Below are 288,358 nucleotides of genomic sequence, written 5' to 3'. Positions count from 1 at the left end.
TCATTATTGTCAAACTCGTACGGGTCTAGGGCATAAGTGCTATAAGAAATTTGTATGGCAATGCCCTCCTCTATCTCTGGTAAAATTGCCTACGTGGAGAATCTTTTAGTTTGGCCAGCCGGCAATTATTAAAGTGTATTTCGACTTCGTTGCAAACAGAGGTACCACCTTACCCTTTTAATTCATTGTTGTCAAACTCGTACGGGTCTTGGGCCTAAGTGATCTGTGCCTTTTTTAAGGCAATGCCTACTTCTACCTCTGGCATCATACCCCACGTGGAGAATCTCTTGGCCAGCCGGCAATTGTTTATTTCGTTTTTTTATATACCAAGGTACTTCCCTAACCCTTTGCTGACTTACTCGCTGGCTTATCCCTTATTGTAAGTAAGTAAGTTCAATAAATATAAGACTATATGCCAGGTCTTTCTGACAACCAATTACAAACAAATTGGGGTTTATCTAATGAGGCTTTTCCCAGGATGCAATTGCTCGTAGACTGTATACAGTTGACCAAATAATCCACAAATTCCGCAAAAGGATCTTTTAATTATAGGCCATGTCCATTTAGACATTAAGCAACAAAAGCCCAGCATGACCGATGCATTTGTCTTTAACATCTCCGATATTGATTCCGCGTGGCCTTCCAATTGACATGAGTGTCCATTGGTGTTCATTGTTAAACCTTTGGAGCTATATCAGTTTGTGTGGAAATTAAGAGCACTATGACCTTCCCTTGGTGATAACAACATGACCAACAACCATATCGTGTGTTACCAAAAGCCGTCAGCGATAGTCACACCGACAATTTGCTACCTTCGTGGACAAAAGCCTGGCTTTTCGCTGGATCCTAATTAACATCTAGTGTTGTCACTACCATTTGCTGTAGAGATTTAGTTGCACAACATAACAGAAACATTCTTTGTAAATCCTCTATGTTGATATTTTGACATTTGGATGGTTCATATACCAATTGTAGCCGAAAAATGATAATGAAACATTTCTGTTTAATATCGATCTATTGTTGGAATTGTAAATTTTCATATTCAATTTTTGTTTGTTTAAAGATGACCATTTTAAATAAAGATTTTAATTTTTTAAAAAGCAAGTGTTAGACTTGTGCTTTTATTGCCACTCAGTTCATATAACCTGTCATTTTAGTCGAGCCTGTAACTTTTGTTGCAGAAAGCTCGACATATGAATAGTGATCCGGCGGCGGCGGCGGCGGCGGCGTAAGTTAACTTCTGAAAAGCTTAATATTTTAGAAGGTGGAAGAATTGGATGCTTCATACTGTGTATATAGATGCCTCATGTTACGAAGTTTCTGTCAGTCACATGTCCAATGTCCTTGACCTCATTTTCATGGTTCAGTGATCACTTGAAAAAAAAGTTCAGAATTTTTGTAATGTTGAATTCTCTCTTATTATAAGTAATAGGATAACTATATTTGGTATGTGCGTACCTTGCAAGGTACTCATGCCCGTCAGACAGTTTTCACTTGACCTCGACTTCATTTCGTGGATCAGTGAACAAAGGTTAGAATAAGTTTTGGTGGTCAAGTCCACATCTCAGATACTATAAGCAACAGGGCTAGTATATTCGGTGTATGGAAGGACTGTAAGGTGTACATGTCCAACTGGCAGGTGTCATCTGACCTTGACCTCATTTTCACGGTTCAGTGGTTATAGTTAAATTTTTCTGTCTTGGTCTGTTTTTCTCATACTTTATGCAATGAGTCTACAATATTTGTTGTATGGAATGATTGTAAGGTGTACATGTCTAGCGGGAAGATATCATCTGACCTTGACCTCATTTTCATGGTTCAGTGGTCAAAGTTCAGTTTTTGAGTTTTGGTCTTTTTATCTAATATTATATGCCAAAGGTCACTATATTTGGTGCATGAAAATATCTTATGATCTATATATAAGTCTCCCAGGTTTTATTTGACCATGACCTCAATTTCACGGTTCATTGCACAGTGTTAAGTTTTTGTGTTTTGGTCTGTTTTTCTTAAACTATAAGTAATAGGTCAAGTATATTTGTTGTATCGAAGAATTGTTAGCTGTTCATGTCTGCCTGGTATGGTTCGTCTGACCTTTACCTCATTTTCATAATTCATTTGGTCTTTGTTTAGCTATCTTGGTTAATGTTAAGTTTATGTGGCAGTTGTAATAAATCTTTATACTTAGGGCTATCAACATAATATTAATGATGAGTAAAGTAGGCGAGACATTTCAGTGTGTGCACTCTTGTTTAAATGTGCTTATTTATCCGAGTCCTGGACTGCATTCCAGTGGCTTTTATTCGTTTACTTTTGTGTAAATTTTATACAGATCAGTATTTTTTCAAATGTTTTACCAATATTTTAGCTGCATGTAACATCTTGAACACTCAGAACAGCAAAACAAAATTTAGATTTCAGAAATAAATAGCCTTTAGTCATCGACGAATAGCCGATGATTTCAAGAGTTGTTTCCGTTAAAGGATGATTCCTTTTTTTGTGCAATACTTGCTCTTTCGGAGGCTCGAGGGTAATTTCAGCAAAAATTTTATCATTTTTGTTTTCATTTCAAATTTTATTTATTACACTATTAGTTATAACTTTATGAATTGGCTCAAAAATCAACCCAAAAAATCGAATGATTTTGGCCTCAGATTTATTTTTCAAATGTTTATATCACTGTAAAAGCTCCAAATTGTCTCCCTTTAGTGCAATAATGACATTTTGTTTTGGCATTAGAATTAAAATGTCTTTTTCAACTCATCGGTGACCTATAGATATTTTTCAAATATGCTTTACGTAAACTAAACAGTTGTAAAATTAAATCGATTTTTGTAATTTAGTTCTTTTTTTATTTCGATATATATATCTCTCTATTTCTCCTATTAGTTCAACTTAAAAAAAAGTACCTTAACAAAAATGGTTGCTTCTTTCGAGGGCAAATTGTGAGCTTAAGTGAACGATAACCCCATGTTTTTATTTGATTTTCTATTTAGTATATGATAAAAGTTCATCTATAGAAAAACAAGCAAAATCCTATATTTAAAAAATAATGGATTAATACCCTCCAGTCCCCTTAACGACAAAAAAAATAAATAGAACATTACGTTTAAGTATCACCTACAGTATTTTACCAACTCCATTGGTGATACATTATATGTATTTCTGCTGTTGTTTTATATAAGTTATTGTCCTGAATAAACATCTTTATGCGTTTTTGCGTTTTTGCGTTTCAGTTTTTATTGTGAAATTTCTTCAATCAGCCAAGACAAACTTTAAATTTCGCCTTAACGATGTTTTCGCGAGAAATCCATGTATTATTATCGAATTACTACATTTAATCATTGTCTATAGTGCCCTAAAATGAGATTTTCCGAGACGCTGGGTTTGAAATGGGATACCCTATTTAATTTAAACAATATTTCAATCTTTTCAAAAAGATGCAGATGGGAATTTTCGTTCCTTATGAAAGTGCTCGCAAGGAGTTAAATTATAAACTCCTTATAAGATTATCAAAAAGCAACTATTAAGGACCCCCTTGGAATAAAGATCTTCCAAGACAACGTGTTCGAGAGTTTGAGTTTAATACATGACTTTTTAAAACTTAATGGACGGAGCAGGATTATCTTACTCTTCCAGTTAACCATACATCATCACAGTTGCATTTGTTCTTGTTGCTCAGATTTTAAATTTCAATGATTTCGTCCGAGACCACAATTGTCGTCCCTTGATTTTCGTTATTAGTCCCTAATGATAACAGTGGGTTACTTGCCAATAATTTTTATACCCCTTCCAAAGTTATTTCTCCTTGTTTAATGCCTCACATTGTAAGTAGGGGGAGGGGGGGGGTGAAATTACACTGTAAAAAAAATTTGGTCCAGAATTTTACAGGAAAGTAGTGATTTGGTCCAGCTGAAAAAGGTTAAAAATTAGCACTTCGGAAGCTGTCAAAAGATTTCAAGACACCCTAAACACAAAATTGTCCATATTTTGAGTTAGACGCGATGAACTTTTCTATAATTTTGATATAATTTGTCCCAAAATTAGTACAACACACTGTAAAAGTTTCATTGAGAAAGCGCAGGTGGGATTTTTTAAATTTTCATTTATGTTCTAAAAGAAATGCACTACGAATTAATTGTGTTCTCGGACCATTTGTTTTGTGGACTGTTGTGTATCTTGTTGTTTTTCATTCAGCTGCGGCTTTGTTGGTTTGTTTCAACCCTTTTTAGTGTGATTATCCTTTGGTACACTTTGCCTCTCTCTTATATATCTTTTACACTAGAAATATTTTAGATCTTGTTATATAGACTAATTCTTATTCATTCTGGTCGTAAGTTAGTCTGTCATCCTCAAACGTGTGAGCAATGGTGTACGTACACCAATTTGTAGAATACATGGGATATTCAAAGACTTAAACGAACGTTAAGTCTCAGAGGCATGACTTTTTATTAGTTGTTAGTGGCTTTGAAATAGCTGTCAGATAACTGCGAGTACTCTCAGATCTGTTCATTGTGACTTTTTGTGTCGGGATGTATAAGTACCCGGCCACGTCCACTTGTATTTGTGTCTATCTGATGAGTTAAGCCTTTTTCAACTGATTTTTATAGTTCGTTCTTATGTTGTACTGTTATACCACTGTCCCAGGTTAGGGGGAGGGTTGGGATCCCGCTAATATGTTTAACTCCGGCACATTATTTAAATCTGTGCCTGTCCCAAGTCTGGAGCCTGTAATTCAGTGGTTGTCGTTTGTTTATGTGTTACATATTTGTTTTTCGTTCATTTTTTTACTTAAATAAGGCCGTTAGTTTTCTCGTTTGAATTGTTTTACATTGTCTTATCGGGGCCTTTATAGCTGACTATGCGGTATGGGCTTTGCTCATTGTTGAAGGTCGTACGGTAACCTATAGTTGTTAATGTTTGTGTCATTTTGGTCTTTTGTGGATAGTTGTCTCATTGGCAATCATACCACATCTTCTTTTTTATATGCTCGAAATTTTAGAATAGTTTAGAAATTTATCAAATCAAATAATCCTTGAGTGATGGTTTCGTTATTGAAATTCTAAATTGATGTTTAACCGCGCTAAATATATATATGATAATCATACGAATAAGTCAGGAACGGAGTTTCAATCTGTAATTCAATAGTTGTTGTTTGTTTCTGTATTTGTTTGTCGTATAGTGTTTTGTAAATCAATGGTTTTCTCTTTTGAATAGTTTTATCATTATGTTAAATGGTGTCGGCGTTTGCTACATGTGGAAGTGCACACATTTACGACATGTTATTGCTTAAACGCACAGTTTCTTCTTTCCGCTAATAATATATAGTCACCATTTGCACTTATATGCGAATGGCCGATTGACAGTCGCTCCAAAATATTTTGCAACATTTCAGTTAAAAAAAAACTTTTTTAAGTCTGGTAATATTTTCGTCATATTTCCAACAACTTTATTTTTCTTAAACATTACAAATATTACAAATATAACAAACAAACAAATAAAATTGAGAAAGGAAATGGTGAATATGTCAAAGCGACAACCACCCGACCATAGAGCAAACAACAGCCGAAGGCAACCAATGGGTCTTCAATGTAGCGAGAATTCCCGCACCCGTAGGTGTCCTTCAGCTGGCCCCTAAAATATGCATAATAGTACAGTGATAATGGACGTCATACTAAACTCCGAATTATACACAAGAAACTAAAATTTAAAATCATACAAGACTAACAAAGGCCAGAGGCTCCTGACTTGGGACAGGCGCAAAATTGCGGCGGGGTTAAACATGTTTATGAGATCTCAACCCTCCCCCTATACCTCCAGCCAATGCAGAAAAGTAAAACAATAACAATACGCACATTAAAATTCAGTTCAAGAGAAGTCCGAGTCATTTTTGGAACACTATCACAAAGTTTACGTAATACATGTGTAGCTATTTATTTAGATAAACTGTATTAATCCATATATTTCGGAATTATTTAGCAACTATATCCAAATGACGAGGAAGTTCGAGGTTATTCAAGTAATAAGATTAAGGAAACTTTGGTTAACACAACAGCATTTTCAACAAAGTAGTTTATTTTTGTTTGACAAACTCGAAAAGAGGGGGAAAAGTAATAAAATGGTTACTTAAGCATTTACTTAATTTCTATCACGAAATAAATGCGTTTAATATTTTAGATACAGATACAATATAGTGCATTCGTAATTGTAAAACACTTTTTAATAGAAAATTTAAAAGAGATACATCAACAGTGTTTATTTTAGAATTGCTCAAGTCTGTAGGGCTTATTCCCGATTGTCCCACTTTTTTTTAAATTAAGAGCTCATATTGTCCCACATGAAAAGTTATGACTGGTCCACATTATTTTATGAGGCGAAATGTTCTTATCCCTTGTTAGATTGTCTCTATGGTTTTGTTTCAGATATATAAGCCAAAATCTACATTTTATGCGATGCTCTTCTTTTAGACATTGCGGCCATCTTAATTATTGGGCGGGGTCATCGGATACTTTTTTGAAACTAAATACCCTAAGGATGATTTTGGCCATGTTTGCTTTAATTTTGCCAGTAGTTTCAGAAGAGAAGATTTTTGTAAAAATTAATGACGACGACGAATAATGAGAAAATGAGAAAAGCTCACTTAGTCCTATGGTCCAGGTGAGCTAAAAAGCAAAACGGACAAAAAGCAACGGACAAAAAGCAAAAGTGTCGGACAAAAAGCAAAATTATCGGACAAAAAGCAAAACGGACAAAAAGCAACGGACAAAAAGCAAAAGTATCGGACAAAAAGCAAAATTATCGGACAAAAAGCAAAACGGACAAAAAGCAACGGACAAAAAGCAAAGTATCGGACAAAAAGCAAAATAATCGGACAAAAAGCAAAAGCGGACAAAAAGCAAATCGCGGACAAAAAGCACCGTATCACGCGTCTGCCGTATTAAATTATAAGCCTGGTTCCTTTGATAACTATAAGCATGTCTAAATGTACAATTATGTTGTTCATTTGTGTATTTCTTTGTCTTGAATGTTCTTGTATTTGATTGTACTGTAGTCCTGTCATGTAAAATTGTTTTAGTTCTATATTGAACACTGCTTTAAAAGCGCGAGGTTTCATTAACCACAAAAGCACGTTAAGCCCACGATTTTTGTTCTTAAAATGTCTTGTACAAGTGAGGAAAATTGCAGTTGTTATCTTATAGTTCGTTTCTATGTGTGTTGTATTGTCTTTTGTTTTGTTTTTTTTTGTTCCACTTCATTGTTTCTGTTGTTTCGTTGTTTTCCTCTAATAGATGATGTGTTCCTTTCGGTTTTAGTTTGTAACCCGGATTTGTTTTGTCTAAATCGAGTGATGACTTTTGAACAGTGTCCAAAACAAGAAATTTATATCTAAGATTCCCATTTAAATTGAAAAAGGACTGTTTGGGGAGATGGTCAAGTCGATCTTTCAATTGAGCATGGGGAATAGAATTTTAAAGCGTAGAAGAATCAAAGGTCTGTAAGTTGCTGCCAAACTGATGAGATTATTAACTTAGAACTAGCAGTAGATCTTTAGTTTTTTTGTTGTTGTTGTTTTTTTAAGAATCCACATCTGATTGAGACAACAGATTGAATATATCTCATCACAATATGTTTGAAGGTCATTTTGTACTGTAGAAAGAATAGTAGTCAAAATTTTAGAAAGATCTGTATCGTGCAGCCATGTATCGTTCTTTAAATGAAAGTATTGTACTAAAGGGTCGACTGTTACCTTTATCTTTTGCATCATTGTGGTTTGACTTATGTTTAAACATTTTCCAGTTCCATTCTATTGAACATATTCCTCTTTTAATATTATTTATATCCTTACATCTGACTTGTATTTGTATGTATGCTATGCAAACTTACAAATCGTAAACCATTAATGTTTTATGGTTAACACATTTTAGTTTAAAGCACCTCAATTGGTAAATAAAACATATAGGTGAGTCTTTGAATAAGTAGTTGTTTAAACACTTATTGCTTAGTATCTAATTATTTCATTTCATTACTGATGCAAAAGGAATCAGACACATACTTACATTATCTGCTTTTTCAAAGATAACAATATTATGTTGAGCAAATAATTAACCTTCACAGATAAGAACTCAATAAATAATTGTGGAGTAAAAATAATGAAGAGACAGCTAACGTGATTGAATGCAGTGAATTACTTGACAAAGATTATCACAGAGATAAAACAAAAATATACGTTTATGTATCTTAAAAGTATCTACTTACCCTTCCAGAGCACCTGAGATCAACCCCTAGTTTTTGTTGGGTTTCTTGTTGTTTAGTGTTTAGTTTTCTATGTTGTGTCATGTGTACTATTGTTTGTCTGTTAGTCTTTTTTCATTTTTTGCCATGGCGTTGTCAGTTTATTTTCGATCTATGAGTTTGACTGTCCCTCTGGTATCTTTCGCCTCTCTTTTAAAGCAGTATGTATATTACTCGTGTGATCAAAACAAAATATAGTACCATTAAAGCTTGTTAAAAAATTGGTAGATCTAATTTCCAATTTAATAATTTGACTAATAGAATCATAACATGAAGTTCTAAACTTCTTCACAGAAGAACTAATGATCAGTATGCTGAAGTTTTTCATTGACAACATATTAGTTGAATTTTGAGAGTTTTTCCAGCAGACATTTGAAACAAGTGTGGGTTTCTCCTTTTTGACTTTCTCATTTTTAGCCAGGCGTTGTCAGTTTATTTTCGATTTATGAGTTTGACTGTCCCTTTGTTATCTTTCGTCCCTCTTTTACAGCCTTTTCTTGTTGTCCTATGAATCGGATTTGCTTCATACACTTGGGAAAAAACAAAACCAAGAAAATCAAAGAAACTAGTTCATTATATTTCTCAAACAGGTGTGTAAATGAAAAGTAAAATAACAAAATTACCGAACTCCGAGGAAAATTTAAAACGGATAGTCACTAATCAAATGGCAAAATCTGAAACTCAAACTCATCAAACGGATGAATAACAACTGCCATATAACTGATTTGGTACAATTTCTGCTGATCATTGAAGTGAAAAGAAATAGAATGTTGTAAGTCAAAAGAGCCTAATAAATGAGTTTTGGTACACATTTTCTTGTAACCTTGTATTTTTTCATATGCATTTTGTAAATAAGGATCCTGTTGATTGGTTTACTCCCAGTTGAAGCCCATATAGATTGGTTCATCAATATTTATTGTTTTATAAACAGCTGAAACTTTTCGATATCGAGTCTTTCCTTAAATCCCGTACTGTCTTAGTTTTTAAATAATCTTACAGTTATGGGTTGCTTCTACATATACTTTCTTTTAAATTTCTTTGCGTCCTTGTATTTTAGAAAACACACAGTCTGTCGTTTTATTTTATTATCATCTTGTAGTGAAATTGTGACGGAAAACAATTTATGCGCAATTAGGAAATCATAAATGATGCATGTCACATTTCACCTAAGGTATATTATTTTTTATTCAAACTTGAGGCATAATTATGTGTCATTTTGGTCTCTAGAGGAGAGTTGTCTCATTGGCAATCATACCAGATCTTCTTTATATATATCATTCTACTCATGTTACATATGTCGACATGATCAAATAGATAGAAATGATTGAAAAACAATTAAACTCGATACACGCATCTGAAACACCGTTATCACTGAAATGTCCTGCTGATCCTTATTACATTATAAAGAATTCTTTTAATGTTACCGAGATTTATCAAAACAATGTTCAAACATACAAATTTACTTATTTTGAAACAAAGTGGACAATGAACGAAAGAGGATTTTGTTACATATGAATTACTTTAAATGTGCATGTCAGTTTGAAATTTTTAATATCCGGCCACCTTTGCATAATAAAACTGTATTCTAGATTGAAATAACAAATAGTCGTCTTATAAGAACAAGAAAAATAGAAAACAAATTAATCGGTTTGCAGAAACAATCGATACCTTGTTGCTACAACAAATCAATTGAAATAGTTGCAATATTTAAAGAAATATATTACATACTATTTGGTTTAGCTAAATAAGAGTTTTTACTGTTGACTTGTAACAATAGCTTAGATCTGTTAATTTGCAAGTATTTGAAGCTTCTTTTACGGATAGATATATATATAAAAAATCTGCCCGTTATAACAGCAACAAATGCTATCCTACATATTGAAGTATTTTATACCATCTTCCTTCATGAAGATTGATATGTCATGGCTTTTAAATGTAGCTACCAAACAAGTATTATTTAATTTATATACCATTCAGACATCGTCCCCTCTTGATAACTTCATTCAAGTTATCAATATGTATGATTGCCTTTGTTGCTTTTACCACGAGATAATGTATTATATTTCTATTCATAAAACGGTCGCCACTTAAAGGTAACGAGTTTAGGTATAGTCATCAGTGATACCGAGATTGAAATTAAGTATTTGCGTCAGACGTGTGTTTCGTTTATAAACGACTCATCGGTGACGCTCGAATCTACAAAAGTTAAAAAGGCCAAATAAAATGAGAAGTTAAAGAGCATTAAGGACCGAAAATTACTATAAGTTTTAGTAAATACAGCTAAGCTAGTAACCTATTCCTGAGGTATAAAAACCCTAAGAATTTCAAATAAAGGCAACAGTAATATACCGCTGTTCAAAACTCCATGGACAAAAAACAAAATCGGGGTAACAAACTAAAACTGAGGGAAACGCATTAAATATAAGAGGAGAACAACGACACAACATTAAAATGTAACACACACAGAAACGGACTAAGCATTAGACAAAATCCTGTGAGAATAACAAATATAACATCAAAACCAAATACATGAAAAAAAATCACATTTATAATTATGACCATATCAATGATAATTCATGTGACTGTCAAACACAGAAGTGCTGACTACTAGGCTGGTGATTGCATCGGGAAATTAAAACTTAACCAGCAGTGGCATCGACTTATGATTGTAGATAAACTCATCATAGATACCAGGGCTTCCAACTTTTTCCCCGAAAACAAATACAGATAATAAATAAAAGTTCTGCAAATCTTTCTTTATAAAGATTCAAATTTCATGTCTTTTAAATTCAACAAATGAGAGCCCGTTTGTTTTGGATACCTACTACAAACATGTACTGATGTGAAGGGGTACATAGAAACATTGTATATCCGATACGTAATCTTGTGATAAAAGAATAAATTAATCAATACAGTCACCAAGTAAATAAATACCCTTGATTGATTCGGTTGAAAAGAACTTTTCAATCATCAACATTCGTCTATTTCGTGACGTCTATTGTAATAATATGTTAATAAAAGAATATTATCAAAATAATGTATATTATATAATATGTAAACACTTAAGAATTGTAAAGAAAAAACCCCATCAAGACATAAATATTCAAGTTGTTAAAAAATATTGAGAAGCGATAATATATTTTTCTATTAAGCATTCAACAATTCCCATCATGTACTTAAAATGTACGTCACTTTTCATCGTGGTGATGAAGTAAATTCTTATTTTATAATATCGCTCGCCGTTTGTCCCAGCGCAACGACCAAAAATTATATCGCATAGCAAGATATAAAGGGTCCCCGACATAACAATGGCATTATTTATGTTCAAAACAACATATGAAAAACAAACATGATATGCAGTAATAAATAAAGGCACCAGTAGAATACCGATGTTAATTAGTCATAAATCGATTGAGCGAAAACAATTCCGGGGAAAAAACCAAAACACAGCATTGAATGAGGTAAACAACGGAACAATAGAAACACTGAAATGCAACGAAAACAAACATGCCCCAACATATAAAAACTATTTGATAGCAACTGCCATACTCCTTACTTGGTATAGAACATTTAAAGAAAAATGGAGGGTTGGACCTGGTTTTATGGCTAGTAAAACCTCCCGCTTATATTGCAATGTTGAAAATACCGTTGAAATGACAACATTGCATGACAGGAAAAATAAACGCAGGAATACGCAGGCAGATAAATACATGTTCATAAATTAATTATATAACAGTACATTACAACATGTAATAAAATTCACATTTAATTTGAAATTAAATATTAATTTAAGAAATATATCTATCAGCAAATTTCTATAACATTTTATTTCAATATACTTTAAAACGCCGGCTCTGGGATTTGAATTACTATTTACAATCGAGTGACATTTTTATTGTTTTATTTTTCAGTCGCACATTGAAATTTTTCATTAAATCTAGGTAAAAATTCTAAAATAAAAGATACTAAATTTTTCAAATATCAAACAAAAATATCCCTTGTAATACAAAAAAATATGTTATCTCATGAAAACCTACAATAATGTTTATATACGTATTACTATTTACATATAACTCTGAACTATCAATGGTTACTAGAACACACCCGCGAAATCGCGGGCATCCAAAGCGTAGTTTAAAGTATGTAAAGTGTTGTTGGAAGAATTTTGTAAAATATTTAATGACTGGAGAATTTCAGCAAAAGTATCATAAGTCATTATAGGTTATTGGGGACAGGAAAATGCTTTTTTTTTTTATCCCTCCTCCTTTATTTCCAATATCCCCATTTTTTGGTTTTCTATCAATTTCAATATGAACATACATTTAGTATGTTTTGAACATTCAAGTAAGAAGCCTGTAATTCAGTGGTTGTTGTTTGTTTATGTGTTACATATTTGTTTTTCGTTCATTTTTTTGTACATAAATAAGGCCGCTAGTTTTCTGGTTTGAATTGTTTTACATTGTCAGTTCGGGGCCTTTTAAAGCTGAGTATGCGGTATGGGCTTTGCTCGTTGTTGAAGGTCGTACGGTAACCTGTAATTGTTAATATCTGTGTCATATTGGTCTCTTGTGGAGAGTTATCTCAACATGGCAATCATACCACATCTTCTTTTTTCGTAATCAATGATTTTTTGTAAAAGATTTAATGACTGGAGAATTTCAGAAAAGGTATCAAAAGTTCACATGAATATTTTTAGCGCTTATCTGTATATTATGAACATTCATTACTATATAAATATAGTGTATTTACTTTCAATTCTAAGTTTACTAATCGATCCATAGTGGTCATTGGTATAGTATACAGACTCTCTCTATATAATAAACTCTGTGACTGCCGTGGATAGTAAACTTGAAAATGATAGCAGACATAATTCTGAAAATACACTTTATTCTTTGTATATGTACGTTCAAAGTATACAGAAAAACGCAAACCGGAAGTCTAATCTTACTTAAAATTTCGTCCAATGACGGGACAATATCCGGATGCCTTTTTTCTCGTTTTTCTCCAAAAATAACTCAATCTGAATAATCATATGAATGGATGACAAATGGTACTATGCACTGTACCTATAGGACACAGAGGCGTGTTGATCAATTAATTGTGGAAAGAAGAGAAGCGACACCCAAAATGAGGTCTTCTCGTTTAATAGTATAGATACCATTGAAATTGTTGACGCTTTATAAGGTTATAAAATACCGTCAGCAAATACTAACAAAGTAATGTGAACTGGTTGTCGGAAAGCAATCCCTTAAAAACGATCTGCTTGTCTGCAATCACTTTGAATTGTTCACAAAAGACAGTTCAGGTATTCTAGCTAGCTGTGTTACATGAGATTAGATCGCTGAAATGACAAATTGATGGTAAAGGGTTTCTCGTTGAATGTGATGACCATTTTCAACTCAACCACTCATTACTCCATGACGCTCGTGTTCGGTTTACCAATGGTAACGTCACGCGATGTTGTTTTTTTTTTTTTTTGTTTTTTTTTGCCGTTTATGACTCGTTTATGTTGCTCAACTTTTGTAGAAATGTCAGAATTTAGCACTAGTTACACAGGTATTTGCATTCGGATTTTTTACTACTCATTTCAAAGAATGAACAATTTCAAGATGACTGCGCGATAACCTGTTTTTGAAGCTTGTATCATTTTTTCACCGTAAAACTAACTTATTCAAAGTATATGTTGTGTACAAGATGTAAGTTTGTACAAATTATAATTTGTATGTAGTGTTTTTGTACAAGTTATAAGTTTTATGACACATACCATCTTGCAACTGGTGATAGAAGTTTATTTTCTAAAATCAATGAAAATGTATCAGTTTAATGTCTTAAATTCAAATTTATATACTTCAACCTAACATTTAGTACTATTTTCTTTGTCCTCAAACTGGAAATGAGGATACTTGAAATGGTTTAAATTCTAATTTTATTTTTCACCTTATACCAAAATCACATCGATTAAAAAGTCTTTTTGTGTTTTATAATGTTTTGTACCAATGCTCAGTATTAGACTGTATCATGAAGTTGGGGAAATATCGGCACAGAAATATGTGATACAAAAGACTGTGTTTGCATCCTCCGTTTGTGCTAAGCAGCTAATAAAACACTGATAATTTGTACAAAAGTTCTGTACAAATGATAATTTGTACAACATTACAATTTGTACACAACATATATAACAAGTAATTGTCAATGCACAAGATTGTTAACTATGACAATTGGCGTATCCTCTGGCATAGACAAGATTCCGTCATTACAAATATATATGTATAAGTCTTGTCTTATATATCGTGTGGAAATAACATTTCCTAAAGCCTTTTTGCGCTTCAATACTTTAAATGTTATCAATCTGACTTCGGAGATGAAAATTTACAAAGTCAAAGTAAATCCCCTATAAAAAAAAACTGTTAATAGTTTGAGGCGGCTGTTCTACATTTTTATTGAAAACAATTTCGAACTGCTTGCTGTTATTTATTTGACTTTGAATTTTCAAATCTTCAGTAAAGAATTACAGAACCATTGCTAAAATTGAAATAAACATTTTATAATGTAATCGCACTATCTAGGGCAGAAATAGATAGTTAAACACGTAGCATAGAGTTCTCTATAAACCAATTAATTTTTATTTGAATTGAATTCAAGTGACGAATCAAGACAGTTTACTGTTTCATAATTTGTTTTAATCTTGGAGCCTGCAAAATAGCCACTAGTCTGCCAATTACTGATAAAAAAACCCGCTTTCTTTTTCAAAGATATAAAATTCAATAAAAAAAAATCTACCTTATACCGTTTTAGGCTCAGACGAGATAAGTTGAAGATACCGTAAAGCGTTGTTTTGGGGTATTTTCTTTTATATGTGACCTTTTATCATTAAAGTAACACGAGAGACGAGTTTTACAGAAATGGGTACGACTTGATTGGTTCCGAGACGGAAAAGGTACGAAGTTTACATCGATTCATCAATCATCTACGTCGGCAATATTGCAATGTTGGATTTTGCTATTTTTGCCGTGACATTTGTTGGAGGACTTATAGCAGTTGTAATTTATCTCTATCCAGTAAGTTTTAAATATATTTGATAGCTTAAGCGTTAAAATTAGGGTCAAGTTAGATCTCCAGATGCGCACACTGAAATGACTACAGATCCTACTTTCAATTTGACAGGATGGGACCATTTCATATCTCAGACTCAGTGTATTTTTTGTGCAGTAATGTCCCAAAAGATTGTGCAATTTTCAGTGCAAAAAAATATTGAGAAAAGGTAAAAGTGGCAATATATATTATAGCACAAAAGTGCTGATAAAGCACTTTGCAAAGGCCTTGATGACTGCATACTGTAGAGAAATTATTTTGTCAGAGGTCTAAAAAGGCTATTTTATTTATTTTTTCTGTGACAGCTTGCTACAACATCTAAAATCATTAAGAAAAAATTAACCTTTCCGTTGTGAAAAATGAAAGAATCAACCTTGCCACCCCAAAAAAAAATTGCAAATTTTATATCCCCCCCTTCTTTCCCTATTCCTTCATTTCCTTATTTCCTTCTATCACAGGAAAATTCTGCAAGTGAAATTTGTTTTTTACATTAATATTTAACATGCAAATTTAGTCAATTTGGAAAATTTTATGACCTAATTAACTTATTTATATAATCAGTCCTCATCACTCTTGACTATTATACCAGTCTCACCTTGACAGCTTTCACTCTCACTTTATGACCACTCTTGCTCCGTGGTCAAAACCTTGTAAATCACCATAAATATTTGTTTATTAGCAATTTGCAAATGATCATATGTATTATCCTAGAAGCATGCTGACATAATATTTTCCAGCTTGTAACATATTTTTAATATAATATTTTCAATGTACTCTAATACAATATGTAGAATTAAATTTTCTAATGGTCTGAAGGTCTTAGCCCATCATTTGAATTCATCTGTGGTGTTAAACAAGGAGATGTATTGAGTCCTCTTCTCTTTAATTTTTTTATAAACGACGTCATACTTAAAGACTTAGAAAATTTCAATGCAGATCCAGTTGTAGTTGGTGATGTTTCATTAAATGCACTTTTGTATGCTGATGATATTGTATTATATCTGATAGCAAAGAGGATTTGCAAATTTGTCTCAATAAATTAAGTAATTATTGTTCTTCTTGGAAATTGCAAGTCAATACAGAGAAATCAAAAGTAATGGTTTTTAATTCAAACGGAAGGCCTTTTCTGAACGAATTTTATTATAATGGCAAATCCTTAGAGACAGTTAATACTTATTGTTACTTGGGTATTAATATCTGATATAATGGCAATTTTAATGTCGCTATCACTATACGCTTATGGAAAAAGCTAGGAAAGCATATTTTAAAATAAAGAAAACAATAGGATTAGATAACCCTTGTAAACTTCTGGAAAACTTTTTGATTCCTTAGTAGCCCCTATTCTCCTTTATTGTAGCGAAATCTGGGGGATTATTTCGACATTTAAAGACGGTGATGCCTATGAAAAGTTGCATATAAAATTTATCTTTGGAGTACACTGTAAGGCCTTGAATGATGCATGTTGTTCCGAATTTGCAAGACTGCCATTGAAAAATAGGATAATGTTATCTAGCATTAAATTCTGGGACCATTTAATCACTTCATAAGGAAGTTTAGTTCACCAAAATATATAATGCTACAAAAAAAAGCAACCCATGGGTTAAAAACACGGACTGTAAAAGGTTAAATATTATCATGATTATTTTTCAAAACTTAGGTTTATCTTATTTGTCAAATGATAACCTTACTATTAAACCCCTGTTTGGTTTTATAAAACAAAGACTAATTGACCAGGGTTTTCAGGAACAACATGCAAATATTTCAGCATCTCAAAAATTAACATTTTTCCAGAGTGTTTACAAAATGAGTGAACAGGCAGGTTATGTTGATTTTTTAAAAAATAGATCAGATCGATCATCATTATGTAAATTAAGAGTTAGTGCTCATAACCTTGCCATTGAAAGAGGAAGATATTTAAAAAAAGTGCTCCGAGATCAAAGAATTTGTGAAATATGTAAAAGTGTGGAAATTGAAAATCAACAGCACATGCTGCTACACTGCAGAGGTTGCTCCAGTATTAGAGAGACTTTTGTATTAAAAATGTTCAAAATTGCAGGAAAAAGTATAACCACATTGCGCGATAAAATTAAAATAAAATCTTATACTTAATAATACATCTTATACGGCACTAAAATAAAAATGTGGTGCACACTGAATAACGCGCGTAGCGGGTTATTTAACAGTGTGCACCACATTTTTTATGTTATTTCGAATAGACAGAAAAAAATATTACAGTCATTTCTTATAATTTAATTCTAGATTCCATTTTAAACCGTAGAAAACCATGAAAAAACGTTGATGACGTCACGGTCACATGACTAATTTTATAGCTATAAATACGTTACCATCATAAATTCTGAGTGTAACCCCAATTGCGTCATAGGTCAGATGGAAAATCCCTACTAAAAATAAACTTACTCTCACTGGTCCGGACATATACCCCTGTTTGCCCATATTCTTCCATTCAATTTCCATCTGCGACATCGGTCACACGTGCACATCAAGTTTTACAGATTCAACAGAGAAGTGTTTAGTTTTTTTTGAATAGCTTAATTGCTTTTCATATATATTGTATATTTTATTGGAAATATATTCCCTTGTTTTGTTTAAATTTCTAAACAAATTATTTGTGTTTTTTTTACTAAAGTAAAATTTATTATGGACTTTAATTTGAATAGTCCGTATGTAAGTATTCCTGGTTCGGACTATCTCTTAGATGGGTCACTACCTTTAAGTCCCCCCCAAATTACCAGTACATTGACCGGAGTTTCGACAACGGTGTCTGGTAATGCTACCTATCCGACCCTTTCACAAGGTTCGGCCATGCATTTTGGGGGGGTACCTACGTCAACTTCGGTGACTCATACTTTATCTAGGCCTGTTAATTCAGCGGGTACTATTAGTTCTGTCCCAGGTACAGCTATGGGCTTGAACTTGCCAGGTTCTAGACCCCCATTATCCTATTGTGGGTATATGCTTCCCAACACGGGCACACAATCTTTACCCTCATGGTCTCAGCCACCTTGGCCACAGTCTTACCCTTATGGTGGGTTTATGCCAAACCAACCTGGTTTTTGGCCTTATAGGGACAATTTCTATGGTCCCCCTTCTGGGGTAGCTACTGCACCACCTTTAGCTCCTGCTCTACCCGTAGCAGTATCTTTGACTTCTGCAGTAGCTCCTTCTACCACCGTACCTGACTCTCAAGCTTCTAGTTTTTCTCGTGGTACTCAGGTTTCTGATCATGCATCACCTTTGGATGGTTTACAGAAGTTACTTTTGGACTTTGGTGAGTCTTTCAAGGCTGAATTTAGTACTCTATCCAGTCGTATGACTCTACTGGAGAATAGAGTTTCTTCTCATCAACCTTCTCCAGCTAAGTCTGTAGAATGTGATGAGAGGGAGGATGACGAGCTTTCTGTTTCCCCTGGGAGTCATAAAAGGGCTTTCCTCACTGATGAGGATGTTGAAAGTTCTTCTTCTCCCAAGGTATCGAAGACGGCCCCTGAGTCTTCTTCTAAGTCAGCTCAACAACCTCCCACCAAGGAGACTGAGGATCCTCCTTCCTTGAAGGATCTTAGGGATAAGGTGTATACCTTGATGAGGGATGAAGCACATATCCCTTTTGCCTCTCCTTCCAAGCCGAAGAAACCTTCTTCAACTTTTGAAGCTTCCTGTGGTATTTCTCAGGATACTGTGACTTCTCACAATTCTTTTCCTGAATCTGGCCATATGGCTTTTGCTTTACAATTTATGAATGAAGGTATCGCTAATTCTGCTAGTGAAAAGGTTGCTAATAACAATATCTCAGGATTTGGAATGTCATCCTTTTCTGATCAGGTTAAGTACAAGGATTTTGATATCTTTGATTCTTCACTGGGTAGACTTGTTCCCAATTGTGACAAATCTATGTCATCTTTATTGGGAAAAAAGCCAGTAGATGGTCTTCGTCTCACTCAACCTGTTTGGTCAAAGACTGAGAATCTCTTTCGTAGTGCTTCTCAAGTTCTTGGCACAGCCGAACATTTTCTAGCTGCAACCGGACATTTGCTTAACAGCGAAGATTCGGTTGTTCCAGCAGAAGTACGATCCTTCTTACTTCAACTGGATAAAGCTTTAGATTCATCTCAGTTGCTTTTAATGGGTTCTATTGCTAATTGCACCCTATCTAAAAGAGCAGAGTTTCTTGAAAACATTTCTATCGCTGAGCCTTTGAAAGATTCTTTACTGAAATCTCCACTCTCTGACAAGATGTTTGGTTTACCCTTACAGCGGGTTCAAGAGGAACTCAGCAAAAACCCTCCTCCAGTCAAAGTTAGTGTACAAGTTACTAATGGCAAGAGGTCGGTTAATGCTACATCTAGTTCTACTAGTACTTCTGCTTCAGGTGGTCCTCCTTCTTCTGCTAAGAAAAGGAAGAATAACTACGGCAAACCGCAGAACAAACCCAATAACTCAGGAAAAAGCTCAGGTAAGCCTTCTGGTGGTTTTAAGGGTTCCAAGAAACCTGGGTCTAGTACCTAGGTTCTTGCCCCCTCGTACGTTATTGACAGCTTCCCCAGGGGAAAATTTACAACAAGTTCCTCAAAAATCAATACCAGTAGGGGGGAGGTTAAGTTTTTTCCTAAATCAGTGGAAGAAAATTACCTCAGACTGTTATGTGCTGTCAATAATTCGAGGGGGATTAACACTTCAGTTCAAGAATCCACCTCCTCTGTCTGCAGTTCCAATAAGTTTGTCTCATACTCAAGACCCTGTAAAGTGTCAACTTCTATCAGTAGAAGTGGACACAATGTTACAAAAAGCTGCAATAGAGGAGGTGTTGATCTTAACTCTGTCTCCGGGATTTTATTCCCGTCTTTTTCTGGTTCCAAAGAAGACTGGAGGAATGAGGCCGGTCATAGACCTATCTATTCTGAACAAATTTCTTATTGTTCCCCACTTCAAAATGGAAACAAACAGATCCATCAGGGCTTCAATCCTTCCAGGAATGTGGACTACTTCTCTGGATCTTTCAGACGCGTATTTCCACATTCCCATTTCCCAAACTTACAGGAAATACCTTCGCTTCGTTTGGAACAACAAAGTTTTCCAGTTCAAGGCTCTCCCTTTTGGCCTGTCTACAGCCCCTTTGGCTTTTACCAAAATCATGCAGGCAGCTATAGCTCACCTACATTCCCTGTCTATTCAGATTCATTCCTACCTGGACGATTCCCTTCTCAAGGAATTTTGCTCAATCAAATTGAGGGTTCAGACAGATTTGGTCATCAATTGTTTTCTGTCCCTAGGTTTCCTTATCTCTTGGAAAAAGTCAGAGATAATTCGGTCTCAAGACTTTGTTTTCCTGGGAGAACATTTCCTAACCAGTGTAGGCCTAGTCCTTCCACCAGAGGAGAAATTTACAAAACTATGTCAGAAAATACATTTATTCCTGACGGTTCAATCAGTCACAGCACGTCAATTCTTGCAACTTCTGGGTCTATTGAACTCTCTGGCAGATGTAATTCCATTGGGACGACTTCACATTCGTCCTCTTCAGTTTTATCTGCACAAGTTATGGATTGCAGCTTCACAAGAATGGGAAGCATTGATTCCAATCACTCAGCCTTTATTTCCACACCTTCAATGGTGGTTAGTACGGGAAAATGTAATGAGGGGCCTATGTCTGTTCCCTCAAGTTCCCAGTCTAACATTATTCACAGATGCCTCCACCCTCGGTTGGGGAGCATATCTGGAGGGGCTTACAATCTCGGGAGTCTGGAGTCCAGATCTTTTGGAAGAGCATATCAATGTATTGGAAATGAAAGCAGTTCTGTTTGCACTGAATCATTTCCAAATGTCTCTAAAGAATCAGTCTGTCATTCTGGCCATGGACAACACAACAGTTGTAGCTTATCTCAAGAATCAGGGAGGAACTCATTCACCTTCTCTTTATCAGATAGCCAGAGACATTCTCCTTCTGTGTTTTCAACTCCAGGTTCATCTAGTGGTGAGACATATTGCGGGGCACCTCAATATTCTAGCCGACACTCTATCCAGATCCCTTGCTCCAGTAAACACGGAGTGGGAACTACTTCAAGTAGTTTTCAAAGCTGTGACTCTTCATTGGGGGTCACCTCAGATAGATCTGTTTGCGACCAGTCTCAATCACAAACTTCTAACATTTGTGTCTCCGGTTCCGGATCCAAAATCTTTTGCGGTAGACGCAATGAGCCTATCTTGGAAAGGAATGTTCGGGTACGCCTTCCCTCCTTTCAGGTTTCTCTCCCCAGTACTTCAGAAAATAGCAGGGGAAAATTGCAAGATCATAGTTATTGCTCCAGCATGGCCAAAACAGTCTTGGTTTCCAGACCTTCTGCGCCTTTCATGTGCTTGTCCTCTAGTTCTACCTCTGAGACCAGACCTTCTGTCTCAAATCAAGGGCAAGGTTCTTTATCAAAATCCAGAAAAACTTCATCTACACGCCTGGCTTCTCTCAGGGTTAGCCTCAGACAGAAAGAGAGGTTTTTCTGAAGGAGCAACCAAGCATCTCACAAAGTCTGTCAGAGACTCCACTAGCATTGTCTATGATGCAAAATGGTCAATCTTCTCAGATTGGTGTAGTGAGCGGGAAATTGATCCTTTCCAAGTCACTGTACAACAATTAGCAGACTTTCTAGTTTTTCTTTTTGAATCCAAAGGATTATGTCCCTCTACTATTAAGGGATATAGATCAGCTATCTCAAGAACTATTCATATTTCTGGTGGCCCAGATTTTGGAATCAATGAGCATATTTCTCTTTTGGTTCGTAGTTTTAGTCTTGAAAGACCAAGACAAAAAACTTTAGTTCCTAAGTGGGATCTTGGACTAGTTTTATCCTTTTTAAAACTTCCTCCTTTTGAACCAGCAGAAACAATAGATTTAAGGTTTCTTTCCTATAAATGCTGTTTTCTTTTAGCTTTGGCTTCTGGACGGAGAAGGAGTGAAATCCATGCCTTCTCTATTTCTGATGCTTGCCTTCGATTTAACAGGGATAAATCTTCTGTTACTCTTTTAACGGATCCTGCTTTTTTGGCAAAGAATCAGATTCCAGATAAGGGTGCAGAACCAGTTGTGATTCCTGCACTCCCTAGCGATTCTATTTCTGTACTTTTATGTCTAGTAAGAATCCTTTCTATTTATCTGGAAAGAACGTATAGTTTACGTTCTGTTTCTAACTCAAGACTCTTTATTCCTATTAAAAAAGGAATCTCAGATCTTTCTGTTAAAACTATTTCTACTTGGATATGTAAATGCATATCTTTAGCTTATGGTTCTTCTAAGGCAGAACTTTTAAATAGTTTTAATGTTAAAGCCCATGATGTTAGGGGTATCTCTACATCCTGGGCTCTGTTTAACAGTGCATCTTTAGAAGAGGTACTGTCTGCAGGTTTCTGGAGAAATGAGAACTCTTTTATATCTCACTACCTCCAATCTATGGCTATTTTTGCCAAGAGTTTATACTCTCTTGGACCTATAGTTTCAGCACAAAGATTGAACTTTCCTCCTGTTTCTTCTGTTACAGGGGATTCAGCTTTACATTAGATTCTGTTACTCAGAATTTATGATGGTAACGTATTTATAGCTATAAAATATTCAAATTTTAAAGTAAATTTGGATTTTATTAGATAAATACTTACCATCATAAATTATAGGTCCCACCCACCTCCCCTTCATCCCCTTTCCTTATGTTTCTGTCTTGAGGAAATTGAATGGAAGAATATGGGCAAACAGGGGTATATGTCCGGACCAGTGAGAGTACGTTTATTTTTAGTAGGGATTTTCCATCTGACCTATGACGCAATTGGGGTTACACTCAGAATTTATGATGGTAAGTATTTATCTAATAAAATCCAAATTTACTTTAAAATTTGAATATTTATGTCTATGGGCTCATAACGAAATAACGTCAGCCAATCAGAAGACGTGTTACATCCAAAATTAAATTATTCACATATATATATATTACCAACCCAATAAGTCTTAGAACATTTTTGTAGAAACACATATTTAATTTTATTGAAAATTTTAGATATTGTTCAATAAATAAAATAATTTATCCAGAATGTATATTAATTTAAAAGTATTAGGGTGGAATCAGAAAAAATGAAGATTTTAACATATTGGGGCATATTGTTTCCCCCATTATATTTAGGAAAGTAAATTAAATGTCAAACCAACAAGTTCAATACCAGCTAACTTGCAGCCAAATTTCATTTAGATATCTTGTACCAGCCAAAAGTTTTATTAAAAATACATGTCAAATTTGTCAGGAGTGTGACGCTTTTTGTGTGACAGGATTTTTTTTTAATAATTTACATGTTGAGTAAAAATTATTATGATGAATGCATGTATATGAAGATGGTTTATAATCATTCTTCAATACTAGGTTTTGTAGATTATAGATTGGTGTTATCATTGCACAAATATTATGTAAATAAATATACATTGTGAAAAGGTATGTACCAAAAATTAATATTGGCAAAATTTGATAATTTCTAAATTAAAGTGTTATGGTTGTATTTTAAAGGAGTATTTGTGTGTAAAACTGGTAAGTATTTATTGTATACATGTATAAGCTATCCATAAAAGGCTATACAGACATCCTGAGGTGCATAATTCACATATTGGATTAACTTCTATACAAGCACCCAAAAATGTCAGGAGTGTGACAACTGTCTTTAAACATGTACCAAAGAATACATAGGACTTAAATATGTCCTTCTTTTTTATTTTTCAGTAGTGGCTATTCCAAAGAGAAGAAAAATTTTTATTACAACTGTGATACGTTTATATCATAGATGTGGGAGTGCATTATATATGTCAGGAGTGTGATGCTTTTTTTAAGGCATTTTCTGTCAATTCATAATTTCACAAGGACAAGTTCAACAGGTTTCTTTGTGTTAGAAATGTTAAAACAAAGTTATATTCCTATCATTTACCTCTTAAATGTGTTATTTATCATGATTGTTTTGACACAATAAGTTTTAATTAGTCATTTTTCTATTTTTTGTGCACAGTAATGCAAATTTATCAAAGGAAATAAGTGTGTACAACTATAAAATCATATAGGAAAGTGAGGAAATGAATTTTGTACAAAATAGAACAATCATTTTGAATTTAAATGGTATATTTAAAGATGTTTCAAGGATTAACCATTCAGATGTAATTCGTCACACTCCTGACATGAATTTAACAATTTAAGAAAAATATGAAAATTAGCTTTATTTTTAGGACAGATAGTTGAAAGACAGCTAGTAATTTAGAAACTTTTGGTAAATCTTCCATTCCTTAAAACATCCACTAGACTTGCTGACATAAGCCAGGCAAAATTATCTGGAAGAAATGATTCAAAGAAAGAGACTTGGAAAGAGAAAACCCGCAAATATTGGCTGAATATAAAATTAAAAAATTATCAGAGGAAGTTGGACAATCTTAAACAAAATAAAAAACTACAAAACCATGCTAACAAAAAAAGGCTTAAAGAAAGAAGAACTTTGATTTCCAAATTTGATAAACAATATAAAGAAAAACAAAGGCAGTAGCAAACCAGGTGCTCCGCAGGGCGCAGCTTTATACGACCGCAGAGGTCGAACCCTGAACAGTTGGGGCAAGTATGGACAAAACATTCAAGCATGATACAGCTCTGAATTTGGATTGTGATCAAATTTTTGACATTACATGGTTTTTTTTTACACAAAACAAATGCCAAGATTTTACAAATCAATTAAAGATTTCTTCTTCAAACTTTTTAAATCTAAAATTAAATAGTTGACACAGCATAGGTTTCTGACACAGAATGAATGTGGTCTAATGAACTTAAAAGGTTTTTTTTGCCTTTGAGCAAATCACTATGCTGTTGAATATTAATCCTCTCAAAAAAATGTTTGAAGAAATTTTCTTTTTATTTATGAAATCTGAAATGAGAAAAATTTAACCCCCCCCCTTTTTTTTCACATCCCCGTTTCCCTTTTTCAAAACTGATATCAATTCAAATTTCTAATGGAGTTTGCAACAATAACTTCTCATTTAAATACATCATAAAATATTAAGATGTAAAAAAACTGCTTGTTATCACTGAATGGTAAAGATTATTTAAATTTATCAGTTGGTAGTAAAAAGTGTATATACATTGTATATTGTATATAACAAAGATTTAAGTCGATTCTGGACAAAGAAAGATAACTCCAATTAAAAAAAATTCTTGCTATTGCACAAATAGGATATTTCTTGCTTACTATTCTGGACAAAGAAAGATAACTCTAATTAAAAAAAAATTTGCTATTTCACAATATTGTGCAATTAGATATTTCTTGCCATTGCACAATACTGTGCAATTGAAAAGACTTGCTATTGCACAATACTTAATATAATAATTTTAGATCCTGATTTGGACCAACTTGAAAACTGGGCCCATAATCAAAAATCTAAGTACATGTTTAGATTCAGCATATCAAAGAGGCCCAAGAATTCAATTTTTGTTAAAATCAAACTTAGTTTAATTTTGGACCCTTTGGACTTTAATGTAGAATTTGAAATTTGAAAACAGGACCAAAAATGAAGAATCTACATACACAGTTAGATTTGGCATATCAAAGAACCCCAAGGATTCAATTTTTGATGAAATCAAACAAAGTTTAATTTTGGACCCTTTGGACCTTAATGTAGACCAATTTGAAAACTGGACCAAAAAAACTTCAATAATCAAGAATCTAAGTACATTTTTAGATTCAACATATCAAAGAACCCAACCGATTCATTTTTTGTCAAAATCAAACTAAGTTTAATTTTGGACCCTTTGGACCTTAATGTAGACCAATTTGAAAACGGGACCAAAAGTTGAGAATCTACATATACAGTTAGATTCGGCATATCAAAGAACCCCAATTATTCAATTTTGATGAAATCAAACAAAGTTTAATTTTGGACTTTTGGGCCCCTTTTTCCTAAACTGTTGGGACCAAAACTCCCAAAATCAATACCAACCTTCCTTTTATGGTCATAAGCCTTGTGTTTAAATTTCATAGATTTGTATTTACTTATACTAACATTATAGTGCGAAAACCAAGAAAAATGCTTATTTGGGTCCTAAACTCCCAAAATCAATACCAACCTTCCTTTTGTGGTCATAAACATTGTGTTTAAATTTCATAGATTTCCATTTACTTAACCTAAGGTTATTGTGCAAAAACCAAGAAAAATGCTTATTTGGGCCCTTTATTGGCCCCTTATTCCTAAACTATTGAAACCAAAACTCCCAAAATCAATCCCAATCTTTCTTTTGTGGTCATAAACGTTGTGTCAAAATTTCATAGATTTCTATTAACTTAAACTAAAGTTATGGTGCGAAAACCAAGAAAATGCTTATTTGGGCCCTTTTTGGCCCCTTATTCCTAAAATGTTGGGACCAAAACTCCCAAAATCAATACCAACCTTCCTTTTATGGTCATAAACCTTGTGTTAAAATTTCATAGATTTCTATTCACTTTTACTAAAGTTAGAGTGCGAAAACTAAAAGTATTCAGACGCCGGACGACGACGACGACGACGACGCCGACGCCAACGTGATAGCAATATACGACGAAAATTTTTTCAAAATTTGCGGTCGTATAAAAAACAGTAGAAAAAAAGGAAGAAAGATAAAAAAGAAGTTGGGTTGAATAAGGACTTAGAATCGAACAAAAACAGCTCAAAAATTCAAAGAACAGATCTGTAACTGTGTCAGATTCCAGATCTATAGTGAGAAAACCTGCACAACACACAAGAAAACAACTGCCACAAAACCCAAATGCTTGGACGAGTTCTTTGAAACACATCATAAAAAATGCTACACCCAGAAGGGCCTTCTAGAAGGGATCATTTATAAGCATTTTTGTTTTGTGGCAATTGTTTTCTTGTTTGTTGTGCAGGTTTTCTCACTGTAGATCTGGAATCTGACACAGTCACAGATCTGTTCTCATTTTAATTTTTGAGCTGTTTTTGTTCGATTCTAAGTCCTTATTCAACCCAACTTCTTTTTTATCTTTCTTCCTTTTTTTCTACTGTTTCTCTGCCACTGCCTTTGTTTTTCTTTATATTGTTTATAAAATTTGGAATTTGAAGTTCTTCTTTCTTTAAGCTTTTTTTTGTTAGCTTGGTTTTATAGGTTTTTATTTTAAGATGGTCCAACTTCTGCTGATCAATTTTTAATTTCAGATTCAGCCAGTATTTGCGAGTTCTCTCATTCGAAGTCTCTTTCTTTGAATCATTTCTTCTAGAAAATTTTGCCCTGCTTATTTCAGCAAATCTGGTAGATGTTTTAAGGAATGGAAGGTTTACCAAAAGTTTCTTCATTTTACTAGCTGTCTTTCAATTATCTGTCCTAAAAATAAAGCTAATTTTCATATTTTTCTTAAATTGTTAAATTCATGTCAGGAGTGTGACGAATTACATCTGAATGGTTAATCCTTGAAACATCTTTAAATATACCATTTTAAATCAAAATAATTGTTCTATTTTGTACAAAATTCATTTCCTCACTTTCCTATATGATATTATAGTTGTACACACTTATTTCCTTTGATAAATTTGCATTACTCAGTGCACAAAAAATAGAAAAATGACTAATTAAAACTGATTGTGCCAAAACAATCATGATAAATAACACATTTAAGAGGTAAATGATATGAATATTACTTGGTTTTAACATTTCTTACACAAAGAAACTTGTGGAACTAATATAATACTATGTTCTTGTGAAATTATGAATTGACAGAAAATGCCTTAAAAAAGCGTCACACTCCTGACATATATAATGCACTCCCACATCTATGATATAAACATATCACAGTGGTAATGATTTTTTTTCTTCTCTTTGGAATAGCCACTTCTGAAAAATAAAAAAAATAAAACATTTAAGTCCTTTGTATTCTTTGGTAGATGTTTAAAGACAGTTGTCACACTCCTGACATTTTGGGGTGCCTCTCTTTGTGTTTTTTTTAAATGGTCCTAAAAAGAAAGTCCTGTTCTATGGGTAAAGATATCAGAAATTGAAATCAATGATATAGCAATGTGTTTAGTGATTTTTTGTGAAAGTTTAAAGCATTTTTCAATCTTTATAAAATATGTCAGGAGTGTGACAAAATACTGAAAATAGAAGGCTTTTTCTACATACAATTACATTAAAACGGTACAATGAAATGACATTTTGATTTTTGCAAATGATCACAAAATCTCACGGCTTTCAAAGTTTACTATTGTAACTGAAATATATTAAGATTCTTTTTATTGGCAAAAACTTCAATCACTAGTTACTATTATTTTTTTCAAATTAAGCTATTCAATTTGATTGTTATTATATGATTTAGCAGAAAAGATGGAAATTTTGGTTTTAAAATTTTCCTTTTTATATTGACTTTCATTTGGAAAAGGTCTGAGCAATGTTTTCTTGACTGTTTTATTACCAAACTTGTTTTTAAGTAGTATGGTTTCTGTTAAATATTTTTGAGATGTATGCTATTAAAATTTAAGATTATTCAATGTGTCTGTTTCGTATGGCCTGAAACTTTGGAATTATAAAATTTAAAGTATTGGTAATAGGGCAAGACAAAAAGAAATACAAAATATTAAGTTTGAAATTGGACCCCCCATGTCACACTTTTGCTTCATTTTTTCTGATTCCACCCATTAGATTGTTCTTAGAATTTAAATCAATTTCGACCTCAATAAATACAACAGTTATCACAGTTATTGCATAGATTTTTGTGTTGAATTTTTCCCAATTTTTCCCAAAACACTACAATGCAATTTAGTTTTCACATCATTTTATTAAAAAGAACCTAAAAATTTAAATACTGAAGTGTTTAGCATGAAAATATTAATTTCCTGTATAGTAAACATAAAAAGCAAACACCAATCTTCTGTAAAGCACAGTGGATTTGGAGAAACATTTAGCAGGACGGTTATCCTACAATTTAGAAAGCCACAGATCTGCTATATATTATTTTTTTGGAAAGTTTGCTATAGCTTGCTATAGCTACTTTCCTTAGGCGTCGGCCTTAACTTCCGGTGAGACAGACTATTGCAATGTTCTGCTCCAAGATAATGGAGTACTAGTGTTCGAATTCTGATTCTTGGATATTTTGAGTTGCTACTCTTTTTGAAAAGATTACAGCTTGAATAAAAAAGGAATGAATGTTCACGGACAATTCAGATGAATTTAACTTCATTTTAAAAATTAATATCACAAACACTACTTTGCGGATCGGCCATTGGCTGAAGAGAAAATCAAAAGAAATCTACGCGAGACAGCGTTTCATTCACAAATATTTCATGTATGAACATTTTCCTGCACTATTTTTTTACTATGTACGATATTTACAGCTGTTTATTATTGAATAAGTAAAAGACCGAGTGTACCGAAAGAGTCCGGTATGCGAGTACAAGTTGATATTTGACCAAGTTGTCGGATAATTGACCAGTGATAATGGTTTGATTTATTTTAACGATACACAGGTGATAGAATATAAAATAATCGATAATTATATGGCTTATGTCTCACGCCAAGGACAAGTAAATACCGGCTTTAGTAAAAAAGTGCACTATCATTTTCTATGTTCAGTGGACCGTGAAAATGGAATCCGATACCGATACCAATAGTATATTCACCTGTTACCTATTACCTTATCTGTACGTTTCTCATCTGACAGCTGCACCACCAAACTGTGTATTTCGGATTTTGCTATGTACACGGGTTATAATCACAGGTTTGACACTATTAAATAAATTCAATCATTGTCAAATTGTTCCCTATTGTAGTATTTTAAGCAGTAAGACTTTCTAAGATGACAATACGAATACTAAAAATCTGGACTTAAAATAAGGCGTATAGGTACAGTTTTCAATTTGTTAGCGGGCATGACATAAAACAGTGAATCAAAGAATTCAACTTTATTTATAACTAAATTAATAAATATAGGACAATGCTGTTGATTAAAAAGTACTCCATTCCAAACCTTTTGTTTTCCGAATGATTAATATTACCAATAATTGATAAGTTTCAGGTCGACGGGTTCAAACAGAAAGATTTTGAAAGCAGAGAAAACTGTGCATCTTATAATCGGCATGACTTTATCAGATGACAATCCCAATACTAAAATAAGGCTCACGCATAGTTATATACTTTAATTCAGTCACGGACCCGCAATATGACGGGTGTGTTCTAAGTTTCAAATTGATTGGACTTCAACTTCATAAAAAACTACCTCGCCCAAAAACTTGAACCTGAATGGGACAGACAGACGAACGGACGGATGAACGGACGCACAGACCAGAAAACATAATGCTCATAAATGAGGCATAAAAAGTGATTTTTTGAAATTGCTGGCGAGACAATGGATTAGTTTGAAAAATCAAAACTGTGATTAAATACATATTTTAAACAATACACGTCTATAACCTATTTGAAATAATACACATATATACAGTTGCAAACTTTCCAGAGGTGCTATCCAGCACTTTGATTATTTCAGGTACATGTATTAAAGAACAAAATTATTATAAAAGTTGTAATCATGAATGTTTATTTTATTATAGTATTAATGAATTGGTATTTTTATAATGGCTCTGTTATATGTCCAAGGTCTGTAATAATGGTTGAGGAAGTCTGTAATGGCCAGAGGCAATGCCATTACAGACATCCGAGGTCATTATTACTGACCAAGTACATATAACAGGGCCATTATAGAAACACCCATTTCTTAATACATTTATTAACCAACTGAAAAAAGTGTATGTGTTGCTGCCAACTTGATGTACTCTCTTACTCTTTTAATGACAGTTTAGTTTGAAAATAATTTGTACTTCACCATGATCAAGCTTTAAATATACCAAATATCCAAGATATTAAGTTGAAAGAAGTTATGTGTTCAAAACAGGATGAACAGTGATCCCTTTATATGGTTCTTTAATGTTTGTTGCTGGTTACTAAATTGCATAAAATACAAAAAGTACTCTTTACAGCTTAATTTTATTAACTTTATTAAAAACCCTAACTGGTCTTAATACAGACAAGTTGGGCATTAATACAGGGCCTTTACAGAAAAACAGGGCCATTACAGAAATAACAGGGCCATTACAGAAAAACAAAACCATTACAGAAAAAAACAGGGCCATTACAGAAAAACAGGGCCATTACAGAAAATATGTTTTTTTTAATAACAATTCATTTTTGGCAATAATGTACTTAGTTGGTTAATAAATATATATAATATATATGTTTAAAGGAGCTTCCTAAAACAACTTGGAATATTACATTTTAAAAGAAATTTGTACACATGATACATGTAATAAATAGTATATATGTATGGATATGCTTTCTTTTGAGATCAAGTAAGATTGTCTGCCTTATGATTATAAAATTTGATTTTAACTTAACACTGTTCAATCCAAACTAGTGTAATAGTACGCTATCCTTTTGTGTTTTAATTTAACTATAAATTTTGGAATTTTATTTCAGGGATCATCCAAGCCAAGTTCAATCCCTGGTCCGGATCCCACTACAAAAGAGTAAGTATAAGGCCAAAAAAAATTGAGATTATGTGTTTACTGTACCCAATCCCATACCTATCCTAATTTTTATCCCCTACCCTAAAGTTTTTTAGGCCATTTTTGATAAAGCACTGTTAAAGTCACAATGTTACTCCCTTTTACATGATAGACTCAATGTAAAAAAAAATACCTACCTACCTACCTATCCTTTTTTTCAGCATGTAACATTAAACACACATACTTTTTTTGTTTGGCCTAACTTTCTAGAAACTATCTGCTATCCAACATTGTACATGCAATCCAATTTTCAAAACAGTATAAACAAAAAAAATACTAAATGCTACAACTGTCAACGTACATTTGTTCCACCTAACAGAAGTTCTAATGGAAACTTTGTTATAAACATTGTCATAATATCTATTCCTATTGGAACAAATATTCTATACCATTTATTCTGTTAATGAACATATACTGTAATATATATTCCTGTGGAAATAATATTCCAGAATATACAGTGTATTTTCCTTTTGGAACTTATATTATAAAGGAACTTCTATTCTGTGACACCACAAACATGACAAATAAAAGAAAATACTTAAACTGAGAAATATTGAAATCATGACATTAGACATTGTTAGACATTCTAGATACTTTTAATACCTTTGGACTGATTTTGATATGGACCATAATTTGATATTGGGACCGTTTCCGATAACGATAGAAAAGTGATAAAATATTGTATTTTGGTGAGAGAAGTTGTTGCTCCACCATCAAATGCTATTATTTCTATTAAAATAAAGGTGCTTTAGAGAGAATTTGAAATAAACAAATGTTTCAGTTTATCCGGCCGCTTTTCTGTCGTTTCTTAGGGTTATTTTCGCTTACGAAGTGTGTTACGCTGGTAAATTTAACGATAATCGTTGCCTGCAAAATCGTAACTTTTGCTTTCAAATAATAAAGAACATCGACCAATAAGAATAGTCAGAAGAAAATGCCGAGAACTATAAGTATTTCTGTAGCAGGTGTAAGAACACTAGCGTTACTTTGGTTTCCGATTTCGTAACGCAAATTTTAGATGGTGTTATCTGCTTTGTTGTAAAAGAATTCTTTACAACAATATGCAAATATGAACTCTCGCGAGATGTTCAAACAGGTAAATCAGAGATGATTTACATTCTAGTTTTGTTCTTAGTAATAATTAAGTTAGTAAATGACGTAATCGTTATGCGTTACATTTCACAAGAAACAGAAGTCCAGATATTTCCTTTTTTTATTAAAATTGTTTTTGTCGTTAAGTTCTAATCATTTCCGGTCATACGTGAAACATGTGACTAACATGTGATCATGCGCTTACGGCCGGATATATATGAAATACTAGGTCTAAACATTGGTTTTGTTTCCAACGGGATGTTAGCAAGCATATTCTGTAGACTTGTTTCACATTGTTTAAAAAAGGAAAATACAATTTTCAAAGAGATCGCGCCGGGGGTCTATTATTTTTCCTATGTGCATAATGTTACATACATTATTATTCTTTTATTCACAATATATATGTGGTTTTTAGCTTGATTTTGACCAATGCTTATATTCCAAATATATATGTATATGCCTCTATTATTGTTGTTGTTACCAATTATGTAAATCAATTGTATCTGATTTTATGCCCTTTATGGGCCCTGTAATTTGGGAAATAAAAATATTCTATTCTATTCTATTCTATTCATACGATTTTGAGTGAAAATAAATGCCCAATGACTTGACAAAATCGATTTCAGATTTGATGGACGTTAAAACACACTTTGCATGCTTTGTTTCCGGATAACGATGAAAAAGGGTCCTTGGAAAATTCAATCGACATTACGTTTCTTATCATTGTACCGATGCTCGTTGAATTGATTTTGCTTCAGCAGTAAATATAACTGGATATTTTAGGTGAATAAAGATAATTTAATAAAAAATACATGTTAATATACCGTTACACTTGGATTGTACAAAGTTGGTATCTTTGTCACAATTTATAATTATTTTTTTTTTAATCATGTTCTGCAAACACTTTTCAGAAATGCAATAAACTTGTCAAATTAGAAGTAAACTTTTACCATGCATGACTTGAAAGGAAGTACTTTATTGATTTTAGCCCACTAAAGTAGGTTAAAACGTGGAAACCATGTAGATGGTGTACAGGTCACAAATATCACATGGTGCCTATTTTAAAGATTTTAATTCCAAGTTAAAAGTTTTTTTCTTTACTGGATTTATAGAATTTTACATTGCCAATGATTTGGAATAAATTGTATATAACTGGAATTTCAAAACCAAATATAAATACATTTTTTTGGCTAAAGCATCAAGATACAACGATTATGGTATCCTGTATCAATAAAGAAAATATAGAAATTTCTGAATAATCTGTACTAATTGTTTTCAAAACAAGCACATATTTAGGAGTTTTATAATACCGGTACTGTTACATTTAAGATGGATTTTAAGAGAAAGTATACTGTTCAGATTATTTTAAGCAGATTTTGCAATAAAATAAAACTAAAAAAATGCTTTTGGTTTCTTATGGTTTCCTGTCGCGTTTAAAAAAAACTTTAATTTAACATTGAGAATAGATTTTAAATATTAACATGAAGCAAGTAACACCAGTAATGGTGTTCATTTATGTCTTTTGAAATATATTGTGCAAAATAAAGAAAATAAAGTTTGGTTTCCTGTCACGTAAACGGTGAATCAAAATGTATTAATTTTTTCTCGAAAAACTCAATTGTTCCATTAATACTATTCTAACACCAACACAACCCACAGAATAAAAGTTAAAGTTTTAAAACTTATAAAAAAGGATACAAAAAGAAACCAAAGGCCGAATACCAGATTATGGTCCATATACATGTGCATATACCCGTATATTAATCAAGTATTATTGTTTACATGTTTAGAGATGGTAATTTAGCAGACATTAGCAGGGCTGGGAGTCTCCATGAATACCTATTGGATATTCACAAGCAGTATGGACCTATTGCATCATTTTGGATGGGACAGCAGTTTGTGGCAAGTATTGCCTCAGCTGATCTATTTAAAGAGCACCAGAATGTATTTGACAGACCTCGTAAGTCATTTACTCTCACAGTTTTATGGGTTACTGTATACTATATTAAGATCTTTAAGTTGTTTTTATCAAAGGTAGAAAATAGAAGTTGAACAATGTTGGCCATGTTAGCAGAAGCTAAAATAATTTATAGTCAATTTAGGTTTCACATTTCTCTGTTTAGTTTTTATTCAGGTCTTTACCAAACCATTCCTTTTTGTTCTTTTCTTCTGTGGACTCTCTATCATTTGGTTTTTGGTTTTTTTTTTTTTTTTGGTTGTGAAAGTTTCCAAGATAACCTGAAAACATCTCATTGTGCCAAATAATGTTACAAAATTTACTTGAATTTTCCACCACAATCTGTTAAGGCAATCAGTCATGTGACAAAAGATTAAGGCTAGCGGTAATTTAGGGGACCAATTTAAGATTCCATTTATCATGTTTATCAAATAACATATATCTAAAGAATTTTGATGTACTGGATTAAATGATTTTATTACAACTGTTTGAAGAAAACAGACTGAACAGGAAAAATGAAATGCATTTAGTAAAAGATAGAAATTCTGTCTGGTCTAGCTTTCCTGCAGGAAGGTATAAACAAAACAAAAAATAGGATGTAACAGATCTTGGACCAATTTCAACCCCTGATTAAAAGTATACAGTTTCATCGTAAAAGAGCTTACCTTTATTTAAACAATTAAATTGAATTTCAATGATATTTTATAGCTGAGTTATTCAAGCTGCTTGAAATTATAATTGGACCAAAAAGTATACAGTATGCAAATAAGCAAGATGGCAGGACAAGGAGAAAGAATTATGATGTGGCATTTACTCATGATGCTATCAAAAAGTACTACGAAACGTTTCAAATTGTAAGTAAAGTTCATGTTAAATGGCATGAAAAAGTGACTTATTTTCATTTTTTATCTAAATGCATGTTATATAAATATAGAAATAAAGAGATTTCCATTGAGACCACTATCCACCAAAGCTCAAATGAAGTGGGTATAAACAATTATAGACAATCATATGGCTTTTAACAATGAGAAATACCCATACCAAAAGTTGGCTATAAAAGGCACAGACATGAAAAATATGAAACAATTCAATTGAGCAAACTAAAGGCCTAATTTATAACTAAATTATTTACCAAAATAAATATGACAGACATTCACCAACGACAATCACTGAACTACAGGGTCCTGACATGGGACAGGTATACCAGTATATAAAGCATATTGTGGCAGGGTTAAACATGTTTATGATTGCTCAACCCTTCCCTAATCTGGGACAGTGGTGTAATAGTACAACATAAGAACAAACTATAAATATCAGCTCTATTTTTTGATAGAGGTGCTTATTATTTTGACATTAGGGTGTAATTGCAATAAATGATACAAGCTTCATGGATACCAAGTCCACATTAGTGAAGTCTTCATTTAAGATAGTCCATTTTGACCTTTTTCCTCCTCCAGTCATTGATGTTTCACTGCTAAACTATATAATTTTGTTGTTTGTTAATAGGATTCTTCTTTTTATTAATAGATAGCCAATGACCTATCCAAGAAATTCTCATCGCTTGTGAAGGAAGAACACATAGCGCTCAGTCAGTACATGAGTGCATATGCACTTAAAGTTGTGTTGTTGACTTTAATGGGAGACACCTTCAAGGATGATAAAGAAGTTTTAGAATTCAGAAGATTGTATGATATTGTAAGTATAGAAATAGAAATTGAATGATATTGCCCTTAACCAATGTAACTTAAAAAAACACCATCTTAAATCTCCAGATAAACACTGTCTCACAATTTGAAAGATAATTAATTCATGCTATACAGATAAAATTGTATCCCTCAATTATTAAGCAAAAACATTGTGAAAAGGTTCATTTTCACATATATATATATATATATATATATATATATATATAAAAAAAAAAAAAATCAACCAATGAATATCTTTTAACAAAGTTTAGCTATGATCAACATAGGCCTGTAAACATAATGAAGGTCCATTCAACTGCTAAATGAATGGGTTTTTTTAAGAATACTAAAAATACAAAAAGATGAATTTCTAATGGTCATATTTTGATGTTGATAGTTTGTGAAATCCCTACTTACTTTATAAGTCAAATTAAGAGTCTCTTTTACATTTTGTGAGTTATGAGGATAAAAAAAATATAATAAAAAAAAGTTGGAACTTTTTCATTATATACCCATAACTGTATCTGAATTTAAACTTTGTTTGGCAGATAAAGTAACTCATCAGTGACATCCTTTTAAATGAAGGTCTTGTTTAATTTCAGGCTTGGGCTGAAACAGAAAAACAATTGACAGATGTGCCAGAACCAGACAGTCAACGCATGAAATCATTTAAGGATGGTAAAAATGTTACTTATGATATTTCCTTATGTTGATAACAAATAGTAATGTTTGTATTACATGTATCATATAATCAATTGATCAAAACAAATGAAAGTAAAATCAAAATCAGTTTGCAGTTTACTAAGTTTAAATATAGTTTATATGACTGAAATTATTGGCAAGTCTCATATACCGGTCATCTAGATTTGTTTATTTTTTTTTGGTTGAGTAAGGGAAACATTGATTTACATTGATATAAGTTTTTATGGTTTTGCTAAGTCTGTATACAAGCCTATAAGAAAATCAATACTTTTCTGAGCATTTTAAATTTGCAGATTCAAACAAAAGTTGGTACAGTGATTTCTTAACATTTTCCAAATATACTTTTTATACGACCGCAAAATTTGAAAAATTTTTCGTCGTATATTGCTATCACGTTGGCGTCGTCGGCGTCGTCGTCGTCCGAATACTTTTAGTTTTCGCACTCTAACTTTAGTAAAAATGAATGGAAATCTATGAAATTTTAACACAAGGTTTATGACCACAAAAGGAAGGTTGGTATTGATTTTGGGAGTTTTGGTCCCAACATTTTAGGAATTAGGGGCCAAAAAGGGCCCAAATAAGCATTTTCTTGGTTTTCGCACTATAACTTTAGTTTAAGTTAATAGAAATCTATGAAATTTTGACACAAGGTTTATGACCACAAAAGAACGGTTGGGATTGATTTTGGGAGTTTTGGTTTCAACAGTTTAGGAATTAGGGGCCAAAAAAGGGCCCAAATAAGCATTATTCTTGGTTTTCGCACAATAACTTTAGTTTAAGTAAATAGAAATCAATGAAATTTAAACACAATGTTAATGACTACAAAAGGAAGGTTGGTATTGATTTTGGGAGTTTAGGTCCCAACAGTTTAGGAATTAGGGGCCAAAAAGGGACCCAAATAAGCATTTTTCTTGGTTTTCGCACCATAACGTTAGTATAAGTAAATAGAAATCTATGAAATTTAAACACAAGGTTTATGACCATAAAAGGAAGGTTGGTATTGATTTTGGGAGTTTTGGTCCCAACAGAATAAGGGGCCCAAAGGGTCCAAAATTAAACTTTGTTTGATTTCATCAAAATTGAATAATTGGGGTTCTTTGATATGCCGAATCTAACTGTCATGACTGTGTATGTAGATTCTTAACTTTTGGTCCCGTTTTCAAATTGGTCTACATTAAGGTCCAAAGGGTCCAAAATTAAACTTAGATTGATTTTGACAAAAAATGAATCAGTTAGGTTCTTTGATATGCTGAATCTAAAAATGTACTTAGATTCTTGATTATTGGCCCAGTTTTCAAGTTGGTCCAAATCGGGGTCCAAAATTAAACTTTGTTTGATTTCATCAAAAATGAATAAATGGGGTTCTTTGATATACCAAATCTAACTGTGTATGTAGATTCTTCATTTTTGGTCCTGTTTTCAAATTGGTCTACACTAAAGTCCAAAGGGTCCAAAATTAAACTTAGTCTGATTTTAACAAAAATTGAAATCTTGGGGTTCTTTGATATGCTGAATCCAAAAATGTACTTAGATTTTTTATTATGGGCCCAGTTTTCAAGTTGGTCCAAATCAGGATCTAAAATTATTATATTAAGTATTGTGCAATAGCAAGTCTTTTCATTTGCACAGTATTGCGCAATGGCAAGAAATATCTAATTGCACAATATTGTGAAATATCAAATTTTTTTTTAATTAGAGTTATCTTTCTTTGTCCAGAATAGTAAGCAAGAAATATCTAATTGCAAAATATTGTGCAATAGCAAGATTTTTTTTTAATTGGAGTTATCTTTCTTTGTCCAGAATCAACTTAAATCTTTGTTATATACAATATACAATGTATATTCACTTTTTACTACCAACTGATAAATTAAAATAATCTTTACCATTCAGTGATAACAAGCAGTTTTTTTACATCTTAATATTTTATGATGTATTTAAATGAGTAGTTATTGTTGCAAACTCCATTAGAAATTTTAATTGAGATTAGTTTTGGAATAAGGGAAAGGGGGATGTGATTAAAAAAATTGGGTTCAATTTTTCTCATTTGAAATTTCATAAATAAAAAAGAAAATTTCTTCAAACATTTTTTTGAGAGGATTAATATTCAACAGCATAGTGAATTGCTCTAAGAGAAAACAAAAATTTTAAGTTCATTAGAGCACATTCATTCTGTGTCAGAAACCTATGCTGTGTCAACTATTTAATCACAATCCAAATTTAGAGCTGAGTCCAGCTTGAATGTTGTGTCCATACTTGCCCAAACCGTTCAGGTTTCAACCTCTGCGGTCGTATAAAGCTACGCCCTGCGGAGCATCTGATTAAAAACTGTTTTATAAATTGATCTTCACTAGTTAAGGGTTACATTCAGTGTATTCCTCTTTGTTCTTGGCAGATTGAGTTAGAATTTGTAATCCACAGGGTAATGATTTCCAGTAGTTTCAGTTCACATTCTCTATTTACTTTTTATAAAAAAAAATATTTGATTTTAAAATGATGTGGAAAATTGTGTCCTTCATATAAAATTCCTTGTTTATTGGTAGCAAAAGACAAGCTGTATAAAATTACAAAAAGAACATTGGATCACAGGAAGAAAAATCCCGCCAAGAAGGGAGAATTACTTATGATTGACATCCTTATAGAAAATTGCCAGGATGAAGATACTTTACTCTCAGAAACTATTTCTTTTATTATTGGTGGATTTCATACTACAGGAAATCGTAAGTCATAATTGTATGTGTAATGTATTACAATGGGTGGGTATATATTGTAATGGATTGAATATCAATACCAATGTCTACAATAAGATAATTTATTTGATATATATCTTTAGATTTAGCAGAGTTGATATTGTCGTTAACCTATGTAAGTTATAATAAGCATGGCTTCTATGGTCACTTAATCAATCATCTGTAAACCTTTCACTTTTCAATCATTTAGGTCATACTCAGGGAATATGCATTTTTAACTTTTACCTTGGGCACCACATGTAAATAATTTAGGTGGGCATTGCTCTCTTGGCAGTTAACTTTCATGAGTGTAAGAAGAACAAAGATTTGTGCACCAACATGTTTTTTCTCTATTCTCATTGACTAGACTGTGTCTTACAAAAGTGATGCCCTTAGTCTTAATTCTTGTGGCACTTTCATCTGTTATTAGTGTCTGAAGATTGCTACATTTGCTGAAAGTAGTAATAGCAATTAAAACACAGTTTTAAATGTTAAATCTTTTAAAGTTATCTGTTTTATAGGTTCATAAGGACTTTTTTCTAACATATCTAGAACTAATTGTAAATACCACATGGGGATTAGCTTGGCAAAAGGAGACCTTGTATTGTACAATCCCCAACCAATCTTGTCTTCTTCTTATTATCGTTTGCCTTTACCCGAGTTTCATAATGGCTATTTATACGTGATATTTGGATGTTGCCAAATTGGAAAACTATCTAGTGAAGGTATTGCTATAGACAACATTGAGGGATATCTTGAAATGATTCTGTATTGTAAATATGATAAGAAATCTGCCTTCTGACTTGAACTGCAAAGGGAATTTATACTACAAAGTCATGACTGCTTTACTTTATTTGAAAAAATTGATATATAATCAATGCATTGATTTATATGCCTTTCTTAGAATTTCTTTTTTATGATTTTGTTTACAGTACTGACCTGGTGTTTTTACTTCCTGGCCACACATCAAGATATTCAAGATAAAGTTTACAAAGAGATTAAGAGTGTCCTCGGAAATGACGATGTTGATCATACAAATATCAATGATTTAGTGTAAGTTCTCGAGTATCATTGCTTTAATTTCTTAGTATAGATATTGTAAAATATCAACAGGACGACACAACACAGATTATGTTTCTTCCCTACACCTATATCATCCTGCTCAGTCGCTCCGTAATTCTCGTATCACGTCTTTAAGACGAGAGCAGGCATTATGAGCGAAAATGTCTGGTGAGAAGTTATCAGTGTTGTCACAATGTATGAGTTAACATTATCAGGCTTGCTTTCGTCAAGTGTAAAACTGTCTTGGAGAAGGTGAGAAGTACAGTAATAGAATGATAAAGGGGTTTTCTTCCTATAGATATTGTAAAATATCAACCACTCAACACATTGTAAAGCTTTTTAGCTTGTTTGCTGCCCTCACTCGCCAAAAGAGTTCACATTATGGCTCTCTGCTGATATTTTACGATATCAATGTGTAGAAAAGTGGATAATCTATACGTATCAGTTCATAAGTTCTCAGCTGGTATTCAATGATTAAATTTATGTTCTCTTGTCACAATAATTTACTGTCAGTTCTCTAGTATTTTAGTGTATTCCTGGCCCAGTGTCAATAAAATATTATAAATTTTAGTATTGGTAATTTTAGGTTTGCAAGGGAACGTTTATCCCATACCACTTTTAATTTAAATTGATGTAATGGTATCTGAAATAGTTCAATGTTATATATGCAAAAGATTTTGTTATTATGAATAGGTATTTACGACAAGTTATAGATGAGACCCTAAGATGTGCAGTCATTGCCCCATGGGCAGCAAGATTCCAGGATTTTGACTCTGAATTAGGAGGACACAAAATACCTAAAAATGTGAGTTGTTGATTTAATACCAATTATAAAAGTATTGGGGCATATAATATTATTATTATTGCATTAACCAGATGTTGAAAGAATTTGCATAAATTGCAACATTATGAATATAAGGAGAAGTGGTGTGATTGCAAAAGAGACAACTATCCACCATAGTTTAAATGAGATGGATTAAATCAATTATAAGCAACCATTAGACATTCAACAATGAGAAAACCCCACAGTGTCAGCTATAAAAGTTGGAACTACTGCCTATTCTGAGCCTTGCTGAATATACATGACTGAAATTTTGAACTAAAATGTGTCTTTGATGCTTGAAATTATGATATTTTCTCTGTTGGATATCAATGATATTTCTTAACTACAATCCTCTTGAATAGTACGCCATTAAAACTGAACCAATCTGAGAATAATGTATATTTGAATGACCTAATAGAATCTTTGGACAAGTTTTACTTTTGATTTTTATGCAGTTAAGCTGCATTATGCGAGCACCCTAGATTTGTGTTCTACCCAATAAATCTTGAAATACTTGCCATTGTTATTATCTAGCTTGCTACTATGTTATATATAACTAATTGAACACTTTTTTAATACTTTTTATTCTGGATTACAAAAAATATGACCAGAAAAACCTTAAATGATCGTCGATTTATCCAAAAGTTTTAAAGTTACACATAGGAAGTAGTGCTTATTAAGAATCCTTGTGTAGTTCATTATGACTTGTACTTTTAGCTAAGATGTCAAAGAACAATTGTATGAAATATTTAATCGCCGAAAATCTCTTAAGACAAGTAGTTTAGATTTCCCAAATGACAAAAGTCGTAGGAATATTGTTTGTCATCAATACGTAGTACAACTACGTCAGTAGTCTATTATATAATAAGTTTAACTGTTCATGCTGTTGGCGGCAATTTCAAATTAGAAAAAGAAATTTTCGTAGCTTTTCAATTTGGAGGCAGGTGTGCAAATTAGCGGTGGTCCGAGGTCCGCGACCTTCCACTTTTGAAAGCGGAATTTCAACTAGGATAGTTGGTTTCTAGCTACGCCCGACGTAGTCACCTTCCACTTGAAAGAATTTAATAAGAAATTACTTTGCAAACCTTTTCACCATGTTCACCAAAGTCTCCAATTAAACGAGTTAAAAACTTATTTTTATCATTATTATCCATGTTGGCGATGTTCATTTTGTTCAACCGCTAGCTTTATACAGAAAATCGCCGACAAATATTGTATAAATTCGAGTAAAATCGTATCTGATTGACAAAAACAACATTGTAAACACATAACAATGGCGGCCGTGAATTCTAAATCGGATCCGATTCCGGAAGCGGATAAGGGTAATTCCGGGTTTGGCGATCATTTACAAAATAAATCCAAGCAGGTGAAAAAATACATCTATGCATGGTAAATGAATATAAACACTAGTATTTTAAACCAAAAGATATATGTAAAAGAAAGAAAAGGCAGAAAAATATTTTATTCAGAAACTCAAAATTACTTTTTGACAAATTTTGATTTAAAAATCCAATACAACGTGACAGCTGGGAACAGTATATCTAACAATATACATGTTCATGGTCACAGTCTAAAGTTTCTTTATAAATGATAAATGATGATAATGCATGTGAGATGCTTTTAAAGTGTAAACATATTACTGCAATTTCGAGGGGTTATTTGTTTTTCTCAATTTTGAAGGGTCAATTAAAGTAGCTGAAAGTTTCTTTCTTTATTTTCACAAATAATGCAACTATATTATATATACCTTAATGTAAGTAAATCATATGATATATAGGTGGCATTCTTTGGGCCACTCTACCCCCTCCTGTTTGATAACTTGGAAACGGTCGAGCTCCCCACCCCTAAACCATATGAGGGGCAGATCCAGGATTTTAGGTTAGGAGGGGCGCAAACTTAAATTTTCGCCGAGCAGAGCGAGGCTAAAAAAAATTGAGGTAAAATTATCGGAATATTCTTTATTAAGCTGAGAACAACCCATGCTTTGTAAATTTAAGGGGGTGCAAGCCCGCAACCCTCCCCCGTCTGAATCCACCCCTGCATATATTCAAGTTTAGGACAATATAATAAATAAAAAATGAAATATAGGGGGAGTCCATGGAGTTACCCCACCCCCTCCTGTTTGAGAACTTGGAAACGGTCGAGATCCACACCCCTTAACCATATATATTCATGTTTGTGACAATATGAAAAATCAAATGAAATATAGGAAGAGTCGCTGGGGGTCACCCCACCCTTCCTGTTTTAGAATTTAAAAATGGTCGAGTTCCCCACCCCTAAACCATATATATTCATGTATGGGACAATATAACAAATCAGATGAAATATAGGGGGAGTCCCTTGGGTCACCCCACCCCCTCCTGTTTGAGAATTTGAAACCCATTGAGATCGCCACCCCTTAACCATATATATTCATGTACGGGACAATATAACAATTCAAATGAAAGATAGGGGGAGTCCCTGAGGTCACTGTTCACCCTCCTGTTTGAGAACTTGGAAATGGTCAAGATCCTTACCCCTAAACCATATATACTCATGTATGGGACAATATAACAAATCAAATGAAATATAGGGGAAGTCCCTGTGGTCATCCCAACCCTCCTGTTTGAGAACTTGGAAACGGTTGAGATCCCCACACCAAAAAACAATATATATTCATGTATGGGTCAATATAACTAATTAAATGAAATATAGGGGGAGTCCCTGGGGTCACTTGACCCCTCCTGTTTGAGAACTTGGAAACCAATGAGATCCCACCCCTAAACCATATATATTCATGTATGGGACAATATAACAAATAAAATGAAATGTAGGGGAAGTCCCTAGGGTCACCCTACCCCCAGTGGCGGATTCAGAAATTTTCATAAGTGGGGCCCACTGACTGACCTAAGAGGGGCCCGCTCCAGTCACGCTTCAGTGATTCCCTATATAAGCAACCAATTTTTTTCCCAAAAGGGGGGGGGCTGGGCCCCCTGCCCCCCTAAATCCTCTGCCTACCCCTACCTGTTTGAGAACTTGAAAACCGTTGAGATCCCCACCCTTAAATTATATATATTCATATGTATGGGACAGTCAGACCTCACCTTTGATCCCTGTTGTAGTGAACATTTGTCTGATTCGTGTCTCATAACTTTTGTACTATAGAACACAAACTCAGTTTTCTTTCCAGGGAAACCAGTCCATTCATACTATTACATGTTCATACTAAGTCAAATTGAACTTCTAGCAGTCAAATAAAACCAAGGTTAACTACCAAGTAGAACAACTGCAATCATTGGGAACTTGTACCACTGCAGACTCACCATATAAAAATATACATTGATATATGCATTGCTTTTGAAACCTTGATGACATATAAATTATTTGCCTTTATAAATAAATCATTAGATAAACATGAATGTACTATATATGAATGTTTAATGTTGAGGCAACATTGCCACAGTTTTCATAATTACGGTTGCCTTGGTTTTTGGTTAACTGCCTTCAGCGCTTACAGCGCTTTGATTTTACTTTTGAATTCATGTCCTTGTAATTTGTGATTTTGAACTGTAATAATCTTAATGTCTGTTGACATTAATACTGTAAATTTGTACATTATACAAATTAAAAGGCCTTTTATTAAAACATTATGATATTGAAGATGTCAATAAAAATCTCTTACTTTTATATAAACAACAAGAGATCTGCTTTTCTCTATGTAGAATTATTTTTCTTATCAAAAGCTCAATTTTCTGTTGATGATTTTCTATTAATTTAATTGTAACCTGGTGTAGGCTAAGAACAGTTCACATTTTTTTTAAGTTGGACAAGAATTGTGTTATTAGTTGACATTTGTATCCTTTTTTATAAAAATTAAACTGGTAAGATTATGTATGAATATCTGTTATCAACCTGTTCATTCGATTTTGTTAAAAATTAAGAAATGGCAGTTTCATATGTATCTTTTATTATGATTACAAGTCTGCAAAAATCTTGTCTCTGTCACTATCAAATTATTTCAGAAAAGAATATTTCCAAGAATAAAAGTGCAGGATGCCAGTGGGGTTCATCAGGTTGGGTAAAAAAAATCAAAGTTCCTTGTTGAATTCACAGAAAGAAGACGAAATGCGCATCTGGCGTATATACTAAATTTAGTCCTGTATCTATGATGAGTTTATTGATCAAATACATTCAATGATACAAGTAGTTGAACTGATTTGAAAATAATCAACTTTATTATTCATTATTATTTAGAAATGATAGTTTGTTTTCAGACTCCTGTAATTCATGCTCTTGGTGTGACACAGCAGGATGAAGCTGTATGGCCAGTACCCAACAGGTAAAGTATAATGAAGACTGTAAAACTGAAAGTAAATGAAAATGTGTTTTTTAATGTTGATTAATGTTGCTGGTTCACAGAAGGCAAACTTCATGTACATATATATTCAATGTTTAAATTAATTCAATACATTTTACAAATAAGATGTCAATACTATATTATTGATGACCCTTCTGAAACCAAATATATGTTTTTCAAACTTCTCCAGCTTGACAATTATATAATTGGGGAATATAGTTGTTAATTTCAGTGGGTACAATTTTTTTGATGAAACTCTTCTTGATATTAAAATAATTCTGACAAGTTTCAAGCTTGTATGTATTTAAGCAAATCTAGACATCCTCTACCATGAAAGAAGAAAATTGTCGATGAATCTCTTCAACTGGTGATTATAAATATCGATTGATGATTAAAATCTTATATCTTTTTGTAGATTTGATCCTGATAGATTTAGTGAAGAGAACAGTAAGAAGAGACCAAGTTTAGCTTTCCAACCTTTTGGATTTGCTGGGAAAAGGATTTGTCCTGGATATAGATTTGCCTATGCTGAAGCTACTGTCTGCTTTGTGTCCTTACTAAGAAAGTTCAAGTTTAATATGGTGGAGGGTCAAGTAATTACTCCTGTGCATGGTCTTGTAACACATCCTAGTGAAGAAGTATGGATAACCATTGACAAAAGATAAAATAAATTCTAGAAAAACTTCCAGCATGTAGTTTAGGATTATTATTCTAAATATTATTGTTCAATCAAGCTTTTGCATAGTTTCCATATTGACTGTGGGAAAATTTGCCACACAAGGCTTTTTGCTGTTAGAATATATTTGGCAAGGGTAGAATAGGAAATAAATTTGCCACAAGTTTTTATACCACCTAATAGTTGAAATATTTGTTGCATGGGCCAAATAGGTTTTTGTTATTTTTTATTTTGAGCACTTTTTACCAACTTATTTATGAAATGAAAAAAAAACAGGAAAAATTTTCAATATCATAATTCCATCTCTCTATACAAAATGTATACATATTTAGTGGTTTGAAAATTTATAAGTTATCAGAAATATTTAATTTAATTATATTTAGTAATTGAATTGTAATACATTTTTCAAGTTGAATTGTTATGTGTGAGATCCTTTGGTAAGGTAGCTATGTTTCAACAGATTTATTTCTGAGCTGGCTGAGAGAAAGATAAAAATGCAGTTCTAACACAAATGAAATTCCATTTCAAGTAGGATTGTTACTGTGACAAAGTTCTTTATTTGTGGTCATTTGTGACAGTTGATCTGATCATGCTCACATCAACAAAACTTGAAAAAAGATGACTTTATATTAAGATTGAAAACCATTTGTTATATCAAAATATAAGATGGTTCATTTAGTTTTTTCATTGGGTTATTTTGGTTATTTTAAGTCGAGTTACACTGTTTTTATTTGCAATATAGTCATGATATGTTTTAAAACAAAAGTTTGAACTGACTGTGAAATAACAGAAGGCATTAGCAATCTTGTTTTTTGTTATGTTTACTCAAAGCTAACAATATTCTCTACTACTGGTTCATTTTGTTATTCTAAACCTAATTTGTCTTTTTAAAGTTTTAAAGATCACGAGCATTTAGCCTTTAGAAAATCTGATATACATTGCACATATTATGTAGACATATGGTTGTGTCAATTGGCAAAATATTCAACTAAAAAGATATAGATATTATATTACTTTAGCAAAACATTATATATACACATATACATTATGGAAATAATTGCTTTTATAAACATTACATGAGATGCTGCATACAAATCTCCACAAATGCATTTTACAAGTCAGAATTGAAGGAAAAAAATATATGTATACAAATGTTAACACAATTAGTGATTGCATTATTGTGCAATAAAATATAAGTAGATCACCTATTTCTTGCATTTCTTTGCCAAACATGTCAAAACAGGAATATAAACATAGAGAATGTTACTTTATATAGATAGTAATAACTATAAAGTGTAGAATTCAGGTTCTTGATATTGAAGACTTGATCATTGTTATAGTCCACCAGACACCAAGTATTGACTCTTATCGTCCTTCCCTACGCCAATATACCCTGCTCTGTCGCTCCGTAATTTTCGTATCAAGACTTCAAAACGAGACCAGGCATTATCAGCGACGTCACAATGTGAAAGGAGAAGTTATCAGCGACGTCACAATGCGAGAGGAGACGTTATCAAGCTTGCTTTTTCGTCAAGCGTAAAACTGTCTTAGGGAGAAAGAAAAGACCAGTAATAGAACGATAAAAAGATAATCGGGTTTTCTTCGTATAGATATCCTTAAATATCAACCGCTAAACACAATATGAAAAAGGTTCACATTGTGGCTCGCGGCTGATATTTTACGATATCAATGTGTAGAAAACCCAATAATCTATACATATTGATCAATATGTCAACAACTGAAAAAATTATAATTATAATTATTCAAGTACTTCTAAATTCCCCACATAAAGATAGTGGGTAAAAAAAAAAAGTATCACAAAAATACAGAGCTTTATGTCAAATTCAAACAAGTGAAACTGCGAGCTACTGCTCACTGATGATACCCCCGCCGCAAGTGGATAATATTAATAGTGTAATAATATGCAAGTGTTCGGTAAACAGGAAGTTGTCGAGTGATGAATCTGAAAACGCATCACACGGTATAGCTGACTTATATAAATCCTGAAACCAAATTTCAGAAATCCTTGTATTGTAGTTCCTGAGAAAAATGTGACGAAGAAAATTTTCAACTTGGCTATCATGTGTAAAATCATACAAGTGTTCGGTAAACAGGAAGTTGTCAAGTGATGAATCTGAAAACGCATCACACGGTATGGCTGACATATATAAAGAAAATTTTCAACTTGGCTATCATGTGTAAAATCATACAAGTGTTCGGTAAACAGGAAGTTGTCAAGTGATGAATCTGAAAACGCATCACACAGTATGGCTGACATATATAAATGTTGATACCAAATTACAGAAAGGGTGGATGTGTAGTACCTGAGAAAAATGTGACGAAAATTTTCAACTTGGCTATCATGTGTAAAATCATACAAGTGTTCGGTAAACAGGAAGTTGTCAAGTGATCAATCTGAAAACGCATCACACGGTATAGCTGACAATAAATGTTAATTCACTTATCTCATCAATGTTTTGATGAGATAAGTGAATTAACTATTAAATTTGCAGACCACACCATAATAGTGCTAGGTGACTTAAATGCCTCATTGATTCGTAAACAGAAAACTACAAGAGACAAAGTGTTTTTAGCATCAATACAGGAAATAAATTTATGTGTACCAACAGAGACATATATGTATTATATGTCTCTGGTACCAAGGAATTATCCTTCTAGTCATACGTTTTTTCACCATAATGACAAAGCTTCGTCACAAATAGACTATATTTTAGCTTTTAATGATAGTAACTTTTTTACTGAGACAGATATATATTGTATGTCGCCGTTAAATTTGTCATCTCATGTGCCAGTGACTGCTAATTTTATATGTAATTTACATGCTACGGAAAAAACTGATGTAGTCAATACTGCTACGATGAATAGAATTAACTGGGAGAAATGTGATACGTTGAAGTACCAAAGGTTACTTGATGAAAAATTTAATTCCTTAAATATTGCATCTGGAACTTTAGATGAACAATTTCAAAATGTGGCTGATATTTTTAAAACAAGTGCAGAGGATGCTTCAGAGGAGGTTAAAAAACGTAGGGTTCGAAAGTTAAAGCCGTGGCCTATGAATTTGAGAAGTCTTTGTCATGACAGTAAACAAGCATATAATATTTTCAAACAAGATGGGGGAAATAAATGTGAAACTAACATTTTATGGGTGAACTGTAAATTGGCTAAAAAGAAACTCCGACAAGCTCAGAGGCAGTTGGATGCCAATAATAGATATAAACTGTATTATGAAATAATGGACTCATATACTTCAAATCAGAAGCTCTTTTACAAACTTATTAATATACAAAGAACTGGGCAAGTTAAGAAACTGACTAAATTAGTTATTGATGGCATAAATCTTGAGTCCTCAGAAGAAATAAGGGATGGCTGGGCATCGTATTTCGAAAAATTAAGTACATTATCTACAAGTTCATCATTTTGTGATCATCAGCATCAAATTGTGAAGCGTAATATACAAAATATTTTGACACTACAAAATTCAGGGAATAAGGGAATGCAATATGCAACTTTAGATGAAGTTACAGCAGCTATAAACAAAATGAAAAATGGAAAGTCACCTGACGAGTTAAATCTAATGAGTGAACATTTGAAATGTGGTGGACAAATTGTACCTATAATATTAAAAGCTCTTTTTGATCGTGTTTTACAAGAAAGAGATGTACCTGAATTTTTTCAGTCTGGAATTATTACTCCAATACACAAGAGTCATGGTAAACCCTTGCAGGATCCAAATTCTTATAGGCGAATTACAGTATGTAGTATAATGGGAAAAGTTTTTGAGACTATACATTTGTCTAAAATTTCACCAGACTTAGATAGACTTCAAAATAAATTGCAACGTGGTTTTACTAAACGGGTATCTCCAACAAATGCAGCTTTACTACTTACTGAGGCGCTAGCTGACGCAAAGGATCGTAAAAAGAAAGTATTTGTAGCCTTTATTGATGCTTCTAAAGCATTTGATGTTGTGTGGCATGATTCTTTAATGTTAAAACTTTTTCAGTCTGGAGTTAAGGATGAGGATTGGTTTGTAGTATATAAATGGTATCAGCAAATGAGATCAAAGGTTAAGTGGGATGGACATTTCTCAAGAGCTTTTGATGAGCAACAGGGAGTTAGACAAGGTGGTATTTTGTCTCCTACTCTGTATAAACTTTATATTAATCCGTTATTAGATTGGTATCAAAACAAACATTTGGGCCTCCGTATTGGAACGATACATATTGCCTCACCAGCATGCGCAGATGATATTGTATTATTAGCGGAAGATGCTATTTCATTACAGACAATGTTAAATTTACAAGAAACTTTTGCAAATAAAGATAGATATTTTATTAGTGAAGCTAAAAGTAAAATTATGACTTTCAATAGTAGAAGAAATGAAAAATGTGTGGATGAATTTTATTTACACGAAAAACCTATAGAACATGTTGTTTCATATACTCATGTCGGAATTAATCGAAATTCAGTTGAAAAATGTTTGGTATCAGAAAGAATTAAATTAGCTAGACGAACCTGCTATTCGCTAATGGGTGCAGGTATGCACGGATATAATGGAGTCAACCCAAATATAGTCATCAAATTATGGAACACATATGTTCGCCCACGATTAATTTTTGGACTAGACTGTGTAACACTTACCAGAAAGGAACTGGATGAATTGAACTTTTTTCACAAATCACAACTTAAAATTCTGCAAAACTTGCCAGAACGAACCGCTGATGCAGCAATATATATTCTGTCTGGCCAGATGCCAATAGAAGCGTTTTTACATAGACAAATTTTAGTAAACTTTGGCAACATTGTGCGAAACAATAATATAGAGAAGGAGATATGTATTAGACAACTTGTAATGAAGGATAACACCTCTCATAGCTGGTTTATTTATGTGAACGATATACTCTCATTGTATGAATTTGAATCTATTTTTGACATCCTAAATTCAATTCCAAATAGAGAAAGTTGGAAAAACTATGTGAAAAAGAGAATAGAAACATTCTGGAGACAGAAGATAACGAATATGGCAGAAGGAAAGTCTACTCTTCGCTTTTTGCATCCCATGTCAATGAATTGTGAAACTGTTCATAACGTTTGGGCCAACACAGGACTTGACTCTATTTCTATTATGAAAGCTAATGTAAAAGCTAGACTACTTACAGGAGTGTATACACTGCAATCAAATCGTAGTAGATTTAATAAGTACGAAGTAAGTGCGATATGTCCGTTGTGTATGAATGAGATCGAAGATACTGAACATTTCTTACTACAATGTGCTAGTACAGATACTGTGAGGAATCAATTTATTCCAAAGCTAAGAACTTTGCTTTATGACTTTAATCATGAAATAGGAAATCTTGTCTTCTCGAACAATTCAATGCTATTGAGGGTGATTTTGGATCTTTCTAGCCCACAAGTTCCAATTTTAATACAGACTTTCTCATTTATGGAGAAAATTGAGGCCATAACAAGAGGAATGGTATATGCTCTACACCATAAAAGATGCTCTATACTGGATCTAGTTGGCAGTTAGGATGGCAAAGTCATTTAAAGTCATTTAAAATCATTAAATAGTTTAAAATAAAATAAATAAATTTATTAAGTTACTATTAATCAAAAGTTTAAGGTTTAATATGACAATTAAATGTTAAGTAAGCCTTGTGTTCTGATATTTTTTATTTTTTTTTTGCAATACTTAAATTTAAGTTTGTAAGGAAACTTAAGGGTTGATACAAATGGCTAAGTTGTTCTATTAAGTTAAGAAATGACTTTTCTATTAAGGTATAAGGAAATTATACTAGGATAATAAAAATTTTGTCCCAAATAGGTGATAAAGTAACTATTATGTAAGCAACTTTAATTGTTGTGTGTTTTTTCTAGTGAAGTAGGAGATATAAGGCTACTGGTGCAGTGTACGGAAACTTGAGTGAAGTACCAACAAAGATGGCATATTGGTTTAATTCAGAATGAACAATAAAAAGCTGAGTTATATGCTGAGTAACAAATTGCCACAGTAACATTGATAATTTGGTGGTACATGAAGTAATTTTAGATTTTAGTATATGCCACAGTGCATGAACTTTTAAAGTAATAGACATTGATTAGTGTATAATTGATATAACGTATGTGATTTATATGGAGTTCAAATGTATATAGTATGGTGATGGAACAGTTTCCTGCACGTTTACAAAAGTGATTTGACATTAAGTTATTTTAAAGTTTTATGTTTGAATTGAGCTCCTAGCTGGGATCGCAGCCTTAGCTCAATTTGGATAAGACCAACTGCCGTTGCGTTGTAAATTGGTGGTGGGTACGCCAGGCTGTGTTGACATCCATTACACCAGTATCTAGAACAATATATTTAGGCGAAATAATACTGGTTTTATATGCACCGATCATATACACTGTATAATATTCCTGCACATGCACACAGTTGCTTACAGTAAATCAGTTGCTAATCCGTGCTACACTACAAAAGTAGTGGTACTCCAGATAGTGGGGGAAAGAATAGAGAAGAAGATACCAAATTACAGAAAGGGTGGATGTGTAGTTCCTGAGAAAAATGTGACGAAAGTTTCATGGGACGGACTGACTGACGGACAGACAGAGGTAAAACAGTATAGCCCCCTTTTTTAAAGCGGGGGTATAAAAAGTGAAGTCCATAAAATAATTAAAAATCAAAACCTATCAATCAACAGAACAAATGCCATATTCCTGACTTGGTACAGATATTTTCCAGAGAAAATAGTGTGACTAAAACTGGTTTTATAGCTAGATTAACCTCAGATTTATATTGAAAGTGTCAAGAGTAAAGTTTTTACACACTGTGCTTTATATACTGGGTCATTGAATCTTATATTTAGCTCAAGTTTCGCTTACTCTAGCTTGATATGTAATTTACTGACCGCATATATATTTTGCATTGAATCACCAGCACACTGTGCAACTTCTATAAATCATAATAAACACTAAACTACACCAACTATATAGTAAAATTAAAGAATTCTGGTAAAAACTTGATATATTACCTAGTATGTATATACTCACAAATTTGGAATTTAAAAATTAAAGGTTTTAGAATTTTTTTTACTCACCAGACAAATACTTTTATGATCCTTTGTTAGGCAAACCTGACCAAAGTCCATGTTTGCCATTGAAACAACTTGATGTGTGTTATCTGTCATTGTCATCCTTCCATAAACAGTTCACAACTTGGTCTTATTTACAACCACTGAACAATATTGATCCAAACTTGGCAGACATATTCTTTATGATCCTGCCCAAGTGTTCTTAGGCTCTGATAATGCTTCATCAACAAACAATATTGCCCTGATCTGTTCTAGTTTCTAATAAGCTGGACTTGGCAAATAATTTGTAGCCATCAGGAATAAGGTTTCTATTTTAAAAAATGCAACCATATGTAAACAGTCTTGAGACGGTGCTTTCTAAGCTGTGTTAATTTTAAACCAGGTTTAAACCACCATTTTCTACATCAAGTATATGCTAAGTCAAGAATATGAGAGAGTTCTATTCTATTCGTTTGATGTTTTTAAGCTTTTGATTTTGTCATCTGATGAGGGACTTTCCATTTTGTCCACGGAGTTCAGTATTTATGTTATTCTACTTTTTTTTAACCCAAGATGTGGTTGAAATGATCCATAAAGGGGTAAAAGTAAGATTGTTTTTATGCCCCACCTACGATAGTAGAGGGGCATTATGTTTTCTGGTCTGTGCGTCCGTCCGTTCGTCTATTCGTTCGTCCGTCTGTCCCACTTCAGGTTAAAGTTTTTGGTCAAGGTAGTTTTTGATGAAGTTGAAGTCCAATCAACTTGAAACTTAGTACACATGTTCCCTATTGTATGACCTTTCTAATTTAAATGCCAAATTAGATTCCCCCCCCCCCCCCCAATTTCACTGTCCATTGAACATGGAAAATGATAGTGCGAGTGGGGCATTCGTGTACCGTGGAATTTCGGTTCTCAATGCTCTTCAATTTCGTTCTTTATTTGTCCTTTTTAATTTTTTTGGATTCGAGCGTCACTGATCACTAATGAGTCTTTTGTAGACGAAACGCGCGTCTGGCGTACATACTAAATTTAGTCCTTGTATCTATGATGAGTTTATTGGACACATTCTTGTTAATTTCTAAAATGTATTCCTCAAGAACAAATGAACATATTGATATTTAACAAAGTCTTTTCAAAATCCCTAATCATTGTAAGTGCAGTTACTGCTGTTGCTGCGTTGGTCTACCTGAAAAGTTCTTTGAGGCTTCGAAAAGGAATCACATTGATATACACTTCAAATATCTTCCTTACAAACGGTGATAATTTTAAAAGCAAAAGTTTTAAACTGTATATGCTTCTTTCACGGTCATTAAATAGTGGTTAAAATTAATCAAATTTGATATTTTGATTCTTTATCTAAAGTTTATCCTCTGTTAAGAAATGAATGTGAGGGTGTCAGATGCTGGAATGCAGAAGCAGACAACTTATTTCGTTTACAGATATTTTTTTTGTCTTTTATTTCTGTCCGGCAAATATCAGCTATCCTTGACTTCTTTTATATAAAATAATGCCTTAGCCTCAATAGTTTTGGTTTTAAAAAAAATTATCAAAACAAGGAATGATTTGTATGTGGAATAATTTTGAACTATGGAAAATTGATTAAAAAATCTTAATTCATATTTCACACTGTTTAAAAAGAAATCAAAACCGTTCCAGACCAAAAATGAAATCACTTACTGAAGCAAAGATATGTAGGTATTATAAATAAAGAGTGTTCGCATGATACAACTCATCATTATACAAGTTCTAGACCAAATATCAAATATTTTATTAAAACAGAAGCTGATGAATGTGTGACAACATATTCCATGCTCAATGGGTATTATACAAAAATTCAAAAAAATTTAAACAATGTGACACATCGGCAAATATGAAAATCGGTTTAGCGGTACAACTCATTATATTAGTATAAGTTTTAAACCATTCCCCAATATAGAAGCTGAGCAACATGTAATCTAAAAGTGGTGACGCTGAAAATTCACACATGTTTTTCAGTGTTTTTCTGAGATACCAAAAAAAGGAAGAAAAGCGTTGGTCAATTAACGACGAAAATGAGGTCATGGTCCGATAAAAGAGGGGCGAAAGATACTCACAGTGAAACTCATAGATTGAAAATAAACTGACACAGCATGGCTAAAAAAATAAAAAGACATACACCGGTTCACAAGACACAACATAGAAAACTGAAGACTAAGCAACACGAACCGCAACAAAAGTTGGGGGTGATCTCAGGTGCTCCGGAAGGGTTATCAGATCATGCGGCACCCGTCGTGTTGCTCATGTTTTTACAAACCCAGTAAATAGTTTAATTCGGTAGGTCACATTCGTGGTTAATATCTTTCCTAGTGAGCAGCAACCCTCTATCAAGAATATCATGATAGGAAATACAAGCCCTGGAAAATCGTATCAATTGTGAGATATATACTCTGTATACAGGCGCTGCTGGAATGTTGCTACATAGAAATGGAAAGTTCACAATTGCAAAGCTGAAATCATCTCTTTTGGCGTTAATTTTTGTTTTCAAGCGATCTTCATTGTGAATTTCAAGATGTAGGTCAAGATGTGATACAGACTTAACTGTATCTGTTGTATCCTTTATATCTAGTTCGATGGGATAGATGTGTTCAACATGTTCAACATAGTCACGTACCAACTTTTGAATTATTTAATGCGAGAACATTATATGCCCGTTTGGCAGGAGACCCCTTAGGCTAATTGTTTCACAATATTCATGATTCAATGAGATTAAAAAGTACACACAAGATGCACAAGATCGTATCTTGGTTATTACTGGGCTATATCATTATATGTATGTCCCAGATTACTATGAGTAATTGGTAAACTGCATGTGTTAGGTAGAATCGTATGTTGTGTGTATATACATATATATATCTATGTGTCTGGATTCTGATAATTTATGTCGGAATTGGTGTTAATTGCCACTATCAGCACTAATGCACTATTTCGTGGCTGTCAGGTTTTATTTGAGAGAACCACCAACCTAGAAAACTGACAATCCTAGTCAATCAAGATTGGAGTCGAGTGCACCTTCCACGTCCAGGGTTCGGACTTGTAACTTCGCTGGTGTTGACACATCAGCTAGTGATATATTAGATCGACTACTTAGACTGTTCGGCCGAATCAGGGCCCTGTTTTCTTTGGACTTCTGTAACTCATTTGCCGCGGCGATTCATGCTACATATGATCAGTAACCAGTACAAACTTCATTTAAGATGTTATAAGTTGAACTGCATTGAAATAATTATGTTGATCGGTCTTGGTTGCCTCTTTACTTTTTATAGCATTTGATCGTCTTTATATAACATTGCAAGTCTGGTTGTGTTCCCCAATTGCAAGCTACGTTCAAATGTTTAATGATGTCACAATTTTTTTCTATGTACCCTTGTAACGTTTGCGCCATATATTGGGTGTTATTCTTGAGGTCTTCTCGGAACCGTGTTTCTGTCAAAGTAACATATTACCGTAATCATCACCAGTATGAGCATTGCGGTTAGTAAATTCGGTGGCGCATTGCATTTGCATCAGATGCTTTTAAATTCTTTATATGATCCAGCTAATGTCTATACTGACACCTGCCATTAACGAGTTCGTCTTCGAATTCGTTTTCTCGCGCTAAAGGGAGGATTGAGCGCTCAGAAATATGTTTAATCCCGCCACTTTATTTATGCGCCTGTAATCAGCTGTTATTCAGTTGTGGTAGTTGGTATCTGTCTGACTTATTTGTTTTCATTTATTATTTTAATACTTGATACCTACACTTAATAAGAATGACATATAATCGGGTCGTCAAAATGTTCGACTAAACATCTTTTTAATGATCAACTATTCTTCTTTCTACAGTATATACATCTACATCTATACTATTGATCTGCAGTAGACATCAATAACGCAGAAATGTAAACGTCAATATGTGTGCTCAGTATTTACAATATTTATTGCAATTGAAGTTGGATAAAAACAGGTGGTTTCTGTTAAGAGTTGGAGTCTCCGAATTTCCTCCTTGAAGCATTCCAGGGATGTAGCTTGGAAAGCTTCAAGATGCAGGATGTTCCAGTCGGTGATGGTGTGTGTTTTACAGCTGTATTTGTAGGCATTTGTGGAGGTACTGATCTGAGTTAATTTTTCTGGATGGTCTTGTTAAGGTAGATGGTTTTGTCATCGTATAATGATATGTTGACTGCCACCTTTTAATCTACTGTATTTCCGTCTAGATTATAGTGTCTGCCATTCTAGGGTTTGCATGATGTGTGTAGCAGCCCCTGGTTCTCGACTGTTTGTTGGTGTCGTAAATCTGACATCAATGTGATGTTTTCTAAATGGATCCCATACTGCAAAGGCATACTCAAGAATTGGGCGCACTAGCTATGTATATGCCTGTGCTTTGATGTCTTGTGGACACTTCGAGATGTTGCTTCTAAGGAATACATAGTACTCGGTGGGATTTTGTGATAACTTTCTTGATCTTCAGATAACTCGAATCCGAGGTATGGCTATTAGTGAGCTGTTGATAGTTGTTGTCCCATCATTTTATACACTTTTATCATTTGTTTTTTCTTTCTTGTTACCCCCAGTATCTAGCTTTTAGCTGGGTGGAATGTGATTTGCCACCTCTCTCCCATTTAGTCAATTCTGTCAGATATAGTTGTTGTTGTTTGCTGTCCTCACTACACTTGATTGATAGTAGCGAGTCGTAGGGTTGATTGTGATGAGATTGTTTCTCCAATATCGTTGATGTATATAAGAAAACAAGGTGGTCCCAATACTGTACTCTGTGGAATTTCTGTTCCCACTAGCTTCTACATCTAGACATAATCTCTATTGTCGCTAATTGAGCCATGCCGAAATTTATTGTAAAGGGTTGTATTTTATCCCATAATGTGGTATTTTCTTTAGAAGTCTTTGGTGGGGAAGTGTATCGAACGCTTTCGAGAAATCAAGGATAAGAATGTCTATTTGTTCTCGATGGTCCAGATCTCTTGCAACTTTTTCTTTAGTGTTAATGAGTTAGCTTTCGCATGATCGGGTACGTCTGAATCCGTGTTGAAAGTCAGATAAGACTTGATGTTTCTCAAGATGTACCATGATGTGTTTATAGAATATATGTTCCATAACTTAAGAACTGCTAATAGATTAGGTGTTTTTCTTAGAAACAGTGCAATTCTAAATTCGAGATTCTAGTTGGTAGTTCATCTAGACCATTTGCCTTTGTTGGGTGCAGGAATGTAAGCTGTTTCTCAAACCCTTCCGTTCTGATATGCAACTGATTTTCAATATTTGGCATATTTGTTGGTATTCTCTGTCGTAAAGACACTATCATAAAGGATGTTCAGTCTGTAGGTTGTTCTTGAGGGTGATATTCCCATTGTATCTTTTTTCTTGATTTTATATATTTCCAGAATTTCTTGCTAAGAATTGGTTTAGTGTTTTTTTTTGTCCTCTTGATTTAGGATTTGTCGAACATAGTTGTCGTGTGTATCGTTCATCATCTTCCTTACAAGGTCTCTCGTCTCTTTGTTCTTGTTCAACTTTTTCTTTGTATTGTGTTTTTAACAGCATTGTATTTTCGCTGGTTTTGTCGTATCAGTCTTTTGATATGTGTAGAGATACATGGCACATGTTGTTTACTACCTATAGTTTTCTGTGAAATTAATTCTTTAGTTGATTGTAGTGTTATCTTTTTTAATATGTCAAGTTTTCTTCTACAGTGTTTCCCTTCATTTGTTCATTCTGTTTCCAAATTTGTCTGGGATGTTTTCTTTCAGTCCATTCATATCGCCCGTTTTGAATAGTTAAGATGGAGAATGGAAATTGGGAATGTGTCTAAGAGAAAACAACCCGACCAAAGAGCAGACAACAGCCGAAGGTGCACCAGTCCGGGTTTCTTTTTTTTTTTTGGGTGTATTTTGGCTTTCAAATCTATATTTGCTATGACTACTTGGTGGTCACTCATACCAGGATGTACTTCGATTTTACTAAAAATGTCCTGGATTTGTTGTCATCAGTAGAACTAGTGTGTTTTGTCCTCTAGTTGCTTCATTTATCATTGGTTCATGTCGTTGTTGTTTCAGATTTCAATTAGCTTTTCATTCAATGCTTTTCCATACTGTGTGTTAGAATTTACAGTGGTTATTTGCCAGTTAATATGTGGCAGATTAAAATCTCCTCCTAGTATGAAATTTTTCAGGTTTTGGCTTGTGTCCATGATGCAATTAATAAGATTTTTCAAGTTTTTCTATGTCACTGCATGTCTACCAATAGTACATACCTGTGTATAGGGGTTGTCGTCCCCGTGTTGATTTTACACCATACAATTTCACAATCACCCTCAGTCAATATTTCTGTTGTGTTATGGTTGTTGTCAACAACTATGAATACTCATCCTGCTCTTAATTGTCTGTCTTTTCTGTATGGATTCTGGAATTGGTATGGAAATGCTATTGTTATGTCCAAGTGAGATTATGTCCCTTGTATGATGTCTGGTTTGTGTGTTTCAATCAGGGTTTGAAGTTCTACCTTTTTCTTGTCGCTAATAAGGCTTCTGTAGTTTACATCCATGATTCTTAGTTGGTTGCGATTATGATCGATCGTATGCTGGTGGTTGGTGTTTTAAGCTGGAATTTCATTCACTTTCTCAGAGTCTGATAGTGAAAATTTGTATGCCTATTTCGGAGGAAGTAACTGATGCTGCTGTTGCTGCAGCCATCCAGAAAATATGTATGCTTCTTTCGGAGAAAGGAACTGCTGCTACAGTTGCTGCTGCTGCGCATGTTTATTTTTAATATGTTTCCGAATATCATGTGACATAGTCCCCATACGCGTTGACATATGTTGCACTGAAATATCTTCACCTTTTCTGCATGTGTATACAATCTCCTCTTATAGGTTTCTTTTTAAAATTCAGCAAGCAGAACAGGTTGTCATTATTATGTCAACATACTTTGAGATTGTCGTCTCACCAGAAAATTTGATTCTGTGCAATTCGTTTCTGGTGACTTTGAGATAAATTGTTTTTCATATACGCTGTTCGTGATATCTTCGTTCAAATCTTCTGCCGATTAATGTATCGGCAGAGACATTTTCAAGGCTTATGTGTCGATCGATGCCACTGCAGCCGGTGGAGTTTTAATTCCCCAAGGGTATCACCAGCCCAGAAGTAGCACTTCTTAATGACATAAATTGTCATTGATATAGTCTTATTTATAAATTAACTGTTTACAAAACTTTTGAACTTTTGAAATACTAAGGCTTTTGTGAATAAACTCATCATAGATTTGGCAAAACTTTTGGGAATTAATTTTGGTCCTCAATGCCCTTCAACTTCGTACTTTGTTTGGCCTTTTTAACTTTTTTAGATTCGAGCGTCACTGATAAGTCTTTTGTAGACGAAACGCGCGTCTGGCGCAAATACACAATATAATCCTGGTATCTATGATAAGTTTATTTACAACCACTGGGTTGATGCCACTGCTGGTGGAGTTTTAATTCCCCGAAGGTATCACCAGCCCAGTAGTCAGCACTTCTGTGCGGAAATGAATTATCATTGATATAGTCTTATTTATAAGTTAACTGTTTACAAAACTTGAATTTTTGAAATACTAAAGCTTTTCTACCTATATTACCTTAGCAGTATTTGGCAAAATTTTTAGGCATTTTGGTTCTCAATGCTCTTCAACCCGATACTTTATTGGGCCTTTTAAACTTTTTTGGATTCGAGCGTCACCGGTGTCATCTGGCATAAATACACAATTTAATCCTGGTATCTATGATGAGTTTATTCACAAAGTCCAAGGAAAAATTAAGAAGACCCGTCTTATATGTAGCTTTCAGAGGCGGATTTAGGGGGGGGGGGGCAGGGGGCCCGCCCCCCCCCTTTTGGGAACAAATTTGGTTGCTTATATAGGGAATCACTGAAGTGTGACTTGAGCGGGGCCCCCTCTTAGGTCAGTCAGTGGGCCCCCACTTATGAAAATTACTGGATCCGCCACTGGCTTTTGTGAAGTTGGATCAATCATAAATGTGACACCGTTATCATTTCAAAAAGCGAGAATCCTCGCTCGACACGTTATGGTAAAATTCATCCATAGTTTAGATATATAAGAGTAATTTCAGGCACCCTTATAGACGATAAAATGGTGACCAGTTTTTAGCATTGATTATTTTTTCGATCTTTATTTCTATGTTGAGAATTTTTTTCTTTATTTACTTTTTTATTCTATCATATTTTTTCAAGTCCTGCATTTTATATATTTGTTTTTTTCGATTTTTAAATATTCGAATTTTTTAATTTTATTTTTTTCTAATTTTGATTTTTTACAAGTTTTTAAATTTTTTGAAATATTGAATTTTTTTACTTTTATTTTTGATTTTATTTAAATTAAAATTTCTAAATAAGGAGACAAACTCTTGTTTAATTAACGTATTTACAATTCCGACACGTCCCGTGTGTGAATAGTATGTATGGCCCGAGTTGTGGGTTTTCTTTTCTTTTCTTGTTTGTTATTTGTTATTATTTTTCATTTAGATTTTTTGATTTATGTTTTAGACATTGCCCTATCTTTTTATTTTTTTTAAATCATTTTTTTTTTATTTGTTTATTGGGTGAAACGTAGACGGCCATAACTACCATATCTGAACGTAGCTCGTCCTGTATGAGTCAATGAACATAAGGGACAGAGTAACGTTGATGTCTTATTATGTGCGAGTCATACTTTAGATTGTAACCATTACTTATGATTGACGTCACTTTAAGAGATCCTCTTCCATCCGGTGTCACTCCTTAGGGGCCTAATGATGATAGATGAAGTCGATGACTCATACGTCACGAGGATGTGGACACCCTACAAGGAGAGATGACTTCAGTGACGTCATGGGGTCCCGTCGTTCTCTGCCTTTGTGCCACGGTTTTTAGAAATGACTTATCTTAGGAAGAAAGATAAGAAGTTAGCAATATCCTTTAACTCTACTTTCCGCTATATAGATGATGTTCTTTCACTAAACAATTCAAAATTTGGTGACTATGTGGAACGCATCTATCCAATCGAACTAGAGATAAAGGATACTACAGATACAGTTAAGTCGGCTTCATATCTTGACTTACATCTAGAAATTGACAATGAGGGTCGGTTGAAAACAAAACTTTACGACAAAAGAGATGATTTCAGCTTTCCAATTGTGAACTTTCCATTTCTAAGTAGCAACATTCCAGCAGCACCTGCATACGGGGTATATATCTCCCAATTGATACGATATTCCCGTGCTTGCATTTCCTATCATGATTTTCTTGATAGAGGTTTGCTGCTCACAAGGAAGCTATTAAACCAAGAGTTCCAAATGGTGAAGTTGAAATCATCCCTTCGTAAATTTTACGGACGCCATCACGAGTTGGTTGACCGTTATGGAATAACCGTTTCACAAATGATATCGGATATGTTCCTTACGTCGTAACTACAATCCCCTTCCCTTTCATGAATATGACCTACCGAATTAGACTATTTACCGGATTTGTAATCACTTAAGCAACACGACGGGTGCCACATGTGGAGCAGGATCTGCTTACCCTTCCGGAGCACCTGAGATCACCCCTAGTTTTTGGTGGGGTTCGTGTTGTTTATTCTTTAGTTTTCTATGTTGTGTCGTGTGTACTATTGTTTTTCTGTTTGTCTTTTTTATTTTTAGCCATGGCGTTGTCAGTTTGTTTTAGATTTATGAGTTTGACTGTCCCTTTGGTATCTTTCGTCCCTCTTTTATCACCTTCTAATACTAATGGGTACTAATTGTGCACCCCTGCAGGACAACCTGTTGTTTTGCAATTATCAAGTGGGCGAAATAAAAGGAAGTCAATAGGTATAATTTGTATTGCCTGATATAAATATTTTTTCAATATATTACAAAATACAATATATCATAAATAATTAAATACACAAATGAAAATACATAAACATAGATATATAACCAAATTTTTTGGCAAACATCCGCCGCTATAAATTTATAAAAGGAAAAAAAATTTAAGAGGGAGGGAGGGTGGGTAATTTCAACGTAATATCAAATTCAAAAATGTAAAGAAAACACTTTGCAATAGTATAAATAAACAATTAACAACAAAGGAAAAGTTTATATCCAATAAAAAGAGCGAAATAATATAGTGAGTAAATTTAATGCAAGAGTTTATACTAACGAAAATCTAATTTGAACCAGTGTGATTACTGAGGTGTAAAATATAAATTTCACTGTTTTGCTAATTAAATAATTTAAATCTTAAATTAAACCTAATATGAAGTAGACTTCGTACATAATCTCATCAATGACCAAAAACAAAAAACATCTAACAAATTCCATTTATTTCACTATTTTATATTGACGATATCCAGTCACTCAAATTTCTGATTTAATATTTTACTAATAATACATAAATTACACTCATTTAAATCCAAAACGAGAGTATAGCGAACATATTGGTTAATATAAACACAGTAAGACGGTGCCAAAGGAACATCACCGTCCAAAACAGGAAAATTAACAATATGGAAAGAAAAATTAGCGCCTTTTTCGTCTATTTTTGTGTAGAGTTTCTTGTGTAAAACTGAAATATCTAAATCTAGGAATACAGTTATTGCAGTGATAATTTGATTTATTTTTAAAAGATAAGTTCCTTTTGGGTAAATTACTGCAGTATATTTTCTTGGGAATTCTTGATTATTTAAAGAACAATAAAAATCAAGATAACGGTGATTGTTATTAAAAATGATCTATTAAAAGGGTTTAGACGGTTCTTTACTGAGTTTGGCCATAAACTGTAATCCATAACAGTTATAGAAACAAGTCTGTTCTCAAAGGGGCAAAATTTGTGCTCGTGGGAATACATACAACCTGTCGATAAACTTTTATATTGCCGACATGTACATAAAATGTTGAAAAGGAGAAAATATATAATCATCTCATCACACATCCAGTAAGAGTATCAAGGCATCTCATCACACATCCAGTAAGTGTATCGAGCGTAGTTATATACATTTCTCCTTTGCGACAAATGCTTAATAAGCGTTGCAGCAAATACATTTGCAATCTACACCTCTGAAACTACTGGGCCAAATACTTGACCACAATCATTATTGGGGTACTTAGTTTTAAATGTCTTCTCAACCAAGATGTCCGACATTGCTAAAATTAGATCATCGGTGGGAAATGCAAGTTGTGCCTATTATTTTGAAACCGTTCTAAATAGAGAAAATCTGATAGGAGCACCAAGGTTCAGAATGGTGATCCCTACCAATTGCCTATATATCCGTTCAGTCCTTTGTTAATTAGAGTTATTGCTCTTTGCATGGTGACGATTTTTACCCATTTTTTTATTTTCTATTTTTTCTCGTTTTTGCATTTATCTCTGATAAATTATAATAGATGAGGGTTTGGATGGGGTTAAATGATTAGACAATAATGCTCTTAAAAATGAAGATTGGAGAATAACGGGCAAAAAAATTGAAGATTAGAGAAAAAAAGGGGTTAATTTTTGGAAGATAAGAGAAAAAAGGGGTGAAAATTAAATGTTTACAGAATAACTTTATTTGGCGTTTTGTCTCGTATGATCCAAACTTAAAAAGATTTATATAAATTTATAATAGACACAAAATAGTAATAACTGAACTTGAAGTAAAATTTTCCCGATAAAACTTCTGGATCTACTCTTAAATTTCTTAGAATATTATACAATAAGGAACAAAAAGGTCATACAGTTATTTATTTTATATATCCCGTTGAGTAAAAGCCAGAATTGGTATCTTCAACGTACTCACAGATACAAATATCTATATTCTAAGTTGTGGCGTTTTCCTTATGAAACTAATCTTTGGTCTTCAGATTGTTTCTCGTATGTCACATGATTAAAAAAAGTAGTCCTCTAATAAATGTCTACTTTATACGTCAAGTAGCCTAAATATCCAAAAATACTTTTGAAAAATATGTGTATAAATGTTTGCAATTATTGATGTCGTATTACCAACATGATCTCTGCAAATTATATTGTCTTTCACAGTCTGGTGAAAGAATACATATACCGGAAGTCAAAACGTTACTTCCTGGATAAACACTGAAATACAGAAATGAATATCTTTTATTTTATTTGTGGTTTCCTATTACTGGCATTAGTTGACTCCGCTACTACTGTTCCAACCACACATGCACACACAGTAGAGGCACCAACAACCCTTCATCCTGTCACAACTTTAACACCAGAACAAGGTAAAACAACGAAAGTCGGTATATAGGAAGAATTATAGTTATCCCGTACCATTGTAAACTCGTACCAACGTCAACTCGTACCACTAAAAAAAAACCTCGTACCAATGCAAACTCGTACCACTGCTAACTCGAACCAACTTATTTAAATGCATTTAAATGGTGTTAAATGATGAATATATACTTTACTTTCACTCAATAACTCTTAAGTCTGTAAAATATATATAATTTGAAAGTACAATGACCAATTTGTAGCTAATGTTCCTTGTCTATTGGTCCTGGATAGAAAATACTTCAGACTGGTTTACTTATATTTGTAATATTTTTAAAGTATTATAATTTCACCCCAAGAAAATATTTATTTTTCATGATTAAATCTCAGCAGTTAACACGGTTAATCCAAATGATTTCCAAAATGAAATTCTTACTGTCTATAAATAACAATGAAATGTAACTGTTTCCTGTTAAGGGGTTTCCCGAATTTTCCAGCCAAAAAGCACATGGCTTTCAACATTTGTAAACATAGCATTCGATTTGTGATCAAGGATTACAGCTTTGATTAATTTAATTTGGATATAAATATTCAACTTAAGGTACAATTAAAGCAATGTTTTTTTTTTACTTTCTTCTGGATTAAAACTAGTTTGAAAGATCAGTTTAAAAAATAAAGCTGAAAAAACATTCGTATTTTTGTCTAAGCTTTCCTTAAAATCCAGTATAAAATTCAAGTAATTCAACTTTATTTTTATTTAGTTTACAAAAAAAAAAACCATAAAACATTCATATTTTTTAATATATTTTTAATAGTACGACTTCCCAGTGGTACGAGTTTCCGTTGGTACGAATTAACTTGCTTCCTATAGGAACAGTACAGTCATCGTCATGCACTTTTTATAGTTCTAGGCTATAAATTTTCATTCATAATCAAATGAAATGAACATGTGGTTAACATATATGCAATAGGACAATAAACCTCTAAAACCAAATCTAGGTATTACATCAATATTTTCAACACCACCAAGTGGCTTTGTCCACATACAATGTAACCAGGTTGGGAACAACCCTTTAAAATCAAAAGAGGGGTAAGTACAAAAGAATGAGGGACAATGTACTGGAAAATAAGTATTTCCTGCTTTTCTGATAACTTGTGTGATAAGCACACAGTATTCAAGAATAAGAGCAAAACCTCAGAATAATGTAACTAAATAAAAATAATGAGATAGTATGACATGTCTTCCTGTAGTTGTTTTCAGATAGGACATAGCAGGAAAAACATGTACAATGTATTGCATATCATATCAGAATTGAACGTTGAATATTCATGTAATATTTGCTGCTGGTTATAACTGTCAATCAATAATGCATTATATTATTAATGAAAATATTGTTAGCTTTGAGATAACCAAAGCCTGGCTATCTAAAAGTTACTTAATGTAAATTAAACACATTATTAAAACTAATTTTTATAGAATTTTATTTGTAAATGAACATTTGTTATATCTTTATAGAATGTGCTGCAAGAAACAGTAGTTGTGAAGCATGCTTGAAGCTTGCCAAGGTAAGCCCCAAACAATAACCTGTGGTACAGTATAAGTTAGAGTTTAATGTTATTTTTGTAAATCCATATTCTTTTTAAATTATGACTTGTAGTGCTACAATACAAAATGTATGTAACAATAATGTTTAGCATGACAAGATTTTTTGATAATATAATGACTATGTAAATTAGAACTTGGCTTCACCATGATAGAGAAAATATGTTTCCGCTTACACAAGTCAAAATATGTTTAATGCAAATGACTTGTAACATGAATATCAGTGAAATCTCATTCATAAGGGGCTTCAATAGCGTCACACCATTAGGTCACAAGGTCAGGTTTAAAAACTGTCTTAGATCTCATGTTCACTTTAAAGTAAACCATATCAGTTCTAATCTGATTTGGTTCTCCATCTGATCATTTTGACACAGTTCCTACATGAGTCATCAGCTGGGTTTCCGCTGGCAGTCGCCATTTTCGCAATTTGCGAAAAAAAATAATAATTGTGGCGATAAAAATCTGTTGCGAAAGAGTTTGGCGAAAGATATAACTGATTTATTTTCCTCCATCTTGTTTATTTACTTTTTTTCGATTTTCTTGGACTTTACCTGATCAGACAATACTCGGAATTCACCTTGACCTTGTTAAGATTTTGACAGAAAATCAATAATCCGCTGATTGCATTTTATAGCTATCGACAACAAAGGACTAATTAATAAAGATTGAATTGTTTGACAAAATGATATGGTTAAATGGCTTCCGCTAAATGTCACATAAAGGATTTATTTACCACTTTGTGACGCACAGGTCTCCTCTCCCTTTAAAGATAATTTAGAAAAGAAAGCTGTTGTTGTGACGAAAAAAATTCAAAAGCAAGAAAAGTCTCCGATTTAAAACTTTTTAAAATTATCCTTTGACTTTTTAATATAGATATTTGATTAGGGAGACTACTTTAAAGTCGTTTGAGTGACACACGTGTTTCAAGCATAGTTTTACGTCTCAACTTTTTCATTTACGATGGTCAAGAAAAGAAAATTGCGTTTTGAAGAAATATATCCAAAAGGTTTTGAACAACCCTTCCAATGAGAGAAACCCTTCAATGTACTGACTACACATGAAACAAGGGATCAATTTCATGTGATTTAAGCTTTTGTTTTGTTTTTAAACCACTTCTTAGTACAAAGGGCTCATCAGTATTTTTCTCTTAAAGGAACTTTCCCAACGAACTAGACTGGTATTAAATGATCAAAATGAATTTTGTTATATTCTAGGAATTATATCTTCTTTATTATTAAAGTATAGTGGCCTCCTCATTTAGAAAAGTTTTTTAAATACAATGATTTTCTTCCCCCTTATAAGTTAAAAAAAAATCTGTTGTTTTACAGTAAAAGTTTAGTGTTCATTCCTCACAATGTAGACTCTAAAATAAGTTTTAGAGAATAATCATAGACATAATGGGACAAAATCATCTTATTTAAGGGAGAGGCGGGTTAGAAAAAAAGGTAAATTTAAAACGAAAAATATATTTATGTTAATTGGCAAAAAAAATAATAAAGTGGCTAAAAATATATTGATTTGGCGAAAGAGGTGGCGAAAAAAATTATTGACCCAGGGGATACTCTGGTCATCAGGTTGTAAATTCAGTGTCCTAGAAACTATGCTATTTTAAAAATGGAAATACAAGAAATGTATAGCCAAAATCAAACACTAGCAAGTTATAAATTTACTTAAAGACAAACTCATTTTCCCTTACAATATTCAGAACAGGAACAGTTTCTTTTTAAAATCTGAGCTGTAACTGATTGTAATATACATTAACTTTTTGTATTTCTGCTTTGTTACATATTTAGTATGATTCTCTCCTGTTTTGTAAGAGTATAAACTTTTTGTCAACAGTCTCAGGGGCGGATCCAGCCATTTTGAAAAGGGGGGTTCCTAACCCAGGACAAAGGGGGGGTTCCAATTACATGTCCCCATTCAAATGCATTGATCGTCCAAAAAAAAGGGGGGGTTCCAACCCCCGGAACCCCCCCTCTGGATCCGCGCCTGCATCTAATTAGTAATTGAATACATTTAACACTTAAAAGTACTTTTTGGGATGAAGTTTCATTTGGTAAGCTCAAATCCAAAAATTTGAAAGCCAAGAATGTTTAAATTTACTAGTTTACTATTGTCAGTCTTTCATATAAATTGTACTGTTATCTAACACATTTGTCTTTCTTTTTTTCAGTGTCTGTACTGTAAATCTAGTAGACAATGTACTCCATACCCTGTTGGAAAGGTGCTGCCACCAAGTAGTGTGTGCCAACTAGATGATGCTAGATGGGGAGTCTGTTGGTGTAGGTTTTATTAGTTTATTTTTGAGGCAATTAGATGATAGTTTGAATAAATTGTACTGGTATTCTTTTTTTTTTGTATTAAGAAAATGTAATTCATCAGCTTATTGACTTTTTTTTCTTTCATGTTTTTCATTTCCTTACTTACTTAGAAGAGCTGATTGTTGTTGTGGAGCCTGCAACTTTTGTTGCAGAAAGCTCGACATAGGGATAGTGATCTGGCGGCGGTGGTGGCATTAACTCACTTCTTAAAAGCTTTGTATTTTAGAAGGTGGAAGACCTGGATGCTTCATACTTTGTATATAGATGCTTCATGTTACGAAGTTTCAGTCAGTCACATGTCCAATGTCCTTGACCTCATTTTCATGGTTCAGTGACCACTTGAAAGAAAAGTTCAAATTTTTTGTAATGTTGAATTCTCTCTTATTATAAGTAATAGGATAACTATATTTGATATGTGCGTACCTTGCAAGGTCCTCATGTCTGTCAGACAGTTTTCACTTAACCTCGACCTCATTTCATGGATCAGTGAACAAAGTTAAGTTTTGGTGGTCAAGTCCATATCTCAGATACTATAAGCAATAGGACTAGTATATTCGGTGTATGGAAGGACTGTAAGGTGTACATGTCCAACTGGCAGGTGTCATCTGACCTTGACCTCATTTTCATGGTTCAGTGGTTATAGTTAAATTTTTGTGTTTTGGTCTGTTTTTCTCATACTATATGCAAAAAGCAATTACAAACGAAAGTGAACCAACGCCTGGTGAGTCTAGTACGGTAGAGTCCATAAAGTGGATACCTCGCCGGGTATGCAGGGTCGTTATGATAAAAAAACATAAAATGTAGAGAGTCTTATAACAACAACACTTTAGGGACTGCTGCAGAAAATTTATTGATCGACATGTTTCGACAAGTAACGTTACTTACCATTGTAACATTGTGACGTTTAAATTTTAACAACCCGATTTTGTACTTCAACATGATTTTATGTATTGTTTTTATCCTGATGACGGTGCCCTAGGCACCGAAACATGTCGATCAATAAATTTTCTGCAGCAGTCCCTAAAGTGTTGTTGTTATAAGACTCTCTACATTTTATGTTTTTTTATCATAACGACCCTGCATACCCGGCGAGGTATCCACTTTATGGACTCTACCGTACTACAGACTCACCAGGCATTGGTTCACTTTCGTTTGTAATTGATTTTATTTTTTATCGTGAACCCCTGCATTCCGTAACATCTGTGGAGAAACAACTTGCATATAGACAACTACATATTGAATTAGACAGCAGTAACAGCTGGTATGTTATTACCAAAAAACTTTTATATAAATATGGATTTAGTGATATTTTTCAATTCTTGGATAATCCACCAAGTAAATATGAATGGAAGAAATTGATACAAAAAAAGACGGATTCATACTGGGTTCAAAGAATAACTCATGATTGTACATTCTATTCCTCACTGATTCATCTTAACTGTGATACTTTTTTACCGAGAAGTTGCCATCCAATCATTGATTTGGAAAATGACAACAATCCATCAAAAGGGGCATTATCAATAGGAATTAAACTTAAAATGGTCACTGGTACATACATGACACAGGCTAAACGTGCAAGTTTTACCAAGCATGAATCGCCGACGTGTAAGCTATGTGATCAAGACAACGAAGATATAGAACATCTGCTACTTAAATGTAAAATTTTGGAAAATATACGTCAGCCGTTCATTAAACAACTAGACGACCTGCTGATAAAGGAAACAACAATATCGTTTCACAACATCAATACAGACTCCAAATTACAATTAATTCTGGACTGCTCGAAAATTAACGAACTTCAAACAGATATAATTTTAAATAAGAAAGTTGAGCAGAACTGTGAACTTATATCTCGAAAACTGTGTTTTGCCCTTCATTCCATTAGAGCCAGAACGATAATTCAACACAAAGAGAAAAAGAAAGTTAAATTAAAATTATAACAGCTGTGATGTAAACCATCCAAAAAGTATGAAGATATTTAGTAAGCGTGGGTTCCACCACACTATACTACTATATCAAACCTGAAAATGAACGAATATTATAATAGCATAGTAAGCGTGGGTCACTCCACACTATACTGTACGATAAGACGATTAAAGCCGCCAGTAAAAACTACGGTGAAAAGGATTTCTTCTCCCACCCATTTAGACTAGAAGATAAACATTGAATCGTGTGTGAATGGAATTTTGTGTACAAAATAAAAGAAAAACTGTATATATTGTGTACATACAACTGTTTATTTCTTGATGGTGGAGGTTGATTATTACTACTACTCCTTTGGAGGTTGTCCTGAAGGACGGAAGAAGATTCAGCGGTAAGGTAAGTAAGGAAACCGCCGTTGCAACCAGCGCTAATCATACTAGCCATTCGCACAGAATAAACAAAGTTATATTTTATTGAGGCACCCACAGGAACCTTCCGAGAATGCTGCCATCAACCACAAGAAAAGAAATAGATAATAACGGACCATCTTAACCCAAAACGAGCCTTAAGGAGGAAAAGAACAGTGATAGGAAATTATTTCTCTCTAACAGAATTCTTTTGAAATTAAATGCACCCGATTTCGTATTCTTCAAATTCAATCTGATGCTCCCGAAAATATGTTAATCAAACATACAACCCTCGAGATACAACCACTTTTACGGATTACTGGCCATTCCCGATAGTTTGATGAACGAACACATAGTTTAAATTCAACATAGACCAGTGATATTTATACTTTGTCCTTTACTCTCGGCGACCGAAACATTTTACAGCATTCCTGACGCGATTGGAAGCAGTACCTCTGGCCAAGGGAAGCCAGTCGAAATGGTACGGAATTGCTGATAAAATGTCGTCTATTTTGGGGAAGAAATTTAACAGAACATTCAGACCACACAACCTATACAGTCTATACACAGCCTGACAACTTATTGTATTATTCTTTCCACGATGCAAGAGGACACACACATGTTGGCAGAATAATTTTAACAAACATTTTCACAACAAAAACATTCTATTTTATTTTTTTTTTATAGTTTATTTACATACTTGCAATGAACTTTCACTTTCACTTTCAGTACGTTGCTATTAATAACGTTACTTACCATTGTAACATTGTGACGTTTAAATTTTAACAACCCGATTTTGTACTTCAACATGATTTTATGTATTGTTTTTATCCTGATGACGGTGCCCTAGGCACCGAAACATGTCGATCAATAAATTTTCTGCAGCAGTCCCTAAAGTGTTGTTGTTATAAGACTCTCTACATTTTATGTTTTTTTATCATAACGACCCTGCATACCCGGCGAGGTATCCACTTTATGGACTCTACCGTACTACAGACTCACCAGGCGTTGGTTCACTTTCGTTTGTAATTGATTTTATTTTTTATCGTGAACCCCTGCATTCCGTAAGGAAACCGCCGTTGCAACCAGCGCTAATCATACTAGCCATTCGCACAGAATAAACAAAGTTATATTTTATTGAGGCACCCACAGGAACCTTCCGAGAATGCTGCCATCAACCACAAGAAAAGAAATAGATAATAACGGACCATCTTAACCCAAAACGAGCCTTAAGGAGGAAAAGAACAGTGATAGGAAATTATTTCTCTCTAACAGAATTCTTTTGAAATTAAATGCACCCGATTTCGTATTCTTCAAATTCAATCTGATGCTCCCGAAAATATGTTAATCAAACATACAACCCTCGAGATACAACCACTTTTACGGATTACTGGCCATTCCCGTTAGTTTGATGAACGAACACATAGTTTAAATTCAACATAGACCAGTGATATTTATACTTTGTCCTTTACTCTCGGCGACCGAAACATTTTACAGCATTCCTGACGCGATTGGAAGCAGTACCTCTGGCCAAGGGAAGCCAGTCGAAATGGTACGGAATTGCTGATAAAATGTCGTCTATTTTGGGGAAGAAATTTAACAGAACATTCAGACCACACAACCTATACAGTCTATACACAGCCTGACAACTTATTGTATTATTCTTTCCACGATACAAGAGGACACACACATGTTGGCAGAATAATTTTAACAAACATTTTCACAACAAAAACATTCTATTTTATTTTTTTTTTATAGTTTATTTACATACTTGCAATGAACTTTCACTTTCACTTTCAGTACGTTGCTATTAATAACGTTACTTACCATTGTAACATTGTGACGTTTAAATTTTAACAACCCGATTTTGTACTTCAACATGATTTTATGTATTGTTTTTATCCTGATGACGGTGCCCTAGGCACCGAAACATGTCGATCAATAAATTTTCTGCAGCAGTCCCTAAAGTGTTGTTGTTATAAGACTCTCTACATTTTATATGCAAAAAGATCTACTATATTTGTTGTATGGAATGATTGTAAGGTGTACATGTCTAGTGGGCAGATGTCATGTGACCTTGACCTCATTTTCATGGTTCAGTGGTCAAAGTTAAGTTTTTGAGTTTTGGTCTTTTTATCTAATACTATATGCCATAGGTCAACTATATTTGGTGTATGGAAATATTTTATGATCTTTATGTCAGTCGCGCAGGTTTTATTTGACCATGACCTCATTTTCATGGTTCATTGTACAGTGTTAAGTTTTTGTGTTTTGGTCTATTTTTCTTAAACTATAAGTAATGAGTCAACTATATATGTTGTTTAGAAGCATTGTTAGCTGTACATGTACATGTCTGCCTGGCATGGTTCATCTGACCTTGACTTCATTTTCAAGGGTCATTGGTCTTTGTTTAGTTATCTTGGTTAATGTTAAGTTTATGTGACAGTTGTAATAAAGCTTAGCTATGGGAGTTTTAGAGTTTATATATTTATATTTCAGTGATCTTTGAGGCCCTGATTATATCTATGGGAGGTATAGAGTTTATAGGTTTATATTTCAGTGAACTTTGAGGCCCTGATCATATCTATGGGAGGTATAGAGTTTATATATTTATATTTCAGTGAACTTTGAGGCCCTGATTATATCTATGGGAGTTTTAGAGTTTATAGGTTTATATTTCAGTGATCTATGAGGCCCTGATTATATCTAAGGGAGTTTTAGAGTTTATAGGTTTATATTTCAGTGAACTTTGAGGCTCTGATCATATCTATGGGTGTAATAGGAGGATTGATTATAGTGGTGGTTACAGTGTGTATCTGTTGCTGTTGTTGTTGTAAAGACAACAAGAAAAAGTAAGTTTGTTTGTACAAAAAAAATCTGATGTTGTACAAAAATCTTTAGTTATTACACAGAAACTTCTTTTTAATGATCACAAATTATTTAAGGTCTATTTCCTTAGAAAAAAAACTTTGACCACATCATTTGATAAAAACAAAATTGTTATAAAAATGTTTGCGTATAAAGGTTGTTTTCACATGCTATCAAAAAATTATGATTGAGAACAAGTTTACAATAGGCAAATGGAAACAACTTCAAAGTGTGTAATACAAGTGTCAAATCAGTAATTTGTTAACTCTTTTGCCATGTGAAACAACAGAAATAATAATTTTCAAAAACAAGTTATTTGATATTTATATATTCATTTTAAATTTTGTAGGATTAGCTAAGACTAAGACTAAATATATTCTTTCATATAATGATACAGATTAAAAGTAACTTTATTTTCAAAATGAGAATATTTTTGAATTTCTTGAACATCTGTTCTGGAGTTTTCTATAGAAAATTACTGATTTATAAATAAGTTGGTTCATAACACTATCAGTTTATTTACTTTTTATTTTTTTTATTCACTTAAATTTATAGGTATGCTAAAGAAGATGAAAAATGGGAGAGAAAGAAGGCTGACAGGAAAGAAAAAGCTAATGAGAAGTAAAGTCCATTATTTACACACAAACAATGCTTTTTTTTGTTTTTTGTCGAGCCTGCAACTTTTGTTGCAGAAAGCTCGACATAGGGATAGTGATCCGGCGGCGGCGGCTACGGCGGCGGCTACGGCGGCGGCGTTAGCTAACTTCTTAAAAGGTTTATATTTTAGAAGGTGAAAGACCTGGATGCTTCATACTTTGTATATAGATGCCTCATGTTACGAAGTTTCCGTCAGTCACATGTCCAATGTCCTTGACCTCATTTTCATGGTTCAGTGACCACTTGAAAAAAAAGTTCAGAATTTTTGTAATGTTGAATTCTGTCTTATTATAAGTAATAGGATAACTATATTTGGTATGTGCGTACCTTGCAAGGTCCTCATGCCCGTCAGACAGTTTTCACTTGACCTCGACCTCATTTCATGGATCAGTGAACAAGGTTAAGTTTTGGTGGTCAAGTCCATATCTCAGATACTATAAGCAATAGGGCTAGTATATTTGGTGTATGGAAGGACTGGAAGGTGTACATGTCCAACTGGCAGGTGTCATCTGACCTTGACCTCATTTTCATGGTTCAGTGGTTATAGTTAAGTTTTTGTGTTTTGGTCTGTTTTTCTCATACTTTATGCAATAGGTCTACTATATTTGTTGTATGGAATGATTGTAAGGTGTGCATGTCTAGTGGGCAGATGTCATGTGACCTTGACCTCATTTTCATGGTTCAGTGGTCAAAGTTAAGTTTTTAAGTTTTGGTCTTTTTATCTAATATTATATGCCAAAGGTCAGCTATATTTGGTGTATGGAAATATATTATGATCTATATGTCAGTCCCGCAGGTTTATTTGACCATGACCTCAATTGCACGGTTCATTGCACAGTGTTAAGTTTTTGTGTTTTGGTCTATTTTTCTTAAACTATAAGTAATAGGTCAACTATATTTGTTGTATGGAAGCTTTGTTAGCTGTACATGTCTGTCTGGCATGGTTCATCTGACCTTGACCTCATTTTCATGGTTCATTGGTCTTTGTTTAGCTATCTTGGTTAATGTTAAGTTTATGTGACAGTTGTAATAAAGCTTTATACTTAGGACTTTCAACATAATATCAATGATTAGTAAAGAAGGCGAGACATTTCAGTGTGTGCACTCTTGTTGTTAAGAAATATTATTATACGCCCGTCAAAATTTTTACAGGACGTATTATGGTATACAAATGTCCGGCTTCCGTCTGTCTGTCCTGGGTAAACATGTCGCACCGTAACTTGAGAACAACTTATCCAAATTTCATGAAACTTAATATAGTTGTTTCTTATGATGGTCAAATGATCTGTATACTTTTTGGTGAAAATAAGATTAAAACTTTTTGAGTAACGGGACTTTGTTACTAAAACAGGGGGGTTCACATGTCGCACAGTATTTCTAAAACGATATATGATTATTGCTAAAAACTTTACACACTTCTTAGTTTTATTAATCTTAAGATCTGTATACTTTTTGGTGATGATTCAAAATTTCGTTTTTGAGTTATTGAGTATTTTGTAAAAAAGGGGGAGGATTTTTTTACATGTCACGCTGTATCTGAAAAACGTTTATGACTATTGCTTAAAACTTTACACACTTCTTTGTTATATTAATCTAAAGATCTGTATACTTTTTGGTTTTGATTCAAAATTTTATTTTAGTGATATTTAGTTTATTGTAAAAAAAAAGGATGGGTTTCACAAGTCCCTCCGTATCTCAAAAACAATATATGATTATTGCTTAAAACTTTTCATTCTTCTTAATTATATTTATCTCAAGATCTGAATACTTTTTTGTGATAATTCAAAATTTTATTTTTGAGTTATTGAGTTTTTTTGTTAAAAAAGGTGGTTTTCACATGTCACTCTGTATTTCAGAAACTATTTATGATGATTGCATAAAACTTCCACACAAGACAAAAGGCGTATCATGCGCTCATGGGGCAGCTGTTTATTATATGAATATGGAACAATTCTGTCAAACTGTTTTCAGTACAAATAGAGATTTTCAACTTGCTTACATCCACTCCATTTGAACACATCTCCTTATTTTTATATTGGTTTAAAGAATTTAACAATTTTATAGATATAGAGTATGATTGAGTTAATTATAATCAACACATAATATTATAATCAACACATAATATTCTATGCAATGAGCATTTTGTTGTTTATCATTTTAGGAAAGCTGAGAGAAGAGCCAAAACAGATGAGATAAGGAGGAAATATGGTATGTCTTTATACTAATTGAAATAAATGTTTGACACTTGTAAGGGTAGTGTATGGTTATCTTACACAAATTACTAAGGTGTTAGCCAGCAATGGGGACATGCGACCTCTGGAAAGCTCTCTCAACTGAGCCAAAGGAGTACTGTACTAGCACATCTAATGGAGGACTGTTATATAACTGTTATGTCAACAGAAGAACCCCTTGACTTCCCCCACCTTATAGTACATAATCCGGCATATCATAATGACAGTATCCAACAACAAACCCTAGCTTAAATCTCTTTTCTCTTATAAACACCGTGGGTTTTTCAATAAGGAAGTGAAACCAAATGTAAAAGGAGAAGCTTGGTTTTCCTTTAAAAAACAACACTGTACTTGTCTTGAATTGAACTGTAGACCACTGGCATAGCTAGCCAACACTTTTCTTTAGCTAAACTAATACTTCATCACTGAAGCTAGTTAAGGGTGGTCTTATATCTTCTTCGTCACACCATTAGAAAATTATTACAACTGTAATATCCTCAAAACACGTTCTTATAATTTGAATGCCAATTATACACATTCCCCATTTCCATTCTCAATTTTAGATATAATTGTACTGGGTATACATTATTTCTTTTCTCTCAATTAAATTATATAATAATAATGTTCTAACATTTTAACACCACAATTTAAGACTGATCATGACTTTCAACACAAATCTGATCCATTTAAAGCAATTGGAGCTGGTGTTATGTAATTTATGTACCTTATAACAAATTGTCATTCTCTTCTTAAAATTGGAGCTAACTAGAAACTTTTTTTTATTATTTTTTTAACCTCATCAGGAATTGAAATCAAAGGTATGGAAAAATGTTGTACTCAGTGTTGTAAACTGTTATTTTTTTATAGATATATATGTTTTTAGTTTTTTACTTAGATAATGCAACTTATATCTATTGATATTTTCAATTTAAAATTTTTGAGTAAGATAGTTTATAGATTACTGCTGCAAAGGGACATTTTTTGTTAAAACAAAAGATAATTTTTTCATTAAAGCATAATTGATCTTCCCCTGTTTAACATATCAAAAAAATTAAACCTTGTGTATTTACTTACTTTTTTTCTGTATTTTAGTTTAGGTTTTATTTTCCATTTTTTGTTTTTTCTTGCTTGTAACAAATGTTACGAATGTGAGCCATATATATTTCTCTTCTCATGTTATCATCAACACATTATTTTTTTAACCGGATTTTTGTGACAAAAATGTCGGTTATTGATTTGGGGATGTACGGCGGGCGGCGAGGCAGTCGGGCGGCTGGACGGTCAGGCGGGCAGCAATCAAATGTTGTCCGTGCATTAACTCATGAACCGTTCAGCCAAAGCTTTTAAAATTTTAATATGTTGTTACTGACGACTAAATGAAGGTCAAGTTCAATAATGGCGATTTTGACTTTTACTGTTCAGGAGTTATGGTTCTTGAAAAATGGAGTTTTCAGTCGTGTCCATGCATTTACGCATGAACTGTTCTACCAAAGCTTCCCAAATTTTAATATATTGTTACTGATGACAAAATGGAGGTCAAGTTCAATAATGACGATTTTGACTTTTACCGTTCAGGAGTTATGGTTCTTGAAAGATTGAAAAATGGAGTTTCCAGTTGTGTCCGTGCATTTACGCATGAACTGTTCTACCAAAGCTTCCCAAATTTTAAGATGTTGTAACTGATGACAAAATAGAGGTCAAGTTAAATAATGACGATTTTGACTTTTACCGTTCAGGAGTTATGGTTCTTGAAAGATTGAAAAATGGTGTTTCCAGTCGTGTCTGTGCATTTTCTCATGAACCATTCAACCAAAGCTTTTGAAATTTTTATATGTTGTTACTGATGACAAAATAGAGGTCAAGTTCAATAATGACGATTTTGACTTTTACCGTTCAGGCGTTATGGTTCTTGAAAGATTGTAAAATGGCGTTTCCATTCACGTTGTTGCATTTACTCATGAACCATTCAATCTAAGCTTTTCAAATTTTAATATGTTGATACTGATGACAAAATGAAGGTCAAATTTGATATTGACGATTTTCACTTTCACCATTCATCAGTAATGGTTCTTGTGATATTGCCAGGACACAAATAAATATTAATAAATCCGGTTTGCTGTCGTTGTGACAGCCTCTTCTTTGATCTATATCAAAATTATCAGTTATCCATGAATGTTTATGTACTTTAGTCATTCTCGATGCTAGGTCCATAAAATATATTGAATTTTTCACAATAATGTATTTATGAAGAAAAATGTTAACCATTGATTGATGGTATTTAAATGTATCATCTTTTTCAATTTTCATTAGTACAATGTATAAATGTAACATTGTCTACTTGATCATGCTTTAGAAACCTTAAATATTTTTGATGGCATAAATTTTTATCTTTCTGATTTGATAAAGATTTATTTATGATATGCCTTTAAAATTGTTCAAGTGTTATTTTTTTTTATTTTTCAAAACACAAAAAGTCATGAATTCAATGTAAAAAAGACATCCCACTTGTTTGTACTCTTTTTTAAAACAAAAATAAATCATGCTTTCAACACTCATCGAAAGGAATAAAATATACAAGGGCAATATCTGACCCTGATTTCAAAAAGTCAAAAATGGAGATTTTTATGAAATCGAATAGTGTTATTTTTGACGTCATCAATGGAAGGCAAGAATGCAAAATTTCAGCAAAAAAACCTATTTCCTATTTCTTCTCACTAAATTAGCTATGATTAATTGAGATATTGTTCAATAGATCTAGTCTATAGTAAATACAATCCACAACAACAACAAAAAGTCTCATATTCTAGTGGCGAGCGCTTAATTGCACTGAGTCCAGAAATTGGTAAATAAATTTCACAGAGTAAATGTATCAAATATTTTGCCATCTTTACAAAATCTTTTTAAAACATTCCAAGATAACTGAAGACAGTGAGTGACAAGGTTCCTAACAAGCACAGGAACATGCAGAATGATGCTCATAATATAGAATCTAAACATAAATAATTTACAAGAAGACTTTATAGCAAAAATTGTATTTTAAATACATTTATGTAAAAAAAAATTTAATACAAAAAACCTATGAAACATTAAAATGTTAAAAGGTCTAGCTAGGGTTGTCTGCAAATTTTGGTAGAAGATTTTTAAGGATAAAAAAATTATGAACTACCAAAAGATCCCCAAACGGCCAAACAAAGCAACTAAAAATGGATTTTAAAGATTAAGTTGCCATGGAAACTTCAATACTATACTGAGCCAAAAAAGTTTAGCAACAAAAACATGAAATTTTATTTTATTACAAAATTGTAACAACATATGATTTTAATAATAAAAAAATAAAATTATGACATGTCAGAAGCAACATGAATGTTTATCACTCACATTCATTAGGATTTTCTTGGTATGGAGCTCGGGAGGGTCAAAATGTGAAAATGAGTATAGTGTTATTCATAATCAATTTCTCGGCCATGCCCTAAGTGCATCAATGAAGGATTGGCAGGCACACCAGCAGCTGCTCGTAATCAATGCACTACTCTTATTGCCGGAAAAAACTTGTCACATGTTGACGTAAAGCGAAAGTAGCTCTCCTCCCTTGACGATAGTTTTTTTTGGTTTACAACATATTGACCTATCCTGTGCCGTTGCAATTTGTCGATATCTGTTTGTTAGTCTCTAAACTGTTAACTTATGCACATTAAATCGATCCACGACATCAGAAACACTCATTCTGGCATCAACCATTCCAAGAAACTTCTGACGGTCGTTTTCGGGGAGGCCTGGTTGACGCCCCATGCAATGTTTTCAAACGTTTATGTGTTTTTCTTACCAATGGTATATTTCTGAACATAAGTGAAAAAAAATTTTGAATTTTGTTTTAAAAATTCAGGTACAGAAGGTAAAACATCAATTACACGTGCAAAGCTGAAATAGCGCGAAATCAATCATCCAGAAAAAAAGTAAGACTGTTTAAAATTACAGGTAAAACTAAGGATTATATCAATGTTTAAAAAAAAAAATTTGAGAAACAACAAAAAAAAAATTGAAAAAAAAGTGTTGCTAAACTTTTTTGGCTCAGTATATATACATGTATACTGATGGTTGATTTTGATTTTTTGCAGGTCTTGTGAAAGATGACAATCCATATGAAAGGTTTGAAAATGCCTAAATAATACCACCAAAGGTCGAGACTGTGTCCTGGAGAGTTCAATTTTGATTATTACCATAAAATGACTGTGATTATTGAAAGATGTTTTGAAAATGAAAAAGAAATTTATGTAGATCACATGTTTTGTTTGAAATGAAAATGAAACAAAGACTGTTAAAAGTAATATCTTGTTTAATGTTAAATTAAGAATGTAAAATGTTTGTATAAATTATGTTGTTTTTTTTTTTCATTTCCAGTGTACCGTAAATATTTTCTTGTGTATATGAAGCTTAAACTTAAACCAAGGCAAGCAGTAATAGTTACGCCTATTAACCACACATATGAAAACAATTTATTACTGATACATTTGCTTAAAGTTGTTACAGTAGTCCTTGTAGCTTTGCTATCTATGTATTTTGTCATTTGATGGATTAAGTAACAAAACACTTGCTTACATTCAAGCTTTAATGACTATTAAGATAGAATATGTTTTAAAAAAATATTGTTAGCTGTTTTTAAACAAAAAAAATGTTCAATGTTCAGACTTTCACATAAATACAAATAACATGAACATTTGAACATTTTAAAACCTTTGAACATTCCTACTAAAATTATGGGTAGTTCACTTAAAACATTAATTTACGAAGGTTGTGAACTGCAAAGTTGATTTGTTTTCCACTGTTACTTTATATGTGTAAATATTTGTGTCTAGGAAAGATAAAACAAATTCCTGGTGGATAGTATAAAAACAAAATTATATAACTAAGCTTTAAACTTTTAAAACAGCAGAACTAAATTGTAGTAAAATATGTGAATGAGCCCACCATCCTCTGACTGTTGCCAATTTAAGAAATTTTTCACATTGTAAATATTTTATATTAGTTTTTTATGCCAGGTTCAAAGGTCTTCCAAAAATCATAAAGTTTATTTTTCTAAACATTTGATATGCATGTATTTTAAAGAAAGTAAAGAAAAGTACAAAAGTTATATTCTTAAAATTTGATTAATAATTTTGGACAAAAACTTGTATTTATTAAGTGTGTTGTAAGCTTGTATAATAGAATTGTAATGTATGATGTAATATTTTTGTTAGTTTTAAAACACCGGTTATATTGTATTGTTTCTGTAATACATACAATGGGCAATGTTATTGTCCACTTTATTGAGATTTTTATAATTATTTATTTGATTTTCTTTGCATTTAACCAGTTTTGACAAGTTTGATAGATTTTTGATAAGTTACAAAGTTATTTAACATGTGATTTTCCATGATTCTTTTGGAATATTGTACTCCAGAGTTTTTCACTAATTGGTTATAGATTCTACTACTTAACCCTATTTGTGATATTAATCCATTCTCAATGGTTTACTATTTTACATGCTTGGTAGGCCACAAAATTCATATCATGAGGTTAACTACCTGTTCTTTCAATGGATGAAAAACATCAGTAGGATATGATGGTACAAATCATCCATATTGTCACAAGTTTTAATTTTATATATTATTCAGTTTTGGTTTATATGGTCTAGAAATGTAATTGTAAGGTAACAAAAAAAGATCCATTTAGACAGTTGTAAACAATTAACAGTTTCAGCTAATGAAACTTGTGTAAAATCACCATCTAAATAGACCTAAACAGATTTACACAAGCTGTCTTTTTTAATGTTATAAGATTATAGGATTTTTTTTTGTTTTGTGATGAAAGTGTTTTTGTGATAATGCTGTGCACTCATTGTAAATAGTGTAATAGTCCAGCTGTCATTGTCTTCATTGGTTTTGTCATTTCAGGATTTTTTTCTTTTTCTTTTACTTTTCCAAAAAAATTATTTCTGCCTGATATTTTTTTGGTACTTTGCTTCAAAATTTGGGAACAGTTTGAAAACCATGTATATATATTTTTTAAAAATTTCTGCATATCAAAAATAGTTTTTTTTTCTTCAAGAGAATGCATATAAAACAAGTATGTATGGTGGACACCTTTTGGATGTAATGAGAATAAGGAACCTTTGATCTATTTAAGCTGAATACCACTTTGTTTAAATGTCTTTCACTTTTGGCAACGTAAACAGATTTTTTTAGTCCATATTTAACATAATTATGCATTGACTTCTACTATAAAAGAATACCCTACCATAGTGAGAAAGTCCATTGTTTTTTTAAGACACTCAAATGTTAGGAAGATACTAGGAACAATGTGAGGAGGTAAAAGTCACTTTAAGAAAGAAAATTCACTGAATGTTTTTATTAACTTAATGGATGGTTAATTTAAGAAAAAAACAAAGTCCTCAATTCTCTGGATTTTTTTTAAATACTCCAAATTATAATAGGCAGACTCATAGGTTTTATTAAAATGGTGACATATTTTAGAATTAAAAATTTCAAATTGCAGTGATAACTCACCACTTTTATCAAAAATTTAACATTAGATTTTGAAGACTTACAATACTTTTGGTAAATTTGCTATTTCATTCTTTATTCTGAAGATTGTACCTCCTGATGTTTTATTTTTGTAAATAAATGATTAGATTGTTAGGAATATTTGTATCATTATATTCCAACTGCAGTAAATGTCACTGAATTTGAGACAAAAGTTATGGCAACAGCAGTGTTATATACTGGTGTTTTTTTTTTAAATATAAGAAGATGTGGTATGATTTCAAATGAGACAACTCTTTATTAGAGACCCATTGATTTAGAAGTAAGCAACCAAAGGTTACTGCCAAGCCTTCAACATGGAGCAAAACCCAAACTGCATATTAAGCTATAAAAAGACATCAAAATGGCTAATGTTAAACAATTTAAAAGAGAAAACTTACAGCCTGATCAATGTACAAAATAATAAAACAAACAAAATTGTATGATACAACAAACAATTACCAATGAATTACAGGCTCCTGACTTGGGAAAGGCATATACTGAATGTGTCCTGGTTAAACTAGTTTGTTGGCACCAAACCCTACCCCATACCTGAAACAGTGGTGTAACTGTACAACATAAGAATAAAGTATATAGAAAAAAAGTTAAAAACTCATCCGATCCATACAAAGCACAAATATTCATCAAAAACAAAAAAGACACAATTACTGATCTGAGAGTACTCAGTTTCTGAAAGCAAGGTCAAGGCAAATTACTAATGAAAAAATCATTTATTTAAGGCTTAAATATCCAACATCCATTGGATTTAGTGTAAAGACATCAATTAAATACATTCAGAGAAAAATATGACCTTGAGCTTTAAATATCAGAAAGTTTTTAATATGGTATATTTTGTTTCCAGATAACTTAAGATATGCTCTGAAACTTTTATTGTGCTTAAGTCTAACTTGACCTCATTTTCATGGTTTAGTTACTGCATGAAAATGAGATTTTAGAATTAAAATTTAGTTTTGTAAATTAAATACTTACATCCACAAATTTATTTATATATTAGTCCCCATGCTTTAATCAGCAAGAAACAAGCCAGATAAAAGACACATACCCCTTTTACAACCTCCGCCTACTGACTCATGCACACCATGTTTCTTCAACATTTGTTCCTTGAATAACATGGTAATAAAGGATATGGAACAGGCTTATGATTTATGGAGGTGGATATCTTAATATATACAAAACTAAATTTCAGTTCTAAATATTGGAGTTGTATTACATTAAATAACTCACCTTTATAAACTTAGATTAACATAAATCAAAGAAACACTTAATCCCCTTAACTAGGAGGAGGGAAAATGTGATTTGCAGCAACTAGGGGTTCTAAAGAATAAAGGTTTTCACAATGATGGGACATGGCACGTAAATAATGCTTTCAGAAGGCATTATCTAACATTCAAAAACCAGTTGACATAATTTCACTCAAAGAAGAGGAATAAAGCATTCCAAAATAGTTCTAACTTCATTGGCTAGTCAAAACTTTAAAAGAATAAAATTGAGAATGGAAATGGGGAATGTGTCAAAGAGACAACAACCCGACCAAATAAAAAACAACAGCAGAGGGTCACCAACAGGTCTTCAATGTAGCGAGAAATTCCCGCACCCGGAGGCGTCCTTCAGCTGGCCCCTAAACAAATATATACTAGTCCAGTGATAATGAACGCCATACTAATTTCCAAATTGTACACAAGAAACTAAAATTATAATAATACAAGACTAACAAAGGCCAGAGGCTCCTGACTTGGGACAGGCGCAAAAATGCGGCGGGGTTAAACATGTTTGTGAGATCTCAACCCTCCCCCTATACCTCTAACCAATGTAGTAAAGTAAACGCATAACAATACGCACATTAAAATTCAGTTCAAGAGAAATCCGATTCTGATGTCAGAAGATGTAACCAAAGAAAATAAACAAAATGACAATAATACATAAATAACAACAGACTACTAGCAGTTAACTGACATGCCAGCTCCAGACTTCAATTAAACTGACTGAAAGATTATGATTTCATCATATGAACATCAGGCACAATCCTTCCCGTTAGGGGTTTAGTATCATACCATCATAACATATATGAGAAGAACATAACCCGTGTCATGCCAACAACTGTTTTTAGAATAAATGTGTTTAGTTCCGATGCAAAGACCTTATCAGTGACTCAATATTAACGCCAAAATATGCAATCTTTAATGACTTGACAACAGTATCGTAATTATATCCCTTCTTAATAAGTCTATTCAAAGGTTTTGTAAGTTTCTGAGGTGAATACTGACACCTTTGTGCTTTATAAAGAATATTACCATAAAAAAATTGGATGTGAAATACCTGAACGTATTAGAAGTCTGCATGTTGAGCTATATTTACGAATGATGTCTTTATACCGATGATAAAATTTAGTAAATGTTTTGACTAGTTTGTGATATCGAAAACCCTGGTGTAATAATTTTTCAGTAATACATAAATTTCTCTCGTTAAAATTTAAATCATTGTTACATACACGAGCGAATCGTACAAGTTGAGATATATAAACACCGTAAGATGGTGACAAGGGAACGTCACCATCTAAAAACGGATAATTAACGATAGGAAATGAAAAATCATCCCTTTTATCATAAATTTTAGTATTCAGCTTTCCATTAGTGATATAGATATCAAGATTAAGAAAAGGGCAGTGGTCATTGTTAGTATTAGCTTTATTTAAAGTAAGTTCAACAGGATAAATTTCATTAATATACATACTGAAGTCGTCATTATTGAGAGCCAAAATATCATCCAAATATCTAAAAGTATTATTAAATTTGTTTATCAGATGTTGTTTCGATGGGTCTTTGCTTATTTTTGTCATAAATTGTAACTCATAACAATACAAAAACAGGTCCGCAATAAGTGGTGCACAGTTAGTCCCCATTTGAATTCCGATAATCTGACGATATACGGAATCCCCAAAGCGAACAAAAATGTTATCTAATAAAAATTCAAGGGCATATATAGTATCAAAGCATGTCCAATTAACATAGTTTTTTTGTTTATTGCTACTAAAAAATGACCTAAAAGAGTTTGAACATATATATTCACATTCTGATTTTTTGAATGGCCATTTAATTAGGTGTGTGAATTTTTTCTTAATGAGAATGTGAGGCAATGTGGTATAAAGAAGCAGACTTTTAGGCCAACATTACATGGTTTCAAATTTAGGTAGAAATGTCAAAATAGTCTTAAACAGGAATAAACCAATCTGTCTTAAACTGGCTTACGAAACTAGGTACAAAAGCAAATTTCTCATGGGACACCAAACCTGATTACCTGCAGGAGGAATGGCAGGAATAGTGATCCAAAACATTTATTTAGGTTCTGATCGAGATAAAAAGGCTTGATAAGTGACACGAGTAGCTGGAAACTTATCGGACGCAATGCGGAGGCAAGACTCAGAAATAGACGAGGCATGATTGTCACTCCTTCAATAACCAGTTGTCAACGCCATCTGAAACATTTATAAGATAAAGTTTATAAGTGGCTGAAGAAACTCCCAAGACTAAAACCAAGTCCCATGAAGGCATCAACCGCCTTTGATAAGCTCTTTCAAGGCAAATGTTAAATCATCAAGGAAAATGTCTTTATCTCTTAAATCTGAATCTACATACAGCTCTGGCTAAGGGGAAACTTTATCCCTTTTTAAAAGACGGGACATAACTTTTATCTTCAAAAGGAAGAAGACAAAATCTACTTACTCTTGCACAGTAAATGAGATATGATCAAATTGTCTGGACAAACACTAACACAAGTTAACCATTGGAGCCATAAACAGATCTGGTAGAGTGTCTAACTGACTGAGATACGCTTGGTTGCTCCTTCAGAACGGCTCTTTTGTGAGGGAATTTTGCCGATAACTAATCGTGCAGATAGAGATTTTAAGACCCGGATGAATCTTTGTTCTTTTGAATTAAGATAGTAGGTTGTTCCTTAGAGGAATATGAAATGGCTTGGCACAACACAGAATAATTAGTTCTGGGAACACGACTGTCTTGGCCATTCCGGAGCACTAAGAATGGACTTAAATCAACCCATCTGAATTTTGTCTTTGGTCATGGAAATACGAAGAAAAGGGGGAAACATGTAACCGGTGATTCCCAAGAATTGTTGTCAAAATGGTGGCAAAAATATCGATAGGAGGATGATCCTATTAAAGTGAGATATCCTTAAATACTGGATCACTCATACAGGATAGGGCATTCACTAGAAGGTTTTGACTGCCTGGAACATGTTGTCTAGAGACTATTTTACAGAAAAATACGGTGGAAAGGAATGAGTTTCTACTTGATTCTGAAGGTAATTCAGCAACTTCTGTTGACTTGGTTGTGGCAACCAGTAGTGACCTACCAACTTATATACTGTGATAACTTCTCTGGAAAAAGACCTTATCAAATATATGTTCGAAAATGTTCTGCGAGCTTCAATGGTGTTGCAGAGGTGGATCATCCTTTCCATCTTGGTTTTTGTTCCTTGCTTTTTCTTCATAAAAGAATGGGGAAAAGTTAACTGTTCTAGACCTTTCTTTTCGGATGCAGTATCTGATGGTACCACACATAAAAAAAAGGAATCAACAGGTACAATCAGGTAGTCTCTTTATTGGGGGATTTTGACATTCCTCGACTTAAAGGATGCATATTTTCACATCCCTATTACTCGCATGTTTTCGTATTTTGATTTTCTTTGGCTGGTCTGGGCAGACAGGGCGTAGAGTTTTCTACTGCTTCATTATTTTTCACAAGTAGTTTTCAAGTTGGTGGTATCTTACCTACATTCCCGGGCGACGCTCATACATTCCTACCAGGACAATTCTCTAATCGAGAATCATTCCCGTTTTCTTCTGGTGTAACACACCGAATTGGCTACGCATTTACTCCATAGAAAAAAAATCAGACCATTCCTAGCCAGGAATCTGGGTGTGAAAATTTGCCCTCGTCGGTCAAGAGATCGAATAAGGGGACTTCTTGCATATACCTGTTTCTTTTTTTTTTGATTTGCGAGACCATCAGATACTGCTATTGAATAGAAAGATCTAGAACAGGTATCCGTTTCCTGTTCTTTTATGAAACAAAACTATAATATTAACTTCGAAGTACAACACATCCTTTGGAGAATCCTTTGATTCCATTTACAGAAAAAATTAAGCTCTAAACCCCACAGTTACTAGTATACCAAAAGAACCGACTTGTTCGATGTTTTCAAATATCATTGAACCAGAAAGTGAGAATCTGCTACCACTAGGTTTGATAATGTTAGCATTATTTTCAACCTAAAAAGAGTTGAAAAAAGAAAAAAGCCAGTTTGAAGGGACCACGACTCGGGGAAATACATCTTATAAGACCTAACCAAGCAAGAACAAGATATGAAATAAATCTGAAGCAGAGATGACATTTGGAGATAAAGAAATTTTCCTTTGAAGAGTATAGGCCATATTCATGAGAGACTCCGTGAGAATGCTTAAAGGAGGCCCAACTTCCTGTGAGAGTGCAGTATCTTCAAAGAAGATGGAATTCCTACGAACACTGTCATCATCTAATATAAAATCCTGATCACCAAAAAACCCCTTATCTTGGCTTCTAGGGTAAAAGACCCGGATGTCTTGTAGTTCTAGAGATCACGGGAAGGAACGTGAAACAGACATCTATAATCCATTTGAGTAAGGCGGTTACCAAATTCTAATAATTTGGCGTTAACTGTGAGCTTGCAATAGAGTTGTTAGAATCTTCATATCGTCTTTAAGAGATGCCAACCATGAGAGGGTTAAAACCCTCGACTAGACCATACAGACTCAGTCGAACATGGATTGTAAAGAGGCAAGTCGGATAAACTCATTTCTGCAAAAAGGGTCTCTCATTATGCCAGAAGAAAGCTAGGGACCCCTTCATACTTGCAGGGCAAGAAATATGATATCTCAGGCGGTCCAGTTACAATAAGTGATAATTTAATTAAGACATAGATAAACTCAAATGACTGGGTACTGTTTAGAAACACCAGGAATAAATTGAAACTAACCCATCTGTATCCTAAATCTCATAAGAGAGTTGATGATATAAATCATGAGGACAAGCCACTTAACAGTGGACACAAGCAATTGCTTCCTATCATCCATAATAATTGATGCATAATAAAGGCAACAGTAGTATATACTGCTGTTCGAAAGTCATAATTCGATTGAGAGAAAACAAACCCGGGTTACAAGCTAAAACCGAGGGAAACACATCAACTATAAGAGGAAACCAACGAAACAACAGAATGTATATCATATCTGTTTTTTTGTTCATTGTTTTGTGCCTTAATCAGGCCGCTAGTTTACTTGTTAAGTTGTTTTACATTTGTCATTTTGTGAACTTTTATAACAGACTTTGTGGTAATGGTTTATCTCATTGTTGAAGACCGTACACATAGTTGTAAACTTATGTGGCATTCAGTCTCTGTTTGTCTCATCAGCAATCATACCATATCATATTTTAATACTTAAGAGTGGACACAAGCCTTTGGTTCCTATCATCCATAATAATTGTAGTAAATATTACCTATGATATATACTATACACATGGAAAAAAGTATTGCAACACCAAATTGAAATTGAAATTAAAAAAACACGCTTTATTTTTTCGTGATATAATTTGGTAAAATAGAACTAGTTAAACATTATTTAAGTATCACCTGAGTTTAATCAATAAATATCGACTCGATAAGTTTTTATCTGCACCTGCAGCTACTGTACCCGTAAACAGCAAAACAGATGTTTTTACCCTCATTGTTTTCAACACTTTAAATAACCAAGTTTTTAAAGTTATGTGATTGACACCTTGTACTGGGTCCTTGACAACTCTTAACTGCAGCAAGATGGCAGATTATCAGCATAAGAGAAGCAGGGATGTCGCTGTAACAACTGCACATATTGTTGGTCATCACCATTCCACTATAAGTCGTTTTGAGAATAAAAATCAGGCAATAAACGCTGTTAAAGACCTTCCGAGATAATTAAGACCCCTATACCATTTGCTAGAGAAAATCAAGCATAATGAAGTTTGGTCAGAAGGAAACCCATTGCATACAAGACAATCCTAAAAAGAGAATGGTGGCCATACAGGAGCCTTTTAACAAGGAATTGTTCGTGATCAACTCATCGCTACTGGTTATCGTTTGATAAGACCATTTCGGAGACCTTTGCTAACGAACAGACACACAGTTTTCCGTATCTAATGTAGTGCAGAGCTCGTCAAAGTTGGAAATTAGCATCGTGGAGGAAGATCCAATGTTCAAATGGAATTTGGTTCATCTTCCTTGGCCCGATCGTAGCCCGACTTTGAACCATATCGAGCATATATGGGACACTATTGGGCGGAAAGTGCGCGAAAAGACACCCCAAAGCAAACACATCATGAAATAAGCAATGCCCTTCATCAGAAATGGTTGCTGCTACCTTAGCAACAAATTAGTCGATTTATGGCAGGAATCAGAAGACGTTAAGATGCGGTTATCCCTTTGAATTGAGGCTGCACACAAAGTACTAATTCTTTGGCATATAACGATCAACCATGATGTGAACAGTCATCTAAAGATTAATTTTGAAATGTCTGACATTGTAAAGTTCGACTACAGTAAAAGTTGTAAAATGCATTTTTTTGTATAAAAAACACTTCATTTTGTTATTAAAATTGTGGTTATATAAATCTTTTTTTTTCAAACATTTTTTGTTCGTTTCAATGCCAATGTTATCATAAACTATGTTTCAATAATATTATAAACATATTTTATGATATTTCATCCAAAAAAAGAGGCTGATTTTTCAAGTTTTAACAAATCAAGGTGTTGCAATACTTTTTTCCATGTGTATATTTAAATTATCATCCCTTGTCACAGACAAAATTGCTTATTAGTATCTGAAAGTATGTCAACTACCTGCCTCTAAAAGTCAAGTACTGTGTTACAACCCTAGATAAAGTCAGTGAAGAAAGGCATTAAATCGACAACCAAAAGCTATTTTTTTATGTAGTCTATGGGATCGTGTGGTCTAGGAAACTGGATACGGTGAAGGGGATGTTGCTTACGGAAATTTGGAGATCTAATATGTTGGGCTTAATTTGAGACGAATTATATATATAGTTTAGAGCCCTGTATAACAACGTGTTATCCAATGGAGAATGTCTGTCATACTGAAGAGACAAGGTCTCACTAGGTCAACGAAAGATGAATTGTTAGTTCAGTCTTGAGTGCTGGCATCTTTGCTAGACAAGGGTTACAATCCAGTTCCATACTCTCCACCTTGACGAATTAAGAGGGAACTTGTGATCCAAGAGGTAATGAATTCCATTGGTCACAGTCGTAACCGTCGGCATCCAATCAAAAAGGCCTATAACGCAATGAAGTGTAAATGTAGATCAACATATGCCACATACTCCTGAAAACATACGGCAAAGCTGAAAAGAACTATTTGTGTTGACAAGTTTTTCACTTGGACCATTGATAGATGACCATGGAATTTATAAGATGTCATCAGTGTGATTGTGTGATACTAGTTACACAGAAATTAACTGTGGTTCCATTCGAGAAAAAACCCCACTATACTCAATTTTATTCCTTTGAAAGAACATTTTAGATGAATCATAAAAAAGAGAGTAAAATGATAGTTAAACTCACTTAAGGTTTATGACCCCTTCTGTAGCCATTAAATTAAGAAATTTTCAATCTGCAATTGTATCAAAACAGCAGAGAGAATGACTAATATAGATAGACCATGATTATTTATTGTTTCATTGCATTTAATAGAAAAAGGGGATTTTGTAGCAAATAAAACCAGATTTTTGTAGAAAATCCAGACTTTAAAACCAAGATTTTTGTTCTAAAATTTCAAATATAGATTACTCACTTATTTTTCTATGTGCTAGTGTTTACAAAGTCTTATTACATCCAAAATACCTCGTTCTGAGTCACTAAAGTCAAGTGCACCCTAGAAGGCGTACTTGAATTGGTCTGTATTTATATTTGTTTTAACCAATATCTAAATATATAAATTTATTTTAAGGAAGTCATTGCTAGCACTGCATGCAATGATCCTCTATTTATCATGCACCGAATCACCAAATATGTGTGTACAAGGGGATAGGCTGTGGATTTTCTACAAAATTTTCATGTTTAGCATTGAACAAGGGTACATAATCCTTAAATTGAAAACAAACTGGTAATGCCATGCAAAAAAAAACCACAGAAAAATGACCAAAAACAAAACAATAGTAATCGCAAGACAACCTAGAAAACTAAAGACTCAGCATTATGAACTCCAACACAAACGAGGAATGATCTTAGGTGCTTCAAAAACAGATATTTTATAATGGTCAACCAACACATGATAGTGAATGGATTTCCATGATGCATGAATAGCTAACCATGATAGAGTTCACTCAAAAAAAACCAACAAGCATGTCATGATTGAAATTATTACTTCGTAAGGAATAGTGATTAGACCGATATATTGTTTATTTTAGAATAACCATTGTCATTTGTAACAACGTCAATGTCAAGCCTGGCTCCTCTTAGTAAATGTTGACCATATTTCAGCTGTCCTGTTACCATGAAAGTCTTTTAATGTTAGAAGGTTTCTATTCAGATTATTTTGTTAATTTTTCTCTGTCAAATTCAAATCAGAAACACAAACTCGAATCTACAATTTGCAGAATCAACAAGTTTTGTACAAGTTTATGTAAAGCATTGAATAGATATTGGTGAAGGGTATAGCTGCATAAATGTAGCTCTAATGGTCCTAATAATAATTGAAGACAATTTGAGGTCATCTGAACTGCATCAATGTTTTCTCCTTTGGGGTGCGATTAACAATTATTAGCCAGTTTTTATTCAAGGCTTTAAAACAGTAATAAGAATGGTTGTGCTATTAAAGCAATTGAGTATATAGCTACTTACAAAAATGACAGCAACCAGAAAAACAATCAAAGTGCTGGATAGCACCTCTGGAAAGTTTGCAACTGTAGCTGTGTATTATTCCAAAAAGGTTATAGACGTGTATTATTTCAAAAATGTATTTCATCACAGCTTGGATGTTTTAAACTAAACCAAAAAAAAAAAAACAAAAACAAAAAAAAAAAGTACCCATGCCATGTCAACATCAAGGGCCTGTGAATTAGTATTTTTCTATTGGTTTAGATCCTTCATATTTGTTTTTAGTAAATTAACACGTAAGTTTTTTTGTTTGAATTGCTTCACATGTTTCCTATCGGGGCCTTTCATAGCTTTCTACATGTATATGGTACAAATATTTCTCATTATAGACAACCATATGGTGGCCTATAGTTATTAATACATTTTCTTCCTTTGAGCTCTTTTGGATAGCATTGGTTCTTTGCAAAAAATACTGCATCCTTTTTTTTTTATAAATAAGACAGTTACAGTAACTTAAATCAATACAACGGTAATGAAAGTGAATTTATATTAAAGGCTTTTATCAAAAGTAGGGAACGTTCCATTGGACACAAAATGATGTCCCCGCTAGCATTCTAATTACACAGTTTTGCGCAATAGATTTGTAAGATCTTGACATTTGTTTTGTGTCAGAAACCTATATATTATGTCAAAAATTTGATCGCAATCCAAATTCAGAGCTATATCAAGCTTGAATGTTGTGTCCATACTTGCCCCAACTGTTCAGGGTTTCGACCTCTGTGGTCGTATAAAGATGTGCCCAGCGGAGCATCTGGTTCCATTTGTAACGAGGCACAATCCTAGAGCAGTAAAAATTACTCCACCAAAATTCAAACTTGATCTTTGTTTTATTGTTAAAAGTATTACAATGTATAAGTTTTATAACATTTGGTTGAGCGAACTAAAGTTAGATAACTGAAACGAAAATATTCAGCAATTTTGTACATATGTAAAGGGGTATAACTCTAAAATGGTATAACTATCGCCACCAAAATTCAAACTTGATCAGTTTGTGGTAATGAGCATGCAGTGTGTATAAGATTCATAGCATTTGGTTAAGACAAACTAAAGTTAGAGTTCAGAAACTAAAATTTCCAGAAACTTTCCTATTTGTAAAGTAGCATAAAACTCTAGAATGGTAAAAGTGACGCAACTAAAATTCAAACTTGACTTGTGAATTGTGGTTATACGCATTGCGTATAAGTTTCATACAATTTGGTTCAGGCAAACTAAAGTAAGAGAACGAATTTTGGGATGTATGGAAGTACATGTACGTACAAGTAAGGGAAGGACGTACATACTTACAGCAGAACAAGGATAAAACTCAATACGGTGGGAGCATAACAAGAGCAGTATGACCACAGGAATAAAAAATTTATATACACTAGATTCATAGAGGTGCTTATAACCTGTAACACATTTTAGTTGCTGTTGTGAAATTAAGCATTGTCTTATGAGTAAATAACATTTGAGAATTTTTGTTTTAAGCCATTCATTTGATATATCACGGTAATCATTGCCTCTGTGTTTGGATGACAAAGCAATTGAAATCTATTTATATAGGGCATGGTATGCCTTAAAACTTTTCCAGATGCACAGGTTTGTCTGTAATCTATCTAAATTTTGTGGTGAAAATGCAGCCATTTTAGCCAAAGGGTACACATCATTAATCATTTTTACAGAACTTGTCTTGATACCCTGAACTATAATATTCGAAGAAGTAGATGCTGACTCGGTTGCTTTTAATACGAATTTACAATAATACACCAGTGGTACGATGTAAATTATTGGAAGAAGACTGAAGAAGAACTGACGTTGGGTCAATGTTTTGTCTGCTGTCAGTTTGATTCACTTGAGCATGCTGAACGAGTAAAGTTCCTTATATCCTTTTGGTGGAGTAATTTTTACTGCTCTAGGATTGTGCCTCGTTACAAATGGAACCAGATGCTCCGCTGGGCACATCTTTATACGACCACAGAGGTCGAAACCCTGAACAGTTGGGGCAAGTATGGACACAACATTCAAGCTTGATATAGCTCTGAATGGTATTTAAAATTTTAATCACATTGGAATGTGAAAATTTTTTTTTATCACATTGGAATGTGAAACAATTAGTATTTAAATAACGGAATTAAGTTTTCAAAATGATTTTTGGCATCAAAATCTTCCGATCGATGTTAAGACAAAAACAATGCATTTTTTATTTTATTTTTTATCCAATCCGGTATTTACCTTTACTCGTCCTTGGCGTGAGACGTTAGACATGTATAATTTAATTTTAATTATCAAGTATTTTATATTCTTCACCTATGTTTTGTTTATATCACTTATCACTTTTCAATTATCCGACGGCTTGGTCAAAATGTCAACTTGTTCTCGCATTTTAATCAGTCATTCCCGATTCTTTCGATGCTCTCGGGATTTTACCACGTTGACGTAAGTACATATAGTAAACAGGTAAAAGTAGAGCGGGAAAATGTTCATTCATGAAATATTCATGAATGAATGAAAACGCAATCTCGCGTAGATTTCTTGTAATTTTCTCTTCAGCGCATGGCAGATCCGCGAAGTAGTGTTTGAGATACTCATTTTTAAAATGAAGTTAAATTAATCTGAATCGTCGGTGAACATTCATTTTTTTTTTTATTCAAGCTGTAATCTTTTCAGTCAAAACAGTCACAGTAGTAACTCAAAATTTTAAAAGAATCTTCCAAGTATCAGAACTCAAACACTAGTACTACACTACCTCGGAGCAGACTATATTGCGATAATCTGTCAACCGGAAGTTTGAGGCCGACGGCTAAGGAAAGTAGCAATAGCAAGCTATAGCAAACTTTCCAAAAATAAATTTTGACAACATTTTCAACCATGGCACATGATTTGCACTTACTTAAGATGGAAGAATTATTTGACGATCACAGAAGGTATATAAACAATGTCAGTGTGCCAATATAAAACAGATCATGGTGATGCCTTATATGGATTTTGTATATATTTCATATAAGGTTTGAATTTCAATACAGCATATTGGATACATACTTATGGCTTGAAAACACAAAAAAGATCAGTTTTGTATACAAAATTTTACTTACACATAAGATATTGAATATTATTCCATTACAAAACTCAAACATCCAGTTCAATCAACAATTAAAATAAATACTAAAATAGGGTATAGAAGAAACAACCATTCTCACAATACAGTCACATCTCATTTAGAATGTTTAATTTTTATATATTGATTGTATTATAAATACTTATTGAATGGGATAAGTGTCATGTTCTCATTTCTTTAATACATTAATAATTCTATCAAAACAATAAGCATTTTGAAATGTTAAAACAAAATAATATTAAAACACTAATCTAAAAAAAACATTATAGAATTGTCTTCATTATATGCAGGGCCTTTTCTTTTGATAACTATGTGAAGTACAGATCTAGTCAAGTATAGATAGAAGGTAAGTAAGGGCAGATAAGTCAAAAAGAAAGGAAAGAGATAAAGATACCTAAAATGTCCTCATCATTATAGAACTAAATAAAAACAACAATCTAACAAGTCATGTAGTTTTGTACCTCGATAATCTACCTAGCTTAGCTTGAAAGTATTAGAATGCTTAATTAAGTTTTGAATAAAACATGTATAGAAATAGCATATTAAATTTTGTATAATACATCAATTAACAAACAAATTTTTGCTCCCATAAATAAATACAAAACATATATTGGGTTAACAAAATGGCAATTTCTAAGAGTATCCTATTGCAATTTAGCAATACTATCAATACATTTTATACTTGAAGCTTAAAAGAGCTCATGCACTAAAAGTTTCAAACTGAATTGGTCTCCAGCTTAAATTTTCTAGTCTATTCTGCTATCAGCAACATGTAACACAGAACATCAGGCTTTCCAGAAACCTTTACCATGGTAGATCTGACATTTCCAGCATGCTTGGTTTACATTCATCTACAACAGAAAGGATTACAATACACAAATGATTCTGTTAATAAGGGTCAATATGTTAAATTTGTAATTTTGTAAAGACTATCCTTTCTTTATGTGGGAATTTTGCTTTCAATGGGAGATCTTTTATCAGTCTCTATAGATTTCTTAACTAGGAATTAAGTGTTAAACATTGTACCCACACCTGCCATGTATATTGTCTTTTTATTGTTGTTTGGTTGCTGTGTCATTAATTTATCCCCCTTATCAAATTTCATTAGTTTTCTGTCTAATGCATCCTCAGCTATTGTGGATAGTAAAATAGGAATGCAAATGCTTTATTTATATTCTTTAGTTGATTGAGTCTCAAAATATATGGTACAAATGCTAGACAAAAGTTCTTCTTTCCATGTGTGAACATAAAACAGCAGCTTTGTGTTTTAAATATTTCATACATTTCACTGCACTGTTTCAAAATCAGTTAACTAACCATATTCTTCCTTAAGAATTTCATAATTGTAATGGTGTATGAATCTATCTGATCCCAAGATACTACAATAGGGACAGTAAACAAAAGATGACAGATCCAATTCAATTGCTCTATACATTTTAAGTTAACATCACAAAATGTAAATGATTTTAACCTCTCAGTGTTCACAAGCAGTGATTGTTTTAACAAAAGCCTTCTATAACATACATTATCATATCTTCGTCTAGTTTTAAAGGTTATACAATGACCTGTGGGAGTATATGTTCATTTTCTCTCCAGTTGGTCTATGTTGGAAATAGAAGTTTCATTAGTGATGAATAACTTATTTTCATAAATACATCAACCTGAAGTTTATATATTGCAAGATTAATCTTTACTTCATTTACAAATAATTTACATACCCAATCAATTTTTTGCCAGCCAAGACATCTTCTCTTCTAAGTTTCCTGCAATTGAACAAACAAAAATATATATGTGTATTTTAATAATATTAATAAAGAAAGTGCACACACTAATATGCCATGCCTGCTTTACTGAAAAAGATTGAATTTAATTGATCAGGTACCTTTACTTAACATTATCAAAACTCATTCAAATTTCTGACATATTTATCTTTATGCAATCATTCAATACTATTCATGATATTGTTTATAGTTGTTTATTGAAACAGATCTACCTAAAAACACTTCAGGCTGACTGACACACCATGAAAATACATTCAAGGTCAGATGAAAATGCCAGACTGATAAATATAAACACACCTAACAATTATTTCATACACCTATTTATTGTTACTTTAATAAATTTTTACATGAATCAAGTTTAGTAGAATTATTTCATGCATACTCAGGACAATAAAATTATTTGATTAATATATAGTTAACAAGTCTCTGTAAAGTTGTATCTGAAAAACAAGTCTAGCCAACAGTTTCGAAATTGACCTTTGAAGCGGTCAAGTTGAAATGAACCCTCCAAGATGTGCATCCAGCTAACAACCATTCCATACACCGCAATATAGCTGATCTATATCTATTGTTTATAGTATCTGACATATGGACTTGTTTATAGTATCTGACATATGGACTTGTTTATAGTATCTGACATATGGACTAAACATAAAAAACTTAAATCTTGATCAATGATCCAGTATTGAAATAAGATTAATGGAAAATTGACAAGGACTTTTAAAATTGACCTCTAAACCTGGTTCAACCAATGGCAAGTCACCATATTTTTTTTTAATAACAACTATTTAGGTTCTCAAAGTCATATTCAAACTAAAACAAAATATTTTTGTGTTCTTGTAATTTGTTAACCCTTTCCTCCATGGATTTTTTTTTTTTACATACTTGATTCGCATAGGATTTTTTTCAATGAAAAATAATCATCAGGTTTAAAGTAATAATGCATTGCAAAAACATATTTTTCATCAATGAAATTCCAGTCAGATGTTCTCATGAATATCCTTTTTATATTAGATACATTTTTTTTAAAAGTCTGATGAAGTTTTTTCCTAGGTAATACGTTTCAATTGAGGAACTACACAGGCGTTGAAAGGCATCATTATGGAGTAAAGGGGGTGGCGTCAAAAGGCGTCATTATGGAGGAAAGGGTTAATTATGATAACTTACGCATGTAAAGGCTTTTCTTTATAGCAAACATTAGCAGCTCTTCTTCTTGACCTTGGTTCTTCCAGTACATTCCTATATCAGACAAAAACATTTCTCAATTATTTGTATATTTATAAGGATAGTGGAAAACTGACAATGAAAAAAATATAATTTTTCATTGAACTTTTAGAGTGTTTTTTTAGCTGTTAATTCATATTACTGATGACGGAAAAAATATCATTACAGAAATATGACTCTTCCACAAAGTCATATAATCTAGAGGTTCTTTATTGCCTGTATCACCTATCTGGATTTTTATCAACATTGTTCATAATCAAGGATCCGGAAGATAAACGTGTAGTATGAGAAATTAAGGACAGCAATTTGAAATCAAATTGAGATTTGAGATGACTAAAATTTTATCCTTGCAATAACTTTCATATTACTGTTTCTTGCAAAAGCCTAACCTAAATCTTAGAAGTATGATGAGTCAGTTGGTTAGATAAAAATGTTAGAACACTGAAATACACATAAGAAATCAAAGAAGAATACATCTAATATCCTAAAGATCAATGAGGTTTTGAGGCTTAGCACCCGTAGATCATGAGGGTTCAGGCAAACAAACTTTAATCTTAGTAACTTACTCTGCATTAGGAGTAGTAACACCATCTTCATCAAATGATCTATTGTTCTTGGATTCCTCATTTAATAATACATTAGGACTTATATTCTCATCTGGTTTCTTCATAACAAGAGCTCGACTAGGAACATTTTTGGGCTCCAGTTTGTCAATATTAGCTCCTTTTATTGGTGACTCCATATTTTCAGGTTTCATTTTAGGACCAAGTGATGCCAGTCTCTTTTTCAATAAACTCAAACTGCTTGATGTACCAGTGCCAGTATTCTGAAATAATAGTTGTCAAATTAAAGCAGTAGAAACATGAGAATATGATATGTAAAAAAAAAGATTGCATTATTATTCCTTGGTTATTAAACATAATGATTCAAACAAGCGTCACAGTGTCTTGATAGCGTGACATGTCATCATGTAGACTGTTACTGTTTTTGTCCTAAATATACAATTAACAAGTTATCTCAAAAGACTAATTTCAGATTTTTTGCCCCATGAATTTGTCTTTGATTTTTCTTGAATTTATTTCACACCAGGGTCATTACAGTTTAATTAGTTATCAAAGGTATCAGGATTATAATTTAGTACGCCAGACGTGCGTTTCGTCTACATAAGACTCGATCATCAGTGACACTCATATCAAAATATTTATAAAACCAAACAAGTACAAAGTAAGTCTTTCAATCTTAACCTGAATTTACAGTATCACAGCTTTATGCATGTACTTTTAGGTTATAACGTTAACAATATAATGGCATATATATTCCTAAAAAATATTGTCAAATTTTAACATTTTCTGATAGTTTATATTTGAAATTTCCTTAGATTTTTGGAAATTTTCAAGTATTTATCCCCTCAAAAAAATAAATGGATACTGAATCTATTTGAAGATCAAATGTTGAAAGTGAATCAATAAAAAATAAATCTATTAAAGTCATATGAAACCTCAAATTAAAAAAAATATGCATATGCTTTTTTTTTAACAAAATGGATAGTTTTCATTAGGCCAAAAAAAATTATATGTGTGTTTACGGTTACCCGACTGACCCTATTTTGAGCACCAACCCTAAGCCATTTTATTTCCGTCCTAAAGTGAAAAATAAAATGAACTCATGTCTAAAGTGAAAATAGTGTTGCCTGATACATCCCATTGTTCATAATCGTGTATATGATAGCTGTTTTCAGGAAATATTGCGACTCGTATGATGTAATAAACGATTTGCCACCATTTTTTTCCAATCCAATCATTAAAATAACAGGTAAACTCGGCCCATGATGCACTTGGACCATGACAAGACGAAACCGCACACTCAAAATTATGTCACAAAAAATAAAATGAAAAAATAAAATAAAATGGAAATACCGACCTACCTGCCCTATTTTTTTTAAAGCATGTTTATACCTTAAACAGACATATATTTTTTTTTTGGCCTTATTAAACTTATGTACATATACTTTTTTCTGAAGAAAATTCTCTAATTTGTCCACAATTAGAAGAAGTTTACTTTTTTTTAATTTCTTGCTTCCAGGAAGCAATTCACCGACATATTTTCCGTATGCAAAGTGACCTTAGCGTGACCCTTCTTGTAAAAATCCGGTGATTGCAATACGCATGATCTGTCACTAAAATAAACTATTATCTGATTGGTCAAGTTATACACGTGCTCAATATCGATGCTTATTTGTTGATTGTTTACTATATTAAGGTGACAATCGGTAAACTACGGCTTCAAAACTCGACAATTAATGAGCGGCCATATTTTCATCTCATAACAGACAAAGAGAAAAAAAAATTGACGATTGAATATTAAACAAAGGAAGGACACAGATGGATTTATGACAAAATTGTGTTTTGGTGATGGATCTTACTTTACTAAACATTCTTGCTGCTTACAATTATCTCTCTCTAAGATGAACTTGGCCCAGTAGTTACAGTGGGAAAAGTTAGTAAAAACTTACAAATTTTTTGAAAATTGTTAAAAATTGACTATAAAGGGCAATAACTCCTTATGGGGTCAATTGATCATTTTGGTCATGTTGACTTATTTTTAGGTCTTACTTTGCTGTACATTATTGCTGTTTACAGTTTATCTCTTTTTATAATAATATTGAAGATAATAACCAAAAAGACAAAATTTCCTTAAAATTACTTTTTTTTAGCAACTTGGCAGCAACCTAATAACGATTGTCGGATTCATTTGAAAATTTCAGGGCAGATAGATCTTGACCTAATAAACAATTTAACCCCATATCAGATTAACTCTAAATGCTTTGTTTTTTTCGATATACAATGTAAGCCAAAAACTGCATTTTTCTCTTATGTTCTTTTTTAGCCATGGCGGCAATCTTGGTTGGTTGGCCGGGTCACCAGACACATGATTGTGGCCAAGTTTGGTTTAGTTTGGCCCAGGAGTTTTAGAGGAGAAGATTTTTGTAAAAGATTACTAAGATTTATGAAAAATGGTTAAATAGTCTATAAAGGACAATAACTCCTTAAGGGGTCAACTGACCATTTTGGTCATGTTGACTTTTTTATAAATCTTATTTTGCTGAACATTATTGCTGTTCACAGTTTTTCTCTATCTATAATAATTTTCAAGATAATAACCAAAACAGAAAAATTTCTTTAAAATTACCAATTCAGGGGCAGCAACCCAACAACTGGTTGTCGGATTCATCTGAAAATTTCAGAGCAGATAGATCTTGACCTGATTAATAATTTAAACCCGTCAGATTTGCTCTCAATGCTTTGGTTTTTGAGATATATGCCAAAAACTGTATTTTACCCCTATGTTCTATTTTTAGCCATGGCGGCCATCTTGGTTGGTTGGCGGGTCACCGGACACATTTTTTTAACAAGATACATCAATGATGATTGTGGCCAAGTTTAGTTTAATTTGACCCAAATGTTTCAGAGGAGAAGTTTTTTGTAAAGTTAACTACGACGGACGATGGACTCAAAGTGATGAAAAAAGATCACTTGGCCCTCCTGGACAGGTGAGCTAAAAATGATCAATTCGTACACAAAAGACTAATTTTATGATATATACATGCATTGGTTCAAGAATTGGATAAACAATATTTTTCACCAGTCACTTATTTCATATGACTTTAACTTAACTTAAATTTTTCTAAAACATCTAATAATTTGCAACTGTTTATCAAATGCCAACGACATCAACATGTGGTGCTGTGTAACATCTTAATTGTATGAATAATGTAAAACTGTTGAAATTTTTATGCATATGTATTCTTTAATAACTAACAATGTTCCATTAGATGTAAGATTTGATTACTTTAATATCTAACAATGTTCCATTAGATGTAAGATTTAATTACTTTAATATCTAACAATGTTCCATTAGATGTAAGATTTGATTACTTTAATATTCTTGTAAACAAACACTAGAAATGACAATACACTTTTATAGAAAAATGAAAATCCCACTTTTTTCCTAAAGTTAATATTAAAGTTACCTCTTTGTCTTCTTTCCTTGCCTTTTTCTTTTTCTCTGATCTTACTTCTGATGAAGAGTCATGGCGCCTTTTCCCCTTTCCTTCCTTTAGGACAATATCTAATGCTTTGTGTTCTTTTTTTAATTCGTTATCAATGTTTAAAGTTTTTGATGATATTTGTGTGCCTGTTACCGGCTCTAAGCACTTATCAGGAACATGCTCCTGTTCTAAGCTCTTATCAGGAACATGCTCTTGTTCCTTTAGGTCAAAGTCTTGATTTCTGTCAAGTTTATGACTTCTAGATCTTGACCTCTTTGTAACACACATTAAATCAATTTTCACAGGGGATTCGTCTATCAAGATTTCTTCTTCATTTCCACTATTGTCTTTGATAATTTCATCTCTAGGTTTCAATGGGGTTTCACAAATTGCATGAACAGTTTCTACAATGTCTTGGTTTTCTACATTCTCACAAGAAAAGCTGTTGTCAGGGAAACTCTTTTTTCTTGTGTTTTTGAATAATTTATCTAAAGGATGATCTTCCCCTTTATTTGATTTAGGTTTTGTCCTGGATTTTTTCTTTAGTATTTTTGAAGTTTGAAAGTCATCCTCATCACTAAGATCAGTTGTGGTTGATATGAATGATTTTGAACATCCTGTTTGATAGTTTGATTCTGCTTTGTCAGTTTCTTGGCTTTTTTTCAGTTCTGATCCAACTGACCTTGATTTCTGAATATTTGACCTTGAATTTTTTAACTTTTCTTCATCATGTTCATTAGAATTAGCTGAAACTTTGTTAGGACCTGGAATATCAGCATTTGACAGTATATCTGGCTCCTGGGATACAGTTTCTTCGCTATCAGATTCCCAATTACCAATAACTTCCGACAAGGCTTCTGACCTTAATCTACCTCTAGATTTACTTCGTGTTATTGTTTTAGAAGGTATGAATTCAGGTTCCCCTAAATCCTGTTCCTTTGACTCATCATTTTTCCGTGTCCTTGATCTTCCTCTAGATCTACTTCTTTTTTTTTCCTTTGTTTGACTTTCTATCACATGATCTATGTTACACGCCTCATTTTCCGTCTTCCTTGCCTTGCTCCTACCACGTGATTTACTCCTTGTTGTGGCCTGTTTTGTATTTTCTTCCATTTCATCTTTCATTTTCTTAGGTCTACCACGGGAACGACTTCTTGATTTAGTTGGCAAATCATCTTCAATACTGTCTTCATCATTTTTCTTTTTGTGAAAACTTCCTACAGGTGACTCCAGATTTACAGAGATTTCAACATCAATATCTTCATTTTCACTTGCCTTTTCTCTAGACTTTCTTTTCTGAGCATCACCATTTGAATCTGACTGTCCTTCATCAACATCCTGATTCACTACTGTGATTCTCTTACCACGAGATCTACTCCTTCCTCTGGACTCACTTCTCTCCCTTTCTTGTGCACTGCCTTTACTTTTAGACCTTGACCTTGAAGTTTTCTTTGGGATGTCTGGAGAACAACCCTTTAAAGGCAGATTATAAATAACTTCACCTTTTCCATTTGACTCTTTGCTAATCATCTTTTTTTCTCCTGCAACTGATTTTTTGTTCTGGTCAGACTTTAATTCCAGATTATCTGTTTGGTCAGATTGTAATTTGACATCATTTGTATGGAAGGACTGTATTTTATGATCATTGATTTGGCTGTCAGTGGTTTGATTGTTTACTTTGTCCCTGAATGTACCATATGATTCCTTCTCTCCATGAACAGACACGTCCATAGACATATCATATACAGAAGATGCATGTTTTAGGACAGTTGGTGTCCTCTCATGGAAATCAAACATGGACTTAACGTTACTATCATCAGTTTCATGTTTAGTAAGCTTGATTTTGGTTTTAGAACGTGATCTTTGTGGTAGCTTGGTTGGTACACGTTCTCTAGTTCCATCGAACATTTTTCTCGACGCTGCAAATACAATTTTTCCTGGTTTTGGAAGTCTGAATTCAACAGCTGATTGATGTCCTTCAGTCTTTTTATCTTCTATTTTACTATTATCTTTCAAGTTGTCATTGACAACCTCCTGATTCTTTCCTTTTTTATTGATATCATTCTTAACCATTTTGTCAACTTGAGCAGTAGATTTGCCTTTTTTATCTGAATTTTTAGAAGATTTGACCATTTTCTGATTATCTGCTTTTGTATCAGATGTTTCGAGAATAATTCCTTTAGAATTATCAATGATTTCAGTAAAATCCATATCACTATTAAAATACTCTGTAACATCTGTATCACCAAGATTATCAGGTGTTGTTTTTTTCATAGCAACTGGTAGTAAAAATGCGTCTTTAGATGATGGAACCAAAAATGTCTTCCTTTTGTCTTCCTTCGAGTTCACGGAAGTATCAGATTTTGAGGATTTTGGGGGCAACGCTTCCTTTTTCATTAAAATATTTTCCTGTGACCTTGAAGTAACAACGTCTTGAGTATTTTCTGACACAACAAAAGTTTCTCTTCTATCCTTTGACTTGGTGGAGTTCTGCAAGGTACCAGAAGGTACTACAAATGTTCCTCTTCTGTTTTTGTCTTGTTTTGTAAGTTTCTTGTCTTCTAATTCTACTTTGTCAGGAAGAATAACAGTTTCTTTTGGACATTTTGTATTTGGATCATCAGTATATTTTGTACTACCATCATGATCTAATTTATCAGTTGTGTTTGTACTACACTCAGGATCTGGCAATACAAATGTTCCTCTTCGTTCTTTTTTACTTGGTTGTTCATTATTCTTGGTTGTGTTTTTTTCTTTCTTTTTTGAAACCTTTTTAGATTGATCATCTTTCACTTTCTCTAATATATGAGTTGACTCAGTTGGATTTCCAGATAGATGTTGCTTTTTCTTTTTCCCTTCATGTTCAGAACTTTTATCCTGTGTTTGCTGATCAGTACTTTCTATGTTTGTTTGTTTATCTGCCAGTTTTATGTTATTTATTTCCTTTTTCTGACCATCTATATTCTCTGACAAATTAACCTCCTCAAATTTATGGCTCTCTTTCTCAGTATTTTTCTGCTTTCTCTTTTTACTTCTTGTTTTAGCATGTATATCCTCATTATCTACCGTTTCAATTGTGTTTTGTTTTTCTTCCTCTAAAACTTCTTCCTCTATACCTGCAATGGCACATTATAGAATTATAGAAATAAATATTAAGAGAACCTTCAGGTAACATTTCATATCAAGCAGTATTAAATAAATGAATAGATAAAGACTTATTATGAAAAATGTTGCCAATAGTACCGGTAAACCTTCTTTCAAATTTGAAGTGAATAAGTTTCAGCTGTAAATCTTATAAATTAGGAATGTCTTATGATAAAAAGTTACTGGTATCTCAAACCTATAACTGAGGTTACGACAGGGTGTGAAGTCACTGGTATGTCAAACCTATTACTGAGGTTACGACAGGGTGTGAAGTCACTGGTATGTCAAACCTATAACTGAGGTTACGACAGGGTGTGAAGTCACTGGTATGTCAAACCTATAACTGAGGTTACGACAGGGTGTGAAGTCACTGGTATGTCAAACCTATTACTGAGGTTACGACAGGGTGTGAAGTCACTGGTATGTCAAACCTATAACTGAGGTTACGACAGGGTGTGAAGTCACTGGTATGTCAAACCTATTACTGGGGTTACGACAGGGTGTGAAGTCACTGGTATGTCAAACCTATTACTGAGGTTACGACAGGGTGTGAAGTCACTGGTATGTCAAACCTATAACTGAGGTTACGACAGGGTGTGAAGTCACTGGTATGTCAAACCTATTACTGGGGTTACGACAGGGTGTGAAGTCACTGGTATGTCAAACCTATTACTGAGGTTATGACAGGGTGTGAAGGATTTGCTTTTATTAAGAAACATCATTTTGACAACTACTTCAGCAGACTTTTTTTTTTAATCTGACAGTACAGATGACAGCTGGAATGACTTAGACCCATTTTAGTCAAAAGTGTAATCATAGGAAAGCTCTTCTTGTGTGTAAGCCCATCACTTTAATGATTTATCTCAAGACCTGAATTTGTAATTCCAATTGAAAGACATTTTTAACTACAACTTAGCGCAAACACGAAATATATTTTAACTATGACTAATCAGTGGTTAAAATTGAATTCTTCAGCGAGGTGTTTGCAAGAAAACAAATTTTATGGAAAAACTAGACAATGCCGTAAAAGGAAAGCAATTCGTCAATTATCATTTTGGTATTTGATACTCTATTTTTCAAAGCAATATTGGAGTTTTCAAGTACCTGTTGAGCTCTCTATTGTACATATGTACTAGCATAAAAAGGTAAAAGTATTCAAAATATTAAACAAAGATATTATTCAGATATATATGACAGACACACCTTCCTCTACAGGTAATTCCATCATTTCATCAGGCTGTAAGACATCATCAATCAACATAGACTGTTCTGTAATGATACTCATGTCTAATCGTGCCACTCTCTGTGGCAGTGATCGTGTAGGTGAGTCAGTCATTAATACCTTAGTTTGATGTAATGGGGCCCTGAAAAACATATAATATGTTTAATCACTTTATTCATATTACATTTTAATATGACTGTTTAAGGAAAACCAGAATTAGTTACATTGATATAAAGATTCATTTAACATCATTCTGATAAAAGGATTTCTGTTATCAAAAATATTTATATATTGATACTTTTTTTAATTTTTGAGTTGAGTTGTACTTTTTAGTAGTAATTATAATTTATTTGTTGTGTTTTTCATAACAATTCAACAGCCAAGAAAGTTGACTAATACCAAGATGTTTTTATGTTTTTTGCATTTATATTATTGGTTTATGATCATTCTACATGTTAAACATAACTTTAAAAGAAAATATATCAAATGATTTTCCAATTTGTAATTGATTTCAACTGAAGATATGTTTATGACAAACAACAATCTTCAACAGATGTCAAATGCTGACAAACATTCACATAAATCATTTTGGCAGATGAGCTATAGTTGACCACCACTTACCTTACAATTTGTTCACGATGAAAGTCTCCATCATCATCAGAGATCAAACACATTGATGAAGATCTACATGACCCTGTTGACCTTCGAGATACATTCATACACAAATCCATAGCTTCTCCAAGACTTGCAGTAGCATCAAACAACTGTTGTCCCATCTTACCAAGATGGTTCTTTAACTCAGATATATATTTCTAAAAGCAAGCAAATAAAATGTTCAAATGCATCATTATAATTTAAAGGGAAGCAATAATCAAAGAGCTGAAAGCTCTGAGGAAAAATGACGCCACTGTCTCTAATATTAGGATACTTTTTATGCAAGTCTTGATTTTCACATACTGCAATTAGTTTAACATTGCAACATGTCTTGTACGCATATAATTGATATTCGTATAAGTGTGTGTGAAGTGAAGATGAAAACTGGCTGGTTTTTTTAATAGTCCAAATAATTATGACGTCTTGGAAGGCTATTTTAAATTTTTGCTTCGACGCCTTCGTCAAAGAAAATAATAATATAGCCTTTCAAGATATCATAATTATTTGGACTAGTTTTTTTTAGTTCAAATGAAAAGGTCAAGAATACCTGAATGATCTACAGTATCTATTGACTACTGTCTGTTATTGTGCAAATAAATATCGTAGAAAGGCTTGTATAGTTCGCACTGGTACATAGTCCGAACCCCCTTCTCCCCACGAAATTTTAGGTAAAAAAACTTTCTGTTACTGTTAGAAAAGGTCTAATGAAACTCTGGTAATTTCAAATCCTGTGCGATCGTTTGCGGTATTTCCTTGGGAAAACCAGTTTCTAGAACGCTTCATGATTGTTAAAATAAGTTTAATTCACTTACAAAACAATTTAGAAACTTGTGTACATTTAAACAGGAAGTTTAAAAAGCACGTGTAAAAGAAGAAATTAACCGTCGAGAGTCGAAATCCGAACTGACATGACAGATATCACTATAATATATACGACTTTGAAAGTAAAACAGTTCCATCCTTTTGTAAAACAGTCTTTAATATACCTATCACATTAATGTTTGAAGGGTCTTTAAAAGCCAATACAACGAACCATATTAGTCAGTATGAAACACCAAAACAGAATAAACAATAACCGATTACGTTTTGTAATTTACAAATTCTAAGCTGGTTTACGGTTGTCTTTTTTACTATGTATCGTTTCAATCAAGCAGATACCAGTTTATTTCAACCAATGCATTGAAAAGAAACGAGAAATTTGTAATGTAAGGTTTAGTTTTTATATTTATCAGTATTAATTTGATATCGAATAGAAATAACTTATTAATATGGATGTTAAAATTATTAGTTTGAAAATTGATGAGAGCGCCCTCTACAATATCAATAACAAGATGGGGGAATGTAAACAAACCACCTCGCTGAAAAATTGAACTTGTTCTCTTCTTTCTTGCTTATTGTATTCTATAGTCTGCACCCCCTCTGAAGGTCCAATTTTGGAGAATAAAACCGCAGACTATACAAGCCTTTCTATGGACAGGTCAAGATTTTTTTTTTTGTAAATAAAATAAAGTATGTAAACTGGTTCCTGTCCGACTACAACACTTTGTTCGAGTGTAGCATAATACAAGCAGATCCCTGTTAGTATGTAAAATAGTAAATATGAAACTGAGTGCGGTAGGCGGAAATATAATCGTCTTCCAGTTCTGGTCAATGGTATTGGAAACATGCCGCTGATAGCGTCATTTTCCAAAAAATAATACTATGTGATTTTAGGGAAGAGGTTTAAAAAAAAAATCACAAATAAAACATAGCTTACATGTACCAGGCTTTTTTTTCCACTAAAGAGAGCATCAGAATTAGAAATGTAGGTAATTAAAGGGGATTTTTTTTTCATAGAAATTAAATTTAAACATGATATAACTTTGAAGCACTGTTAGAATCTTAAAGTAAATATTTTATTATCTTTTTTGTTATCATATATTTGGTTCCTGATCATAGTTTATTATACCTCCATTCTTATCTGAACTTCATTCTCTATTTCATCTGGTTTAAGTCCAGCTAGGTGTTTGTATGTAGTAACTTGTGTCTGTAGACCAATTATCTCCCTTTTTTGGTCCATTATAACATTACTGGCCATTCTGAGATCCTTTCTGGTTTTCTCTAAAGTCATGGCTAACTGTCTATTGTTTGACTGCAGTGTTTGTTTGATAACTCGACTGGTTACTAGAAATATACATGAAAAGTCTCAAGATCTAAATTTTGCTTAAAAATTTAAACACAAATTGAATACATTTCTATATATTTTATATGATGGTCATACAATTGAGAGGTTTAGCCAGCTATATAACCAGGTTTTATCTACCATTTTCTACATAAGAAAATGCCTGTACCAAGTCAGGAATATGACAATTTTGTGTAATTTGATTGAATAAAAATATGAACTGACATATCTTCTGTGGATGTTGGCCAATCATAGCAAATATATGCCGACTCCATTAAAAAGCATTAAGAAAGTCTTTAACAGTTTTACTATCTTTAATTCCTTGTTCATTGACAAATAAAAAGGCAAACTTACAGTTATTAAGCAGTTTGTACAATACTAAAAATACTCTATATTGGGGTGGCATTTTTATTGTAAACACGAAAGGGATTACAAAACAAAAACATGTGCAAAATGGAGATAAAATACAGATTTTACTCAGTATTCTCCCCAGGATTTTATGATAGTGCTGTGGTAAGCGTGTAATTTCGATAATTCTCTTTAAATAAACTTTGTTGCGGCGTGCATTTTTTTTGTAATTGATTTGTTATGTGTTTTTCTTATATTATGATATTGATGTTTTCTCTTGTAATGATGTACTCATCATGCTCATGGAAGTTACTCCTTTGTTTGTTAATGTTATTGTCTGGATATAGAAGAAGAGTATTTTTTTCTCCATTGTAAATTCATATAATCCTCATATTATCTGTGTATAAAACCCAAGGAGAAGTCTTTTTCCTTGATGGGTCTATACCAGACTGCCTATGTGAAGATTTCTAAGCACTAACAGGTGATGTTGCAGAACTTGTAGGACCAACATTAAAGTCATTGCCAGCTTCTGTGTTTGGTTTCGTAACCCAGTGTAGCAGTGTACTGTTAACCTTATGTATTTGACAGGAATTGACATTTTTTAGCATAATGATTTCTCATTTTTCTGACCTTAGCGTTTTATAATATTCCAATGGCTTCATCCAGTGACATTTAAATAAACTTGTCTCTGCTTCATTCAAGCTGGACACCGAGAAATAGAACTTCTCAAGTTGTATCAGCTTGGGGTTTGTTTTTCTAATCATATCCTCCTAATTGTTTTCTAATGGTAAAATTCATAACTGCAGAATTGCTGACTAAACAATTATTAGTTCAAATAGGTGATAATTATTACTTCAAAGACTTGCGCATTTTCGGGGTTCCTTTCGTATGGATAGTGACAAACCCCCGTGTTTGATCGTTTTTAAAATCATCCTTTGTTCAAAGTTCGTTAAACAAATTTGTGAGTGTCGTCGGGAAATGCGGTCAATTAATTTCATCTCATTTCATTCATATATATGCCTTTATATATTCTTTTAATTTGAAAAATAGATGTCAATGTTGAAATCTTTATTTATTTTGATCTTCCAAAGTCGCCATTTTGTAAATTGTATTAGACTGGTCCAGCTTAGTACAAAGAAAATAATTTATTCAGAAATAGTAAACCAGTCGATCATGTGATCTGAAGTGAAAAATAAGTGGGAAATTTGAAAAAAATTACGAAAAAAATATAATGATGTGCTTGCGTTTGGATAGCGCTGCTGTTAGTGCAATAGAACAGCGGTAAATTGTGATAGCGCTGAAAAGCGCAGTGCTTAAACAGCCTGGGGAGAACACTGTTTTCTGAAATGACCAAAGTTATTTCTGTAATAAAAAAATTATATTTTGTTTTGTTTTAAATTCCAATCCGCTGTTTAGGAAATGACTTGCAAATATGAACATTCTGGAACCCTCTGTTCTAGTAATTATTACATTAGCATTCAAATTCTAAAAGGTGTTTATTACAGTAATCAAACATTACATAGCCGGAAGATCCTGAAGGATGTTTAACAGACAGTAGAATGGAGTGATTTGATCTGTATTTGAATCAGATTGAGTTATAACTATCAGTGTAAACACAAACAGTACCACTTCTATTGAAACTTTTGGAGAGTGAAGACAGTGATGTATTCAAGTTTCTTTTCTGTTTGAAAGTCTTAGCTTTATCTTTTTTCATAACTCTCTTTAATGCTCTTCTTTTCTTTGGTGGAACCTCAATCTTCATGGAATCTGACATGCTGATATCTTCAGTATCCTAAAATAAAAATAAAAATCTCTAAATTTCTATGTCAGACATATACAGTACGGGTGGAGACTTATTTTTATGGATGTCTTAATCCGTCTAGATGTCAGACTGGTCGGACAGTTGTCCCAGTGTAATAAACACCTGCTGTGATATTAACCTGTGCAATATCCAAGTGGAAGGTTGTAAATCAATCTGTACCAGCTTGATTAGAATTAAATTTTACCTGTACAGATATATTAGTATATATGGAGGATAGATAAATGTGAAATATTGTTTTGTATTCAAAGAGAAAGAATTAAAATTAAAATTAGATATCATGAAATTGAATATGGGATTTTTTTTTTATAACTTGAAAATGAAATAAAGACGATTTTTAAGTGTTGCCAATTATTGTAATAGATTTGTGCCAATAAACTTTTGTATTTATATTTGTAAACTTGAATATTTCATCTAATTCAAAATTATAACAACCAGGACTGTTTTCAATCGAAGTTTTAAATCAAATAGTTGAGACATCAATCCTGTAAATTATACGAGTTTTCGTTGATGGTTATAGTATTTCCCCCTTTTAACGTCCTGTTCCTTTATATGTTATTATTAGAAACACAATTTTAAGTATAAGGCCAAAATATCGTATTTTATAAATATGTATAGGCATTGTGAATAAACTGTTATTTTCCTTTTGATACAACTTTCCCCGTGGGAGCCTCTACGTCTATTCACACCTGTCAATCAGTTCTTGCAAGTAAAACATTGTGGTCAGACAGATCCTTCCTGCTTTCTATTTTGACATATTTCCCGTTAATCTCTTTGAAACAATTGTTTTTTTTAATACAATATTTATAACACCATGATCATATTTCGATTCCTATTTTTTATTTAAAAAAAACACACTCGTTGTATTATAACAAAGATATTGCCTTTCTATTTTCATGTTTGAAAATTTTTTATGAAAATAGCTGGAGTTTTTATTATAAATATATTTTATTACGATGTAGAACTAATATAATCAATAAAGTGACTGAGAGGTTAAAACTAAAGGTAACCTGATTCTGAAATCAGTGAACCGTAATTCTAGTAGCACGGATTAAGATGAAAGGACAAATATATTACCATTCACACCTGGATCTGTTGATTAATGACCATACTACCTACCATAAAAATGTCGCATTATTCATATCCGACTAGACGGATTAAGACATCCATAAAAATAAGTCTCTACCCGTACTGTATTAGAAGAAATAATATATACATTATGAGCAAAGTTTCAAGTTACTTGAACTTCAACCTCAGCAAAATCTACCTTGACCAAAAACTGTAACCTGAACTTCCCACTATCATTTTGATTTTTCTATGTTCAGTGGGCTGTGAAATTTGGATCAAAACTTTAAATTTGAAAAGATCATATCATTGGGAACCAGTTTTCTAAGTTTCAAGTTGATTGGACTTCAACTTCTTCAAAAACTAAACTTTGACCAAAAACTTTTAACCTGAAGCTGGACAGACGGACGAAGAACAAATTTACCCATAGACCAGAAAACATAATGCCCCTCTACTATCGTAGGTGGAGCATAACAATAAAAATTTAAAATGCATAATTGTATAATGTACTATGTTTAACAAAATAAAAGATATCATTTATGAAGATATTAAAGTGTAACCGGGGAGCACGAATTTCATTACAAAATTGCTTCTCTCCACCGGGACTCGAACCCGGGACCTCTGTGTTACAAGGCAGCACGTATACCGACTGAGCTAAAGAAGTACTTCCTTAGCTCAACTGCTTACGGCTGACTAAGTATCTACCAAATGTTCTAAGGGAAGCAAACCCGTCACAAAAGAAAAGGGGCCCCAATATAGAGCCTTGGGGTACCCCATTGAATGTCAGCCCAGCTACTCAGAACACTGTTTACTTTAATTTGCTGTTTTCTATCAGAAAGATATGATTTTAATAAAGATACTGAATGTGGAGAAACACCATATGCTAGTAATTTATCTAGTAAAATTTCATGAGGTAAGCAGTCAAAAGCTTTTGATAAATCCATAAGAACTGCAGCTATATAAGTTTTTGTCTAAAGCTTTATGCCAGTCTTCCAGTAATCTGAGCAACATAGTCTGACAATCATGTCCTCTACGGAAAGCACATAGATAAGGATTAAAATGGAATCAAAGAAATCTGCAGACTGGAAAAATATGCACATCATAAATGTCATTTACAATCCAGTTAAGTATTCAATTTTCTGAAACATAGACTAGATACAACTTTTACATATCTAGGTCCTGCCATGCCTTAATACTTTTCTAGATTTATTAGTTTGTCTATATTAATTGATCATAGTAGATTTTGATAAAAAAAAAAAAACAAAAAAAAACATTTTTTGTGATGTAAACACGGAAATATTTTCAATTCCTTTGATGAACTCTTGATTAGTGTTTGCTATGCATAAAATGCTGCTTTTTCTATTAACGTTTTTTGCACTGGTACGTCCCCTTCCCTGTATTGAAGTTTGATTATTTATGGGTATAATGTTTTTGTAATGTGTTTATTGACTCACAGGAGACTCCATTTTGTTGAATTTAGCGCTTTTTGTGAAAAAGAATTTGATTGGTTTATTCAAAATTATAAATTTCAAAACAAATTCCGAGAAGGCAGAGAATATATTTCCGGATAATTTCTATCATTTGTAAAAGATACTGTGATGCAGATGATCTGTGATAAAGGTCAGACAGTGTATGTTATATTGTTTCCACTCCATATGGGAACTATAATTCCTATTGTGCCTTTTAAATTTTTTAATGTATGTATGTTCATATATATATATATTATTATATGTCATATATATATATATGTTCCTTCATATACAAAGGAATAAAATAAATCAACTAACTTCAATGTACTATTATGAACCAGACTTTTTAAAACTGAAACATTGTTAAAAACAATATTCTGACACAGAAAAAAAACATGCCCCCCCTTTTTTTGTATTTTTAACTGACTTATTCAAGAACCAATACATACAATTTGTAACACAATACATATAAAAACTAAAGGCTCTCTAGATCCTGTGTCGCTCACCTGAACTTACTGATGCTTTGGAAATCATGTAAAATAAGGTTATACATCCTGATGTATGCATAGTTGTGTCATCAGCATACAAGTCTGTATGGCAGTTTTTGATGTGTAATGGAAGGTCATTTATGAACAAAACAAACAAAATGGGACCAAGTATTGAGCCCTGTGGAACACCAAAATTTATAAACTTTTTATTAGAAAACTGATTATTTATATGGACCTGTGTTCTTTCACTCAAATATGATTTTAAAAAATCAACAGTATCTTCATGGAAGCCATAAATTAGAAGTTTTTTACATAGAATTTCATGATCAACAACATCAAAAGCTTTCTTAAAATCCAAGAGGACTGCCAAATTGATATTTCCATTATTCATTTCGTGTAGCCATTTATCAATAATATTAATTAGGGCAGTTTGACATGAATGGTTGGGTCTAAAACCAGACTGGGGAGGGTGTAAAATATCAAACTTTGTCAAATATTTATACAGATGTTTTGATACATGTCTCTCAATCAATTTTGATAATGTTGGCAAAACAGATATTGGTCTGTAATTGCTAGCTACATTTTTTCCCCCAGATTTGAAAATTGGAGCTACTTTGGCATTTTTTAAAACAAATACCAGCATCAATCATTCGATTAAAAATGTGTTAAGGAAGGTGCTATGAAAGGAGTACTAAGTTTTAAAATCTAAGGACCTATATTTTCAGTACCAGAAGATGTCTTAACATCTAGTTTAGTTATTTCAGCAAATAGTTCTGAAACTTTTACTGGAGGAATGATGAATTTATTATGCCTTTTTTCAAGAATTTCATTTGTACATAGTTTGTCAGAGTATTAAAATTTGAGTTGATTGGTGCCCTACTATGCCTTAATTTTTCAACACATGAGGTGAAATAATTATTGAACGTATTAGCAATTTCTTTATGATCGGTTGTTTTATGGTCTCCAGTTGTAATAAGTTCATGTGGTTTTGATGGATTAGATGGATTTAGGCTGTGAATACATTTCCATAGTGTTTTAGAATCGTTTGAGTCTTTTATCATATCATTATAATATTTCTGTTTAGATTTATCAATAATATGTTTTGTTCTGTTTCTCCAGAATCTATATTCAGCCCACATTCCCAGTGAGTGATATTTATCTCTCATTTTTCTTGCATATGAGATTTCTTTATTGTACCATTCAGGCTGTCTGTCTTTTTTTACCCTCTTTTTCACAATAGAGGCATGTTTATTTAAAATGTTATTAAAAATGTTGTACCACATTTCAATACAAACAGATGGGTCATTTTCAAATTCAATATGTTGAAAAGGTGCACTTTTTAAATCTTTTAAATAATTTTGCTCATTAAAAGTCTTAAAATTTCTATAAGTGATTGTTGAATGAGAATGTTTTTTATCATACAATTTCTCTTGTCTTGTCATACATATTGGATAGTGATCACTAATAGAATATTTAGAAACATGAGCCTCTTTAACCATGCTTAAACTAGTGACATATATATGGTCAATCAAAGTTTTTGATTCATTTGTTACTCTAGTTGGTTCCTTTATTACCTGTTGAAAGTTATAAGTTTCTAGAGCAGTGAACCATCTTTGTTGAATTTTATTGGGTCTATGTACTATCTTGGACTATCTTGAATGGCTGGCTGGGTCAACAGACACATTTTTTAAACTACATACCCTAATGATGATTGTGGACAAGTTTGGTTAAATTTGTTTAAGTAGTTTCAGAGGAGAAGATTTTTGTAAAAGATAACAAAAAATTAAGAAAAATTGGTAAAATTGACTATAAAGGGCAATAACTCCTTTTTGGTCATTTGACTTATTTGTAGATCCTACTTTGCATGCTTTGCTGAACATCATTGTTTACTGTTTATCTCTATCTATAATAATATTCAAGATATTAACCAAAAACGGCAAAATTTCCTTAAAATTACCAATTCAGGGGCAGCAACCTAACAACGGATTGTTCGATTCATCTGAAAATTCCAGGCAGATAGATCTTGACCTGATAAACAATTTCACCCGGTCAGATTTGCTCTAAATGCTTTGGTTTCAGAGTTATAAGCCAAAATCTATATTTTACCCATATGTTCTATTTTTAGCCATGGCGGCCATCTTGGTTGGCTGGCTGGGTCAACGGACACATTTTTAAAACTACATACACTAGTGATGATTGTGGACAAGTTTGGTTAAATTTGCCATAGTAGTTTCAGAGTTGAAAATTTTTGTAAAAGATTACAAAAATTTACGAAAAATTGTTAAAAATTAACTATAAAGGGCAATATCTCCTTAAGGGGTCAATTGACTATTTTGATCATGTTGACTTATTTGTAGATCTTACTTTGCTGAACATTATTGCTGTTCACAGTTTACCTCTATCTATAATAATATTCAAGATGATAACCAACCAGATGCTCCACAGGGCGCAGCTTTATACGACTGCAGAGGTCGAACTCTGAACAGTTGGGGCAAGTATGGACACAACATTTAAGCTTGATACAGCTCTAAATTTGGATTGTGATTAAATAGTTGACACAACATAGGTTTCTGACACAGAATGAATGTGGCCTAATTAGAACTTAAACTTAAAAAACTTTAAAATTTTAAATTGGACATTTACCCATTATGGTCCAATATCCAAAATCTAAATACATGGTTAGATTCAGCATATCATAGAACCCCAAGAATTCAATTTTTGATGAAATCAAATAATGTTCAATTTTAGACCCTTTAGACCTCAATGTGGACCAATTTGATATCCCTTTGCCTTACGTTAAACTTCCAAGATCGTGGAAGACTCAATTTCATTGGTCGAAAAAGACACACCTACGAGGTCACTCACATGTGACCTCAAAGCGGGTTTCGTTAGATCTCCCACGCGACATATCAGAAACAGGAGCGATGAGAGATTGGTTTTTAATTAGATTGCACAATACTGTGCAATTGAAGATTTCTTGCTATTGCGCAATACTGTGCAATTGATCATTTCTTGCTATTGCACAATACTTAATATAATAATTTTGGACCCCGATTTGGACCAACTTGAAAACGTGGTCCATAATCAAAAATCTAAGTACATGTTTAGATTCAGCATATCAAAGAACCAAAAGAATTCAATTTTTGTTAAAATCAAGCTAAGTTTAATTTTGGACCCTTTGGACCTTAATGTAGACCAATTTGAAAACAGGACCAAAAATTAAGAATCTGAATACACGGTTAGATTTGGCATATCAAAGAACCCCAATAATTCATTTTTTGATGAAATCAAACAAAGTTTAATTTTGGACCCTTTTGGACCCTAATTCCTAAACTGTTGGGACCAAAACTCCTAAAATCAATCCAAACCTTTCTTTTGTGGGCATAAACCTTGTGTTAAAATTTCATAGATTTCTATTTACTTATACTAAAGTTATTGTGCAAAAACCAAGAAAAATGCTTATTTGGGACCTTTTTTTGCCCCTTAATTCCTAAACTGTTTGGGCCAAAACTCCCAAAATCAATCCCAACCTTCCTTTTGTGGTCATAAACCTTATTTTAAAATTTCATAAATTTCTGTTTACTTATACTAAAGTTATTGTGCGAAAACCAAGAAAAAGCTTATTTGGGCCCTTTTTGGCCCCTAATTCTTAAACTGTTGGGACCAAAACTCCCAAAATCAATCCCAACCTTCCTCTTATTGTCATAAACCTTGTGTTTAAATTTCATAGATTTCTATTTACTTATACTTAAGTTATAGTGCGAAAACCAAATGTCTTCGGACGACGACGACGCCAATGTCATACCAATATATGACCCAAAAAGTTTCAATTTTTGCGGTCGTATCAAAAATTTCCTTAAAAATACCTATTTAGGGGCAGCAACCCACTAACAGGTATTCAGATTCATCTGAAAATTTTCAAGCAGATAGATCTTGACTTGATAAACAATTTTAACCCCACGTCACATTTGCTCTAAATGCTTTGGTTTCAGAGATCTAAGCCAAAATCTACATTTTACCCCTATGTTCCATTTTTAGCCATGGTGGCCATCTTGGTTGGTTGGCTTGGTCACCTGACACATTTTTTAAACTAGATACACCAATGATGATTGTGCCCAAGTTTGGTTTAAGTTGGGCCAGTAGTTTCAGAGGAGAGAAGATTTTTGTAAAAGTTAACAACGACGGAGGCAAAGTGATGAGAAAAGCCAGTTGGACATGTACACCTTACAATCCTTCCATACAGCATAGACCTTTTGCATACAGTATAAGAAAAACAGACCAAAACACAAATAGATGATAACCACTGAACCGTGAAAATGAGGTCAAGGTTAGATTGTTCACTGATCCATGAAATGAGGTCAAGGTCAAGTGACGGGAGTGAGGAACTTTCAAGGTACACACATACTTAATGTAATCTTACTACTCATAATAAGAAAGAAATTAACATTACAAAAAAACTTAACTTTTTATTCAAGTACATGTAGTCACTGAACCATGAAAAGGAGGTCAAGAACCATGGACATGTGACTGATGTAAACTTCTTACATAAGGCATCTATATAAAGTATGAAGCATTCAGGTCTTCTATCTTTAAAATATAAAGTATTTAATAAGTTATTTAACGTTGGGCTGCCAGATCACTATCTCTATGTGGAGCTTTCTTAGACTTTTCTGCGACAAAATTCGCAAGGTCAGATGAAAACTGTCTGAAGGACTTTCAGACTTTGCAAGGTATGTACATTTCAAATACAGTTATCCTTTTATTCATAATAAGAGAGGAATTAACATTACAAAAAAATCTGGACTTTTTTTTAAGTATACCGGTACTTCTTGAACCATGAAAATGAGGTAAAGGACAATGAATCCAAAGTAACCCTCACAGACTTGTTTCCATTTAAATAAACAAATACTCAATCTCTTTCAGAGGAAACACCTTCCTCATATTACATGCTGGTAGTCAGATACACTCTTCAACTTTGTCCTTTATTTGTCACTTTTTTAATCAAGCATCTTTGATGAGTCTTTTGAAGACGAAACGCGTGTCTGGCATACAAAATTTCAATCCTGTTTTTTGGTATCTATGATGAGTTTATTTATATCCACAAAATTGTGGTAAATGGAATACGCTTTCATGATTGTATAGAAAGTTATGAGATATCATATTCATCGATCTTTATGATGCTTTCTTATGCAAAGTCCCTCTTCCAATCGGGGTATATATATTTTTTTACAAATAGCTGACGAAAAGTAAGGTACAATGTGGTATCTCTGATCAAAAATGATAATAAAGTAATACTCCAGCTTAAATTGTTTTTGGTAATAAAATGAGTTTGAAATATTTTGGATGTCAAATTAAGTGTCACTGTTCCATTTCCTAATTACTAGAATAATATAAAGGCCTTGTAATAAAAAAGAACTCATAACAATTTTGGAATGAACTTAATACAATCATAAAATATTACAATATAGCACTTTACAATATAGCTATGTTAACTTTTATTGCACACAAACAAGACATACACAAGTAAGTGGTAGCATATTTTAATATTACACAATGTTTCCTATCAAAGTTTAAGAATTATTAATATTTAAAGTTTAACACAATTTAACAAAGGCAGAAAGAAATAGTTAACAGTGGATATCACATCCCCAATCCATACAAATTTATCAGGAAATAATAAAAATGCATTCTAATTTTACACCAGCACATTGTGTAATTCAGAAAACCATCTTAAATCCTTTTATCTAGAATACAACCATTCCTGGAAAAAGCCCAACTTAAAACATATACCCCACCTTTTTTAAATGGCTGAATACGCCCTTGCATACATAGGATTAAATAATTAGACTGAATGATAAATATTCACATTTTCTTGGTCACATAGCTTGCCCATTAGTAGATAATAGAGAAACAGAATTGATATATTTCAGTTTAAAAATGTAGTAAATTTGTAATTTTAAAAACATCATTCACTAAAAATGACTTAAGGTAGATGGGGTGTCTAAATTATAATTCATAGAATCTTTTAATATTTTGCCAAAATGTAGTTCATATCCTGCTTGTTTAAAAACATTAATAAAAAGAATTGGTCACCGGACTTATTTTCACGCTACAGGTTGTTCAAAATTGTCAAGATTTTGTATAGATTATGCATGGAAAACCCATTTTTCCGCCATAAAACGCAAACCACACCATAGAATTTTGAGATAAAATATGAGAAGATAGCTTCAATATTATGCTTTCAGATAAGAAAAAGAAAAAATGGGGTCACCGGACTCGTTTTCTTGCTACATGTAAAAATGGGTAAATTCCTAACACATTCTATTGTAAAAGTAACACTATCTGGATTATCTGCCCTTGCATTTGAGTTGCCTCCCCTTATTTGACAAAGTTGGAAAAAATTAATCAAACAAAAGAATTCTTATTTTTGTAAAATACAATCATAAATATGATCAAACATGGCATTTTCTATATTATAATGAAAATTCTTACACATGAATTACCTACTACTATAAAAATTTGCACATTTCGTCAAAGATCTAGACCTTGTTTTCTAGTATTTCAAAATCCAAGATGGAGGAAGACACCCTATCTACCTTAAGGGGGCTCTAGGGTATAAATCCATCTTTTTTTAAATATAGGATTTTGCTATTTTTTTCTATAAATGAATTGTATCATATACTTAATAGAAAAATTAAATAAAAAAAATGGGGTCACTTATCATTTAAGATCATAATCTGTGTTTGAAAGAAGCATGCATTCTTGTTAAGGTACTAATTTTCTGTTGAAAGGTAATAACAAAAAAAAATCAACTTAATTACAGAAATTTTACAATTGTTTAGTTTAAGTACAGCTTATTTGAAAAATGTAATAAAAAATATAGGTCACTGATGAGTTTAAAAAGATATTTTAATTTTAATGCAAAAAAATGGCATTTTTGTACCAAAGGGAGATAATTTGGAGCTTTTTCAATAATATAAACATTTTAAAAGTCATCTGGGGCTAAAACAAATCTTTTTTATGGTTGATTTTTGTACCATAGCATAAACTAACAACTATTAGTGTTAATAAAAAAATAATAATTTTGTACCCTCGAGCCTCCTTTAAAAAACAATAAACTGATATCAATTGTGATTCACTAAACAGCAGTAACACTGAAATATTTTGGATAAGTTATGATATATCCACAAAGATAACTAAGGATCTAATCACTGGTCCTAACATCAAATTAAGTAACTATATCATTAATGAATAGTAGACAAATCATATCTACATGTATATAATGTAGTTTTTCTTTATAGGCCTTTATTTTTTTTTATGTCATTTGGTCTCATGTGAATAGTTGTCTCATTGGCAATCATACCACATCTTCTTTTTTATATCTTTACAATACTAGAAGATTATTGATAGTTAAAACTTATTTAACTTTAAAATGAATTAAACTTCACAGTATTTTATACTAAAAAGACCTTTTTCAAACATAGTGAGCAAATAAAATGATTAAATGAATAAATGATTCTGGCTACACACGGTTTGTAGCTTTGTATGATACAGTTTCTATATGTTGTAATACACCGTCTATAAATGGCCTCTCTGCAGGGTTAACTTTCATCTGTAATAATATTGTTTCTTGTAAAGATTTGGAATATCTGCAAAAAAAAATATCACATGAACTAAACTCAAAATTAGGGAGTTTCTTTGAATACATAATATATTTCAAACAAATGTAATATGAAAACATCATTTTGTTTTTTTCGTTTATTTACCTATTAAAAATTCAGTGGGATTAAAAAACTTTTTAATAACTTGAAATTCTCTATTTTTATTTATCTTATAAATCTTTTTACTGTAAAATTCAAATTGCTAGATACAATACTACAGTCTACAAGCCAGTAATGAGTGAAAACACACATTGGTTGTTTGCATTGGCTATCTCAATTTTATACAAACCTGGAAAACCAAATTTCATCTCTCTTTTGTGTTTAATTAGGTCTTTACACTTTTCGTTGAAAGACCTTTTGTTTTTCTTCTGATTATTTTTTTTTCTTCTGATGTCTGAGATGCTTTTTTGTTTTATAACATATCAAATGGATTTTTGGCCAACGATGTTGTACAGTACTGGGGGTTTCAAAACTCACCCTGTGTAACCGAACACTTATTCTTATAGGAGTTATCTCCCCGCGCCCCCTTTTTCTTGTTATCGATATATCTCTAAAACCGTAAGAGATTTTAACAAACTGTTTTTACCAAATTGTTTGTCTACTCTTAAGAATGATTTGGTTATTTTTAACCGAAGTGATCGGAAGACATCTTATGGAAGTTATTCCCTTTGAAAATTTAAGATAGGTGATATGTTGGATAAATTCATACATTATAAGTCATAGAGGCTTAAAGTCTTTTGATATGGAGTCCTTGGTCCATTTGGCGGAAATTGAGGTCAAGGTCAAAGATCAAGATCATGTTCTAAATTTTGAATTTTGTTTGTTATCTTTATTCATAAGAAACCATAACAGTTAATGATATGATGTTTTTTCCAAATAACTGATTACAATAAGGCTTAACTTCAACCCATTTAAGTCGAAGTGTTTTGGTCAACCCTTAAGGCGAAGTGTACGTAATTGCACGCCTCTAGCGGAATACGGGATTAAAAACGTTCGTCGTTAGTTACGCAAGTTATCTCCCTTACTCCAAGAAAGGACACACGAAAGAGAAACTACTTTCTGCGGTCTATAATGAATCCAACAAGCACGCCTGTGCTGTCTTAAACCTCATAGAAATTATCTAAATAACTCCAATTAGAAATCACAGCATTCTGTACGTTGTTCTGTGTGCAGCCTGACTTAAAAACACTGTTTTTTTTTGGTTTTTTTTTTAGATGCGTAGGAGAAGGCATTTCGTGTTTATGATATCAACAGAAAGAAAAAACGACTCACAACAAAATTATAAACAAATAAAAAAATAAACATGTAACAAATTTTCTTCTATTGATATCAAATTAATTAAAATGAAACCTGAATTGACCCAACAATATCGTTTTAAAAAGCCGTAGTCTTGAACGAAAAACACAGTACTCAACGTAAAGTTTTATAATAGGTTACAAATAATTAATGAAAGACGTATGAATTTAATTGTTTAATCAAAAAGACGTTGAAATGTTCGTATTTTGTGCAATTGAAAATTTAAGGACATGACTTATATTCATATAAGAAATCAGACGATACCAAGAGAATAATTATACCCCCGCTTTAAAAAAGGGGGGGTATACTGTTTTACCTCTGTCTGTCCGTCCGTCCGTCAGTCCGTCAGTCAGTCAGTCCGTCCCATGAAACTTTCGTCACATTTTTCTCAGGAACTACACATCCACCCTTTCTGTAATTTGGTATCAACATTTATATATGTCAGCCATACCGTGTGATGCGTTTTCAGATTCATCACTCGACAACTTCCTGTTTACCGAACACTTGTATGATTTTACACATGATAGCCAAGTTGAAAATTTTCGTCACATTTTTCTCAGGAACTACAATACAAGGATTTCTGAAATTTGGTTTCAGGATTTTTATAAGTCAGCTATACCGTGTGATGCGTTTTCAGATTCATCACTCGACAACTTCCTGTTTACCGAACACTTGCATATTTTTACACTATTAATATTATCCACTTGCGGCGGGGGTATCATCTGTGAGCAGTAGCTCGCAGTTTCACTTGTTTGATCACTACTGACACTAGTGCAACACTTACAAGTCGGAAGAACAAAGACGGAAAACAAACAAAAAATAAACAAAATATGCCCCAAAAATTACTCAGTAACTTAAAAATTCTAACATTTATCTTAAAATAAGTAAAAATTATGTCATTCAACTCCCAGTTTTCAACTTTTTCTACATGTGCAGAAAATAAACAGGTGTCTTCTATTCCGTCCGCAATTTATGGGAAAACTAAATCTAAATTTAGAACCATATTGAAATTGAAAGTACACATGTAAGATAAAATATAACATGATGTCATTTCTTCTTTCACAAATTCCAATTTCGAAGAGATATATAGCGAAATCTGTTTTCTTTTATTGTGCCTGTGTGTATCATTCAAAATTAGAGAATGTAATTTTGAAGTATCAAGTCTCAATTCAAGATTAAGAATGAATAGAATATAGAATTACGAGGGGGGGGGGAGGGGGTAGGACCTTTATCGGAACTCCGGGATCCGGGAATTCTATTTCCGAATTTCGGGTAGTCGGGATTTGATTTTTTTTAATTGTAATCTTTTTTAATCTTGTAACTGCAATTTAATATTCAGTGGAATGAGCGGTGAAATGTGTTCAGACTATTACATTTCGATTTTTTTTAAAATTTAACCAAAGTTTACTGCAAGGGGTGTTTAACGACCTCGATGATTATCCATGAGGATCTCGCACTCGGTCAGCTCTAGGTTTTCACCTAGTTCATTATCATACAAGAATTGAGAAGCCAGTGGTTTACTAGTCTTATAATATGAGATTTTTAAGTTCATATAATTTACATTCAACGTTTTTTATTGAATATTTCAAGGCTTTTTGACTATCAATGTTGACCCCCCCCCCCCTTTTTCAATTGATTGGATAAAACGAATGGATTGCCGCCCCTATTTCAAACTGAAGTCCTATAAACTGACTGGTATTCGAATTTGTTAAAAGAAATAATTGGTATCTCTATTGATTCAATACCGTAATGCCGAAAATTTGTTTCCGCGAATTCCGAACAGCTAGAAATTCCCGAGTTTCAATTTGAGTAACTCGAATAATTCAAGCCCTTTCCATGTCCGATTTTCTCCCACACGAGAAATGTAGCATTCGTACATCAGCTGAAAAATACGACTGAATTATTCGGGTTACAATTTGTGTAAATCCCGAATGCACATAAAAGTAAAGGTCCAGCCCGACTTTCGGAAATGGACTGTTGTAGATTTCAGATTGATTTCCAGAAATAAAAATCATACAAAAATGTTTCACGCAAATATTCGTCTTCAGACGTGTAAAGTTATACAACGGTTACTAGCCGGTCTGGATTGTAATAAAAAGAAGCGCATGCGATGCATAAAATATATAATGTCGTGGCTCAGGGATGTGTTGAATTATAGAGATGCTTATGCGGCACAAAGATAAGATTAATTTACCCAAATGTACTAAGAATTGCCACACAACTTAAATTTACTTAAATATTGATTTGTTATCCTGTGCCAGACAGATGGCTGATATTTTGAGAAAAGACCTTGATGAAATGAAGTTTTATGAGAACAAAGATTTTGAAAACACGTCGCAGTGTTTAGAATTTAACAAAAAATAAGGCACCGAGGTCGAAAATAGTTCTAGTTCATAATGAAGAAAATGTCAACCGCTTGGCGATCTCCGCACGCACCCGAATATAATAGACACATACAATACAATAGTACACAAAACGTAACATAAAGAACTTAAGACCGAGCAACACGAACTCCAACAAAACGGTATATATTTCATACAAGTATAGGACTATATGAAGCGTCGTAACTGTTGCGGCGACGTCAATAACGTTGTCGTTGTTTTTTTTTTTTTTTTACACTCAAGATTCAACTTTAACAGGGTATAGCTTGAAAAGTAGCACGGTTGCTAAGGACTTTCTTTGTACCAATCGATTCCTCAGACATTTTAGAATCGTCTCATAAATTTAAAAAAAAATCGATTGTCTAATATAATAGAAAATCTTGGAAATGTAACAATTCCTGCCGAATTTCACGATTTTCCCTATATATCCTTTGTAATTTTGGTGTATGATGCTGTTAACTTCAACAGCTTGTATCTCAAAAACGAAAACGGTTACCCCCTTTTTTTATTTTATTTTCCGATTTATTTTTAGAAGCAGAATCTACATGTAAAATTTTAAAAACATCCATTGTGTAGTTTAATTACGTACACTTCGCCTTAAAGGAGTTTTCTCCTCTTTTGTATTTGAAATCAGTATTTCTCAACAACCATACACGTGATTGACCTGGGATGTATTGATTTGGGATCACTGACCTATGACCTTGAAATTGAGGTCAAGGTCAATGGTCAATTTGACGTTCTAGATTTTGACCTTTGCTAAAAATTCTTTCTTGTTCATTATAAAACAATAAAGTCTTCTGCATATACCTATTAATCTTATTTTTTATATCAATTTGAAGTACCAAATTCATTCAACAAGGAGTGACATTTTCTAACATGGTTTTTTAAATTTCATTCTTATTATCGAGGTGGAAAGACCTTCAATTGTTTTCTGAAGAATTGGTTTTTAATTGTCTGTAATCTTACTTCCTCTCTCTCTATATATATATAAATATAAAAAAAGAAAGATGAAATTTGATTCCAAACAAGTATACAAAAAGTGGTATAAAGTCACAACTTCAGATTTTTCACTTATGAATGAACATAAAACAAAAAAAAATAAAAAAATGTTTATCACAATTTTTTTGGCAAAAAAACCAATATTGATATGGTCGAGCAATAAACTTTTTGGTACAGAGGTGGTGAAAATCCATTAAAAATTGCACTGATATACTGTAAAGTAATTAATCTTAAGTACCTGGTATATGTAAAAATACAAGTAATATTGGTTGTACCATAAGTCAGTTCATTTATTGTCAAGTCAAAGATATGTAGATTTACAGAACATTTAATTACTTAACACATATAAAGTTCTCCATCAGATAACCTTGGGTTTACAAGGCTAACATCATCATTTATATATACTTTGTTGGAAATTTACAAATTGAAAATTTGACTTCTAGATATGATCAAGCATGATTTAGGGTCCGGTAAAACTGTCCAAGTATTCTAGATTTGACATTCCTAATTTTTTTAAAATTGCACTGAACATGAAAAAAAGTTTTTTGGTCAATATGTAAGAGAAGACTTACCCCCTATTGTCCTCTGGAAATTTGACTCGACCACTTTGAGCAGCAAGAGCTATACTTCCACCATGATTATAATCACTCTCAAATGGTGATGTCAAGTAGGCTAATGCATATAACAAACAACCTAAAGACTGAAATCATGTATACAATTACTTCTACTAGACCTTCAAGGATATGTTTTATTGTGTCTTTATATCACTGATCTCAATGACTTTGGAATACTTATTTCCTCCTATACTATTGGTAATCATATCACATTGCCTTATTTACAAAAACTTAACTTGATCAATGAAGCACAAGACGTGTAGGAAAGCTGTCAGTAGGTTTAGTACTATGAGATTTTTATTTTGTAGCTGTTCTTTCATACAATATGGTTAGTCTTGAATTGTTTGTACTAGTATTTTTTAATATATTATGCTATAGAATTGTGTGCTTTTACTCTTCTGTTTTTTATGGTATATTGGTTTATTTATCTTTTTTACTCCACTGATTGAAATTAAAAGGGAAAGGGTTACGATTTAAAAGAACTTCTAAAATTGTGCCACAAGTTGCTGGTCCCATGTAAGAAACCTTGTCAGTGATTGCTTTTTGTTTTATCTTCCTACAATAACATGTTTGTCACTTTGAGAATTGAGTGTTGAATGCAGAACTTTAATAGGCTCTCTTCAACTTATTCCCAACAGCCTTAGACTTTAATAATTGTACTGATACCTGTCTTCTTTGAACGCTATTTGTCTTTTTTTTTTGTCATTGTTACATGTGGTGTGGAACTTATTAAAATGGTATTCTGATTCTGACCTTAGGATGTCTTCATTGATACTGTTGGATTTATCTCTCCTTAACGTATACCCAAAATCTATGATTCATTATTTGAATGAATCACGACGATATGCAATTTTTGTTTTATTCAACTTTATAATACTAGTGAATGTCTGTTATATCAAAAGTTACCCAAATGTCTGTTCTTTCGTCTACACTGGAACCCAGTTCTGGATTAAAAAGTTCTGGTGCCCTGTAGAACATAGAACATCTTTCTGCTGCTTCATCCTACAATATGAGTATAAGATTTACAAATATAGATTAGTATTGTAAGAAAACTTTCAAGACAAGCCATTTAGTTTTACAATTTATACGTTTTAAAAAAAGAACTATTAAATTTGGAGGTGCATTTTTTGTAGATTTGCTCTATATTTCCACTAAAAATACCTAAGTTTATGTGAAGAGTTGCTACATTTTAGGATATTCTTTAAATTCTCTTTTAAGTATTTTTAAAGTGCAAATAAGTAGAATTGACATCTGATACTCCCTTTATGATCATCCTGTGTTTTTTTTCTATATATAAGGTTTTTTTCTGTTTATAAGATGTAATTTTTCAATTAATTATAAAATATTTCTTCTTTGATTTACAGTTACCACCATATGGGAAGGAAAATGAATATGAACAATATATCAACATTTTAATTTTTTTATGTAGAATAGGTAATACACTGTTAACACAGAGATATGTAGTAAATAATGATAGTAAACTGCAAATATTGAAAATAGCAATATATAACCATGTTAACTACACAAACTTTCAAAGTCAATTGACTATGACAGAGAAATAGGCCACAAAAATCTTCATGGAAATGGTTTGATTGATTTATTGATTGGTGTTTAATGCCACTTTTCAACACTATTGTGCTATTTCATGGCAGCCAGGGTGGCTGGAGAGAACAACTAACCTTTGGTAGGAAAACTGATATTCCTAATCAATTACTTGTGGAGTTGGAAGTACCTCCAAGATGCCTGATTGGAAATCACAACCTCAGTGTTGACAAAATTTGGTCCAAATACCAATTACATACTATGGGTTCCCTATATTTTTGTCATAAAATGGCCTACAAACTTTAACATGTGAACTATGGAATAAATCTTATGCTGATCTATTTCAATAAATATGTAACGTGACTATTAGAAAAATAGTAGAAAGGATAAGAAATAACCCAATTGATTCTTGGAACTATACTAAATACCCTAGACTAGCAATAAAGTGGTCTCAAACATTTAAACTAAATAAGCAAAAACAATAATTTGTTTACCAGTTTGTCCACCAAAGAAATGCTGATCCTTAAAGTAAATACAAAATTTACCTGCAAGGTGTGTGCCTGAGATGGAGTTTTGATCTCTACTCTGGCTTTATTTGCAGAACCTAAATCCATTATTATCGCTGTCCCATCATCTGCTAACATTATATTGGCCATCTTGAGATCCCTAGAAAAAGAAAAGAAATATTGGTAGTCTTGAGATCTTCACATAAGGAAAAGAAATAACACTACCAGTTTTATGTCATCCTTATTTTTTTTTAACCTTAATTCATAATTATAGAATAAACATTAGACAATTTGAAAATTCTCCCTAATAAAATCATGATAAAATTTTCTGTAAAAAATACATTTTGTCTATATAAATACAAAAGGTATCAAACCAACCTTCAATTTAATACATTTCATATACAATGATATACCTGGTAAGCATTTGGAAAAGTCTATCACATTTACTTTCTTTACATGAAACTTGAGTAAACACCTTGATAAGCTTGTAATTCATTTCATGATTTTTTTTTAAAGAGGGTTGCTGTTTACAAGGAAGCTATTTAACCAAGAGTTCCAAGTGATGAAATTAAAAAAAAAAAACAGGTCTTCAAAAATTTTAGGAATGCCATTGCTGAGTTCACTGTTATTAAATATCTGTTGCTTAGATGACAGTTGATACATTGCAATTGTAGTAGCCGTAATCCCATCCTTTTTTCCTCCAATGTCGCCTACTGAATTATACTTTTAACCTGTTTTGTGTTTTGTATACTGTTGTTTGTCTTTTGATCATATTTATTATTTTTGCTATGGAGTTTGTTTTCAACAAGATGTTTACTTGGTACTAATGAGAAATAAAAGCAAACACCCCCCCCCCCAAATCAAACACTGAAAAAAAAGACAATAATTGATTGGTTTAATACCTGTGAGCATATGGAGGATTGTGTTTATGGAACACTTGGAGTCCAAGACAGATCCCCTTAAACAATTCCCAAACACTTTCTTCTGGAAATCTCTCCGACTTCTTACTCATCTTTTCTATTACATCTTGTAAGGATCCTCTCTGATAATATAAATATAAGAGTTTAATTTCTTGGACATTTAGATATCTATTTTACTTATATAATTTTCTTATATAAGTAAATCAAAGTGCTTGCAAGCACTGAACTGTAAGATTGCTTCAATTCTAACAGTTGGAAGTAAAATTAATTATAGCATTGAATTTAGTTGATTTAACGGCAGTTCTAGACAATGGAAGATAACTCCAAATGTTTAAAGATGATTTAAACAACGACATCATTCTATTTTTAGAACAGATATTATGATTCCTGCACTTTGCAAAAGTTATGTAATTTTTTTGACAAGTGTAACATCATTTTGTGCCTTGAATATATCTGAGCATAAATTACATTGATAAGCTCTGGAAATGTTCATGGATAAGGTGTATTGAATGTTAAAATCAATGCACTATATTTTGTGTATCCAAAAATGGGTTTTCCCTTTATGCAGATATTTTACCTCTCCCTGTAGCTGTTAGTAAAATATTTAGCATACAGGGCCAAATCGTGGTAAAATCAGTATAAATTCAAGCGCCCATCCCATGAATTATATCTTAATTATTAAACACTTTTTTTTATGAAAATCTAAAAATGAGGAAAAGGATATCAAAGTAAGGAACATTTTATTGCTTTCAGTCAAGACTTTGACAAGATTAGAGACTTCACATTTTTTAATTGGACTTACTGAATAATAAGGCATGACAATGAGGACTTCACTGACAATGTCTAGAGATTTGGAATACTGGTTGACTTTAATGACAGAGGACGCCTCTAATGGAATGATGTTTGGATGCTGGAATGTTCTCATTAATTCTATCTCTTGCAAAGCTATCCTTTCTTCCTCATTAGAATGACATGTTATTCTCTTAAGAGCATAGTCTTTGTGAGTTCTGATTTCCTCTATCAGGTCAACATAGCTAAACCCACTGTAAAAAAAGAAAAAAAGACATCTTGAGATTAAGTTTTTCAGGTTCCGAAAATGCTCTTAAAAGTTTATAAATTTTAAATAACATGCTAAACTTGATAAATATATCTTACCAACTATGTACATGTATACATACACTTACCCTTCTCCTAATCTTGATCGGAGATAAAATCTTCTATCATTGATGCGAAGGGCTTCTTTACCACAAATACAGCCCATTCTAATTAAACCAAACAGGGCGTCCATTTAGCTATCATTTTCTCCTGAAAATGAATTTAAATAATAAGTAGCATTGCAGTTATTAGCAACAACATGAACAATAAGGAGATGTGGTATAGTTACATATGAGAAATCTATCCATTAGAGTTCAAATGAAGTGGATCCAAGTAATTATTAGCAACTATACAGCCTTAAACAATGAGTAAAATGCCATACTGTATAGTGGACTATAAAGGGACCTGACATGAAAAATTCAATTACTTAGTTTTACTGCCTAATATATTACAATACAATTTACAAAAAAATATATGACAGACACGAACTAAGGACCATATCATGCATACCGGTATGTCATTATATGACACAATATCTAATAACAATGTTCTCGATTGTTATACAAAAACATAGTATTGATTCATTAATGCTTGTAGGGTACTTTTTTGCTGGATATCCAAGGTATAAATAAATTTTAACCAATTTAATACTAACGGTTAGTTGAAAATGGCCGTGTGTTGCCTGACAGTAAAGGGCATTACTACCCTCTTGTATTTGAAGTTATAAAAAAAAGGTTCTTTGAAAGTGCCCAGGAAAAACATGAATACGCAGTATGATACATTTTATTGAGTGGGAGGATGTAAAGACAAAATTTGGAAATATATCTAGACTCAAGTAGTACAACAATGTACATGTAGTACTAATCATGCTAATTATCAAAATCATTGTAATAAATTACTTTGCTCTTCATGGAGGGTGGTAAAGGGTTATTTCCTTGCAACGTGTTCAGGCATTTTTATTTCATGTGCAGCCGTGAAAAAGGTTTGATATTCACTGTGTTTCGTGAAATAGGTAAAAAGATCAACATGCAAAATTTTTTTAATTGTTTCGTTTATCGTGAAATGGCAAATTTATTTTGTGTTCTTCCGTGCAGATACCCACCTCCTCTTCATGGGCCCTTAAATTGGAATATAAATATCTTAGTACTATACACCTTATCATAACTTAGGCTTATCTCTTATCCCGGCTGATCCAGCCATTTGAACTATTGACGCATACATGTACATGATACAACAATCACTTTCCATTGTGGCGTCAGATATTTTGTTTTATGACGTCGAAATTTTACGGGAACCTGTGTGATATCCAGTAATGGTGGAAAAATAGCGATAAGGTGTATAGTAATACTATTAGGCAGCAACCATTTGATTTTCTGGGGGGGGCTATGGTTTTTTTTGGAAAAAAAAGTTTGTTTCCAGTTTTTGGAGAAAAAAATAATTTGTTTTTGATTCTGAGAAAAAAAAATTGTTTGTTTCACCCCCAGCTGCCACTATATGTAATGCTAAAATTGAAAGAAAAAAATTGTTTTCGACTTGTCGCGAAAAAAATAGATTGTTTTTCGCCACAGGCGAAAAAAAAAGTTTGTACAGAAAAAAAAACCATAGCCCCCCCCAGAAAATCGAATGGTTGCTGCCTTAGTAGTGAAAGTCGTTTTTATAGAAACAGTACAGCAAGGAAAATAAATGTGGGTATATAGACAAAACAACAAGGCAGTAGATGAATGTATGTGCATATACAACAGATGTTTTTTTGGCTTTACATTTTCAACAATCATCAATCGTTAGAGATATTGGCAGGACTGGTAATGAGTACGTGTAGGAGTCTATTTTCAATTTCTAAAATTTCATTAACGGGAGTCTTTCTCCCGGTACATTGAGTTACGCTTTTGTAAAGCGCTCTTCAGACTTTGATTCACTACCGGAAGTTATTCTGTCAAATTAATCAATTATTCGGAGACGGAGGCAGAAGATGGCAGATCCAAAATATGCTAATCTACCAGGCATTGTAATTAATTTTGATTACATAATGCTTTTTTACTCTTATAATACTACTCAATTTCATTTTAATGGTTACGAAACGAACATACACTGATCCTGTCATGTGTAATCACCAGTTCAACCAGATGACTCATATGATATGATCCAGCTAGCAAAGTAGCATTTTTTCTCTTGAACAGCTGAACTGAGTTTATACACCTTATTGCTATTTATCTACCTTAACTGGACATCACAAAAGTTCCTGTAAAATTTTGACGTCACAATAGAAAATGAATGACGCCACAATGGAAAAGTAATCATTGTATGACATCAAAAGTTCAAGCAAGACATATTTCAATATAGCGATCAGGTGTATTCATAAAATCATAATATAGCGATCAGGTGTATTCATAAAATCATAATATAGCGATCAGGTGTATTCATAAAATCATAATATAGCGATCAGGTGTATTCATAAAATCATAATATAGCGATCAGGTGTATTCATAAAATCGGTATCAGAATCCCTTGTATACATCACTTTAGAGTTGTTTGTAGGTGCCACATACGATAGTGTAGGGGCATTATGTTTCCTGTCTGTTCGTCCATCTGTCCGGCTTCAGGTTAAAGTTTTCAGTCAAGGTAGTTTTTGATAAAGTTAATTTGAAGTCCAAACAACTTGAAACTTAGTACACATGTTCCCTATGATATGATTTTTCTAATTTGAATATCAAATGCAAGTTTTCTCAATTTCACGGTCCACTGAATATATAAAATTATAGTGCGAGTGGGCATCCGTGTACTGTGGACACATTCTTGTTTATGAATGTGTTACAGCAGATGACTCAATTAAGGTCAATCAGACCTGCCAACTATCCTGATTTTTTGCGGTAATCATCCCTATTTTCATGCCTCAACCTGAATCCCTATTTCAGGATAGTTTAAAACAAGTCAAAATCCTGATTTTTACATTATCTAACTGAATAAAAATTTTGGTTATGGTTTTTGATGTGGTTTTTTTTTTTTTATCAATTTCCAACTCAAAAGCACCTCTAGATCTGATAATTGATAAAGCTTGATCTATTTTCTCATTACTGATTGAATAACTGTTCTTCATCATGGCAATTTTTCCTCTATTCTTCAATTATTTTGCCATTGAAAAAGTACACGAATCATGCCAAAAAAAGAAATCAAAGCATTTTAATAAGTTCTTCATCAGTATACCAAAAGAAAAAAAGAAGATATGAGATAATTTTTAACCTTTGACAGGTCTGGTAAATTGGTGTAGATAATATCATCAAACAATGGAATTTATGGTAAAATACACAATTCAAAAATTGTCTATTACAATTTTGGGTATTGAAGTGAAATTGTTTGCTGTGAATGACCCAAAATCAAGATAGATCTGAATAACCTGTTGCGGTTATGCAACTTTCATTTGTTTATTATGATGTCAAATGTTTTAAATTGTTATGCAAAAAGGGAATTTTATGTGATGGCGGACAAGTTTGCGTAAATAGACCTAAAAAAAAACCTAGAAATATTGCAGTAGAATAAATCCTTTCTGAATCCAACGTGTTCTCTGTAACATTATCAAAAGCTTTCACCAAAATGATGTGATTGTCTATTGTCTCAATCAATGGAAATCCAACCAATTTTATGATGCTTTGTTCACTTTAGGGTATAAACAGTATTATTGCCCATTAGATTCTGAATTGTCCATTTTATTATTTTTATATTGGGCATGTCCAGTAAAAATGGTATTCAAGATTTAATTAGCCTTGAACCAATGCCTTAAGCCCTTAACAAGTTAATATATTGTAGTCTGTATAATTATATTCTCCAGAGTTTATGAACTGTTGATATTTTGAACAAGTAGGGAATAATTTCACCAGCTGTTTATGAAATATGACATGTATGAACTGTTGATATTTTGTAGGATATAGGTGCACCAGATGTTTATGAAACAGATGAATTACCTGAAGATGACCAAGCTTTACAGACACCCAGTGAAGTCAAGGTAGGTATTATATAGATATTCACCAAGCTTTACAGACACCCAGTGAAGTCAAGGTAGGTATTATATAGATATTCACCAAGCTTTACAGACACCCAGTGAAGTCAAGGTAGGTATTATATAGATATTCACCAAGCTTTACAGACACCCAGTGAAGTCAAGGTAGGTATTATATAGATATTCACCAAGCTTTACAGACACCCAGTGAAGTCAAGGTAGGTATTATATAGATATTCACCAAGCTTTACAGACACCCAGTGAAGTCAAGGTAGGTATTATATAGATATTCACCAAGCTTTACAGACACCCAGTGAAGTCATGGTAGGTATTATATAAATATTCACCAAGCTTTACAGACACCCAGTGAAGTCAAGGTAGGTATTATATAGATATTCACCAAGCTTTACAGACACCCAGTGAAGTCAAGGTAGGTATTATATAGATATTCACCAAGCTTTACAGACACCCAGTGAAGTCATGGTAGGTATTATATAAATATTCACCAAGCTTTACAGACACCCAGTGAAGTCAAGGTAGGTATTATATAGATATTCACCAAGCTTTACAGACACCCAGTGAAGTCAAGGTAGGTATTATATAGATATTCACCAAGCTTTACAGACACCCAGTGAAGTCATGGTAGGTATTATATAAATATTCACCAAGCTTTACAGACACCCAGTGAAGTCAAGGTAGGTATTACCGTATAAATCGTTAAATAAGCCGCAGGTTTTTTTCTCTGTCTTTGTCCCTGCGTGTTATACTCGGGTGCGTGTTATGTAAGTATTATTTTCTGTTTTCAGGACGACGGTGAAAGAAAAAAATATCTGGATTTGTTTTCTGGAGACAGTCAGATTGTCAAGTGCTTGCAGTGACTTGATAAATTGTTAATGTTGCATATTTTGTTATGAATAAATAAATATATTAACTAAATCGTTTGTTTTTATTTCATTCAATCATTGTTGGTTTACAGGAAGTCGATAACCATGTGTTTAGTGTTCATTTCGTAAACAAAGAAAGATAACTGTGTCCATACAGGATATTAATTGTGTATTTATCATAAATATGTAGTTGTTAGTTGATTTAATGTGTTTTAATATAAAATTTTCTAATGAAATAATAAAGAAAGTGATTGTGTGTCTTGCCAATATTACAAGTTTCTTTAAATGACGATGGTGATGCATGTGCTTAAATCGACACTTTAAAGTGCTTCATAAACAAAGAGAGATAATCGTGTTTGAGAAGAGGTACCAAACAGGATAAAATACTGAAGAGTAACTGTTTGTCGTTTTATTGTGTTTCAAAACGAAATATCTTTACGAAATATTATTGGATGTTTAACTAAAAAAAAAAGAATACTAATTTTTATAATTTAATCTGTTAAAACATTTATTTATTGCTGTCTTCTTTTAATCCCCCTTGTCATTGCTCATAACACTTTCATTTGAAAATAGACAATGACTTGCAAAAAGTAAATTGTTTTGTTTGTTGTATTCATCCAAATTAAAATTGAAAAATGTTTGTTACGTTCAGAACTTCAACTTTTATTTTATAGACAACAATAAAATTCTTAAGATTGATTTAATTAAAAAAAAATCTTGACTTTTGGGTGAACAGTTTTCACACGTGGGTACAGGTAAGTAGGTCATAATCAAGATAAACAATGGCAGTTTTATGGCTTGGGTGACCTTTCATGCATACATTTTTAAGATTAATTTAAATCCTTAATGCCAATTCAAACAATAAACAAGCAATCAATACCATACTAATTTTAATCAAAACAACAAGGTTCAATGGACACCCAAGCTGTCAACACATGGCCATTGTTGACAAAAAACATCAAACGAAACTGGCATAATTAAAACAATGAGAAAAGTATAATTATTTTATTACGATTTTTTATTTTAATATGACACAAATAAATATATTCAAAAATACTCTCAACTTTCTCACCAATCTGAAAATAGAAATGAAACAAATTACGGTGTGAGTTACAAAAGGAGAAAATATTCATGACGCTATCAGGTCAGTAGAATAAATATACGTTTTCTTCAGTCTGCGCTTAATATTCAGGTGCGTTTTATGTAAGGACAAAAACAATCTTCCCCCAAAAAAACGGCCGTGCGGCTTATAAAACGATGCGCTTTAAATTCGAAAATATACGGTATATAGATATTCACCAAGCTTTACAGACACCCAGTGAAGTCAAGGTAGGTATTATATAGATATTCACCAAGCTTTACAGACACCCAGTGAAGTCAAGGTAGCTATATAATATATGTATTATATAAATATTTACCAAGCTTTACATATTCATGAAGTCTGAAAGATAAGGGGATATTCTCATCACTTAGTGTCTATCGTCTTTGTTGTCAGAAAACTGAGAATTAAGAACATCACGATCTCATGTCCTCTGAATTACTTGAACCAGTCAACTCTTTGTTTATCCCCTAATATGATTATTTAAGGTTTTTTTTGTATATTATATGGAAAACTATCATAAATGGATAGAAAGTTTAGATAGCAAAAATGATCAGCAAGTAATCATTTTAATACAAAGAGTCAACTTGGGCGAAATCATTGATCTACAAATGTACTTCCAGGAGTTTTTGACTCTTAAAGAACAATTATTGTCAGTTTTTTGCACTTTAAACCAAAACTAATTGAAATTGATAAAGACAAATTGTAAACAACAAAAATTACCAGCAAGTCAGGATCTGTAATATCATATTGACATATTTGCTTATAGGAGTCAATGCCCATAGATCTAGGTGAGGACATAACCTCTTTAAAGCCTCTATATTATGGAGTTAAGATTGCATTCATGCAATCAACACCCTTATGTAATAGTTGTCAATTTAGTGCATTGAGCAAAAACATAAGTTTTATGTCCATTTATGATAAAAGAGAAAAGATTCTGTGTAATAATCTCTTGATATATATATATATATATATATATACAGGAAGAAGAAAATGAAAGTATAGACAAATCAAACATTGACACATCTTCTGCCCTTGGCAAGTTTAAAGGCAAAGACCTGAAAGCATCAAATATAGGTTAGTAATAGTATACTGTTAGGTATATTTTGATGTTTCATTGATGGTCAACAGAATCAACCATTGTCACTTTTGATAATAATAATACTTATTTTCATATTACTATACTCAAAATTAGAGTAAGTCTTTAAACCATTACATTTTTTGCCTTACTATTCTCTGCTGAGTAAAGTTTATCTGATGAAAACTGAGATGGCTATTTTATGACTGATAAAAAGGGTTGAATAGAGACAACTTTTATATTGAATTAGATAATTGTAGTTATTTTATCATCCATGATATATCGATACTGGTATATATGTGTACAATTTTGTTTTTATACTGCAACTTAAATTAATACACTGATAGCTTTTCAAATTGTAAAACTAATTTCAAACTTATTTTCATCCTTTATGGTACCTCTGGAAAAAGTTCTATATTATGAAATTGACGTTGCACAAAATATAGCTGTGTTACTATATTTAGGAAATAAACACAACTAGTTGCAGTTTAAATATGTGTATATATATGCAAATAGAAAACATTGAATAAATTTCCACATTTTGCTTTTAAATCTCTCTTGTTTTTTTCCCACATATGGTGAAATATTTTACATTGTCATTCATTCATATATATATAGGATATATATTAATAATATATTATTTTATAACAGACTTTTCAGACAGAATTACATCTTCAAGAAGAACAGGTTATGATGCAGATAAAACAGAATATGAAATGGTTTGTGTATAAACTTCTATGAAAAATATTAAAAATTACAAATTTAAAGAAAAGTTACTCAGTTACTGACAAGTCATGGATTATATAAAGGGGAAAAAAAGCAATCACTCAAACTGATATATGTTGAAAGCATAATGTTTGTTCAACAATATTAGCAAATTAAAAGTTATTTCCATATTATAGGTACATAATGTATATTATAAGGTATTTTGGGAAATGAAAGTCAACAGTTTTTGCAAGATCTAATATCTATATTTGAACAAAATATGTTTAAAACATTTCATGGTAGATAAATAAGATAGTAAACAGTAGTTTAGTAACATTCAAAACTTGCAAATCAATTTTGAATATACAAACATACAAAGTGCACCAAATTCTCATAAATCTATTTATAGAACATTTGAAAGACCTTTTAAATTTTGTCTGATACATTTGAATATGGTCTTTAAACTTCTTGCATTTAAAAAAAATACAACAACTTGAACTAATTTCATGATAATTGTTCATGATCATTTTTGTCATACCTTCTTTGTCATCTGGCCTTTGTATCAATGTTCAGGTAACCGTCACTAAATAATCCTAAGATGACAGCATGTTACTTAATGATGTACGTAGAATGAAACCATTTTTATAACTACACTAATCTTTATTACAACAGCTTGAAGAAGGAAAAATAGAGACTCCGCAACAGAAGTACCAAAGGATACAACATGAGATTCGGGAGCTTGCAGAGGAAGCAAATAGAATTAAGGTAAATTACTTGGAACTTTGTTATTGTTTTGTCTGTTAACACAATTATAAAAGCATCAAACTTCAAACATTTTTCACTTATAATCTTCATACAACTTGTCTTTACAAGTTAAGTAAACCTGAATTTTGAACTGGAACTCTCTTTCTTTTTGTATAATTGTATTTAATAGTATGGTGTTTTATGCTAAGATATATTGATATATGTTATAGATGTAATAGAAATGCATTTTAATCTGTGTTTTTACAGTCTCTCATAACTCTTTTTAGAGTAGCTCTTTTATAAATTGTTAATATAATATTGTGTTTTATATCAAATGTTTTAAAGAGGTGAGACTCTAATAAATTATTTTGATATAGGAAGATGTGGTGTGAGTGCCAATGAGACAACTCTCCATCCAAATCACAATTTAAAAAAAGTAAACCATTATAGGTCAATGTACGGCCTTCAACACGGAGCCTTAGCTCACACCGAACAACAAGCTATAAAGGGCCCCAAAATTAATAGTGTAAAACCATTCAAACGGGAAAACCAACGGTCTAATCTATATAAAAAACCGAGAAATGAGAAACATGTATAAATTACATAAACAAACGAATTTTGTTTGTTTGTTTTGTTTGTTTTATGTCAATGAATTATTTCTAAAAGTTTGTATTTGGACTATCTTTCCTTATGCCTATGAATTAAAAACGTTTCCATTTGAACTATTGAAAGTTTTTGATGATGTTTCAAATGATAAACTGAATGTTATTTACAGGAGAATGTAAAAGAGGAAGCTAATACAGAGAAACTGAACCCTGTAGCCTTCAGTAAACAGCTGGAGTATTTACAACATCAACTAAGTGATTTACAACTAGAAAAATTACTGGGACCTGATACAACAGTCAACCTGTCTGATCCACAAGGAGCTTTACAGAAGTCATTATCTCATTATGAATGATATACCAATAAGTTTGATCAAAGTACTCCTGACTGCTACATGTTCTAAATTTCAATTTCTCAAATATCGTTTTCACTGGAAGTTAAATAGTAGATCTCATGTCCTTTGATAATCCTGTGTTTAAAATTAAAATGTATGAAGTTCATGTGAGCTGTAAGTCAGTAAAACAGTTATCCAACGACAACAAAACAAGACTGTGAAAGGGAAAGATACTATATTCAACAATCAACATTGTTCACACGAAATGTCAAGTCTGAAGTAATCATCAGTCTTTAACTGCTGTGAATAAATTTATCAGACTATCAAAGGTCTGCCATCAATATCTTATTCTCTTAATATAAAAAGAACAATACTATTAATCTTGTGATGTCTCTTTCAGGAGACTTATGACACAGTTACAGGCCTACAAACCAGTAGAAAAATCTAAAAAGTCACCAGATGGCAAGGGAGAAGACTGTGTAATGTATGAATTATACCACAGACCTGAACAGGCACAGTTCTCTAGAAATGCTAAGGTAAAGTCGACAAGGACAGTACAAATATCACAAAGACAAGACTCTTTCATTCTTATTACAGTTTTATTTTACAGATACCTACATGTGATAGATTGGGAGAAAAATGTTATATTTATAAAAAAAGAAGATGTGGTATGGTTGCCAAATGAGACAACTCTCCACAAGAGAACAAATGACATAGAAATTAACAACTATAGGTCACTGTACGACCTTCAACAATGAGCAAAGGCACATCTTCAGCTATAAAAGGCCCAAAATGACATATGGGAAACAGTTCAAAAGAGAAAACTAACTGCCTAAATTTATGAACAAAAATTGAAGAAAAAACAAATATGTAATAAATAAACAAACGACAACCACTGAATTACAGGCTCCTGACTTAAAACAGGCACATACATACAGAATGTGGCGGTGTTAAACACGTAAGAGGTATCCCAACCCTCCCCTAACCTGAGACAGTGGTGTAACAATACAACACAAGAACGAACTCTCAAAATCAGTTGAAAAAGGCTTAACTCATCAGATGGATACAAATAGAAATGCATATAATGAAAATACAGAGTTGACTTGGCCAGGTACATCCCAACAACAAAAGACACTAAGTACAGATCTGAGAGTTCTTGCAGTTACTGACAGCTAGATCTTGCATCTAAGACTAAATTTGTTAAAAAAACAGATTGTAAAATTGAGAAAGGAAATGGTGAATATGTCAAAGCGACAACCACCCGACCACAGAGCAAACAACAGCCGAAGGCAACCAATGGGTCTTCAATGTAGCGAGAATTCCCGCACCCGTAGGTGTCCTTCAGCTGGCCCCTAAAATATGCATAATAGTACAGTGATAATGGACATCATACTAAACTCCGAATTATACACAAGAAACTAAAATTTAAAATCATACAAGACTAACAAAGGCCAGAGGCTCCTGACTTGGGACAGGCGCAAAATTGCGGCGGGGTTAAACATGTTTATGAGATCTCAACCCTCCCCCTATACCTCTAGCCAATGTAGAAAAGTAAAAGAATAACAATACGCACATTAAAATTCAGTTCAAGAGAAGTCCGAGTCTGATGTCAAAAGATGTAACAAAAGAAAATAAATAAAATGACAATAATACATAAATAACAACAGACTACTAGCAGTTAACTGACATGCCAGCTCCAGACCTCAATTAAACTGATTGAAAGATTATGTCTTCATCATATGAATATCAGGTACAATCCCTCCCGTTAGGGGTTTAGTATCATACTATCATAAAATATATGAGAAGAACATAACCCGTGTCATGCCAACAACTGTTTTATTTAGAAATAAATGTGTTTAGTTCCGATGCAAAGACCCTATCAGTGAATCAATGTTAAATCCAAAATATGCAATCTTTAATGACCTGACAACAGTATCGTAACTATATCCCCTTTTAATAAGTCTATTCAAAGGTTTTGTTAGTTTCTGAGGAGAATACTGACATTTTTGTGCTTTATAAAGAATATTTCCATAAAATTTTGGATGTGAAATACCTGAACGTATAAGATGTCTGCATGTTGAGTTATATTTACGAATTATTTCCTTATACCGGTGATAAAATTTAGTAAATGTTTTGACCAGTTTGTGATATCGAAAACCCTGGTGTAATAATTTTTCAGTAATACATAAATTTCTCTCGCTAAAATCTAATACATTGTTACATACACGAGCGAATCGTATAAGTTGAGATATATAAACACCATAAGATGGTGACAAGGGAACGTCACCATCTAAAAATGGATAATTAACAATAGGAAATGAAAAATCATCTCTTTTATCATAAATTTTTGTATTAAGCTTCCCGTTTATGATATAGATATCAAGATCGAGGAAAGGGCAGTGGTCATTGTTATCATTAGCTTTATTTAAAGTAAGTTCTACAGGATAAATTTCTTTAGTATACATACTGAAGTCGTCATTATTTAGAGCCAATATATCATCCAAATATCTAAAAGTATTGTTAAATTTTTGTATCAAATGTTGTTTTGATGGGTCTTTGCTAATTTTAGTCATAAATTGTAACTCATAACAATACAAAAACAGGTCCGCAATAAGTGGTGCACAGTTAGTCCCCATTGGAATTCCAATAACTTGACGATATACGGAATCTCCAAAGCGAACAAAAATGTTATCAAGTAAAAATTCAAGTGCATAAATAGTATCAAAGCATGTCCAATTGACATTGTTCTTTTGTTTATTGCTACTAAAAAATGATCTAAAAGAGTTTGAACATATGTACTCGCATTCCGACTTTTTAAATGCCCAGTTAATTAGGGATGTGAATTTTTTCTTAATAAGAATATGAGGCAAAGTGGTATATAGGGTAGAAAAATCAAAACTTTGAACAGATTCAAAATCACCAATATATGCATGCAATTTATCAAGTACTTCCAACGAGTTTTTGACACTCCAAAAGTAATTAATTCCACTATTTTCAAAGGCCTTATTTGAACAATTTATTATCAGGTTTTTTATTGTACCAAGTGTACTAGTAAGTATAACAGACAATTTAGTAGTTGAACAATGGCTGGAAGATGAAATAAATCTATATTTGTAAGGTTTTTTGTGCAGCTTCGGAAGCCAGTACATAGTTGGGACTTTCATTGTGTTTGGTTCTGCTTGTAAAGAAGTAGCTAAAAGTTTATGTTTGTTACAGATGTCGTTTTCTGAAAATGAACTTGTTACAGTTATGCACTTACAATTTCGGAGATTTAGTAGAGTCACAATCAGTCCAGGATTCTCTGTATTCTTACACAAATGCTTTATTTATTTCATCTATATCTCATATAATGTTTTAGATGGCCAGTTTAGAAGAGAGATTAGACAGACTGGAAGCAGTTATAGGACATAATCCTGAAAAACTTGTAAGATCAATATTTGTTAAATGAATCACTTTCTACTTTTCATGCTTTAGATAAGAAACACCTCAATTTACTTAATTGTTAAAACAGTTGTACTCTTCTTGGAGAGACTGGTAGAATATTGAAATTTGTAGACATTTGTAAAAATTAATTTTGTCGACACTTGACTGCGGGTATATCTAATAAAATATAGTTAGTCTAACGTACGCAAATTACTTTACAGTGTAAATATAAGATTTTAGATTTGAAAGAGTCAAAGGGGTTAATTATGTTGGTTTCATTCATTATGTGAATTATTCCATTGTAGAATTGTATTATGTGAATTATTCCATTGTAGAAGTGTATTATGTGAATTATTCCATTGTAGAATTGTATTATGTGAATTATTCCATTGTAGAATTGTATTATGTGAATTATTCCATTGTAGAATTGTATTATGTGAATTATTCCATTGTAGAATTGTATTTATGTGAATTATTCCATTGTAGAATTGTATTATGTATTTTACAGAGTATATTGACTGCAGACACTGACAGTAAATGTTTACTGGTAAGTGCAAAAATTAGTGTGATTTTAAAATAGTATAGGGATAATTGAGAAATATTTGTGGTCAACAATCAGGTTTCATGATGGAAATCTTTTTAAATGATGTCACAATGTAATAAACACGCAAGAAAGCTACATGTAGATGCTTATAAAGTTATAAATCTACTTCCCAGAAATTAGTTTTTTTCCCCTAGATATTATACCAATAGTTGTCCAAATCTTCTGATCTCATAATTGATATCAAAATACTGATTAGACATTATAAAAATAAGCAGATGTGGTATGATTGCCAATGAGACAAATATCCACCAAGATGCATAACAAATGCTAAGATGCAGTAATAAACAAGAATGTGTCCCTAGTACATGGATGCCCCATCCGCACTATCATTTTCCATGTTCAGTGGACCGTGAAAATGGGGTAAAATTTCTAATTTGGCACTCAAATTAGAAGGATCATATCATAGGGAACATGTTGACTAAGTTTCAAGTTTATTGGACTTCGACTTCATCAAAAACTTCCTAAACAAAAAACTTTAATCTGAAGCAGGACAGATGAACGGACGAACAAATGAACGAACAGAAGGACGCACAGACCAGAAAACTTAATGCCCATAAAAATTGGGCATAAAAAAGTTTTAAACAGTAAAAAAACATGTTAATTAGGATCTGTTTGAAGGAATTATATTGTATTGCTGCTTTTGATCTTTGACAAACATGCAGTTTAAATTTTAAGGAGCAGGTCTTGCTAAAACAGAAGATAGGGGGTTATGGTAAATTTACGATCCAGACAATATTATAAGACTTATACATTACTATGATTCTCTTACATAAAAACAAACTTCTTATTTAGGATTTTTTGTGTATTAAATAGAATGCAGAAGATCTTTATAATCTTATGTTCTGACTGAATAATTTTCTTACTGCGGGTGGTACCAAACAAACACCTCGACTAACATTGATTTGGCTCGTTTAATTTTTATAAACTTTTAACAAAATTAACTTTGACCCTTTTACAAAAAATTTGACCACACACTTTTAATATCAAAATATTTCATTGGATATACAGCAGTTTGACAAACACTAATTTTGATCATTGAGAAGCTTTATATTTCATTCACAATAGAAGGTTAAAACTTTCAGCTAAGTTTTACAGAGTGATCTCCCTGCAGTGTTATGTACCACCTTAAGAAGATATATATTTATCTTGTAAGAAACTTTGCATTGTATTTATTGTAGGAAGCTGTATCAGTAGTTAACTCCAAGTTATCTTTACTGGAGCCTACAAGTCTTGAACAAGTTGATGCCAGACTTCATGGTGTAAATCACAAACTGACACAGATTGCTGAGAAGAAAACCGCCCAAGAAAATAATGAAAAACAAACAAAGGTAATTTTAAAAGAGTTAAGTGACAAGGAAGGAATTTAAACTAGTAAGAAACAGAGTGAACAAACATATATGAGGGATATGAAAATAGGTATTAAATTTATACTTCTTAGAAGTATTAATTATTTGAAAAAATGATTGAAATACCCTCTTTCTGTATCACTATTTTTGACAGATTTTGATATAAAGTATAAAAAAAACAATATGAAATAAAATACTATTTACAATATATAAAATTATTACGCCTTTTTTTAAAATCAAATATCAGGTTTTTGCAAAAACAGTACCGAATGAACATTTGTTACGGTAAACCTGTATAGCTTGTTGTCCATTACTTTCACCTTTTGGTTGGTTAATGGAACATTATATCATATTTTAAGCATACTTTACAACTGATTTAAAGTTTACTAACAACTGAAATTAATCCCTGTTTAAATATTTTCAGTTGATGGAGTTGTATGAACTAGTAAAGAAGTGGAATTCCGTGTCTGACACATTACCCCAAGTTGTAGATAGACTTGTTTCCTTAAAGGATTTACATGAACAAGGTTTGTATGAATTCTGTGTCTGACACATTACCCCAGGTTGTAGATAGACTTGTTTCTCTGAAGGATTTACATGAACAAGGTTTGTAGGAATTCTGTGTCTGACACATTACCCCAGGTTGTAGATAGACTTGTTTCCTTAAAGGATTTACATGAACAAGGTTTGTAGGAATTCTGTGTCTGACACATTACCCCAGGTTGTAGATAGACTTGTTTCTCTGAAGGATTTACATGAACAAGGTTTGTAGGAATTCTGTGTCTGACACATTACCCCAGGTTGTAGATAGACTTGTTTCTCTGAAGGATTTACATGAACAAGGTTTGTAGGAATTCTGTGTCTGACACATTACCCCAGGTTGTAGATAGACTTGTTTCTCTGAAGGATTTACATGAACAAGGTTTGTAGGAATTCTGTGTCTGACACATTACCCCAGGTTGTAGATAGACTTGTTTCCTTAAAGGATTTACATGAACAAGGTTTGTATGAATTCTGTGTCTGACACATTACCCCAGGTTGTAGATAGACTTGTTTCTCTGAAGGATTTACATGAACAAGGTTTGTAGGAATTCTGTGTCTGACACATTACCCCAGGTTGTAGATAGACTTGTTTCTCTGAAGGATTTACATGAACAAGGTTTGTAGGAATTCTGTGTCTGACACATTACCCCAGGTTGTAGATAGACTTGTTTCTCTGAAGGATTTACATGAACAAGGTTTGTAGGAATTCTGTGTCTGACACATTACCCCAGGTTGTAGATAGACTTGTTTCCTTAAAGGATTTACATGAACAAGGTTTGTATGAATTCTGTGTCTGACACATTACCCCAGGTTGTAGATAGACTTGTTTCTCTGAAGGATTTACATGAACAAGGTTTGTAGGAATTCTGTGTCTGACACATTACCCCAGGTTGTAGATAGACTTGTTTCTCTGAAGGATTTACATGAACAAGGTTTGTAGGAATTCTGTGTCTGACACATTACCCCAGGTTGTAGATAGACTTTTTTCCTTAAAGGATTTACATGAACAAGGTTGTATGTGTAATGAAAGAAAAACTAAAAAGAAATCTGGTGACATCCTCCCTCACATTAACTGTTATATAGGCAGGGAGATGAGCATTAGTTTTTGGCTGAAGTTGTAAAAACTTGGAAGACCTATTTCTTCCCACAAAGAGTTTATCTGAAAGTACCTGATAATTTGATTTTGTTAGCCAGTTGTTGTCTTTTCATGGCCTTGACTTACTCTAAAAAATAAAATTCAGTAACTTACATAATACATTAAATTTTTGTTAGTTCTGACAAACAGATATGTGATATATAAATGAAATTTTGAAGTCTTATAATTATTTTGCCATTAGGCTTTAAAAAAATTGAGACAAATGCCTAATTTGTTTAATACAATGTTTTTAATAGCTTGGCTTATTCTGCTTATTTTTACAGTCTATATGTTGGAACTCATAATGACTATTGTTTTTCTTTTCTTGACCCAAATATTTTCAGTTAGAATTCTTGGCTCTTTCCAAAAGTATAACAAATAATATACATATGTAGTACTGATTTATAATTTTGATTAATAATTTGCCAGAATTAAAGTTGATTTATTTGAGGTATTTGTCTTTTATAGCTCTACAGATGACACAAACACTGGGATATTTAGATACAGCGCAACAAGAAATCAATTCTAGTCTACATTCACATGGAGATTTATTGAAACAGGTAAATTCAGTTATATTTCTTTTTATGCCCCACCTACGATAGTAGAGGGGCATTATGTTTTCTGGTCTGTGCATCCGTTCGTCTGTCCGTTCGTCCGTCTGTTCGTCCGTTCGTTCGTTCGTCCGTCTGTCCCGCTTCAGGTTAAAGTTTTTGGTCAAGGTAGTTTTTGATGAAGTTGAAGTCCAATCAACTTGAAACTTAGTATACATGTGCTCTATGATATGATCTTTCTAATTTAAATGCTAAATTATAGTTTTGACCCCAATTTTACGGTTCACTGAACATAGAAAATGATAGTGCAAATTTCAGGTTAAAGTTTTTGGTCAAGGTAGTTTTTGATGAAGTTGAAGTCCAATCAACTTGAAACTTAGTATACATGTGCCCTATGATATGATCTTTCTAATTTAAATGCCAAATTATAGTTTTGACCCCAATTTCACGGTTCACTGAACATAGAAAATGATAGTGCAAATTTCAGGTTAAAGTTTTTGGTCAAGGTAGTTTTTGATAAAGTAGAAGTCCAATCAACTTGAAACTTAGTATACATGTTCCCTTTGATAAGATCATTCTAATTTTAATGCCAAAATAGAGAATTTATTCCAATTTCACGGTCCACTAAGCATAGAAAATGATAGTGCGAGTGGGGCATCCGTGTACTGTGGACACATTCTTGTTTTTTCTAAATTCATTTAACTGTTTCTGACTAGTTTGCTGATAAACAACATGTTGTGTTAATTTTTTTTAAATATCCATTCAGAACATATATGTACATTTATATTTTTCAAGTAACAAGCTCATTTCAACAATGGGTATAAAACATGAAATCAGCTTATATGTATAGATCTCAAGAATTCCCTGTAAAAAAAATTAAATTGAAGAACAGTTACTTTAAATTTAGTCTTAAAAAGTTATAACAAAAATATGGGAACCTGTTTTGTTTTAGGAAATTAAAATACTATCTTTAACTTTATGCTAGACTTTTGTAAAAATCACATAATTTAAATTTCCACTGAATTTTCTTGTCAGGATAAATATCTTTATTGTTGTATTAATCAAGATACATTCAGTCATGTTGGAGGAATACTGCAATAAAAGTTTAGCTTGTAAAGATGTTCAATCTTTTATCAAAGAACCACTGTCAGCAGCACCACTGTATGCCTTTATTAGGTTTATTTCTGAAAAATTTAATATCTGAACCAATTGCTATTTGTTTTATCAGACAAAATTTAAACATGGTCAGACATTTTAATCAATTTTCTGTTTAAATTGTAGATTCAAGAAACCTTTAAACAGAATACAGATGCTATTAAGACAAATACAGAGAAGTTAGAACAAAGAATGAAGACAGTACAGAAATAGTGCAATAAAGAAATACTTATACATTGGATAAAACTCATTATTACTTTATTATACATTTTATTTGCTATTAGAAGATAATGTAATTATTTGCCTAACTTATGGTTTATTTCAGTGGTATTTATCTGGTAATAGACATTTATCTCATTTTTATGATGCTATTTATGGTTAAATGGAGCAAATATGAAATAAAGTGACAAATAAAACTGAATTCTTTATCATTGAACTTATTAATCAACATCACTAGGTGCAAAACTGGCATCATTAACCCTTGATAGTAATATTGTAATTTTTCAAAGTATGAACATTCAACTATTTGAGTGTTTGAGTTGATGGATGAATTTGCAGATGAAAAGCATTGATAAGATAAATGTAATAATGCTAATAGGGATGATAGGAAAATGTTAGGACCCTGGCTTGGAATAGAAACATAAACACCAGGACAGCCATATTTTGATACCAAGGCTCCAACTCACTCAAGAATTAGCTGCAGATATTTTTGGCAACCATTTCGTTTAGTCTTTTTTGATCATATAGATCCTTGATTATTTATTTATCCATAGCTTTCAAATTTTTAATTTTAAGTGTCCTGATAAAAGTAAATCAAGTCATGGGTTTTGGCCCTCAAAATTTATGGAATAACATTTTCTTCTATCGGAGGCTCATCTATGGCTACTCAAAAGTAGCACAACAACAATGGAACACAAATTTGAAATCAATTATTTTATCAAATAAGGTCTTTGCATCGGAACTATACACATTTATTCTAAAAACAGTTGTTGGCATGACACGGGTTATGTTCTTCTCATATATGTTATGATGGTATGATACTAAACCCCTAACGGGAAGGATTGTGCCTGATGTTCATATGATGATATCATAATCTTTCAGTCAGTTTAATTGAAGTCTGGAGCTGGCATGTCAGTTAACTGCTAGAAGTCTGTTGTTATTTATGTATTATTGTCATTTTGTTTATTTTCTTTGGTTACATCTTCTGACATCAGACTCGGACTTCTCTTGAACTGAATTTTAATGTGCGTATTGTTATGCGTTTACTTTTCTACATTGGTTAGAGGTATAGGGGGAGGGTTGAGATCTCACAAACATGTTTAACCCCGCCGCATTTTTGCGCCTGTCCCAAGTCAGGAGCCTCTAGCATTTGTTAGTCTTGTATTATTTTTATTTTAGTTTCTTTTGTACAATTTGGATATTAGTATGGCGTTCATTATCACTGGACTAGTATATATTTGTTTAGGGGCCAGCTGAAGGATGCCTCCGGGTGCGGGAATTTCTCGCTACATTGAAGACCTGTTGGTGACTCTCTGCTGTTGTTTTTTATTTGGTCGGGTTGTTGTCTCTTTGACACATTCCCCATTTCCATTCTCAATTTTATGTCTGTGTTCTATGTTAAGTCATAAAAACATACAATCAAGACACATCATATTCAGTTCCCTCAAACTGTTTTAGTGCTATACAGCTTCTATATAATTCTAAGATATGATATAACGAAGTGCTCTTACCAAAAAAAAAGATCATGCCAAGAAGCAACTAAAGTGGTATTGACTTTTAGGGTTTTCAAAAAATAGCAAAACATGGACTACATTTTTCAATAGATGTGGGAAAACTGGTCACACAATTTTAGCTGATCAGAGGAAACAAGAGATTTGACTGTAAGAATGGTTATAAGGTCATTCTGACCTGAGTTACTTTAATCTCTTCAAGAAAGTTCATTAATGATATAATGTCCACTGTTCAGAATCATAATTAAGCCAGTTTCTCAGTTGCAGTACCTATGAAAAAAGGGTCAACTATATTCAGTATATTGAATGGTTGTAAAGTGGTTGATGTTTGTCTGATATCACATGACTTACACTTATTGTCACTGTTGCTATGTAATAGGTGAAATATATTGGTGTATATAATGGATGAATGTCCATTTGATAGGAGTTACTGAACCTCTGTCATGCACATATACTATTATGGGGTTAAGACTTCATGTAATGCAATCAAAACTCTTGTCACATTTATTCCTGGCCTCATATCTACCTCCGAGATCACAACACAGTGGTATGAGATGAACATTTTTTTATATCCTGTCTTGGTCATGCCAAGTAATTTATATAGATAATATATGCATTGTATATTCAAGTAACAAAACGATATTTATAACTATATCCATTCTTGTCAAGAAAAACTATTTTGTTGAAAATTACATATTACAAGTTGTGTATGGTGGGGAATCTTATCTGTTATGAAAAGAATTCAGGTCTTCCTTTGTAAAAGCAGACTATAATTGGTTGTTTAGTGCGTCTGCTTTCAATTTATTGTCTTCTTTAATTTGATAGTTCAATTGATTGATGATACACCACTACTCTTATGTTTTCTTCACTTTACATATTTGTAGAATTGTTTAGTGATTCCTTCATTAGGCGAGTAGATATTGATTTCATATTTTGTGCCGAATAAGTTATATTTTCTTTGGTGTAGAATGTTTTGCATGGTTATTGTTTCGTGGTCACTCATTCCGCTCTGTCACAGTTATGTTCTCTTATTTGATGTTTATTGGTGGTGAAAACTAAGTCAAGTATCTTGTTGGTGTACTATTTCGTTGTTCAACATTACGTTCGTTTGTAATACTAAGAATTGTATCATTTACTTCTAGATTGTTTAATTGAGGCATTCGGATTAAATATGTATCTTTCCACTGATAGCAGGGGTGTTGAAATCTCCTGTTAGTATTGTATTGGATAGGTTTTTATTATGAGTAATCTTTTAAGTGATTAATCCAGATTTTTTAGTGATACAGAAACATACGTTTTATAGGGGTTTACTCCCCTGAACTTGTATTTTGTTATATGATATTACACAATCAGTGTCCGTGCATTAACTTTAAAACGCTCTCGACGAAATATTTTTTTAAAAATTAAGATCGTTCCTGTGACTAAATGAAGGTCAAGTACGATTTTTTACTTTTATCGTTTTTGAGTTATATGCGTAGCGAAAAGTGTCCATGCATTAACTTGAAAAATATTTAATCCTGGTACCTTTGATAACTAATTGACGAAATTCTTTCAAATTTAGATATGATTTAACCAGGGGCCTCGGGGTTTACTGTAGCACTAGCCAGTCAATACTGAGGTTTTGAATTGGAATCCCGCACGGGCAGGTTTTCCTACCAAACGTCGGTTATTCGCTCTGGGCACTCCATCCTCATCTTCTGTCATTAAATAGCACAATCATGATCGTGAAAGTGGCATTAAACACCTATCAACCAAATGAAGGTCAAGTTTGATTTTGAGTTGAAGACCGTTAACTTATTGGCAAATAGTGATAGATTGATTGTTGCCTTTCCATTTCTTAAACAGTTTGCCGTAAATCGAACAGCCTCTTGTAATATAAAGATATAAAATAGGTTGGTCTAGATTATGACCAGATTTAAGAAATCTCTATGTATTTGTTTCGTTGAAAAATTCTATAACACCTGTTAGTAATACCTAGATAAACATTGCTTTGGATAATCCAGATTATCTAGTAAATCTGTAGAAGTTATCCCTAAGTAAGTAAAATATGAAAATTCGTTGCATTTTGGATTAAGATTTTTATGTTTCATTACAACTTTAATATGTCGATATCCCTTGGTCCTCAGCTTTTGCTTTTATTATTTCCCAAGTGAGTGCATTGGCTGAGTCTGTAGCGACATTTTTGGATAGTTGCATGATTTGAATAAAACGGATTATATCTAGCAAAAGTTAGCTCACATCTGAAACATCAAATGACTTGTTACTTATAGTTCTTTCATATAATATTGTTTATAAAGCAGGTAAGTTCAATCAATATAAATTGGTTTATTTGATATTCTTAAATATATATAATAGTTTTACATTGAACATTTAAAATGCCAAATCTTTAAAAACTATCGTCATTAATCAGTTAATCTAACATGTATTATCAATAATTAAACACATGTAATCCAATGTATTACATGGGAACATGTTTTCCTCTTCTCTAACATTGAGAGATCAGTATAATACTTTCAAGTGTGTCAACTTTTAAAAAAGAGGCGAAAAAAACCTTCTAGGGCCATTCAAACTCGTTAAAATATAAACTGTCCACGCCATGGCTAAACAAAAAAGAAAAGATGAACATCAGTACACAAAAACTGGTGGTGGTATCAATTATGCCGGAAGGCTAAATAGATTCTTCTTCAAATGTGACACTAGTCGTGCAGATCATATCAGTACAAATTTTGTGATAAGTGTAATTCGGTAGGTCACATTTCCTGGAAATGGGCACATGATTGTAGTTCCAACGATTGTACAAAGGAACTTCACTACTTATAACTCTAGGTTACATATCTTCTTCTGATTAGCAACCCTCTTTCGAGGAAATCATGATAGGAAATACAAGCCTAGAATATCGTATCATCTGGGAGATATATACTCCGAATAAAAATCAGTATGTCGATGGTTTTCTGCAACTGAAGTAGAAAAATACAGGACCTGCTACTTCGTAGAAATGGAAAGTTCACAATTGGGAACCTAAAATCATATCTTTTGTTGTAAAGTTTTGTATTCAACGAAAGTCAAGATATCAGGCAAACTTTTCTGCATGCATCTGCTGTATCCTTTATCTCAAGTTCAATAGGAAAGACGCGTTCAACATAGTCTTCAGAATTTGAATATTTAGTGATACTAGTAGTAGTGGAAATTAAAGTTAAAGGATACTGTTAACTTCTTCCTTTTTCGTATAAGTCAGTCTCATATGAATAAAGGACCAAGTCGGCATGAAGAGGAGCACAATTGGTTCCCATGGGAATGAAGATTGTTGATAAACACGTCCTCTAAACTTTAAAACATGTATGTTCTTTATCTTTATCTTTTTTGGTCTGAGACATAGTGATTTTTACGAGTTAAGTACGAGTTGTCGCTCTACTTTGTATGTACGGTGGCCACATAAAAAAAGAACGTGACCAACTATTTCAATTTGTCTTTTAGTTTTGAATAGGTAAACTTGTGTGACTTGAAGAAAAGTCAAATGCTTTGATCATACTGTAAGATGGAAAAGTCTTATATTGTATGCACTCTTAGCAATCTGTTTTTCTTTCTTTTCATTATCCACACCAGATTCACGCCACCTCTTGAATAGGTACACGTAGTTTGACAATAACTTTGAAACCCGGCTTTGATTGCTGATGAAATTTATGATAAAAATGTAGAAAGAGGTTGCATGGAGTACTTGTAAGACCAAGCATTATTCCGTTGTTTGTAAGGACAAATTATGTTGTTTGAGTATCCATTATAATGAAGGAAAAAGTAAAATAACAAATTATCGAACTCCAAGGAAAATTATAAACGGAAAGTCCCTAAGCAAATAGCAAAATAAAAAGCTCAAACACATCAAACGAATGGATAGCAACTGTCGTATTCTTGACTTTACAGCTGTTAAGCCTAGGTTAAAATCCCATCGATACACGGAATAGACCTATGATCATCCAGGATTTCATCTAGGTAAGTGTCCTTGGGGTATGTGTTGAATTTCCAAGTGAATTTTCAATACCTAATTCATTTATCAAGTAATTAAGGTGGTATGGGTGTCTTCCTCCATCTTGGATTGTAAAAAAACAGAGAATCAAAGGTCCAGATTTTCCATCAAGTTAGCAAAATTTGATGCAGGAATGCAGATGTTTAATGTACATTTTCATTTAAAAGTACCAATTTATAAGAATATAAATTCTAAATATTGATATTTTTGCAAATGTTAATTATTTTTGGTTGTTTTTATCTTTTTTTAAAAATTGGCATTTTAAGGGGAGGTAACTCTAAAAAAGTGCATTTTCTGAAGGATTCTGTATGGAATTTTCCTCTTTTGTATTTTAGCCGGAAAAAACGTACGGTGACCCTATCTTTTCTTTTGATATTCTCAAAGCAGTGTCTGAAAGCTATCTTTTCCTGAAGTATTTAACAATTCTATCATTTTGTTTAGTTTCTTATCACAAAATAGTGTTTTTTCCTGTATAATCCATACAAAATGTGTCATTTTGTCCCGTCCTGTAGCTTGAGAAAATGCGCGGTGACCTATCATTTTTATTATATTTTTCAACATGTATCAATAGATACAACGTTTTGGCAAAGTTTGAACAAATTCTATCATTTTTATTTTAGACTCCCATACCACCTTAAGGTGATGTAGCTTACAGACATACACGCTGTTGTTTGGAACTTTATCTGCAGGGATATCTGGTGATGCAACATTATTGTCTTTAAAGATTGATGTGGCATGGGTATTCATTGAACCATTTTTGTTTATTCTGATTTGTATCAATAAACTCACAACTTTAATCCATTCGGAAAAAGTATCAACGTCTCGCGTTAAAGCCATTGTCTTGTATAATCCTCGATTGATTCTTTTACTATTGTGAAGTTGTCTCCAGCAAATGGATTTTTGCGCACGATAGATCGGGTCTTTTGGATAACACATTTCGAAGAGAAGTGTTATTGACAATTTTAGGTTACTAATAATAACGTGGCCAGTCGGTTTATATATGACACATGTGTAAATAAAGGCAACAGTAGTAAACTGCTGTTCAATAGTCATAAACCGATTTGACAGAAAATAATCTGGGTCACAAACCAAAACTGAGAGAAACACCTCAATTATAAGACGAAAACAACGGAACAACAGAATCACAGAACTGTTAAAAACACCAACATACGTGGACTGAAACGGAATATTTGATAACAACTGCCATATACGTAGTCAGTAAGATTCGACTTGAAATCGTCAATATTTAGATCCTGTAACACGTGTTGGTAAATGAAAATTTTAGTTGCAATTGATTTGGTACAGATCTAGACGAATCTTTAAAATAAGGTGGGTATTCGATTTAAACGATTTATGATGAAGGATGGGGATTGCATCGAGACCTTTGTTGGTAAAGGAAAGTTTTAGAGAGGTGGTTTGAATGGGGGTTTGTAACAGTGTTTTCCAAACATAATGTGTAGATTTTTTTACTGTTGTATTTATGAGCATATATATGATTTTTTTAATATATGTTAATTCATTTATATGATTTTTTCAATATATATTTTATTTTATGAACATAGACATGATTTTTGGGGTATATTTTATTTTTATGAACACATGTATGAATTTTCTAATGTATATTATGTGGTTTTTTTTTAACACAGATATGTTTTTTGAATATATTGTTTGTATTTTATGAATGTATATGATATTTTGAATATATTACAACGTTTGACACGCCATACCGTCCCAGCTTGTTTCTCAGTTCTCTTTTAACAAATACCTCTATTAACATGATATGTCTGTTCAATATTTAGAGAATGATTTTTTTTTCTCATAAAAGTTTGTAATCTCCGGGGATATCTAAAACACAAAAGAAAAAGTTATTACTTGGTAGCTGAAAGTAGCTCTACACCCATGTTAATTTAGTTTTTGTTGAAAATGTCATACTATTCTATTTCGTGGATTGATGCTTGATAATTGCCAGAATTGATGTGTACAGGTAAATGGACATATTTGTGCAACTTTAATTCAAATCAATACCGTTCCCAAAAAATTAAAATTGGAAATCGGTCTTAATAGTGCATGTTAACAATTGATATGTTTTTTTTTGTTGTTTTTGATCTAAATAACATGTACCTGGCATGAATGATACTTATACCCGGGGGCGTTGTCAAAAGGGTGGGCATGCTTATTAAATGTGGAGGTGTGGACGAAAAATTAAGAGTGGAATTACATGGGGAAAAACCAACTCGGAATTCATGCCACAAATATCTTAAATACAATTACATTATGATATCGTAATCAATTGATGTTCGGGTATGCATATTATAGTTACAGGGATTTTTTTTCGAACAGTAAGTTTTTGGTTGTATAATGATTTATCAAACGTAATGGTTCACAATTTAAACAAAATACAGTGGAAGACAAACGCATGATATTGATAGATGCAAAGCGTCGTTGCAACAAGGTATTTTTACGTGTATTAAAAGAAGCATTTATTATGATCTTCATGGTTTATAGGTTTCATGATAAATCTGGAGATCTAACATTTAGGAAATACAAACAAGATGTACTTTTAGGAAAATTGAACAATAAAACACATTCAGCACATCGTTTTTAATAGAGATTTACACATGATAATTCATGAGAGCTGTATATTTTACCACCTTATCTGTATGAACTTTTTCGAACATTTTCAGGGAACCAAACATGCCATTACTGAACCTATTGTTTCCATGCTACAGTCTGGTGGTTGTTTTCACAGGTATCTCGATATATATTTTTTATATATTTAGTTTTTCAATCTTTTTCACTCTCTCGACAGAAAACAAGTCGCATTCAATATCAATATGTCAAATAATACATAGTACTGATAACCAATTGGTGGCGTTCAATCGGGACGACATCTCTGATCAAGTGTTTTGTCCAAAGTTTGTTTCACCGGTGAAAGTATTACATAATCGTTTGCAGCGCCGGTCCCATGTGCAATGTTTTAACTGACTGAAGGTTATTTTCGTACATAGAAGCAATTTAAGTACTAAGGGTATATTGTTTACTCAAAACTGTTCCATAAACTCTAAGTTAATTAACTTGACCACCTTTTTTTGGGTCTTTAATTCAAATTTTAATTCTAATAAAGCTGTAAAACAGGCGTGTTTTAGAAAAATCACTAACTAAATATGTAATAATGCATTACAAAATCTAATCTAATACGGTATAATAGCCTACTAATATCTCGTATCCCTGTCCTTTAGTAATATTTATTACAAGGGCGATGCAGTAATCAAAACTAACATTCTCATGTTGGGAGACGGATTTATATAAGTTGTTCCAAACTTGTTTCCGAATCCATGAAACATTGTTACCGTATACTTTATTCTTGTAACTTTTCATTAATAAAACTGTCTAATGTATATTGAAAATAGCAAATAGCTGTAATTGTCAAATACTTTCTTACGGTTTTTATTTTTCAACAGAGGGTTGTATGAGAAGTTCTACTGAAAATTCAACTGTCAGCAAAATGAAGTACAATATAAATAACCAAACGATTCCAGAAAACCATAGACTAGGTTGTACATATAACGAAACACAAACTTTGGCCTGTTTAAATGGTGGATCATGCTTTGCTGTAGAAGTAGGAGACAGAATAGTGCAATGTGCGTGAGTATCGTGTACAGAAGTAGGAGACAGAATAGTGCCATGTGCGTGAGTATCGTGTGCAGAAGTACGAGACAGAATAGTGCAATGTGCGTGAGTATCGTGTGCAGAAGTACGAGACAGAATAGTGCAATGTGCGTGAGTATCGTGTACAGAACTAGGAGACAGAATAGTGCAATGTGCGTGAGTATCGTGTGCAGAAGTACGAGACAGAATAGTGCAATGTGCGTGAGTATCGTGTGCAGAAGTACGAGACAGAATAGTGCAATGTGCGTGAGTATCGTATGCAGAAGTAGGAGACAGAATAGTGCAATGTGCGTGAGTATCGTGTGCAGAAGTAGGAGACAGAATAGTGCAATGTGCGTGAGTATCGTGTGCAGAAGTAGGAGACAGAATAGTGCAATGTGCGTGAGTATCGTGTACAGAAGTAGGAGACAGAATAGTGCAATGTGCGTGAGTATCGTGTGCAGAAGTACGAGACAGAATAGTGCAATGTGCGTGAGTATCGTGTACAGAACTAGGAGACAGAATAGTGCAATGTGCGTGAGTATCGTGTGCTTCTTTGTTACATTTTTTTGTATAGTGATTCAGAATATATCACAATTTTGACTGCTGTAACCCTATTATTGACATTTTTACCTATTATGTCTGCAGTGGCGGATCCAGGGGGAGGGTTCCGGGGGTTGGAACCCCCCTTTTTTTGGACGATCAATGTATTTGAATGGGGACATATAGTTGGAACCCCCCCCCCCCCTTTTTTAAATGGCTGGATCCGCCCCTGGTCTGTTTGTTTTATTCACACATCGTTGTCAATACAATAGAATTTATACGACTGTCATATATAGCTAGCTATAAAACCAGGTTTAATCCACATCTACATAAGAAATCAGGAATACGACAGTTATCATCCGTTCGTTTGGTGTGTTTCAGCTTTTGATTTTGCCATTTTATTAAGGACTTTCCGTTATGAATTTTCCTCGAAGTTCAGTATTTTTTTTAGATTTTACCTTTTAATAGAACTTGGATAATAAAAAGCAGAAAACATAACAATACATTATTTAAACAAGAATGCTGAAACCGTCTACAACAAAATAATAAGAATATGCAACGACCACCCACCTGCATTCCATAGATTGGACGGTGGAAGTTTCCAAGATGTTTGCACAAATTATCACTCAACCTTCTTGCGTATACCAATAATTGTTGAATATAGGAACGTAAAACCTCGTATGTCCTGTAATATTGAATTAATAAAGCAGTTTCTGTTGTTTTTTTTTTTAGTGTGGAAGTATTTAAAGTTAATATAAAATATTGTTTACTTGTGTGAAGACTATTTTCTTTATTCCAGATGTTATACTAAATATGTTGGTATACGGTGTGAGATGATAGATCCGGAAATGATATTTGGTCCATCTGAAAGTAAGCCATGTATATTGAACAGTCATTAGATCCTAAAACATTGTTGAAACATTAACAGAACTTGGAGAAAGAAAACTTATGACATGCCAAAATATATTTAGTGGTTATTTTATCACATTGCTATCAGTTCATAATATCAAGGTTCTTGTCTTTCAAAGTCAACCACGAGGTTCTTTAACACATTGTTATTTGACCATGATAAAAAGGTTGACAGTTGTCTGTCAAAGTCAAACACGGGACTAGTCTGGTCCTTACCACATTGCTATCTGCTCATTATATTAACAAGGTTTCTGTCTGTGAAGTCCATCACATGGTTCTTGTATCACATTGCTGTGTGCCCTTGATAACAAGGTTCCTGTATGTCAAATTCAACACCAGGACTAGTCTCAGACTGGTTGTTTTTCACATTGTTATCTGCCCATGATTACAAGGTAAATGTCCACATAACTATTCAAGGTCAGGTTATTATTTTTTTTGTATAATAACTGGTTTAAGTAATTTTCAGTATTGGTTTGTTATGATATCATAGGTGGAATAGATTGTATCAGGCAATGAAAATAATGTTCCAGGTTACACTAGACATGAAAATGAAATCCATGTCAGTTATTCTAGTGTATTATTTTTATTGGTTGGTTTTGTTTTTTTTTTCAGAAGAAAAAGACGTCAGAACTGGACTCATATCAGGTGCTACAGCATACCTCATCTTAATTCTTATTGCTGTGCTGGTAGTTTTATACTGTAAAAAGATTAAAAAGAGGAGGTAATGTTGAGTTTCATAAACACTACACCCATCCGCGTTTTCAACATAATGCACATGTTATGGGTCATTTTCAAAAAATGTGGATATTTCAGTTGTGAAATAACAATACAAAAAAATATTCAATTTTCAACTTTAATAAATGAAATTGAATAGTTTAACAACAATACAACCTGAAATAAAAATATGCAATCTTAAATGCTACTACAAAAATATTTTAAAAAATAACATAGAAACAAGTATGGGACATATGTCAACTACATAACGGATTTAGTTTCGGTCCCTAATTTTTTTTTAATAATATTTACATTTTGCTTGATATATATATATTTCCATAAAAATCATCACACTTTTTTCAAAACAGTTAACATGGTTAAAATAACACTTTTTAGAAACATATTTTAAAGTGAATTTAATTCAGCATTGTCAACTACATAACGCTTTTTGTCAACTACATAACGATTCACTGCGTTATGTAGTTGACCGTTATGTAGTTGACCTATTTGTGGTTTTTGGATGTTTTTCTTGGCCCTAATACTACCAGATAAATGGTTTTTATTGAATTAAAGTCAGTATTATAGACTTTGAATGATTTATGTAAAAAAAAATATTTATGCCAAAATTTATCAATGTTTTTGCCGTTACAAAGTTGACATAGAATAAAATTACGGAGTATTAAATTTGTACTCACCAAAACTAATCTATAATGAAATGAATCAATGATGTCATCCTGTAACTTTAAGCACGTCATCAGAGGATGAAGAGTAAGTAGAGAACACTTCCTTAGTTACAAGGGATATAATCAGTTGTTTATTGGCAACATTATTTCATTTGTGTTATGTAGTTGACATTTTTTTAAGTACGAAATGAAAAGTAAAAAAAAATGCTAACAAAATCTAATAATTCCCTGTATTTGTGTATACATACCTGCAGTGATACCTATATATTTATAATAACAAAAGAAAAATAATAATTTCCGCTGGGTATTAAAACCAGCATTTACAAAAGACTTGTTTTTCAATTTCGTACAAGCAATTTTGGGGTTTTTGGACCCTTTGAAACCCACTGGAAGCAATTTCTGTAGCTAAATTTCATATTGAATTTGCTGGAACTTGTTACACACACCAAAAACTAAATGGTGTATCTAAAAATGGGATAAAAATATTTACACTTTTTTAGAAATATTGATTGTACAAGAAAATCCACATTTTTTGAAAAAGGCCCTTATAATATCTACATTTATAAGCTGTTAGGTATTTACCGTGTACTCTCAATGTTAATACTGTTAGCAGAACTCAAATTTCTTAAACATGTCACAATTCGAGGTTTAGATTTAACCCTTCTTTACAATTCAATTAATGTAAAGTTTACTATTTTCGATAAACTGTGTTTAAAGATTAAAGCCTTTGTATACGGCATTGGTTTCGGTCATTGCATTGGTTATATCAGCTAAAATGCCTTCAACAATGTTTTGTTTTCGCGTTAGAGTTCAGTGTAAAGAGATAGATAAAACTGATACTACAAATTCTAGTAAGTTGCTATCCCAAATCACCTTCTGCAGAAAATACCATTATTGATAAATGCTCCCACGCGACATATCAGAAACAGGAGCGATGAGAGATCGGTTTTTAATTAGATTGGTCTAAACCTACAGATGTTACATACGATGATTTTTTTGCGGAAGTATGATTTAATTTGCTTCATCAACAGATCCCCAAGCGTAAGATGGTGATATCATCTATAATGCAAACAAGTTTATAAGTTATTCCTGATGAAAATAAGGAGATGTGGTATAATTGGCAATAAGACAACTATCCAACAATGCATTTTTCAATTAATAAACTTATAAAAAAACCTGTGTTCAATCTTTTAATTTGGTATTTTGGAGTAATAATCGTTTTTCTATAGTTTGGTACAAACTAAATTGTTGACGACGTATAAAATCTATTCAACCTTGATGTTCATCCGTCAATATTAGAATTAAAGGAAGCATGAGTTCATGTCAGCAAACACTGATACTACTGTAATAGTGTTATAGTAGACTCGGGCAAACTTTCAATTACTGCGTGCTTTCGAATTCCTTTGAATATATCAATTGTTTACTTATACTTATATTTTGTTGCCTATTTTTTCGACATTAAATGACTTTTACAGGAGTTACGTTGCTTAAAGTTATACTGTTAGTATTTATTCATGAACAACAAGTCTATTAACTAATAATTCATTTTTAGGAAGGAGACTTCCACTCTTAATACAGCGAATTTTAAACCAGATGGAGACATAGTCAAAGATTATACTGGAAAAGTTAAATCAGAAGTAACTTTTAACCTGATAGAAAAAATGGATGACAATCAAGAACTTGAGAATGACACTGAAAGAGTAACTGTTTTGAAATAAAATTGATTGTATAGCTGCGTTGTTTGCATAATTTTTAAATCATACTTTTGTTATCCAAATGACAAAAAAATAGTTTAAGTATTTGTACAGATCAAGGAAGTTATATACAAACGGAAACAAATCTTTAAAAGTATGCATTTCAATTGTTATGGCTCAACCACAAAGTGTCGTATATGTACCCTTATCAGCCATTCCATCATTCCGTATGTCCGTCATTCCGCAACGAACAGTAATACGATTTTTTTTTAAACGCCTTCACATATTAAACTGATTTTTTATTTTTACTATGATCAGTTTCAGATCAAAGGTTGCGCTTGCATGGTTTTGTTACGCTAATTTTTGTTGAAATAACGGGTCCATGGACTTTGAAAATTATGTGAAGTTATATTGACTTTCTTTTAAACGCCTTCCCATAGTGAGCCGGTATTGAGTATGCAAGTCTACTATGATGAGTTTCGGATTGAGTTTATACGTTTGGTTTTGTCTCCGCTAATTTTTCGGCTTTGGAATTGAAAATTTTGTGCAAATAACATTTATATGGACTTTCATTCTCAAATTTCCACTCCTAAAAATGGCTTCAAGTTGGGTTTATTTTATTCGTGTCGTTCCGACATTAGATTTTATGTGATTCCAGATTTTCCTACATTCTTATTCTTTATGGGACAGCTGTAGCATGCTTCTGTGTGTTGTGGAATTTTCTCACTGTGCTTGTCGCCTTGACCTGTTTTCTGCACAGCACAGTGAGAACTCCCGCAACACCCAGAAGCATGCTGAATAAAGATTTGTGTCTGTCGGTGTGCTTGGATCATAGATCACGAGATAAACCCTCAAAAAGTCAAATCATAGATCATTAGATGCTTTTTGTGCTTTTTTGTTAAATGTTTGTTTGTTTTTGAGATTGTGACACAATGATGACTGCTGTACTCATTTTGTGACTATTTTACCTATTATGTCTGTTTTGTTCACACATCGTTGTAAATACAACGGAATTTGAAGCGACTGTCATACAAGTGAGAGGTTTAACGCTATAAAACCAGGTTCAATCCATCATTTTCTACATGAGAAAATGCCTGTACCAAGTCAGAAATATGACAGTTGTTAACCATTCGTTTGGTGTGTTTGAGCTTTTGATTTTGTCATTTGATTAGGACCTATATCTAAAAATTGACTATGAGGGTCGGTTGAAAACAACTTTACGACAAAAAAGATTTTACGGACATCATCATGTGAGTTGGTTGACCGTTGTGGAATATCCGTCATACAGATGATATCGGCTAATGTTCCTTTTAAAACTACAATCCCGTTCCCTTTTCACGAATGTGACCTACCGAATTAGACTATTTACCGCATTTGATATATATATTTTATCATATGATTTTGCCATTTGATAAGGGACTTTCCGTTTTGAATTTTCCTCGGAGTTCACCATTTTTGTGATTTACTTTTTTTTAGATGATCATTTATAGCGATGAATGGAAATGGCATAAAATAAATAATAACTATACAATTAACAGTACCAATGACCCATGTAAATGAGGTCAAGGTAATATAAATCATGGAAGACGGACATTGATTGAGTGAAGCCATTCCAATTGATATTTTATAGTGTGTCTTTCTATGTTGTGTGGTTACAAAAATGCAATGTGGACAAGTAAATATTGTAGCCTTAAAAATTATCTTAAAGAAAATTTGTTTATTGAAAAAATGATATTTTATAAAAATAAACATTGCAAAGAGCGTATGCATAAGGGAACCCCTGGCTCCAACTAATAAAATGATTTTATAAGTTAACTTTCATGTAATAAAAATATCTACCCAATCCATGCTACCTCAGATTAAGATTTTCTGTTCTTTTTTTAAAATTATTATTATCTATATTATACGTTTATAGAAGGATTCAAAATATCAACTTTATGTACTTGTCTCGATTTTGCTGGTGTACTATGGACTTACTTACTATAATTATCACATGTGTAGTTTTTTGCCAATAAACACATTACAAAAAAAAAAAGGTCCCTGCATAAACACAACATTAAAACACACAACATGCAGACAAGATATATAACAGCACAGACATATTGAAATACATGCAAAGCCAAACATGAGGCACAACTAAAATTTAAGCACAACTAAAATTAAGCACAAATAAAAATATAGCATACATGCAAACATTTAAGACATACTAGCATGTTAGAGCAACTTCTAAAATATAGAGTTGTCTCATTTGAACTTATACCCCGTCTTCCTATATCTATATAATACATTGAAGTTTGTCAACTTTTAAAAAAGAGGCGAAAGATACCATGCGCGTAGCAACGTTTACGTCAAAACGCCCGGGCGTACACTTGTATTTGATTAAAAAAATCAATCTAAAAATAAAAAGAACTGGTTAAATTCATATCAGCCTTGTACTTATTTCTTCAATGGGGAATTAAAGGGACGAAAATTAATTTTCAACGACATGGTATCATCAGAGACATATAATATTATATGTCTCTGGTATCATATTAACTGTATATTTGTTTTTTTTTTCTCTGTAATAGTCTGAAACTACTGTGAATTCTGCGTAATTTCTTTTTTTTTTCAAAGCAGTTCTTTTTTCGGTGGCAATAATATTAAGGTACAGTATGTGGTTAAAGGTGGGTTTTTTTTAAATATCTATCATAACTTAGTCAAACCTTCTTGAAATGTTATAGAAGTTGGTCAAAAACTGTATATGACTAAAAGAGTTTCCAGTGCATAATAATGATTTCCTATATTTAAGGGATAAAAGGGATATTTGTTTGCAGTTAACAAGAAGTTACAGTTTGGAGTTAAAGTTAATATTGTTCCACATATTAATTTCTTAGCCAAACCTACATCGAATTTTATGAAACTTTGGAAGACTTTTTTTTTTTAGATTAATGTCTAAAGTAAAAAACTTGAAAGTTTATTTTTTTCGTTCGTTTTTTCAGTTCTGTACTGACAGACAGACTAATATAGACGGTCTGATTTTTTTCCATGATAAAACTTATAAACCTCTATAGATTGTCATGAATATTTGGCAAACGTTAGTGTTCCAGATCGAGAAAAAATATCTAAAGAAAAAGTTTGATTTGTTTAAATCCTGTAAAGGACTAATAAATAATAAAGGGATTCACTTTTTGCGGGAAGAAATCAGGTTACCAAAGAACTCTTAACGATTTTTAACATTGCACCTGATCTCTGAGAATTAATTATTTCATGTTCATTAAAGATTTTTTTTTGTCAATTAAATTCTTTACCCGCAGCTCCCTTTACTCATATTTCAAAGTTATTGGTTTGGATGTTTTCTCTTTGACCATTATATTCCTAATTAGCACATGAACGAATTAAACATAAAAAATAAACCACTTATATTATAGAGTATTGTGCTACTGATGAGTTTTATTAATGATGGGAATCGTATCTCATTCTCGATAACTCTATAGCTTTTGAGGGATTCGCCCTCTTAAACACACTAACAGCAGGTGCTTTGACCTGGACCCGGTTGAGATCTTTAGGCTCCTTGCCCAGGTTCGGGAGTACACGTTAAAATGACATAGCTACGCCACTGGATACCAAAGGGACATTCAAATTAATTAAAGTATTTAAAACTATCCACGCTATGGCAGGGACATTCTATACTATAGAGTTGTTTCATTGGCCCTCATACCACATATTCCTATATATATTTAACTAGTTATAAACATGTAAAAATAAGCTCAAAACTTGAATTCAGAAAACTGATAATAAAATTTATTTACTTTTATTGTTTATATGAATGATCTTGTTAACTTGTAACTTAATCTTTATTTTCTTTTGTTATGTTTTATCACATACTATAAAAATGCAGTTTTATGGCAATAAATATTTGATTGAATTGAATTAAAAGAAGAGATGATGCTAATATTATAACGTTCGTGTCTGTTATAAGATAGGTCTCTGGGTCTCTGTAATAAAAATAAAATAAACCTGCATTATACGTTGGTATATTATCGAATTGTTGAAATGTATCTCAACAAGGACGTATGAGGGTTTGGATGGGGTTAAATGATTAAAGAATAATGCCCTTAACTACAATGAAGATTAGATAATAACGGGCAAAAAAATGAAGATCAGAGCAAAAAGGGGTTAACTGTTTGAAGATTAGAGAAAAAAGGGATTATTTTTTTAATGATTAGAGAAAAAGGGGTGAAAAAAATGATTACTGAACAGACCCCCCCCCCCTATCCAGACCCTCACGTATGTTGGTTAAATACGTCCTTGATCCCAAGTATGAGTGCTTCAATATATAACGGAGGAACGTACATTAATACCAGTGGAAAACAGAATATTGTACGTTTCTCTCCACTTACCAAGTAGTGCCCTTTGATTACCACAGCCTTTCGTAACCAAAAGAGATGATGCAAACCAAAGCAATATTCCTAATCTCCCTAATATAATGTGCAATATTCAGTGATAATAAGTATTTAAGATATCAAATTCGGCTTAAGAGGAGGGAGAAGGTAAAACTCTGACGACGATAACATGAGTGGTTTTGACCAGACACTGAAGAGAGCATTTACTCCATTTCAGTCTTTTATTCAGTGTCAGTCAATTCAAAATGAGGAACAAAAAGAAGGTATGATTTTAACTGGTGACATTTCACAAATTGAAATAAATGTCTCTGTGCACAACGTTTATAAACTTGTTAAGTACCGGAAAGTAAACATCAGTACGTTGATGGTTTTCTGTAACAAAAGAAGAAATATATTTTGTTCAATACAAGATGATTCTTTGCATATAAGTTATAATCATTCTTATGCCATTATGGAGAGGAAACAATATCGGTATTATTTACAAGATGTTTCAAAACTACTAAAGTCACAGTACCCAAATTGAACCTATTCAACAAGAATAGCTTCAGAAATCTTACAAGATACAATTATTTTATGCAACATATATCCTCCTGTATTGTATTTTCGACCTATTAAATTTTTTTCCCGAATTACTCTTTTATATGTCTGATCATAGACATGGCTTTTATTTTGAGAGTCACTAGTATACTTGTGCATAAAATAATTGTATCTGAAATATATTTTGATCTTTAATTTTTTGGTGGAAGAAGACATCAATTTTGTCTGGATCTTAAAAAAGATAGGTGAAAAAACTACGAAAATAAGTGCTATTTAGATACCCTCTGACACATCAAACTGTTAAGAAATATTTAGTCTACATGTAATTATGGTGAATAAAATTTAGAAAGTCTTTTTGTTGACCTTAAATAAAATATTATTATTCTTTAAAATTACCTTCAGATGAAGCCACCTACATGACCAACCACTTTTTAGGTTTCCAGGATTCTTTTTTTGTCTGGTCACAAAATCCCTTTTTTAGACCACAAAAAAATGCCTTGGAAAAATGAAATTTGTTTACATCTTTGATTTCCTGTACTTAATTGGTGATCACAATACTGGTAAATTAGTATTAAATTTGTCTATGATACTGGTATAACATTTTGTTCTTGTATAAAATAGAGTAAAACTGGGCAATACGATTTTTAAAGCTGTTTTAAAAAAAAATTAAAATAGTTATCAATAAGTAGTGTAAAGACTTCAGTAATAGTAAGAGAAAAACCTGACCATGTGCAATGCCAAAATACATGTGTAGATAGTACCATTTAAAGTGCATGGGTATGACTATACTATTTAATATGATTTTGATTTACAAGTGCTGAGAACAATATCATTAATCATTGTTAATTATACCAATAAAAAATATTAAGCATATTTTCTTGATTTAAAAGGAATTCTATTGGTGGCCAATTAACCAAAACTGCTCCAGACTCAGAATCTCAAAATAGATTGATAAACTACATCTGTACATGTTGTACTTATTACATTTTGTATTGAAATCATTGCCCTTCAAACTACATATATAATCACAGAATTTTATTTTAATGCCGATTTTTCAGTTAGTAAGGAACAGATTCTCAATCTGCAGATACATTTACCAAAGGACTGGAGCAGTAGTTTCAAAAACTATAGAACATATCTAATCGTTGCTGTTGATACAAGTGGATCTATGGGTGGCAGTCCAATAAAACAGGTATGTTGAGAGTAGGCCTGTGGCCTGTAGTCCAATAGAGCAGGTACATTTGTACATCTATAATATTTGTATTTAGAGAGGATCTGTTGGTCATAGCTATATAAAGCCAGTTTGTTGATAGAGAAGCTAGTTCCATGGAAAAAAGTAGAGCAGGTATATTTGATTTTCTGTTGGTGGTTATTTAACATAATTGGTAAATTTCAGTTCCTTGATATGTTGCCTTAAGCTTTGTAGAAAGGAGTTTTGAATGGTCACAAATTTAAAGAATTTGAATTTCTTTTGCAAATGATATACAGAAGAATTGTAATATATAGACAATGATTATTAGAAGATATTGTATGTATTGATTGATTGTTCATATTCCTGCAAAAGCAGTGTCTTGAGTGAATTAGTTAAAGATGTCTTCTCTGGTGGTTTAAGTTGCCTTGATCAATGACATCTCATTTGTCTAATATTTACAAAGAAAAAATAAACTTTAGTAAAAAATCTTGGTTAAACAGTATGGAGGATAAACATCAACAAAAGATCAAGCTAACTTGCTAAGTAACAAAAGTAGATGCATATTTATAATAGATTACTATTCTATTCTACTGAGTTAAGCGATATAATCTGTTTTTCTAATAACATATAGAAAAATACTGAAGTCAGTGTTCTGAATTGATTTGTTGGGAAAATATGCATTTACATTTAATTTTGTCAACTACATTTTGATTTATTAACAGGTAAAAAGTGCCCTCCATGAGCTCCTGTCTCAGACTATACCCTGCAGTGACATAAAGACAGATGTTATTTCTTACAACAGTCAAGTGTCCTTGTTGGAACTAAATACAGAAAATTATCAGAAGAAAATTGATGAACTCAAGGCATCATCAATGACAAACTTTATCATTGTATTTGACAAGCTAGATATACTACTATCAAAAAATGGTTTGTATTGATTTAAACTTTTTCAGGTGACCCCAACCAAACACAGATATTCTATCCCTTTGCACCAAATATCCAATTTATTAGAGCTACTATTTATGCCCCACCTACGATAATAGAGGGGCATAATGTTTTCTGGTCTATGCGTTCGTTCGTTGGTCCGTCGGTTGTACCGTCCTTCATCGTACCGTTCGTTTGTCTGTCTGTCCGGCTTCAGGTTAAAGTTTTTGGTAGAGGTAGTTTTTGATGAAGTTGAAGTCCAATCAACCTGAAACTTAGTATACATGTTCCTTATGATATGATCTTTTTAATTGCAATGCCAAATTAGAGTTCTGACCCCAATTTCACGGTCCATTGAACATAGAAAATGATAGTGGGAGTGGGGCATCCGTGTATTGAGGACACATTCTTGTTTTGTCCTGCAATTGATTAAAATCAAAACCCTTAACCAAATAGAGCAATAAAAAAGACCAAAACATAATAAGTTTTTGTTATGTCTAAAGTAAAATAAAGTTTTTGTTATAATAATTTTATATACAAGCACTTGCACTGTCATATTCTCTCTGTCACAAATATGTTTAACTTCACTGTACCCAAATTGCTGCTGAAATCTTACAAGTTATATTTGGGACAAAATAATTTGTATGTTTATGATTGGATATTCTTTCCACCTAGGTAAATGGAGCATACTTATGTCACATGGTCTTATTTTGTAGAGCATTCCTATGACAGAGCAGTAGTGGTTTTTATGACTGATGGCCAGGATACAGCTAACAATTTTGAAATGGTCAATAAAAGAACTGTCAGCTGGAAAACAAGAATAGATTCACTAAGCATACCTGTCACTGTTCATTCTGTAGGCTTCTCAAAAGGTTTGTTACATCAATTTATTACAAATTATAGGATTTATAATATAATATCACTGGACAAACCATAAGTTAAAGGACAATTAAAATACAAAAAAGACAAAAAGGGCAAGCAATAATTCATAAAATATTACACATATACCTTGAAATTAAAGACCAGACCTCAGCTGAACTATTGTACTATCAAATGGCCACCAATTCCTGCTCTACTAGTTACATATATCATGTTTCTCATGATAAGTAAAAAGTTCATGTTTGGTGAATATAGATATAAATACTTAAGGCTCTTGATTATCTAATCATGAAATCATAAACTCACAAACATTTTCAAGTTTTCAGTGAGCATATTATACATTTATTTCCCTTGTCTGAGGGAAATATGAACACTTGTTCACCCAAGAAAAGTCATATTTCACGAGGTCATCGCCCGAGGGAAATATGACTTTTCGAGGGTGAACAAATCTTCACATCTCAACACAACATATACAATGATAATCAGTACCGATTTATAGTTAATTATTTATTTATTCTTTTCTATTTGTTTTTAGATTTGAATTTTTTTTTCAAACAACCCTATCAAAATGAAACCCTCGTGAAATGAATATTCTTGGGTGAACAAATCTTCATATCTCCCTCAGGCACGGGGAATGAATGTATATTGTTTGACGTCACGTGTGATAGTTTTAACAATCCAAATGTTGATTTCGCTATTAAAATCAACATGCAGTGGAATAATATAAGTTATTCAGGATCTTTACTGAGGATATGGGTTCATATTCCCTACCACTGTTTTGTATCTCCTAATAAAAATAGGTCACTGACAGAAAATATGAACCCACATCCCCATTGAAACTCAAATAATAATTATATTATTCTGGAGTGCCCTGATTTCAATATTAGATACCTTTCTGATTTTTGTTTTTGTTCACATGGTACTAGCAACCAATCAAATTGCAGTATAATCTCAGATATTTCACTAGAGTATAATATTACTAGTCTTACTTTTATGTGGAAATGAAATGCTATTTTTAGTCAGAGACCCTGTTATATAATTAATTATATTAATTGAGTTCATTCACAGATCACCAGTTTAAGTTTTTGAAAGATTTGACCGATGCTGGTGAAGGAACAGGGATGTTTAGGTACTGTGAGCCGAGTGAGGGTCCAGATTCATTGACAAAGAAATTACAGGAACTCTTTGATTTTATTGTACAAGGGTAAATATCATTTAGGAATTGCATGAAATTTATGATGTTATGATATAGCAGTTGTAAGTTTGCCTTGTTATAAATACTGCCTATATTATAATGTTATGATAACTGTCATTATGAATAAAAGGTGATGTGTCAATCACACAACAATTCGAAGACAAAAATGACCAAAAGACATTAGAGGACAAAATTCAGTCTTCAAAAAGGTTTGTCCATACATACTGTCAAATTTTTAATCATTCTAATCAGTACTTTCAACTCTTAGTTTCCAATGTGATTTAATTGAGAGAAAAAAAAATGTATGCTCAACGTATATTTGGAATGTCTTCAGATAGTAATAATTAGTAAAATGAAAATCATTGGCCAGTTTATGTGTAATTTTCATCTTGGTCTAAGTAAATTGCATGTAAAATGAAATCATGGACACCTAAATTTTATAAAAAATTCTGGAAATGTAAAAAAAATTTAAACAAAAACATTATTATAAAGTTTTCTGTGCATACACATTTAGAGAGAAAAGTATTCTACAGGCACTTGCAAATATAGATTCCTCTTTTCAAGTAAGAGCAACTTAAAGAAGTAAAAATCAATAAAATTGAGAATGGAAATGGGGAATGTGTCAATGAGACCACAACCCGACGAAAGGAGGGGCACTCTTGTCATGCTTCATTGAATCTTTTCATAATCAACCAAACTTGCCCCCTTTTAATTTGTCTCTGACTTTAACTACCGGTATTTGATGTTTTCTATTTACAACAGAGTTATAACAGTTAATTTTTTCCTGATATTGCATTGAACGTGATCTTGATTTTACCTCTTTTAGCCACTCTTACTTGACTGAACATCAGAATGTCATACTTACTTGTCAAAAAAATATAATCCAGACTCTAAAGTAGGTTATATGAAAATTGTCTATTGTTTATTATGATATGAACTCTCAAAGTCCATGACAAGTAAGGGTTTTTATGTAGACTTCATTGGTTCTCAGAACATTTAAATGTGATAGTGCGAGCCAGACATGGTGTAGAGTTGAGGCATTTTCCTGTTTGATAATTCTTTAAAAGGTTTTAGTACCCTAAATGTGTGGATAATTGTACAATTGAGTATTTTTTTAATAATTGTATCTTTCAGGTCTGGTCAGCATGTAGATGTTCATCTTTCAATAAATGAAGATAACAAAATAGAAGATAATGGCAAAAAAGTGCAATCTTGTGTTATCAAGGCACCTGTTACTCAGGATTTACAATCAGGTTGGTAGTCTTTACCATATAAAAAAATTAAACAGTAAAACCTGTATTTATAAGACGTCCGACTACGGGACTATGAAAAAGGGCCGGTTTGGACAGTGAGCCTGTTTATTCAGGTTTCCGTTTTGACCGGAAGTAATTGACTTGTTACGTCCAATATATTGCATGTTAAAGTTCTGTCTGATTGTAAATTATAAACTAATCAATTTAAATACAAAATGCAATAACTTAATAACTTCTTATGATCATTGTTTTGAATCTTCATATTCATTAGCTATAGAAATTTAAGAAACTGGTTGTTCCTCGAATTAAAAAAAATGATATTTTAACCGTGTTTTACATATCCTTGTCTGTCAAATGGACCTTGGAAGCATCAGTTTCCGACTTATCAATTTCACGTTCACTTTGTTTTTCATTGTTTTCATTTGCATCATTATACTCGCATTGTTTGGATTGAGACACGAGAGTTTCGTTTTACTTTCATGATCGTTAATTTCCAACGTTGGTATGGCTGATTAAAAATCCAGAATGTTATCAAATGAAATTTCATCACGATTGAAACATTGTCGTTCAGTGTACAATGCCCAATGATTGTTTTCATCCGGATGTTCTTCCATTATCATGGTCATTGGTTTAGGGGTTCACAACAGGGAACAAAAGATTTTGAAAACATGATGTAAATTTCTTACTCCTCGATTTGAAAAAAAATATATACAAGTTACAACGTAAGTTCGTTCTGAGATATATTCAGCATGTCTTAGTTTAATAAACATGTTTATAGTGTTTGAATAATTAATACAGCTCACTACTGTACCAAATTGTAAGTTCACAGTTGAACACCTGGCAAATTGATATCATGTAAAGTCATATTATATATTAAAAAACAAATTTGTTTTGATTGCATATCCATCATTTGAAATTAATTAGACAAACCGGTTTTGACAGGTAATAATTGATGAGATTAAGAGTATTGGGACTACATCATAAGACCGGAATTCAGAATACACAGGGTCTGGTTTACAAAGGGTATTTTAACAAAGATTTTGAAGGGAAAAAAATGGGACTTTAATTTTTCGGCCAGAATGGACAGGAAACCGATTTATTCAGGGTCCTGTTTACTCGGGTTTGACTGTATGTCCAAATTCTATTGAATAATAAAAGAAAATTATTACTATAACTCTTTGTTTCAAGTACTTATAAAAACAGAATTATTATATATTTTTTTGTTATAAGCAGTCAGTTTGACCCCTATTTGTTAAAATAAGCTTAAAAACATTGCTGATGTATTGTTGACTTGCAAGTAAATAATTTAACCTCATTGAATCCCCATTCATGTGACCTGCAATTTTACTCTTATACCAGAGTTGGGTTACGCATGATCAAGGTGTGTTCAGCTATTTCAAAAGAAAAGAATGTCAACATTGAAATTAATAAAAGGTTGGACTATTTGGTTGACTTATTTGATCCAGAAAATAGGCAAAAACAATGATTAACATATTTTTATGCCCTGCTGCTAGGGTAATGGGACATTACGTGTTAACCTTGACTGTCTATCTGTCTGCCAGTATAGACAATGCTTAAAACCAAAACTAGCTGAAGGAGTCAAATAATAAATTTCAAAAAGAAAAAAAATACACTCATATTTAAAAGTTATTGTATTCAAAATTTAAAAAGATATGTACATTTGTATTTCCCTTTCAGATGAGCCTGCTGTAACTGCAACCACATGGATACTAAATCAGACACCATCCCTTTGTCCAACTGTCAAAGTTCACATCACTCATAAACTGAAAGTGGTAAGCACTAATACATGAAATTCTAATCTTACTTTAAAATCTAAGATAATTGTACATCAGTCTCTCAGAGGTCTATTTTTTTCTTGATTATTATGCCAACACTTAAAAAGCTACCATAAAAATGAACTGTACCGTTCAACCTTGACCAAGTAGTTATCTACACTTGAAGTGTTAAAATGTCTGCACACATTTCCATTCTGGCACATGAATTTATGAAAAAAGATGCCTGTACAATAGTACATCACAGAAAAAGTCCAATTTTAGGTTATCAATATTTTAAAGGTTTGTTCATCTTTTGAAAATGTTGAATATTAGAGATAGTTTCTGGACTTAGTATAGCTGCTCATTTCAATTATTTTTCCTGATATCTTGGATTTTTGTTCATTTAAATATTGATTATCATGTATGAGTTTGGTGAATATATTTGTTTGTACTGTTCTAATGCTATCTATTAGCATGTATGAGTTTGGTAAATGTATTTGTTTGTACTGTTCTAATGCTATCTATTAGCATGTATGAGTTTGGTAAATGTATTTGTTTGTACTGTTCTAATGCTATCTATTAGCATGTATGAGTTTGGTAAATGTATTTGTTTGTACTGTTCTAATGCTATCTATTAGCATGTATGAGTTTGGTAAATGTATTTGTTTGTACTGTTCTAATGCTATCTATTAGCATGTATGAGTTTGGTAAATGTATTTGTTTGTACTGTTCTAATGCTATCTATTAGCATGTATGAGTTTGGTAAATGTATTTGTTTGTACTGTTCTAATGCTATCTATTAGCATGTATGAGTTTGGTAAATGTATTTGTTTTACTGTTCTAATGCTATCTATTAGCATGTATGAGTTTGGTAAATGTATTTGTTTGTACTGTTCTAATGCTATCTATTTGACAGAATTCTACTCTTAAAGAAGTGACATTTCCTTGTGATGTATGTAACAGTTCTATGATGACTCTAACGTCTGTTAAAGATAAATGTCTGTGGAGTATACAGATTTTGTCTAGAAGTACAGATATCGTGGCAACCAAACTATCAGAAATTATAACCGGCGAAGGAGGTAAAGTTTGTCTGTTTACTGAATTCTCATACTTAATACATAAAATACTACCATATTTTGGTGTGTATAACACACACTTTTTCTTTAGATATTTAGTTGGTGCACATTTGAAGACTGAAGGCGTAGTGGAGAAACCAGTATCACACTCAATGCAGTAATATAAAATAATTGATAAAACACAAAATCTTTTTAGAAAAAACAAGTTGAGGTTTAATTGGTAGTTGGGCAAGAGATTGTTTTTGGTGTGAATATTATGCATTGATTTAGTGTTAAGAAGACTGGTCATGTTTTGTATTTTAGATGCTTCTGTGATAGAAAAAAGATTAACAAAGTTACAAGAAAGGTTGTCACGAATACCACTATATGGCAAAGATATCAACAAAAGTCTAAGAGAAGAGATTCATAAAATGATGTCAGATATTCAGGGAAAGGTACATGACATTGTTAAATACAAATATCAATGATTTGGACAATTCTTAAAATGCTAGTCAACCTGTACACATTTATAAAATATTTGACATTTAACAATATTAAATATGCTGTTTTAAGTTTAGCCTCAGTAAGACAATTGTACAAGATTGCATTATGAGAAGATATCCTCCATTACATGTGTAAAATTTAGATCTGAAATTTATTTTTTCACAAATAGAATCACTCGTGAAGTTTTACTGTTTTGGATTCATATCCACACATTATCTCAAACATACATTGACTTTACTCTTATGTAAATAGTTCTTACATATTAAATTGAATCAAAGTTAGAATTGCTATTACTGCAATTCAATAGTTGTTTGTTATACCTTTTATTAACAGAGTTTAATTTACTTTTATTTTTTAGATAAACAAAATGTTTACATTAATAGCAGAATTTGCCAGAAAAGAGACCCCATCAGTTGGGATGTTGGCTAGAGCACATGATATGAGGTACCAGGCTCAAGTATGTAGACCATGTTTTCCTAGATAGTGATTCTAAGATATTGTCTTCATTTTCCTTGTTTTCTATGATTGATCTTTTTGATATTTTGTACAAATTTTATAAAGACAAAGGCCTTTTGATTCATCTCTTTGAGACTAAGGAAATTAAATTTTCTACAAGGTATTTTTACAGATAAACCTTTTCGTAAGAGATATTGAATAAAAAACAGGACCATACTTTTCTTTTATTGTCCCAAAATTAAATCAGACTGTTAATCAGACATGTTACAGCTTGATAACTATATTATTTTGAACAGTTTTCCAAATCTAGAAGACATAGGTTAATGGACCGAAGAGCCACAAAGAATTTGTCATCTGCCAAAACAGCACAGGAAGAGCTAACAGGACTACAGATAGATGTAGAGGATGTAAAGAACATCACCCAGGAAACATGTGACTTTTACTTCTGTGCACTGTCTCAGAATTCAATTAAGGATGTATTGATAGACAGTGACCCAGATGATTTGATAGGCTTTGGTTTGACTGTCAAAAGATCTGAAGTCATCTTAGATGAACCTTCACTAGTGAGTATATACTTACAGTCAAACATGTATTTTAAAGTAGTTACTTATAAGAAGTATTACAAGTGACTGCTTAAGAGACGTGACCTTTTTAAAGAAGTTCTGAAAAATAACTTACATAGCTTACATGTTTAAATACTGCCATTTGTATAAAATATTTCCATTATACTTCAATTGTTCTTCAGACAAACTTCTGCAGAAATGATTTTTAAGAATATTATTTGATATGGGACATTATTTTATCTTCCAATTGCTTTTGTATATTCCTTGAATGACATTCTTTAACTGTTTGTATAGATTTGGATACACAATATCAGTGGTACAGTTGTTAGTAAGACTGCTATGATGGACGCTCTGGAATTTAAGTTAAAAGTAGACGGACAGTTACAAGCACATGGAGGTTTCAACTTTGACCTAGGAGTGACAACAGTTGGACTTGGTAGAGAGCCAATCAATGCTTGGTTACCTTTGTATGTAAATCAGACACATTGGAAGAAAGTTAAGGTATTATGCTTATTATAAATCTGTTATTATATAGATCTGACAGTAGTTTCACATCAACTTTGTTCAAAACCACTGTTGTGCCAAAGCATTTTACCTTAATTTACTTTCGTGATAGAAGTTATTACGTTGTTTAATGCACATAGTTTGTGCAGTTAATTTTTATATTTCATAATTCCCGCAATATTTTGGTAATGATTTTACCGGGAGTTCGTAGCACATTTTAGGTTGTCATTCGCGACTGAGATGTTATGCGGAGTAATTTTCATAGGAACTGCATAACAAATCATTTATATATGTTAAAGTTGTGTGGAATTACCTTTTACACATTCATTTATAACGATAATCTTTCATAATTGTAGTCTTTTGCTACACAGCGTTCATGTTTACATTGTAACCGTTAACCGGAAGTAGGGAATATCTATTTTTGTGTATTCACTTTGTAAACTAGGTCGACTATAGTCAGTTTCAAATTTGGATGCTAACGATCAGCTGCTTTACGAACTTCAGATATAACTTTTCAGATTAGGTATTTTATAGGTAATTACATACGTAGAGAATATTTAAATACTATTTATTGTAAATTGCAATACATTTATTATTTTATTAAACCCCACCCGCACTACCAAAGAGCTGTGGTAACAAGGTCTCAAGAACACCCAGATTGGTTGGCCAAATATTCAGTTAAAGAAATGCAAGCGTTCCAAAAAGAAGATCAAGATCTAAAATACTTACACCAATGGAAAAAAGAAGGAAAAATACCAGAAAGAGAATTGTGTGCCAGTTTAAGTCCAGCCACAAGGAGATATTGGTTAAACTGGGAGAATATTGAATTGATAGATGGTATTGTTTATCAGAAATGGATAAATGCCAAGAGTAAATTAAATCATTTACAGTTGATTGTTCCACAAATATTAAAGAAGGATATATTGGTTTTGAGCCATAACACCCCTTATTCTGGACACATGGGAGTTAAGAAAACCATAGAGAAAATGAAGACAGTTTTTACTTGGTACAAGATGAGTCAGGATATAACAGAACATATACAGAATTGTACCATATGCAACAAAATAAAAGGAACGGGGAAAAAACCAAAAGCACCTTTGATGGACTATAGAGTGGGATACCCATTAGACAGAATTGGCATAGATATCATTGGTCCACTGACATTAACCAAGAAGAAGAATAAATTTATACTGGTTATAGGCGATTATTTTACCAGATGGATGGAAGCCTACCCTATACCACATCAGCATGCTGACCTGGTAGCACAGAAACTAGTGATGGAATTCATTGCTAGGTTTGGCATACCACTAGAATTACATACAGACCAAGGAAAGAACTTTGAAAGTGACCTTTTCAAATCTATTTGTAATCTATTCCAAATTAACAAAACCAGAACAGCTGCTTATCATCCATCATCAAATGGTTTAATAGAAAGGTTTAACAAGACTCTTGGTGGTATGATCAAGACCTTTGTCAACAAGAATATAACAAATTGGGATGAATACATCAATCTCCTGCTAGCTGCTTATAGAAGTACCCCTCATCCGGCTACAGGATTTTCACCAAACTACATGATGCTAGGTAGAGAGGTCAATATTCCTCTGAACCTGATGTTCAGAAGTCATGAAAACAGAACTGAGAACAATGAAGATTACATTTCAACCATAAAATCTCATTTTCAAAACGTCTATGAGATTGCGAGGGAAAATCTAAAGAGCAATGCAGAAAGACAAAAACGTGACCATGACACACGATTGACTGACAACAGATATGAGTTAGGGGCCTTGGTTTATAAATTTGACAAAACCGTAAATAAAAAGTTTCGCTCTCCATGGCTTGGTCCTTTTGTGATAACGAAAATTCTCAGCCCCGTTGTATATGAGATTCGCGGTGAATTCCGCACTGAGGTAGTTCACCATGATCGACTAAAACCCTGTAATGAAAACATGCCAATTTGGGCAAAAGCAAGTTACCAGTAGAATATTTAAAATGTGTAAATTTTAAAACAAATTTTTAAAATGTGTAAATTTTAAAACAAATTTTTAAAATGTAGAATATTTAAAATGTGTAAATTTTAAAACAATTTTTTAGTTTTTTGATATTTTTTTATTTATAGAATGTCAGACGGCATAGGAACCAAAGTATGGCAGTGTAGGCTTTGTGATTTTAAACATTTAAACAAGAAAGGAGCTGTGCAACATTTTATGTTTAGGCATACTCCCAATAACCAAATTCCATATTTATGTAATATCTGCAATTTTAAGGCACTAACTGAGGGAAAATGGAAAAACCATGCTAATGCCATGGCAGGAAAGCCTCTCAGAGAGGATTCTGCTGTACATACTTTTAATAAGTCCACAAACCCATACAATGTAAAGATTGGAAGTGACATTTATATTAAAACAACACCCTTGATGACAGAGAAAGAGGAAGAATTTATTCCAGACTATGATGAGGAAATCACCATCAGTGAGGAAGAAGTTGCCATTATGGAAGTAGAGGTAGATGGACGGGATGAGCAAATTGAGGGACTTAAAAATAAAATAAAAGAAATGGAGAAAAAACACAGGGAAGATAACAGAAGTATGGAAGAAACCCACAAAAAGCAAATAAAAGAATTGGAGGAAAGCCACAAATTCGAATGCCTAAGATTCGGAAATTTTATACAAAGATTGGAAAAGAGAAAAGAAGATCTGAAGAAAGAGCTGAAGTCAGCGGAAAAGAAATTAGAAAATGAAAACATTTGCACAAAGAAAATTAAGAGTGTAGTGACATTTCCAATAAAAAGAAAACTTAACTTCAGATAAACATTTTATTTTCATAAACATTGTTGTTAAATATTGAATATTGTTTTATTGCGCATGTATATATTTGTATATTTGTATGAATAAGAAAAGTTTCTTAAAATTATTAAGGAAGAGGCTAATTCAATTTTTCATTTTAATGATTCCTTTTGGTTAGTTCTTATATTGATTGAATTCATGAATAACTTTTTTCAAAAAGCTTGATAAATGGTAAATTGTTCAGTTTTAATTCTGCGGACAGAATTCTTTATTTGACGGGAGGCAGTGTTGTGCCAAAGCATTTTACCTTAATTTACTTTTGTGATAGAAGTTATTACGTTGTTTAATGCACATAGTTTGTGCAGTTCATTTTTATATTTCATAATTCCCGCAATATTTTGGTAATGATTTTACCGGGAGTTCGTAGCACATTTTAGGTTGTCATTCGCGACTGAGATGTTATGCGGAGTAATTTTCATAGGAACTGCATAACAAATCATTTATATATGTTAAAGTTGTATGGAATTACCTTTTACACATTCATTTATAACGATAATCTTTCATAATTGTAGTCTTTTGATACACATCGTTCATGTTTACATTGTAACCGTTAACCGGAAGTAGGGAATATCTATTTTTGTGTATTCACTTTGTAAACTAGGTCGACTATAGTCAGTTTCAAATTTGGATGCTAACGATCAGCTGCTTTACGAACTTCAGATATAACTTTTCAGATTAGGTATTTTATAGGTAATTACATACGTAGAGAATATTTAAATACTATTTATTGTAAATTGCAATACACCAGTTTTCATTCATTGCTTTGAAATTGGTAAACTTGATAAACGGCCGGCGCTACAACCACTATGAGATCAATGAACTAGTGAAGGGATTTATTTACATTCCCAAAAATCCCCAATTTCAAATAACAGTATAGAACACTACACACCTGTGTTTCCAGTAGTCAGGTATTCCAGCATATTCATTGGCTCATTCAAAAGTTCAGTCTGTAAGATTACAACCATTATAAAGCTTCACTGTTGTAATAGAAATTAGTTCTATTATTATTATTTTAGGACTTAAGTAATGGAAAAATTAAGAAAATCAGTGGAAGTTTCAAACTTCTGAAGAAAATGAATGTATCATGCAGTTATTATTTCTATAACTATACTAAAAGTATTTTGCTCTCTCTTTTGGAATTCCATTACTAAATTGAATCTTATTTCATGTAACTACACCATTGAATTAAAATGAAATTTGATAAGATGGATAAGAATTTTTATAGATTTCTATTAGAAGAAAAAACTGACAGTTAATTAGCAGTAATAAACATGAACCTTGTTATAAGAAATCAATACTACATTGTATTACATTTTAGATACTTCTAAAACCAGTACTTGGTTTTCTATGTACATTGGATCCTTTAGGATATGATTACAAACAGATAGATGTGATGTTCATGACACTTGGTAGCATGGTCAGTCAACTATCAGATGTACAGGAACATCAGCTTAAGATAATCTATGTCTACCAAAGAACCTGTCGAGGTAGGTATAGATAACTAAGAGACCAGTTCTAATGTTTGGTCATTCAACTATCAGATGTACAGGAACATCAGCTTAAGATAATCTTTGTCTACCAAAGAACCTGTTGAGGTAGGTATAGATAACTAAGAGACCAGGTCTAATGCTTGGTCATTCAACGGTCAGATGATCTTTGTCTACCAAAGAACCTGTCAAGGTAGGTATAGATAACTAAGAGACCAGGCCTAATGTTTGGTCATTCAACGGTCAGATGTACAAGAGCATCAGCTTAAGATAATCTTTGTCTACCAAAGAACCTGTCAAGGTAGGTATAGATAACTAAGAGACCAGGTCTAATGCTTGGTCATTCAACGGTCAGATGATCTTTGTCTACCAAAGAACCTGTCAAGGTAGGTATAGATAACTAAGAGACCAGGTCTAATGCTTGGTCATTCAACGGTCAGATGATCTTTGTCTACCAAAGAACCTGTCAAGGTAGGTATAGATAACTAAGAGACCAGGCCTAATGTTTGGTCATTCAACGGTCAGATGTACAAGAGCATCAGCTTAAGATAATCTTTGTCTACCAAAGAACCTGTCAAGGTAGGTATAGATAACTAAGAGACCAGGTCTAATGCTTGGTCATTCAACGGTCAGATGATCTTTGTCTACCAAAGAACCTGTCAAGGTAGGTATAGATAACTAAGAGACCAGGTCTAATGCTTGGTCATTCAACGGTCAGATGATCTTTGTCTACCAAAGAACCTGTCAAGGTAGGTATAGATAACTAAGAGACCAGGCCTAATGTTTGGTCAGTCAGCTATCAGATGTACAGGAACATCAGCTTAAGATAATCTTTGTCTACCAAAGAACCTGTTGAGGTAGGTATAGATAACTATGAGACCAGGTCTAATGTTTGGTCAGTCAGCTATCAGATGTACAGGAACATCAGCTTAAGATGATCTTTGTCTACCAAAGAACCTGTTGAGGTAGGTATAGATAACTAAGGGACCAGGTCTAATGCTTGGTCATTCAACGGTCAGATGATCTTTGTCTACCAAAGAACCTGTCAAGGTAGGTATAGATAACTAAGAGACCAGGCCTAATGTTTGGTCAGTCAGCTATCAGATGTACAGGAACATCAGCTTAAGATAATCTTTGTCTACCAAAGAACCTGTTGAGGTAGGTATAGATAACTATGAGACCAGGTCTAATGTTTGGTCATTCAACCGTCAGATGTACAAAAGCATCAGCTTAAGATAATCTTTGTCTACCAAAGAACCTGTCGAGGTAGGTATAGATAACTAAGAGACCAGGTCTAATGTTTGGTCAGTCAACGGTCAGATGTACAAAAGCATCAGCTTAAGATAATCTTTGTCTACCAAAGAACCTGTCAAGGTAGGTATAGATAACTAAGAGACCAGGTCTAATGCTTGGTCATTCAACGGTCAGATGTACAAAAGCATCAGCTTAAGATAATCTATGTCTACCAAAGAACCTGTCAAGGTAGGTATAGATAACTAAGAGACCAGGTCTAATGCTTGGTCATTCAACGGTCAGATGATCTTTGTCTACCAAAGAACCTGTCAAGGTAGGTATAGATAACTAAGAGACCAGTTCTAATGTTTGGTCAGTCAGCTATCAGATGTACAGGAACATCAGCTTAAGATAATCTTTGTCTACCAAAGAACCTGTCGAGGTAGGTATAGATAACTAAGAGACCAGTTCTAATGTTTGGTCATTCAACGGTCAGATGTACAAAAGCATCAGCTTAAGATAATCTTTGTCTACCAAAGAACCTGCCGAGGTAGGTATATATGACCTTTTTATAGAGTACATATTACAAACAATTCTATTAGATAACACCTTATCACAAGACATGGAATAATTCAGTTAATCTTTGTCTACCAAAGAACCTGTCGAGGTAGGTATAGATAACTAAGAGACCAGTTCTAATGTTTGGTCATTCAACGGTCAGATGTACAAAAGCATCAGCTTAAGATAATCTTTGTCTACCAAAGAACCTGTCAAGGTAGGTATAGATAACTAAGAGACCAGTTCTAATGTTTGGTCATTCAACGGTCAGATGTACAAAAGCATCAGCTTAAGATAATCTTTGTCTACCAAAGAACCTGTCGAGGTAGGTATAGATAACTAAGAGACCAGTTCTAATGTTTGGTCATTCAACGGTCAGATGTACAAGAGCATTAGCTTAAGATAATCTTTGTCTACCAAAGAACCTGCCGAGGTAGGTATATATGACCTTTTTATAGAGTACATATTACAAACAATTCTATTAGATAACACCTTATCACAAGACATGGAATAATTCAGTTAATCTTTGTCTACCAAAGAACCTGTCGAGGTAGGTATAGATAACTAAGAGACCAGTTCTAATGTTTGGTCATTCAACGGTCAGATGTACAAAAGCATCAGCTTAAGATAATCTTTGTCTACCAAAGAACCTGTCAAGGTAGGTATAGATAACTAAGAGACCAGTTCTAATGTTTGGTCATTCAACGGTCAGATGTACAAAAGCATCAGCTTAAGATAATCTTTGTCTACCAAAGAACCTGTCGAGGTAGGTATAGATAACTAAGAGACCAGTTCTAATGTTTGGTCATTCAACGGTCAGATGTACAAGAGCATCAGCTTAAGATAATCTTTGTCTACCAAAGAACCTGCCGAGGTAGGTATATATGACCTTTTTATAGAGTACATATTACAAACAATTCTATTAGATAACACCTTATCACAAGACATGGAATAATTCAGTTAATTTTCATTTAATTGCAAATAAGGATGAATAACCCTTAAAATTTACATCAGTGGTAAATAACCATATTATTCACAGGCGAATAACCTTTTTAGTGTCTAGATTTGCATTCGAGTTATCTCCCATGAAAATGACATCACAGACGTTAATAAACAAAATGGGCCATCAACATTTTACAAAAAGATTCTACCTTTGTTGTACATTGGATAATTCTATAACAGAATTTTCGATTGTCAGCTTGTGTTTGTTATGTAAAGAATATAGTTAGTGTTCTATAGGCCCTTCCACTGTTAGTTTGTTATAATAAAACAATTGTGGCCCCTTATAATCGATGAATATCCAGAATTGTCAACCCTTAAAAGTTATTTCACTGGGGACTGCTCCCTCATTAAAATAACCTTCTCGTGTTAAAAGTTTTGGATATTCACCTTTTCAACGGGCCATAATTGTATATTGTTATATTATGTCTTCAAGTATCAATAGTAACCACAACTTATGATAAAAGTTTGCAATACATACTTTTATTTTGGGAATTGACAAGATAGAAGTGCGATTTGGATAATTTATTTTGCACTGATTTATTTAATTGTTATTGTGACTTTCAGCATGTCTGGTGGACTTTGATTTGGTTGAACAAGTGAGCACTGTGTTGACTAACTTTATAGCATCACCTGCAGGGAGAACTAAAGATGTAATACCAAATCTACTGACATTGATTGGTTATCTATTATCTCTACCAAAAGATAGACTCAAGGTCATACTTCAGATGGATGGTAGGTTATTACACTATTTAGACAGAATTTGTTTTTATCTTGGTAATTTAAATTATGCTCCGCCTGCAATAGGTAGGAAGACATTGTATTCTTCAGTCTCATCTCATCTTATATTAGGTTAAAGGTTTTGGTCAAGGTACGTAGTAAACAATGAAGTTTTCATTTTCATTATGACATACATTTTGAATAAGAAACCAAATTAGATTTTTAACCCTGATAACTGTGGGAAATTAGTTCATTTTTCTGTAAAGTTTTTTTTAAGGTCGTTAACCATGAAGTTGTGGTCAATTTGACACTTAGTTTAAACATATTTATTTATAGTGGATTGGCAAACAAGTTATTGCAACTTATATTAATCCCTTTCCACTTTGTGGGTGCGAGTGCTGCCTTGTAGCGTCACTAGCCTGCTCTTTTTCTAAAAGGGTGTTGTTTACATGCAAGAGATATGGCTCTCTCTTAACACGGGTCAGCTATTTATCATCCCCTTGAGACAGACTGTCATCGTTTCTCAAGAACATACTCGCAAATGGTGTCAAGGGAAAGCCGAAAATTCAGTCCCTGAAATTTTCTTCCCACAGCGGGGATCGAACCAGGAACCTTTGTTTAAGTAGTCCGATGCAATAACCACTACAACACGGTTCTCCGATTTTGAAACTTAGAATACTTGATCACTATGATGTAAACAAGATAAATCATATCCCAAATAATGGTATAATCCTGATTTCACAGTTCACTGAATAATGGGGGTATCAGGGATGTTAACAATTAATTATGGTATTGTATCTACCTTTGTCTGAATGGCCAAACTAGGTGTTGGTTGCTGAAAATATAACCTTTCAAAGGTCTTAGAATTGACCTTGAAAAATAAATGAATTTTCAGTCAGTTAGTCAGTCCAAAGCCTGAAAATATTTTTTTTATTAAAACTGAATGAATGGACCTTTTCCAGGTTTTGGCTAAAGGGCCTTTGTTTTTTTATGGGGAATTTAGGATTTACACTTATTGGGAAAGAATGCAACTTTTTTTGTGGGAATTCAGGATTTACTGTTTATTTTCTCCAGGATTTTAGGATAACACCTCCTTCTACTCCCTTAACAATACTTAAATGATTACTTGTAAAATTGAAGTATGCAAAGAAATATCCTTCAAAATTTTTTTGTTTTTAGGAAAGCCTGTGCAGTATAATATGGACAGATTTTGGCTAGCATTTACAACAGAATTATTAAGAAGAGCTGGAGGCAACTTGTTTAAGGACTCCAAAACTAATGTTGTTTATGGTTATATTGATTCATTGGTTAATGGTAAATAGATAAACCTTAATGAATAGTCCAAAATCATACTGAAAATACCAAAAAAAGTTGATATACATGATTTGCATAGATTTAATAGATCATTACCCTTTTAATAACTTGTAAGCATGAAGAGTATTAAAGATAACCCCTTTGAAGTTATCAGCTAAAACTTACAAACTCATTCACAGATCACTCATCAGTGATAACTAATGACAAAATAGAAGATTTAAATAACTTATATATTCTTGGAGGTTCTGACAAAATAACTAATGAATTTCAAGAAACTTCTGATTAACCTGTGAATAACTAGGATTTTCTGATTAAACAACTTATGTATTTGATATTTCTAGTGTTTTTTCTGATTAAATAATTTCTGTTTTTCTAGTATTTTCTGATTAAATTATTTCTGTTTTTCTAGGATTTTCAGATGACAAAACATGCTGTGATGATCCAGAATCCTCTTTCAAACAAATTTTTAAAAAAGAATTTAATCAGAAGGAAGAAATAGTTCCTGCAGAATTTGACACAAAGAGTGGCCTCCCTTTACAACCACCTGCTCCAAAACATTCAGTGAAATATGACAAGGCAATGGATGTATGGGCCCAGTCCAAATGTGGTTTAATTCGGGTATGATGTATTCCATTATTCTTTTAATATCGTTACTGATCACCATAGGTCAGTGAATCTTGTCCCCTTTGTATGAATAAAAGATCATGTGGTTTCGTTGTCAATGAATCAACTCTCCACTAGAGATAATGTGGTTTCATTGTCAATGAATCAACTCTCCACTAGAGAATGTGTGGTTTCATTGTCAATGAATCAACTCTCCACTAGAGATCATGTGGTTTCATTGTCAATGAATCAACTCTCCACTAGAGATCATGTGGTTTCATTGTCAATGAATCAACTCTCCACTAGAGATCATGTGGTTTCATTGTCAATGAATCAACTTCCACTAGAGATCATGTGGTTTCATTGTCAATGAATCAACTTCCACTAGAGATCAAATGATGTAGAAGTCAGCAACTATAGGTCACCATCAGGCTTTCAGAACAAAATCCACACCCAACTAAAATATCAAAGGCCCCTAATTGACAAATGTTAACCATTCAATATACAAACTAACAAGCTGATCAATATATAAAACAAAAAACAAAAATGTCATACAGGAACATACAACAATTACAGGTTTTTGACTTGGTGGGGTCAAACATTTTGAGGGGGCCCAAACCTCCACTTGCAGAAACCACTGTTTGCTTTTTTGAAAGTCTGCATTCCTAAAGAAAAATATAATTTTGTTTAATGCTATCATGTAAACTTTGGCTTTTAAGCATTTATTATATTTAAAATGATTTAAATTTCAACTCCAAATATGGAAATTTCGTATTTGACAATCTATTTTTTATGCCCCACCTACGATAGTAGAGGGGCATTATGTTTTCTGGTCTGTGCGTCCGTCCGTCTGTTTGTCCGTCCGTCCGTTCGTCCATCTGTCCCGCTCCAGGTTAAAGTTTTTGGTCAAGGTAGTTTTTGATGAAGTTGAAGTCCAATCGACTTCAAACTTAGTACACATGTTCCCTATGATATGATCTTTCTAATTTTAATGCCAAATTAGAGTTTTTATCCCAATTTCACGGTCCACTGAACATGGAAAATGATAGTGCGAGTGGGGCATTCGTGTACTGAGGACACATTCTTGTTTACAGTTAATTTGAATCTTAAGTATTCTTACATTTTTCAAATACAGTTTTTTACTTCACATTATTTTATTTTATTTACTGGCCAAATTTAGTTAAAATAAAAAAGTAAAGTAGAGTAATCTTTATTTAAAGTCGGGTTGCATATATATACATAATAACAAAGAACATGAGCTTTTAACTGACTGATATTAATAAACAAAACATACATGTAATAACATCAGATACACATACAACACAAACATACAGACATCACATATATATATTAATGCAGATAGCACATGCAGAATAAAAGCTAAGCAAGATATATTAAAACAAATGTCTTATATCAGCACATATATAGTAGCACATAGTATTTATATCGGAGTAGCACATGCAAACTTAAACACTATAATCACAAACAAAGACTGCATGCAGCTATAGCAAAGGTAATGCATAAGCAAAAGCAAAAGTTAGTTCTCTTTATTTAGTACAAAAATGCAGTTGATGATTTCTTAGTCTAAAGTTTTACTTAAAATTTTACTTTGAAAAGACAAAATATTTAAGTGAAACTGAAAACTTACTAGACGAGGGTCAAGTTATTGGTTTAACTTTTCATATTTAGAATAAGAACCAGGCAGAAAAAGTGAGCCAGGCAACTAAATTAGTGAATGAATGGATAAAAGAAGGACAAAAACTAACAGCAGAACAAACTGACTCAATTAATTTAGAAGAAGAAAAAGCTGAGTCTGATAATATTACAGTTTCTGTACTGAGACTTCTTGTACAGGTAATGTTACAATATCTTCATTTACTCTTCAATTCATGGATTTTTACTGATTTACGAAGGAAAATGGTTATTGATTTGAGGATGTATAGAGGACGGGCATTCGTGGGGGAGGGCCACTGCCAAACAAGTCCAGGCATTTACTCATGAACCGTTCAACCAAAACTTTTCAAACTTCAATATGTTGTTACAAATGAGAAAATGGAGGTCAAGTTTAATATTATTGCTTTTCACTTTCATTGTTCAGGAGTTATGGTTCTTCAAAGATTGACAAATTGAGTTTCAAGACAGTGCTCTGTAACTCATAAACCTTTCAACCAAAGCTTTTAGAATTTTGATTTGTTGTTTCTGATGACAAAATAGAGGTCAGTTTTGAATTAACAAATTTACTTTCACTGTTTAGGAGTTGTGGTTCTTGAAAGATTGAAAAATGGTGTTTCCAGTCGTGTCTGTGCTTTAACTCGTTAACTGTTGAACTAAATTGATTTTCTTGATGCTTTATTTCTTGTTTAGCCCTTCTTTTTTTTACTTCACACAGATTTATATTTGTGATGTTCTAATTTATTGATGTATTTATATGAGAGAAGATCAAAATTTAACATATTCGTGTCTATTTATATTCATGTAACTATTCTACTTGCGAATTTTGTGAAAATAAATCGCTCTCAAAAGTGTTTAACATGAAAAGGCTTTATTTAACTGCCCAATAAATTATCTATTTTAAATTTTTGTTTTAGGTATATAGAAAGTTAAGTAATGCAGCATACCCCAGATTATATTGTATTCCAGGATGTATGGGCTTTGTAAGTTACTGGCTTGGGGACAGGGACATCACTGAAATGGACCAGAATGGGGGACTACCTCATGTAGCTTGGTTGAAAGGTGCTAAGCAGTCTGTATCAGAAATGTACCAATGTGTTGAAGGTATGCATCTAAAATACACATGTATACATTTAATACACAGGTATTGTTGTCTATCAAGTATAACACGCTAAAACCTAGGTTACAACTTCCATGCAAAAGTTAACAATTATGTGTCCAATTCGACACCACAAGGTAAAAAGATATATACTAAAAGAATCTTATATCAACAATGCTTTTAGAACTTCTGAAGTAATGTAATAACATCAGCATATGGCATTGTCTTCAGGATGAATACAATACAGAAAATCACATTATGGAACAAATAGGAAGTGGAATGGTCATCAAATTACTGCAGCAATTAGTGAAGTGTTGTTGTTTTTCATAATGACCTTTCATACTAAAGGTATCCACTTTTGAAATTCTGTCATATTGATAATTTACAAAAGGTGTTGGTTCACTCCTGTCTACAGGAGGGGAAAGATGTAGATTCATTTTTTCCTGAACTTTTGTTGTATATTTAGATCATAAATTACACTATGTAAGAGTACTGGAAAACAATTTTGTTGTGTAGGTAGATTTGAAATAACACCAAAAATGAGAAAACACATAAATGAAACCCAAGCAGAAACAACTTATGCCTAGAAAGATATATAAGTATCTGTAATGGTAAAAATACAAACTTTATCTCATGCACTCATGCAAGAAAAACTTTTTCATTTTGTTATCTGTGATTTATGTATTTTGAAATTTTGATGTAAACCATCACAAATTTAATAAGTAGAATTTTAGTTGAATATATTGTAGATGTACTTTTTTTTTTTATTTCAGAGGACACCCTTGAAGATGTCTTGGTAGAAGAAAGTTATCATGATACAGTCCCAACAGCAGCTGCTGATACAGACATTGTTGAAAATGTACAAACTAATACTTCAGATAGTGTACAGACAGGAAAAGATAACTCTACTGATAGTGATGCTGATGATGATGAGGATTATTTTGAGTATCGTGATGATGATGATGAGGATGATGATGAGTTAGACTATGTTAGATCATCTGAAATAACCAAAAAGAAAAACAGTAACATAAATATAACATCAGTCCTTAAACTCTTGGATAGGGATGTTGACATTATTGAAATGTCAAGAATCTTAGTCTGTCAGATCCTACAGTATCATAGCAACAGTAAAGCAAGAACAGCCATACAAAATGGGGACTTTATTGATCTGAGTGTCACAGGTATTTACTGATCTTTATTTAGGTACGCAGCCCAAAGTGGAATAACTTTTTAGAGTTGACAATTTTGGATATTCATTATTTCAAAGGTCCCACCATTGATTAGTTATACCATACTAAAAGCATTTTCAACAACTGAAAAGCAATTGTAACAGATTGTCTTAATACTAAAGTTAGAAAACTGTTTTGTGTCTAACAAGTTCTTGTATTGTTTGATCTTGTTACGTTATTACTTGATATTGCCATTTTAGTTCCATTTTTCTGTGATTTAATTTTAAAGGGAGATAACTCAAGTACAAATCAAGATGCTGAAATGATTATTCATCTATGAATAATATAAAAAAGAAGATGTGGTATGATTGCCAATGAGACAACTGTCCACAAGAGACAAAAATAACACATATTTTAATGTTGTTGGAAAGCTTTATCTCATTCACATATGGAAGAATTAAGGCATTACTGGGGTCAAGTCATAAAGTAAAGAAGTGTCATCTATTATTATTACAGTTAAAATTATTTTAAATTAGTTCATGATCGCATATCAACGTTGGGGGTATTATACAACTCGTCTGGAAGAGTTATTGTCCATTATCGAGCCCGAGTTAACTTTCTTCTTTCAAAACCGTAAACAAATGGTGGCCAAAATCTACATGGACAACAGTCTCGATTTACAAGTATTTTGGCCAAGAAAAAGAAAACGGAAACAGTTATTGAAAGGAAATAATTCAGTGGCTCATAGAAATAGCATTTTGAAACACATGTGTGCACAAGAAATGTTGCCTAATGGAAGTGAAAGTGACATACGGGACGCAATGACAAAAAATGTCTTCAGACTCAATTAATCTACGTTTTCGACATGCGTTTTTAAGGTCAACTGTTTTTTACTGTATGAAAAGTTTACGGACGCTCAACCTATGATATTTATCTACATATTATCAAAATTTGACCGCACAATTCGCCACAGTTCCCGAGTTTTCAATGACCAAAACTACCAGGTCGTTTTTGCTGTAGCACATGTCAAATTAATCCGGGTCAGGCAAATGGCTCATGCAAATAAATTTCGGCCAGGGAATCCTGCAAAAAAAAAAAAAAAAAAAAATTCAGTAGTGCAAGTGTTAATTGTTTATTTTTCTACAAAACTCAACAGAAAAAGTTCTGTGCGATAAATTCATTATACGGTTAACTACTGACCCCCTACTGACCATAGAGGGTGAATAAAAGCCATAGGAGATTCAGTCTATAGTTTTATCCCCTATGGATTTTACTAACCCTCTTTTGATCTGTAGGAGGTCAGTAGCGAACCATATAACTTATAGTATTTACTTATACACAAAGCCTTATCACCAAATGCAAATCAAGTTTAATTTTGGATGGTGTCACTTTTGTCGTTCTTTAGATATGTCCTTTGGTAAATCAAAAAATTGCAGACTTTGCTGTGTGTGGCATCTGTGTCCCATGGACACATTTTTCATTTATTTATTATAAATATACATTGTAATCATTATGTTATTACAGATGGTAAAAATTTTAATGAAGAAGTCCTAAAACTGAGAAGTCATCTACAAAATATGAGAATGAATGCCATTAAGGATTTTATGGAAGAGATGATATGGAAGAGAGCAAATCATTGTATGTTGATGACTGATTCAATCTGGGCTTTCCTAGGTAATATACTATACCTTGTATTTAAATCTAGAATACTTAATGCGAGTCCATCCAGTTTTTTGTTTCATTTTCATTATACAAATGTACTGATTTAGAAAAAATAATGTAAGTAAACATAATATATTAGAAAAAGTATCAAATATAACAACGGTTACCATACTTGTTAAAGAGAAGAAAAATAAGGTTCAAAATATATAGTTTTCTTTGAAAATCTCTTATAAACTTTCAAATTAAACTTTCAAATTTCACACAAAACTGACTTTTTTAGAAATAAAAAGTCAAATTAGTTTTAGTGTAGAGCTCTGAAAAAAATCAGTTTAAAAACAAAAAAATCTTGATTATGTCAGTTTCAACAAATTTTAACAACAAAACACACACAAACATCATCCCATAATCATGTGTATATTTCTGCTTCATTTGAAGGTTATTTGATAAACACATATGAAGATAGAAGTGAAGGTGTCAGTTGGTTGTTAGCAGCCATGACAGATGAATCAACTGAAACCATTCCACTTCTGGCTGAAAAAGTCAAAATAATCTTCCTTGGCAAATACCAGGATCATGATGTCCTAGCTAAAGGCAATGTTTATATACCTGAAGGAAAGACTGCAAAGAAATTCTCAAAAGTTCTTGGAGAAGAGGTGAATATTACGTCTCTGCTTTATTTAAATTAAAGAATACCGGGTAAACATGACAAATTGGGGACATATAAACTGTAAACCTTAATTAAAAACTTTAATATTAAACAAACAGCTATCAAATATATCTTGATGTCATGGATCATACCATAGAATAAAATCGCACAATCAGTAGGTAAATGTTAACTGGTTCTCCACACACTGTTCCAGATCGGGTAAATTCTACATGACAATCTGGAACACTTTTACGAGGGGTGTAAAATGGGTGGTATCTGCACGGCAGAATGCAAAATAAAATTGACATTTCACGATTATTGAACAATTGAAAATTTCTTGCATGTTGATCTTTTTAAAAGATGAAATTCACAATTCAAATTCTGAGCTTTTTTAAGCTTGAATGTCGTGTCTATACTTGTTCAGCTGTTCAGAGTTTGACCTCTGCAGGAAAATCTGGTTTGCTGTCTCTCTGACCTCCTCTTGTTAGATTTTAGTCTCTTGGTTATTTTTGTCATAAGGTTGCTTCCTCATGGATGCCTCCTACCTTATATTTTTTATTTAATAAGTATTTAGTCAACCATGAGTTTCTTATCACCTTATAAAATGATGCTTTTAAAATATTTGTTTAGGTATGGACTGATATAGAACTTAGCCTGAGATCCCAGGTGACATTACATGTATACAGAGAATCAGATATACCCAACAGACACGGCCACTGTAACTCTAATCCTTATATACCTAACTCACTCAGGCTCAAACTTGGCATGCCATTAATCAAGATTAAAGATGGTGGAAACAGACCTAAAAGAATCAGAAGTGGAAAAACTTGAACAGAGTTTATTACAAAAACAAATATGGTTTGTTTTAGAAAACTGTAGATTCTAGTCAGATGCTGTTTAAATTAAGAGATTAAAATATTGTTTACATCAGTATGTTACGAATTACCTAACCTAATGGCTCAGTTAGCAAACATGGAAATTTTAATGAAAGTAGGAACTGTGATGTTTTTTTTTAATTATACGGAATGTTACAGAAGTTAATATTTATGAATGTTGTTTATCCTGTTTAATTTTTAGCTCACCTGGCCCAAAGTGCCAAGTGAGCTTTTCTCATCACTTGGCGTCTGTCGTCTGTCGTCCATCGTCGTTGTCGTTAACTATTACAAAAATCATCTACTCTGAAACTACTGGGCCAAACTTAACCAAACTTGGCCACAATCATCATTGGGGTATCTAGTTTTAAAAATGTGTCCGGTGACTCGGCCAACTAACCAAGATGGCCGCCATGGCTAAAAATAGAACATTGGGGTAAAATGTAGATTTTGGCTTATAACTCTGAAACCAAAGCATTTAGAACAAATCTGACAAGGGGTAAAATTTATCTGCTCTGAAATTTTCAGATGAATCGGACAACCGGTTGTTGGGTTGCTGCCCCTGAATTCGTAATTTTAAGAAAATTTTGCCGTTTTAGTATCTTAAATACTAATATAGATAGAGATAATCTGTAAACAGCAATAATGTTTGCAAAGTAAGATCTACAAATAAGTCGACATTGCCAAAATGGTCAATTGACTCCTTAAGGAGTTATTGCCCTTTATAGTCAATTTCTAACAATTTTTCGTAAATTTTTTATAATCTTTTAAAAAAATCTTCTCCTCTGAAACTACTGGACCAAATTTAACCAAACATGGCCACAATCATAATTAGGGTATCTTGTTTAATAAATGTGTGTGATGACCCAGCCAACCAACCAAGATAGCCACCATGGCTAAAAATAGAACATAGGGGTAAAATGTAGATTTTGGCTTATAACTCTGAAACCAAAGCATTTAGAGCAAATCTGACAAGGGGTTCAATTGTTTATCAAGTCAATATCTATCTGCCCTGAAATTTTCAGATGAAATGGACAACCGGTTGTTGGGTTGCTGCCCCCCAATTGGTAATTTAAAATTTTGTTTTGCCATTTTTGGTTATTATCTTGAATACTATTATAGATAGAGATAAATTGTAAACAGCAATAATGTTCAGCAAAGTAAGATCTACAAATAAGTCAACATGACCAAAATGGTCAGTTGACCCTTAAGGAGTTATTGCCCTTCAAAATCAATTTTTATGATAGTCAATTTTTATGAATTTTCATTAATTTGGTAAATTTTTATAAATTTTTACAAAATATTTTCCTCTGTAACTAAAGGGCCAAGTTTATTATAGATAGAGAAAATTGTAAGTAGCAAGAATGTTCAGTAAAGTAAGATCTACAAACACATCACCATCATTAAAACACAATTTTGTCATGAATCCAACTGTGTCCTTTGTTTAATACATGTATGCACATAGACCAAGGTGAGTGACACAGGCTCTTAAGAGCCTCTACTTTATATATTCTGTTGTTGTTATATTATGGATATTTTATAATGGACTTATCTATTTTTTATTTTTATTTTGTTGATGAACATTGAATGATTTATTTTGTAGCCTAGTATTTACAATGTGTAATATTTTTATATATTTTATAGTATGGACATTTTAAAATTGATTTGTTTTTTTTGTTATTATTGGTTTTATTCATGCACATCCAATTATTTATTTTGAATCCTAGTATTTTCAATTTATGATATTTTTATATATTTTATGTTCAAATTAAATCCTATTGCTCTTCAATATTGTGTTGCTAATTTTATGTCCCATTTATGGGCATTATACTTTCTGGTCTGTGCATCCGCTCGTTTGTCCTTCCGTTTGTTAGTCCGTCTGCTTTGGGTTAAAGTTTTTGGTCAAGGTAGTTTTAGATGAAGTTGACGTCCAATCAACCTGAAACTTAGTATACATGTTCCTTATGATATGATCTTTCTAATTTTAATGCCAACTTAGAGTTTTTACTCCATTTTCACGGCCCACTGAACATAGAAAATGATAATGAGGATGGGGCATCTGTGTACTAGGGACCCATTCTTGTTTGTAATTAAATCATTCATGTAATTATATCTAGTTCTTTTAGCTGAAAACAAATGGATGTCTTTGGCTACTATTAAATTTTCAATGTCCTTGAACAAAGTAGTTTAGAAAATTATCTAGAGGTGAATATCAGTCAAAAAAGAAACAATAATTCTTCATAAAATTTCTTTTTGCATAATTATATAACACAACTAAACACATTATAATAAAGTTCTAGACAGAAGCTGAGAAAAATGTGACAAAAACATGAAGCATAATATAATGATATTATGCAGTACTTCACAAATTTAAGAATAACTGGCATCAAGATGTAACAAGCATTCTGTGAGTATTGCATGGCAATACATAGTCCCCTACAAATTAAAAATTCAATGTATTGGAACAAAATTCAAACTTGATCTATAACTTGTCATGGTGTTACCTTTATAACAAATATCAAGTCAATATCAAGATAATTTTCTGAGTTCAAGGACCATAACTGCACAAAATCATCAGACCAGAATAAAATTCAAACTTGATCTGTAACATGTCATGATAAAACTGCAAATTGCATTGATGTATATTCATATGTGATATACAGTCACTGACCATATATTGTCTTATTCATGAAATTGATAATGAGTTTCCATATAGTTTTATTTATGATTTCAATAAAACATACAGGTTTGCAGAATTTTAAGTCTTCTGCTCAAAATTAAGAAATGATGGTTTTTACCCTATATACTTCCTTTAGAACAGTTATAAGAGTTGCAGTATATAAAGTATAACCATACTTTGTCTCGAAATATCAATGTTATTTGTACTTGGCTCGAAACAGGTAGAAATGCTCAACACAGCCTCGCTTTCTACTTGTTTCTAAGCCTTGTACAAATAACATTGATAATTAGAGACATGTATGGTTATTCTATATATATACCAATTTTCAAATCAATTTCATCAAGCATGACAGAGTAAAAGTAGAAAAATGATTATATGAGTAATTTTCAGTCTGAGGACAATAACTGCAAAAAGACAGCAGACTGGAACAAATTTAAAACTTGAACTGTACTTGAACAGTAACTAGTCATGATAGAACTATATACCAATTATCAAATCAATATCTTGAAGAATGACCCAAAAAAGTGTGGAAACTGATTATTTTAGTGAATTAGTGAGTTTTCTAAGTCAGAGGACCATAACTGGTCCGACTACACAGTTATTTTGTAGTGCATTTCTATTAGACACTAAATGGTAATAAAAAAAATCCTGACTGCGCTTTCTCAATAATATTTTTACAGTGTTATGTACTACTTTTGCGACAAATTATATCAAAATTATAGAAAACTTCATCAGCTCTAACTCAAAATATGGACAATTTTATGTTCAGGGGGTCTTGAAATCTTTTGACAGCTTCGGAAATACTTATTTTTAACCTTTTTCAGCTGGACCAAATCACCACTTTATTTTAAAATTCATGAATCAAATTTTTTCACAGTGTAATTTTATCCCCCTACTTGCTATTTGAGGCATAAAACATGAAGAAATAAATTTGGAAGGGGTATAAAAAAAGATTGGCAAGTAACACACTGTCCACACTAGGGACTATATTCGTGGACAACGAAAATCAAGGGACGATAACTATGTACTCGGACCTAATAGGATAGAAAAAACTGACCAATCTTTATAAAACTTGGTATGATCTAAGCTTAATACATTATGAGACTGCTTACAAAGTTTCATGGCAATAGCATATATATTATAGACAGTACAATAAATTCTATATTCAACATTGCGTGTTAAAATTTGACGTTATAATTGAAAAATTTCAACTATCAACATTTTGGTCTTTAAAAATCAAAATATTGCAAAAAAATACTTTTTAAATTCCTTAATATAAAATATATCATGTATTAAAAGCAATAGAATACTCATTTGATCTATCAGACTTAGCATAATTGTTCAAATGTCAAATTTATTTGAGCCTGTGCCTAAAAATGGAGGTTTTCCAATGAAGGGTGGCCTTACATGAAGATGTAATATTTTCCAGCAATTTTAAATTCGTGAAGTTTTTTGGTTATAAATAATCCTTACATATGTATTTAATGTACTTTAAATGGAAAGAAAAATTACAAATGGTATATCATATTAGTTTAAAAGGGTCTTAGGCCAAGTAAGACTGAAAATAATTTAGGGTCAATTTAGGCTGTAGCACATATTTACATTTAAAAATGCATACTGAAGCTATAGGAAATAAAAATTTGTGTCTTTTTCATCATTTCTATACTCAGATTACATGATACAATAGATATGAGCACATAAGGACTCTTGAATTCAACTTTTTTTGCAGACAGTATGGTCAGATGAAAACATTTTTCAATTTTTACTGAAAAACTTGCATGCACTTTGGACCACTAGCTATCCTACAGAAGAAAAGAAAGATATTATGTGAAATGAAACAGATACAAAAGACATTATAAAGTGCTTTTTATACAAATTTAGTGAAATCTTTATTATGGACTTCAACTTTTATGTACCAAGCTCCTCACATTCAACTTGATCCAAACAGGGCGTTAGACGTGGGTCATTTATACAACACATTTTGCACACATTATCTGAGATAATCATCTTTTCTGTAGATTCAGAGTTCACAAATGAGTTATACAACTGGATTAAATTATAGAAACACAAAGATTGACTCATGAAAACCTGTCAGATAGAAAGTCAGATTGCCACATGTGCATCAAAATTGAAAAAGTTTTGAAATGCTCATTTTGACCATGTAATGCTAAAATGGGTCATTTTTGAAGAATTTCTATAAAAAAAAAGTTTAAATCCTTTAGTTTCATGCTATTTGACATATTTACACCATTTAATCATTCAGGGAAGTTGTCAAAGTACAGATTCCATTTTTCATGATTTCACCTCTTAGGTCCGAGTACACAGTTATTTCGTAGTGCATTTCTTTTAGACAATAAATGGAAATAAAAAAAATCCCACCTGCGCTTTCTCAATAATATTTTTACAGTGTTATGTACTACTTTTGGGACAAATTATATCAAAATTATAGAAAACTTCATCGGCTCTAACTCAAAATTTGGACAATTTTATGTTCAGGGGGTCTTGAAATCTTTTGACAGCTTTGGAAATACTTATTTTTAACCTTTTTCAGCTGGACCAAATCACTACTTTACTTTAAAATTAATGAATCAAATTTTTTCACAATGTAATTTTATCCCCCTACTTGCTATTTGAGGCATAAAACATGAAGAAATAAATTTGGAAGGGGTATAAAAAAAGATTGGCAAGTAACACACTGTCCACACTAGGGACTATATTCGTGGACATAGGTTTAGATTATTATTCCTATCTGTGGTTCTCAAGTCCATTTGGGCACCCCATAAGGTACCTCAATTATTGTCTTTGTTGGTGTTATACATCCCTCAGAATGTTGTAGATCATTGTTCCTTTTGGCTGCAGTCCCCAAGTTCATTTGGGCACCCCATAAGGAGCCTAATTATTGTGTTTGTTGGTGTTATACACCCCTCAGAATGTTGTAGATCATTGTTCCTTTTGGCTGCAGTCACCAAGTTTATTTGGGCACCCCATAAGGAGCCTAATTATTGTGTTTGTTGGTGTTATACACCCCTCAGAATGTTGTAGATCATTGTTCCTTTTGGCTGCAGTCACCAAGTTTATTTGGGCACCCCATAAGGAGCCTAATTATTGTGTTTGTTGGTGTTATACATCCCTCAGAATGTTGTAGATCATTGTTCCTTTTGGCTGCAGTCCCCAAGTTCATTTGGGCACCCCATAAGGAACCTAATTATTGTGTTTGTTGGTGTTATACATCCCTCAGAATGTTGTAGATTGTTGTTCCTTTTGGCTGCAGTCACCAAGTTTATTTGGGCACCCCATAAGGAGCCTAATTATTGTGTTTGTTGGTGTTATACATCCCTCAGAATGTTGTAGATCGTTGTTCCTTTTGGCTGCAGTCCCCAAGTTTATTTGGGCAACCCATAAGGAGCCTAATTATTGTGTTTGTTGGTGTTATACATCCCTCAGAATGTTGTAGATCATTGTTCCTTTTGGCTGCAGTCCCCAAGTTCATTTGGGCACCCCATAAGGAGCCTAATTATTGTGTTTGTTGATGTTATACATCCTACTGAATGTTGAAGACCTCAAGTCCTATTGGTTGCAAATCTTGCATGTATTTAGGGCAAAAACAGACCAAAACATTAAAACTTAATGTTGATCGTCACCAATGAACCATAAGCATGAGGTCAAGGTTGAATGATACCTGCCAGACAGACATGTACACCCTACAATAATTTCAAACACCAAATATAGTTGACCTATTGCTAATAGTATTTCAAAAACGCACCACAACACAAGAACTTAACATTGACCAATGAACCATGAAATCTGCTATACTGACATGTACCTATTACAATCATTAAATACACCACATATAGTATTAGAGAAACTGACCTTATCATGTAACTTTAACCTTGATCACTGATCCATGAAATGAGGTTGAGTTCAGGTGAATCTTGTCTGACAGAAAAGTAGACGTTGCAAGAAACCCATATACCAAATTTAGTTAATAACTAAGAGATTCATTCACATGACAAATAAAAAAATATTTTTTTAACAAGCAGTTGCTGAATCATGAAAATGAGGTCAAGGACAATGGACATATGACAGACAGAAACTTTGTATCATAAGGTAAATGCATACAATATATGAAATTCCAGGTCTTCTATTTTCTGAAACATAAAGCTTTATACAAATAGTTTTCATCACAATTGCCACAGGATAGTAATACATAACTCTTGCATACTGAGACTTGTAGCAGGTGAGATAAAAACCAGAGTGAAAAAAATCATTTAGAACTAGTATCTCAATTGTTTGTAAAACAATTGAAAGGTCTTTCCTGTAAAAGTGATGTTTTCGTATTGTACTTTGTACGACCTTTCCTTTGATATACGACAAGCACACCTTCTGAAACTTTTCACTTTTTACACTTAATGACCTCATCCGTCTACATTTTTGAGATCGGAATTATGATATATGGAACAGAGTAGATGAGCTTTCGTTTGATATACGACAACACCATGTTCTTGAAAGTTTGATTTTTGCACTTAATAACCCTATCCAACAAATTTTTGGAGGTCGGGAATTTGATATTTCAAATGTACACATCATGACCTTTCATATGATATACAACAACCCTACCTTAAAAGAACATTTATTTTTTGCACTCAATGACCCCATCCAACCCATTTTTGGGAGACGTCAATTTGAAATTTGAAATGTACGCTTTATGTTCTTTCATTTGATATGCGACAACCTTACCATCTGAGAAATTTGAATGTTTGCACTAAATGACCCCACCCGTCCCCCTGGGATGAAAAGGGGGTTTAAAATTTTCATTTTTAAGTAGACTTTATTAAGACCTTCAATTTGATATATCAGATGACCCCATTTGACAAAGTGCAAATAATGATGCAATATCAATTATATAAATAGAAGTTATGAAACTTACAAAGTCAATGCAAAACTTGAAAATTTCAAATTGATTTTTTGGTGTTTTTTTCCATGGAATGTTTTTGGTATTTGGTCAAACATATAACTATGTCAACCTCTTCAATTTCTAAAACATTTTAAGTGGTAATCTCTTGATGATTCAGAAATACATGCCTCCGCTCGAAAAACTTCAAACTGCATTATCTCTAAAACGACAATAGATATCTCAAATCTGTTAAATGATAAATGATCTACAGTTGAAGGACAACATTATAGAACAAGTGAAACTGCGAGCTACTGCTCACTGATGATACCCCCGCCGCAAGTGGATAATATTAATAGTGTAAAAATATGCAAGTGTTCGGTAAACAGGAAGTTGTCGAGTGATGAATCTGAAAACGCATCACACGGTATTGCTGACTTATAAAAATCCTGAAACCAAATTTCAGAAATCCTTGTATTGTAGTTCCTGAGAAAAATGTGACGAAAATTTTTAACTTGGTTATCATGTGTAAAATCATACAAGTGTTCGGTAAACAGGAAGTAGTCGAGTGATGAATCTGAAAACGCATCACACGGTATAGCTGACTTATATAAATCCTGAAACCAAATTTCAGAAATCCTTGTATTGTAGTTCCTGAGAAAAATGTGACGAAAATTTTCAACTTGGCTATCATGTGTAAAATCATACAAGTGTTCGGTAAACAGGAAGTTGTCGAGTGATGAATCTGAAAACGCATCACACGGTGTAGCTGACTTATATAAATCCTGACACCAAATTTCAGAAATCCTTGTATTGTAGTTCCTGAGAAAAATGTGACGAAAATTTTCAACTTGGCTATCATGTGTAAAATCAGACAAGTGTTCGGTAAACAGGAAGTTGTCAAGTGATGAATCTGAAAACGCATCACACGGTATGGCTGACATATATAAATGTTGATACCAAATTACAGAAAGGGTGGATGTGTAGTTCCTGAGAAAAATGTGACGAAAGTTTCATGGGACGGACTGACTGACTGACGGACGGACTGACAGACAGAGGTAAAACAGTATACCCCCCCTTTTTTAAAGCGGGGGTATAAAAAGAATTGGGACAATTTCAAAGTTCACCAAGGTCACAATTAATCATCAAATATATGATGCAATACAAAACTTGAGAACCGGAAGTCGTAGAGACATGGGACTATCACCATTCAACTCAGGACCACTTGACCTTTCAAATATTACAAGGTCAAGGTCATAGTAAAATGTGAAGGTCAAGGTGAAATTTCATCATGACCTGACATTGACCTCAAATTGAAGGTCTTGAACTACTGATCATCTTTGCAGTTTATAGTAGGTTGATATCTGTTACCTTTAAAAAGATATACACACAATACTATACTTTTAAGAATCATCCCGTCGTAACTTTTGAACAGACAGTCGAACTCTTTTGAGGACAGTGTATGAAATGTAGAGCTCGTCAAGAGGAACATTTTATACACTGTAAGTATGCAGCAAACTCTTATCGTTATCTTAATATGAAAGCTTGAAATTGCAGCGTAATTTTTTTTTGCACTCAGTGACCTTTGACCTTGGGTGCAAATTAAAGGTCACATGAACTTAAGATTATTGGTGTAGGTCCCAAGTCTTTACGACTTCCGGTTCTCGAGATACAATTTTTCAAAAATTGTTTATATTTTTTCAAGGGAAATAACGCCTTATAAGGGTTAACAACAAAATGATTGTATATGTTAATTAACATTGCCATCTGGTCCTGTACATGTTGCCGTTTTCAAATCGATTCTATCTTGAATACTTTTTGAGAAAAATGTAAAAGAAAGAAATTGCTTCAAGGGGACATAACTCTCATAGGGAATGATGAAATCCTTAGCAGCCTCATATGGTAACACATCATGATGAGATCTAACTATTGTCCAAATAAGGTCATGATATCTTCAAAAACAACGAGGGGGGGCCATGTCGAAAAAAAACAATAAAAGGGAGATAACTTCTAAAGGGGATGATGAAATCCTACACAGCCTAACTCCAATAGAAACAAGGGGAGGCCATGTTAAACAAATGCTGGATGAAAAAAAAAAAAAAAAAAAAAAAAAAAAAAAAAAAAACAGGAGAAAAACAATAAGGTCTTTCCTCGCGGAGAGGAAAGACCTTAATAAATGTTTTCAAAGGTCATAGTACTCACATGTGATAATAGACATAATCCATTTGAAATGTATAGGGTGCTTTTAATATCTCTGTCCTTTATATACTAACATACTCATTTTGGGGCCTTTTAAAGCTGACTATGTGATATTGGCTTTGCTCATTGTTGAAGGCGTTACAGTGACCTTTAATTGTGAATTTCTGTGTCATTTGGTCTCTTGGGCAAAGTTGTCTCATTGGCAATCATACCACATCTTCTTTTTAATAATAACCAATGTGTGTGGTGCCATACATTGTTTCAATAAGCTAAATCAATTGAATTGTGTATATTTTTATTTTGAAGGCACAGATCAGTTTTATCGATATACACTTTTATCACATTCAGACATATTCACACTTTTCATCAATCATCAATCATAACAAAAAATTAATCTTACAATTATGAAAAAATATTGTAGCATACTCATATTGTGTCAATAATGTTGATAAAGTATATTTTCAAAAATAAAACATTTATATGTGCTTTATAAACAAGAGAAAAACAGACTTGTCCAGTGACTTCCTAGTTCTTAGGCTATACAAATTAATTTGACATATTTCCACATTGTATGAAGTGTAGTGTTTAATTAATTCACTAATATAAGTAGAATATCAAAAAGAATATTTGATATATTTATTTTGTGTAGGAAATTAGATGACATCTGGATAAAAATTTGAAATTGAATAAAGGTCCTAGAACTAATGCTTGTTTTCTAGAGTATGAATTTCAGCCTGCTGACTCAAATACCGGTACTTAGATAGCAACATTTCATAATTTTGGTTTATTGGTCTCTTTTGTATTAACAAATTTGCAATGGATGTAATACTAGTTAATACAGAAGCTACTGATTGTAGCTCAGTTTGAGAATAAATAGATTCTATAATAAAAAGTCAAAATTCCATTCTGTGAACATTACAGAAAATGGTTTATCAGTAAATCAAAATTCTGTTAAACCATTTCTATTTTTAATCATTTCATCAACGTACAAACAAAACAAATTTTGTCTTTTGTATAACCACTTATATACTAACTAAATATCACAATTGTTTAAATAACGAACATATATAAACAGTTGATTGTGAATATACATTTTACTCCCTCCTTGGCTTAGAAGGCGATTACTTTTTCTACTTCCGGTATGAGTAAAACATACATCCAAAGTCACATATATTTCATTTTTCCTGCAACTTTTGAGAAAGAATTACCAGTTTTTTAAATACCCAAAAAGGAGAAAATAATAAAAAGGCATGTGCTTGTATTTAAGATAAAATAATCCATTGCAAATCTGGCAGGAAATGATTCTCTAGATTTTTCATTCATTTAACATTGGCACCTTTTTTTCATTCATAAGATATGGAAAACAATATTGATTAAAAATGATTGTTATGTTTAAATAAAATTTTGAAAAGAAAAGTAGGCGTTAGCAGGCAAATTTTGTAAATGGCACTTTATCCATAAAACCAGAGGGTTATCTGACAAAAAACCAATAAACTACTTGCTCCAGACAAACAACCCCAGCAGAATTATATCTATAATTTAATCATATACAACTGACAAAAAGTGTTACAATAAATTTAATATTTCAGCATGAATTCTCCAACAAAACACAATAAATTTAATATTTCAGGGTCTAGTATGTCTATACGCTCTAACAAAACACTATACATTCAATATTTCATGGTGAATACTGTTTGCATTGACAATGGACAATAATTTCTCTTTGCATCAAATAAATAATAAAGGATAAATATATATATATATGTGGATTTCATAATGTATACAATACTTGAACAAATGGATAGTCCTTTCCAATCAAGTGTCATTAAAACATATATCCTTCAAGGATGTTTAATACACAGATTTTCTGTCAATTGGAAAGAATAGCTTCTTTCACATGTGGAAGATGATTTTAAATGCTCATTTCTTTAAACAAACAAAAAATTATCATGCATGATTTAATGAAATAGTATTCTACAAACATATGCCCACATAAAATAAAAAAATATATACATTTTTTGACATGGATTTCCTGTGTGGACAATCCATTTTTTCAACTGCAAATAATCAATCTTTTTTCAAGGCAATTTTAAATACTCAATTAATTACTATTTCTAAAACATGATTTCCAATGTTGAAAAAAAAATCATACATTTTTTTATAGATTGTATTTTAAACATTTTCACAAATATAACAATAAAATTAAATGCTCAAAACAATTTCCCTTTAATGTCTGAACACAACTATTTGCTGTAGAATTTGTATACCATGTAAAAATATCCCACAAATAATGACTAGGTAATCTAAGGAAGCGATCTACCATGACCTACAAGATACCACGTAAACAACCCCACTACTGTGGTGTAACATAGGAATATATATCAATACTTTCATATCAAATACTTAGCACACATCTAGCCAAGTCTATACACACATATTAAGACCACAATACACATCAGCGTTTAGATTTTATATATCATATACATATTTAAGTAGACTTAAGACCACACATCACAGTGGCGGATCCAGGGGGGGGTGTTCCGGGTTTGGAACCCCCCTTTTTTTTGGACGATCAATGCATTTGAATGGGAGCATATAGTTGGAACCCCACCTTTACTCTGGGTTGGGAACCCCCCTTTTTAAAATGGCTGGATCCGCCACTGCATCAACTGTATGTAATATATATTTACTTAAAAGGGATAACAAAATACTGTATTGTATTTCTAACAACCTCTTGGGACATTCAAAACTGAAAATTGCTCTTCCATGACCTTAAGACTAAAACTCTTAACATCAAGTCTGGATTGACAATAGTTACACAGAAAAACACATTGTCAAAAGGAATGTTGTAAAAGGTGATATATTTTCAGATATATATATATAATGCCTAATTCCAATAATATATAAACTTATATGGCAAGTGTAAGTTAAATGTGTCCCATTCATAATCTTGTTCACACCATTCAGACTGAGTCAACATTATATATAAATCAGTCAACAAAAATAAAATTTTGGAATGTAATTAAAAACCATCACAGCTTCTTTTATAAACAACAGCCAAACAAATTACACCAATCATGGAATGTCCTAACGCCCAACAAACCAAACAAATAATAGATTGTTAACAAAAAGGTCAGCCCTTAAACAGTCTCTTTAGAAAAGATCAATGTCCACTTTGTGAACAGAAGCCTCACTTTCTTAACAAAAATATGAAGTGACTTGCTAATAGGGATGGCCTTTAGTAGGGTTCAAATTACTAAGATTAGGGCTGCATTGAAAATCAATTCTTGTCCTATAAGAATAGGAATATCTTGAGAGGGGTCTAAAAGAGTAATGATTCAAGAAAAATTAACATTTCTATTTTGACCCTTTCAATTGGAAGGCCTTGATTTAATTTGACTTGTACTTTTAGTAATGCCTGTGTGTACCCATTGTTGGAAAGTCTAAAGACTATCTTAATTGATACTTAGGGACCATGCATTTACAGGACAATAAGAAGCTTGACTACACACTAACATACTAGAGAACATGATACCTTGTATTGATTACAAACAAGTTTAACAAAAAAATATACAAATAACAAATGAGGAACATTATATTATGTAGAAACTAGGGACAAGGTGAAGCAAGAATTAATAATAATAATAAAATATTTGTACTTATCAACTCTATACTTGAATGAATGTCATTCACAATAGTAAACTACCTGTAAGTAGACTAAAAACGTAGTCTGAGGTGTCATATGGTTTTGTAATTTAAAAAGGATTTTGTCTGATAGAATGACCAGTTCAATATTTGATTTGGTCTGATAGAATGACCAGTTCAATATTTGATTTTGTCTGATAGAATGACCAGTTCAATATTTTGTTTGGTCTGATAGAATGACCAGTTCAATATTTGATTTTGTCTGATAGAATGACCAGTTCAATATTTGATTTGGTCTGATAGAATGACCAGTTCAATATTTGATTTTGTCTGATAGAATGACCAGTTCAATATTTGATTTGGTCTGATAGAATGACCAGTTCAATATTTTGTTTGGTCTGATAGAATGACCAGTTCAATATTTGATTTGGTCTGATAGAATGACCAGTTCAATATTTTGTTTGGTCTGATAGAATGACCAGTTCAATATTTGATTTGGTCTGATAGAATGACCAGTTCAATATTTTGTTTGGTCTGATAGAATGACCAGTTCAATATTTGATTTGGTCTGATAGAATGACCAGTTCAATATTTTGTTTGGTCTGATAGAATGACCAGTTCAATATTTTGTTTGGTCTGATAGAATGACCAGTTCAATATTTGATTTGGTCTGATAGAATGACCAGTTCAATATTTTGTTTGGTCTGATAGAATGACCAGTTCAATATTTGATTTGTCTTCAATATGTTTTCTAAAGATCAGTTCAATTAAAAACTTTTAAAGTCTATCTGAGGATTGAACATCCATTTTCACTTGCGATTGAAAAAGAATTATAACTCTTCCTTTTAAAGATGTTCATGAATATTCAGGATGAGTCCTTATCAATTGAAAATTGACAAGTTTTAGGTATAGAAATTTACATTTCTACAAGAATGTGTTTTATTCCTATCAGCCTAATTTTATTGTATAAAAGTGTCACGTTCTGTGTGTAATATGCAAATAATACAACAAATCTAAAATAAAATTCCATATTAATGTACAATAACAATAAAGTATTTAAGTATATGCACCATATATTAAGTAGAAAGAAAAATAGGTCATTCTACTCATAATAGGTCATTCTGCACAGCAGAAAAAGACCAATAACCTTAACACGATCACTTCAGTTGGACTATACTTAAATTCTTTTGTGAATACTTGACACTTGACACACATTCATTCAATTATCAGAAATATCTGAACTTAAAATATCCAAATGCATCAAGAAGTTATCTATTTCACATGAATGGAAGGACTTGTAGACTCTTAAGTGCCTGTATTCTCTAACAAAGACTAGGTCATTTATATTTTCAAATCACATGTTAAAACTATTTATGCAAATGAAGTATTAATTGCTGAACCTACATTCTGAAGTTTTTAGAGCTAATTCAAAAAATTAAAACAAAGGTAGATATTGTAACTATTTTTTTTAAGCTGATTTTTTTATTTTATGTATGATTAGTTAAATATAATAAAATATTCAAATATATATCTAAGCTTCAACCATAGTTAATTGAGATTTCAAACCCATTATGTCTCAACCACTAAAGTAAATGATATCTAACAGATAATTTATATATACAGTGTTCCCCAAAATTAAGTGGCTCAAGGGAGACAATTCCTCTTCTAAAGTCAGTTTCATTGTATTTAGCGGAAGTATCACAGTGATTTTATCAGTCACCATTGTCAACCACACTTTATCAAAAGGCCACCTACTTGGCCTCATGAAAGGGGGGACTAATGTACAACAAAATGATATTTACAAACTCAATGATATAGCCAACCCAAATAAATGAATGAATATAGACTGTTGCACCTTGGAGGTTAATGATCCATGATAATGACTGGTTTACATGGTGATTAATTCATTAAAATTCTAGTCACAGCATATGTTATTGCTTTTTTCTTTTCCATTGCCATAACTGTCTATCTATCCCAGTACAAGATTTCATTAATAACTTCTGTCCATCTAATGAAACCTCCATACATTTCTGTGTATTAGAATGAAAAATAGTATTGTCCTGAAAGAAAAATTAAAAAAGAATTAAATTACATTCCTTACTATAGCATAAGAGGTTGACCTCTCAAATAAAAGAAACACACAAAAATAACTCAAACTGATCCTTGTTGACATCATATTTAACATATAAACTAGTTCTTTTAGTTTGATTAATGTAGTACAAAATAGGGAGTTGTCTCCCATATACCATGTCAACTCAGTTGATACATCAGTCATTTTCTATGGAGTGTTTTGGTAACTTGTCATTTTGTATTTTTTGTTTTCTCATAGATTTTTTTGTCTGATTTCAACTTTTTTTTATCTTCTTTAATTATGTTCTGTTACACAAAGTGACATAAATTTTTCCTCTTCCAGATATGGAATCTAAACTTAAAGATCTGTCATGAAATAGAAGTTCCTTCATAACATAAGTTGCAAATGCAAAAAGTATTCTGGAATATTATTCCCACTGGAATGAGTAGTATAGTAAATGTTCCTAACGGAATGAATGGTATAGAATATTTGTTCTAACAGGAATAGATATAATGACATTGTTTATAACAAAGTTTCTAGTAGAACATCTGTTAGGCGGAACAAATATATGTTGACAAGTGAACTTTGTCATTGGCACTCATACCACATCTTCCTATATCTATTTGTAGCATGAAAAATGGTATCCTATCCAAGGTTTGACCTGACCAGGGATCAAACCAATGCTTTTGAGAACCTACTCATCAAGGTACTTCAAGACAACAGTGGCAGTTTTTAGTATTGGGTTGGTAGCTGTCTCATTGACATTCATACTACATTTGATTATTTTTCAAACAAAATAAAATGAAAAATGTAATAGGATGAGTAGAGATGACATGAGTGACATCAATATAATATTACCTCTCTATACTCCCACTGTTGGTTACCCTTCTGACTATGGCAAGGGTAGATAATTATACTTTCTCCACCGGAGAAGTCAAGACAACCATCATCCCTCCTTATCTCTCCAGTCTTACTTAACATCCAATACTGAAAATAACAAAGTGCATTTTACTGGTAATATCAACAGCCAAAAGAAAACTATAAACATGTATTACTGCAACAGGTATTTTTTTATTATAACCTTTTTTTCTAATGGCATTCAATGAGTAGATTAGAAGGCTAAAAGATCTGATTTTATAGCAAATGTTATGTTTTACAAATGACCTGTCTTTTCTCAAAGATACAATTTCTCTATGAGGATTCATGCATCACTGACTACTTTTTTCTGATTATGTATACACAATATACTAATAGATATCATATTTTTCTCAGGTAAGTAATTACACAAAATACAAAGCATTGTGTCTTTTTCAAACAAATATACCATATGAAAAAATACAGCTCTCCTCCTACATGAAAAACCATCAATTTAGATCACATTTACATCTCTGAAGGAATTTGTGCACATTTTATGTATCCAAATTATATGAAATTTCAAAGACTTTTACTGTTTCTCTTGTTTCTTTGGGTATGCTTGACTTTTCTAGAAAGAGGCCAACACTAGCCAGGAATATGTATCTAAGGTTGTTTCCCCTTGAACAAAATGTATGTACATTTATTCATTTAATAACTTCTAATTGAGAAGATACCTCTTCCTAAAATATACCAACATACATTCAATGTATTATTCCTATCAAGTAACCATGATGATGGCCAGACAACATACAACAGCAAAAAACTTGAACATATTGCACTAGACACTATTGGCCAAGTCAGCTAATTAAGAAACAAGAAAAGCAACAGAAAAATGAGATTTTTTCCCCATCTGAACTAGAATGTAGGTACATTTATTAATTATCCTGGTCATGAAGAAGCTTTATTAGGACCCAATCAGGCAATGACCATTCCGGTTAAGATATAGCCACATATTACGTGCTTATATCAGCATGATCAGAACAAACCTGACTGCCACCCTAGTTATGGCATGTTATTTACAAGGCATATGCTGAAAAAGAACCTGATTGCCACCCTAGTTATGGCATGTTATTTACAAGGCATATGCTGAAAAGGAACCTGACTGCCACCCTAGTTATGGCATGTTATTTACAAGGCATATGCTGAAAAAGAACCTGACTGCCACCCTGGTTATGACATGGCAAAGTTAACTGATGTATAACTACATTCAAGAACTGAAATGGCTGAGGGTTGTAATGGGGGTACCTTCATGATGAATAACGATAAAAATTCTTGCAAAATGACAATAAAAGTAATTTTTGGTGCACGACTATAGAATGCACACGGTCTTTTAGACGATAAAAAATCTACTGATTCAGACGAATCACGTTAATTTCTTCCAGAAATAAAAAGGTAATGATAATTATTTGAGACCTCTGACGAACAACAATAAGGGTATTATGACGAATCATGGTAAATTTTAACCAATTTAACGCAAACGTTAGCCAAAAATGACTGTTTGACTCCTGACTGTAAAGGTCATTCCTACCCTGATGACTGCCAACATGGCCACAAGTCAATTACCACATTTATAAACTTACCTGATTGCCACCTTGGTTATGACAAGGCCACATGTTGACTGGTTTATGCATATTATGTGAATCAACTGAACTATCAACACACATTGGTTTAGCTTTACTTCTAATCTGTAATTATAAAAAATAAATCATGATTAAACATAATCATCCTAAACATATTATTAGTAAAAGTTTTTTTTTTACATTAACTGAAACATCTTCTAAATTTACTAAATAAATTTTCTCAATGAAGTTCGTTCACCAAGTCCTTTTTTACATGCTATTTAGAATTAACTAGGTTATGTTCAGTCCATAGACAGTATATCACACATTACAAATCACATTCCTATACAGCATAAATAACACTCTTACAATGACTTTAATGTACTTCGTACTGGGAAATAAATCTTACCTAGCAGGAAAAAAAAGATTACAAAGTGTTCTCTAACATATCAGAACCTTGTCTGATTATGTTTTTTTCAAAAGATATCACATAAGAAACTTTCTTTGTATTTACTATGTTTTTGTGTTGTTTTTTGTTGTTGATACCCATCATATTCTTTTATTCAAATTGTTTTACTTCTTGTGATATGTCTTTGTATGAAAAATTTACTTGTAGCAAACCAATCTGACTTACCTCCCCTGATGCTATAGAATCCCCATGGTACAAACAAATCTGACTTACCTCCCCTGATGCTATAGAATCCCCTGGTACAAAAAAATCTGACTTACCTCCCCTGATGCTATAGAGTACCCTGGTACAAACCAATCTGACTTACCTCCCCTGATGCTATAGAATCCCCTGGTACAAACAAATCTGGATATATATTCTTGACAAACCAATCAAAACTTTTACAATTTAAACTTTTCCTTAATGCCTTTCTCTCTGTTACATCACCATATTCTCCCTAAAATAAATATATTTTATTGTTATTATTTACCTCTAGATATGCATATATAAAAGAACAATATTTTAATGTCCCTCCTTTGCACATATTTTACATTTCTAAGGGCCATAACTCTTTTTTTTCAAGTTGATCATCAATCACTACAGAATTTGTCCAAGATATTGCTGATATTAACCTATAGTATAAGTTTTATATAAAATCTGGAAAGAATTGTACCTATGAGAGTGCCAACAAGACCAAACAGATGGACAGACCGACAGACACATGGTTTTCAATGTCCCCTAAAATGCGCTACCCATGTCATAAAAATGACATATTGGAATAAACCATAGAACATCATCCCCATTCCTATTTGTATGTAGATCCACATTAACATCCTTATCAGCAGGACTTAACACTATATGAAATTTTAATATGAGTATCCAATAGGTTGCCATATATAATTTGTCTGTGCTACTTTACATCTAAATTGCTTAATTTATCACCCCTTTTGAACACACGTAGAAATCTCTCTATTAATATGAATGGTATACTCACTAAATCATAATTAAATCGTTCATAATAATAATTTTTGTATTCATCCATCCAAACTTCAGCTAATCGTATAGAATTTTTCTTCACAACATTGACTCCTGTCCTCCATTTGTAAGGGGATCTTTTACGGAAAATGTGACCAACATGAGAACATGGAACTATCTCTAATGTACCTCCACACATCCATATCTGTTCAAATATAAATATAGAGATGTATAGATACAATAAATCACCGTCAACTTCAGCATCCCTTCTATAAATATAAATCAAAGCCATAAAAGCACCGAAAAGGTAGTTTCAATCTAAAATTTGAAATCAATGATTTTGTGACTTCCAGTAACAGTCTTTAGTATTTGGGTTATTTAGCTGTTCCTTGTATAAACATTTTGCACTTATTATGTGCAGGCACTACTGCTTTATTTCATTGTGTCTGGTAGCAGCAATAATTCTAAGATTGAATGGAAGTGTCTGGTACTGAATATTTGTTTTGAATTAATCACTATTAAAAGGCTTTAGTTTAAAAGTCAGTCAACAGGAGTGATATGCAAACTTTATACCCAAAGACCCAAAGACAAATCAAATTAATATCTGCAGGTACAAAAAGTGTGGGCATCTGTTTGCTTTCAAAACCATGTGGCAGGGGGCATAAATAAAGCATCTAACTTGAAAAAGATGCTTTAAAATTATCATTAAAGGGTCTATAGGTGTATTTTTTTTTATAAATCAGGTGGATTATGAAATGTGGTATTATTAATGTTAGAAGCCTGTACATCTGTTAGATTACAAAATGACCTGGCAGGGGCAAAAATAAAGAAAAATTCTTTCAAACAATCATGAAAGAGTCTAATATATTGGTAATAAATTTTGAACATTTTTAAAATTGGATGGGTTATAAATTTAGGTATTGTTTCCTTTTGGACAAGGACATGATTATAAAACTGAATGTTACCCTAAAGGACAGCTCTAAGTTTTCTCCTCCCCATATATCCATGCCTGGATCATATGTTCCTAAATGTGTAAAATATTCTCTACTTATAGAAAACAATCCTCCTGCCATAGTGGGGGACCTAAAATAGACACAAAGGGGTTACACAACATTTCATTATGTAATATGTTAATACACAAATAAAATGAAATTATTAAAGTGAAATAAAAGAAATGGTCTTAATTAACTAGTAAATTGAACACATTTTATTTTAGAAAGCTGATAATAACTTTTGAATTTTCATAGAATTGATAAAATATTGCAAGAAATTCTTTGTGGAAATATCAAATCTTTTCATCTTAGTCAATTTAAGATTTTATAAATACATTTATATAAAATATATAAGTTATATGAACTTTAAAAAATTGTAACATATACATTTTCAATAACATTTTTAGTAAAACAAAAAAACATCAACCAATGCAACCACAAAATAGCTAAGAATACAGATGGCAAATAAAAGTTCAAATATTTTAAAGCAAATATTAACAAGACTAAAATGTGATAAACTAAAGCTTAAGATACGTACAATATGTATGTGTAGAAAAGCTGTGTGATAAATAATAATACAAGCAGTACTATAAAATATAAGCATATCATACAGTGCTTTGAGTGAAATAATACTACATCTATAGAGGCGAGAAGTTTCACAGTAAGAAGTAAAGATAGACGGGATACTTATTGACAGTTACATTGTAGTACATTCATACAAGAAATTTTACAATATAAAGAGGTGTAGGCTTGCAGGACTCTTATTGAAACGGTTAGTATAGTATATCTTTACAAGAAATCTTACTGTAAAAAGTAACATACTGAAAAGGACAGTCACAGAAAATGAAACTTCAAAATTAACACAAGAGTACAATCTTTCAGATGTCTTACTTTTACAAATAACTGGGTCAAAAGATGGATCCAGGTTGTTTTACCTGGTACCTTTTGTGGTTTTATAACTTTCCTTGAAATAAACTTTTTCATGACCTCTAGATTGATAGGTTCCAGGAATATTTTAGCAAAAACAGACAGAAGACAAACTATAATGTACCTTTAACTTTCACCAACTCCTAAACATCCACTCTGCTTTCAGATTATTATAATGTACCACAGAAAAATCAAAACAAAAGTTTAAATATTTTCTATAAATCAAAGAAACTAATTAAATAATTTAAATCTTATTGCACCTATTCATGCTGCATAATGGGTAGTTATCCAATTAGGATCCAAGAGTAATTTTCTATTCTACAAATATCAGTCGATTATCAGTCGGTCAAGTTTGGTCAAAGTATGCAGATTGGTTTTAGAGGAGAGAATCATTAACCAAAGGTCAAATGGATGCCATCTATAAACAGTTGTATTCCCTACTAGGTGCCATTCCATTATTTAAACATTTGAAAGAGGGTTGAAAATATAGGGTTAGGAACATCAAGCTGACAAGTGAGATAAAACAATATAAAGAGAAGTCAGCATAACAACCAAAACAAATACAGATTTTCTGGTGTTAGAATACTACATTAGTATGTTAGTTAGTTTACAACATGGCGTGGTGACTAACCGGACAGGATCAGTGGGTGATTTACGTAATTTCTGTATGTATTCTGGAGGGTACATCCATTTGAATATAAGGTTCCAGTCAAATTTCCCTATCTGTATATCTTTAGACTTATGTGCAATAAATTTTAAAGTCTCGTCAGAAATTTGTGGAATCTGAGGGTAAACAACATGGCGCTTGTCTTCAGCTATTCTACTCAACAGCGGTTCTAACCAACCTACATAAAAAATTGTTTTAAAAATTAATCTTGTGATAATTTACATGTTTCAAAACTCCTGAGCATTAAATGAATGGTTCTCTTTAGTTTTAACAACCACCATTTTAACAACAGATGATAAGACTTAGATTTATCAAGAATAGTTCCAGAAATAAGAGGATCGGAAGAGGGAGTACTCTTCACCTAGTTATATGACTGATACCAAACATATTTGAATGTCACATAGTCTACAGACAAAAAGTAGACCTAAAACCATTAAAAGATCAAATCATCTAAATTGATGCTATCTTGGAAACTCAATACATCTGTCTTGACACATTTTCAAATAATGTATCCAAGATTCATGCCCTAAAGCTAATTCTAATTGTCTTTACAGGACAAACAAATTAAGACATGGGTGAACATATTAATAAATCTGTGTGGTCAGGGGAATTAATTTTATAAGAAACACTGATGTTTTATTTAACTGATCAAGTCATTTCTAAAATAGTAGACTATCCAAGATTGTCAGTTGGTTAAAACTTGTTTGCCAAAATAGAATTCAAGTTATGCTTAATGTCCAGTGGCCAATTTTTCATGTATATTCAGATTGAAAAAAAAAAACAAATTTGATAATAAATATTAAATAAAATATGGGAAGTGGGTGCCTATATATGCATGATGGACAGGAAATTTGTATTGCCACTGCCAGTAAATGTATGTTTGGTAAGGTAGATACTTTGTCACCTAAGGACCCCTCAAAAAGTTAGGGCATCAGATTTGACACCCATATTCCACAAGGGATGATTGAAAAGAAACCGATTACTGTAGGACAATGAATTCAAAGTGAGTACAATTACCTGCACTGAGTTTTTTTACTAGATGAGATACGAAGGACATTTTTCAAAATGTAGTTAACCTTTTTCAAAAGTTTAAAAAGTCTTGCTATTGAAACTTCAAAAAACCTAGCCTAAATCAAGACTGTAAACAGTAGCTCTAAAGTCTAAAGTGAAATTTGTCTACAAAGCAAGCCTCACTAACTAAACTGGATCAATTTGTTTAATCCGATTTTTTTGTATAGACTCTGGGGGAACCATCCATTTGAATATAAGGTTCCAGTCAAATTTCCCTATCTGTATATCTTTAGCCTTATGTGCAATAAATTTTAAAGTCTCGTCAGAAATTTGTGGAATCTGAGGGTAAACAACATGGCGCTTGTCTTCAGCTATTCTACTCAACAGCGGTTCTAACCAACCTACATAAAAAATTGTTTTAAAAATTAATCTTGTGATAATTTACATGTTTCAAAACTCCTGAGCATGAAATGCATGGTTCTCTTCAGTTTTAACAACCACCATTTTAACAACAGATGATGAGACTTAGATTTATCAAGAATAGTTCCAGAAATAAGAGGCTCCTAAGAGTACTCGTCACCTAGTTATATGAGTGATACCAAACACATATGAGTGATATCATACACATATGAGTTTCAGTCAAATGTCATGTCGGTCATGACAAATTTAGTCTACTGACAAAAAGTAGACCTAAAACCATTAAAAGATCAAATCATCTATATTGGAAATTTAATACGTCTGTCTAGACATATTTTTAAATAATGTATCCAAGATTCATGCCCTAATACTTATTCCAATTGTCTTTACGGGACCATGATGAACATATTAACAAATGGATGTGGTCAGGAGGTTTAATTTTAAAGGAAGTTAACACAGAAGTTTTATCAGAACTGATCAAGCCATTTCTAAGATAACAGACTTTCCAAGATTGATAATCAGTTGGTTAAAACTTGTGTGCCAAAATAGAATTCAAGCTTTATTTAATGTTCAGTGGCAAATATTTCATGCATATTAAGACTGAAATAAAACAATTTTGATAATAAATAAAGGAGTTATAATATGGGAAGTGGGTACCTATATAATGAAGGACGGGAAATTTTTATTACCACTGACAGTAAATGTATGTTTGGTAAGGTAGATACTTTGTTACCTAAGGACCCCTCAAAAAGTTAGGGCATCAGATTTGACACCCATATTCCACAAGGGATGATTGAAAAGAAACCAATTACTGTAGGACAATGAATTCAAAGTAAAAACAATTACCTACACTGTTTTTTTTTACTAGATGAGATACGAAGGACATTCTTTCAAAAGTTTAAAAAGTCTTGCTATTGAAACTTCAAAAAACCTAGCCTAAATTCAAAAGTGTAAACAGTAGCTCTAAAGTCTAAAGTGAAATTGGACTACAAAGCAAGCATCACTAACCAAACTGGATCAATTTGTTTAATCCGATTTTTTTGTACAGACTCTGGGGGAACCATCCACCTGAATATTAAGTTCCAATCAAATTTTCCAACTTGAATATCTTTAGCAGCAAAGGCTTTAAATGCTAATGTTTCAGCAGATATTTGAGGAATCTGGGGATACACAACGTGATGAAAGTCTTCGGCGATCCTAGATAACAGGGGTTCAAGCCATCCTAGAATCAACCAAAGATAATATTACTGGGACTTTGTTGATGTTTGTTATATATGTGCAAAAACTCCATTAATAGGCAGAAATTTAGAAAAGATATGTCGTGTTACAAAGACTACATAACTAAAGGTTGAGTATGCTACAGCCAAAACAAACCTGATCGGAGTGGCCTTGTTTATTAATTTCTTTTTAACACTTTCTGCAACAGGCATCCAATTAAAAACCATATTCCAATCGAATCGGCCTACTTGTATATCTTTATGCTTGGTAAAGTCAAAACGTAAAGTATCATCAAGTATAGACTCAATGACTGGAGTGACCACGTGCCGTTTGTCTTCGTGGATACGGGAGAGTAAGGGTTCAAGCCAACCTGTCAAAAGTTTAATGTATTTAAACACTATACCTGTTTCCCCCAATTGACCACCCAAGCTTAAGAGTAACTGTGCAAGGAGCTAACCTCTGTTGAAGGCTTAAACCTCTGGTGAAGGTTAACCTGTTTGAGTTTATTATTTATAAACCTGTAAATTGATGCTGGGTAACAGTACTGTAAGATTACATTTATACTTATGACAAACAGATTTTACATATCCTGTCTATGGTAATTGCTCACTTGACATATTTCAAATTCAAATACAAAAAAATTATAATTGCCAAATATTGTTTCTTAAAATAAAATAATTATCTCTGAAAAAATATTCTAAAAAAGTTATCAGCAATTATTTCCTCAAATTAACATGCAGACAAAAAGCAAGCTTATATGCATTCTGGTAATAATTAGTATCCAACAGAAGTACCTTACAGATATCATATATTGGAATATATAAATCTAATACATGTGTACAAGATTTTATTTCAATTTTATTCATTTTTCAAATTATCAAAATTTATTAAAGAGTTTTAGTGTAAGTTAAAACTCTTCCAAGTTCAAGGCATATAAATGTTGAAAATGTGCAGCATAGCCCTATTTTTTTTTACCTTTGAAAAATAGTAGTGCATCTGAACTTTCCATTTTAAGATATATTTTTTTTAGTACCAAACTTCACAGTAAAAGTGGCACAATTTTATCCTTAAAATAGGTTCCTATGGGAAATTGCATGGTCTATATTAACAGAAGTGTTGACAAGAAGGTGCCATCCATTTAATCAAATTATCAATTCATTTAAAACAACTGTTCAATGAATGCATAAAAGACCAACTTCCTTTGTAATCACAAAAAAGTCCAAAAAATCTATAACAAAAAATATGAACATTGTACTTAATCTAGAGGAAGTTTTATTGAATTGAAAATAAGATTGCTATCAATTTTTTTGGGGGTAGCCGACCTTTGCACAAGATATACAAATGCCAGAGGACTATATTGACAACCTGTAAGATAAATTATCAATATCTTAAGAAACCATGGTATGAAATAAGACAATCACAGACCTAGTACATTATCCTGACATAATTAAATGCTGATTTAAGGTATGACATAAGACAATCACAGACCTAGTACATTATCCTGACATAATTTAAGGTATGACATAAGACAATCACAGACCTAGTACATTATCCTGACATAATTTAAGGTATGACATAAGACAATCACAGACCTAGTACATTATCCTGACATAATTTAAGGTATGACATAAGACAATCACAGACCTAGTACATTATCCTGACATAATTTAAGGTATGACATAAGACAATCACAGACCTAGTACATTATCCTGACATAATTTAAGGTATCAAATTAAAACTAAATACCCTTACACCAAAATAGCAGCCAATTTAGTTGCTTTGAAATTAACTTTAAAACCAATAAGCTTTATTATTAATAACTGTATTCCTATAAAAAGTCACATGCTGTATAAAAGAATGCATACATTTCCAAATTTGAACCTCAGCCCACAACAAACCTTATGGGCATTGCTTTTGATGTCAGATTCTTTCTAATATAAGTTGGAACTAACATCCAACTAAACGTCATGTCCCATTTAAAGTGGCCTACTTGAATATCCTTATGTTTAGACATTTGAATCTTGAAATTATCTTCTTGAATATTTTCTATAACAGGAGTTACAACATGATGTTTGTCTTCAGCTATACGTGAAAGCATTGGTTCTAACCATCCTATAAAATTATAAATACTTTGTTTAAACACACAATCCCAAAACAAGAGATTTAATCACTCTTCAAGATAAAAGAAGTTCAATTGAAAAACCCTGAATTGTTATCCCAAATGGAGCAATAGAAATCTTATCATAAGACTTCTACATAAAAAGAAAAACTAAAAACAGCCTTTTCCCAAATTTCTATAAAAAAAAAAAGGAAATGGATAGTAAATCTTCTAAGTTTATTCTGGCATCCTAAATGATTCAGCTGGTATAAACAATTGCAGTGCTGCTGCTAGCTGGGTTTATCTGAACTCTGTGAGCAAGAGAGATAGAGAGAGAAGGGTAGCCTACTAACTAACCATACTGGAGATATTTTAGAATCTCGTTTCTGATTACTATCATCAGGAATTGGCATCCAATCAAAAGTAAGATCCCAAGTAAATCTTCCGACATGCATTTGTTCCGCGTTGAACCAGACATATTGGAGGTTGTCATCCCCAATGTTATCTATGATTGGAGTGACGACATGATGCTTCCCTTCACTGATTCTATCCAGCAATGGTTCCAACCAGCCTATAGACAAACATGCTTTTCTCCATAAACTAATTCTGTCAGTATTGTAGTATAACCATTGTATACCTTTAATCAAACTTACCTTAGCTCAGTAAGACAATTTAATGTTAATATTTATCTAATTAATAAATTATTCCTCTAAAATAAATTCTGACCACTACTACTACATATAATGACTATCATTGGAGCTCCAAACCTGTCTGTGTGCAGTGTATTAGTAATACATAGGTCTTAGATATTACAAGTTAGGTGTTTTAAAGAAGTATTAAACTTATTTTTTCACACATGAAGATTGTATTAATTGTTTAATTCTGTACACACAAATTTTGTCAACTTAAATCAATTCTATACTTACTCGCTGTAAACAGCATGTGTGCATGTTATAAAAGTTTTACCATAGAAAAGGACAGGTATTCAAACGATCTGAAAATCACTTATGTTAACCCTTGTAGTGACCTAACCTGAATATTGTTGATATCTTCCGATAAAGAAATGCAAGATATCTGATTATTAGTGTGCAGAGAAATTACATGCCATCTGTATAATTAACTATTCAAGCAAAATAACTTCAACAGTACATGACCACAAACGGATAATTCAAAAAAATAAAGTAGAAAAATAAAATACATTATGCTGATTTTAACTATAAGCTTAAAATTGCATGCTATTAAATTATGGTATAAAGTAGTTATATAAACTAAAAGTTGGACAAAAATATCATATACTGCATCGGCTATCGACATACAACATGACATGTAACCATGTACCTGACAGGGGCATAATCCTTATAATGACGCCTTTCACGTTCGTGTTCTGGGATGGCGTGCCAGTTGAATTGTAAATTCCAATCAAAGCCTCCAACACTTGTACTTTTAGCACTGCCATATTGAAATTTGAAGGAAGAATCTTCAATAACATCAATAACAGGACAAACTACTATAGATTTATTTTCTGCTATCCTGTCTAATAAAGGTTCAAGCCAGCCTAAAAAGGACCACCATAATAAAGCATAAGGATGTCTAAAATCAAGGTTAATTGTCCACTTATAGTTTTCCAAGGAAAGCACAAAGCAGAAATTTAGATTTTTCAATGAAATCAGAGAGCATGCACACAATTTTTAAAACGTTTCGATAAATTTCATTAGATGAAAATTTATCATCGTTCAACTATTAAACTTTATTTAACACTTAATCAATCTAATAAATCAATGCAGGTCATAATTCTAGAAATAAGTCGTAGAGAATAAGCAACAAAGAATTTTGAGTATGTCCTTGGTAATGAATATAATTATAAATTACATTTTTTAAAGTCTTTTGATTAAATATGGAAGATTTTACAGAATATTCCATTTTTTATTGCATACTTTTATAATAATGTTAATTTGAGAACATGTTAGAGCAGTTGTTTCATGAGAGAAATTATTTAGCACAAATATAACTGAAAAGATATTCTACATTTTCTGTCATTTTTCAGGACTTTACAAAAAAAACAGCAGGTATAAAAGCTTGATTTAAATACTACATGTAAATTCAGATTCTTGGACCAAAGGAGACTGGGAAACATCCTTTACACCAACAATGTAATGTTCACCACCAGGAAAGTCATTTTAAATACCATCCCCAACCAAAAAAAGTTAAAACAAGAATGTGTCCAAAGTACACGGATGCCCCACTCGCACTATTCTTTTCCCTGTTTCATGGACCGTGAAATTGGGAATTAATCTAATTTGGTATTAAAATTAGAAAGATTATACTATAGGGAACATATGTACTAAGTTTCAAGTTGATTGGACTTCAATTTTATCAAAAACTACCTTGACCAAAAACTTTAACCTGAAACTCCCACTTTCATTTTCTATGTTTAGTGGACCGTGAAATTGGGGTCAAAAGTCTAATTTGGCTTCATAATTAAAAAGATTATATCATAAGCAACAAGTTTACTAAGTTTCAAGTTGATTGGACTTCAGCTTCACCAAAAACTACCTTGACCAAAAACTTTAACCTGAAACTCCCACTTTCATTTTATATGTTCAGTGGACCGTGAAATTGGGGTCAAAAGTCTAATTTGGCTTTAAAATTAGAAAGATCATACCATAAGCAACAAGTCTACTAAGTTTCAAGTTGATTGGACTTCAGCTTCATCAAAAACTACCTTGACCAAAAACTTTAACCTGAACGGACACACAGACGGACAGACGGACGGACGGACGAATGGACGCACAGACGGACGAACGGAGCCACAGACCAGAAAACATAATGCCCCTCTACTATCGTAGGTGGGGCATAAAAATCATCTGACTGTAATCACTATCTAACACTAATGTTATATAATTTTGACAAATTTTTATCATAATGTGAAAGAGAGACAATGACTAATAATTTACTACACATATAATTGCCAATCATACCTTCAGCACATTCACAATGGGAGTCTAGATATGTGAGCACAGTTCCTGTAGATGCTGAGTAACCTAATAAACGAGCTCGTATCAATCCTTCACGTTGTTTAGTGCGTACTACCTTCACTTTCTTAAGTTTGGCTGCATAATCTTCTAAAGGCTTCTTTAAATGATCTGTAAGAAAATTTTAATTGGATTCAACATGAACAATGTGATTCATGCTGAAAATATGGCATTGAAAATGATTTACTAGCAATGGCAAACAGGAATGATTTACTAGCAATGGCAAACAGGAATGATTTACTAGCAATGGCAAACAGGAATTAACATTGAAAATGATTTACTAGCAATGGCAAACAGGAATTAAATGAACATTGAAAATGATTTACTAGCAATGGCAAACAGGAATTAAATGTACATTGAAAATGATTTACTAGCAATGGCAAACAGGAATTAAATGTACATTGAAAATGATTTACTAGCAATGGCAAACAGGAATTAAATGTACATTGAAAATGATTTACTAGCAATGGCAAACAGGAATTAAATGAACATTGAAAATGATTTACTAGCAATGGCAAACAGGAATTAAATGTACATTGAAAATGATTTACTAGCAACGGCAAACAGGAAAATGATTTACTAGCAATGGCAAACAGGAATTAAATGATTTACTAGCAATGGCAAACAGGAATTAAATGAACATTGAAAATGATTTACTAGCAATGGCAAACAGGAATTAAATGTACATTGAAAATGATTTACTAGCAATGGCAAACAGGAATTAAATGAACATTGAAAATGATTTACTAGCAATGGCAAACAGGAATTAAATGAACATTGAAAATGATTTACTAGCAATGGCAAACAGGAAGTAAATGAACATTGAAAATGATTTACTAGCAATGGCAAACAGGAATTAAATGAACATTTGATAATATTGAAAGTCTGAACTAGGCAAAATTCTGCCCAAAGTCTCAGTCTGACATATTGTAACTTTCACCTAGCAAACAGGATACAGCATATAAAAAACAATGAAATTCTTAAAGTCATATTCTAAATCAAAGAACAATAAGATTTAACCTGACTGGAGAAACTTAATTAGCTCTGTAAATCTTATTAAAGATAATAATTCTTAAGCATTCTAAAAATATTATATTAAACAAAGAGATAATCTTTTTTCACGTTTTTCTTTTTGGATCTGTATTGTAAAATTCAAAATAACTTAAAAATTGGATTGATCAAAAACAAGGCAAAAAAAAATAAGAATCACTTCACAATGTGAACACATAATTACCCATATCTGAGAAATCATCCACTAAGATGACCTCCTTTAACAAATGTGGCGGTGATCTGTCTATAATACTGTGAACAGTTCTTAAAAGAACACTCCAAGCCTCATTGTGGAAGCATACAACAACACTCGTGTCTGGTAAATTATCTCGGTATTTCTGGGTCTTACATCTGAAATGAAAAACAAAATGTTGCATAAAATCATAATGTAGAACTCAATAATATAATCAAATTAAATCTTTGTTTGTAGTCCTAATGCTAGTTATAATGAAAATTTTAAGAACTATGTCATTGGTCACCAATTCTGGAAAATAAAGGGACTTACCGACTAGTATCAGTTGCTGTGTGTGTATAAATCATTCTAATGCAACATCGTTTGTAACGTTCATTTTGATTGGATAATGTCACTAATTTTCACTGCATTAATTGACATTTGATGCTATGAAAACAATTTGCTCAAGTTAAGACGACATATGACAGATTTTAAATGCATGTTTCAATGTTGTTTTATGTCAGTTTCATTAGAATGGAGATAACAATATTGTATTTTAAGCTCTGATGGCATCAATTGGTGATTTGATGGTCAAAAATACCTGTTTTCTGGCTCCTCTAACTGGTCGCCAGTAAGCTCAATACCATGTCATACCTAGTCCTTAAGAATGTATAGTTTAAGGACCAATTCTTCAGTTCTTTGGACAGAACAGTTAATGAACCATGGTCTAAGTCTTAAGTACAGTTTATGAACCATTCTCGTCCATTCCTAGGTGTTAATAGTTTGAGGACCAGCCTCATCAGTTCTTAGATATAAAAAGTTAAGGGGCCATATTTTCACCCCTTTTTGTATGTGTGTATAGTAAAAGGGCTTTCCTCATCAGTTGTTCAGTCAAAACAGTGTAAGGATTATATATTGAGCCCTTAGGCATGTAAACTTTAAAGACAAGTCTCATCAGTCCTAGGTCTAAAAGTTAAGGGGTCATATCTTGAGTCCTTAGGTCTGCATCAATATTTGCAAATAATAAAAAAAAATTAAAAACATTTCTGAATTTACTGTACTTTGGACTTTTAAACACAAAGACAATGAGTAATCCTTTCACTTATCACAAACATAGGGTAGACTTCAATATATATATACTTTTATATCTGACTATGCGGTATGGGCTTTGCTCATTGTTGAAGGCTGTATAGTGACCTATAGTTGTTAATTTCTGTGTCATTTGGTCTCTTGTGGAGAGTTGTCTCATTGGCAATCATACCACATCTTCTTTTTTATATTCAATAGAAATAGGACCTACTCTTCATCTCTGACATCCGGCAGACTCCTATGTAATGAGATCATATTACTGGCGTATTCATTGAAGGCATTTCTCTGCCATCCGTCGTCATACTTCTTCCTTTCCTCAGGACTTAGTTTATCTTTATCTATATCCACTGCCTTTCCTTGTTCTCCTGATCAATCAAACAAAATTTCAACATTAATTTAACATTTTAAAATTCTGTAAACTAATATTCTTTGAACTATTCTAAATATATGTGAATGCTGTCCATTAACTTTTGGAACCGATGATAATGTGAAACATTTGAGAGCTTGACATTTACAAGTAAAGAAAACCCTGAAATATCTGCTCATGACAAGCAAGAATACGGTAGTACTGAAACTGAACTTCCAACAGCGAGCGATAATTTCTAATCAAACATTATTCTTGATTCTTTAAATCCAATGTAAAACTTATCAATTTAGACTTTTCTCATTTAAAATTAATTCTTTGTTAAAACTATAATTCACTTTTTCATGGTACATTGAATATGGTAATTGTTTCATGATATATTATGGCCATCATTTGTGACTTTCAGTAAGTGGCATTTGCTGTTGGTCGCTTAAAACACTGCACAATAATAAGTTAACATATAAGTTTATATATGAGCTTTAAAACATTGTACTTTATTGATGGAATTGTGGACTACTGATTTAAATAATGCTGATTTTGAGGACAAGGTTACAAAGGTTACGAGATTTGTAACTGTTAAGAAAAACTTTAGTGTACAAGTTATACAGAGTTTGTTTATGTGACACCTCTCGCTAAAAAAATTTTTTAAGACTTATAAAATCTTTGCACATCTAATCATTATATTCATTGTAAGTTTTATAAATGAAAAAATTGTAATAAATATTCCAACAGATAAAGATGTGCAACTTTAACATGTTTAAGTGTCTGAAAGTGGACATTTATGACATTTACTGCATCTATCACACAAGGATTTTTCCTAAACATTCTCAATAAATATTCCTTCCAACAGTTTTTACAATTTACAATTCATGAATGTTTAAATTTTAACATCACTAGATAATGACAATGGTATTGGACAATGCAATATTGCTGAATAAATCCATACTAAATGTATATTTCATGAACAATTAAACAGCTTTAATCAATGTCATGTTTTATGATGCAATATTGAACAGCTATAAACAACATGAGGTATCCTTAATGAGAAAATAACATGGGATAGTAGAAAAACTAAAGATTTAAATATCCAAATAGCTTTGCAATATTCTACCCTTATGTGGCTGAGTAATTCAAGAAGACATGGAATTGTGATTGACAGGTGGGTAAAGAAAATCAATAGAAGAACTTTTAATTAAACCTTAGTTTTGACTAAAATTTCAAATTACTACGGTATAGCGGGTTATTTTCGCTGGTGTAAAATTTCATGAATTTCATAGAATAAGGTAAATGAAATATTTTGGCGGTTATCATATTGGCGATTTCAAAACTTATATCAATACCTTTGCATGTGCACTTTTAAATTGGCGGAATTTATTTTACCAATTTTGTTCTATCCGCGAAAATAAGCGAAATTTTACACTCCACGAAAATAAAAGGTATCTATCTTAATAAAATCCGAACTTTATAAAAATATGACATTTGATCCTAATACAACTACAATTAATTGTATTGATTAGTTTCTTTTGTGAGAATAAAAGAGTATCTTGCATTTACTATCAAATAATTGAATCTGTATAATTACACGATAGTATAAAAGAAATGCACTTTGAAGTGATATTATTGGCAAATCTTGTAGATTGAAACCCTGGATAACTACCCTATTGATGTTACATTTTACACTTTATAGATCAAGACCATTTCTACCTGGCAATACAAATCACCTATTGATTGAGGAAGTAAAAGCTTTTTTCTTTCCTCTGACATTTCTATTTCTTGAACTTTGATATTTCTATTTTGTATCTTCTGTTACATTTTATCATGAAAAAAAATGTAGCATCTGGCATATACTTTGATAAAAACAATAGACCAGTTTCACATAAGATACTTATCAACGCCGATCTCGAAATCTTATGCGCGTTTGAGTTTAAATCTTGCGACAATTAACGATATCATACGTGACAGGGGGCTACTGATATTTAGCAACACAATAATAAATCAACCGATTGTTAAACAACATCTCTGTCTCTCGTGATGTATGCTGGAGATTATTTATTTTGAAGATATTAATAATCGTTTATTTTATATATTTAGAATAAATAGTTTTACCGTCTATACCATGTATACAGAGAATAACATAAATTCAAAATAAAAAGATGTGGTATGATTGCAAACGAGACAACTATCCACCAGAAGCAAATGACAGATGAAAGCAACCATATGTCACCATACAGCCCTCGACAATGAGAAAATCTATACCGAATAGTACTCTCTAAATGGTCTCGACACAAAACAATTCAAACGAGAAAATAAGTCATCTTGTTGCTGTAAAGAGTTCATAACAGTTGTGTTTATGAGTAAAATGGTTTTAACACAGTATAATCTTGTATAATCTTGTAATTGCTTTCTTTTGCTTATAATTACTGCGCTATGTACATTGCTGTATGTGAGTTTGATTTTTCGTGAAAAGAGAAAAATATTTTGATAAAGAGAAAACAGCCTAAACATCAGAAATTCATTTAATTTCAGTTCTGTTCCAGTTTTTCTTAAATTTTTACATTTCTTCACATGCATGTAGAGGACTGTAAAGGGTTACGACCTACATATAGGTTTAGTATCATAGACTCGAACTTTTAATTTTCTTTAAAAAATATACAGGTTACTGTTATGGTGACTTTTGCGTGAAATTTTATGGATACAAGGACAAGATACCGGCACTACTAAATAATCGAAATTTCCAATAATGGTAGTATCGGAGTATGATATATAATGTTTAACGAAAATTGATAGAATTTTTCCTTACATACTCAAGATTGTCAAAGATGTAGTACATAATTATTGTGATGTGCTAACAATATGAAAAACACAATGATAGGTCACCGAGTTTGTTTTCAAGCTATACGCTGTGAAAATATGAAGCATTTTGTATGGATTAAACAGAGGCGATCAGAGGCATTTATTGGCATTCATTGGCAATCATTGGCACTCATACCACATCTGCTTATTTGTATGTACATTTGTTTCAAATATTTCTGTGTCAATGATGTTTTAGACGGCCATGATATAAATGAAGCGAGATATAAGGCAGTTTTAAAATACGTATCAGAAATACAGGTTCATCTTCAATTTTCAAAGATCAGACTATAATACAATGCATTCAATATCATTTTAATTTCTAAGCTATGTTCATGATCGATTTCGTCTTAGCAGAGGTTCAGTGCCAGCGAGGCGAGTAATTTTCTACATATTGTCAACTTTATCATTTTTCGTGACATTAAAAGTAATTGAATATCCTGTATTTACAACGAGTGATATATGCCTTAAATTAAGATCAAATGCTGCATGATCCCCTCCTAAATTATTAAAATATTCCCAGTGGCATTAACCACACTGGCCATGATATCTCAGTGTTAATAAGGTACCAGGGTTAACATTTCAAACATTTGTATTAAGGGATGACCAATTGATTTTCAGGAGGGGGAGGGGGGTGTAGAAAAATAATATTCTTAGACTAATTTCCTAATAAATAATTATGACCTAGGCAGGATGGAAAAGAATGATCTGCAACACAAAATACAGGAAATAATTGTGTACAAAAGTTGAATAAATTATCAAATGGTCGCCCTTTTTCAGTAACTGTATATGCAGAAAAGGGTACGTTTTTATCAGTTTTCACCTGGTGAGATTATACAAGGTGAAACGAGGATTCCACATGGCCAAGGTGTTAATTTATCTTAATTGCCTTCTTAATTTATGACCTACTACTATGTATATGAAGTGAGCCCCGCTTATTTATCTAATTTATTCTTCCCGTTTGGTGAACGATCTCAGCGTGAATTCGTGACATTTAAAGGTACAATTAATATAAAGCCAGGCGGCATTTCAGATCGTATTTTACTGCAATAAACAACACAGCAGTAGTCCGTTTTAAAATCTTTTAATGTGTCAATTGTTAATAATTAAAGTTGTCTGGTCAATATAAATTTTACATTTTGATTCAAATGATGCTCATGTTGTTAGAAATTAATGTAAACGCAAAAACTCAATCAGATGCTTGTTTTTCCAAGTCTTAATGGTCACTGCTTACAACAGTTAGCCCCCAGTTGATAAACTCTCGAGAATTATCGCGTGATTTCATAGTTTTGCTAATTAGATTAGACATGCGCAGTTAAATGTGAAACTGGTGTATTCATCTTGATATCCCAATCAATAACTTGTATCCAACTATGAAAGAAAACCTGTCGGAATAGATAAAATCATTGACTAACCATTTCTTTCTATATAAAAAAGGAACAATAAAACTTCTGTACATGTATGTAGTATTACAAGTAAAATGTCAACAGATGGTCCTTGTACAGAACAAATGCCAAAGTGAAAAGATGCTCAACGCAAACTTATCATCAAGAAACCAATTGTTTAGGATAGAACTATTGACTGACAAATGCACAGATAAATCTTAAGATGGATAGATTTGAGGTTAACTATATGTTCCCCTGGGAGGGAGTTGTAAGAATTAGAACCATATTTAGAGACTTTTTATGATAACCCACCTGGAGCATTTGGGTCAACTTTGACTCTCTCTACTTCACTTTCTCCTGAACGAAATTTCAAAACTGGATTATTTTTAATTTCTTCCACTTTTTGTTTTTCCATTAATTCAATATTCCTTCTCTCTCTCTCTTCTCGTTCTTTAATTAATTTTTCTTGCTCCATTTTTCTTGCAAGTCTTTGCTGCTCCTCCTGGTGAATGCTCTGATCATGCCCTCTAAAATCATCATGGCGGTTCACAGGCACATGCTGAGCGTTTATAACTGGTTCATTGTTCCGTTTCTCAGTGTCAACACGATTGTCTTGAGACCAAGATCCCTGATATGTCATAAGTAAAACTGTAGCAAACCATAATATTGGTACACCTATCACAAATTTGAATATAAGTCCTTTCTTTCGACGGAAGAAACTAGCCATTGTCTTAATTTAGCACCTTGGAATAATGTACGTTGTGGTTATTATAATGTCATAATGCTGGTGAAACTGAAAGTAGAAATAAGAAATTTTGATAATTTAACAACAACTAACATAAAGATAATGGAAGTCTGTCTTTCAATAGCAAATTTTACCTGCACACAACAAAATGAAAGATTAATCTTCTTCTTCATCATAGTTACTTTCCCATCCTAGATACCAAAAGTTACACAGTTTTTAGATGTTTACACCGTGGTGTTTGGTATCTGGCGGAAAATGGTTTCATTAGCAACATTTCATTGCATTGAAATTCTGACATTATAGGGTTATTGCATGAATATTGGGGAATATTGTCCCGAGTAGAACTTTATATTGCACGAGCTTGCGAGTGCAATATATGTTCTACGAGGGACAATATTCCCCAATATTCATGCAATAACCCTTTTATTGTATAGCAATATAATATTTGAAAGTAAAAATTTGTTTAAACTAAGATTTTATCGTTGATGATGTCATGAATTTTGAAGATTTATTGCACTAATTGCAATATTATAGGGTTATTGCATGAATATTCCCCAATATTCATGCAACAACCCATTTATTGTATAGCAATATAATATTTAAAAGTAGAAATTGGTTTAAACTAAGGTTTTGTCGTTCATGACGTCATGAATTTTGAAGACTTATTGCACTAGTGCAATATTAGAATTTATTGCACGCTAACTTTTGGTTACTTTCTGTGGGAAATATTATATTGCTATACAATAAAAAACTTTATAGAATACATATAAACTAAGCACTGGGATTTCCTAAAAATCTTTTCTGTACTGCTATCATGCGTTAGCAAACTAACATTGTAGCATGTTATTTGGGTCATAATTTTCAATTGAACTAGGTTTGTTTTCCTGATTGGGAGTAATGGGGAAGACTTGTTGTTTTACAATTGTCATATGAAATCTAACAATACGAATTTTCTATCAAAATGATATATTATAGGCAAATATACAAATAAGTATATAAAGGTTAGATGTTTGTATGCACAGTGAAAAAAACTGAAATTTTCAAATAAACACATAATGTCTTGATAGAACCTAAAAGTAAGGTCTAATTCAAATGAAAGCAATTCTATTTGTTGAACATTTACATTAATGTGTATCAATAAAAAAAAATAAAAAAATCAGTTGAACACAAAGTATATAATTTTCACAAAATTAGATAGTAACTCATGAATATAAAATTTTCACATCACTTTATCATGCAATAAGAATATCATGTACAAGTATTAGATAGTAAAACAGTTGTTAGACCTATATTTAGCATGATGAATAAGAAATTTATGGGGAAAAAAATTAGATAACAACTCAAAATAAAACCATAACAACATAAAGAAACAATAAACAGTTTAGGTATATACAAAATAATGGATTGCCACCAAATGGAATACTGAAAACACCCCCAGTTTTAATTCCTTTAAATACAGAAAGAAATCTTAAATCTATTATAACAAAACCCCATGACAACTATATGATTTACAGATTTAATAACAAGTCTGAAACATTTGTACATATTTATGATTATTTGATTCCCATTAGAATTACTTTAAGACATCAATCTCTTTAAATATAATTTTTATGGCCATTATTACATATATAAATGGAGTAGTAACAGCTGAGGTATAAGTTAAGATTAGTGGCAGTTTTAAGGTTAGATGACATTTGACAAAAAAAATTGGTCAAAGAAAACTTTGATAGGAGTGACAGATCTAAAAAGGGGAGCAGGCGGGGGGATTCAGGGGGTTGGAACCAACCTTTTTTTTTGGGACGATCAATGTATTTGAATGGGGAAACCTCTCCCCCCTCCCCCCCTTATCCTGGGTAGGTAATACCCCTTTTGTAATTGGCTGGATCTGCCCCTGGATAGTGACAACAGAGGGACATGGCTTTTGACTAAAACATACCATACAGAGGGAGACAGTCTTGGTTAATATATGTCCAAATAAATAATTATAACTTGCTAATGTATTTTTAAGTTTTGCTGAAACATGAACCTTTTGCTCATTATTTTGGTGTAAATTCAGCAAACATTACAGACATTTACTGTAACTACTGCAAGATTGACATTGAAGATAACATCCAATTTCTATAGAACAAAACCATAGAATTTACTAACAACTTTCAAGTGTTTTTTGTCCCATTTATATATCAAATCTCTTGATCTTTATTCTTTCCTTTGACTACTGATACATAAGTCATACAAAAGCTTTGTTAAAATTGACATGTTTTGTTCATGACAACCTGTTTCTTAGTTCAGCTTTCATCTAAACTCTAAATTTAATTAAGGAGAAATATAATACAAATATCAAAATGAAAGCAGAAATAATAGCAATCATACATAGATGGCTATTTTACGTCTATACAACTCAGATGTCACAGTCACATTTCTTCCTTGTTTTATTTTTGTATTACATTGCACTAAGTCATGCTTTTCCTAAGAATCTTTATTTTGTGTAATGCGATGCACTGCTCTTATATTTCAGAGGAAACGAACAACATTTTAATTCCTTCTCTAAACACTACGTGCAAATCAACATGCCTTGATATTTGATACTAACTACATGTAAATCTGTTTAAGTTGTACCATTATTTTTTACCAACAAAAAATTTGAATAAATTCATTGTGGCATACAATCTTCAGCCATTTAACAAATAACCCACATAGGATTCTTCACTTTGAAATATATGATGTAATGTATGAATCAACATCTTAGATGTACTGTCCACAGTCTGGTTTCATGATCTCCATTATGTATCTGTTGTTATAATTGACAGTCATTTACATGCATTTTATTCTCCAATTTATTGGCTCAGATAAAGTAATCAAAGTCTGGCATCAAATGAATGAAGATGCTTATAAAGTATTACATAAAAAATCTCAAAATTGATTCTGGGAAATGGATGGAACACTGGAAGACATCTTTCAAATTGTTCAAGCAGGGGACCAGAAATCATAAATTGAATCCTATTTTTCAATCTATTATAAAGAGTATTCTGCAGTTTCAGTGTATGTACAAATATTTGGTGCATAGGTGACAGTTAAATGCCTTCTTAGTTGTTCTAAAAACACAACTAGAACATCTAAAGAGCCTGTGTCGCTCACCTTGGTATATGTGAATATTAAACAAAGGAAGCAGATGGATTCATGACAAAATTGTGTTTTGGTGATGGTGATGTGTTTGTACATCTTACTTTACTGAACATTCTTGCTGCTTACAATTATCTCTATCTATAATGAACTTCGCCAAGTAGTTTCAGTGGAAAATGTTAGTAAAAATTTACAAAGATAATAACCAAAAACAGCAAAATTTCCTTAAAATTACCAATTCAGGGGCAGCAACCTAACAACCAGTTGTCCAATTCATCTGAAAATTTTAGAGGAGATAGATCTGGACTTGATAAACAGTTTCTCCCACTGTCAGATTTGCTCTAAATGCTTTGGTTTTTAAGTTATAAGCCCAAAACTGCATTTTACCCCTATGTTCTATTTTTAGCTTTGGCGGCCATCTTGGTTGGTTGGCCGGGTCACCGGACATAATTTTTAAACTAGACACCCTAATTATGATTTTGGCCATATTTGGTTAAATTTGGCCCAGTAGTTTCAGAGGAGAAGATTTTTGTAAAAGATAACTAAGATTTACGAAAAATGGTTAAAAATTGACTATAAAGGGCAATAACTCCTAAAGGGGTCAACTGACCATTTTGGACCTGTTGACTTATTTGTTAATCTTACTTTGCTGAACATTTTTTCTATTTACAGTTTATCTCTATCTATAATAATATTCAAGAAAATAACCAAAAATAGCAAAAATTTCCTTAAAATTACCAATTATGGGGCAGCAACCTAACAACGGGTTGTCAGATTCATCTGAAAATTTCAGGGCAGTTAGATCTTGACCTAATAAACAATTTTACTCCTGTCAGATTTGCTCTAATTGCTTTGGTTTTTGAGTTATAAGCCAAAAACTGCATTTTACCCCTATGTTCTATTTTTAGCCATGGCGGCCATGTTTTTTGATAAAATGGGAATTAAAACACAAACTTTATTCTAGATACCCTAGGAATCAATCAGATAAAGTTTGGTTTGAATTGGTTCAGTAGTTTCAGAGGAGAAGATCTTTGAAATAGTTTACGACGACGACGACGACGATGACGGACGGACGACGACGGACGCCAAGTGATGGCAAAAGCTCACATTTCCTTTTAGGAAAGGTGAGCTAAAAAAGGAAAATCAACTCTCTATTAAAAAAAAGTATTGGCAATACATTTCATAAAGCTCCAGCAAAGCTCTCAAATTGCCATTACCTCTAAGGCTTTGGATTCCATAAAGTCCAAGAGGTAATTGCAAGGGAAAGCACAGTACATAGGAAAAATTGCAACATGCTTCAATATATTTTTCATATGTTTGAAAACATGTGGAAACATTATTTTTTGTTTAAGTGTGCTATTGAAACACATGTTTATGTCCACTATGGAAACATATGTTTAGGTCAGCTTTTGAAACATATGTTTTAAGGTTTTCTATGGAAACATAAATTTAGGTCAGCTTTGGAAACATATGTTTTAAGGTCTGCTATGGAAACATTTGTTTAAGTCCGAAATGAAGACATGTGTTCTCTAACATATAATAAACATATCAAAAACATACGAGAAAAAACATGTTTTCAAAAATCATATGAAAAACATAGTTGCAATTTTTTCTGTGTAGATATAGGTAGATGGGGAGTGAGTGCCAATGAGACAACTCTCCATTCAAATAACAATTTATAAAAGTAAACCATTATAGGTTAAAGTACGGCCTTCAACACGGAGCCTTGGCTCACACCGAACAATAAGCTATAAAGGGCCCCAAAATTACTAGTGTAAAACCATTCAAACAGGAAAACCAACAGTCTAATCTATATAAAAAACGAAAAAACGAGAAACGAGAAACACGTATAAATTACATAAACAAACGACAACTACTGTACATCAGATTCCTGACTTAGGACAGGTTTAATCATTTGCAGGGAAATTAAATGTTCTAATGGTACCTAACCGTCTCCCTTTTTCTGAAACAATAGTGTAACATCACAACATAGAAGAACACATGATAAAATATCAATCAGAAGGCTTAACTCAATCAAAAAAACGTAAATTAACACACAATGAACGAATAATTAATTACAGCATTGTACAGGGAGAGAGGCTAACAGAGTTATGTTTGGATTAGTACTGTCATCTGAATATAATTATGATTTCCCTCAGGGGCGGATCCAGGATTTTAGGTTAGGGGGGGCGCAAAGTTTTTATTCGCCGAGCGGAGCGAGTCGAAAATTTTTTTGAGGTAAAATTATTGAAATATTCTTCTTAAGGGGGTGCAATGTAGATATCTCGAAATATTGTGTGGTAAAATTAGCGAGAAATTTACGTTTCAAGTTGAAACCGACGAAATCCACATCTGAAAACAATCTATAATTACCATAATTAACAAGAAATCTGTGAGCTTCTATTCATTGAGACTATCCCATACATTTACTCTTACAAGTTGGAGAAATCCACAACAATCTCCTAACACCCCTCACTCATGAATGCACTAAGGGATTCATATTGTACATATGAGTTTATAAAGCTAATTATAAAGCTGCAGCCCCAAAAACAGAAGCTGAAGATCATGCGAACCTTTTATTTTGATTCCTGTTCCTGTGCAAACCAATCTACAATCAAGACACCATCACTTGTAAAATTATCTATATAGCAATATCGGGTAACCTTAAAAGATGTGCTGCAGGTAGTTGTGATATAAAGAAATACAGGTACACCACAAAAAAAGTTGGTTGGAACTTTGATTATCAAAGAAATTGAAAATAAAAAGCGCAAATACAATGAAATAATTAACTGCTAAAAATATATTATGTTTGTCACCAAACGCAGCTCCGCGTTTGACACCTTCCTTTGGAGTATACAATATTTAAAGAACTTAAATAAATCGTAGGTCAGTTGATTAGTAATCACATTAATTCTGTTAAACTGACTGTTATATATACAATATAATATAATGAATGTTAAAAAAGATGGAATGGTATCTTCTGATACTTAAATAAGTTGAAGACAACCCATGCTTTGCAAATTTTAGGGGGGGGCGCACGCCTGCCACGCCCCCGCCTAAATCCGCCCCTGTCCCTATTAAAAATTGAGGCCCCTAGAATTGTGAATCTTACATTTAATGAAAATATACCTACATAAGTGTCCATCATATCATATATGTTCCTGTTTAACTGTCTAAATACATACAGCCAGAAGTGTTTTAAGAGTTACACTGACACAGAGGGCAATCAGTGTCTTGGGATACCAGCACTACACAAGTTTTCAGTCAACATATTAGTTTAAATTACTAGTACTTATAATCAAAATAAAGGGGACTTGGAGCAAGTCTAATATATGCCATATAGATATCAACCTTTCCTTTTTTCAATCAAATTCTATTCCTTCCCCCATCAGAATATATATTTATTCCTATTACAAAAACATGTAATGTAGCTGTTCAAATTTGTTAAAGGGAAAACAGGTCTTTTCCAATTGATTAGCCAGGGTCCCATTATCTAGACTCAAAACATCTATATCCAAGGAAGAAAATTGTAGAAAAAGAAACAATCAGACAATATTTGGTGATCACATTTCTATGGCAAAAAATCTTACAAAAAATTATCATTCCTCCTCAAAACAATAAAATGCACAAACAAGTATTCTAAATACTACAATAAGACTAATGTTTGTTGATTGCAACATAAAACGTTCAGATATAATACAGAGGCTGTACATTTAGTACAATGTATGACATATCTAATCAAAATTGTATAATAGGGGGCACCATGCACTATTCAATCAGAACCTTAGTGTTAAGAATACTATAGCAGGATCTATAAAATATATAACAACCTTTACAATTATCTGTGGGAAAATAATCTTAATTCATAAATTATGCACTTTCCTTAGAAACTTAATTCCCACTAATATTGATCCCTATAAAGCCTGAAGGAAGAAGGTTTTCAAAAGACCAGCTAACATAACTTCATCTAAATTTTATGAGGTATTGAATTTTCAGTTATATCAGATATTGTAAGGTTCTTTTACTGATTTATTGATAAAATTATTAACATCTTATCAGTTTTAAAAGAATATTAAACACAGGATATTTCTCTCTTTTTTTTATCAGAAAAGGAATTCATTACACTATCATTTCAAATATTTACTGAGTTCTTAAGCGATGACTTCTTTTATGTTATGATTTTGTTTATAATCAGTGTGTTACAATGTTTAGTAGTAAACAGCTTTTTATAGGTTAAAATCCCAATTTCTGGACTTTGTAATGGCATGAAAATAAAGAGATTGACCCTTACAGGGTTACATCAAGAATTTCTTTTTAACTGATCATTAAAACAGTTTAGCCCACATATGTTGTCTTAAAATGGTAGAGGTATCTATCTCAATACAAAACACTATCCGAGGAAGAGGAAAAATTAAATTAAAATGATTTTTAAACCTCCTATGTATCCATCCTCTCTCGGTCCATATGCATGCCCTGATTACTTGTAAATATTCTGTTTTATTCCTGTCTTTACACCAAATAATTCACTGTTGTTAATCATGTAACACTTGTTTCAGACTTCCTCCCTTAAGTGTTTTCTGTATCACACTGATGCATCGGGGTGGCAATCTAACACATGTATTATTTAAACCTTTAGGAGACAATGATCACATTATAAAATTAAAGAAAAAAAGTCAACAGACAGCTTTGGGATTTAATAAAAAATCTAAGCTTGATTAATTGGTGTAGGTAATGTAAATAGAACTTAATATATCAAAGATTCAGACCTGCTAATCTTCAGCTGTCTAAGGAATGCACTAACCTAATTATGCCTTGTATTTATATCTAATATATACAAAATCTCATTCAAATATAATGCAAGAATAAACCTGCAGTTTGAAATAATTCTAATATAAAAAAAACTTTGCATCAATTCAATAAATGTAATTTGTATTTAACAGGGACCAATGAATACAAAAATATATACAAGTCCCAGGTGATCATTGAGGAACATGAATGGTGTACGAGAAATTACATCCTGTTTGCTAATTTTAGACAAAATATTTTCATGGGTATAATCATAAATGTGTATAAATTTCTTTACAATATAAATGAGAAAAATAATGGTACAATTAATGAAATAGATATTTTACTGCCTACCTGTAGTATAGTAAAGAAAAGCTGACATGTTTGTTTCCATTGATTGTGTCAATCAATACCTAGGTATGTGAACCACGAAGTATTATCTACCTGTATCAGGTAAACACAATATATACCCTCAACTTTTTCTAAACATTTAAATATTTTTACAATATAATCCAGATTTTTCTGCACAAACTACGTCACTGCTATAAGTACAAACTTATGATACACGTTGCAGGACAGTTTTGATTCATTCAAAATTATGGGGTAAAATTAGTTTATAGAATTTATACTTTAATATCTGAAGGTCTTTTATCTATTTTTTAAAGTGTGGACACAGAAAGTGTGGACACAGAGATATGCTTTCACTGAATCAAAGGAATAGAGTTAATTTTTTAAAACAGATATTTAATTTTCACCCCCCCCCCCCCCCCAAAAAAAAAAAAATTAAACCAAGTTCTTTAATAAAAAACAATAACAATACAAAATGTGTACGTAAGTCTTACAGTAAAATAGAAATTTAGATGGCATGTTATGTTCTAAAACCGGTACATTTGATGCTAATGACTCATTTTATTATCTGTGAATTCTATGGATAACTTACTTCCACCTTGTTTACATTTACATGTAGATAATCTATTGTGTCATTAGCAAATTACCAATTAATGCATCTAAATTCTCAGGTAATCTGCCAGATAAAATGTAATATGACATTGTGTTTACCTAACATATTAACAGTTAATGTAACACATCCCATGAGGCAGTCATTACAGTAATAGATACTGAAATACTATTGTCAGCTTAGTTACACATATCAAATTACAACCATTTCCGATTCATGCTTCACCAAGCTATTGCCATGCTATCATTTGAAGACATTTTATGAAAGGGAAAGGCAGCCATGAATTTGTCAACATTATAGCTTGTAATGCTATCATTGTTAAGGTTTAAATTTGCAGAAAAACAAAATACCAACTATATTGTGGCACTATATTGAAATTTAGCATTTTTTTTTGGAAACTGAACTGTGTCTTGTTTCTTTTCCTTTCCTTTCCTTTCCTTTCCTTTCCTTCCTTTCCTTTCCTTTCCTTAATCTAACTCGGGGAATTATTATTTTTATAAGTTATGGTCCTTTCCACAAAATAATTAATGGACTGTCATTGAAAATGGTAATGTTACTATTAACTCGAATAGTATTCATTAGTGTACTTTATAAAAGTGTAGCTATATATACGTAATGTTTACTTGTATAATGGACAATGATGTGTAATTTTATAACATAGAAAGTGAATGAACATGAAATTATATCAGCACTTCTATTTTGTATTTCTCTGATTATGTAATTTTATAACATAGAAAGTGAATGAACTTGAAAATATAACAGCACTTCTATTTTGTATTTCTCTGATTAAGTAATTTTATAACATAGAAAGTGTATGAACTTGAAAATATAACAGCACTTCTATTTTGTATTTCTCTGTTTATGTAATTTTATAACATAGAAAGTGAATGATCTTGAAATTATATTAGCACTTCTATTTTGTATTTCTCTGATTATGTAATTTTATAACATAGAAAGTGTATGAACTTGAAAATATAACAGCACTTCTATTTTGTATTTCTCTGTTTATGTAATTTTATAACATAGAAAGTGAATGAACTTGAAAATATAACAGCACTTCTATTTTGTATTTCTCTGATAAGTACATGTACAAATTTTATAATATAGAAAGTGTATGAACTTGAAAATATAACAGCACTTCTATTTTGTATTTCTCTGATTATGTAATTTTATAACATAGAAAGTGAATGATCTTGAAATTATATCAGCACTTCTATTTTGTATTTCTCTGATAAGTACATGTACAAATTTTATAACATAGAAAGTGTATGAACTTGAAAATATAACAGCACTTCTATTTTGTATTTCTCTGATTATGTAATTTTATAACACAGAAAGTGAATGATCTTGAAATTATATCAGCACTTCTATTTTGTATTTCTCTGATAAGTACATGTACAAATTTTATAACATAGAAAGTGTATGAACTTGAAAATATAACAGCACTTCTATTTTGTATTTCTCTGATAAGTACATGTACAAATTTTAAACTACTTACTTTAAATGTTTAAACATCCATAATGATTATCTAAGTATTAGAATGATATACAATATCCTAGCCTTTCAATATCCTATTCTAAATATTCTAAATATCCTAGCCTTTCAATATCCTATTCTAAATATTCTAAAAATCAAGTATAAAATGATTTACGATATCCACGCCAGAATTAACAACCATATAAGTGATTTGTTCCCCATTATTAAAACAAACACAACAGGAAATTAAAGCCTAACTTCCTTTAGTGTGCTTGAGTGTTTTATAATCCATAATCATTGAGATCAAACTTGACAGACTTAATTTGACTACGGACTAACGAAGGACTTGGATACCGGGCTTCAATCAAGACACTATCATAAGTTTTTTTTTCCACTAAATTTTGTATTTTGTATATCTCTATCTAAATCTTATAATTCTGTCAGTCTTGAAAACTCTTGTTAGAGACGTCATTATTTTCACCAACCAAATGCACTACATCAATTATTCATACTTTCTCCTACACCTTACTAATATGGATTATGAATAATTCTGCAATGTCATGCTCTATTCTAATTTTAATATGGGTAGGAATTTATATTTGTCAACATCTTTATAGAGAGCATTAGGGAGGTGTAATATATTGAAAAACATAATGCCTAGCCATGTTTTAAATGAACATAGAGCTAAAAATGAATAAATTCATTTTGAAACAGAGATTCAAAATTGACCTATGAGACAATTTTGAAAGGCAGCAATTTTAAATTGATAGTGCAAAAGATTCTGAATAAAACAAAGTGATTTAAAATTCAAAAGATTTAATAATATGTCGCAATGGCAAACAACTTGCACAGAAATGTCAAATTTGATCTTTGGCGTCATTTAAAATCACAATCTACTTTGCAATATCTATAATAATGGCATTAAGCATGTCTGTAACCAATATCTTATTAAAATAAGAACAAGGCTTTGTTTCCAAAACCATTTAAAGACAATAAAACAAGTTTCACATATTTTTTTTAAATACATAATTTTGTTTATCAATTTTGATAGCTCAATATCATGATACATAAAAATTCATATTTTTTCTTTACAAAATAAAAACAATAATACATATCTTAACAAATCACTTCTGTAATTTCCTCTAGTTTGAAGCACAAATTTAAAGGGAAGTTGAATAAGATTACCGGTATCATAATAATTGAATTTAACAACAGTAAAAAAAAAATAAAAATTCTAACTTCAATTTTAATATAAATAAATATTTTCTTTTCTACTTTGTATCATTTTATCATTTTAAGGTTTAGTAAGCTCCCTCACTAAATCCTGTAAGTTCTTATAATTGTTCACACATATTCATGGTTGGCCTGTTGTATGTTTTATCTCGTCCAACTTACAATCAGACTTCTATGGGGGTTTAAATTTTAAGAATTTGCCTTTACTTTCAACATTCAGAACCTTCATGTTAAATATACATGAAGCTGTTGTCATTTATATACATGTCACGGTCTATACAATTGTTAAATACTTGCCACTGGATGTTAAGGTCCCAATAATCAATCTATATCTTTTCATTTTAAATGTATACTGGTAAATTTGTCGTTATTATCTATTTATAAATGTTGAGATACTTGCCACTGGATGTTACTAGGAACCAATAATCAATCTATATTTTTTTTCAATTAAAATGTATACTGGTATGTACAAATTTGATGTAATAATTGACTGAAGATTTAGCTCCCTATAAGGTAAAGTTGTATCAATTGTTCAATTAATTACTTAAGTTCTATCAAAGTTTTCACCTTTTAGGCAAATATTTCTGTAACATTTTGATCCATGTTATGACATTTTTATGTTCAAGCTGAAGCTTAAGTAATCTATCATCCTACTTTGTGTCTTTGCTGTAAAAACATAATCCTTAATACATACTTAGGACACCAATAAAACATGATGATTTATAGAAAGAAAAAAAAATATTTTTATACTTTCTCTTATAAATACAGAATAGTAAAAGATGTATATTTTCGCACAACCACAAATCATAAAAAGCAAAAAAAATATTATCTTTTGAAATAAATACAAATAAAAACTTATTGCAAGCAAAAGATAAAAGTTCTATTATATACAGATATTTAAAACAGTGTTATTATGTACGTTTTTTGATTGATAAATCAAGAGCTGCTGAACCAACACCTCTTATGTTTTGTGCTGGTAGAGTACCACACAGCGCCGACCCCACGGCCATCTCTATACCGAGCAAGAACGAAGAATTCCAAGAAGCCAACAAACAACTGATACCATCAATTACTGCCAAGAAACCACCAAACAAAAGGAAACTTATATGAAGAACAAACAGAGGACTACATTCCTACAACAGGACGGCCGATATATCAAGATTTATATGTACCATCATTCTGTGCCATCAGAAAATTAAATGTAAAATTATTTTAGTGTGAAACCTTAAAAAGGATCTTTCAAAAGTAAATGGAGATGACACAAAACAGCCAAGATAGATTTCCAGTACTATTTAAAACCTGCAGGAAATTAAAGTTAAGAGAAGTAAGATACAAAGAACATAAATCCTTCCCACCACCATTTCCAGTTCAACCAACATTGCCTAGAAATTTTGCGACAGTAAACCACTTTACAGCATTCCCGAAGCGATTGGAAGTAGTACCTCCGGCCAAAGGGAACCCAGTCGAAGTGGTAGGGGTGTGCCCTATAAGTGTTGTCCAAATTAGGAAGAAACTTTATAAAACTGTACACTGACATTGTACTAACATTCATGTTACACAAATTTAATTTCTATTTAAAAACACATTTTATTTATACACTTACCATTATAATAGTTTACAACCATTTTAAAGTTAAAGACAATTCGAAAAATTATAGATTAACTCTAAATTTAGTAACTTCATTTGCATTGTACTATGTTTGATTCATTTTCTGTTCAACATTACATAATGATATAGAGTATCCCATAGCAACGTCAACAATGGACAATTATGACGTCACATACATGATACCATTTTTTTGTACTTCAGGGGTTCTAATTTTGTATACTTTGTCCTGATGAAGCCGATCTAATCAGCGAAACATGTCGACAATAAAAGATGCAGTTTACTTAAGTGTTGTTGTCAATGTAGCGGTTTTTTGATTGAGTTAAGCCTGCCAATTGATATTTTACTGTGTGTTTTTCTATGTTGTGATGTTATGCTATTGTTTCAGAAAAAGGGAGAATTTGGTTTAGATCCATTAAAACGTTTAATTCCGCTGCAAATGTTTGCACCTGTCCTAAGTCAGGAATCTGATGTACAGTAGTTGTTGTTTGTTTATGTAATTTATACGTGTTTCTCGTTTCTCTTTTTTTTTATTTTATATAGATTAGACTGTTAGTTTTCTCGTTTGAATGGTTTTACACTAGTAATTTTGGGGCCTTTTATAGCTTGTTGTTCGGTGTGAGCCAAGGCTCTGTGTTGAAGGGCGTACATTGACCTATGTCCTATAATGGTTTACTTTTTTAAAATTGTGACATGGATGGAGAATTGTCTCATTGGCACTCACACCACATCTTCCTATATCTATTAAAACAATGTTACAGTTGTAAAATGTATATAGGGACCACTACATTATTTATAGAAGTTCTAACTAATCTGACTAAGCTTTGCTGACTAGGATCTGAAAACGCTCAATTCTACTCACTGTGATAATTACCATAACAGAAACTTAAAAAAACTCTATTTCAATCAGATGGTTCAATGCAATGTTAAGATACAGTGAAGGACTGAATGGTCCACAAATAGTTGAAAAATATCAGAAGGACCTTAGAGCTAAGGTTTCACAGCTAGGAGAATTGTTGAAGGATCATGACGGAGAATTTAAGAGGGCAATACTGTTTTATGTATTTAAATAATAGACTCATTTTATTCCCTTACTGGAATTACAAATAAAAAATTTGGAGCATTTATTCAGACAATCATCCACCCTATACCTTTCAGAATCACACATAATGGAATAGAAAATGATAAAGTTTAATGAATATCCTTGAAAAATACTACAAAGTTACCTGATGAATTACGACATTTCTACATTACATGGGCCATCTTTAAGATGGTAAAACTTATCACATTTAAACATTATTTATCAAAATGTGTGGTTTTTTTTTTAAATCAAACAGGATACAATTAGGGTGTATTGCCAACAAATTTTAATAAGAAATAACTTTTCTTTAAAAATAACATAAACGATTATAAAGAAGTTCTATATTTTCACAACTTTCTATCCAAAAGTTTATAATTTGACAATGTTTACTGACAAGTGTCTCTCACATACCATCTTATAAAACTCTCCTGTCTAACTTATTAAATTCATTGTAGACAATTATTACATTTTACATCAATCAATCAAATCTTAAATTTAATCACCCCCTTGACAAGTACAATCATTTCACTTATCTAATCAATATTAATTTTCTTTTTCAAACTTATAATCGAACATGAAGGGTAAAATTAATTAGTATTTCTGTTTCTTTCTCAAGACAATTGCATTTCCTTTGCGTCAGTTAACTTCAAACTAATGTCTGGTAAAGCTTTGGTCTTCTGTAAACTAAGCTTATGGAGGAATCAATTAAATTTTCAAATTGTCCTGGTAATATTTGTAATTGGCAAATCCCACGCAGAAATTCATCTAATGAAAAATTGCGAATTAAAGGGCAACAATATAACGTGGTAATTATTCAATATTTACATTGATTATCCATGACATAACCGTCAAAAATATTTTTCTAGATCAGAATTGTTTCATTACAAATTGAAATTAACTGCACACATATATTCAAACAAGAAAAGTAAATAACATAAAAAAAAAAAAGAAATTTCAGCTTGATTAATAGCGTTTACGTTGTATTTTGAAAAATAAATTTCTGGTGAAAAGCTTATACAATTGTAGTAAGCAACTAAATCCAAACTTAATTACTATTTCTACATGGCAAATAAAATTAATTTCGGATCATTATTTGAGTCCAATGTTTCTATTTGCTCCAGACAAATCTATGAAAGCCATTATGGTCAGAAAGCAACATGATGACCAGATTCCATATTGTCAGCAATAGCACTTTCAGTCTGTAAAATTTATTCGAAATAAATATGAGGCAATATCCACCCAGGTTTAAATGTTGTAACTCCAGTAGAAAAATATAAATGAAGATAAAAACAAAATTGGAGGGAATCACTTGAACTCCTATGGGAGATATACCCTGTGTATTAATATGGTAAGTGTCTTCTGCTGTGAATGCAAACATCAGACAATGTCCTTTGCATGCAATAACTTATAGTACCTTCATATCAAATTTAAATAAGCTTTAAGCAAACATTGTAAAGGAATATTCCATCTGGGAAAAAAATCTGGAATTCCACAAAATAATATAAATCCTAGATTTATTTTGAACCCTAGGTGGATATAGTATTTTCATTAAGCATTATAATGTAATTAAAGTACTAAATCAGTTGACATCTGATCAACTCTGTCAATTCATATCAAGTAACAAAGATAATAATGGAAGATGACGTTTGTCTACCCATAATGCACTAGAGTTACTGTTTCAGCATACACCACATCATTAGTTCTTCAAAACAATTCTTACCAAATAATAACATACAACGATCTTAATATTCATTTAAATGATTAATACCAATTAAAACAAAAATTTCATCATTTTGAAAAGTGGTGTTAGAAAATCATGAGTTTGGTAGCTTAAATATGGAATAAGAAAATCATGAGTTTGGTAGCTCAAATACGGAATAATTGTCTATTTGATAATTCCTTTCTGATATCTAAAAAAAAAAAAGGAAACCAAGCTACCTATAGATGCCAGTGCCTGTAATGAGTCATAAACATAGTCATTAATATATACAGGAAGACTGGTAAGGACCATTAAGTCTTGATACAGCCAAATGACGATGAAACACATCGGAAAAGTAGGGACCTCATATGTCTTAAGACATAAATATAAAACAAATCATCAACACACATCAATATTTATTTTTAACTTTCATTAAGTTCTTTAAGTTTCTGTAACTTACCGAATAATTGAAATCATTGAGTTTGAAAAGGGAGATAGTTCAAATCACTTTCAATTATGCAAAGCACAAAACCATTGCAAAGAGAGCAATGGAACTTTGACTGAAGAATATTCAAAAGACCTAATTGTTGTAAGAGATAGTTAATCTTGCTTTATAAGCTTATAAACATCACCTTGAAAACTTCCCAACTTTACTGGGTTTTTTTATTCAGTTTATTATAACTTTTACCAGTCAAGTCTAGCCAGGCCTCATGATAAAGCAGGAGCCACTACCTCATGGAAATAAAACAAACACAACTATCCTATGGCTATAAATATAAGAAGATTGTGAGGTAACCTGAATTTAAAAAGTAGCCAGTCTCCCATTAAAAACAATACAAATTCTATTTGTTTAGCAAAAAAAAAACCAATAAAAAGGCAATAACATCTTAACCATCTCGTACCACCAGCTAATGTCACTATATACCGGTAGTTAACATTTTGTCATTCTAAACATATAATTTCCCCATATTCTAGCTGACAAGGTTTTCCCATTTAAAATTGATTTTTGCTGAATATCTAACATGTAAAATACATTGATTGTACATTTCTCTGATCAGGTAAAATAGACTATTTCATCTTTTTCTTGGTTTAATGTTGATTAACAGATTACAACTTATATAATGAAACCCAGTTAAGTGTTAGGAACATTGCTAGGATCACACACACTTTATGAAAGCTGAGGTTTTCCATCTAAGGGCCGCAACATTCGTTACAAGAGCACAAATGCTAAAATGTCTCATCTTATTTGCTTTTTGTGACCATGATTCATTTTTTCATTATTTTTATTTTTAATTTGCATCATAGGTAATACATGATTAATTGATTGTTGGTTGCTTAATGTCCAGTGGCAAATATTTCATGCATATCACAAAAATACAATAGGTAGGTCACAAAATAGGCCATCTGGGATGATGGTCGGGGAAATTTGGACTGCCACTGGAAAATGAGGGTTTATTGGATAGGGACAGAAATATTGCCTTGCAACAGGCCACCTACGGACCCCTCAAAGAGTTGTGCAAGGGTTCTTAACGTGCAAAGAGCGTGGCACTCTCTCTACACGAGACATCGGATTTAATGTCCCCATTCTGACCGGACGTGACTTCGAACTTGATACATCCCGCACAGCCAAACGGACGCCCCACTTCAGCAAGCATTTTACTGCCGGTCGGGAGAAGACCAAGTGACCATATTTCTTTTCCCCAGTCACCATTGGGGGCTTAGGTAATACATAAACTTAACATAATCAAGGATCTTAAAACTGAGGCCAAGGTCACAGGTACCTTACAAGACAGACATGTATACCTCTAAATTATTTCATACACCAATCATAGTTGCCCTTTCTATTTATAGTATTCAAGAAAATAAATTCCTAGCCAAGACAAATTAACATTGTTCAATGAACCAAGAAAATGAGGTCAGAGTCCGATAAATCCTGCTAAACACCTGACAGACCTTTCAATTATTCCATACACCAATCATAGTTGCCCTTTCTATTTATAGTATTCAAGAAAATAAATTCCTAGCCAAGACAAATTAACATTGTTCAATGAACCAAGAAAATGAGGTCAGAGTCCGATAAATCCTGCTAAACACCTGACAGACCTTTCAATTATTCCATACACTTAAAGTTGACTTATTGTTTATAAGTTCTCAATGTTGACCAATGATCCATGAAAATGAGGTTAAGGTCAGATAAATCCTGCTAAACAGACAGACCTTTCTATTATTCCATACACTTATAGTTGACTTATTGTTTATAAGTTCTCAATGTTGACCAATGATCCAAGAAAATGAGGTTAAGGTCAGATAAATCCTGCTAAACAGACAGACCTTTCAATTATTCCATACACTTATAGTTGACTTATTGTTTATAAGTTCTCAATGTTGACCAATGATCCATGAAAATGAGGTTAAGGTCAGATAAATCCTGCTAAACAGACAGACCTTTCAATTATTCCATACACTTATAGTTGACTTATTGTTTATAAGTTCTCAATGTTGACCAATGATCCATGAAAATGAGGTTAAGGTCAGATAAATCCTGCTAAACAGACAGACCTTTCAATTATTCCATACACTTATAGTTGACTTATTGTTTATAAGTTCTCAATGTTGACCATTGATCCATGAAAATGAGGTTAAGGTAAGATAAATCCTGCTAAACAGACAGACCTTTCAATTATTCCATACACTTATAGTTGACTTATTGTTTATAAGTTCTCATGTTGACCATTGATCCATGAAAATGAGGTTAAGGTCAGATAAATCCTGCTAAACAGACAGACCTTTCAATTATTCCATACACTTATAGTTGACTTATTGTTTATAAGTTCTCAATGTTGACCATTGATCCATGAAAATGAGGTTAAGGTCAGATGAACTAGATCATCAATCATGTAAACCTTACTATCATTCCATACACTAAATATAGTTGACCTACTGTGTATGGAAATACATCTAATCATGTTGTTACTTTAACCTTGAGCCTCACAGATAGTCCAGAGTAGGTGTATACCATATTTTATCTTGATAGCACTATGATAATTCAAACGAAGGATTGTCATTGAAATATCAGATTTAAGGTTTTAATGCCTCTCATGTGATCCAGGTCTTGCATGCTTCTAAGGATATATGATAATTATTGTATGTCAGCAAGAAATATATCTGTACTAATGAGCTACAAAAGAGGTATATGGAGTTACCATAGCTATTGCTTTTAATCCCAAATATCCTCTTTTTAATGCTCAGCAGTCAGATTCAAGTTTCCTGTATTTAAAAATGTGGCCTTTCTGTGACAAGATCATTGGTGGAGATTTTTTTTATGACAATTCTCAGAAGTTTTAATCAAGACAGATTACTGGGAACTTGTTCTCTTCTGATGAACTACAACTATAACTCAATCACAATCTCAACTAATTTGAAGCTTAAAGTGTTTCTGCAATGATGAATTCAGCAACATGTCACTATTGGCGAACTTGATCCTCAACTCTATTTGCCGATATCAATCACAGTTAGTAATTTACACAAAAGACAAGAACATCAGCACAGTTGTAAATTGATGTTTTATGAAATTTGATAAACAATCGTCCGGAATAAGGAAATTGTAGCGATGACAATGCCATAAATCAAACTTATATCATCAGTTAATATTTTTTCAAAAAGAAACATTGTAGAAACTCCAAGTCAATACAGTTACCATGTAACTATAATTCCATTTGAGTATGAATGAAATGAATTCCATGTAATACCAGATTATCACATCTCTAAATCATTGTAATTATTGGTTCTCAATGCCATAAAGCTGGAAGAGGACACAATTATAACACTGATCAATTTAAACCACTGTGAAATTAACATTATACAGGGATTGTATGGCTATACCAGAAACTAATAATGTCATTATAAACCCTTTACTGTGGAACATTATACAGGGATTGTATGGCTATACCAGAGACTAATAATGTCATTATAAACCCTTTACTGTGGATTGATTTATATTCGTGGGTACCAATTTTCGGGGATAAAGAAAATTTTACATGTTTGTGGATATTTGATTTCTTGGTTTTGCCGAATTCTGTATAGCAAATTTGTTATTCATTGAACATTTAATTTCGTGGTTCACCTGTACCAACGAAATCCATGAAAATTGGTATCCAACGAATAATAATGAATCCATAGTATATATATCATTAATCACACGCACCCCCCTTTTAAGTCAGTCAAAAAAGACAAAGTATAAAAAACAGTAAATTCTGTTTATATATCAGTATAAAGATTACTAAAATATATACAAGTACAAGCAAAGTATTTAACCTGCAGATTATAAATCATGCTGTCCTACCTTCTTATATCTGCAGCTTTACTTTAAAGTAGATTTCATGTGGTAACTTTATACAAGTACAGGTAGACACAAGCTTGTCGTTGTCAAGAGAAAATTTTAATAAACTTTCAAAACAGAATATTAAGCTTTTCCTCTTTCTAACCATAAATTAGCGAATTATTGTTTGTTGAAAAAATAGCTTTTGAAATCTTGAAGTAAAGCATAAATATATTCTATAAGGAATAGGTTTTGCTCATTGTTGAAGGCCATACAACAACCTAAAGTTGTTTACATCCACATCATTTGGACTTTGGTGGATAGTTGTCTCATAAGCAAGGGCAATCATACCACATTCCTTTATGTAAATAATGACTTTTATTCATTTAATTAATCTGTATAAAACAATCAACTGTCTAATCCAAACAGAATTTCAGGTTTAATCAGGTTCACTTTATACAGTAAAACTGAATACTACACATAGAATTCGAATGGACATGGGTAATGTGTCAATAGACTAACAACCTGTCCAATGAGCAGAAAACGGACCAAGGCAACCAATGGGTCGTCAAAGCAGCCAGAAAATCCAACACCCTGACACAGGCTTCAGCTGGCCCAAGACAATAATGTATACTAGTTCAGCAAAATGGATACCATATTTAATAGGCAAAAACATACAAAGGAACCAAAATTAAATAAACTGGTGACACAGAGATATGTCTCACCTGTTAGTAACTTGATAGTATAATGCAAATATTGAATCCAAGAGGCAAAATTCAAACATGTAAATTATGCAAAACATTCAAAGACCAAATATCCCAACATAAGCAGTTCCTCTTAAACTGCTTTAATCCCAAACTTAACATGTAAACTATGGGAGTAATGTTGCAGGACCAAATATCTCATTATAAGCAGTTCCTTTTAAACTGCTTTAATCCCAAACTTAACATGTAAACTATGAGAGTAATGTTGCAGGACCAAATATCCCAACATAAGCAGTTCCTTTTAAACTGCTTTAATCCCAAACTTAACATGTAAACTATGAGAGTAATGTTGCAGGACCAAATATCCCAACATAAGTAGTTCCTTTTAAACTGCTTTGATCCCAAACTTAACATGTAAACTATGCGAGTAATGTTGCAGGACCAAATATCGCAACATAAGCAGTTCCTCTTAAACTGATTTAATCACAAACTTAACATGTAAACTATGAGAGTAATGTTGCAGGACCAAATATCCCAACGTAAGCAGTTCCTTTTAAACTGCTTTAATCCCAAACTTAACATGTAAACTATGAGAGTAATGTTGCAGGACCAAATATCCCAACATAAGCAGTTCCTTTTAAACTGCTTTAATCCCAAACTTAACATGTAAACTATGAGAGTAATGTTGCAGGACCAAATATCGCAACATAAGCAGTTCCTCTTAAACTGATTTAATCACAAACTTAACAAGTAAACTATGAGAGAAATGTTGCAGGACCAAATATCCCAACATAAGCAGTTCCTCTTAAACTGATTTAATCACAAACTTAACAAGTAAACTATGAGAGAAATGTTGCAGGACCAAATATCCCAACATAAGCAGTTCCTCTTAAACTGATTTAATCACAAACTTAACAAGTAAACTATGAGAGTAATGTTGCAGGACCAAATATCCCAACATAAGCAGTTCCTTTTAAACTGATTTAATCACAAACTTAACAAGTAAACTATGAGAGAAATGTTGCAGGACCAAATATCCCAACATAAGCAGTTCCTCTTAAACTGATTTAATCACAAACTTAACATGTAAACTATGAGAGTAATGTTGCAGGACCAAATATCCCAACATAAGCAGTTCCTCTTAAACTGATTTAATCACAAACTTAACATGTAAACTATGAGAGTAATGTTGCAGGACCAAATATCCCAACATAAGCAGTTCCTCTTAAACTGATTTAATCACAAACTTAACATGTAAACTATGAGAGTAATGTTGCAGGACCAAATATCCCAACATAAGCAGTTCCTCTTAAACTGATTTAATCACAAACTTAAAACATGTAAACTATGCAAACATACAAAGTTTATAGACCATGATTGAGGGGTTGGAGCCAAATATTTTCAATGGAAATGAGTTTTGCCATTGCTAACACATCTTCATACCAAATTTCATTGACCAACCGCTAGTGATTCCTCTTAAACTGACCAAATCACAAACTAAATACATTGTTGATGTAGGAGATACCACTGACGTCCTCATCATCAACAGCTTACCTAACTCTCCCTTTTTACTCCATCATGACCAGACAATAAAACACACAACAGTAACAATATGCACAATGGTATATCTATTGAAGAAATCCTAAGGAAGGTAGATCTTGTGATAGAATTATAGATTATCGGTGATCATCTCAACAAGATTGATTTTCTCGCTTGAGCCAGGACGGCCAAAACGAGAAAGGCAATCAAGTTGAAATGAACAATGATAATCTTTTTATTGCTATTTTACCTATGACGACGTTGTCAATTTCATGTCAATTTTGTTAGCAACGCCACGTGCATGCTTAGTTTCTAGTGATAATTTTCCATCTCAAGCTAGTAGCATGATATGAAAATAATCACAAAAAAAGATCAAAGGAAAAATGCACAAAATAGCGATAAACATTATTATCCCCTTTTCCTCCCAGTTCGGAACTAAGGATGATAGAATATACAAATTATTTCTTTAAATTTTAAAAATAGTCTGCACCAAAATCTTTCCCAAGTAAAAGTTGAAGACAAACCCTTTTTGTTATATACAAATACAAATGCTTACTAGTGAGAATGAAATGTTACTAGTCTGGAGCATCACACTAGCGTTAACAGTGCACACTGTAAAAGTCCAAATATTGATTGTGGAGAAAAGAGAAATTGTTTTCCTGTCTTTTCCTTCAGGGTACAATATAACACCTGCACTTTACTAGTGTGAATAGTTTGTACATGACCATTGATTTCTTAGGGATATACTAAGATATAGTTGACAGAGAATCCTACCTTCCATACATGTACTATTCTAATTCAGGAAGTGTCTGAATATTGTAAATCAAGCGATTATGTCTGAGATAAACCAATAACATAACCCTATAATGACTCTACAAGCATGTTTTTTGTGATGCTTAAAACACCAATAGACCATCGGAGAGAGATTGATATCATACTTAAAGAAAACAAATTTTGACAACAAAAAAATATTTAAGAAGATATATAATTTAAAGTTTCCTTCCTTTTTAGAAAATGATTAAATGCAGCTGCAAAGAAATTTTTATGCACCTAGATGTTGCTAAGAGTTTTAGACACCATCATATATGGATCCCCACTCGCACTATCATTTTTTATGCACCTAGATGTTGCTAAGAGTTTTAGACACCATCATATATGGATCCCCACTCGCACTATCATTTTTTATGCACCTAGATGTTGCTAAGAGTTTTAGACACCATCATATATGGATCCCCACTCGCACTATCATTTTTTATGCACCTAGATGTTGCTAAGGGTTTTAGACAGCATAGTATATGGATACCCACTCGAACTATCATTTTTTATGCACCTAGATGTTGCTAAGAGTTTTAGACACCATCATATATGGATCCCCACTCGCACTATCATTTTTTTATGCACCTAGATGTTGCTAAGGGTTTTAGACACCATAGTATATGGATCCCCACTCGCACTATCATTATGCACCTAGATGTTGCTAAGAGTTTTAGACACCATAGTATATGGATCCCCACTCGCACTATCATTTTTTATGCACCTAGATGTTGCTAAGAGTTTTAGACACCACAGTATATGGATCCCCACTCGCACTATCATTTTTTATGCACCTAGATGTTGCTAAGAGTTTTAGACACCATCATATATGGATCCCCACTCGCACTATCATTTTTTATGCACCTAGATGTTGCTAAGGGTTTTAGACACCATAGTATATGGATCCCCACTCGCACTATCATTTTTTATGTTCAATGGATCATGAAATTGGGGCAAAACTCTCTAATTTAGCATTAAAATTAGAAAGACTATATCATAGGGAATATGTGTACTAATAATGGTTTCAAGTTTATTTGACTTCAACTTCATCAATAACTAATCTTGACCAAAAATTTTAACCTGCAGCAGGACAGACAGATGACAGTCAGACAAATGAACAGACACACAGACTGAAAAACATAATGTCCCTAGGAACGGCTAAAAAAAACCCACTGTTAATAGTTTTTCAAAGTTCAATTACATGGATGTAAACTTTGTAATATATAAGACCTACCTCATGATAAGAATCTGGATTTCTGCACGATAAAGTCCTATTGTATCTGTTTGTAACACTATAAATTTACTATAAATCAGGTTAAGTCCGTGACATCACGTCAAAACTGTGTCATATTTTTCACTGTAAAACAAAAATATCAATTTATTTTCACATGACATTAAGTTTAATTTAATTAACTTTTCAGGTATGCATCTAATTACTGACATAATTTGTTGTACGTGTCATTAGTATATGTAGTACGCACATCGGTACATGTACAGAACACGTACCTCAGGAAGAAAATGATCAGGGCCTATAATTCAACAACGTCAATTCTAACGACTATTTTTATTATGTTGATTGTTTCTTTGTACACGTTTTATTATATTTTACACCTTAAGTTGTAATATTAGTATTTACTTTGACACATCAGACCTTAGGCCACATATCTTTCTAAGGTCAATTGTCAGTTCAGTAAGCTTCCATGTACAACATGACAGAGTTCATATATATATAAGATTTGTATATTTTCATATTATATATTTCATATAAAACCTAATAAAGTAGAAATATGCTTAAGAAAATATACCAAATATAGATGTAACATGGCATGTATAGTAACATTTAGACATACATAAACTATTCATTATACATGGTATTTTAGCTTGTAGGACTTAACTTTTAATTAATTTTTAGATGTGAGAGCTGACAAAATAAATAGTCATAATAAGAAGAACAGCAAATACTATATACTATATTAAGTTTTACATGTTTTAGGATAGTTTTTAACATTTATATTAAAAAAAAAATGTGAAATAGTTTTTAGTTTTTAGTTTTATTATCATTTGACAAAAATATTAAGGCAAGTTGCTTTTCTTTATTGTTTAATTAAAGATTTGACCAGTTGTTCTATTATACTGATATGCAATACCAAAAAAGGATAATTGTTGATATTTGGAATTTGGGAAAGGGGTGACCATGGGGGGACATTCCTCTCAAAATCTGTCATTTCTGACTACCAAAAATGGTAGAGTTGCCAATCTGGATGTAGTGGTGATTTTGTAGTCTTAGTGGTCCAAATAACCACAGGGCTAAAAAAAAACTCTGGATGTATTTCACTATACTATCAATGGAATCATTTAAACAATATTAATAAACTGCACTCGAACTAAGTTAACAGAATCATATTTATATATTTGAACTATTCAGGTAAAACACAAAATCCAACTAAAGAATGTAATGAAAATAATCATAAAAAACAAAAAGAATCAAATATTCCACTGCTGTCAAATATAGACACGCACAAGCTGACGTGGAGTAGTACTACAGGGTAATTTGGCAGGGAATGAAAATTATCTTGTCATTAACTATTTGTCCATAGTCTTGACTATAAACTAATTATAGGTTTGAAGACTGTAACCACTGGTAAATAATTGTCTCTCGTAGACTGACCAATACGTATGACAAATGATCCTGACATGACTTTAACTCAAAGAGACAGCGCTATAATTGCTGGAAAAAAGAATCCCATTTCCTGGTCACACTCCAGGAAAATTAATTCTTAGTTTCCAATATGTTCAATGAAATATTCTACACAAGGTTAAAGTAGAGGTTTTATGGTATAATAAGTTATCTTTATGTCAGAATGGAACTGGCTTATTTCAGATATTCTTCTAGATAAATCTCTGATGAGCTCCCATGCTGGGAAAGATTTTAATTGTTAATACAATTTTTGCCACAGCCTAGTGAGTAGGTATTACAGGGAAGTCTATAAAATCAAGTCACTTAAATACTCTTTCTTACTGACTTGGTCTAATTAAAATGATGAATAAAAAATATCAAATTTGGCATTTATTACAATGATCAAATTAACTGCTCTATAAGCACCCAGAAATACTTCAACTAATGATCATAAACCAGAAATAAAACTCTCTGCTTCAGAATTTCATTGTGATCATCAAATACGATATAATAGTTTCTCGTTTTGCAGCTAGTAAAGGTATATACCAAATAAAATAAAATCTGTAGCAGTTAATTTGTTATCAATATTCAGTCCTTTGGCAACATTAGCCTGGAATACCATACAGTTATATTATCTTCATCACTGATTTGGAAACCATATATTTTCCTTCATTAGGGAAAACTCATAGTAGACAGCTAAATAATAAGGTATAATTAACCCAAGTCAAAGCAATTTCTCAACCAAAAGAAAATAGAATTTGTCTGATATGAAAGACAAATCGACAAGGTTTTTACAATCTTTTTATCCACCGGTATTGTCTATAGGATAACAAATCATCCCGTGCTACATGTCACAGAAAGCTGTAGATTTTCTGCACTGAATTGTGGGAGATTTTAGATGACAATAAACCATTATTGAATTTCCATGTAAATTTATCTGCATCTTCTTGATGAAATTTCATAGAACTGTTCAATATTATGTAATCTGAATGACTATGTATAATATGTGACTTCAAAGGAAAGCCTAAATTTAAGTTCATTTGTTATAACAACAGTATAATGGGACAGAATTAAGTTTAATGAAAAGGTGAATGCTATACAATTACACAATTTTTCTTTAGAACATATTGAAAAAGGGATAAATCTAAAAACATGTATTGGTACTTATGTATGATTATACTATTTCAGAATTCTTATACATGTACATGGTGTAGAAGTTGAAATAGAGGCTCATATATGCATTATATTGACTTTATTGTTATTTTGAGATGAAAACAGCAATGAAAGCACTGTTCCATTGCTTTTTGGGTTTTTTGCATGTACTGATTTTGTGTCATGAATGTATATTATATCCTTTGTTTTCTGCTATATGTCCAAATCTATCAATAAACAGACAAGTCAGTTGGTCATCAGTGATAATTCTAAAAGTAGAAAACGGAAATTTTAACTCATTAAAATGAGAAAAATGCAATATGGGCTTCTGGCTCTGTCTTACATCTATGTTCTATATATAACGGGTAACATTTTGGTTTTTAACAGGTAATCCAGATATAATGAAAATTAGAAACAATGTGATGTTTTATTAGAAAGAAAAATGTAACAATACTTTTTATTTCTGCTTATAATATTCTTAAACAAGGAGAATTAACTTTAGAAGAGGGAAGAACGATACCAGAGAGACAGTCAAACTCATAGATCAAAAAACAAATTGTAATCTTACTTTATTGCTAGATTTACAATAATAAATGCATGAACATGCTAAATTCTGAATTTTTTAAAACTTTTGATACCAATCCTTTGGAGATAAAGCAAATCATAAGCTTATTTCGACTGGCTTAGCTGCATATGAACATATTTCTGATAGCAATATAACATATAGTCATGGCCCCTTTGGGCATGGCAACAGAAAAGTCAAGTGTGATGAAAACACAAACATGAACACATTAAGTTAAATAAATTCCTTTATTAGTGCCTATTGGGATAATCTCTTTTATAAGGTCATGACAACAAATTTCGTTATAAATTGTTTTAACAAAAATCTGCACAATCTATAGCAAATCCAAAGCGTAATCCAAATTTAACAAAACTTTTGGCCAATTTAGAGTCCACATAATGAAGTCGATGGAATAGAGTGACGTAAATAATTGTTAAACAAAAAAGATGATAGCAATATAGCCTCTTCTCTAAGAATTGGGTATAATATATTCATAAATAAAATGTCCTTTTTGTTTGACATTACTATGTTCATTAAAAACTTTTAGAGAAAATAGTAAATCCTTTTAAAGTATATTTCCAATAAGGTACAGCTGTTCCAGTAGAGCTCAATAAATCAACTCGATTTATATGATGATAGTTTTCCTTATTAACTGATCGAAGAGATTTCATTCATTCTTTGGCGACAGCTGACATTAACCAACATTAATTTCTAAAGTTTTATAGATCCTTTTCCTAGATCTATCCTAATTGTCTCGTATTTAGTCGCACACACACACACCTTCATGTTTTCATTAGTTTTTAAAATAAAAAATTGCTCAAGAAGAGAAATCTCAGAAAAATTATATCAAACACTGAAGAAAAACCTATGGGTGATACAGCAACCCAACAAAACAATACAAATTATTGTAGTATGTGTTTTATGAATAGGCTATTTTGGAAAAAATCTGATGATTTTAACATGTAAAGAAAACATAAAAGTTGTGTGTGCTCCATTTTACATCTTTTGTTTGTTCTAACTTGACTGAGTATCATAATGCAGTAGGAAATCTAGTGACAAAATGGATAATCTACCTCATCAAAATATTTATCTTTAGTTTTAACAGACACAACTTTCAACTAGTTGTATTCACAAAAGACAATATTTATATATGTATTAAAAGCTAGTTCATGTGACATTAGAGCAAAACAGTGTACTCAAAAACTGAGATATGAAAAAAAGATATATGTTTTGGAAAATTATAACATGCTAAGGACTATATGATCATTTCTTATACAATTAGCTTGATAGATAATAATCATTAAACAGTGTATTTACATGTTTCGTTCTAATAAGACCGTTTAACAAATAACTTCTTTAAAATATACTGCTTACAAAATCTATTAGAATCATTTTGCAAAGTGCTAGGGGCCATTTTAAAGTTTCACTTAGACAAGAGTTTTTTTTTTTGCCCTGTGTTGATGGCCTCACTATGACTTTGAGATGAAGCAGCAATAAAACCCCTGTTCCATTGCTTTTTGTGTGTATTTTGCTATGCATGTACTGATTTTGTGTGATGAATAGATATCTCTTATCATTTGTTTTTCTACTATTGTTGTTTAGAAATTAATTTTTATAAGTATCTTCAACAGCATTGTTTTACTATTGATTTTCTGAACTTTTTCATAAAAAGGGTGACTTTTCAATTGTTCTTGTATCATCAGTTAAGCCACAGAATGTCCTACACTAGAGTATATAGCCCTTGTATCATCAGTTAAGCCACAGAATGTCCTACACTAGAGTATGTAGCCCTTGTATCATCAGTTAAGCCACAGAATGTCCTACACTAGAGTATGTATTGAAAAATTATATACTCCCCATTCAAAAGTCAGTATCATATTGTAGTCTACTATAATTTATGATGAAAAAACATCTTTTAATCTGTCATTTCAATAACAAGAATATATTTCATGTTATATTTAGTGAGAAAAAAACAAATTCTATAGCTGACCTGCAACTTATGGAACACCACTGAAATTCTAAGTCTGATGTCCTCTATAACCTTGTTTAAAGCACACCTTTCAACTGATAAGGGCCCAAGTTAGAAACGTCATCATGCTTTCTATAAGTTGATATATTGTTACCCTTTTCGCTCTGTTTGCCAGTGATTTTTAGATAACATTGTATTATTACTAAATTCTATTTTCAGTAAGGCTAAATTTGTCTTATATTTCTACAAGATATCTAACACACAAACATAAATGATAATATATATAAATATGCATATATACTGAATATTACATCATTCCTGACTTGAGGACAATAAAGAAACAAATGTTTACTGTTGAATTCTGTATATATTTACCATTAGAAGTTTTTTTGTTTTTAGTGTACTTGGTTTGATGTGTCATTGATGAATACGTCACGTCTCCTTCTGTTCAAACATATTTCTATTTATAAGATATTATTTCGATATTCAAAAAATTTGTACTTTTCAATGCATGAAATATCTGTAATGTGACGGTACCCAAATTGCACCTATTTTGACAGTTTTTTTAACTATGTTTTTTTATGATCAAGACAACAATTTCCATTTAGTGTTTATATTGTAGCCCTATCCTTCTTTATTATATAAGTACACAAATTTGATTTTCAATCCATATGGAATCATAGAAAAATTGGTCTGAACTAACCTCCAAACCATCAATGATTGCATCCATGCTTAAATTCGCATCGTCAAAAGTCGAGTAACAGAGCTTTTGTTTAATTTTTTCAAATATTTTGAACAATTGGATATTTGTCCATGCTTACTCTTCATTATTTAAGAAATGAATACTTGAAACATATTGTATTTGCTTATTTTAAAAAGATGACGTTTTGATGACGTCGCATGTCGACGTTATGGTACATTTTGCTTTTTCAGTAAACACTTCATCTGTTGATAAATACTGTGAACATTATGCGTATATATCTAAATATTTTTACCTATGTTGAAAGACATAAAAATACAAATTGTTTAGTCTCTAGGAAATCTTGTAAGATTCCCGCTGCCATTTTTGCTAAATAGATGCAATTTGGGTACTCAGTGCAATCTGGGTACCGTTACGTTATATATATATACATATAATTTGGTAAAATGTTAAAGTTTTAATTTATGAAAATAAAAATTAAGTGTAAAACAGAATATATATTTTACATACCAATATACATAAAATGATTCCTTTAATCAAATAGTGTTAAACAAATATGACTTCTAACCTGGTATTGTGCCACATCACCACTAAGTCCTGTTTGAGATAGGCCCACACTTATCTTCTATAGACATACCACTAATGTCGAGGTGACGTTTAAGATTACTATAGCCAGGTGAGATAACGAACTGTTTACCTGGTCTGATTGAATTCTACCTGTAATTTATTAATTGATAATGATTGTAACTGATTTTTTCCCCTTATATCTGATAAGAAGTGTAAGGAAATACAACAAGGATATGAAGTATATATAAATAATATTGATTCTTTTACAAGTGTATTTCATGTCCCACAGAACCAAAAAAGATAAAACATGTATATATCTACTTTAACATTAGAAATAGGACATACAACATCATATTCCTACTTTTGACATTCTGGTATTGTTTTAACCCTTGTTAACAATCAGTCTATTACCAAAACTTCATGTAAGACTGTGTACACTAAAACCACTCACCTACTGAAATATATATTCTATTTAAAAAGTTCTAGGTTAAATCAATCTATCAATGCACATGTACTTTGTAGTTTGAATTTTCATACAAAATACCAGTACAGAATTAATCTATCTAAAATGTTATTTCAGAGATACTGAACAAAACTTAAACCTGAGCACTGGAGTGTAAGAATGGGGTCACAACCTTATTAACAAAATATATGTAGATGAATTTAAATTTACTGTAACAAATCATATACACAATGTATTCAACTTCCAATGGAATTATAAGTTACTGAGATATAAATAAAAAGGGTAAAAAACAAAGATATGTCTTTCTTTTTAAAATTTTTATAGTAAAATGCAAATGTTGAAAATTAAAATGGTAATATTTAAACATGTTAACTATTCAAGTATTCAATCAATGAACCATGACTGAAGGTGTAGGACCAAATAACCTGGAAATGAGAAATGCCAATGCTTATAAAAGTGCATACCAAATACCATTGACTTATTATAAGTGGTTCCTTTCCAATTAACCTTAATACAAACTTTAATTAGTAAAATATTCAAAAAGTTTTTAAAATGGACCTAGAACATAGGGCAGTCAAATAATTATACACATGCATACCAAATATCATTGACCTACCGCTAATGGCTTTCCTTAAAATGACCTTGGATGGGAAGTTGTCTCATTGGCACTTATACAGCATCTTTTTATATATATTAACAAAAGTTTACAGCAGAATGCATTGAGTGTGTAGGTAAAGGTATAATCATTGATTAGCTTGCTTGCTAGCTGAACCGTGAAGTTATTATTAATTTAGGTAAACTACTCTCCTTTTGGAGTATTCTAGTCCAAACAGACAGATAGGTTGGTTATCTGTCGGACTAGTCTACTCTTAAAACAGAGGGAAGTTTACCTAACCTAATAATGACTTCACAGTTCAGCTATCAAGCAAGCTAACCAAAGATATTACCTTTATATATTATCAACACACTCAATGCATAATGCTGTAAAAGTATATAGACTTCGGAGACGGATTTAGGGGGGCCCCCCCTTTTTGGAAAAAAAATTGGTTGCTTGTATAGGGAATCACTGAAGCGTGACTGGAGCGGGCCCCTCTTAGGTCAGTCAGTGGGCCCCCGCTTATGAAAATTTCTGGATCCGCCACTGGACTTACTAAAGAAAGGGCCCGTAATATCTGTATATCTTCACTTTTCCTTGAATGATCCGGAGAGAAAGTGCTGCCCTTTTAAAAATATACTCTTAGGAACATTTATTTACCAGCAGAACAACATTAAATTCATCCTCTTTTGACCTTGGATAAACTAGACAGATCCACACACAGATTGTTTTCATTTCCCATGGAAAAATATTCAATGATTAATTTGTCTTCACAAATCTAAACACGACATCTTTATCAACAAAGAATGCATGGTGTCTTTAATAAATAGTTTCATTAGAATTGTTTTCATTTAAATATGTGCTAACTGACTTTACATCTCCTTAGCACTATACATACATTCTTCATCATTTATTAATTCAGGTTTATTCTAGAAAATATACCACTTTAAGTCATATAGAATACGTCACACTATAAGACTTTGTTAATTACTGTTAGATATGTACTGATTAGTACTTTAGGCTGGGCGAACATGATTTATTTATTAGTTGTGATTGGCTTTGAACTATCTTACAGTAACTATGAGAACTCTTAGATCTGTACTTTTGTCTTTATGTTGTTTTGTGCTAATCCCATAAATTGAGCCATTTCCAAAATTGTTATTTTACACTTATGCTCTTATTTTGTTACATGACTGTTCCAAAATAATAGGAATGATTGCTTGGTCACATACATGTTTAACTCTGCTGAATTCTATATAAGCCTAGTTTCAAAATATCATTTAATTGTTGTTGATGGTTGCTGTCTGTCATATTTTTTTTGTTTTTGTTGGTCCTTGGTTTTTTCATTTGAATTGTTTTACATTTTGTCATGTTCTGGTGCCTTTATCCCTCTTTAAATAAAGAATTATTATTAATATCATTTATAGCTGACTATATGGTATGGGTTTTGCTCATTGTTGAATGTTGTATGGTGATCCTTAGTTACTCCCCTTCATTTGGTCTCTGGTGGATTGTTGTCACATTGGCAATCATATCACAACTCCTTATTTTATGGCAATCATATCACAACTCCTTATTTTATGGCAATCATACCACATCTCCTTATTTTATGGCAATCATACCACATCTCCTTATTTTATAGTAATCATACCACATCTCCTTATTTTATGGCAATCATACCACATCTCCTTATTTTATGGTAATCATACCACATCTCCTTATTTTATGGCAATCATACTAATCTCCTTATTTTTTGGCAATCATACTAATCTCCTTATTTTATGGCAATCATACCACATCTGCTTATTTTATAGCAATCATACCACATCTCTTTATTTTATAGCAATCATACCACATCTCCTTATTTTATAGCAATCATACCACATCTCTTTATTTTATAGCAATCATACCACATCTCCTTATTTTATAGTAATCATACCACATCTCCTTATTTTATGGCAATCATACCACATCTCCTTATTTTATGGTAATCATACCACATCTCCTTATTTTATGGCAATCATACCACATCTCCTTATTTTATGGCAATCATACCACATCTCCTTATTTTATAGCAATCATACCACATCTCCTTATTTTATAGTAATCATACCACATCTCCTTATTTTATGGCAATCATACCACAACTCCTTATTTTATGGCAATCATATCACAACTCCTTATTTTATGGCAATCATACCACATCTCCTTATTTTATGGCAATCATACCACATCTCCTTATTTTATAGTAATCATACCACATCTCCTTATTTTATGGCAATCATACCACATCTCCTTATTTTATGGTAATCATACCACATCTCCTTATTTTATGGCAATCATACTAATCTCCTTATTTTATGGCAATCATACTAATCTCCTTATTTTATGGCAATCATACCACATCTGCTTATTTTATAGCAATCATACCACATCTCTTTATTTTATAGCAATCATACCACATCTCCTTATTTTATAGCAATCATACCACATCTCTTTATTTTATAGCAATCATACCACATCTCCTTATTTTATGGCAGTCATACCACATCTCCTTATTTTATGGCAATCATACCACATCTCCTTATTTTATGGCAATCATACCACATCTCCTTATTTTATACCAATGGGATAATTAATATTAATGTGATAATGGCATAACAAATTTAAAAAATAATTAATTTTTTTACCAGCATTAATATTTATGAATATCTGTTCAATTTTTTCAACAGGAAACTGTAGTTTATAAAGTTTTACATAATTTTTAAACACTTACCTTTCAATAACAATGTTAAGATAAATGCATGGTTTGTACCTACACGGGTACATAGTTACATTCTCATTTACATTCTTTGTCGTTTCAAAGATATATATTGTTTTTGAAATTCACAGATGTTTACTTGAAATTTTGACATAAAGTTTCTGTTATCAACTTGTAAGACAATTAACGTTTAAATCATTTGCTGTTGTATATAAATAGATTTTTCCCCCAGATAAAGTGTGTGACCTTCTTTGGTACTTGGTATGATATTGCTTTCCCTTATTTTGTGAGCTTGATCTGAAGCAGTCATTTGTGTCATAGAGTACCAGTAGGATCTTTTTTATCAAATAATATATTTTTCAAAAAATTAATTTTTACTAGTTGTAGTACTGAATATTCTCTTGTGGAAAATCTCCCATTACCTCCAAATGCTAACTTTGAGTTCAAATGCATTATGCCTATCATATTCCTATATACTGATCCTGATATGTTAACACTATAGACAAACTTACGGTTAATCCTGGTCTTCCTAACAGTTCCAAGAACAAAATTGTGACATATCTTTCCTTAAATACTTCTAATATCTGAAATGAGACAGTTAGTAACATGATAATAAATTCTACATGTAGGTTTGATATAACCATTTCAATAAAATAGTTCTTTAAGCTTATGAAGACATCTTATATCCTGCCTACTCTCTTTTATAGTAACAATGAAATACTATCCCCAATTGGAAATGCACACATAAAATCTGATACAAATAGCCTAAATAATATCCATACAAGAATTTGGTGGCAGAAAAGACATACTAAAGGAAGATTCTGCTTTTTTCATTTATGGTGTGATCACCCTGAGGTAAATTAAACAATTTCTGATCTTCTCAATATACACTCACATACAGGCATATGAGATAAGAATTCAGTTCTTGTCAAATCAATTTTAGAATAAAGTATATAGTGACCTAGCACTATTAAGCTGTTTTAATTTAAGCTTTGATAGGTAAAAAACCTTTGCATCTACCCTGGGCAGTTAACTTCTTCAACAGAATACACATAAACATCATCATATTATCCCATAGAGCACTGCCGACGACATTCAATTCACAGTTTTTTCTGATCTCATTCTAAAAATGCTATCATCATTCCCATATGGTTTTTGACATAACATTGTCCTAATTTAAGTTGACCATGAATGATATGGGTAGAATAAAACCACACGAACATAATAATCTTCATCTAATATTCCTAATTTAAGTTTTTCATGACATAAACAATTAACTCTATTACTGTGTTTGGCTGTATTTCAATAATAAACAAGGGAATTGGATATAGTGGTTTATTTGGTTCCCAATACACAACCATAATCATCCCTAAATGATAACAAAGCAATATTTTACTGAAATTATCACTTTGATGTGATGACACTAATATAATGAAGCTATCTCTTACAGGATTCAAGTCTTTATTTAAATAACAAATTCCCATAATTCTAATATTGATTGAGTTTGTTCTTTTCTGCCATAGATATTTATTTCTTGGCCTCATATTACAATGTCAGTCTTTGATATAACTATAGCAATAGGCTTTTGATCTATTACAGTTTTTGTCTTCCCCACAGTTTCATCAAGTAAATATAACATCTATTGTAACAGAGTAGACGAGTAGGACTTGGATGGATTTTTGTCAATATTACTGCACTTATCATTATAGACAAAATAAGATGGTAAAAGCTGGATTAAAACAAGTCTTATGTAACTAGCTGCAATCTGAAATCTACTTCTACCATCTTAATCATTGGTAAATCATCAAACATAATTCCAAAAGGACTCACAACTCTATTACAGAAATCACATTTGAATGCAGTTGATTCACTGAAAGATTCTTTGAAATCTTCATTTAACAGTTTTTTTTCCTCATTTGTGCCTGAGCTTAAACACATGGCAAAGTGAAGGTAAAGCTCTTTAAAAAATAAGATGTGGTATGATTGCAATGAGACAACTAAACCCCTGAGCCAAAATGATGTGGATGTTAGAGTCTAAATGTCATTCTAGATCCCTCAACAATGAGAAAAACCCATACATTATAGCTGTAAAAGGTTCCAAGATGACTATACTAGTATGTGTAACAATTCAAACGAGAAATTGAATTTAAAATATATGTGACAAACCTGAACAAACAACAACCCTGTCAGAATATAGGTTTAGAAATTACACTGGAAAAAATAAATGAGTGACATGTCTAATTTTTGTATAGTTGTAATGCCAGGTTGCTGTCTCATTGACATTTATATTACATCTGCTTTCATTCATAGTGTTTTTTCATTAAGACCAAGCATGTTTTTTATTCCAATCAATAGACAACTTGATTTTTATTTAACAAATCAGACAATTTATTTCACTCTATCTTGCTTTGGACATTTTGTTTATACTGCCATTAATTTAATCCTTAATAAAAGTGAAATGATTTATTGAAGTTCTGATCAGACTTGTAGACTACACTTCTATTGTTCAAGTCACAACTTTACCCAATAGATTTCCTATAAATCTTATAATTTGTCCAGAAACTGATGAAATATCATTTGATTTACCAGTATTATGGTACTTTAAGTTTGGTGTTATTAAAATGAGTGGCATATTTATTACTAAATATGGGAAATACAGCATTTATAAGATTAAAGTTTCATGAAAAGAACAAAAGCCACTCATGAAATTGATTAAACCTTACAGAAAGATTAAATACTTTTTTCTTAACTTTTGTTTGAATAACAGGATATGTTAAGGCATATATCAAAGAGCCAGCAACTCAAATGCATAAACAGGAAGTAAAAAACCAGGATGTGAGCATGCATCACATGGTATCACATATTGGTACCAACTTTCAGGAGGCTCGTGATTTGTAGTTCCTGCAGAAATGACAAAAATTGCATATGTGTTCCTTATGTGTACATAAAAATAAGTTGTCTGTAAACAGGTACTTAAGAATTAACTATGAAAATGCATCAATCATTATATCATGTTTACAGGAAGTCAGAGAAGTTTCACTTTAGGCCAAATATGGCCTTGATTTTCAACTATATCATACAATTTCAAAATGGTCATAACTTAATGGATCTATTTCAAAAGTCTTACTTCTTTGGTACAATTAACCTCTACATAAAGAGTAAATATTTGGCTCCAATATCAGCACATTTTGAATATGTTGTCAAAATACTATGATTTTGTTTTTAGACCTAAAAGCTTGAGGAAATCCTTGGCCGCAACCTTAGGATCCAAAATGTTCTGTAACCAAGAGTTGCCAATGGTGATATTGAATCCCTAGTGACACAAACATTTTCTGGACCTTGGGTCTTCAGGCCAAAGTAAAAAAAAAAGCAAAAAATTGTTAAAATAATAACCACAAATTAATTAACTAGGTTGACATGCAGACTTCGACAATAAACAGGTATCTATGTAATGTGACATGTTCTAAATCTAAATTGAGACCGTCAAAACAAAAATATCCTGTCAGAGGCCAGACACAATAAAAACTTCTTGATCACCATGTTTATTTGATAGTCCTTGTGTATCCTGAAAGGTTAAGCTATTAGTTAGTTCCCTGCCATTATATGTTTTACCAATTACTTTTTGCGAAAGGCTTCTCAATTACTTGTCGTGACAATCAGCTGGATTTCCTTACGTCTATGTTATGTAGGGATTTAAGTAAATTAAATTTGTTAAGAAGAGAGAATATGCTCATTACAGAAGCTTGTACTGTCAGGAACAGATCATATTACCTTACTTATTTGTAATTTAAAACCTATACATAGATGTTTAAAACAAAAGGCATAAACCACACTAAAACTATAAATCAAATGAAAATAGTTGGCAATTCAGTTAATATTTCTTTCTATTGAATATTTCTGTGAATTCTACATTTATATACAAAAAAGACTTTAATCCTCTAATGTTGTCAAGTAAATCTGATTAAATTAATAGAAAATGTCCTCGACTGGAAAATTGAATTTGTATTTTGTAACAGTGAACAAAGAAAATTAGATCAATTCCAAATGGCATTATCCTTTGTACATATTAGGTCATATAAAACACATGTCTAACTAGTCCTATAAATCTCTCTCTTCTACCTACTTTTCACAAAAAAACTATCATTTCTGTCAAATTCTAAATTCGAGTTTTAGCGATTCAAACTTCAATCTATTATGGGCATCCAATTTATTCAGCATATGTTTTTTCTTTCCTGAAAGGCATACTTTAATTAATATAGAGGATGCAAATGATTTAAAGAATAATTTCTGCACATTAAATTATAAACTCTCATCTTAAATGTTGTCAAGATGGACCTCAAAGGATTGGCAACTTATGTTTAATGTGCACATAGCTATTAAATAAAAAAATATAATTAAACTCCTATATATAGTTGAGTTTTAACATTGGATTTTCAGTGCAGAATATGAAAGCAAGATATACATGAACAAACATTTTTTTCCAAACCACTAAATCCAGATCTAGACAAAAAAAGTTTTGCATTATTAACTGACCTTACCTAACATCTATAAATATAACCTTAAGCTAAAACTCAAAGTAGTCATGTTGTAAAGTATGTTGAAAATTATGTAAATAAAGCTGTTATTAAAATAAAATAAAATAAAAAACTCACATTTTACAATCTCCAAGACTGAAAACTGTTTTAAAGTCCACTGGTCTAGACGTCTTTAATTTTATTTTAAAATTTAAAAAAAAATTTTTTTAAACTGATAACTTTTTATTGATGGTTCAATGGAGGAGGACTGCTGTTCTGCATAAAACAAACGCATGAAGACAGTTATTGCTTTAAGGTTTTTAATTAAATGTGAATTGAATCTGTATCATTTTGTCATTTAAATTCTACATATTAATTTATGTTAATTTCATTAATTACTTTAAAAAAAATAGATGTACATGAATCTGTTTTTCAAATCAATCTACTGAAAATAAAAAGCATCAATAAATCTTGACAACTGAATACAGTACTTGATTTTTTCAGGTACCAAATACCAGTGTAATCAAGAAATACAAGTTCTAAAGGATAAGTTTATAGAAATGACCACTTCTGTTTCCAGAAATCAAAACTAAAACTAAAATTGTCGAACTGAATTAAATTGAGACTGACCTGATGAAGTGACCTTATGACTGACTTTATATAACTAAACAGAAGTTTGAAAGATGTTAAGATTATGTGACAAATGTCCTAAGGATTACATGTTCCTGTAGATCGTTCTAGATAGTTCTGATAGAGACATCAAACCCATGTCTCCCTTAAAGATATACATATATACTAGGTATATGTAGTATTCCTATTTAATCTAAATTTTTAGATTATCACATTAGTCCCTAGACTTTATATATCAATTCCTTTTAAAGTTTTGATAATGAACTGTTTCAACAGTATCTAAACATATCCCTTTCCAAATTTGGCAGTAAAATGCTTCTTCCAAATTTTCAAGATTTAAGACAACAAAACATCACTGAATAGAGCTTACAAAAATCTACAAAAAGACAGCTGACAATAGTTATGTTTTGTCTCTGTGTTATTTATATGGTGTAAGGCACATGTTAAAATTTGAATGACAACATACAACACTATTAACATGTAAACTATGAAAGTCAGTTTTTGATTAACCACATTAATTGTAATCTTATTTTATCATAACCTTATAACTTCATCTAGTTACTTAATTTTTATGATTTGTGTCTTATACATGTACTCTATTATATAACTTCACACTTTTCATCCTGAAAAATAAAATGATTACAAAAAATAATGATGAAATTAAATGGAACATTACTGAGGGGGCAAGGCCAAATAAAAATGTACAAATTGTAATACAACAGCCTTCAAACATTCAAGGACTAACATCACTTTCCACTTAAAGTTTTTTTGTTATATACTTCATATAATGACACATTTTGTCAAATAAATATTTTGAATGCATTAATTAATGGTTGGAATTTAACTTACAATGTGTTGAATTGTCCGAAGACAGAAGTATATTGTTTATTGGGTCATAAGTTGTCCTTCAGTTGTTTTTCGTTTTCTTTTGATGTTAACATGCATGAAAAATATGAACAAAATAAACGATATATTCAGTCAAAATATGATTCTTGTGTTTATATTTACAGAAAGAAAAATACTTCACAACAACTAAATTTTAAATAATATTTTTAAAAATTGTGACAATTATTTTTTTTATTGGTACTGTACCATGTTGAAATAATTCTGTCAGAAATTGAAAAAAATAAGTCTCTTTTACTTTCTGAAATTGTTCAAACTAGATGTACATTTGTACAACCATTGAAAATCTGTAAACATATCCAATCATTATATAGATTTTCTTATTGGACTCTAAAAAAACCCCAAAAAAAACATATCAATTCTGTGCCAATAGACAACTTTAAAGTTCGATGCATTTCCGTCAAAAACTCTGGTTTTAGTGAACGTCATATGTGCGTTTAGGGGCGTCGTCACTTCCATTCCAATGTTGAGGAAGTGGTGGAAAACTATAATTCTATATTGTACGAATTATTCAGCAAATTGAATTCTCAAAATTAACAATCAGCATTGCTGTCATTAGGGAATGGTCATTAAGTACCTACAGAACAACCATTATTTGTAGTTTATCCTGCACAATGACGATCACTAAGACGCTTGATGAACGTAAATAGTGCAGGGATACAGACGATCCCCTCTATCTGGTAAATGATGTCATAAAGGCACGTATATTTGACGAGTTTTTTCCGGTGATGGATGAACTCGAAAGTGGTCTATTATTAATGAAAAACTATTTAAAAAGACTGTTAAACAATTTCTAGCTCTGTAAACAAGTATTAACATGCTGCATTAAGGACCATCATTCTCATCCAAGATTTCTTTGATTAAGTTTGCTGTGACAACATAGAACTGTATCAACTGTCCCAAAAAAAATCACAGCTTCTAAAACATAATTATGTTGTTATATTTATGTCAAATTGTCATTTTCACATAGATAAGTTAAATTTTCAGCACCCTTTTGAACTCCAATTTCCATCATTCCTTAAATAATAGTAACATTGATAATCGTCATCTATGTCTAAGTAAATCTCCTTTTTCCTTTAAGATAATTTGTCTCCTTGTAATTGATAATAACTGTATAATTTTCTTACCTTTTCTGACTTGGTCCGAGTTTTCCATTCCTGTTACACTTTGATTCCTCTGATATAAAATAAGTAATTTTCAGCACTGTAACGGTCTAAAATGATTCCCCAAACTACAATAAAAGTATGTTACAATGTGAGCCGGAGCTTAAATCAATACCTAGACAAGCCTTCAATCTCATCTTCTAATTCAATATCTTTCGTGGTATTTTTTTCTTCTAAAGAAACAGTTAAATGTAATTGGTAGGAGAAATTGAAAGTTATACAAGAAAGTTAGAGAGAAGGATGATGATTGAGTTAACAATGTCAGCTTAAACAATCTACGACTGTGTTCTTTGTCGTAATGTTTGTCTACTTTTTTATTTTACAAGTTTTCATTTGTTTTTTATTGGTTTATTTGTATATAACTATTTGTTTTCTATGTAAATATTAATGAAACATTACATTTCAGGGTATTCAGAAAATTGTTTTTCAACAACAAACAATATTACATAAATATGGTAAAACTTACCGTTGGGAATGTAATAGAATAAACCATCGGGAATGTAACCAAGTTATCAATGTCTGAATGGCTGATTGTTTACAATACAACGTTCAACCATACCATAAAATGTATAAAATGATAATTTCCCTAGTTACAAAATTTGTTTTGATGTTTCACCCTTCCATTAAAGTTTTATTTACAAGTTGCTTTAATACATAACAGTAAGCAATTATTCAGTGAATTATTTTTGATCATTAACATGCAGTTATCATACAGTTAACCTTAGCCTCTGAATCATATTGCTTCCCTTGTGTAGTTACAGACAAAATAAAGATGTCAAACTACAAAGACCACAGCTATAGACCATCAGACAGGCTTTATTCAAATTGTTGGGAGACTAAAACTTATAGATTTAACTATTGATTTCTAAAAGTATGCAGAAGAAATTTCTTGACAAATTTTGTGTTTGGAATTGTACCTAATAATGATGGTTTGTATTTACTTTATAAGTGGGGAATAATATCATAAAATACTTACATGTGAATCACATGATTGGCATTCAGATTTGCATTTGTACTTAATTTTTAATGATTAACCATTTTAGACTCTGGCCAATTTAGAGCTTGAAATATGTGACTTTTATTGATAACCATATGTTGACCACTAGATGTGTTTCAGTTTTTTATTATTACAGAGCTGTCTTACTGATCACATACCTTTTATTAATGATCTATTTATCTATGAAGACAAAATCCATATTTAAAGAAAAAAAGGTGTATTGCTAAAACAAGGGATAGAAGGTCAAAGCAGACAATAAAACCCACAAGTAGTTAATATACCATGAAAAGGAAACAACAAAATTCTACAGGAAAAACCAAGATTGAGAAAAATGAAATTCTCCAACAGTTAAAAGGAACCAGGTGATTCAAAAGTGTCAGAAGTTTCTGCTCCCCCATGTTGTTGATGGTTTGGATAAATATCCAGTCATATATTATATAAGTCACATTCATTGATGCCACATTCTGGAAATAGACTTCAGAAGTTGAATATCATCTATGGTAAATTATGGCACAGTCATTCTAGTTAATGGTCAAGGAAATCATGATGATGACTGGTCAAACTTTTCAAGGGATAATAGTTACCTCAATTTTCCCCTTCACAAACCCTTGGTTTTCTAATTATCCTATAATCAATAACCTTCAAGCAAGAAAACAATGACAGGAAACAAAAACCTAAGTCCCAAGCTCCAATATGGTATCAACCACTAGATATACGGTATGTATCTATATGCAGGTGATGTAGGAATGCTGCTTCATAGAAAGATCACAAAGGGTAAAACTGGATTCCTTTTTTTTTTGTTGCAAAATTTTTCTTGACCAACTCATACTGTCAACTAACTATATATAACTCAAGATATGGAGCATCTAAACTGCATATGTAGTAACTAATTTTACAAGTTCAATGGGATGATCAAATCCACATAGTCACCAAACTCTGAACTATTCAGTGAAAGGACATGCCCATTAGAGCTGATTGTGAACTCAGATCACTCACCTATAAATAATTTCTCAGGTTCGATTAGAGGAATAGCCATTTTTTTTCCTTCAGTTTTCATTTCCAAAATTGATATCTGATTAAAATACATGTCCTATGTCCACTTTGCTTATAAGTTTTTAGTAACTATTACATCATCCATATAGATTCTTGCCTTAATCTGTTGAAGGTATGCATCTGTAGGACAACACCAGATGCTCCAGAAAGGTCTTTAAAACAGAAAGTAAAACAGAGCCCTGTCAAATCTTTTGAGGCTCCAAAGGTCTTTTAAACAGAAAGTAAAACAGAGCCCTCTCAGATCTTTTGAGGCTCCAAAGGTCTTTAAAACAGAAAATAAAACAGAGCCCTGTCAGATATTTTGAGGCTCCAAAGGTCTTTTAAACAGAAAGTAAAACGGAGCCCTGTCAGATCTTTTGAGGCTCCAAAGGTCTTTTAAACAGAAAGTAAAACAGAGCCCTGTCAGATCTTTTGAGGCTCCAAAGGTCTTTTAAACAGAAACTAAAACAGAGCCCTGTCAGATCTTTTGAGGCTCTAAAGGTCTTTAAAACAGAAAATAAAACAGAGCCCTGTCAGATCTTTTGAGGCTCCAAAGGTCTTTTAAACAGAAAGTAAAACAGAGCCCTGTCAGATCTTTTCAGGCTCCAAAGGTCTTTTAAACAGAAAATAAAACAGAGCCCTCTCAGATCTTTTGAGGCTCCAAAGGTCTTTTAAACAGAAAGTAAAACAGAGCCCTGTCAGATCTTTTGAGGCTCCAAAGGTCTTTAAAACAGAAAGTAAAACAGAGCCCTGTCAGATCTTTAGAGGCAAAGTGTAAACACAGGATGTATGTAAATATCTCATTAAAATCAGCTGTTAGTTTTAGCTATGATATTCTCAACCTTAGAGAAGTGTAGCTTATCACAACATTGGATTTTGATAAGATTGAAAAAAATATCTATAAAAAATTACCACTTCTTCATGACCACAATTTGAGGAAAAGCAAATTTGGCAGAATTAGGACTTGAAATTCACAAGTGTCACACTGCTAACAAATGACAAAACAATCAATGTTTGTTTCCATTACGATGTTTTATAGTTAGCTTGGAAATCTATTCTCTCTAGTAAGTCGATGATTTTATTAGATTTCTACAGATTTATTACTTTTAAAATCACATTCATTATTTGAACAATCAGACTTGTAATTGCTTCCTCAGTAAAACTAGCAACTAATATGTCTTCCCAAAGATATTACACAAAAATCAAATTTCAAATGACATATGACATTATAAAACGAAAATTAACTTTTCATTAGAACTTGTTTCTTTTAGAAGATGTCATTACTTTGTTGTATTAGATGAAATTCAAATAAAGGAGAGGATTATTATTACCTTGCTGCTCATATAAATAAAAAGATATTAAACGTAAACTGCAATAAAAACAATAGCCAAAAGACACAAAAAATAAAAACAACACAAAGATATATATATAACATGTATAACGAAACAACAGATATGATTAAAATAAAATATTGATAATTCATTTTTTTTTGTGCATGGTTGAGGCTATAATACTTTCCAGAAAGAAATAAAACTTTAACATTAAGTTAGACATGAATCTGATTATATACTGTAATAAAGCTATCAACACTGTCTACAATAAAGTCTATCAGAGAGAATTTTGATCATTGAAATCTACATATTTTATGTTGTAATGAAAGTTTATATATTTAATTTGTAGAGAGATCACTATTCTGGATCATCTGATATCTATGGTGTAATGTGAAGACATATAGAGGTGTGTCATCACCATTCTGGAACACCTGATATCTATGGTGAAATGTTAAGAAATATAGAGAGCTTCAGGTGTGTCATCACTATTCTGGAACACATGATTTCTATGGTGTAATGTAAAGACATATAGAGAGCTTTAGGTGTGTCAACACTATTCCTGGAACATATGATATCTATGGTGAAATGTTAAGACATATAGAGAGCTTGAGATGTGTCATCACTATTCTGGAACACATGATATTTATGGTGTAATGTTAAGACATACAGAGAGCTTGAGGTGTGTCATCACTATTCTGGAACATCTGATATCTATAATGTAATGTAAAGACATGTAGAGAGCTTGAGGTGTGTCATCACTATTGTGGAACACCTGATATTAATGATGTAATGTAAAAACATGTAGATAAGTGTGTCATCACCATTCTGGAACACCTAATATCTATGATGTAATGTAAAGACATATAGAGAGCTTGAGGTGTGTCATCACAATTCTGGATCACCTCATATCTATGGTGAAATATAAAGACATATAGAGGTGTGTGGCATCACCATACTGGAACACCCGATATATTTGGTGTAATGTTAAGACATATAGAGAGCTTGAGGTGTGTCATCACAATTCTGGATCACTTGATATCTATGGTGAAATATAAAGACATATAGAGGTGTGTGGCATCACCATACTGGAACATCTGATATCTATGGTGAAATGTTAAGACATATAGAGAGCTTGAGGTGTGTCATCACAATTCTGGATCACCTGATATATATGGTGAAATATAAAGACATATAGAGGTGTGTGGCATCCCCATACTGGAACACCTGATATATATGGTGTAATGTTAAGACATATATAGAGAGCTTGATGTGTGTCATCACAATTCTGGATCACCTGATATCTATTGTGAAATATAAAGACATATAGAGGTGTGTGGCATCACCATACTGGAACATCTGATATCTATAGTGAAATGTTAAGACATATAGAGAGCTTGAGGTGTGTCAACACTATTCTGGATCACTTGATATCTATGGTGTAATGTAAAGACATGTAGAGAGGTCTGTCATCACTATTCTGGAACACCTGATATCTATGATGAAATTTGAAGACATATAGAGGAGTGTGTCAACACAATGCTGGATCACCTGATATCTATGGTGTAATGTAAAGACATATAGAGAGGTGTGTCAACACTATTCTGAATCACCTGATATCTATGGTGTAATGTAAAGACATGTAGAGAGCTTAAGGTGTGTCATCACTATTCTGGAACACCTGATATCTATGGTGTAATGTAAAGAGTCACTATTCTGGATCACCTGATATCTATGGTGTAATGTAAAGACATGTAGATAGATGTGACATCATCATTCTGTAGTAACTGATTTCTATGGTGAAATGTAAAGACATGGAGAGAGGTTGTGTGTCATCACCATTCTGTAACACATGATATCTATGGTGAAATGTTAAGACATATAGAGAGCTTGAGGTGTGTCATCACTATTCTGGATCACCTGATATCTATGGTGAAATGTTAAGACATATAGAGAGCTTGAGGTGTGTCATCACTATTCTTGATCACCTGATATCTATGGTGAAATGTTAAGACATATAGAGAGCTTGAGGTGTGTCATCACAATTCTGGATCATCTGATATCTATGGTGAAATGTAAAGATATGTAGAGGAGTGTGTCATCACAATTCTGAATCACCTGATATCTATGGTGAAATGTGAAGACATGTAGAGAGGTGTGACATCATCATTCTGTAGCATCTGATATCTATGGTGTAATTTAAAGACCTGTAGATAGGTGTGTCATCACCATTCTATAGTAACTGATATCTACAGTGAAATGTAAAGACATGTAGATAGATGTGACATCATCATTCTGTAGTAACTGATATCTATGGTGAAATGTAAAGACATGTAGAGAGGTGTGACATCATCATTCTGTAGCATCTGATATCTATGGTGAAATGTAAAGACATGTAGATAGGTGTGTCATCATTATTCTGTAGCATCTGATATCTATGGTGAAATGTAAAGACATGTAGATAGGTGTGTCATCATCATTCTGTAGCATGTGATATCTATGGTGTAATGTAAAGACATGTAGATAGGTGTGTCATCATTATTCTGTAGCATCTGATATCTATGGTGAAATGTAAAGACATGTAGAGAGGTGTGACATCATCATTCTGTAGCATCTGATATCTATGGTGTAATGTAAAGACATGTAGATAGGTGTGTCATCATTATTCTGTAGCATCTGATATCTATGGTGTAATGTAAAGACATGTAGATAGGTGTGTCATCATTATTCTGTAGCATCTGATATCTATGGTGTAATGTAAAGACATGTAGAGAGGTGTGTCATCATCATTCTGTAGCATCTGATATCTATGGTGAAATGTAAAGACATGTAGAGAGGTGTGACATCATCATTCTGTAGCACCTGATATCTATGGTGAAATGTAAAGACATGTAGATAGGTGTGACATCATCATTCTGTAGCATCTGATATCTAGTAGAGAAGTTTGTTATCACTGTTCTGTAGCACCTAATGTGAAGGGTGAAATTTTAGTCAAATATGGGCTTTTTTTTAGCCGATTACGTGGATTTGGTGTTAATCATTGTTGAAAGCCTTTAAGACATTTAGAAGGCTATGTCATCACAAATCTGAAACATTCTGAATGTATAAAGACATCATTCTGAATGTATAAAGACATCATTCGTAAATATAGCTCAACATGCAGACTTTTTATACGTTCAGGTATTTCACATCCAATTTTTTATGGAAATATTCTTTATAAAGCACAAAGGTGTCAGTATTCACCTCATAAACTTACAAAACCTTTGAATAGACTTATTAAGAAGGGATATAATTACGATACTGTTGTCAAGTCATTAAAGATTGCATATTTTGGCGTTAATATTGAGTCACTGATAAGGTCTTTGCGTCGGAACTAAACACATTTATTCTAAAAACAGTTGTTGGCATGACACGGGTTATGTTCTTCTCATATATGTTATGATGGTATGATACTAAACCCCTTACGGGAAGGATTGTGCCTGATGTTCATATGATGAAATCATAATCTTTCAGTCAGTTTAATTGAAGTCTGGAGCTGGCATGTCAGTTAACTGCTAGTAGTCTGTTTTTATTTATGTATTATTGTCATTTTGTTTATTTTCTTTGGTTACATCTTCTGACATCAGACTCGGACTTCTCTTAAACTGAATTTTAATGTGCGTATTGTTATGCTTTTACTTTTCTACACTGGTTAGAGGTATAGGGGGAGGGTTGAGATCTCACAAACATGTTTAACCCCGCCGCATTTTTTGCGCCTGTCCCAAGTCAGGAGCCTCTGGCCTTTGTTAGTCTTGTATTATTTAAATTTTAGTTTCTTGTGTACAATTTGGAAATTAGTATGGCGTTCATTATCACAGAACTAGTATATATTTGTTTAGGGGCCAGCTGAAGGACGCCTCCGGGTGCGGGAATTTCTCGCTACATTGAAGACCTGTTGGTGACCTTCTGCTGTTGTGTTTTTTTATTTTGGTCGGGTTGTTGTCTCTTTGACACATTCCCCATTTCCATTCTCAATTTTATTGTATAGGAATTTTTAGAAAGAATCTCTTGAAAATGAAATTATCATTGTTTTACCTTCTTTAATAAAATTGTTTTACCTTAGTTTCAATTTAATCCTATGATACCAAAAATCTCCTGAACTGGACTGTTTCTCTATTCCAATCAACTATCAAATCATGTATGGTTAATACCTCACACAAACTAAATACACAACTCTTCATGTGTCACTTGTAGATTTTTTGTAGAATAAATACCTAAATATTTTCTATTATGCAGAAAATACTTTAATTGTCAATTTTCTGGTAAGTTTATGACCATAAAAGTCAACTTCTACGAACAAGTAATGTAGAAGTAATGTAGCACTTAGTATCCATCTATATATAAATGTGAGTGAAATATTTCTCTATTTTTTCAGTATTCATAACATCCAGATATGTCTAATAACTATTGTTAAATATATTTATGATCAGTCAATGGGACAATACAAAGTCTCTAGATTCCAATAAAATTATTCTTCACATGACCACATCCTCTAGAGTAAAAACCAAATGTTTGACATTGAATAACATTATGAATGTACTCTTGTACTCTGGAGAAATAAATCTGTACTCAATAGTCCAGATGACACATTTTTTCTATGGCCTATATATTTAAAAAAATATTCAAAATTAAAGATTTGAATTTTTTGTTGAACACATAAACTTAATATTTTAAGCATATAATATTAAACAACATTTTCTTCTGGTGTTTCAATTTTAACTATAAGCTTTTTTAACTATTTAAAAGCTTTCTTTAAAAATAATAATTTACATTACTTTAAAAAAAATTGACATCTTTCAGTATGTGTCCTTCACATTTAAGTTTTTAAATTCATAAACTAAGCAGCTTGAATCTGTTACCTGGTATCTCTTTCAGTAAATTTTACAACCTATCTACAGAATCTGAATGGCAACGGATCATTGGCTGTTATTCCTATTTACAAGATAAATGTATCATATTTTTTCCTAAAGCAACATATTTCAATTATTTAAAAGTTTTCTTCAATTACTTTTCCAATGTTATCATGCGGCATTAAACAAAAACCCATCTGTTCATTAGTAAACAGAGGAATAAGAAGTAAACAATCAGATGTGTTCTACTACTATGTTACAAATCTTCAATTATTATTGCAGTTATGGTTTCTATCTTGCTTAGTTGATCATTGGTGCTTGGTGGATGGTCCCTTTTATAGTTTTCTGGGAATATTATAGTCCCAATAGATTCCAATAAAAAAAAATTAAAAAAATCAAAGTGATTGAAATCACTCATGGAAAGATTAGAAGAGTAGTTTGTATTATTTCTTATTAAGGTATGGTGGGGAAAATGAACATTAATAAAGCACTACTGCTGAAAATTGCATTAACAGCAGGTCAGAAGGAAACATGATTTTCCAGTATGAGGATAGAATGAGCTCAAATTAAATAATATGGGTCTCTTAATTTGCACAATTTTATTTAAACTGCAGTTTATATCTTATTGAAATAATGTTGCCTGTTCTGAACAGTTATGTTTCAAAAAAACAAAAAATCAAAAATTCTACTAGTAAATTTTACCAACTATCCTTGTAAGACTTAAGTGTCAACAAAAATAATCTAAAATGTTATTTTGGGGCATTTTGCAAGCTTAAACTGAGGTTATATGACATTGAAAATTCAAAGTTGTAGAGTGCCTTTTGATTAATTTTTAAAGTGCTTTTCAACACAGGGCATTGAAAATGTACTTTTCAACGTAAACAAATTAAAAAAACTTATTTTATTGAAATGTAGATTCGTTCTTGAATGCAAAAATATATATTCACTTCTAATAAAAATTCAAATGACTAAAATAGTCATAATGATTGATGGGGAATAAACTAATAAACAATGGTCTGTTCAAATTAAAAGTTTTAAAATTTTAAAACTGTTTCAAGCCAATTCCTGATAAAAAAAAAAAAGTGAACTAGTCTAAATTGTTGATTAATTACAGAAGATTATTGGAAATCTATCAATTAAATTATAGGCCTTACTTGAATACCTTTTATATATTCATATTCATATTTATATTCATATTTCATTTTTTTTAAAGATCTTGTTAATCCATTAATCATTTATCTTTCAGATATAATTTACAGAATCACTTTATGTTATGTAGATCAAAAGTAATTGGCAATAAATAAATCTATCATCCTTATATATATATAGTTGATGTTTAGAGGAGTTGTATATACATTATGTACACAGCCATGTATCACCATCATTGATGGCGATCCGATGGATACATCTGTTGTAGGGTTGTCACTGACTCAGACATAACTATCAAACATCTAATATATACATTTGTGTATCCAATTATGAGGTCAAATATTTGTATATTTTGATGTATATTTATTAATTATGTAAGACTGAGGTTGATAAGTAATGTGGTCAATTTGATTGACAGTTTAGGAAGTGGGGGGGCAATTGAAGAAAAGGTCTACCTTGTCTCTGATTGTTTAGTGATAATGACAGTTGTCAATCATACTAGTATTGTATCAATACTCAATTACCTAATCAAAAAATGTTTTAAAAAAGCCTGCACATCAACACACCTTAATGACATACATTCTTGAATGAACTGCTCCAATAGTATACCCATTTTTTTCAGTTTATATGTGTATTATGTGTACATACATGAGAACCATAGGGAACTATATTTCAGTGTGAATACATTTAGTAACAGTAGATAACCTGTCGGATTGTAAGGGAGGCCAGTGCCTTAGTAAATATTTAAAACAAGTTCTAATCTTTCCAAAAATGTTTACAGACGGAGAAAGATGCAGTATAAAAGCATGTAACAGTGTGAGATTGATACCTAGATTAAAGAGAATAACCTTTTCTGTTATAAATAGTAACAT

General features: G+C 32.2%; 7 protein-coding genes across 17 annotated transcripts; 5 read left to right on the top strand and 2 right to left on the bottom strand.

The window, feature by feature from the left end:
- Positions 1-15,201: 15,201 nt before the first annotated feature.
- On the top strand, positions 15,202-47,332 carry LOC143065293 (cytochrome P450 20A1-like). Its single transcript, XM_076238787.1, has 11 exons — positions 15,202-15,347; positions 31,896-31,945; positions 34,867-35,036; positions 35,742-35,887; positions 36,561-36,728; positions 37,321-37,396; positions 39,961-40,137; positions 41,079-41,199; positions 41,902-42,013; positions 46,285-46,349; positions 46,783-47,332. The coding sequence occupies exons 1-11, from the start codon at positions 15,276-15,278 to the stop codon at positions 47,030-47,032; spliced, it is 1,407 nt and encodes a 468-aa protein (XP_076094902.1). The 5' UTR covers positions 15,202-15,275; the 3' UTR covers positions 47,033-47,332.
- Positions 47,333-66,198: 18,866 nt separating this feature from the next.
- Positions 66,199-82,755, top strand: LOC143065292 (pituitary tumor-transforming gene 1 protein-interacting protein-like). Its single transcript, XM_076238786.1, has 7 exons — positions 66,199-66,386; positions 67,892-67,941; positions 70,152-70,260; positions 75,373-75,481; positions 76,053-76,118; positions 78,316-78,362; positions 82,501-82,755. The coding sequence occupies exons 1-7, from the start codon at positions 66,248-66,250 to the stop codon at positions 82,545-82,547; spliced, it is 567 nt and encodes a 188-aa protein (XP_076094901.1). The 5' UTR covers positions 66,199-66,247; the 3' UTR covers positions 82,548-82,755.
- Positions 82,756-98,354: 15,599 nt separating this feature from the next.
- LOC143065290 (uncharacterized) lies at positions 98,355-136,360 on the bottom strand. 3 transcript variants are annotated; one of them, XM_076238782.1, is made up of 15 exons: positions 136,233-136,360; positions 134,562-134,682; positions 134,180-134,420; positions 133,360-133,499; positions 132,497-132,617; positions 131,316-131,411; positions 114,244-114,409; positions 112,057-112,271; positions 110,076-110,266; positions 109,436-109,596; positions 105,071-108,204; positions 101,607-101,866; positions 100,984-101,055; positions 99,754-99,798; positions 98,355-98,886 (listed from the first exon to the last, which is right to left on the bottom strand). In XM_076238782.1, the coding sequence occupies exons 2-15, from the start codon at positions 134,663-134,665 to the stop codon at positions 98,883-98,885; spliced, it is 4,950 nt and encodes a 1,649-aa protein (XP_076094897.1). In that variant the 5' UTR covers positions 134,666-134,682; positions 136,233-136,360; the 3' UTR covers positions 98,355-98,882. The 3 variants fall into 3 exon arrangements, with proteins under 3 accessions (XP_076094897.1, XP_076094898.1, XP_076094899.1); XM_076238783.1 differs by lacking the exons at positions 131,316-131,411; positions 132,497-132,617; positions 133,360-133,499; ... (1 more) ...; positions 134,562-134,682; positions 136,233-136,360 and adding an exon at positions 116,956-117,005; XM_076238784.1 differs by lacking the exons at positions 131,316-131,411; positions 132,497-132,617; positions 133,360-133,499; ... (1 more) ...; positions 134,562-134,682; positions 136,233-136,360 and adding an exon at positions 116,869-116,938.
- LOC143065291 (dynactin subunit 2-like) lies at positions 136,360-153,088 on the top strand. Its single transcript, XM_076238785.1, has 13 exons — positions 136,360-136,477; positions 138,389-138,469; positions 141,430-141,523; positions 142,176-142,243; positions 142,902-142,994; positions 143,749-143,909; positions 144,311-144,446; positions 147,269-147,334; positions 147,842-147,880; positions 149,116-149,265; positions 149,708-149,810; positions 151,430-151,521; positions 152,794-153,088. Exons 1-13 carry the CDS (start codon positions 136,442-136,444, stop codon positions 152,878-152,880), a joined length of 1,206 nt encoding a protein of 401 aa, XP_076094900.1. The 5' UTR covers positions 136,360-136,441; the 3' UTR covers positions 152,881-153,088.
- Positions 153,089-156,472: 3,384 nt separating this feature from the next.
- Positions 156,473-166,646, top strand: LOC143065289 (uncharacterized). 2 transcript variants are annotated; one of them, XM_076238779.1, is made up of 6 exons: positions 156,473-156,697; positions 161,103-161,167; positions 161,880-162,063; positions 163,409-163,479; positions 164,131-164,239; positions 166,468-166,646. In XM_076238779.1, the coding sequence occupies exons 2-6, from the start codon at positions 161,113-161,115 to the stop codon at positions 166,631-166,633; spliced, it is 585 nt and encodes a 194-aa protein (XP_076094894.1). In that variant the 5' UTR covers positions 156,473-156,697; positions 161,103-161,112; the 3' UTR covers positions 166,634-166,646. The 2 variants fall into 2 exon arrangements, with proteins under 2 accessions (XP_076094894.1, XP_076094893.1); XM_076238778.1 differs by lacking the exons at positions 156,473-156,697; positions 161,103-161,167; positions 161,880-162,063 and adding an exon at positions 162,073-162,599.
- A 4,354-nt stretch (positions 166,647-171,000) lies between these two features.
- Positions 171,001-200,493, top strand: LOC143065288 (uncharacterized). Its single transcript, XM_076238777.1, has 22 exons — positions 171,001-171,254; positions 172,587-172,720; positions 173,443-173,647; positions 174,361-174,516; positions 175,592-175,727; positions 176,853-176,971; positions 178,670-178,764; positions 179,663-179,825; positions 180,126-180,256; positions 180,664-180,762; positions 181,058-181,324; positions 181,619-181,825; positions 185,990-186,158; positions 189,516-189,683; positions 190,848-190,982; positions 191,392-191,600; positions 193,275-193,439; positions 194,174-194,360; positions 195,129-195,536; positions 197,049-197,198; positions 197,622-197,839; positions 198,463-200,493. Exons 1-22 carry the CDS (start codon positions 171,161-171,163, stop codon positions 198,661-198,663), a joined length of 3,816 nt encoding a protein of 1,271 aa, XP_076094892.1. The 5' UTR covers positions 171,001-171,160; the 3' UTR covers positions 198,664-200,493.
- Positions 200,494-212,920: 12,427 nt separating this feature from the next.
- On the bottom strand, positions 212,921-286,419 carry LOC143065286 (polypeptide N-acetylgalactosaminyltransferase 5-like). Of its 8 annotated transcripts, none has more exons than XM_076238769.1 (16): positions 286,347-286,419; positions 278,056-278,159; positions 271,394-271,465; positions 267,006-267,212; positions 260,670-260,792; positions 235,672-236,152; positions 230,972-231,125; positions 229,684-229,850; positions 228,396-228,560; positions 226,756-226,972; positions 219,053-219,170; positions 218,107-218,292; positions 217,441-217,569; positions 216,686-216,790; positions 215,049-215,177; positions 212,921-214,179 (listed from the first exon to the last, which is right to left on the bottom strand). In XM_076238769.1, the coding sequence occupies exons 6-16, from the start codon at positions 236,084-236,086 to the stop codon at positions 214,051-214,053; spliced, it is 1,914 nt and encodes a 637-aa protein (XP_076094884.1). In that variant the 5' UTR covers positions 236,087-236,152; positions 260,670-260,792; positions 267,006-267,212; positions 271,394-271,465; positions 278,056-278,159; positions 286,347-286,419; the 3' UTR covers positions 212,921-214,050. The 8 variants fall into 8 exon arrangements, with proteins under 8 accessions (XP_076094884.1, XP_076094890.1, XP_076094891.1 ...); XM_076238775.1 differs by lacking the exon at positions 226,756-226,972 and adding an exon at positions 225,775-225,988; XM_076238776.1 differs by lacking the exon at positions 226,756-226,972 and adding an exon at positions 225,218-225,431.
- Between the last annotated feature and the right edge of the window lie 1,939 nt (positions 286,420-288,358).

Source organism: Mytilus galloprovincialis, chromosome 2 (genome assembly GCF_965363235.1).
Source record: "Mytilus galloprovincialis chromosome 2, xbMytGall1.hap1.1, whole genome shotgun sequence".
NCBI lineage: Eukaryota > Metazoa > Mollusca > Bivalvia > Mytilida > Mytilidae > Mytilus > Mytilus galloprovincialis.
The sequence above is the reverse complement of the archived record's forward strand: the minus strand, read 5'-3'. Positions and strand labels throughout refer to the sequence as shown.

Excerpts from the sequence above, each read along its gene's own strand:
- LOC143065292 (XM_076238786.1), top strand. The coding sequence starts at position 66,248 with ATGAATATCTTTTATTTTATTTGTGGTTTCCTATTACTGGCATTAGTT. Across the intron at positions 75,482-76,052 it reads TGTAAAGACAACAAGAAAAA|GTATGCTAAAGAAGATGAAA; the intron begins GTAAGTTTGTTT and ends TTAAATTTATAG. Across the intron at positions 78,363-82,500 it reads TGAGATAAGGAGGAAATATG|GTCTTGTGAAAGATGACAAT; the intron begins GTATGTCTTTAT and ends GATTTTTTGCAG.
- LOC143065288 (XM_076238777.1), top strand. The coding sequence starts at position 171,161 with ATGAGTGGTTTTGACCAGACACTGAAGAGAGCATTTACTCCATTTCAG. Across the intron at positions 178,765-179,662 it reads TCACTCATAAACTGAAAGTG|AATTCTACTCTTAAAGAAGT; the intron begins GTAAGCACTAAT and ends TCTATTTGACAG. Across the intron at positions 186,159-189,515 it reads CTACCAAAGAACCTGTCGAG|CATGTCTGGTGGACTTTGAT; the intron begins GTAGGTATAGAT and ends TGTGACTTTCAG.
- LOC143065289 (XM_076238778.1), top strand. The coding sequence starts at position 162,103 with ATGTGCGTGAGTATCGTGTGCAGAAGTACGAGACAGAATAGTGCAATG. Across the intron at positions 163,480-164,130 it reads GATATTTGGTCCATCTGAAA|AAGAAAAAGACGTCAGAACT; the intron begins GTAAGCCATGTA and ends TTTTTTTTTCAG. Across the intron at positions 164,240-166,467 it reads AAAAAGATTAAAAAGAGGAG|GAAGGAGACTTCCACTCTTA; the intron begins GTAATGTTGAGT and ends ATTCATTTTTAG.
- LOC143065291 (XM_076238785.1), top strand. The coding sequence starts at position 136,442 with ATGGCAGATCCAAAATATGCTAATCTACCAGGCATT. Across the intron at positions 142,244-142,901 it reads ATAAAACAGAATATGAAATG|CTTGAAGAAGGAAAAATAGA; the intron begins GTTTGTGTATAA and ends TTATTACAACAG. Across the intron at positions 149,811-151,429 it reads AAAGGATTTACATGAACAAG|CTCTACAGATGACACAAACA; the intron begins GTTTGTATGAAT and ends TGTCTTTTATAG.
- LOC143065290 (XM_076238782.1), bottom strand. The coding sequence starts at position 134,665 with ATGGACGCCCTGTTTGGTTTAATTAGAATGGGCTGTATTTGTGGTAAA. Across the intron at positions 132,618-133,359 it reads AATCCTCCATATGCTCACAG|GGATCTCAAGATGGCCAATA; the intron begins GTATTAAACCAA and ends TTCTTTTTCTAG. Across the intron at positions 101,867-105,070 it reads CAAGGAAAGAAGACAAAGAG|AATACTGGCACTGGTACATC; the intron begins GTAACTTTAATA and ends CTATTATTTCAG.
- LOC143065293 (XM_076238787.1), top strand. The coding sequence starts at position 15,276 with ATGTTGGATTTTGCTATTTTTGCCGTGACATTTGTTGGAGGACTTATA. Across the intron at positions 35,037-35,741 it reads GAATGTATTTGACAGACCTC|CTGAGTTATTCAAGCTGCTT; the intron begins GTAAGTCATTTA and ends GATATTTTATAG. Across the intron at positions 40,138-41,078 it reads ATTTCATACTACAGGAAATC|TACTGACCTGGTGTTTTTAC; the intron begins GTAAGTCATAAT and ends TTTTGTTTACAG.
- LOC143065286 (XM_076238769.1), bottom strand. The coding sequence starts at position 236,086 with ATGGCTAGTTTCTTCCGTCGAAAGAAAGGACTTATATTCAAATTTGTG. Across the intron at positions 229,851-230,971 it reads CCGGATGTCAGAGATGAAGA|ATGTAAGACCCAGAAATACC; the intron begins GTAGGTCCTATT and ends TTTTCATTTCAG. Across the intron at positions 226,973-228,395 it reads CCATTGTGAATGTGCTGAAG|GCTGGCTTGAACCTTTATTA; the intron begins GTATGATTGGCA and ends GGTCCTTTTTAG.